Genomic DNA, 288,358 nt, shown 5'->3' on the forward strand with positions numbered 1-288,358 from the left:
AAGTGATTCCCTATGATAATCAGAACTGCTTTGGAGTAGAAACTGGGCTTCCCTGGTGGCTCAGACGGTAAAGAATCCGCCTGCAATGTGGGAGACCTGGTTTCGATCCCTGGGTGGGGAAGATCCCCTGGAGGAGGGCATGGCAACCCACTCCAGTATTCTTGCCTGGAGCATCTCATGGACAGAGGAACCTGGCGGGCTACAGTCCGTGAGGTTGCAGAGGCGGACACGACTGAGCACAGCATAGGAGTAGAGATTAGACTCAGATCTAGGATTTGAGCCTATAGCCCAGGACTCAGCCTTCTCAACTTTGCTTGAAGCAATTAAATTGTTAATTGTGCCCCCTCGCAATCCATTTGAAGTCAACTTTACCTCTTAAATGGGTTAACTCAAGGACCACGAGAGATGGTGCTGAGAATGTGGGTCTCGTGCTAAGACAGGCATGCGTGCGTGTGTGACTATTCAGTCACGTCTGAACACTGCGACGCCTTGCACCGTAGCCCGCCAGGCTCCTCTATCCCTGGGGTTCTCCAGGCAAGAATATTGGAGTTGCCATGCCCTCCTTCATGGGATCTTCCTGACCCAGGGATGGAACCATCACCTTTATCGCTGAGCCACCGGGGAAGTCTGTGAGAGGAGGAGAATATACATCCCCTCCACCCCTGATTCTCAGTATATTTTGTATGCGAGCTTGCGCGGAAGGAGCAGGGAAAGGCGAGAGGCTGGCGGGGATGTTGTTAAGCTCCTGGAAAACCACATAACACTTGCCTACACGCTTTAACCAGATCTTCCCTCAGCTCGAATTGAAAAGTTCATTATACTGCTCCTTCTTTTTAAAAAACTACAGGTTGACCTCCCTATCTCGCCGCCCAGCCCTCTTTCCGTCTCACCTGTGCCCTGAGTTTATCTTGCATTTGTTCAATTCGCATTTGACCTAATATTTGCAAGGTTCCTTTGATCTTCCATTGGGATTTACTCACCACATTAAGTGAAACATAGTTCTCTAGGGTCAAGAATGCTTTGCCTATTTAGTGTTCTATTTGGGGGTTTAGCGTGTTTAATCTTACATTAATTACAAAAGCTTGTGAAATACCTTGTAGAGAATGGGTTAAGGGTTTCTGGAACCGGGGCTACAAGTGGCCTGTGGGAAAAGTTGAAGGGTGGCAAGGGGGAGGGGTGGTGACTGGAAAAGTGTTTCTTAGCCTTTAGCTGCCCAGCCCACCTCCCTGTCAGAACCTGACTCCTGGGTTGCAGTGTAAGACACATCCCCAGAGTCTTGCTACTTCAAGTGTGGTCCATAGACCAGCAGCATCATTATGGTCCATGGACCAGCTTATTATAAATGCAGACTGTCAGGCCTCACTCCAGACTTACTGAATCCAAATCTGTATTTTAACAAGCCACCCAGGTGATCAAGCCTACGTTCCAGTTTGAGAAGTAGAGAACTATGTGTATTATACAATCCCAAGGTAATATAAAGGGCACAGATCTGCACCTGAGCAAACATCCTAATTTATTTGACCACTGCCTACTTTGTCCCTCTTCCCATCACGACTCCGTCTCCTAATCCGCAGCGAACTCTTTGACACCGCCGAGGGGAGGAGCATCCTCTTCCATCGCCTCCTCTTCGCCCCGCCCCTCACCTCTTCCCGGAGATCCTGCTCCTCCCCAAATTGAAAAAGCAGAGAGGTGGAGAGTTTCTGCCTGATGGACTCGCAATTTACATCCCAATACGGACAGAAGCACTTTGCAAAACTGCCCTGTAGAAACAATTATCACCTTGCCGCCAGAGGTTTGGAGCCACCGCCTCGCACCCCGCTTCCGTTTAAAATCTGGCTTAAAGTGATTTAGACAATGGTTCTCTGTGTGTGTGTGTGTGTGTGTGTGTGCGTGCGCGTGTGTGTGTTTGAGAGAGCGAGAGATCGCTCGCAATAACAAATCAGGTCTAAAAAGAAGTGATGAAAAGGAGGTTATTACGAGCGTGTCAGTTTAGGCATCGATCTGTGTACCTTTCTGCTTCCTAGAGAAATGGAACCGTAATTCTAAGGTGGTTCATGCAAAACTGGGTGAACGTCCGCAGTGGCAGGTCCGCTTTTGCCTGGAAGCACACATTCTCGTTATTCGAGGCCTCTCAGGGTCCTTTCCTAAAGATTCCCAAGCTACGCTCCTTCTTCCTTAGTCTTCTGAAAACTAAAACTCTCAAAGCGGTGGCGTTCTGTGGATTGGCTAGTACTAAAATATCCATTGGGTGGCAGTAACACTATCCTCTTTATGACTTGCAGCAAACCAGAGAATGCATTCAATCAAATGAACCGATCTTGTAGAAACACTGGAATCATTTATGCATTGCAGTTTCTCTTTCTTGTTTTCGCTCCTTCTTCCCTGGGATATTTTGAGCGGATTGTGGCTATTAATCAAGATCTCGTGCTAGTCGTGGTTTCCTTGTCGTTTTCGCTCAGGATTAGCATCATTCAAGGCAAACGCAAAGCTGCTTCCCCCCCCCCCCCCGACTCTTTTTTGAAAAATCATTTTTGGGGGCTGCTGAAGAGAGCTAGGACCCAGGAGACACCTTCCCAAACAGCAGGGGTTGTGTGCTTTCACATAGCAGTACTGTACAAGGAAAACCCCGTCGGATCGGTTATTGCGGGATACTTGTGAAATATACATAGGATTCTTTCATATGGCTGCATCCCGGATCTGGAAATTTTACTTGGGGACCAAGAGGATTTGAAAGGCTACATGTATACAGAAGATTTGCAAGCAAGACTCCGGTTCTTGTCGTAGAGCTCACAGACTTCCTTACTTACCGGCCTTTTTCCTTCCTTCTTTTAAAAAATTTCTTCCCTCTTTTTCTGCCCTCTCCTCTCTCAGTCTCTCCGTTTCTATCTGCCTCTTCTTTTTTTCTCCTAGTTTTCTTTTTTCCCCTGCTCTGCACCTGGATTGTATCTTCACCAAACAATCGGGCACTTTGAGAACTAACTGGAGGCAGCCTTGTAGGGAAGAGCTGTATGGAATTATCTGCTTTTATGGTGAACTTGGCATTTGTGAATGGGTATCTTGTTCACGATACTAATTGCTAGCAAAAACGAGAAAAAGAGCACAGGAGTAAAACGTGGATTTTTCTGAATTCGCATTGTGATGACCAGCAATTACATTACCGACTGATAACCAGAGGAGAATAATTTGGAAGACTCTTGTGGGTAAGGTCGTTTTATATATGCAAACCCATTCGTGGCGTGAGCAAACTTGGGCGTTTGTAATGGGAATGGGTGACTTGGATGATTGCTGCATCGCATAGGTGGCTCTGATGTGGCCGTTATTGGCACTGAATGGAATAACTGCAGTTGGGTGTGTTGGTGTGTGTGTGCGTGTGTGTGTATGTGGGTCTGTATTCTGAGTGTAATTGAAAATAAATCAAAACATGACTCCCCCCTCCAATTATTTTGATATGGAAGAGTGTCTTGAATTAATTCTGGGTAGACACTCTTTGTTTGGATGCAATATTTGTGGCTCCTATGTTCTGGAAGGGGTAGCAACCACGAAAGGAACACTTGCTAAAGAGCCCTATTTAAAAGGAAACGAGCTACTCTTTATTCATTAAAAGAAATATGTTTTCAACTCAGTGCAGCATTCTGCTGCATTTCACAGCCGCAATGGGACCAGGGACATCCCACTTGTCAAGTTCTTAAACTTTAAGGTGATAATCATTGTTAATTGTTCTCTAGGTTGTGATTATTGGAGATTATTAAGTACCCTGGGCTACTTTTTTATCTACAGGATTATCATTTGGAATTTAAAAAGAAAAGAAAAGGGAAAGCTGAAAATGATGACTAAAATAGAGAAGAATAGTGAAATATTATTTTCAGTATCACCATAATGCTTTCTTTCTTAAGTTCAATTTGTCCAATAATATAATTATTTACCCAATACCCTGTATAGCTGAAGCTGCGACCCACGTGCAGGGGAGTCGAAGGTCTGGAAGCAGAGACCATCCTTTTATTGCAATGCAGCCAGCTTTGGAAATGCAGGCAATTACACACTTCCCTTAACCTTAAGTTGAGGATGTGTTCTATCTGCTACATCTATTTTACCCTTTCGGTAAAAAGTTAGAGACTAGAGCATGAAGGATGCTTAAGCATATTCTGCCTGGGAAATGGGATAAAAAAAATCAATATTGATGACGTGGTTCAGTGCACTGTACTGCAATGCTAAAGTCCCAAATTCAGTACCTATGATGACAGAATGGAGCATTTACATGTGTTATAAATCTCACCTGGTAGACTGATCTGAAGGGGAGGAAAGAAGATATGTGGATATGAAGGAAGATGGATGGAAGTCATGCATAATCGGTGATTATGTAACTTCATTACATCAGCGAGCTTCAGTCAACGATAGTGAGATGAAATGATTGTATAGAGAGAGGCTTCATCACTCTGTTGACTTTTGAAGGCTTGTAACAGCTTAACGGAGGAGGAGGAGGGCAGACAGAGATTAGCTCCAAGGGTCCTGTAAACCCTGATCTCTGTGGCAAATTTAACATGAGTTTCCTCATAGTGACTTTCTGAGGGACAGCAGATCATGTAAGCTTTAGGGCCGGACAGGAGCAATTTTAACCACACCCGTGGAGAGTCCAAATGAGTCCGCAATGTTTCACAAGTGCCCCATTGAGTAATTGGAGCTGATGATCCTAGCCAAGGTCATAGTTCTGTACCCTGTGATTGAAATACATGACCCCAATTGAGTAGAAAGTTAAATCCATTGACATGAAGACTGTGAATGGAATGACTATTTGAGATCCTCTCTTGCATTTTTCCTGGTAGAGCTTGATGCAGATTTTGGTCTGGTGGTTCCCTCAATAAAAATGATTGCTTCCACAGTGTGTCAGAAATGAGTGTTTGGTACCTTTATCTCTGCCTTGACAGCCTGTTTCTGGGCCATGTTAACCCTCTAGGGAAAGAGAAGTAAAAACATTCAGAGGTAATGATATCCTGTTAAATAAAAGAATAAATGGCAACGAATTCATTATTAATACAAATCCCAGAAAGAAGAGTAATCCATTTTCAAGTTTTACTTACTGAATGGCTGGAAGGACATGTTGCAGCCGCCTGCGAGTTTTACCATGAGATGAGAAATGTGCTCCGCTCATGGTAGAGAGGAGGGAACCCTGCAGGATAAAATGTCATTTTCCCTGATGTTTTATTTGGAGCCGTGATTTTCTTTAAGAGACACGTCAGCTCCTTTTGGCCTTCTGCTGTTTCAGGATTTGTTCTTTCCTCAATGGATTATAGATTCCCTCAAAATGAAACTCTGCTGAAATCCTAACCCTGTTGAATTAAATCATCTTATCATCTAGTTGTGCTGTTTCCTATTTCCCTTTACATTTATTTTACCGAAAAAAAAAAAAAAAAGAAGAAGAAGAAGAAGGCTAAATGACTTTCTATCCTAGAGATGAGATGATTCTTTCTGTTTTTCCTCTGGAGTCAGGTGCAAGATCCACTAAGTAACTTTGAAAAGATCTGCTTACCCCAAATCAGAATGGTGGGTTGGTGGAATGAGATTTGAGCTCTGAGATTTGAGATGCCTTTCTTATTTCTGCAGGACATACCCAAATATTGATAAATTGTGCCAGTGGATTTGGAGGTTTGGTGTTCATATTGTGTAGGAAATTGGATGTGAAGTTAACTCCTGATTTCTTCCTTCAGGGGTCAGGGTAACTCTACGGCTGCCTCCAGGCTGCTCATCTCCAACTATGTGCAGAAATATAGTCTGCCTTGAGTTTTCCTGCACTCCTTATTTTAATATTTTATAAATGACTTCCTTAGCTGTGTTCTGACATAAACCACATGTATGTTACCAAAGAGGGCATATTCTAGAGGTCTTAGAAGCTCAGTAATGGATGGAAATAATGCTAGAAAGGAAAAAAAAATCTCTTAAAAACAAAGACACTGGCTGTGAAACATACATATGCATGAAATTGCTCTCCTTTTACTTGAAGACCGCATATATTCACATTAGAAAAGACAGTTTCAATCATTTTGATGGTACTTTATAACCTGTTACTTTCTTTTGGATGAGGATTATGTAACTGAGGCAGGTTATGTCATTTTTCTTAAGTAACTCACAAATCAATAATAAAAAGCTTTCCTTAAGAAAACATTTAAACATGAAGGCAGTGAATAGTTTAAAATATAATATCTATGTATTTTATTGCCATTTTGTCAGCTCAAAGTGAGTAGTTAGATTAAAAAATATTCAAAAATAGAAATGTCATTTACAAATATGAAAAGCACTAATTTTGTCTTCTGACCAGTTGCTTCAGCAAAGTCAGGAGATTTAGCTGGTAAGTGATCAGCTCAATTTTAAGAACAAAGTTAAAATAAATTTGCTTTACATTTGCAATGTGTGTGAACACATCCTGTTATTGTTAAAAGGACAGACAAAACATTTTTCAGAACAACTGAATTTGGAGGATTAATTTAGGATTTCTATTTCAGAATCTTTTAGTCTGCTTAATATAAACACTGAAGGTCTGGTGTGTACTTTGTCTTAAAGCAGATATGATCTTTGGTGTTTGGCAAATCTCATGTTTTGATAAAGCAGACTACTCTATAATTTAAGGCACCCAAAGAACCCAAACAAGTGTTGATTAATAAGATTTAAAAGTAGCCAGTGTTCTGCTAATGCTTGATTTATAAAGCATAATTATAATGGCACCATTTGGGCAGCTATAGATAAGGCCATGTCAGCATTTTTATTATTAAATTCCAATCCTTTTTCCATTAGTTGTCTCAGGAATCTCAAAGAGGAAGGAGCTCAGCTCTGTGAGACATCCAGGTATTAGAGGATTCGGGACTGAGTCAGAGGCCCTGAGTTGCACTTGTCTTTTACTAGCCTTGTGACTTCTGATCCCACATTTTCCCTCATTCAATCACTTAAAAACAATTGTTACATATTGCACTGAAAAACGAGATGTGTGTATAAGTGCTTACCATCATGCTGTGCCTTAGAGATACATGTAATTATTATTATTAGGGGTTTCCCAAAGTCGTATGAATTTAACAGTGCATTTTTTTCTCATGCCCTTATTCTGGATCTTTATAGACACCTTCTAGTATAAATTACAGTTATCTGGTAGATAATAGCATTCAGTAAGGAACACAGACAAATTAAAAGCTTTTGTCGGTAAGTTTCACTCAGTGCTCATTTTTTCCCGCAGTACTCATATGGGAATATAGTTGTCCTAATGAACTAAAAAGAAAAAAAGTTGCTTTTAAGTATCATTCAAAGAATGGTAACACAGGGTTTTGTGTGAGAGTGTTTTAAGCTGATGGCTTTTGTTGTTCACGCTCCTGAGTACTCAGATCTTTTTGTGTTTGGTACCAGGAATGTAAAACCAAGGTTCACCAATAAACTTGAAGCTCCCACTTAAATTGGGTCAACTGAGCAAAAAGCTACTCTCATGTATCACTTTAGTAACAAAAGCATAATGCATATGAATACTAAGCACAATAGAGAACAGAAGAATTAAAAGATAATAGTTCTGTTCTGGAATTTGCTAGTTGCAATAATTACTAATGTTCTTTAGGGGGAGGCAATCCCCCATGTGTCACTGTTAACACTGCATTTCTTCAGTATTTGGATATCTTAATAGAAATACATTTACATATATGAAAATAGGGCATAGTTAGTGATATGACCTTTCATATGTGTTGTTAAGTGGTGATAATCAGGTTAAAGAGTAAGTTTTTATGTTTTTGGTTCAAGTAGAATTGGAAAGTGCAAAATTAACCCTGTAAATAAAAGTAAATCTACATGTACTTAAAGAACTTTCTGCTAGAGAGCAACCTCCTTTTCCTAACTTCCCAGTGTCTTGCTTGTGTTTTATGTTAAGGATTCCCCAATATTTCTTTCAGATGAACTTGATCATGCCTGTTTCTCTGACTTCATTGATGCCTATAAATAGTAAACCTTTTCTTGGTTTCCTATGTTTTAAAAATGCATATTCCTGACCTCTTCCAGAAACACTTCAGATTTGCTCTAGCAGATTAACAAAGGAACTGTATAAGATTGTAGACAGGCTTGTTTATTTGACAGATTCTGCTAATCACCTTTCTAACACCTTTTTAATTTTCACCCAGAGAATGCTACCTGGGAGTATATTCCAGTGCAGACAGCATTCCATTGCAGGCCAACCACATGGCTCAAAGGAAGAATCTACCCTTGCTGCCTTCCCTGGCCATTGACTTACAATAAAAGATCCTTAATTGACATGATTTTCTGGTTCCCCTGTGTCAAAACAATATGCAGGTGCTGAATCTCAGACTCCTAAGGCTGTTAGCTTTACAGAAAGCATGGCTGACCAGACTGGTGTTGCTTTCCTATCACACCATCTGAAATTGCCAGGCAGCGAACTGTGAATGAAGCAGAGGGAAAAAGCAAAGCACTTTAATATTTTTCTCCTGAAAATCTGTGCTTTGCCTGTTTTCATGTTACCACATTAAAAGTAATCTTTTTCATGACAAGCTATTCCAAGAGTATGTTATCGTTACCATGTTCATATACTTATATATATATATATAATACAATAAATGGCACTAAATGAGCTATTTTGTTCATAAGAGAGATGTATCTAACAATGTATATTTATGAGTAAAATTAGATTGTATTTTGGAATACTTCCTAAATCAGGAAATTGTATGTGGAGTTTGGACTCAACAGAAAAATGAAATGGACTGTGAATTGTGATCATATAATTATAGACTTTCACTCTTTCAATATGTTTGTTAATTATGTAGCTTATACTTTATGTGAATTATAATTATAATAAATCACTGTATGAATGATCAAAAAATTATTCATACAGTGGTTTATTTTCTCATGGCCTAATCAAAGTGAGTTAATTGGTAGGTTCTCACCCTGTCAATGTTTACATGTAATACAACTGTGACTTAGTATAATGACCTTCATCATTTTTTGGTATAAAGTTCCCCTTTTAAATTGCAAAATTTGAAAGAATGCTTAATCTTAGTTGTACTTTCAGTATCAGTTGATTGAGAAAATGCAAAATAATAATAGCAATAAATTATTACAAATATAAAGTTTTTAGAAATGAATTAGTGAATACTCACAACAGGGTCTACTTTTATCTTTGAAATATATTTATCTACATAGGAAGACTGGTGTCTCTGACAATTCTAAACCCCTTGGAATAACTCCTGTGGCCCTACTAAATTAAAGCCTATATGTCTAGAGCCAAAATATTTGCACTGCATATGTGCATGAATTATGTTTATCTTACATACAAAATGAAAGGCAGATGAACATGGTGGTGGAATGTGTATCAAAGGAATTGAGTTTTTGGATGGATATACTTGGAGTACCTAATTTCCTAGAAACATACATTTAAAGTTCCAACACAGGGCTTTCCAGGTGGTGCAGTGGTAAAGAATCCGCCTGCTGATATGAGAGACGCAAGAGGCACGGGTCTAATCCCTGGGTCAGGAAGATCCCTTGGAGAAGGAAATGGCAACCCACTCCAGTATTCTTGCCTGGGAAATCCCATGGACAGAGGTGCCTAGCTGGCTACAGTCCATGGGGTCACAAAAGTTGGACATCACTGAGCGTGCACTCACACACACACACACACACACACACACACACGAAGTTCCAACATAAGTAAATTTCACATTTAGACTTTATTATTCAACTCGAAAAAATGTAAAGTTGTTTAATATTACAAAAATATTTATATTAAAAACATCTTTATTGCAGTCAAAATGAGAATGAGTTGTTATGAATACAGCCAGAGGTGATTACTATGGCCTCTTAGAAATCTAATGAAATTATATACAGTATAGGAATAAAAGGTGCACCATTATGTTGTTTCAGCCAACAAGGAAATTGTGAACCAGAGGAATGGAATTAGGTTTTCAAGATCTCACAATTCTTTGGCTCCCCCATGATGCATTATTCTGGTTTCTTGACATGACACAAGCTTTCAGTTGAGTATTTTAATTTCATAGCAGTAAGTCCTGGCATATGATTTTTCTTTTAGTAGTGTGCAGCATAAGAAAAATAGTTGTTCCTGTTGAGGCTGATTTTAGTGTGTCTAATCTTTTAACTGACTTTGACTTATGATCACTCACATGGTGCCCCTCACTCAGAATTTGTGGACTTTATTTTTCCTTTATGTGTGCTCTGCCATTCTTGACCTCGTTTGATCTCTGGAGACACAAAGCAGAAAGAGTTGAGAAAATAGGTAACTGGCGGGGCCTCCTTGTCTTTCCCATCCTGTTCTCTTTCAAATGAGCAGGGAATTGGTCCTTCTTTGGAGCCCCTCCTTTTTCCTGACTATCCTGCACATCCCTGGCATTTAGAATGGCCCCCATTCTTTGGGGTGTTGCCTGTTGCCTTCTGGCTTTCAAAGTCCTCCACCAAAGGATCTTAGCAAAGCGTCTTTTAGCCACCTTTGATCTTACTTTGAAGAGATAGAATTTCACACTTCATTTCTTCATCAACAGGGTCCCTCTGCTTACACAGACCATGATGAACCAACTTGAGAATCATGAAGACAGTATTAATTTTTGATCAAATTTGCCAAGTTACCACCATACATCTATGAAGGGAAGGAGATAGAGTCGTGTGTGTGTGTATTTGTGATTTTTGTTGAAATCTTAAGCATATGAATCCTGTGCTAAAGGGAAAAGTTTGGAATGACAGGCTTTTCCCCTTCATGTTATAATAGTGCCATTTGGAAAGAATAAACGATTCATGTTTTTTCAGCGTAGAAAAAAATGACTTCAATAGACTGCATTTTAGATGACAAGGTGGAGAGGGGGCTGTGGAAGACATACTTTTATTCTGGCTGGATCTTGTAGTGCCTTCCAGATGCCCATCATACTTCTGGCAATCAACACTGTGACATTCCCAGCCTCTCCATCAACTTTATTTCAGAAGGAACACAGCTAGGGTAGCTAAACACAGCAGTAAAAATGGAAAACTGAGAAACTTAGAATGATATCAAGTATTTTGTGTAAACAAAGCTTCACATGCCGAGGGAGAAAATTTGAATGTAACAAATGAATCTGGTGATTCTCAGTGCTCGGCTTTTGAATACCCCTGTTAAAGCCCCTAATTGTTCTCACCACGACAGAACTCCTGAATGGTACTCAAGAGGCTCCCAGCTTCAGAGTGCACAGAGTAAATGCATTCAAGGGGTCTCCGGGGGGGTTGGACTCTGCTGCTTTTCCTTGTCGGGGTTCTCCTCCAGGGCCCCTAATAGCACAGTCACAGAGCAACCCGCTCTGTGTGTTTCTCGCCATGAGGGAACAGCTGAGCTAAGCTCCAGGAGGCCGAGGCTTGTCTGTTGCATATTCTCAGGGCCCAGCACTGTGTATGGCATGGTCATGAGCACACCGGTGTCACATGGATGAATGGAACACTTAATGACGCTGAAGCACTTAATGACAGCAGATCCATTTTAGACCAGTGTTCTCCCAAGCTCATACTGCATTGTAAACTGAGACAAAAACTACTCATAGAGGAAAGTAAAAGATACTGAGTAATAAGGGAGTGCTCAGTCGCTTCTATTGTCTCCGACTCTTTGGGAACCCATGGACTGTAGCCCACCAGGCTCTAGGGTTAATATTAAGTATTGAGTTAGCCAAAAAGTTTGCTTGAGTTTTTCTGCAAGATCTAGATTCTATAAGATGGAGTTTCTAACTCTATAAATAGGAGGGGAAGAAATGGCTGCGCTTCCTTCCTAGTTTCTCCCTCCCCCTTCCTTTTTTCCTTCTTTCTACTTCCTTCTCCATCCTTCCCTTCCCCCTTCCTTCCTTCCCTTCCTGCCATAGATATTTGAGTGCCTTCAATATGCAGAGCACTATAAGAGAGGCTGTAATGATATAGGGATGAGTGATGTCATATGTCTGGGCCCAAAGTAGGTTAATCAGGTGTAGGGGTGATAAAATCCTAAATAACTATAAATCAAGGTTGTCTACTGTGTATACTTCTAGGAGAGGTGTGAAGTATGATACAGGCTCAAGAAAGAGTCAGAACACATGCACGTGCAGGGATTAAGAGACACTTGTTGAAGGAGGGGAGGCTGACATTAGATTTGAAGGATTCTCATTGGTATAGGAAAGATAGCACATTCCCCGTAGAGGGAAGATCAAGGACAAAGCTGTTGTCATTTAAAAAAATGAAATAATGCCATTTGTGGCAACATGGGTGGACCCAGAGATCGTCATACTGAGTGAAGTCAGTCAGATAGAGAAGGAGACATATTGTATCACATCCCTTATATGTGAAATCTAAAAAGAAATGAGACATGGACTTTCCCTGGTTGGTCCAGTGGCTGGGACTTAGCACTCCCAAGGCAGGGGGGCCCTGACTTCCATCCCTGGTCAGGGAAGGAACTAGATCCCATATGCTGCAACTAAAGATCCTACATGATGCAACTAAGACCTGGCACAGCCAAATAAGTAAATAATTTAAAAAAAAAAGAAATGATACAAATGAACTTACTTACAAAACAGAAACAGACCCACATACCTGGAGAAAGAATCTTGGTTTCCAGTGGGCAAGGGTGTGGGGACAGGATTGTTAGGTAGTGTGGGATGGACATGTACCCACTGCTATATTTAAAACAGATATTCAGCAAGGACCTGAGGTATAGCACAGGGAACTTTGCTCAATGTGATGTGGCAGCCTGGAGGGGAGGGGATTTTGCAAGGGAGAATGGATACATATTATATGTATAGTTGTATCCCTTTGCTGTCCTCCTGAAGCTATCAAAACATTGTTAATCTGCTATCAGTTCAGTTCAGTTCAGTTCAGTTCAGTCCCTCAGTCATGTCCCACTCTTTGCGACCCCATGAATCGCAGCACGCCAGGCCTCTCTGTCTATCACCAACTCCCGGAGTTCACTGACTCACGTCCATCGAGTCAGTGATGCCATCCAGCCATCACATCCTCTGTCGTCCCCTTCTCCTCCTGCCCCCAATCCCTCCCAACATCAAAGTCTTTTTCAGTGAGTCAACTCTTTGCACGAGGTGGCCAAAGTATTGGAGTTTCAGCTTCAGCATCATTCCCTCCAAAGAAATCCCAGGGCTGATCTCCTTTAGAATGGACTGGTTAGATCTCCTTGCAGTCCAAGGGACTCTCAAGAGTCTTCTCCAACACCACAGTTCAAAAGCATCAATTCTTTGGCACTCAGCTTTCTTTAGAGTCCAACTCTCACACCATACATGACCACAGGAAAAACCATAGCCTTGACTAGACGGACCTTTGTTGGCAAAGTAATGTCTCTGCTTTTGAATATGCTATCTAGGTTGGTTATAACTTTTCTTCCAAGGAGCAAGCATCTTTTAATTTCATGGCTGCAATCACCATCTGCAGTGATTTTGGAGCCCATACCCCAATAAAAAATAAAAAGTTTTATATATATATATATATATATATATATATATATATATATATATATATATATATAAAAGAACAAAGCTTTTGTAAGCAGGAGCAAGTAGAGTGTGCTTAATGAAGAGCTGCTGTTCTACTTTTCTCAGGGAATGGGGTATGCAATGCAAAATGTAAGAAGATAAGGCAGGAGCCCCAAGTCTCCAGGTCTAGCAGGCAGGAGCCAATGGAGTGAGGTATCATGAGTATAAGGAAAACAAAGCATTTTATGACCTGCTCGGATTTATGCTTTAGGAAGAAGAGGAACAATTTCAGAATCTGTATCTCCAGGGTACCTTTGATGCTAAGTTTTGTGAATTTCCCAAGGATTCCTCCCGAATTCCATCTTCATTCTAAATGACTTCATGTTGAACTTCTGCTCTCAAACAGTTGTACTGAGCTTTCTTCATTTCCTTTCTTTTCTCCTAAGACCAAATCACTGTTGGCAGTGCTAGACAAATACAGAGACTGAAGTTTAAAATTACCACCAAAGGCAATGTTCTTTAATGGGACTTACCTGTCCAAACTATCCTTTATTAGTAGTATTAGGAAGTTGCCACCCATCCTAGCAACTTTACTAGTTGCTTTAAATGTAACTACTTTAAATGTAACTCTTCAATGAGAATGTTCATAGTTTCCTTCTGTACAATGATGGCGACAGCAAAGTGACCCAAAAGGGCAATTCATTTGGGAGGGAGGGGAAGTTGGAGAAGGCCGCTGGGGAGAAAAGGAAAAAGGAAAGTGTTATGTATAATATAATGGCAAGGTGAAAAGATAAATTCTTAAATGGCTTTATATTAAGATCCCATGGGAAAAGAGCATTGCTTTAGAATACCATATGCATTCAGTAACAAGAAAGTAGGATTTATCCCAAGTATGTGTGAACTGTTTTGTTAACTACCAATAAAAAGAACAATTTGGAATTGTAGATGGAAATCAAAAGTGAGCCTCCTAAAATAAAGAACCCTCATTTTACTGAGTTTGCATTCTCTCCCTCACTAGATACTTTATCTACACTTCAAATAAGTAGAAGATACAAAACTGGTAGGGATTTTTTCCCCATATTTTTTCTGATCACTTCATATTAGAAATTCTAGTAAGTTGGGAAATGGCCACATGTTGAAGATGAAATGGAAAGGGATGCAATTTACTTAGGCACAAGTTAAATATTATGTGCTTGATCATTAGAATTCAGCTAAAAGACCAAGTAACATAAGCTAGCTGTTGTCAAAACTTATTCCCTTAGCCCTGAGGATTCTGATTCAGTGGTGGAATAGAGCACAGGAATTTATACTTTTAAAACATTTTGAAGCCAGGGGGAGCACCAGAGTGTGCCTGGGGTGGGCTTCAGCAGAAAGCTTTCATTTTCCATCAGTATTTCCTTCTCCTTCCTACCATATCTTCCATTGGATGCTGTCTCAATATTCCCCAAAGTGTCTTACCATCTCAACTTCCACTTTTGAGTTTAACCCTTTTCAACCACAGTGGCAATGGCTCAGCGGTAAAGAATCCTCCTGCCAGTGTGGGTTTGATCCCTGTGTTGTGAAGATCCACTGGAGAAGGAAATGGCAAGCCACTCCAATATTCTTGCCTGGGAAATCCCATGGCCGGAGGTGCCTAGCTGGCTACAGTCCATGGGATCGTAAAAGAGTCGGACATGACTTAGCAACTAAACAACAATGGCAAGAACCGTCTATGCTAAAATTCTGGTTTGGCCACAGACATGTTTCAGATGATTTTTATGCAGGGAGTATGGCTCATGCAGGGAGTGTGGCTCATGCTGCCCCTTGAACCACTGTCCTTCAACCTTATTAAATGAGCAGAATTGCTCCTTCCAATATGCATTTTAATTGATTAACTCCATGTGAGTGAATAAGAAATGCTACTTGAGGGCCCTGTCTATTGTAAGCATTGTGCTTAACACGAGATTAAGTGATTAAATAGAGTTCTTGCCTTCAAAAGTGTATGGGCTAGTGGAGAAGACCCATGTCTTCTCTTGCATTTCCTGAGAAGAGAATATTTAGTTGCTTCTGAAGTTAATGGCAGCGTGCTTGCAACCCTGTCCTTAGCAGATCCTATGGGTCATTCAAAATTGTCCAAAACTGAGTCAAGGGTAGGAATTTTCCGTTCCCATATGAGGCAGTCACTGGCTATGAGCTGCCCATTGGAAGGGGGTATAAACTTGAACAAGAAACTTTCCTGCAGCTGCTGAGGTCAGTGCCCAGTGAAGGAATCAGTCAGGAGCCATCAGCCACAGGATGAGTACCTAGGCCATGAAGAGAGGAATGGAAGGAATTTGGAAGCTTTCTCCAAGACATTTTATTCTTTTGTTCCTTGAAGCATGCTGCAGTGATTCCCTAGGAAATTATTTAGGAGATTATGGGAATTTTGTTTAAAGGGGTAGACACACTAAATATTACTGAGTCCAAGGCCTTGCTCTGCATAATTAAGTTTCAGAGAATGGGGTTTTCTGAGGAATGTATTAAATCTATATTATAATTGCTCAGTCGTGTCTAACTCTTTGCGACCCCATGGATTGTAGACTGCCAGGCTCCTCTGTCTATGGAATTTTCCAGGCAAGAATACTGGAGTGGGTTGACTCCTGTTATAAGTTACCAGACCATCAATATTTACTGAGCATCTCCTATGTGCCCTGGACTTCCATAGAGAGAAGGGAAAGAGTCAAAAATTGAGGCCCAGAGTGTTTACATAGGACCGAATTTCCCTCGATGGTTTATGTGTTTGATCCTCAAGTTAAGGGACGGAGTTGGAGGGGGCGGCGTCAGGGAAGGACAAGGAAATGCAACAGAGTGTGTCAGGCCACGTCCTCTGAACTGAAGATAATAAGACAGTTGGTTGGGTTGTACTGGACAAGGCTGAAGAGAGATAGTGAAAGTTAACAGAAGGCAAGACTTCTGAAGTGAACCTAGTGTTACTGGTACAGAACAAAGTAAAAGCAGTGGTTTGTTAGCACTGGTCAGTCTGCAGTTTGGACTAGTGGTGGGGTGGGGTGGCATTTGAATATGCTACATTTGAAGTCATAGAAATAATATATCTTAGAGTTCAGTTTTCACAGAAAGGAGGCATTTCATTATTCATTTTTATATTATTAAAAATATGAATTTCTTAATGTGAAGGAAGAAATTCCTTAACAATTCCTTTAGATTTGTAAATGCTTTCTTCAGCCCTAGTGAGGTGATAGAAGCACCTTCTGGTTTTTATTTCCTATAAAGGTATTCAATCAAATTAAATACACTGAGACCAAGTGTGTCAGTAACTTTTAAAATTGCTGTTTAAAGGAGCAACCATTCATCAAATCAGAGAAAATTTGAATTGGCATGAACTTAGTCCAACACCTTGCAAATGTATAAAATCTCCCTACTGTAATTCAAATAATTCTTCATTAACTGATATTCACTTTAATAAACAACCACTTTGTTTTCCCCCCTCCCTGACATTTGACTAGATGGTCAACTCAATTCAGTTCAGCAAGTACTCCCAGATTATCTCACTTCTTGATGCTAAATGCAAACACTAGGCTAGAAGGAGGAATTTACTCATCGCCAAATCAATTAAATACTAGGTATTTTAAAAGATTTGTGTTAAAAGAAAAAAAATGTCATTCTTAGCACCATCACTGGGTCTGCTCTAAAATTTACGAGCCACACTTTCTCTGGCCTTGGCATTACTTTTGTATTAAAGAAAAAAGCTTATGGTATTTTCAAAAGACCAAAAGCCCAATGAAGATTATATTCCTTTCCTATTACATGATTCTTCTTGTGTGTCTGGATGTATATATTTTATTTTTTCAAATAAAGATTATTAAGCTTACTAAGGAGATTTCAACATCTCTATGCATTCACTTTGCATTGTTTTTCAGTCAATATAACTTCATGGCTTCAGGCTCATGTGTGGTTCTGGTTTTACTGTTTGCATCATGCTATATGTGAATGGCACACTTTTCTTTTATTCTCATAGTGTTGAGTATATTGACTTCAGTTTTGGCACACAGAGTGTCACATGCCTTAAAGTAGGCAAGTCATGGTATTTTAAATTTCCTACTCAAGAGCTTATGTAGGTGGTATGGGAAATGAGTGATGCTGATTGGAACTGACTGTGCATCAGAAGTTATTTAAACCTCATCTATATTTGTGAATAAAAAAAGGAATTACTATTTCCTCTTCCTAAGGTAAAATTAGTTTTAATTTCTTAAGATCATAATCAGAGAAAGTGTGGGTTATTGCTCTAAGTATCTTCCTTGGACTCTTCCAATTTCCTGGAATCAGAGCTTCAAGTCCTGGTAGATCTAAACTCATCTTTTATTAGTGCTGAAACCCTTGCTAGCCCAATCTTATTAGTTTTATTGTTAGTTTCCATGTTACTATGACTATGAGTCCAAAAATATAAAAGGAATACCTATGGCAAAGCCCGATAGATAATGTGGCTTCAGCCCAGATTTTGGAATCTGAAGGATATTAAGAAAACTTGAGAATTTAGCATCACTGGAATCATTAGCTAAGTCACAGATGTCAAATAGACCTGGCTATTATAATTAAGTCTCTACCACCCCAAGAAAGAATTACAGCACCCCAATATGTATTTATCTGTTCACAAATGTCCTTTCTGAGAATCTCAAAGGTAATTGGAAATTATTTAATATTGAAGGACAGTCTCTTGGAAAACCTTATTTGTATGAGACTTAACTTTATATTGAGAATATGAAAGTGTGGGATAACTTAGGGTAATACACAAAATGTAGTGAATTCTTACCTTAGTGTCCAATCAGGAGGGAGCCACACAGACCAGGATATGTGTGTGCTAAGTTGCCTCAATCGTATTCAACTCATTTGGACCCCATGGATTGTAGCCCAGCAGGCTCCTCTGTTCATGAGATTCTCCAGGCAAGAATACTGGAGTGGATTGCCATTTCTTCCTCCAGGGGATCTTCCCAACCCAGGGATCGAACTCGTGTCTCTTAGGTCTCATGCATTGGCACGTGGATTCTTTACCAGTAGTGCCACCTGGGGAACTCTAATACAAGCTGACCACTGAATATAATAAGCTTAGACCAAGGACTCTGAGGTTCCTGGCAGTACTGTGAGGTATATGGATTTTGCCTATGATGTATAGCTGCCTCCAGTTTCAGCAACTCTCTACTTCACTTTCCATCCAAGTGCTAACTGAAATAACTTTGATTTCTGAGTGCTAAATATTCCCCACCACAGAGAAGGCTGTTTTTCCTGAGAACATTATGTGCTCCTAAGCCACTACTAGCCATGTTTTTTTTTCCTCATCAAATTTACCATTGAAAAGAAAATGTACTTCTGTGTGTCTCTCCCATTTGAATATAAGGCTGAGAGGACAGGACGTCATCTGGCTGGTTCACCACATCTCTTTGGTGCCTAGGAGACTGCCTGGCCATAATATGACTCAATAATTATCAAAGAAAGGGAGGAAAGGTGGAAGGGAGACAGGATCTCCCAAGGTGTCCTGGTTTCAGCAAGGTAATAGGAGAAGTAGGGGTGTGATGAAGTAACACAGTTAGCCCAGCTTGGTAGGTATAAGGTATTAGCATTGCAAAGGTTTTTGTCCATAATGCAATGTTATTTGTATAGTAAAGGTAATGTCTAGCCTATCCCTCAGGCTCGTCATACACCCTAAACTACCAGGTCAGCTGAGAAAATATCCAGAATGCCAAACTAGCACCAATTGCCAGAGATTACATCAATAATGCAGAAAACAATATTTTAGGACCATTAATCTGACCATTTTTAAGGTGAGTGAAGAAAGAACAGACTGGAGCCTATACTTAGACATCTACCATAGTTTTATAAATTACAAGGTGACAAAACGTATTTTATAGCTTTGTGAACTTTTTTTCTCTTCTCTCTCTCTCTCTCTTTTTTTTTTTTTTTTTTTTTTTGCCTACATGTAAGTATCCATTAAGAAGAAGCTTTTAAGAAATCCTTACATTTTGATTTTTACTCTCCTTCCTAGTCCTGGTTGCAAAAGATAGCATGGTATGGTAAAATTGACATTAGGACCGAGGCAAGCCTGAGTTCCAGTTTTGAGTGTAACATTTCTTAGCCGTGTAATCTTTGCCAGGTCAGTTAGTGGTTCAGAGTTTTAGTTTCCAGATATCTGAAGAGAAAAGAATGCCTACCTTTAGATTTGTTGGGGAAAGTAAAATAACATTTGTAAATCATGTAGTGCAGTGCTTGACAAATATTAGCTACGCAGTCACTTCATGGGAAATAGGAGGGGAAACAGTGGAAACACTGGCAGACTTTATTTTGGGGGGCTCCAAAATCACTGCAGATGGTGACTGCAGCCATGAAATTAAAAGATGCCTACTCCTTGAAGGAAAGTTATGACCAACCTAGATAGCATATTAAAAAGCAGAGACATTATTTTGCCAACAAAGGTCCGTCTAGTCAAGGCTATGGTTTTTCCAGTGGTCATGTATGGATGCAAGAGTTGGACTGTGAAGAAAGCTGAGCTCCGAAGAATTGTTGCTTTTGAACTGTGGTGTTGGAGAAGACTCTTGAGAGTCCCTTGGACTGCAAGGAGATCCAGCCAGTCCATCCTAAAGGAGATCAGTCCTGGGTGTTCATTGGAAGGACGGATGCTAAAGCTGATACTCCAATACTTTGGCCACCTCATGCGAAGAGTTGACTCATTGGAAAAGACTCTGATGCTGAGAGGGATTGGGGGCAGGAGGAGAAGGGGACGACAGAGGATGAGATGGCTGGATGGCATCACCGACTCAATGGATGTGGGTTTGGGTGGACTCTGAGAGTTGGTGATGGACAGGGAGGCCTGGCGTGCTGCGATTCATGGGGTCGCAAAGAGTCGGACATGACTGAGCGGCTGAACTGAACTGAACTGAATCAATGGTAATCATTATTATTACTCTAATGTGTTATATTGTTAAAATATAGCAGTTAGAACATTCTTTAGTTTTCTCACTATACCTAATGGTCAATTTTCCATCCTCCTCTCAGTTAATCTGCGAGCAGCATTTGTAAAATGGATCATTCCTTCCCCTTGCTCCATTTTGTTCACTTGGCTTTTAGAATAGCATCATCTCTTGGTTTAACTTCTCTTTCACTGTTTGTTCCTTTTTAGCCTCCTTTGCTGGTCTCTTCTCTCTTCATGCTAGAATGTCCAGTGGTTCAACTCTTGCTCATCTTCTCAGTCTACACTCACCCCTTAGTGATTCCATCCCCTTTCACGGCTATAGATATCATTTCTGTCACTTGCTCCTAAATTTATTTCTCCTTCTTGGTCTCTCTCTGAAACTCCAAACACATATGTCCAATTGGACCTTTGTCACTTACCTTGTCTAAAACTAAATTTCTCTTTTCCCATCCAAATATACTCTACTCATTTTCCCCATCTCGATGGAGGTTGGTTTCATCCCCCCATTTGTTCAGTCCAAAAATCTTAGAGTCGTGCATCATTCTTCTCATCAAACCCTGTTGGTTCTATCTTGACATGTATCCAGCATTTAACCACTGCTCACCACTTCTACTGCTATGGTCTTTGCTGGAGCCTCCTTCATACCTTTCCTCCTAACTGCCTTGCCACTGCCTTGCTGTCTACAGCCTGCTCTCCATATAAGTGGCTACAGTGGTCTTTTGATGCTGGATGTCATGTCATGTCACTCTGTTGCTCAAAGCCCTGCAAAGATTGCTGGTTTTATGCAGAGTAAAAGCAAAATAGTTGCAGTGGTCTAGAGATATTGTCTTACATTGCTTCTTTGACTTCACTTTCCCTACTTATCCTTTAAATTTCTTATTTCTCTCCACCTGCAACTTGCTAGTCTTTGAACACAATCAGTAAATTCTTCCCTTAGGACTTTTGCACTGACTCTTCTCTTGATCTGGAATATCATTTCCCAGAAGGCTCAAGGCTGACTTTCTCACCTCTATCATTTTTGCCTTTTGTGTGTCATTTTGGCACTTATGTGTCATCTTCTCCATGAGACCTACTCAGACCACACCCTCTAAAATTGCAGCACACCATCTCCACACTCTTGGTCTCCTTGTTCAGTTTCACTTTTTAATTGTTTTAGATGTCTCTTGCCTTGCAACACTTTTCCTGGTGTTTGCTAGAATTCCAGAAGAGCAAGGATCTTTGTTTAGTTTACTGAGGCATCTCACACACCAAGAAAGGTGTAAACTTGGGGCTTCTCTGGTGGTTTAGTGAAGAATCCACTTTACAATGTAGGAGACACAGGTTCAATCCCTGGTCAGGGAACTAAGATGCCACATGCTGGGTGGCAACTTAGACTGCGCGCCACAACGATAGGGTCCATGTGCTGCAACTAAAACTCACTGAAGCCAAATAAATAAATATGGAAATAATTTTTTAAAAAGAAAGGTGTAAATTTGGTGGGAAAATGTTAAATGAACAAATATTGTGCAAAATAGAGATAATAATCATCCATATCTAAAGATACTGTTGTGAAGATTTAAATAAAATAATGCAGTTAAAGTACTTTATCACAGAGTCTGACACATATTAGGGGTTTAATACGTGATGGCTATTATTAACTGTCTCGGGGCATGTAACTCACATGATGTATAACAGAAATTAAAAGTATTACAACACAAACCCTTTCTTCCAAATTAAAGTTTGACTAGCATCATGGGAAGAGAATATCTGTTGTAGGTATAGACAAACATACACTGTTTTATTAGGCTCATCTAGTAAAGGACAAAGATAGACAAATATTCAGCAATAGTTGATGCCCGATGTGTCAGTAAAATCAATTGACACTGTTTTTACCTTATACCAATTAAATTTAACATAATTTTAAAGTCAACTGGCAATTAAATATTCTCTATCATGGCAAATTTTTAAAATATCACAATAAGATGATTTCCAAGATTACTGAGATCTCCTCAAGAGTTAAAGAACTTAAAAAAAAAAAAGTTAAAGAACTGACAAACATGATAGTCTCATCCTGCATTTTAATGAATAACCAATTTTCTTTTTGTTTTTTGTAGTTCCAGTGACAGATTGGATTATTCAACATATTTTAAATTTTTTGATTCTTTTCCACATTTCATAGAAAGAAATTATAATAGTGAGGTATTCTTATGTATATTGCAAATGTACGTTTTAGTGAGAGGGATTCAGTAGAAAATAGACACTTTATTTTTCTATCTTTATTTGTGAAAACACTGAAAAATAGTTATAACTGGAAGCCTTTTGTAAGTCAAAACAAAAAGTATTATTTCTGACTATTGAATGGATGGTCTCATTTTGTCTCTTTCCCAATCATCAGTTGCTTATTCTAATAAACTACATTCATTCTTCTATATTTCATTCACATATTAATAGCTTTGTCTTTTCCAGAGAACTTACAAATGTTTTACTGCCTGCCAAGCCTGGTGTAATTAAACTGAACGACAGAGTGTCCCTATAGTTTATTCTGTAAACCTCGCTGTAGATGCAGAGGTTTACGTTACATTGGAGGTGAATGGTACACATATATTTTTCTTCTTCCACTAAACATATTTTAAAGATGTTGACTTTGGAATTCACTAAACAGGCAATTTGTGAAGAATTTTTCTTGGCATGTTTTCTCATTCTTTCATTCTCTTGGGTGTTTTCATAAAATATCATTTCCCTTCTCCAAGCTTGATATGTTTAGCTACTCACCTCTTTCTTCTAAAGTTCATTAGTTTTCTTACACACTGCTACATTTAAAATGGATAACCAACAAAGACCTACTGTACAGTGTATGGAACTCTGCTCAATGTGATGTGGCAGCCTGCATGGGAGGGGTGTTTGAGAGAGAATGGATACATGTATATGTATGGCTAAGTACCTTTGCTGTTCACCTGAAACTATCACAACATTGTTAATTGGCTAGACTCCAACACAAAATAAAATGTTTTTTTTTTTTAAAGTTTAAAAAAAAATAAAGTTCATTAATTTTCTTACCACCAGAAAAAGGGTGAGACATGTTACATTAATTATCTGGATTTCTTAGTTAAGGATGAAAATTTTAAAAGTTTTCCCATAATATGATAGAACTCTCTGAATCCTCAATGAATATATTTGTGCTCAGTCACTTAGTTGTGTCCTACTCTTTGGGAATCCATGGTCTGTAGATTAACAGTCTCCTCTGTCCGTGGGATTTTCCAGGCAAGCATACTGGAGTGGGTTGCCATTTCCTCCTTCAGGGGATCTTCTCAAAGCAGGGATCAAATATGCGTCTTCTGCGTCTCCTGCGTTGGCAGGTGAATTATTTACCGCTGAGCCACCTGGGAAACACCGCCCCCCTCCCCAGTGAATATATCAGTTCAGTTCAGTTCAGTTCAGTCGCTCAGTCGTGTCCGACTCCTTGCGACCCCATGAATCGCAGCACGCCAGGCCTCCCTGTCCATCACCAACTCCCAGAGTTCACCCAGATTCATGTCCATCGAGTCAGTGATGCCATCCAGCCATCTCATCCTCTGTCGTCCCCTTCTTCTCCTGCCCCCAATCCCTCCCAGCATCAGTCTTTTCCAATGAGTCAACTCTTCGCGTGAGGTGGCCAAAGTACTGGAGTTTCAGTATATGCAGGCCTAAATAATATGTCATTTAAATCTAATATGTTTGATAAACATAGTACTATTCATCTTTATTTTACTGTTTCATTGAAATTCAGAACATCTGTTCTTTCCTTCTGGTGAAGAATCCTATATATGCTAAATATGGCTCTGAAGATATGTATTGATATATAGACAGATTAGGTAGGTAGGTAACTAAGTAGATAGATATTATAAGCACATTTTGCTGTGTGAATAGTATATGGTACATTTGCGGCAGTCTAGATGAAAAGTTTACTTCTATTTTTCTTTAAATAATTTAGAGTTTTAGGTAATAACTAACTTGGCTTCCCTGGTGGCTCAGAGAGTAAAGAATCTTCCTGCAATGCAGGAGACACGGGTTTGATCCCTGGGTTAGGAAGGTCCCTAAGAGAAGGGAATAGCTGCCCACTCTAATATTCTTGCCTGGAGAATTCTGCAACAGAGGAATTCTCTCTGTAGGTGGGCTACTGTCCATGGGGTCGCAAAGAGCAAGACACGACTGAGTGACTAACAAATAATTAATTTTAGTTAATAACTTTTATTTTCCACCATTTTGCAACTTAGAAGATTACAAAATCAGATCTGTTTTGGCTGGTTGCTTTTGCATGTGATTTGTGATGAAAGTTTTTTTTTTTTTTAATGGTTTTTATTTTATTTTATTTATTTATTTTATTTTTATTTTTTTTACTTTACAATACTGTATTCGTTTTGCCATACATTGACATGAATCCACCACAGGTGTACCTGAGTTCCCAACCCTGAACTGCCCTCCCGCCACCCTCCCCATATCATCTCTCTGGGTCATCCCAGTGCACCAGCCCCAAGCATCCTGTATCCTGTATCGAACCTAGACTAGGGATTCGTTTCTTACATGATCGTATACATGTTTCAATGCCATTCTCTCAAATCATCCCACCCTCTCCCTCTCCCACAGAGTCCAAAAGTCTGTTCTTTATCTAATGAGGTGGATGAAACTGGAGCCGATTATACAGAGTGAAGTAAGCCAGAAAGAAAAACACAAATACAGTATACTAACACATATATATGGAATTTAGAAAGATGGTAATGATAACCCTGTATGCAAGACAGCAAAAGAGACACAGATGTGATGAAAGTTTTTTACTTAAAGTTTTTATATGAAAAGAGGAGGGGGTGAGAAATGAAAGAGGGAGGGGAAAAATGGAAAACTTCCTATTGTTGTCTGGGTACTCCCTTAGATCAAAACATTGTAAGTTTTCTTCTAACTATTTTGGAAAGAACTACTTCTTCTAACGTTTTTATTGCCACTCGTGCCTACTTCACTTTGTTACTCCTCTGCTGATTGTGGGTGGATGGAATTTGACTATTTCAGAATAGTTACTGGTGGGTGGGTTCAAGAATCTCTAGTGGGTTGAGAAAAAAGCCATGTTTATATAGATAGTGATCCTTCTATTAAAATCCTGAGAGTGAGTAATAGTTAATGGCTATGTTCACCACGCACATAGCAGAGTCCATCTGTACAGGAACTGACAGTATCTGAAGAGAGTTCCATGCAAGCTTCGGATTCCTATGAAGAGTTTTCACCTTAATCTTCAGAGAGTGAGTAATCATTGCTATTCACGACTCACTGTATTGAAACAATACTACCATTAACAAGGGATTTCTCACTTCCAAAATCTGATTTTGTTACTTGGTAGACAAAGGTTCTCTCTTGAGGGCATGGCCTGGGCGTGGATGTCTACTGGTCTATACATGTATAAGGTGCTATGAATCTTAAGACTTAGCTTTCCTACTACAGCACCTTAAAGCATACAGCTTTAGGGGCTTGTGTATATTGATCTGACTATAGATGTATTACGTTTATGTTGATTGGCTTTATACTGAGAGTAGATGTGGTAGTCACATGATCTACTTCGATGCCAAGTGAGTGCATTCTCTTCTTTGAAGTCCAGTACTTTTCCTTTTTGAAATATGGGACTGGTAGAGACCAGTGATGCTGTGTACACATTGAAAGCTCCATTCAATTTAGATAATGCTTCCTGGGTGGCCAGGCCATCAGAAATAACAACCCTTCAAAATAAGAAGATTTTGGCTGTTCTTGAAAGACCACTTTAGACTTCTCTGACGTCATTATACTCTCTCTTTTTTTTTTCTGTACTCAAGAAAGTGTCCTACCTCAATCTTTACCATTTACCTTAATCTTCAGAGAGTGAGTAATATTGCTATTCATGACCCATTGTATTAAAACAATGCCACTATCAGCATGGGATTTGGGTAACTAAAAAATGTAGACAGCTGAATCATAACTTTCATAAGCAAAGAGCCTAGTAGTCAACTCACATATACCGTTTTGGTATTATCGTTCAAAAACTCAACATATGACAACAATTAAAAGTCTAAATGATTTAAGATAGAGAGCCCATTTAAAAGAACATTTACTTTCATTTTATTAGCAGGTTTTAAGACCAACATTTAAAAGCCCCCAAACGGACACAGGTTAGGATGTGCATTTTAATGAAGAAAGTAGAGAAAATGCTAAGTGATTTGGAAAAAAAAAATATATGTCTTCTATAAATTCTATAAGTGATACAACTTCTATAAGTGCTGTTTTTCCCCCCTGTTCTTTAAAGAATGAAATAAAGTTACATGTAATGGACAGTACCAAATTCACACTGGCATTAAGATGTAAATGTTTTAAATAAGTGACATATTTTAATTTGAAATTTTGAGTCTAATATAAAATGCAAATTGCAATAGTCCTTAATGTAGGAAAGGGGAAAAATGTAGTGATTGAGTTTGGGGAAATTGTAAATTGGGCAGATCTAGCCAGCTGCAGTGATGAACAAGGCTTCCTTTATTATTGCTTCAAGAAAAGCTATTGAGTGACTAGCACAAAGTAGCTGCTTGAATGCGGGAATATCCAATATCCCTTTGAGAGGCGTATTTGATTATACATTTTCCCTTTACCCTCTTGTTTCTAACTATCCAAGTACCACAAAATGTCCCCATGATCACTGTTGTTGTTATCCTTGGTGTGTGTGTGTGTGTGTGTGTGTGTGTGTGTGTTTTATCCTTAGGTGATACTACTGACAACCACTGTTATCTATGTAAAATGATCTTTAGCAATGTTTTACTTTATACCTGATCCCGTTGTTCCTTTGTTTAAAATCCTCCTGTAAGTCCTAGGTGCTTTACAGGATTAACTGTGAAAGGGCTAGCCTGACAGGCATTTTTTTTTTTTTTTTAACATTCTGCCTCAAGAATTCTTTTTTAGCTTCATTTCACACTCTGGTCGAAATGACTTCTCAGCATGCATATTCTTTCACAGTGCTGAATACACACACACACACACACACACACACGCACACACACAGCGACTTCTTGACAATAGCCTTCCCACTAGGGTCTGCCTGGAAAACTCTTACTCATCCTTCAATACCCATCTCAGTCGTTTCCTTTGTTAAGCCTTCCTCCGCTTCTCCTATATATCTCCTCACCACCCAATGATCAGAATACAGATTACTGCTAAAGCACTTATTTTACCCTAACTAGTTTATCTGTCTCTCTCTCCTGTTCAAATGAAAGCTCCGGAAAGGCCTGAGACATCTCTGAAAAGACTAGCCCAGAATACAGCACTCTGCATGATGGATGCCAGTGAATAGTCGGTTGATTGAATGAATGGATCTTCACTTGTGGATTTTGCACCACCGACAGTTGTGGGTGCCAATTCCATGTGCAGAGTTGGAAGCTGTTTGCAGCTCTTCCAGTTAGTTTTTTTGGTCTGCCAACACATTCTTGGTTGTGCACTCCTCACTGATAGGATTTTTCCCAACAGTACTTGGCTTGATTACAGTGTTCAAAATTGTTTTTCACCATGTCTGGATTTTTTTTTTCTTTTTACCCTCTGCTCAACTTAATTCTCTCAGTTTCTGTACAGCTGATTGCTAGGACATCCTGTTATTACCCATAACCCTCCTTTGCCTTGCCCATCCAAGTAACTTTGTGACAAGAAAGGAGACTGGCCAGTTTCCAGCATCTTGTTGTGGTGATCCTGTATTACAGTAGGCATTTGAGTGGCGAACCTGGGCATGTTGCCACAGCCAGTAGTCAAGGTGAATGCATTCCAGTGCCAATAAGGATGAAGGCATGGAAGTAAATCTGTGCAGAATTGACTTTGTCAGTGCTTTCTAGTAAAAGAGAAGATTATACATGCAAAGTGCACTGGTAGCAGTGGGCATTACTTTGTTACTTGTAGTTCTAGATGAAGGAACACCAACATTCTTCACCTTAATTGCTCTTTTAGCGAAATGCTGATGTTAATGGAAACGACTACCCTGGTTGCCTGTGTAGTCTCAAATGCTCAGGGACAGAGCCTTGAATGGTATATGGTCCTGTAGGGCAGTGCTTCTTCAAATGGAATTGCATCAGGATCATCCAGGGGATTTTGAGTCCACAGATCTGGGATAGAGTCAAGATTCTGAATTTCCTACAAACTCCCAGGTAATACCTTGATGCCGATTGGTCTGAGGACCTCATCTTGAGCCTCGAAGATGTAGAGGGGGGGAAGTGTGCTCTTCTAAAAGCAGTGCAGGCTACTGGGTGTGCCCTATAAATGCTGGGTGGCTCAATGGTCCCGCAGGATGACAAACTCATGCGCTAACAGAGAATAAACTAGTTCCCCATCACCATGACGTGTTAGTGCAGATTGTTACTGATGGTGGAAATGTCCCTGAGTTAGGCTTCTCCGTCACACAGCACTCTTTAAGTTCTTTGTGGAGAAGAGAAGAGGTTGAGTACACCTCTGCATCTTTGTTCAAAGTGATTTAGTGCATGAAAAGGACAAATCGCCCATGGTTTGAGTGTCTTTGCTGCAGAAGTGAACATCACTGGCCAAGAGCTTAGGGGGACTGGTGAATTTCCACAAGGTCACCTTTTTGTGCCTAACTCTGTGAGCTCCTGCTGTATGGGGGGGTGCTGTTTCTCAGGTGCTGGATGTATGAAGAGGCCTCACACATAATGTCTTCCTTGAGGGAGTTCACAAATTATTCCATGAAAGGGACAGCTTTTTGAGGGTAGGGTTATGCCTTATTTGTCTTTATATTTCCAAAAGTACACGCTTAGTAACTGCTTATTAACCAAAGTGTTGCTAGGACACTCACATAAGGAGAGGATATTTTTAAAGGTAAAACGGAACACAAATTTGCCACATGGTTAGCAGAGTTACAAAATGACATTTACATGCCACATCCAGTCTATGTTTCGAAAACAAAATGTGACCTCGGGTTAAATGCTATATTAGTACCAGTAGTATTCTGCTTGTCAGACCACAGAGGACATCCTGGAATTTTAATTCTGTTTCTATGTGTAATATGATATACTCTTTGGATAGCCACAAAATTGGCCATGCAGCCAAACTTCTCATAATAGAAATGAGGGAAGCAGATCACTGTAGAACATGAGATAAAATGCTGTAAGGGCTAGAAAAATAAAGCAGAGATAATGTAGTGGTCAGCAAATAGCTCATGGCCCAAATCCAGCTCACCACCTGTTTTTGTAAATAAAGTTTTATTGGAACGCAGCCACGCCCATTCATGTTACTTGTGGGTGCTTTCATGCTACAACTACAGAGTTGAGGAGTTATATGACTCATAGAACCTGAAATCTATCTCTGTAAGAAGGTTGCTCTCACATCTGGATGTGAGAATTGGGCATATCCATGATGTGAGGTTGCAGACTATAAAGAAAAGCTGAGTGCCAAAGAATTGATGCTTTTGAACTGTGGTGTTAGAGAAGAATCTTGAGAGTCCCTTGGACAGCAAGGAGATCCAACCAGTCCATCCTAAAGGAAATCAGTCCCAAATATTCATTGGAGGAACTGATGCTGAAGCTGAAACTCCAATACTTTGGCCACCTGATGTGAAGAACCGACTCATTTGAAAAGACCCTGATGCTGGGAAAGATTGAAGGCAGGGGGAGAAGGGGATGACAGAGGATGAGATGGTTGGTATGACATCACTGACTTGATGGACATGAGTTTGAGTAAGCTGCGGGAGTTGGTGATGGACAGGGAAGCCTGGCTTGCTCTAGTCCATGGGGTCACAAAGAGTTGGACGCGACTGAGTGACTGAATTGAACTGAAGAAGGTTGCTGACCCCCTTAGAATCTAAGAAGTAGGTTCATTTCTTTCTGTTTTTTTTTTTTTTTTTTTTTTTCCCCTTAAGCTTTACTGAGATTCAGTTGACAAACACATTGTGTAAGTTAAAGGTGTGCTAACATTTGTGGAGTCAAGGTCACAGGTCAGAACAAAAAGAAGCCTTTGGGTTGTGCTTTTCCACTTTTAGTTCAGTGTGATGTTGTGACTTATAATAAGAAATATAAAAGCAGTCTTTGTCACCTTTTGCAGCACACAGTTCCTAAAGCCCTTGAATTTCCTAAGTGATGTGAGTGATGAATGTCTTTTGTTGTTTTAATGAGAAAGCACCTAAAGCTGTGTAGTAAGGGGAGCAATCACCTGATTAGAAGGTGGGAATTGTCAATCCCGCCCTCTTCCCCCCAACCTCAGAGGAGGGGAGAGCCCCTGGAAGTTGAATCAGTCACCAGAGGTCAATGCACACCTTGCCCTGTCCATCTCTTCCATCTCGCTGTTCCTGAGTTCTATCCTTTTAGAATAAACCTGCTAAGTAAAATGTTTCTCTGAGTTTTGTGAGCCTCTGGAGCAAATTAAATGAACCTAACGCAGGGCCATTGGAACCTCTGATCTAGAGCCAGTCCCTTAGAAACGCAACCGGAACTTGGTCATTGGTGTCGAAAGTGCCAAGAGTGGCAGTGTCTTGTAAGATTTAAGATGGCCCTTTCCCTGTGGAATCGGACACTATCTCCAAGTAGATAGTGTCAAAATTAAGTTGAAATTTAGGACTCCCAGTTGGTGTCCAAGAATTGCTTGGTGATGTGGGGGAAACCTGCCCTCCCCACACTGATTTTTGGATGTGCAGAACCCAAAGATTAGGCCGGCCTTGGGGATTGTGCGAATTTTGTTTTGCATACATGACAAAGATGGTAAGGAACAAAATTTTATAAGCAAAGTCATGAAGATGCACAAGCTTTAGGCACTAGTGGGAAATGGCTAGGAAAGATGAATGCATTTAACCTATGAAAATACATATTATCTCATTTTGTCTTCACAGCTGTTTCTTATGATCAGTATAGCATTGTTATCTTTAGGGAGTGAGAAGTTGAATTATATTTAAGTTAAAAAGCTGAACCTAAAAACCTGCATGCTTGTTTTAATGCCAATACTATCAACTATACTCTGGGAAAATCTCAATATTTCTACCTGTCAGCTTGGAAGATGAGGGGCCGTTCTAGTTTGTGCTGTGTTTAGTCATTCAGTCATGTCTGATATTTTGCAGCCCCATGGTCTGTAGCCTGCCATGCTCCTCTGTCCATGAGATTTTTCTGGCAAGAATACTGGGGTGGGTTGCCATTTCTTTCTCCAAGGGATCTTCCAGACCCAGGGATGGAGCCTGAGTCTCCACCAGCGTCTCTTGCATTGGCAGGCAGATTCCTTACCACCGAGCCACCTGGAAAGCCCGTTTTAATCTAATCTTGATCTATGATTCTTAAATGTGTGGAGGGTATCATTGTTTTTATTTTATTTGGCTGCACTGGGTCTTAGTTACAACACGCAGTATATTTAGTTGCTGTATGCAAATTCTTAGTTGCAGCCTATCTAGTTTCCTGACCAGGGATCGAACGTGGGCCCTCTGCATTGGGATTGTGGAGTCTTAGCCACTGGACAACAAGGGAAGTCCTAGTATCACTGTTAATAGTAGGAACTTATATCCTTTAGAGATCTTGGAGTAGGATTTGAGAGTGAAAGGAAAGGGGAACCCAGCTTAAGTGGGGAACCAGTGCTCAGTCTAGAAAATGGCTCAAGTTACTTTTATTTTAAGGTTAGACTTAAATAAAATGACATACTTAATTAGTGTCTGAGCTGGAATTAGAAAATGATCCGCATGACTTTGGGGCCTGTGTTACTTGTTCTCCATACTAGATTCGATAATCAGCAATGTGGCACTAGTTGCACTCTGAAAACTAAGTTTACCAGTGGGAAATAAGGAATGTATTAGACCAGTGGTTTTTCAAATCTTGGTGAAAATGATAATCCCCTGGTCAGCTTTACTAAAATGCTGATTTCTTGACCAAATGTGAGAGACGCTGATTCAGACGCTCTTCTTAGAGCTGGGGAACCTGCATTTAAAAAGTCCAAGTGGAAATATGATAAAGGTTGTCCTTAGGATTCATTTAGAGAAGTAGTGGTTTTGCTGTGCTCTCTTTCCTTTTGGACAGTAGCTCTCCACTGAAGTTCCTATAGTACGTTGGTTGAAGACCTCACCTATTTCTAGCTATTTCTCCAGAGATGACCGACTGGTGCTGACCCATTCACATTACTTTGCCCAGTTCCACAGAGGTCTGTGGAGTGTTCATAAATGAGATGAGAGTTGAGGAGTCAACTCTGGCCAAGGGACAAAAGGTAGTTCTCTGACCTTCTCTGATTTTCTCATTGCCGTAGTCTTAACTCGCTGAGCTAACCAGCCACAGTTCTATTGGAACTCACCATGGAGACAGATTAATTTTAACTCTGAGAGAACATGGGCTTTTTAACACAAGTTAAATTTAGGCTGGCACAGAACATTACAGAAGCGTTAGGTCCTCAGAAATTTATTTTAGCAGCTCCCAAACTTTGAGCTGCTACTAATGTATGCTCCTCAGACTTTCTCCTGGTCACTCTCACCTTTTCTTCTTCCTCTGATCACTGAAATACAGAAGGTAGGACTTCACCAGCAGGAAACAGGTCATCTGTGACCAAGTTTCTCCTGAAAGATCTCATTGAAAGTTAATGGAAAAATTAGGCCATATGTCTTGGGCTCTTATGTAGACCCTAAGTTTCTGTGCTTGTTGGTGTGTTTTTTTTGGATGAAGATTTTTACCTTAAAGGAATATCAGATATATTTTGAAACAAATTTGCACAAAACAAATGCTCTGAAATTTGACCACATGGAAAGATTTGGAGGTGAAAATACTGCATGGTTCCATCTGTAATAGTTTTTATTTTTCCTGGAACCAAAGAGAGTACACACACATACACACAACTCCTACCTTTAGCAGATATTTCATTAAAATCCTACACAATTTAAATGTTATGGGACTTTCTCAAACAGAGAAATTAAAACGATACCTTATTATCTTTCATTGAAAGACTGCTGGTTGGTGTTGATAATTTTTCATACTTATGATTAGAATATGGATTTTTAAAATAAAGTTAATGTTTTTCAGTGATGGAATCATGTCTAGCATAAATGGGTTTGTGATATGATATTGTAGGCTTGGTTGTTTGGATGACCAAAATTTACTTCTCTTATAGATTTGGTCTTCTTCCACAGTTCTGGCTCATAGGTCCTAAAACTCTTGGCATTGCCTAAGTGATGGGGTGATCAAAGTCTTTTTTATGTTAATGAAGTGACTATTGGAAAGTGCCTTAGGAAGGCGGCTGGTTGCCAGGGGAACCACCCAGGTGGTTGGTGAGTTGGAACTTTAAGTTCCACCCTTGACCTCTGTGAGGGAGTGGGAGGAAAGGCTCTTTGTATCTAACACCAAAGGCAATCGTGCCTTTGTAAGGAAGCCTCCTTAAAGACCCAAAAGAATGGGAGTTTGGAGATCTTGAAAGTAGGGGCGTGGGTTCAGAGAGCTTCGGGGTTGGTGCATGCAGGGAAACTGTATTCTTTCCCCATGCCTTGCCCTTTGCATTCCAACCATCTGGCTGTTCTTAAATATTGGGGTGGGGGGTGTTTCTGATTTTTAAAATATTTATTTTTGTTTATTTATTTGACTGCACCGGGTCTTAGTTGAGGCAGACAAGGTCTAGTTCCCCAACCAGGGATCGAACCTGGGTCCCCTGCATTAGGATCACAGTCTTAGCCACTGGACCACCAAGCTGTTGTCACCTGGCTGTTCTGAATTGTATCCTTTTATAATAAACTGCTGATCTAATGAGTAAAGGGATTTCCTGAGTTCTGCAAGCTGCTCTAGCAAATTAATCCAACCAAGGAGGTGAGTCCATGGAAACCTATTTATTGCCAGTTGGTCAGAAGTACAGGTATCAATTATAATTGTCATTTGAAGTGTGGGAGTCCAAGGTGGTCTTGTGGAGTGAACCCTTAACCTGTGGAATCTAAAGCAGTCTCTGGTAGATAGTGTCATAGTTGGGTTGAATTTTAGGACATCCAGCAAGCATCTGGAGCATTTCTTGGTGGTATAGGGAGAAACACAGCTCCGCACCTTTGAGTTGGTACCAGAATTCCTTTTTAGGGCTCTACAATAGTATTGAGAACCAGAAGGTGAAATGTAAAAGGCTGGTGATAATGGGCCAAGTATGATCCATATGGCAATATACATTAATGTTTCAAAAATACTAATACGTTAATTAGTAGTAAACTACAAATACTAAATAAATTACAAATATTGATAAATCTGAAGTAAGAGAAAATTTTTAATGTTTGAAAGATTGACCTCTTTAAGCTACATTACAATACTAATTGTAGTTTGTTAAGGTTGAAGGCATGAGAAGCCATTGCTTGAGATCCCAGCTCTGTGATCTTGAGCATCTTATATAAACTCTGTTGTCTGTCTTCTCATCTAAAAAATGAATGAAACTACTCATAGGGTTGATATGAGGATTAAAGCAGAGCATATATGTAAAGGGCTTAGTGCAGTGTAGTATATAGCAAGTGGTTACTAAATGTTAGAAATGAACAATATTTTAACCATGTTTTCATAATTTTCTTTCTAAAAGCAGTTGTCAAGGGTTATATTGCTTTCATTGAAATACTTTATTTCTATTGTGCATATAAACATATGCATTCATTTGTTAAAGTCAATTAATAAAAAATAAGTGTAACCACATTTTTGAAAGAGCCTTATAAATAATAAACACACTTCTAAGTTCTCAACAGAATGATAAAAGCTATCCACAGGCCCTTGGCCTGCTGAGTTTCCCTATGAAGCCAATAGCTCAGCCAACCTCTCAAAGGCTACGGAAGCTTGAAAGTCAGACACTGTATGTGTAGGGTTCACCTCTAGATTTAACTTGTAAATGCAAGCCACTTAGATCTGTAGCTATGTCCATTGCTGTGAGATATGACATGTCTACATTTGACACATTGACAATATGGGAAAGTTACTGATCATACCCAGATCTACCAAATTAAAGGCAGAAATGAAGGTGAAACAAATATCAACTCTTAGTGACAGAAATTGATTGTGATGCCCCAGCCAGGTCTTTTCCACTGGTCTTCAAGCAGAATTATACTTAAAATATCTAAAACACTTAAAATACTAATCATAGCAACAATAATAATAATTCTGTTTTAAGGTCATATTTATTTATCAGTGGTTCTTTATTGACATAAATCTTTATGAAGTAAAGCTCTCAAGTAGCATTTCTTCCTTTCATTTCCTTGATTTTACTATTTGAGAAAGGAGTACCCCCAGGAGATCTGCCAGATTCACATAATGGAGGTTGAGATGGTTGATTCCCATGTCAGGTGGAAATACATTAGAAGCACTATGAACTCTCAGACAGATTCCACTTGTGGTTTTCCCAATGTCTGTTGGGTTTATCATTTTGTCATAAAATTAAATTAGAAGGTTCTGGTAAAGTAGATCTCTCACAAGCTCTGTTGGTTACCACTTCCATATTTTGGTGGGTGTTTGCTTACAAATTGATTTATATTAACACCTAGATCTTTATACAGATCATAGCAGCTTGACAGTTATTTTCTAGAATTTACATTAAAAAGCCTCATGGTTTTCTATTCATAGTAAAGGCATTTTTCTCTTCATAGGTAAGCATTTTTCATAAGTCTTTACTCCTTTGTCCCTGTAGAAAAATATTTAACTTCAGTTGGAATGGATTTCAATGTAAAGTAAACAATTACTGTATATAAAAAAAGAGATATCTATAGCTAAATCCGCAATGGAAGGAAATTGATCAGAATGCATAGAGAGCTGAAAAATAGAGAACTGCATTGGTCATAGGGAAGTGCTCACAAATTGTGAAACTTTACGATTTTCTCTCTTTTCTTCCCTTGAACTTCGCATTGCTTTTCTCCCGGGGGATTCAAGATGTGTCACAGAAAACTTAAAAACTTTAAGTAATGTTTTAACTATCTGGAGAATAAAAAACAAAAACCAAGAGTAATAATGTTAGAGGAGGAGGCGGCAGAAAGGAACAGAGAATAGGAGCAAAAGGCAAAGCAAAGACGACTGGATGGAAAAAGGTTACATCTTCAGTTGCTACAGCAACTGAGTCATCTTAGTCTACTTTTATAAAATCTTATTTGAATTTGGCAGTGGTGGCCCATCCTACCACTTACCACCTCTAACACTAGTTATAAACTCATTTTGGACAGGGGACTATCAGTAACAAATCCCTACTGCTTGCCACATTGTTGGTATCTATGGTTGGGCTTCCCTGGTAGCTGAGATGGTAAAGAATCTGCCTGCAGTGCAGGAGACCTGAGTTCAATCCCTTGGCTGGGATGATCCCCCGGGGGAAGGAAATGGCTACCCTCTCCACTATTCTTGCCTGGAGAATTCCATGGACAGAGGAGCCTGGTGGGCTACAGCTTATGGGTCACAAAGAATTGGACATGAATGAGTAACTAAGTTTGCATATTCTATCTACGGTTACTTTCCAAATTCTATCGGATAAATGAATATATGATAATCTTGTTAATATTCTTGACATGTTTCATCTCTGCCACAGATTATCGATGTGTCTTTTTCTTTGCAATAAGGATAATAAGAGTACTGACATCAAAGATTTGCCTTAAGAATTAAGAGTTGGCTTCGATAGAGGACCTTCTGCACAGGTTAGCTCATAGAAGGACGTGCAAGTGTGTTCAGTCGTGTTTGACTCTTTGCGACCTCATGAGTTGTATTTTGCAAGACTCCTCTATCCATGGAATTTTCCAGGCAAAAATACTAGAGTGGGTTGCCACTGCCTACTCCGGGGGGTCTTCCCAAGCCAGGGATCCAACCCTAGTCTTCCGCGTCTCCTGCATTGGCAGGTGGATTCTTTGCCACTGCGCCACCTGTTGCTTGGTAGGTGGAACTTGCTGATTAGAAAGCACTTTCAAAGACATCACTTGTTTGTAAACCATAGTTTTAAGGGGATATGGACTTTGACTATCCAATTGAACTTGAGGAATACAAATGACTATAGGCAGTGCCTTTCCTCTGCTTTGTCTGGAGTAGTTATAGAAATGAACTAATATTTTGAAATTTCATATGTTAATAGATTCAAGTAATTTGCCAGGGAATGAGGCAGTGGATAAATCATCTTTCTGTTCAACTCTCGAAAATTTGCAAAGCATTTTAATAGAATTCTCAAAATGAGGAGGCAAGTTCGTCTCATGTTTATTAATTCTGTCTATATATCACTAGCAATCTCTATGCCATTCAACTATCCAGTCCACTTGGGAGGCTACTTAAAAGATGTTAGATTACAAAGTGGTTTAGGTTACCCTCCCAGGTTTTTGACATCTCCATTTTTATGGAATCTGCAGGCCAATACTCCAAGAACAGTGATCTTTTTTCCCCCCAACACATGTCTCTTCTGAGGTATGATTCTACTTATCTCTGAGATATTTCAGTGGTATAATTTTTACAAACATGATTTTGTCATGATTTTGTTTTAGACTTTAGACTTGAAAGTGAACTTCTTCAGGGATACTTATGTGTTACTTGTTCAAGATAGGAAACATATAACTATTTGATTTTCCTATGCTATGTCAACAAACAATGGTTCTAAACAGAAGTATTAATATTAGGTTGGTGCAAACATAATTACGGTTTTGGACCATGGATTTTAAATCATTATAGCTAGGGTCAAACACATCTTTATTAATCAAAATAGGAAACATTACAATCAAAACTTTTTGTCAACAAGAAATAAGTTGGTTTATTCCTATAGCATAAAAATCCATGCTTCAGGATTTGATGAACTCTTGAAAAGCATCTTCTGCCTCCTGCTCATTGTGGAAGCATTTTCCCTGTAAAAAGTTGAGATGCTTGAAAAAGTGGTAATCGGTTAGTTGGTGAGAGGTCAGGTGAATATAGCAGATGAAGCAAAACTTCATAGCCCGATTTGTTCAACTTTTGAAGCATTCATTATGTGACACGTGGTGGGGCGTTTTTGTGGAGAACTGGGCCCTGTCTGTTGACCAATACTGGCTGTAGGTGTTGCGGTTTTCTGTGCATCTCATTGATTTGCTGAACATGCTTCTCAGAGGTAATGGTTTCTCCTGGATTCAGAAAGCTGTAGTGGATCAGACAGGCAGCAGACCACCAAACAGTGACCTTGACATTTTTAGTGCAAGTTTGGCTTTGGGAAGTGCCTTGGAGCTTCTTCTCGGTCCAACCACTGAGCTGGTTATTACTGGTTGTCATATAAAATCCACTTTTCATCACAGGTCACAATCCGATTGAGAAATTGTTCATCGTTGTCTCATAGAATAAAAGAAAACGACACTACAAAATGACGATTTTTTTTGATTTGTAGTGTCTGCTCATGAGGCACCCATTTATCGAGCTTTTTTACCTTTCCAATTTGCTTCAAATGCCAAACAACCCTAGAATGGTTGACATTGAGTTCTTGGGCAACTTCTCATGTAGTTTTCAGAAGATCAGCTTTGATGATCCTCTCAATTGGTTGTTCTGCTCCTCATCTTCTAGGCTTTTGTCTCCTTTGCAAAACTTCTTGAACCACCACTGCACTGTATGTTCGTTAGCAGTTCCTAGGCCAAATATGTTGTTGATATTGCCAGTTGTCTCCACTGCTTTGTGACCTATTTTGAAATCAAGAAGATTGCTCTAATTTGCTTTTTGTCTAACATTATTTCCATCAGTTCAGTTCAATCGCTCAGTCATGTCCAACTCTTTGCGACCCCATGAATTGCAGCACACCAGGCCTCCCTGTCCATCACCATCTCCCAGAGGCCACCCAAACTCATGTCCATCGAGTTGGTGATGCCATCCAGCCATCTCATCCTCTGTTGTCCCCTTCTCCTCCTGCCCCAAATCCCTCCCAGCATCAGAGTCTTTTCCAACCCTTCGCATGAGGTAGCCAAAGTATTGGAGTTTCAGCTTTAAAATCAGTCCTTCCAAAGAACACCCGGGACTGATCTCCTTCAGAATAGACTGGTTGGATCTCCTTGCAGTCCAAGGGACTCTCAGCAGTCTTCTCCAACACCGCAGTTCAAAAGCATCAATTCTTCGGCGCTCAGCCTTCTTCACAGTCCAACTCTCACATCCATACATGACCACTGGAAAAACCATAGCCTTGACTAGATGGACCTTTGTTGGCAAAGTAATGTCTCTGCTTTTGAATATGCTATCTAGGTTGGTCATAACTTTTCTTCCAAGGAGTAAGCGTCTTTTATTTTCATGGCTGCAGTCACCATCTGCAGTGATTTTGGAGCCCCAAAAAATAAAGTCTGACACTGTTTCCACTATTTCCCCATCTATTTCCCATGAAGTGATGGGACCAGATGCCATGATCTTTGTTTTCTGAATGTTGAACTTTAAGCCAACTTTTTCACTCTCCTCTTTCACTTTCATCAAGAGGCTTTTAGTTCCTCTTCACTTTCTGCCATAAGGGTGGTATCATCTGCATATCTGAGGTTATTGATACTTCTCCCAGCAATCTTGATTCCAGCTTGTGCTTCTTCCAGCCCAGCATCTAAAGTAAATATAAAATAAACCCAGCAAGTATTGTCATTAGCAGCAAAAAAAAAAAAAACCAGTGAGTAATGTACATTGAGATGATATACAACATAACTACATTTATTTTGAATGTATCGCAGTATCAAACAACAAATTTCAACAATGCAAGAACCACACTTTTGTACCACCATAATAATAACAGTACCGTGCCCTCCAATCTTGATCTTAAATAGTGAAAGAATAAAGATTGAGTATTTGCAGTAGGATGACATATACAATATGTGTGTTACTAAAATTATTATGTTTTCAATGTATTATAATATGATTAGATATTTGAACAAAAACATCTCTTAGGAGACTCATGGTACAGGGAAGTTATCTTTACAACAGTGGGCATTATGTAGTACTCCACCATGACTTTGGTTTAATTGCACTTTCTGGTGATCTGAGTAACAAAATTTGCTTGACTTGGATTGGACCAAATGAATATCTGAGAAAGAGCAAATTTCATTTTCAGCAAAATTACCAGGGAAACTTAATAGTAAAAATATTTTTATCAACTCTTTATTTCATATTCTAAGATAATCAATGTTATGTTTCAATTTCTTTTTAATAGAATTTGAAAGCCAGATTCTGCATAAAGCCACTCAAAGGCTTTTTGGATTAGACTACAACAGGGAAGAAGGGACCCCATGTTTCTGAAGATAGTTTATATTATATAATATATATAATATAAGATATTATATTGTGGGTGGTGAAGGGGGGTGGGATATTTACGGAACATGGATCAGGGACTCAGCCAGAATATAATTCTGCTGGCTTCACCTTCTCCCTCTCTGCACCAGGAAATCTCAGCAAAGCAAGAGGAGGTAAAGTGGTTGAGAAGGGCCAGTATATATGTGACTCCTAGGATCTACTCAAAGAGGTTTGCAGGTCCATTTGTACATCTTGATGTACACATCAGAGACTCAGTAGATAATTTTACTCACTAAGATACAGGTTTTATTTATCTGATTTTAACAGATGCAATAAAAGTTATTTAAATTAACCTTTACCATATGGCTGTCTTATCCTTTATATTATTTTGTACATTTTCAGATCTATAAAAATGGTGGTGGTAAATAGAGAGCATGAGGTAAAATGTCAACCTTCCTCTCTTTTAAAGAAATTGGAATAGATGATGGCATTGTTTAATTGAATTGTGCCACATTAATACCAATAGAGTTAAATGTGGCCTATAATATTTTGGAATAATTCTGATCGTATAACCTCTTCATATGATTAATGCATAGTTTACAAAAAGGATTATCCAACTGAGCTAAACAATGTTTAACATTCTTTGCTATGAGTGCCTGACTTACAAGTTAACTTGCATTGTTTTTATTAACTTGTCTGCATTGTACACATCACACTTTTTTTTTTTTTTTTTTTGCTGATCCAGTCTAGTCCTGCAGTCAAATATCAGTACATTTTCTTGGAATGATTAATTCTAGGAAATATTCTGAGGTTAAAAAAAGGAAAAGCTTTGATCAATTAGGTTTGGAGAGTGCTAAATTCTGTCTCCTACTCGGATATTTGTAAGGGACAAAAGCATAACTAAAGGCTCTGAGAAGTCCTGCACTTAAAAACAATAACACTGAAGCAGTTTTAACCCAATGTTTCCTGGATGTGTTTGACTATGGGACATGCTTTCTTTTTCCATAATGCCTTGTTACATCCCACTGAATTTTGGGAAATGCCGATTTAGACATCCAACATGATTATACAAACCTGATTTTACCTAGGTATTTTTACTGAAATAAATCTTATTACATAAAAGAAGGTTTGTAAGAAATATGTTGCATTTCAATGGTCTCTTAGATAGCTTTCATTCCATCTTACCATATCACTTGGAAAGACATTGTTCATCTCAGTATAGTTACCAGTCTTCCTCTCTGCATTCCTAGCTTCTTTCCAAGGAATAGATCTACAGTGTGGTTTTTCAGACTTTTTGCCTTACCTCAAGTCTATCACCTCTGGGTTCATCTCTTTTCCTCTGGGGAGAAGGTGAGGAACAGTCAGGAAGCGATGAGCTCTGTGTGGTCTCAAACCCTTTGTAATTCTTGCTTTCTAAGCAGTTCTGCCCCTACCCTCAAACCTTCCTTCTATTTATTTTACAGTAGACTTTGATGGCTCATTTAACCCAAAGCTGAATTCATTCCCCTTTGTGTTCAGAGAGGGCTTAATCCTCCAAAGCTCTAAGCTGTTCAGAGAACAGATTTCCATTCCTTCTTTCCGATTTAGTACAGAGGGAAAGAAAACAACTTAAATTTCCATATTAAAAGAGTCTGAACATATTTAGACCATTATATAAATGAAAAGGCATCACCTTCATTTATCTTTTGCGCTTACATGACTTTGTCCTGGGCCCTGTCTCTAAAGTCATAGCACGCTCCCCCTTGCCTGCTAAACTCCAGCCAATCAGGTTTTCTTATTTTTCACACTGACTGTTCCTAGAAATATAAGGCCTCAGGTTAAATAGCAACTCCTTGGAGAAGTCTTCCCTAACTACCAGACTGAAGTGCTGCCTATACCTAGACCCTCACTACAATATCACCATATCTTAATTCTCTGCTTTGCACCTATTATTTTTTCATATTTTATTATCTTTTTGTCTCTCCCCACAAGGATCAAAGTTCCATGAGAGGTGTGACATTATATTGTTCTTCATTGCTTTCTCAGTGCCTAATACAGTGCCAGGAAATAATAGAGATGCCACAGATAATGTGTGGTGGAGGAGCCTGGTGGGCTGCAGTCTATGGGGTCATGAAGAGTCAGAAACGACTGAGTGACTTCACTTTCACTTTTCACTTCCATGCATTGGAGAAGGAAATGGCACTCCACTCCAGTGTTCTTGCCTGGAGAATCCCAGGAACAGGGGAGCCTGGTGGGCTGCTGTCTATGGGGTCGCACAGAGTCGGATACAACTGAAGCGACTTAGCAGCAGCAGCAGCAGCACAGATAATGAGTGAATTTATATTTGCTTTTTCATATCTATTATTTTCTTGTCTATTTCTTGGGCTTCTTCACTGGAAACTTCAGCTACTCATTGCATTCATACCTTGCACTGTTTCCGCCTCCTTCATCCTCTCTGAACACTCTCACACCATTCCAGCCATCCCACACCTTCCTTTCTTAGGTCTAATTCCGTGGTTCCTCTGAGGGTCTGAGTTAATCTTGCATGTCATTTTATATTACACTGCCTTGGAAACTGCCTTCTTTCCTAGACTTAAAATTTACTTCTATGGCAAAAACCTTTCTATATAATCTTCTTTGATACTGAAAGCTTAGCTCAGGTGGAATTCTAGCCTAGTTAAACTAAGATTGGGACTTGAATCCATGGGCTGGGACTTGAACCCATTGTCTTTTGATTAGAATTACTTGCCTGGTGTCAGCACTTACTGAAGCTCTGGTTTTTTATGTCTTAGCACAGAAGGAATTCAGTGAGAGTCAACTTGATAGGCAAGAAGTAGATTTATTAATATAGATGCTTGTGAGGGATACAGGCAGGCAGGCAGGGAGACTCTGCCCCAAGAACTAAGTGCAAAAGCAGGTTTATTTAGAGAGATACATATTCCATACAGAGAATGCAGCCTGTCTCAGAAAGTGAGAGTGGTTCCCAAATATGGGGTAGTAGGCTGGGTAATTTCATAGGCTAACAAGTGGGATGATTATTACAGCTGTTTGGGGAAGGGGTGGGGATTTCTGGGAGTCGGGGCACCACCCACTTGTTGGCCTTTTATCATTGGCCTCGGAATTGCCATGGCACTTGTGGTTGTTTCATGTAGATGCTAATGTCTTACAGTGAGTGTGTAATGAAGCTCAGGGTCCACTGGAAGCTGAATCTTCCACCAACCAGGGGTGTTTCTGACCAGTTCATATCATATCTTAAACAGCTCTATCATTCTTTTAAAGGTTTTGCCCTAACACCCCTTCCATCCTGTCTCACGATTGCTCACTTCTCTACTTTGTTGCTGCCATGCTAGCCAAAACTTCTAGTTGCTCCTTGTTTTCTTACTGTTCAATATATATTGTATCATTAAGGAGGTGAGGAACATCTTGAGGGGAGGAGCCATGCCATATCTTTCTTTAATTATTTTTAATAGCACCCAAGAGATTGCTTGAACTCATGAATTTATTGAATTCATGTCATCTGTTTGTTAAATATACGCATGCTCATAGATAGATAATATATACTGAAAAACACAACGTTAGTGTTAATTACTGATCTTAGATGAGCCACTTACATCACACACTCATATGACTAAAATTAGGAAGGAAGAAGAAAGCGACAGACCTCTCTATGACCCCTTCTTCTGGTCATGTCTTTCTTTGGACAGAGCTGTTTCCTATTGTGGTTTTCACCACAATTAAGACTTTTAAATATCTAGCTTTAAATAATAAAAGTGTGTAAGAATTTTAAACCACATTGAGAGAAGAGTCTGAAAAACATAATCCATGGGTAAATTCTCTTCTTAAATATGTTTCCATCTTTAGTCTTCTGAAATTAGGATGTATTACTTTGATCTAGGGGAAAAGACAATTTTCCTAACAATTTTGTATATAGTATTCTGTTCTGCCATTTTTTCAGATATAGTAATCATTTAAAGTTATTGCTACCCTAAGGAGTTCATGTTTGTGGTCATAAATTCAAACAATACCAAATTGCACCAAATAAAACAATGAAATGATCTTTTCCTGTGTAACACATTTATTCCTCTAAACTACAAAGATTTTATTCATGGATTATTTAAAAATAAACAGAAGACAAATGGAAGCCAACAGCAGCAATATATATTTCTCACTAAAATTTTATCTACATGATCATAAAACTCATTTATGCTTTTTATTAATCAGTCAGAAAAGTAATCTTGTCAGCAAAAGTGGATTATAGTTTTATCACAAAGTTTATAAAAGAAACCGTTAAGACCTATAAAATTTTAAAATTTTTTAGTGAATATTACTTGGGGGGTAAAAAAAGCAGTTGTGTAGTCAAGTGAATTGATTCTCATCACAGTTTTCTGTGAATTAAATCACAAAACTTAATCACTAGCCAAAGACTTTTGAAGGATAAAATTCTATTTGTGGTTGAAGATCATATCTGAGCACACTACTAACTATTGGTTTGTTTTTTTCATATTCAATTTTCAATTCTGATTCTCAGTTTCTTAAACAATAATTAAGTCATTTTGAAAAGCCTAAAACTTAGATCATAGTATCCAGTTTCATCAGTTCATGGCAAATAGAAGGGAAAAATGTGGAAGTGCATATATATATAATTGCTTTTTTGCTAATTGTATTCACTGGGTTTCCCTATAAGGGCAATGCCATAAAAACATCCATTTCAGGGCTAGTCAGGTCAGAATCCCTGAGAGTCATTATATCGCCTATGCATCCTTTATCCTTGTCAAATTATGATGTTTTCATTTCTCCTTATACAGATCAAGGAAAGAATTGTCAAGTATGGATAAAGTTACAAATTGTGTTTTACCAGCTATGGAACTTGAGGAATTTCTTGCAAGAGTATTCCGTACTGTCCTGGCACTAGGTCAGAAGTCATTTTCAGTAAATTAATTGAGGTTACTCAGTGTGCCTTAAAGCCAGATGGACAGCATCAGGCAGGAGACTTGCAGAAGTCTAAAACCTTCTCAACACTAATGATACAGACAGTGTGGCTTTATCACCTGAATACTCTGCATTGTGCTGATAGAAAGGAGAGTGGAAGAAAAAGAGAAGGGTGGATTATGGCTCAGACGGTAAAGTGTCTGCCCATAATGTGGGACACCCGGGTTCAATCCCTGGGTCGGGAAGATCCCCTGGAGAAGGAAATGGCAACCCACTGCAGTACTCTTGCCTGGAAAATTCTATGGACGGAGGGGCCTGGTAGGCTACAGTCCATGGGGTCGCAAAGAGTCGGCCACAACTGAGCAACTTCACTTTCATACCTTTCATCTCAAAACTTGAAAAGTCTGGCTTTAGGAGATTGTGCCCTTGTGTCTAAATGACACAGCAGAATAGCAAATGCAAAGTTCTCTGTTCAAACACATCCTAAATATACACACACACACACACACACACATATATATATATATATATATATATATATATTTCTTTGTCATGGATCATTTACCAGCTACTGGAATGATTTTACATATCCTTTAAGTTAACAGACAGTACAAAAAACAAAAACAACAACAAAAAAAAAAAACCACCTTTGAGGCTGCATTTAGAAATTCTTTAGTGTCAACTAACATGGAGGACATTCGGTACTTGTTTCATTTCTTGCTGTGATGCCCTGTTACCACAAAGATACAGAAGCTGTTTCCCTTCAAGTGTGTCAAGGAAAAAAAAAATTGAACATTTCATGTATTTTAGGAAGAGTTTAAATAATAGGGTCAAATATTTCAATTTTGTACATGTCACTTGCTCCTTATCCTTGCTTTTCTCTCTCCTCAATTTTGTTCTCTTTTAGTATTTTTCAGTTCATTGTGACTATTAACAATAGAATTCGTGATGAAATGGTCCTCTTACCTTTTTTCTTCCATGACTACGTCTTGGACAAGTAGGGAAACCATGCAAGATACTACATGTTTAATTTCTTCTCTTTCCATTTTATTTCTTAGGAGGTGAAGACCCTCCCCAAATTTACAACATTGTTTCAATGTTACAACATTGTTTCCTACGACATCCCTTTTGTAGAAAGTCCACTGTATTTTTAGCCAAAATTTCCTTAGACAAATTATGACTCAGTCCAGCCAACCCTCAGACATCCACTCGCCACTCCTCCCTTTTCCACTACCCACAATGACACAACACACACACACACACCAAACTCATTTCATTCAATGCCGGATGGTTATGTCCTTTTCTTACCACCACCCATTTATTTATCACCATCATACCATTTCCATTTTACTGAATTTTTCCTTGGTACACATGTCAAACTTCAAATCTTCTCATCAACTCGGTGAAGTTTGTATCCATTTGCCACCGAGGAACCTCTCCTTTGTCTGACCTCTGAATTTATAGGCTATAACACAGCACAGAGTACTAACCAATACACTTGATTTTATTACTTGTTTAGCTATTGTGTATATATTGATTTTTAGATTTCCTAGTGAGTCTAACCCAAGAGTTGGTAGAGAGTTCTTAAATATTAAGTCTTTACAGATCCATTGTTGCATACTTTCTAACCTTTCTTGAGAATAAGTGTCACCATGAATGAAGTAAGGTTCCTCATTTTGGCTGTGGGGCATGGCATATAGTATTTTAGTTGGGACATAAATAAATGCCCTGAGAGAGGATGGGATCACTGGAAAGTCCTCCTTGCAGATGAGCGAGAAGCAGAGTCTCTAGAATGTAACTTATTACCTGGATATTAATGATGAAAAGGAGTGGCCAGAGAACGACTTTCCCCTTCTCAATTGCATGCAGCACTGTAACTAAGTGACTTCTGGTAGATCAAAGAGACTATTTTGGGGATTCCTGCTCACCCATCTCCTCTGTATTTTCAGGGCTGCTGTAGAGCTGTTAGAACAGTGAACTGATGCTTTCTGACTTGCCAAACAGTGGGAGCTTTCTATTTAAATAGTTATCCCTTAGAAGAGCTATATTAGGGAGCTCAAAGGAAAGGATTTAAGGGCCCACACAGAGTAGAGAGGCAGCAGATCAGCCACCTACTGGGCCCTTGTTCCTTCGAATGCTTCAGACTACATATTTGTAAGGCAGCCGGCCTCTTGCTCACTGATCTGTGTGCCCCTCACCTGGCCTTTGGTGTTTGGCAAACACATGGGAGGGGCAGCTCCTCACTGCAGTCTCACTGTTCTAGGTGAGCAATACCAGACCGCCCAGTGGGCAGAGAGCCCGGCGTTCTGCTGGCACCCCGGGGACGTGAGCACAGAAGGAGCTGTCTTCAGGGCAAGGAAACCAAATATCCAGATTTAGCATGTGGTTATTTTCCAAGTGACAGATAAGTAAAAACGTCAGTAGACTAAGGAACCAAAAAAAGTTACCAGAATGTCTATTTTTCACCAAGCATCTAGATAGATGCTTTCATGTACCTTTATTAAGATGATTCATTCAAATTCCATTTAGTCATAATGCCAGTTGTGCATTTTGATAATAAGGGAATCAACTACTTCAGCTAGAGAAATGGGATTATTTCCCTAGCTTTTAAGCACATAAGAACTTTATTATATCCAGAGGATATTTATGCTCTAGTTTCGCTGTTGTAATTTATCGTTCTTATAACCATACCATGGAAGACAGACCCATGCCAAAGAAGACACAGAAAATATGAGTTACAGTTAAGAGATTCACCAACCTGCCAGATAAAGGTGTTTTTTTCTAAATCTCATTGAAACCTGGCATTCAGAAGTAGGCCATAAAATAGGCCTACCTATCCACTCAGACATCTCTTTTTGTGTTATCATTAAACATCTCCTAGGAGACAGCTAGTTCTATTGTGGGCCGACATAGATTATTCCACTTCATTTTGTTTCTTTTTTATTATATGTACACTATTATGAACTATTTTAAATAGAAATAAAAGATAGGAAAATAAGAAAACTCAACACTTAGGTTTAATAGATGTTACATGTTGTTGAATCTTCTCCAGATTTCCTTTTTTTTTTTTTTTTTTAAGTGAGTGGATGTTAAAGATCCACTCTTTAACATCACTGCTATTACTTCTCTTTTCAGCCCTCTCTTTTCTACTCTGTTTCTTGCATACTTATTACATACAGGGCTTATAATCTTTACAGAAGCTGATTTCTTCCTTAACTCCAGGACCATCTCCTGACTTTCTCAGGCAGTCTGCAACAGGCAGCTCAGGCAACTCCTACTGTGATGGGTGTCAAACTTAACCGACTCTCTTATGTGATGTTGTGTGTGCTAAGTTGCTTCAGTCATGTCTGACTCTTTGAGACCTTATGGGCTGTAGCCCGCGAGACTCCTCTGTCTATGGGATTCTCCAGGCAAGAATACTGGAGTGGGTTGCCATGCCCCCCTCCAGGGGACCTTCCTGACTGAGGGATTGAATCCTCTTCTCCTGCAACATGGGCATTGTAGGCAGATTCTTTATCACTGAGCCACCAGGGAGCCCTTATGTGATGTCACTGGTGTACAGACTTTCTCCCTTGAGGAGGATACCTAGAGTTGTCTGTTCTAAAGACCAGTAATTGCTAACTAACAGCTTCAAAGTGTGGAGGAGCCACTTATGTAACCAGTTGAACCCATATGCAACTGTCCTTAACCTTTTGTTCTGAGATGCTCTAATGATCATTCATTTTGCATTTTCTTTTTTTTTTTTTAAGCCCCATGCCATTAATAGCTCAGCTGACTTTTCTCATCTTTTGGCTTATGGAGCTACAGAATAATTTAATAAAATGAATTAAGGTAGATGAAAAACAGGCTTAAATTTAAAACACTTTAAAAATTTAAAACACTTTTTTGAGTTGAAGAAATTTATTAATTTTTAAATTTATTTTTTCATTGGAGAAAAATTTCTTTACAATGCTGTGTTGGTTTCTGTTGTACGACAACGTGAATCACTCATAATTTTATATATATATAGTCACTCATAATTTTATATATATATATATATATATATATATATATATATATATATATATATATCTCCTCCCTTTTGAGCCTCCCTCCCCTTCTCCCATTCCACCCCTCCAGGTCATCACAAAGCTCCAGGCTGGGCTTTCTGTGTTATATAGCAGCTTCTCACCAGCTATTTCAGAGGGACAAACTGAGAAAGTAGCAAAGACCACACTTTAGACTCCCCCTATTTTGTAATGTCTGCTATACTGTCCCTCTCCCTGGGATTCATCATGCTCCCTTAGCTTTGTGTCTTCCCCAATCAAAATACAGAACAAAGGTGAAGAAGTGGAAGTTGGCAGCTATGTGGTTTGGGTATTGAATTGTTCCCACATCAAAAGATTTATGAACTGTGCATTTTAAACAGTTCTTGATTCGTGACTCTCTTCAAGTGATTTGAAAAAAGCAGGTAGGGAGGGTGACGAAAATGTTCAAGAAAATGGCCTTGATTGTTCAAGCTAGTGTTTGAGAATGTAACTCAGGTAGCTTGCAGACTTATCATCTTCAGTGTTGAAAACCTTGATTTTAAAGGACAAAATGGGAGGTTAGGGAGTACATCCGAGATGGCAAATTTACCCAGATCTCCTTCTCTGCAGCTTGCTAATGCAGCTCTTCTGAGGGATGACAATTTAAATAGAAAGCTCTCTACTGCTTGGGAAGCTAAGACATTGCTTTAACAGCTTTACTGAATCTGCCATTTCCTCCTGCATATAGTGCTAAGAAGTGAGCAGTAATCTCAGGGGTGGGAGCTCGACCCACAGTCAACACCTATGCTCAGCCAGTGCTTTTTACACTTTCACTTTCCATTTTCCTTAATCAATATTTACCAGGTGACAATCACATCTTCAGTGGTTTCTGTTTGCTACCCGTCTTTCTGTTGCTGGTACTTTAGACTTTCAATCATTTCCCTGCCTCAGAATAACTGTATGCTAAATCTTTTTTTTTTTTTTTTAATTTATGAATAGCCACCTCGATTGTCGCTAATTTCTAGGATCAGTTGCATATGGAAAATTGGGATTTGTTACTGAATTTTGGCTTAAAAAAATCCTCCGGCACTCCTTTACTGGTCTGTGTCATTTTCTGTTGCCTATTTCAAGTGATAATCCTTCAGAAAATTGTCATGTATAGGTTATCTTCTCCTTTGTAACAAACTGTTGCAAAATATAGAGGATAAAATAAACTCACTAGTCTGGGCAGTTCTTCTGGTTTAGGCTAGGCTAAACTGGTCTCTCTGGGGCTTGACTCTGTGCCTATGGTCAGTTACAGGTTGGCCAGGGGGCTGGCTGACCGGGAATGGTTTTCACTTACATGTCTAGGAGATGACTGGCTGTTGTCTCATAATCCAGCAGGCTAGTCTGAGCTTGTTTTCCTGATGGGTACCAGGTTCTGAGAAAGAGCAGAAAGGAGCATGCAAGGGATCTTGAGACCTAGGCTCAGAATCGGCATGCTGTGAGTTCTGTTGCAATATATTGGCCAAAATAGGTCACAAGGCTAGTCCAGATTCAAGGGGAAGGGAAATGGACTCTGCCTCTTTGTGTTCCTGCGTCTTAGGTCGCTTCAGTCGTGTCAGACTCTTTGTGACCCTATGGACTGTAGCACGCCAGGCTCCTCTGTGCACGGAATTTCCCAGGCAAGAATACAGGAGTGGGTTGCCATTCCCTTCTTCAGGGGATCTTCCGGACCCAAGGATCGAAACCACGTCTCTTGTTTCCTGAATTGGCAGGCGAGTTCTTTACCACTAGCGCCACCTGGGAAGCCTCTTTAGTGAGAGCAATTGCAAAAATCACAGTGCAAAGGGTGTGGATACAGGGAAGGGTGAAAAATTACAGTCTTTTTGCCATCTACTGCGTGTGCTTAGCTTCTCCCATGATGTAGCTGTCTCAAGTAATTTTCTTTCTGAAAGCGGCTGTTTTGATATACAGGGAATATTGATCCATCATACTTAAGAAGGAAATTGCACCCCAGAAAGGATTATTTAAACATCATAGGTGTTCAAGAGAATAAGAAATGCTGAAGCTTTAAGTAGATGAGGCTTTAAGTTCTTAAGTGAATGAAGCATTTTCACTCTTCCAAGAATCAACTATAGTATTGTTTTCATCAGATTAAAGCAATTCCAAGTCAAATGCACTGAATTGCATTCAAAATGTGATGCATTTGCTTATTTTGCATCACATGTGGACGAAATAAATACCTTGGTATGAAGTACAGATCAGACGCGGCCCTCTGAATTCATAACTACGCAAACAGACCTCTCTGGTTGAGGTTTTATTTTTTATAAACTTTAATTAAGTTAACCTTTAGCCTTATATTATCTGGTCAGAAAAACCTTTAACCTTTCCTTTTCATTTTTACTTTCTAGCTCATTAAAGATTTTTGGAGGTAATTGCAAGCCAAAGCTGTTCCTGGTGCTATTTCATCATAGAAAGAAGGCCAGCTGAATAAATGTGGATATTAAATAATACTTACTCTCATTGTGCCAAATCAAAATACTTTACAGGAGATTACGAAATAGCAAGCACATTATATTTGAGAGAAAATGGTATCGCCTATGAGACATAATTCTTTCTTAATGCAAATTTAGTGAGTATATGCCATGAGCACATAAAAAGGAGAGTAGCAGATGCAATACTGTAGAAAAGGGGAATGTGTGCAAAGAGAATGTGTTCTTTTTTTTTTCAATTAATTAATTAATTTGGCTGCCTCAGGTCTTAGTTGCAGCCTACAGGATTTTTCGTTGTGGTGCAGACTCTCTAGTTGTGGCATGCGGACTCAGTAGTTGCAGGGCACAGGCTTAGTTGCTTCGTGGCATGTGGGATCTTAGTTGCCTGACCAGGGATGGAACCCACATCCCCTGCATTGAAAGGCAGATTCTTAACCACTGGACCAACAGCGAAGTCCCTGTGCTTTTGTCTTTTGACTTTGTTTGAAGGGTCTTTAGGGATTTCTGAGTTAAGCCCTGCCTGAAACCTCCAATGATGGGAAACCTACTATATGTAAAGAAGCCAAATCCATTTCTAAGTGGCTTATTGAGCCGTCATGCCATGATGTGTTTGAGCAAAAGCCGAATGACTGTTGGAGATATTACTGTGTGCCACTGTTCTGCTCTTCATGAAAGATATAGTTTATGAAAGAGATGGACATGTCAGTAATCACAACAAAATATGATATGTGCTGAACTCTAATGCACAAATACCTTGGAGACACAGTGTATATTTTTATCCAGTTTAATGGCTGTAACTTGGTGATTGTCTATACAACTGGAAGAGCGGAGGTGGAGAAGCTAAAGCAAGTAGTTGCTTTCAACTGAAATTGGGAGTATCTATCAACAGAGTGACTGGCTGCATGCCAGAACACTGTACATCCACTGTTTTCCGAGACTAAATCCACATTCCTTTTCTGAGATCAAATTCCATCCCCAACCCATTATGGAAATACCACCTGGACCTCAATGAGTGACTGCCAAAAAAACCCTTTAATGACAGGTGTGGATGGCAGAGAGCCTTTAAATTGGCCAGAGTGCTTTCTCTGTGGTCATCCTATCCAACTTGTGGCATATCTGAACAGCATGATGAAGTCTTATTTTAATATTACACCTCCTCCTCTGCAAATTGCCTCCTAATTTTTTTTTTCAGTTACCTGATGTGTTAAATAGAGAAAACTTACATTGTTACAGGTATAGAAATTACTATCACAGGAGGAGTCGTAACACGGAAGTTTAAAAAACAATGACAGCAATACTAGAAACTGGAGAAAAAAGTCAGAAAAAGTAGATTTCCACGCACACTTTTCTCTCTTCCCTTTCATTGCTGATTTGCAGTCAAAGCTGTGCTTTTTTTGTTTCACTCATCCTCTTCCTTTCTCTAATCTTGGTTTCATTTTTATTTCAATTTCCCCTAGCCTTCTCCCCAGATAGTATCTACTTCCTTTTCCTAAATCTCAATTCACCCTACTCTCTTTATCATTCTCTTGCTGCTTTGGTTTCCACAACAGTCCCATCGGTATGCTTCTGATCAGTTTCTTCCTGGGGCTTATTTGATCATCTTCAACCAGAAGATAATTGTTTATCCTTAGAGATATGGTAAACAAAAGGGAAAATCAGGCTATGCACACATGCGAGTTTTTATCTTTCCTCTTAGACTTCCAGATAATATCTGTCTGCCTCCAATCCCCTGCAGGCCACCCTGATTGCCCTTCCTCCAAGTCAACCTGGACTGGTTCACCTGTACAAGGAGAGACTGAAGGGGTAGGCAGCCACTCCAGATTTGTAGATGGAAGGTTTAAACAGCAATGAAGCTTCCCCATGAGGCTTGTTTTGGGGACTGCAAGACAAGTAGATCTCTGTACCTACCAGTCAGAATCTTAAACATCTATATAAAGGCCTTAATGGGGTTCAGTCTCATATACTGTTAAGTTGGTCTCAATAACACATTGCTCTCTCAAGGCTGCATCCTTGAAATGGATCCCACTGGGAAACTTTAAAAATAGTTATTTATTCATTTGAAAACACCAGTAACACCTCTCATTGCAACTTAACATAATTTTAGGAAAAATAACTGCATTTTCCAAAACAATATAATTTAGTGAAGAGCAGGATTATTTTCCATTTCTGTAAATTTCTTGAGTGTTTGGCTTTATAGAAGAATTTGGATTCTCATATCTGCATCTATAAACCATTTGGTGTGATATAACATGACATATGGGCTTCCCTGGTGGCTCAGTGGGGAAGAATCCACTTGCAATGCAGATGTGAGTTCGATCCTTGGGTCAGGAAGATCCCCTGGGGAAGGAAATGGCTACCCACTCCAGTAATCTTGCTGGGAAAATTCCATGGACAGTGGGGTTGCAAAGAGTTGGACATAACTGAAGTGACTACATAACAACATATGACATATAACCACTGGAAAACTTCACTGTACAGTATGGAGAGAATGAGAGTGAAAAACGCAAATAACACTGTAATATTATTATGAAAATGTTGCTGACTTTGCAGATCCTTCAAAGTCTCTTGAGGACCATTAGAGGTCCCCAGGCCACACTTTGAGAACCACTGCTTTAGAGTGTAAGAACACCCCCCAACTTAATGAGTTTTATCATTTTGGCATCCTACTTTTGAAAAATTCCCTAACTCTTTTGCTCTTCAACACCTTATCTTGATGTCTTTGTACTAATTATTGCAATAATGCGTAATGACTTTTTTTCATTTTCAGAGGAATACCAAACCATGGCAAATAGAGGGGTTTCAATGCAATGTGAATTTGATGACATTTTTCACTTTATATTTCTTTTGTTGTCTGGATTGAGGTTGAAATAGAACAGAACTACATGTGTGAAATCTGTTGGACTGTTGCTGCTAAAGATTCCATCTTTTAAGTGAACTACATTTTAATGTTCAAAAGTCTGGTTGCTATCTGCAGTTTAGGACTGATGTATTGAGAAGTCATCCTCCACTATCCTGTGAAACACACCATTCATTTACTCTTTTGCATATGATAATTTAATTTTAATGACTACAGTGAGCTGTTTTAATAGGTAATAAAAAGTCCCCAGCATTTCATTGTTTTACTAAAAATACTAAATATTTACACGTTTTATTATATGAGTTTTGATATAGTTTTTATGTGTATATGCTTATTATTTTATGTATATATAAATATATGTGTATATAAGTATATATATACACCAGAGATCAAATTACCAACATCTGCTGGATCATCGAAAAAGCAAGAGAGTTCCAGAAAAACAACTATTTTTGCTTTATTGAGTACACCAAAGCCTTTGTGTGGATCACAACAAACTGTGGAAAATTCTTCAAGAGATGGGAATACCAGACCACCTGACCTGCCTCCTGAGATATCTGTATGCAGGTCAAGAAACAACAGTTAGAACTGGGCTTGGAAAAGCAGACTGGTTCCAAATCGGGAAAGGAGTACATCAAGGCTGTATATTGTCACCCTGCTTATTTTAACTTCTATGCAGAGCATATCATGTGAAATGCCAGGCTGGATGAAGCACAAGCTGGAGTCAAGATTGCCAGGAGATCTGAGCTGAGGCATTCATTTCCTCCTGTCCTACTAGATCAGAACTCCTGGTTCTTGGGCTTTTGGACCCAGATTGTGAAATCAGTGCCCCAGTTCTCAGGGCTATGGATTACAACTTAACTACACCACCAGTTTTCCTGATTTTTCCAGCTTGCAGATGGGAGACCAGGGAACTTCTCAGCATCCATAACTACTTAATGGGACCCTTAATGTGATACTGAATAGCAGTGCCTAGAGTGAACATCTCTGCCTTGTTCCCCATCTTAAGAATTCAGAGGGGAGGAAATAATGTGTCCAAGGTCACATGGCTAATAGGAACAGAATCAAAATGTGAATTTGCTGTGAGTGTAATAGTGATGGAATAATACACAGGATGGAAACCACTGAATGAGAGCATCTGGAATAAACACACAGTTTTATTAACATTTACGAGATATGTATTCCAAAAAAACAGGTTGGAAATGCCAGTCTACTCCATTGGAGGAAGAAAGGAGCTTGTGCTTCATCCTGTCTGGCATTTCGCATGATGTACTCTGCATAGAAGTTGAATGGGCAGGATGACAATATGCAGCCTTGACATAGACCTTTCTTGGTTTGGAGCCAGTCCATTGTTCCATGTCTGTTTCTGGCTGTGGCTTGTTAACCTGCATACAGATTTCTTGGGAGGCAGGACATGGTACTGATGAGCCCTTTCCTTCTGGAAAGCAGAAAATGAGAAAATCAAGGTTTGCATTTCATGCAAAGATGGGCACAATAAAGGACAGAAATGGTATGGACCTGAGAGAAGCAGAAGATATTAAGAAGAGGTGGCAAGAATACACAGAAGAACTATACAAAAAAAAAAAAAAATCTAAATGACCCAGGTAACCACGATGGTGTGATCACTCACCTATAGCCAGACATCTTGGAATGCAAAATCAAGTGGGCCTTAAGAAGCATTACTATGAACAAAGCTAGTGGAGGTGAAGGAATTCCAGTTGAGCTATTTCAAATCCTAAAAGATGATGCTGTGAAAATGCTGCACTCAATATGCCAGCACATCTGGAAAACTCAGCAGTGGTCACAGGACTGGAAAAGCTCAGTTTTCATTCCAATCCCAAAGAAAGGCAATGCCAAAGAATACTCAAACTACTGCACAATTGCACTCATCTCACAGGCTAGCGAAGTAATGCTCAAAATTCTCCAAGCCAGGCTTCAACAGTATGTGAACCATGAACTTCCAGATGTTCAAGCTGAATTTAGAAAAGGCAGAGGAATCAGAAATTAAATTGCCAAAATCTACTGAATCATAGAAAAGGCAAGAGAATTCCAGAAAAATATCTACTTCTTCTTCACTGATTACACTAAAGCCTTTGACTATGTGGATCACAACGGAACTATTGAAAATTCTTCAAGAGATGGGAATACGAGACCACCTGACTTGCCTCTTGACAAATCTGTGTGGGGGTCAAGAAGGGACAATTGGAACCAGGCGTGGAGTGGCGGACTGGTTCCAGATTGGGAAGGGAGTATGTCAGGGCTGTATATTCTCACCTTGTTTGTTTATCTTGTGCAGAGTGCATCATGCGCAGTGCCGGGCTGGATGAAACACAAGCTGGAATCAAGATTGCCGGGAGAAATATCAATTACCTCAGATATGCAGGTGATACCGCCCTTATGGCAGAAAGCAAAGAGGAACTAAAGAGCCTCGTGATGAAAGTGAAAGAAAAGAGTGAAAAAGCTGGCTTAAAACTCAACATTAAAAAAACTAAGATCAAGGCATCTGGTCCTATCACTTCATGGCAAATAGATGGGGAAATAAGGGAAACAGTGACAGACTTTATTTTCTTGGGCTCCAAAATCACTGCAAATGGTGACTGTAGCCATGAAATTAAAAGATGCATGCTCCTAGAAAGAAAAGCTATGACCAACCTAGACAACATATTAAAAGGCAGAGACATTACTTTGCTATCAAAGGTCTGTCTAATCAAAGCTATGGTTTTTCCAGTAGTTATGTATGGATGTGAGAGTTGGACTATAAAGAAAGCTGAGTGCCAAAGAACTGATGCTTTTGAACTGTGGTGTTGGAGAAGACTCTTGAGAGTCCCTTGGACTGCAAGGAGATCCAACCAGTACATCCTAAAGGAAATTAGTCCTTAATATTCATTGGAAGGACTGATGCTAAAGCTGAAACTTCAATACTTTGGCCACCTGATATGAACAAGTGACTCATTTGAAAAGACCCTGATGCTGGGAAACATTGAAGGCGGGAGGAGAAGGGGATGACAGACAATGAGATGGTTGGATGACATCACTAATGCGATGGACATGAGTTTGAGTAACCTCTGGGAGTTGGTCATGGACAAGGAGGCCTGGTGCGTTGCAGTCCATGGGGTCGCAAAGGGTCAGACATGACTGAGCGACTGAACTGAACTATACACACATATATACATGCATTCTTAGAGGACAGGAATAAGTCATATTTATTTTGTGTTAATTTTCCCAACTCTTGCCAGGTTGAATTTCACAGAGTTAGCATTCCATAAATGATTTTGGAATTGAATTTAACAGACTATAATTTAATATAAATATTAATGTTAAATATAAAATATGTAAATATATAATATATAAATATTAATATTAAATATAATTTAATATAAATATTCTGCCATATTACCAATCTTTCTCATTCTTGAGTCCGTCCCTTTTCCTGCCTTTCTTTCACTTTTATCCTTTCCATTTCCCCCCCTCATCACTTTTGAACTGATCTGTTCTCAAGTAATTGACTTTTCATTACTATTTGTGTTCCCAATTGATCAATTCTTTTTGTTGTATTGTAACCTCACTACCTACTTTTTCTCCAGATATTTTCAAATGATTGCTAGGAAACAATTCTCCATATGCCTGACCTTCCTGAATTCCTTGTGAGAAGAGGCACTGACTGCCTTTTTTCTGAACTATCTTTTCTGGATTATCTCGGAAGACAGAGACATTTTCTCTATTTGGAGCCAAGATCAGACATGCGTATTGCCTGCTATCAAATATTTAAGTTCTCTAAGATCAAAGTCCCCTTTCTGTCTCACCATTGCTTGTGCAGGTATCACCTGGCCCTCTTCAGGTCGATGTGTAGCACCTAGGGTTCAGGGAACTCGCACAACGTGTGCTAATGCTTTTGCTGTGATTAAGAAATCATTCTATATTTCTGACCCAGGATCCTTGTGTCGTAGGTCAACATCCACGAAACTGGCAGGCTAAATTGTTAACTTGCAAATAGGGTCAAATCTCAGTTCCTTCAAAGTTCTTGACAATGATTTTGCATGCATGTTTGTTATACAAGGATTGGAATTTGCAGGTAAATCTCCCAGATTACTTTTATCCCATGGCCATTTTATCGTTTGTGTGTGTGTGTGTGTGTGTGTGTGTGTGTGTGTGTGTATGTCTTGGCAGGCATAGCCATCCACTAATATTTTGTCTTGAATTATAATTGTTCTTGCTTTTCATATCACGTATGCAAATTTCCCTCTCAGGTACAGTATTTTCTTGGTATTTTTCTCTGAGGACTTTCCATTCTACTCTCATTGTCAGATCTCGTTATAAGGTTTAGGAGATCCATTAAAAATTATTTTTTAATGTATTTATCTAATCTAATCAGTGCATCTACATTCTTCCCATTATCTCCAAAAGCTTCAGCACAGCCATTCTTATCCACAAAATGATGTTCACCAGTTGATGTTTAAAGGTGCCATTCTTTTCCTACTTGGAATGTTATATCTTTCTTCCATCCATATATTATCTTTATTTCTCTCAAGACTTACTTTTTCTACAAAGACCTTTGTGAGTAATCCCAAATTACTGTAGTCATAACACATTTATATAGTTTACTAATTCAGTTACTAAGATTTATCTAGTACCTACTATAAACTCCAAGTATGGTGAGCAGTCAGCAGAGATATTGAACACCATAATGAAAATTGATATTTTCTAAATTAATGTGTACTCAAGTTGATATATGTGTATTTGGATTTAAGGATATATCATATTTTAATTTTTCACATTACCTTCCTGATTGCACTGTAAATTCTTACAAGGCAGGTTGCTGTGTCTTTCTTTTCCCAATGAATAAGTTCAAGCCCATGAGATCTCTTCAAGCACAAAGACAAGGCAGACAGTCCAGTAGTGTAATAAATGATTCCATCAGGGACTTGGAACCATCTTTTTAAAAAACAATTTGGCCACACTGCACAGCATGTGGGACCTTAGTTCCCCGACCAGGGGTCAAACCCATGGCCCCTGCATTGGAAGGTGTCGTCTTCACCACTGGACCACTGGGGAAGTCCAAAAGCCATCTGATTTTCTGTCCCAGTATAGTTAGTGTGTGGCTTTCCTCCTCATGATTGTAACTGGCCTGATCCACCTCTGTGTATCATAACTATGTTCAAGGCAGGAAGAAGAGATAAGAGAGAGAAAAAAGGGGAATTGTCAAAGGTTAAAATCTTCCCACTTGAGCCTTATTCATTTCAAGTGCTGTTCCCAGTATCTCTATAATCTCTGTATAACTCATTGTCAGTCACCACTCCTAGCTGCAAGGAAATCTGAGAAGACAAGTAAATTTAACAGAGCATATGAACACTACACAAAATCTGAGGTTTGTGGATAAGAAGGGGACAAGAGATATTGGTTAGAAACTAGCCATGTTTGCCACACTGAGATATTCAGCATTGGGACAGAGTTTCCTGAAGCTACAGGATAAATATAAAGCATTTTCTTGGACCTGTCTTTTATTAGAAGATTTGGAAGAAAAATTTTATGAAAAACAAGCATGGGGTAGAATACAGAGAAAGAATGGATATTTAATAAGTGATATCAAAAACAGTCTCATCTTTTTAAAAAACTGAGCATAGATATAAAAATTCTTAATAAACCTAATAAACAACCTAGAGGGGTGGGATGGGGTAGGAAAGAGGTGGGAGGTTCAAGAGGGAGGGGACATATGTACACATACGGCTGATTCATGTTGATGTATGGCAGAAACCAACACAATATTGTAAAGTAATTTATCCTTCAATTAAAAAAATAGCACAAAGTAGCACTCAGTAGCACTCAGTCTCATCTTCTACGGCACCCACCCTCATTCTTCCCCAACCACACTGGTCTCTTTCTTTTCCTCTTCTAATGGTAGCTCTTTCTACTCTGATTCTTCTGCCAGGAATGCCCTTTCCCTAAATGTTAGCATAGATAGTCAGATCTCAACTTTAAACTTGAAAAAAGGCCCCCAGGGAGATTTTTCCTATCCAGCCACATGTAAAATAGTCTCCCAGTTACTCTCTGTACCATTAACCAGTAACATTTTCACTTTTTTTTTTGTAATCATTTACTAGTTTATCATGTGCTCTCCACCCCAACTCTAAGAGAGTGTAAGCTCCATGCAAGCCAGTGATGTTAGGTTCTGCAAATATATTTTTGAACTTTCCCCAAGAATGTCAGAGGATGAATGGTAGACAGTTGTGAAAACATCACATTTTGATCAATAATTCATTTTGTAAAACACAATCCTTTGCCCTGTCTTCTTATTACCATGCCATTTTTTCATTCTTCATCCCCTAAATCATATTTTTAAACGTATATTAAGGCCATGTAAATTATATGAAAATATTTAGCTCAGGAATCAGTAGACAAAGTTTTTATTGCACGGATCTTGGAATGTTTTTCAGAATGGAACTAGAAGACACTTTTTTTAAGCAGGACATACACTATCCCACTTTATGGGAAGAAGCAGTTTCTGGGTCAACAGTTTGATAATTCTTAAGCAAAATATCTACGGGGGAAGTAAATATTTTAGAAGAATTTTCCACAACCATTTACCCTTCATTAAAGACGTTTTGGTATATATTGTGAAATTTTGTACCTCATCCTGAAACAGCAGTCTGAAATGGGCTAAAGAAAGAAATATGGGTAATAGAGTTAGAAGGAATCCCCGTGAGTGAGGGAAAGGAGCAGGGAAAGAAGCGTGATCAAGTGAATTGAACGGAGCTCTCCATCAACATAATTCAAAATTGCCCTGGCTTCCCAAGAGTACTTTCATGTTTCATTGCTCAAGTAAAATACCTACTCTGTCTTATTTCAGTCTTCCCACGTTACTTATTTCCTTCTTGGTGTTCCCCTGTAAATCTATTGCCTGAATTTTCACTGCTGTAGCAATATGTCTACTAATGAACATAATCCAAACAATTTGAGCAATAAGACAAATGTATGTGTAACAGTGTGTTTGCTTTCTTAATTTCATTTCAGACCTATTGGATAATTAATACAGGATGGGGAAAAGACATTCTAGTAAAGTAGAGCTGAAAACATGAATATATTTTTATTATTCTTTTAAGCATAAGACTAATTTTGTTGTAGGCATATTACACAGAATCTTATCATTTCATTGGTTGATTCATTAACATGAATCCTTATCGTCAAATACATGGAGAGGATTTGGAAACTTTGAAACTTTTGGAAACTTTGTGTTTAGTATAGACACAAAGAAGTGTCCTTTGGGTATCAGATTCACTCAAAATTGTGGCCATTTATAAGAGTTGTGCAGTAACTGCATGATCATATAAACATTTTTCTTATTGATGTCAGATCAGAGCCTGGTTATGGTGTTTATAGAGATATAGAATTTAATTTCATCTTAGTGCTGACGTTGTAACCATGAACAAGTTAGTTAAACACTCTGATCCTCCGATTCTTCCTTTGTCTTTTAGGTGAGACTCCTTTCCTTAAGTGTTTGAGTATGAAGATTGAAAGATACAAGAAGCATGTTAACATATTGCCTGGCATGGAATCAGTGCTCATTATGTGTTAATTTCCTTCCCATTCTTCCCATGAGAGCAATGAGTGATTCAGTTTGTAATTTAGTTGAGAAGAAATTTCAGAATTGTCTAAAATGCAGTATTGCTTACATACTCATTCATTAGTCCCTTTATCATCACTGAGTTTGTTATTTGCACTACATAGTTTAGCCATGGTGTGCATAATTTGAATTTAAGTAGAAAGAATATTCCTTTCACCAACGTTGCTTCCAACTCAATTACCTGACTATCAGCTAGGTTGGAAGCAGTGACATTTCTAGTCATTTTAAACTAGTGAAAAAGTAACCCCCTCAACTCTATGCTAATTTTCAAACAATCACATCAGCAGTTGAATTGACTCCAGGTTGATCAGTCACAATTATTCCTAAAGACAGAAAATAAAATTGTTTGCGAGGAGACAGGCCCACCTTCAGCTCTCTGTCTTGGCTTAGACACCCTCAGAAGCACAACCTGAGCCAAGAATTCCAGTGCAAGTGATTTAAGAAGGACTCCTGGGAACTACCCTGCGAGAGATTGGGAAAGGAGAAGAGGAAAAGGGACAAAGCCAAGCAAGAGTTTTTTTTTTCAGGTGAAGTCCCAGACTCAGCTTGATCCTATGATGAGCCTTGGGGCATACATTTTACCTCCAAATTTGTCTGTCTCAAGGCTTAAGAACTATCCTTTTATAATCTAGGACCAGTCCAGTCTTGGACTATAGGCTGCTGCAAGAAAGGTAAACACCCAGGAACTTCTGGTTGTAAGTTAGGGTGAGACAGCTCCAGCTTTCAAGCTCACTTCTTATGGGAAGTTGTAGTTGTTAGGCTTCATCACCACACAGCACAGAGAAAGTGGGTGATGGAACACAGCACTGGTAAAGAGATGAATGGGGATCATGGCAGATCCCTAATTGTGTTCAATGAACACTTCATGGCTTCTTGCAGTTCATGAATTTCATGCAGTTCATCTTACAATGGCCGTCAGAATATTATTAGTTCTCAGTTAGTTAGTTGAGTCACTCAGTCGGTGTCTGACTCTTTGCGACCCTGTGGATTGTAGCCCACCAGGCTTCTCCATCCATGGGATTCTCCAGGCAAGAATACTGGAGTGGGTTGCCATTTTCTTCTCCAGGGGGTCTTCCTGACCCAGGGATCGAACCCAGGTCTCCCACATTGCAGGCAGACGCTTTAACCTCTGAGCCACCAGTAAGGTTGGTTATTTTAATAGTAAGTCGACAGTGCCCAAATAGTGTATGATTTACCTGAACTGAATGTTGCATTGTATGAATAGGCCATTTTGTTATTAAGTTTTCAATAGAAATGCAAATATATCAACAATGAGCATTGTTTTACTAGCCAGATGAATGGGGATCAGGGCAGATCCCTAATTGTGTTCAATGCACACTTCATGGCTTCTTTACATTTACTAAACATATGTAGGATATGCCAAGCTATGCACAAGGTGGTTTATATACCTTATTATCTTATCAAACGTCACAAGCCTCATTTTAGTTCTGAGGAAACTGAACCTCAGAAAATGTAAAAATCCTGTAGCTAGTAAGTGGCTAAACTAGAACTGGACTCAAGGTGTAAATCCAAAACTTTGCCTCCTTCCAGTGAGCTACATTTTGCTCTTTGGCTGCCAGAGTGGAACCTGAGAGATGGTAGGAAGCCACCTGTATTGGTTATCTATTGTGGCATGACCAATTATTCTCAAATGGAAAACAAGCATTTATCATCCTTACAGTTTCTGTGGATCAGGGATTCAGAAACAGTTTATCTGAGTAGTTCTGGCTTTGCTGTCTCTAATGAGGTTGCCATCAAGGTGTTGGTTATGGCTGTAGTCACCTGAAGGCTTGACTGGAAACAAAGAAGGGTTTATTACCAAGTGGGCTCACTCACATCACTGGCAAGTCAGTGCTGGCTATTGGCAGGAAGCCTTATTTCTTGCCACATGAACCTGCTCATAGGACTGCTTGAGTGTCCACACATAATGGCAGCTGGTTTCTCCCAGACGGAGTGCTCCAAGACAAGGCAAGTGGCAAGTTGTGATCTCTTTTTTGACTTAGCCTTGGAAGTCACCACATCCTATTGATTACAAGATCAATTACAGCCTGTTCACCACATCCTATTGATTACAAGATCATCCCGATGTGGTGTGTGAGAAAACAATACAAGGGCATGAATACCAGGAGATGAGGATCGTTGGGAGCCCTCTTGGAGACTTGACCACACTGCCATTCCTTTCTCCCTTATCCTTAGTGGGGCACTCCTGCTGTCTCTCTTGCAGATTTGCTTAGCACTGTGTTGCACCCATCCAAGAAAAAAATTAAAGGTAGCTAGGTTAAAAAGATTCTCCAGCACATTATTAAGAAAGGCAGATATTACCGCATATTTAGAAAAGAGATCAGGAAGAGAATTTATAGCCCATTCCAGTCAATAGAAACAGAATTAAATTTTCCTTTAGATCTGCCTTTTTTCCTTTCCCTTCGTCCCTCTTTTCAGTTTCCAGCTATCTTATTTCTGTTTATCTATTTCCCATATAGCCTCCGAAATCTCTTCTGATGTGCCAAATAATTCAGGTCTGGTCTTGAGCTTACCAACATTCTCTGCAAAATAAAATCCTGTCAGCCTTTCTCACTTTCTTTAGGATGTAGGGCTCTCTGCCTTATCGTGGAAAATAGAGGTCAAAGTAGCTTATTGCTATTTACTTAATAAAAAGGCCTGTTTCCTGGGATGCTGAAGGAAAGAGGAAGATATGTTCTCTTCTCCAGAAAATAAGGGTCTTTTCCCCCTAAATATTTTATATATGTTATGCTCTTACAGCTTCCAGATCCAGGGAGGATAGTGGTCCTTGAGCCTCCCGCTGATGAGTAGCTATACCCTATTCAAAGAGACAGTTCTCAAACGTTGACTATCGAATTTGTTGTATCGTTTCTTGTCACTGAGTGTCAACCACCTAGCCAACCTTCTGTCTTATTCAGAAATATTCTCATGACCTCTGTTTTTCAGTTCACATGATTCGGGAAGGGAAATGACCTCTTTGCCCCTGAAGAACATAGGCAGTTATGAGTGGATGCCACTCGAGGCTCTAGCCTTGTTGTGCTCATTGATGTACACCCTGGTCAGAGCCCTGTGCTGGGCAGAGATGGTTCCCGTGTGGGTTAATTGACTCGAATTGACTGAGGTTGCCTGGATGAGAGAAGCAATGAGAACAAATCTCTACTAGTCTCATCTCAATTTTCTTGAGCTAGAAAAAAAAAACAAAAACACTTTTGGCAAATCTTCATTGAAATTTTGCTCACTTCAAGCTCTAATATAAGTTTGTGGGTATTAAAAAATAAAGCAATCATGTCTTTGACTCATAACTGTCTACATTTTTATTTAATGGAGACCAACAAATGATGACTATAGAAGGTTGATACTGCTGGTTTTAAAGGGATAGGTTTAATTAAGTATACTTTATGCTTTATTTTCATACAAATCTGTAAATTATGAGATACATGGTTTATGTAGTAATTAAAGGCTGGAACAAAGGTTCAAACGAAGGCTACTATGAGCTGAGAAGAATGGCAAGGAATTTGGGTTTAAGTGCAGTGTAATCTCTTTGGGGAAAAATTATGAGTAATTTTTAAAGATAGCAATAGGTAGACATGGGAAGATCTATTCAGAGAGAATTCTGGAGATAAATCTGAATGTAACAGAGGGAGAAGTAGTGAGAGGGAAGGCTGGAAAGGGAGATCCTTTGGATTGTAGAGGGCCTTAAGTTTCAGGTCAAACTTTGGATTTGATGCTATAAGCTGTGAGATGCCATTGGTGACTCAAAGAGACATATAATGAAAATAGTGCTTTTGGGAAAGTGAAATCTATCACCTATCACCATGTCTATGATAGATTATTGCAAGGAGAACTGGAAGCAAGAAGAGTGAGTTAGAGAAATCTCAGAAATTTGGAAATGAGAGAGAAGAGTTGAGCCCATGAATATTCCAATGCAAATTAATGTTCTATTTTTCCTTTGCAGTTTTAAAAGCTAGGCTTGGTGCAATATGTTTTGAAAATATGATAATGCTATTGATTTGCAGAATCACTGATTCCTTTCTTCCCTCACTGGTGTTTGTGATGCACATTTGGAACATTTCATTAACTATACCTTTTTTTTAAAGCCGTCAAGCATCAAAGTTCTTAACAGCCTGGGGGAATGCACTTAACTATGAGTGTACTGTGCTTGAAATTATCATAAAAATGATTTTTAAAACATTCATTTAGACCAATCAGTTAGACAAACTAATACAAAGAAGGATCCTGACTAATATGATGTGATTATTTAATTAATTTCAAATGATAGCACAATAGCAGCATGATAGTAATCCTTTCTAAAATAGTTTCAGTTGTAGAGTTGTTCAACACAAGGTTGTATCTTTTATCTCTCTAAAAAGCAGTGTAATGTGGTGATGCTGAATATACATGTGCTTGCTGAAAGTGATAAACTGGTGATTTTCTCCTCTGTGGGACTGAAACAAGTCAGATGGATATAAAGAGAAATTCCTACAAGTAATGCTTTTAGAGCATTTCTTTAGTAGCAATTTCAATTTGTCTCTTGCACTATCTATATTCCCAATTGTTACTCCTTTCATTCCATAAGTTTTATTCTCAGATCTCTCCATTTCATATCCCAAAGATAACATTTCCTCAAACATAAAAATAACATTTAGCTGCCTTTGCGTGGCCCCTGCAAATTTTTATGTATTACTTCTTGTTTCACTTTGTTCCCTGGTAGTCTTGAAAAACACCTAAGTTAGCTGGATTTTGAAACTGAATGACTGTGACATCTCTGCAGGAGCATAATTCCAAATGCCTATTTGATAGCACCAATTGATGGCTAATAGGCTTTTCAATTTTAACATACCTAAAGAGGAATTCTTGTTTATCCCTCTACTCTCAGACTTGAACTCCCTCCAGTTTTTCCATGTAGTTCATGATATCAGGGTTATCATTATATGTGTACTCAGGTGAAATTTAATAATGGTCATTAAAGAAAATCTAAAGAAAAATCTAGATATCCACTTTCATTCTTCTCATTCCCTAAACCTCTAGATCCTCTAAGTCTTCAGAACGTTCTAACTACAAAATGTATCCAAATCTAATCACTTCTCTCCTTTTATGCTTCCCCACTCAGTTTATTCCTGTCTCTCTCCATTACTCCTTCAAGTCTTGTCGCTGATCTCTGTTCTCTTCTCCGCTGTATAGTGGGTCAACTGCTGATTCTCCAAAAGAACCCAAGAAAACTCTGTCAATCATACAATTAAAAATAATGGCTTTGTTTCAGGAAATTATTTTTGTGTGTGTGTATATATGTATATGTGTGTGTGTGTGTGTGTGTGTGTGTGTGTGTATGAATGAAAGCGTTAGCTGCTCAGTCATGTCTGACTCTTTGTGACCCCATGGACTGTTGCCTGCCAGGATCCTCTGTCCATGGAATTCCCCAGGCAAGAATACTGGAGTGGGTTGCCATTCCTTTCTCTAGGAGATCTTCCCAACCCAGAGATTGAACCCGGGTTGCCTGCAAGGCAGGCAGATTCTTACTGTCTGAGCCCCAGGAAAGGAGAACATAACTTGGCAGAGCCTTAGTAGGAGTTCAACATCATATAATTAGGATAGGGTACTTATTGTATTTCAGGGCTTGACCTAGGTGATTTTTAAGGGGGAGGGGGTCTTGCTGGGCTGAGGCTGGTTGAGACTGGACAGTTTATGACACAGTGGTCTGGGGCTGGCAGGTACCATGAAAAAGAGACTTGAAGTGAGTCCTGAGAAGTATGTTGCTGTGTTGGTTCCCAGTCATCTTTTAGGAACAGGTGTTTCTTAGATCAACCATTGGGATTATTTTTTGCTTTTGATAAGTACTGTTTAATATAGAGGCAGAAAAGTATGCCTGGTTCTAATTTCATGGGAAGAAAGAATTATGTTTCATAACTATTTAAACTTAAAACGGTTCCTCATATTCGTGCTGATAATCCTTGGAAAGGCTCCTGCTGCAATCAAAGTAAAATCGAGACTCAGATTACAAGATCCCAGATAAGCAATTCCTTGCCATTCTGCTGACTTCAGTTCACACCACTCTCCCCACTACTCTCTGGTCCAGCCACCCTGACCTTTGCCCTCCTTGGGTAAAGCCCAGCTCATTCCTTCACTTCTTGGTTGCCTCTGCCTGGAATTAATCTGTCTTCCCTCTTTCTCAACATTCACATCTCCCTCAAGTATCATCTCCAAGACTTTTAGGAGCTGTGAGCCAGTAAGACCAAATGTATGTTTGTCATCTGAATGACCGGTGTATATTTTTTACAAATCACAATATCAAAAGTTATCAGCATATAAAACACATGGAACAGTGCCTGTTGTTCACTTGCTCAGTCGTGTCTGACTCTTTGCGATCTCATGGACTGCAGCACACCAGGCTTCCTGCCCTTCACTATCTCCCGGAGCTTGCTCAAACTCGCGTCCATTGAGTCAGTGATGCTAATCCAACCATCTCATCCTCTGTCACCCCCTTCTCCTCTTGCTCTCAATCCCTCCCAGCATTAGCGTCTTTTCCAGTGAATCGGCTCTTTGCATCAGATGGCCAAAGTATTAGAGCTACAGAATGGTGCCTAGCATGTAATAAGAGCTTAAGAAAGGTGAGTTTATCATTCATTTATTATCTTGATGTAAACTATGGAATATTTGTCTGAATCTGTGGGTCCTAGAATAGTGTCTGACACGAAGTAGGTACCCAACAAATCATGGTGGAGTGGATGATTTTATTTATTTGCCTGTTAACTGTGCTTCCCTAACTATGATACAAACTCCATGAGAGCAGAAAACATGTCTAGTTCACCACAGTATTGTAAGGGCCTGCCTGGCACAGTACCCGCCACATATTAAGCACTCAACGTACATACATTGACTAAATTAAGAAACTTTGGAGTATGACAAAACTACCTTGAGCATAAAACGAGCTCCCAATTTCTTTTGCCTCCACTGAATGAGGAAGGTCCAGAGAAAGATCACAAAACTGAACAAAGGAAGAATAAAATCAGTTCCATTTTAATATACATTGGGGAAATGCTGGTTAAATGATATTAAATAGGATTATTTCCTGTGAGGCTTCTCAGATCCTTTAATCTGCTAATGTGCATTGTGAACACTAATAGGGGGATAGTATACACTAGCTTGGGCCTTGATCAGGGAAACTTTTTTTTTTTCTTTTTGCTCTGGGAACACTTATTTTGTGTGTCTGGAAACACGACATTACTGTTATTTGGCACATGTTGTTCTAAGCAGTTTTACCTCCAAAGTCAGGGATGCCATCGCTGGAGGAAGAATGGGACTCGCTGGCAGTGATCTGCACTGAGTCACTTCAGGATAATGGGAGAAGCATAGATGGAGGCAGTACCATCCTGATAGGAATAGGGCTCCTCCAGACCCTGGACTTAGCCTCGTTTGTTCCCAGAAAGCACATAGATTAGAGGGAGAATCTGGTTCCTGATTTGGTGAACACCCTCCAACCTCAATCAGGAATGTATCTTGTGTCTTGAACAGGCGGCACCATTGAGAGAAGAGTTTTCTACTAGATAAGCGTTTTTTATTCAGCCACTGCACATAGCTTCAACTTGGATATTACCCCTAAAAAGTTGTGCTGTAGGGTTGTTGGGAAGCTAAAACTAGGACACGAGAAAGAGGTCATGTTCTGGCACCTGTTCAGTTAAAATTACTTGCCGCCTTTAGAAGAGTTATTTCATCTTTGCATCCTCAGATATCTAAGGAGGAATTTGAGTGGCTTGAATGAAAGTCGTGGATTCTGCATTATGTTCTGGGAAATTTTAGTCTTACCTCTGAGGCAAGGAAGGGAGGTATAGGTAGGCCTCTGGGAGCAGCAAATAGGTTGGGTTAGTGCCCTGAAGTTGATGGAATCTGGTTCTTTTTTGCTCTCTCTGTGTATTTTCATTTGAAGAGAGAAATCTCCTACTAAAGTGTAGTTTGAAAACCAATGGACTAAAAAAGTCAAGTCCACTGCCTGTTTAGTGTGGCTTGCAAGCTAAGAATGGTTTTAACATATTTAATGGTTAATTTTTTTAAAAAAGAGTATTTCATATTATTCATATTATTATTTTGTATAAGAACTAGATTCCAGTTTAAGTGTCCATAGATAAATTGTTATTGGAACACAACCACTCCACTTGTTTACATATTGTTTATGACTGTTTTTGCACTTAACTTGACCCAGAGGAAAGTACAAGTAAATCTCTGATAGTGAATGAATCTTAGTTTTTAGGGGTGAATTATGTTTTACTGTGAATCTGATTGGATGGGTCTTGGGCTGAGCATTTGTCTCAGTGACTGTATGGCCTACAAAGCCTAAAACGTTTGCAGATAGGCCTTTACCTCCAAACTTTACTGACTTCTTACCTGGATGATCACTAAGATCTCTTTCTACCACAGCCATGTGATTTCTGTTCATCTTTGGGGAACCAAATTGGCTGTTTGCATTAAGATCCCACTCAAAGCAAACTGAACCAAGCCAGGACTCTTTGTGTTATACAATTCATTTCCTTTTGGTTACAAAGATACTTCTCACTTGAGAACATTAACTACCTGACTAACCTGTATCTTATCATCTGCTTTCACCTTCATTCCAAATGGTGTTTGGTATTTCCTACTTTCAATCGTGTTGAACACTTCTTTTTTCCCAATCATATTTAAACCAAGTAACACAAAACAGCATGGCTCCACTGTACTGTAAGTGTTTTAGCATGACAGAGTTAGAGGGTTGAAAGGAAGCTTGAGCTGCCATCTAATCTCTCCTACTGGACAGAACTGCGCTTGAAAGCATCCTGGAGAGGTTTTGGCTTACCGTAGTGTTTAAAATCCCCAAGAGAAGAGCATTTTCAAACCTTCACTTCATAGTGCATCAGCTGTCAAAGGATTTGTACCTTGCATTCCTATGTCTGATCAAAGGGGCTATTTAGAGTTGTTCCATTTAGTTTATTAATGAGGCAGTACTGCCAGCTACTCAAATCTTGGTTTTCATTCTTAAAATCTGGGGTCTTAAATTCAGGAAACCACAGCCTCTCAGGTGTAGTGCCTTCTCAGGGCAGTGATTAGGGAGTGGGACCTGGCATTCCAGTCTTGTCCCACGTCCTGTTCTCCTTTCTATGTGGTGAAATCCTTGTGGAGAGGAGCCAGATTTCCTTTTGTTCCCTGACTCTCACAGCACACACTGAATTTACTGGAGAATGTTCTACCCAAGCCCTTTGCAAGCATCTTTATTTCAAAAGACGAATAGAAGGTGAATCTAATCGAATACTTTATATTGGGAAGCAAGCAAGTCTCTCCGTGCATGCATGTTTCCATGTGATCGATAATAAATTAGCATTTCATTTATACTGTATAATTCAGTTCTTTGCAGAAGTCTGATCTCGAAGCTAACTAGTGTTTGTGTTCTCCAGAGTGGATTTTGATGGACTGCTAATTATGTTCCACCTCAAATGCAGTGCTAGGGGGGGCCACGATCACCTTATCGCAGAAGTAAAGTCTGGCTAATGAATCTCTGAGGATAGTGTCATGCTTTATTCTGGTGGTGGTGGGGGAGGCAAGTAAATGTAAAAATACATTTTTGACCAAGAAAATGATACCATTTATAAAGCAGTGACAAGGTTCAGGCTTTGTGAAACAGCTATATAACTGTGCCATGCATTTTTTTTTTAAGTAGAGCCAAAAGAAAATAAAAAGAAAGAAAATATATGTTAATTCGTCACAGTGGCTGAATTTGGGGTCTGGTGGTTCATAGTGGGAGACTGTGTTTTCAAGTAAAGCAACCTGGAAGGGATTTTCGTTTCATAGAAGACCAACTTAATAAATTAGTCCTGAGTAAAGAAGTGTATCACCTTTAGTAAAAGAGGATGATAAACACAAGCAGAGCCAGTCTTTTCACTTATGCCAACCTGATTGTGTCACATGAGTCTCTGAACTTGTATTTTAGCTCAGCTCTAGGAAGCTGATCCAGGAAATTTTTTTTTTCAAAATAGCATATTTGTTCAATATATTTGCATAGTAACAACTGGAGCATACTTCAACTCCGCATTTCTCTCTGTAAAGACATCTATGGGTCAGGCAGCTCCATGTTCAGCACCAAGATCCTTGCAGCTGGTACACCAGGCTCAATGTGTGTTTCTCTATTAATATTTAAATGACAGAGCTCTGGCATTGCTACAGAAGCATGGGGCTCTCTGCATGATGTGGGATTTAGTAAGCATATAGAAGTGAAGAAAGTTGACAATAATGGCCCATCAATTACCCTAGATCCACCAGAAGGCACTTCTATGCCTGGTCCTGCACTAGGCACTAAGGAAAGACCTGCCTCTTTTTTTTTTTTTCTTTTTTGGCCATGCCCTACAGCATGTGGGATCTTACTGAACCTGTGCCCCATCCAGTGGAAATGCAGAGTCTTAACGACTGGACTGCCAGGGAAGTCCCAGGAAAGACCTGCTTTTTAGTCTCATGAGGCTTCTCAGGTACAACATCTTGATAATCAGAGCATTATGAACTCCTTTGTCAGGCAGCTAAAGTACGAACCCATTTTATTAACAGGTCTCTCACCAAAATGCAGGAACCTACATTTGTTTGGATGGTGTTTTAGCATGTACAGGTCATGTTTATATCTGTTGTCATATTTAAGATCGCCGTGTTTGGCCTGCGGTATGTGCTAAGTAAACATTTCGTGAATGCTGAAATGAATCATCATAGGGATTAACAGGAAGAACTGAGGCTCAGGTTGCCCAGGATCATTTAGTAGGGTGGGGAGAAGGCAAGAGTTAATAGTTCCTGTTTCAGGTAGTTGGTTAAAATGGACTTTCTTCTCTCTCACCCTTTCATCTTGCCATCTCACTCTCTCTGTTTCCGTCCCTGTTTCTCTTTATCTCATGCTTACCATCTGTTGTTTTTTCAAATCATTCCACAACTCCTTGACTGGTTTGATCTCCTTGCTGTCCAAGGGACTCTCAAGAGTCTTCTCCAACACTACATCAATCCTTTGACACTCAACTTTCTTTATCGTCCAGCTCTCATATCCATACATGACCACTGGAAAAACCATAGCTTTGACTAGACACACCTTTGTTGGCAAAGTAATGTCTCTGCTTTTTAATATGCTGTCTAGGTTTGTCATAACTTTTCTTCCCAGGAGCAAGCGTCTTAATTTCATGGCTGCGGTCACCATCTGCAGTGATTTTGGATCCCAAGAAAATAAAGTCTGTCACTGTTTCCATTATTTCCCCATCTATTTGCCATGAAGTGATGGGACCAGATGCCATGATCTTTGTTTTCTGAATGCCAAGTTTTAAGCCAGCTATTTCACTCTCCTCTTTCACTTTCATCAAGGGGTTCTTTAGTTCCTCTTTGCTTTCTTATAAGGGTGGTGTCATCTGCATATCCGAGGTTATTGCTATTTTTCCCTGCAATCTTGATTCTGTTATCAAGGGCTTAATTTTGTGCACTACACTGTACCCAAAGCTTTACACTTGTTAACCTGTTTATTTTTAGCAATAAATTTATGAGGTAGGTATTATTATCTTCCTACATTTATAAAATTGGTTAAGTGGAAAAAAGAAACCTTCCACTATCTTTTGTTATAGTCATATAAAGCTTATGGGGCAGATTAATTTAGCCTTTAACTACACAGAAATCATTTGAAATGCATAACTATTTTAAAAATTTTGACTCATAGTTAATAATATGCTTGGGATACAAAAGCTATTTGGGATATTTGGGGGAGGAGGACAATTTTGAATGGAACTTGATTGATTCTTACCAAGATTATGCCAGCAGTCTATGAGTTAGTCATCTATCTGTTCCATACATAGAAAAGATGATCAAGCAAGCACAGGGAAGCAAAGTGTTAACATTTGTTCAGCAGTTACTAAGTACCAGAAATGACACTTAGTATTTGACATACTCAGCAGTCACAAGGACCCTATGAGAACCTTTTTTCAACAAAAATCTTTAAATATGAGACAACTGATGGTCAGAAATTAAGAAATCTGTCCAAATGCTTTAATTTACCCAGAAGAAAGTACAAGTAAGCCCCTGATATTGGATAAACCTTAGTTTTTAGGGGAGAATTATGTTTTAGTATAAATCTGATTGGATTAGTCTTGGGTGCAGAGAGAACAGGGCACTCTTTTTCCTTTCACCTGGGAAAAGGTGGAGTGGGATGGAGGTGGGGGTGGAGGAGTTGAGATGGAAAATCAGGTCTGTTTGGGACCAAATTTAGTTCCCTTTTAAAACACTGAGCTGCCTCCAAAGAAATTAAACTCATGACCTTGGTCTACATGAAATGAAGCCAGAAAAATTAACCTGACACACACTGTTATATAAGAAATCCTTGAAAAGGAATAGCAGATTAAACTAGAGAATCATATTTCCTGTAAGAAAAGTTCAGGTGGTAAAAATACCTACCAGTGGTGCACTGTATTATCATACCATCAACATCATAAAGGAAAACAAAAAAATGGCTAAAAATTGATGCTAAAATAATGTCACCGACAAAGCACACAAGTATTTCTTGATATTATACCTCCTATTCTAAGCTCTGAAAAAATAAAGACTTGTGATGCTCCCATCAGCAAAAAAGAACAAACAAATACTTCTTAATGATTTGTGATGCTGAGTAGGTCATTAAAACATATATTTCTCTTAATTACAATATATAAGCAGAGGGTTGAAAATAAAATTTATGGAAACTGACAAATCAACAAAGGGCTAACACCTCTATTTGCTTCATTTGTAACAAGAGCTGGTTGAAGGGTCCTAGTGCTCTATTAGCCCCAAAATGAAGGAGGTTACTAAAGAAAATACCTTAATCATTCTTCCTGAGCAGAAAAATCACATGTATGTTTTAAATCTGAAAGGACGTGAAATAATACATGAAACTTTAAAAATAAATTGAATTTCATTGGGATACATATTTCTAGAGGCCCAATGACTGCTGACCACTTCTAGGGGGAAAAAAAAGGTAGATAATTGAAAAGTAAATTGGAAACAAGAGCTTTTGAAGATCAAATTCAGTTCAGTCTCTCATCGTGTCCAACTCTTTGTGACCCATGGACGGCAGCACACCAAGCTTCCCTGTCCATCACCACTCCCAGATCTTGCTCAAACTCATATCCACTGAGTCAGCGATGCCATCCAACCATCTCATCCTCTGTCGTCCCCTTCTCATCCTGCCCTCAATCTTTTCCAGAATCAGGGGCTTTTCCAAGGAGTCAGTTCTTGGCATCAGGTGGCCAAAGTATTGGAGTTTCAGCTTCGCCATCAGTCCTTCCAATGAATGTTCAGGGCTGAACCCTCTTGCTTTTTTGATGATCCAGCAGATATTGGCAATTTGATCTCTGGTTCCTCTGCCTTTTCTAAATCCAGCTTGAACATCTGGAAGGTCATGATTTATGTACTGTTGAAGCCTGGCTCGGAAAATTTTGAGCATCACTTTGCTAGTGTGTGAGATGAATGAAATTGTGTAGTAGTTTGAACATTCTTTGGCAGTGCCTTTCTTTGGGATTACAATTTAAACTGACCTTTCCAGTCCTGTGGCCACTGCTGAGTTTTCCAAATTTGCTGGCATATTGAGTGCAGCACTTTAAGAGCATCATTTTAAGGATTTGAAATAGCTCAACTTGAATTCCATCACCTCTACTAGCTTTGTTTGTAGTGATGCTTCCTAATGCCCACTTGGCTTCACATTCCAGGATGTTTAGCTTTTCGTGAGTGATTGAAGATCAAGGACAGATGTAAACTTAGGCTAGATTAATATTGGATCATGTAAAAAGTTTTATATTTCTTTGAAACAAACACAAGGCCATGATGTGGAATTAGGGTTTTATTAAAACCCTACAGGAAGACATATATACTCTATTGATACTATGTAGAATAGATAATTAATGAGAACCTACTGTATAGCTCAGAGAACCCTACTCAGTGCCCTGTGGTGACCTAAATGGGAAGGAAATCCAAGAAAATGGGGGATATATGTATAGTTGATTCACTTTGTATAGCAGAAACGAACACAACTTTGTAAAGCAACTATACTTCAATACAAATTAAATTTAAAAACTCTCCTTGGACTGCAAGGACATCAAACCAGTCAATCCTAAAGGAAATCAGTCCTGAATATTCACTGGAAGGAATGATGCCAAAGCTGAAGCTCCACCTGATGCAAAGAGTTGACTCATTAGAAAAGCGCCTGATGCTGGGAAAGATTGAAGGCAGGAGGAGAAGGGGAAGACAGAAGATGAGATGGTTGGATGGCACCACTGACTTGATGGACATGAGTTTGAGCAAGCTCTGGGAGATGGTGAAGGACAGGGAAGCCTGGCGTGCTTCAGTCCATGGGGTCGCAAAGAGCTGAATGCGACTGAATACCAACAACAGGGAAAAACTTAGGCATTTAAGAAAAGCTATTCATAGGATAAAATGTCAAGCTAGTTAGTAATCCAGTTGCTTCTAATGTCAAGAATTTTCTGCCTTCTGCTTCAGACTCTTGCTGTTGCTTTTCTTTCTTCCCTTGTCATTCCTATCCTCTAGTGTCCAACACAGACACTCCTCACCCAGGAGAGGTCTTCTCTGAACCTGCCAGAGGTTAAATAAATAGATAATATAGGATGTGTAATATTTGTAACTCAACATTAAAAGAACAAAGATTATGGCATCTGGTCCTCTCATATCATGGCAAATAAAAGGGGAAAAAGTGGAAACAGTGACAGATTTTAGTTTCTTGGGCTCCAGAATCACTTTGGATGGTGTTTGCAGCCATGAAATAAACATGCTTGCTCCTTGGAAGGAAAACTATGACAAACCTAAGCAGCATATTAAAAAGCAGAGACATTACTTTGCCAACAAAGGTTCATATAATCAAAGCCATGGTTTTTCCAGTAATCATGTATGGATGTGAGAGTTGGACCATAAAGAAGGCTGAGAGTGGAAGAGTTGATGCTTTTGAACTGTGTTGTTGGAGAAGACTCTTGAGAGTCCCTTGGACAGCAAGGAGATCAAACTAGGCAATCCTAAAGAAATCAACCCTGAATATTCAATGGAAGGACTGATGCTGAAGGGTTAAGGTTAGGGTAAGTATTGAAGGTGAACCTCCAATACTTTGGCCACCTGATGTGAAGAGCCAACTCTTTGGGAAAGACCCTGATGCTGGGAAGGATTGAGGGTAGGAGGAGATGGGCTGATAGGATGAGATAGTTGGATGACATCATCGGCTCAATGGAGATGAATCTGAGCAAACTTTGGGAGACAGTGAAGGACAGAGGAGCCTGGTATGCTGCAGTCCACAGGGTTGTAAAGAGCCAGACATGACGTAGCAACTGAACAACAACAGTATTTGTACATTTGAATCTGTGTGACTTCTAAAGGTAGAAGTGAACTATTAGTGGAGTGGTTCACACTTCAGGATGTTTGCAGTTCATTTTTCTTCACTGTAGCAAAGATAGATATTGATATTTTACTTTTGCCATTTCTTCTCCATTTTGTCTGACTCGTGAAATTAATATTCTTGAAGTGAAGTATTAAACAGATGGACGTTTCTATAGTATTGAATGAAATATATATATAGTGAAGATATACAGAAACATTTATAGTGGTGATGAAAATACTGATTTTTACTTTTGTATGTCCAGCACTGAGCAAAGTGCCTGACACTTAAAAGATGCTCTAGAAACATTGTTGAATGAATGAATTCCTGTGTCTCCCCAAAGTGTCTTACCTTTCTCAATTAGTTTTAAGCATATTTTCTTAAAATGTGCTTACCTGCTTATAGCATGGCTCTATAAAGATATTTTAAGGCACCAGCAAGGGATTTAACTATTTAGTAACCAGTGAAGGAAAAAAATGTGGTAGGAAAAAATGAAGAGATGAATCATTCTATGTTAGGTCAGAATCATCTGGGACACTTGGTTAAAATTACAGGTTTTGTCTAGAAAAAAAACATTTAATTTTGAGGATTAGTACTCTGAATTTCAGATGATGAGAAGATGGGGAGGAGGGGAACTATTTCTACCTGCATTGTTTCAGCTTGGCTTTTTCATATGGATGGAAGGGAAAACCACTCTGTAACACCTTACTTGTGCAACCTCTCCTATTTCAAAGCAGAGTGAGGATGATGTATTTATCTGTGTGTGTGTTTGTGTGTGTGTGTGTGTGTGTGTGTGTGGTGGGGATTATGGGATTGCAACTAAATTTAACTGATCTAGTTTTCTCATGGCATGCCCAGGATATACAATGCATCTCTACTGCATCCAGATACTTTTGAGTTCTTTAAAAAATCTAGTGGTGTGATGGTTTTATAATCGATTTAAGGGCTCTTTGCTATTTGTTTTACTCCTCTACTCTGCTAAAAAATTTAGTCATTAAATAATAGGTATTTTAGATCAAAAGTAAGAATATTTATTCTTGAAGATTCTGTGATTTTCCCCTAAAATAGAAAAGCCAAGTGTTATATTAAGGGAAATATATAAAGGGTGAAGTAAGATGTGAGCTACCAGATATGAAATACTCAAATTCCAATTGGTTTATTATAAAGTTGTTATTTTAGAAATGACAGACAGGTCACTGAGTAACAGAAAGCATGATATTCAAGGACATAGTTATACAGAAAATATAGTAAATTTCAGAACTATGTACTTTGAGAATGAAGAAATCAAGAAGGGATTATTTCATATCTGCACAGTTCTCAGAGAATGGATATGACTGGTGATCCTAACTATTTGAGCAAATGTCAACTGCCAGCAGACACCACCAGGTTATATCAAAGAAAAGTCACAAAGAAATAGAGATTCATCATGCTAGGAGTGGGTAACATAGGACAAGTCAGCTAGGCCAGCAAAGGAAGAAAGTATTACAAGTAAAATTTAAAAATAGTTTTGGCAAGAAGAGGTTGAGGAGAAAGCAGAGTAGGCTATAATAATATTTATAACTCAGAGATGGGCCAGACCTAAATGTACACCTTGGCCTCTTTCCATCCTAAAATGTTCTATATTACCAAAAAAGGTGCTATGATTTATACTCAGCTCCAAGTCTAGACTGGCTTAAGATTCCTGTGTTTAAGTCTGCTTCTATCTTACAGGAAAACCAGTCATCTAGATCTTAAGTCAAGAACTGATATATTACAATAAGTTCAATTGAGGAAGGCAAGTTTGTCTTGAAAACTAAATCAAAAATACTAGCATGACAAACTCTGCCTAATCATATAGAGTAGCATACATATGTTGAAGATTAATATGCAACTGATGCATGAAAATAAAATTTAGTTGAGGGTAACTACTGTGATTTGAAATAATACAGAAAATTAGCATTTCTATAACAAAGTCTAGCTAATTACATGAAAGTTCATATACATGTGCATTAAAAAGTAAATGCTGATGGATTTATTAATTGATTGAGGTCAAGTTCAATTCTAAATATTTTTACATAGTGAGGATTTGTTATATTAAGTAATCTTGAAATTAAATGGATCACTGAGAAGGCTTAATAAAATATTTTATACTACCTATAAATTAGTCACAGTGAAAAAATCTTTTAAACAGACTAGATTTTTATAATTATAATATTCTGTGCTTATATGTAAAAACACCAATCCCTACTGTATCAGGGGATGAAATATAAAATGAATGATTATTTCCATTGTGAAACTATAAGAATAATTGAATGTTAATAGGCAAAATAGAGTATAAGTTGATAAAGGAAAGGAAACCAATTCAAACATAATACTCATTTAATATATTAGAATAAAACATTCTGATGATCAAAGAACATTCTATATTTGATAATATTATCTATTGTATCTGTGCACTTTGGAGTTTGGTGAATGAAAAACCTGACTTTATCTTCAAATATTGGCTTTACAGTGTAGTTAAATTGTGCTATGTACTTGTTAGTGTGGCATGTGCCAAAACAATAGCAGGGAAAAGAACCCAAAACCACTTTTCCTGCTTGGAAAAGGGAACAGTACCCCAAGGCTAGCTAGTGAAGGACTTATAAATAGGAGAGATATTAAAAATAATTTCCAACTGTTAAGGCTGTGTTATCATCTATCAGGACAGTTCTGTTGGAGGCCTCTTCTCTGAAGGATGAAAGCAGAGTCTTGGGGAGGTGTTTTGGGCGTGGCCTGTGTGACCTGGACTTATGGAAGCTGTTATTTACCAACTAATTTTCAAAGAGTTTAACTGTTTAAGAACTGTGACATGTATATCAGTCCAAATGTTAGACTTCTGAACTTTCCCCCATAGTTCACAATGGGTGAGCCTCTGGGGAATGTTTCAAGCAGGAGATTGACTTGAGGAGGTTTTTAATTTAGAAAGAGCCTTCTGAAAGCAATGTTGAAGATGATCGATTGCATGGGTCTGGGAAAAGATACAGGGGGATCAGTTTCAAAACTTCAGGAAAGAACTGGAAATGGTGGCTGGGGGGCAAAAGTGAAGAAATGGATGTGACAGCCATTTGGGGGGAATAATTTATGGCATTGGTGACTTTTGGAATTGGGTTACGTGTGAGTTTGACTCCCAAAACTCTGGCTTGGGCCACTATGGAAGATGAGACTGTTACCTGGGAGAGGGGAAAAAGATGTTGTAATGTCAGTTGTTTGCTTATCTGGTTTGTTGGTTGATTGACTGGCTTTATTTAATTAATTTCCTAAGAAGAGTCATGTTGATAAGCTGTAAGCAAAGCTACTAATACATTAACTTTCACATATAACAATGCAGCTTTGTCTCTTAGACACCCAGAAATAACCAGAAAAGGAAGGAATGAGGAGGTGAGCAGCATTTGATGAGGATCTACTATGCCCTTTTATCTAATTTTAGAATCTTATTCATATTGTATGAAGGATAATACTGTTGCCATTTTATAGATAAGAAATCCCAACTTAGCAGGATTGAGTTGTTGGCCTGCCTTTTCTTCCTCAGAATGTAGCAGCGTCACAAGTGAAACCCAGTTTCGCCCATTTCCAAGGTCATGGTTTTTTAACTACCTGAAAATGCCTCCAAAATGAGATGAAGAAAAAATAATGAAAGGAAAGGAAAAAGGGAAGAATGGAGAAAATGTATTTAGAGTTACTGAATGAGAGAAAAAGCAAATTCCAGTGAAGGGGACTGCACAGAGATGCCTATCCATGTGCATTTCTTACCACTGCAGAGACTAGTTCATGGACCTTCATAAAAGTGGCAGGAGGCTTAGTATTAGCTCTCTTCTCATGTCCCTAGCCTGCAAATGACCTGAGCATTCAACCCTTATGTGAATTGGAGTCATTGTGTGACCAAACCACTGCTTCCAAGGCTGACTCCTCACATTATTTCTGGGTCTTTGGAGTTACTGAGGTTAGGCTGTTAGAAACTTTTATAGAAATGTGACTTAGTAATGTTATGTCTGTTGAATATGGTCATTTAAAAACAGGTTGTCTTCTGGTTTCATTTTTCAAGTAATTGGTATTGTATTTTACAAAAGAATTGATCTGTGATGAATTGAGAACAAAGGAACAAAAACTGGCCCTTCATCACAGATAATTTGAGAAGTAGTGCTTTCAAACATCAAAAGGCAAAAAGGTGGGAACCTGATAGGTGTTTTTGTGCTCTGGGTAACACAGACTTCCTCTTATAAATGTGATGGTTTACCGAACTGCCTTCCCATAGCCATCTATTGACCTCATACACAAATATAATCAAATGATTTGTGTCATTGGAAGCTGCACAATAGATGAACCTGGTTTTTGCAATTTAACAAAAAATCCAATTTATGTAGCATATTAAAAGAAGCATTATCAACTTGTTTTCCCCTCAAAAGACTGTAGCTATTAAACTCTTTAATTACTTCATTTTCACTCTCAGTGTAACATTAGCAGTTTAGCACTTCAAGTATAAAAATGATTAATGAGCCTGAGAATTCATTCGCATACATATCACTTTGCAGCTTGACATAACCCTGGAGCCTGTTCTCTGTTCTAAGCATAGACATACTTCCCTAGCAAATATCTTATTGCATATTAAATGCCTAATCATTGCAAAATATGCATATTTATAGTCATCTTTCCTATTTTTCTATAGCAAAAGACAACAAATCAAATGCATTTAAATGTAACTACATCTTTAAAACAAAAGTATAAATACCTAGGGAACACCTTGATTTTTGCATGGTACCTGTCCCCCTAAACTCAATTGTACTTTGAGTTGAACTGTCATCCATCTAAAAGTGTATCTTTTATCATTTTTGAAGGAAAATACTTTCAATTTCCATATTTATATCTATGCAAGAACTGTGATTTGGGAAAATATGACAAGAGCAAAGACTGTATTGTGGATTCAGAGAATAAGATTTTACTTGGAGAGTCTGTCAAAAATATCTGCAGGGGGCTATTTCTGTCTAACCATCCTTGGCTTGCATTGGTGACAAGTGGTTACATGTCTCTTTTAGCTCTTCTGAAGTCCCTTTTTGATCTCTCCCAAGGTAATTCCATATTGCTGACTTTGTCCAGTAATTCCCTAGGCTTAATCTTTTACGTCTGAACAATGGGATTGTTTGTCTTTGCCTTCCCTTGATTTTTCTACCCTTTTCTGTGAAGTTCATCCTAGACTGTGCGTGCTTCAAAACCCTCTTCGCCCCACATGCTCATCACCTGTAAGCTATGTTCCGCCCTGATTCAGTGCTGAATCAGGCAGATTAAATGCACGTTTGCTCAGAACTCAGGGAACTGCACTTGTCAGGCTTGTTGCTATGACACAAGGTTGTAGCTCTTGGAAGGTGAACCAGGCAACTCCCCAGGGCACTTCCACCACCTCCCCTCCCACCTCTGTGTACAAGGGAAGAGCAGAGCTGCAGGCCACCTGCTAGACTCTCAATCATGTCTTCAGGTGGTTTCATCAGGTGTCAGCAAAACTATGTATCATGAATATGGACCTATTTCCATTTGCCTTTTAAAGAAAGACATTTGATCTGGGGACAAAGTATCCATTTGACCCACTGAATGAGATGCTATTAAGCATTTTTTGGAATGAATTAAAAAAAAAATGCATGTACTAAGGTTGGACTTCCCAGGTGGCTTAGTGGTAAAGAACCTGCCTACCAATGCAGGAAACACAGGAGACCTGGGTTCAATCCCTGGGTGGGGAAGATTCCTTGGAGGAGGATACGGCAGCCCACTCCAATATTCTTGCCTGGAAAATTCCATGTACAGAAGAGCCTGGTGGGCTACAGTCCACGGGGTCACAAAGAGTCTGGCACAACTGAGCAGGCAACACCACAACACACACACTCTGGTTAAGGACAGGTAACATTACCTCACTGCAGAAGCCTGTAAATGCAGGCTTGTGGCTGGGCATCCACTGACAATCAGATCACTGAGCCTGCAAGGCAGTGCAGTCAACCAAGCCTCTGAGACAATGCTCCCAAGCAAGATAGTTTGGTTATGGCAGTTATACTTTTCAACAAGTGAAAGTGAAATCGCCCAGTTGTGTCCAACTCTTTGTGACCCCATGGACTACAGCCTACGAGGCTCCTCCATCCATGGGATTTTCCAGGCAAGAGTACTGGAGTGGGTTGTCATTGCCTTCTCCAGGGGATCTTCCCAACCCAGGGATCGAACCCAGGTCTCCCGCATTGTACGCAGACGGTTTACTCTCTGAGCTACCAGGAAGTCCCCTTACCTAATAAATAAAGCTGCTAGATAATATACAGGACATCTAGATGAAAAACAAGGTATAATTTTTTCTAGAATAAGTTTACCTCCGATATTAGAGTAGGGTTATAGGAAACAAGGGCTTCCCAGGTGGCACTAGTGGTAAAGAGCCTGCCTGCCAGTGCAGCAGATGTTAGAGACGCAGGTTCAATCCCTGGGTCAGGAAGATCCCCTGGAGGAGGGCATAGCAACCCACTCCAGTATTCTTGTCTGGAGAATCCCATGGTCAGTGGAGCGTGGCGAGCTACAGTCCATAGGGTCCCAAACAGTCTGACATGACTGAAGCGATGCAGCATAGCACAGCATAAGAAACGAATTAAGTCTTTTATTACTTGAAATGCTAATTACACTGGGTGGGGGTGTGTGTGTGAGTGTCCTGTATTGTTATTTCCCATTCTGAAGGAGATCAATCCTGGGATTTCTTTGGAAGGAATGATGCTAAAGCTGAAACTCCAGTCCTTTGGCCACCTCATGTGAAGATGACTCATTGGAAAAGACTCTGATGCTGGGAGGGATTGGGGGCAGGAGGAGAAGGGGACGACCGAGGATGAGATGGCTGGATGGCATCACGGACTCGATGGTCGTGAGTCTGAGTGAACTCCAGGAGTTGGTGATGGACAGGGAGGCCTGGCGTGCTGCGATTCATGGGGACGCAAAGAGTCGGACACGACTGAACGACTGAACTGAACTGAAACTTATTTTAAGTGATGCTTTATAAGCAACAAAGATGCTTTAGAAAAGTACATTTCCTGATTAGTGCCTAAGATTATCCCCACACGTACAAATATCAGGAACACGAAAAAACACTCAAGAGTGGTGGCAGCTGTGGAGCACGCATGCGCTCTCCCGGTGCTTGCCTATGCTCGCCCAGGCTTGCCCACGCGGGTGCACTCTCTCCCCAGCTCTCACACGCTCTTCTAAGCTTTCGAGCACTTTCCCAGCCGATGGCTCCGCGATGGGGGAAAGGCGTCTCGATGTGAACCTGGCTTCCTGTTCCCCAGTAGGTGCTCGAACCTCAAAAATTGGAAGGCTGCAATACCTGCTAAGAAATCCTTCCTTTATGGTGTGCCAGGGTATTCAGTGAAAAGTTCTGTGAAATTGCATCCACGTAGGTAGCCCAGTACTCGCCTGTGGGTGTTTAGAGCTTGCTGAAGAGACAGTGGACCCCACGTACTTGTGAACTGGGTAATAGAAATAGTTTAATACTCTTCTAAATATAATGGATGTGGGGAAGATCTTTCTCTGGATATGCTAAGACTGTCGAAGAAAGCCAAGAAGAAAAAGTGGCAAAGAAGAGAGCTGAATTTCTGAGAAGGTAATTAGTCTGTTGCAAAGCACAAAAGAAAGTTTATTAGTGGGTAGATTTACATAAAATGTTTCCTGGTTTTGCAAGCTGAATTAATTGTTCTGTACTTAGCACTCTATTGAAGTCAAAAAGTGTGAATGAATATACAAAAATACACACATGAAACCTTTCTAATTAAAAAATTTTTTTTCTTTTGGTCCCACTGCTTTTAGTTTGTTTAGAAAAGGGACTTAGCTGAGAAATTAACTGTTTTGAGTGAAAACTTTCTATCAAAGACATGAAACTGATTTATTTTTGCTGTCATCTGGGTTCATTGACAATATAACATTAAGAAATTGCTAATTGGTGCTGGTAAATAATTTTATGATTTTCTCCAGCCAATATGCCTTTCCAAGAGAAAGTAGACTTAATCCCACCATATACTGGGGGCTAAATTTTACCAGCACTTCTTAAGTATGTAGCAGAGTTTTCTAAGTGTGTTATCTGTTGACAATTTGCAACTTGAATTCATTTTATTCTAATATAAAGGTATTTATTATGTCTGATGGCATATCGGTCTAATTTATCTTTAGGCATAATTGTAAATTCAGTACAAGTATTAAAGAAATGCATGCCTATTTTCAAGATGGTGATTTTTAAAAAATTCTAAGCAAGTGAATGGAATTATTCTTGGCCTATGATACCTACTGAATTACCTTTATAAAAAATACGTTTGGGAAATATACAGTGCCTACTACCCAAGATAGGGTGACTAATTAGCTTCTTACCTAGATTTACAATACTGTTACCTTGTAAAATAATCTTTGTAAAATAGGTCACAAACTGGGTCTGCCTGAATCTTAAGTATAAATCTCATGTTTCGTGGGTTTGTACTGCAGCTCTAAATTAAAACAAAACTTCTTGTCAAAGGGAAATAATGCCACATGGACAACTCTGTAGGGCTAAATTGCCTGACCTGGGTTTTTTGCTTAGTTATTCATCCACAGCTACCTACTTGACTTGGACCTTTTGCCCTAATATGAGTAACTGCATTTCCCTCTTGTTACTGAGAAGTATTTGTTCCCTCCATGTCTGTAACACCACTGTTTCCTGGTTCTCCTGTATACCTGGTTCTGAACATTTCTCTGGTGAGGGCAGGTCTGACCCTTCCTCTGCTGGTGATTGATATCGTGACCCCAACCTTAAGCAGTGGCAGCCTTAGAATTCCTTTGTAAGTAAGTGGTGCTTGGAAAGTTGTTTGAACCTAGGGGGAAAGCAACTTGCTTTAAAGAACTGCAGTCACTCTGTTTTTCCTTAAATTGCATATTTATTTGGGATGGCTTGAGAGTAGCTATAGAAATTTCTTAAAGAGGTTTCTTTCTAGCCATTCCTGGTCAGTGCTACTGGATTCCAGGCTGGGTATCCAAAAGCACTGTTTTGTTAATTCAGTTTTGTGTCCCAACTTTGTACTGTATATGAATTGCAGTAGCTGTAGGCAATACATGGACCTTGGCTGTTTGACTTAGTGTTATAAATCCCTAGTCCTCATTGGAAAAGACCCTGATGCTGGGAAAAAATCAAGGGCAAGAGAAGGGGCTGGCAGAGGATGAGATGGTTGGATGGCATCACTGATTCAATGGACATGAGTTTGAGCAAAATCAGGGAGATAGTGATTGACAGAGAAGCCTGGCATGCTGCAGTCAATGGGGTCTTAAAGAGTTAGACACAACTTAGCAACTGAACAACAACAAGATTCTAAATAGTCATGTCCATCCAACTCTTGCTGTACCCTACTCGAGTTTGACGATTTCTTTTGGCAAATGCTTGCTTTGGAAACTGCTCATTACCTATCATGATATCATCTGGATATCAAGTCTTGAATGTACTGAGGACTAGAGACAGAGTGGTAGAGTCACAGATCTGGAACTGAAGATCTTTGAAGTTATACCAGTGAACTGGTGACTTGACTCCTCTGTGCCTATTTTGCAGTTTATAAAATGAAGGTAATTATAATATTCATTCTCAGTGGTTAAGAGGATTAAGTGAAGAAACTTAGGTGCTTGACAGATACTTGACAATTGGGAAATGCTCATAAAAATTTTCTTCCTTTGTTATGTTGAACAAAAATGCACTTCGTCCAACATATTTTATCTATGTTGTAGATACATATATGTGTTCATAGTGCCATTCATTCCAAAAGCTATCTTCTAAGTGCCACTTTATTCCAGGTCTCTGCTAAAGTGAGCTGGCCCAGAAATTTATTAGAAACGGTAATAAGGAATATGACATGTTAGAGTTGAGGATGGCTGGAAGAGGAAAGGAGTGGTTGCAGGTAGAGCAACATTACTAAAAATGTAACCCCAGAAGTGAAAGAGCATGTGGGAATGACAGTCAGTTAATTTCAGTGCAGGAAATTAAAAGGGTGAGCTTGGAGACACTGTTGGAGCCAGAAAGGGCATGATTTTAAGAGGCTTGTACTAATATGGACCTGTTGATTGTGGAACAACAGTCAGTATTGAGTCTGCAAGGAATAAATAGCTTTATTTGGGATGTTAAGAATTGCTCAGATAATCAGGTAAAACCGAAAGAGTGTTCTGAGGAACAGAAAAAGTCAGGGGCTTAAAAGACAAAAGCCACAAGGTTCTTTAACTTGCCTGGTGAGAATTGTGATTGACTGACATTAGTCAGGAAATATTTGTCCTTAAGGAATCACTAGTTGTTTTAGGCTCAGTGTCTGATAAGTATCTTGAGCAGGACAGTGGGTGGGCAAAAGGTGAGATTCCACCCAGGCTCACATGACGTATATATGTCACACTTCCTCAGTGGCCTCTTAGCAATACTGACTCCATTTTGATTTTCCTTTTACATTTCTCCCTTTTGATTGAGATCTCTGATTTTAAAGCATCTGTGATCAACCATTTGATTATTTGGCATCAACATCAGACTTACTTGGTTGGTACTGGAAGTCTCATTCCCAGAGAGTCATGTTCCATAGAAGAGGGGAAAAGGTCATTGTAGGAGACATATGCTTTTAGAAAGTTTATGACCATGTTTGAGCAACAAGGAACCATTGAGGAAGTGAGCGTTAGGTGACATTCAAGATGGAAATTCCTGGATCTTCGTTAGGAGGAATCATGTTAGGAGTGGTCAATCATTTCCAGACATCAAGCTGTCATTATTCCTGTGAAGGCTGTCTTAGTATACCAGTGAGAAATACAAAGCATAAACAGTTTAAAAACAATGAGAGCAAAAACAAATTAGAACAGTGATTAGTATAATTAGTTGCAGTTGAGATCACAATAAGTCACCAAGTCCAGAGGGGAGCCAGCTGAAGATTTCTAGATGTCAGGGTCAAAGCATCTTTGGCAGTTTGAAATGTTCCTGATGATTGGAGCTTTTAGTCTGTTTACATTTAAAGTAATTGTTGATAGATATGTAGTCATTGCTATTTTGTTAATTGCTTTAGGGTTGTTTTGATAGTTCTTTTGTTCTCTTCCCTTGTGATTTAATGACTATCTTTAGGATTCTCTCTCTCTCTTTTTTTTTCTTTTTTTTTTTTGGTGTGTGTATGTATTCTAGATTTTAGGTCTGTGGTTAACATGAGTTTTATACATGTGTATGTATATATGTTGGGTATGTATACATAGACACACACATGCATACATGTGATCATTTTAAGCTGCTGATCTGTTAGTTTCAAATACATTTTTCCCCCACTCCCCAGACCATCTGACATCATATTTTACCTCCCTTTATTTTGGTGTGTGTATCCCTTAACTACTTATTGCAGATATATGTGATTTTATTACTTTTGTCTTTTAACCTTCCTACTAGCATTATATGTGGTTGATTTACTACCTTTACTATGTCAGCCTTTATCAGTGAGATTTTTCTTTTCATAATCAACATGTTTCTAGTTGTGGCCTTTTCTTTTTCACTTAAGGAAGTTGCTTTAACATTTCTTGTAAAGCTAGTTTGGTGGTTTTACTTGTCCATAAAGCTTTTGATCTCTCCATCAAATCTGAATAAAAGCCTCGCCATATAGAGTATTCTTGGTTGTAAATTTTTTTTCCCTTTTATTGCTCTGAGTATATTGTGCCACTGCCTTCTGGCCTGCCAAGTTTCTGCTGAAAAGTTAGCTGATTGACTTAGGGGAGTTCCTATATATGTAACTTGTCGCTTTTCCCTTACTTCTTTTAATATTCATTCTTTACATTTAATTTTTATCATTTTAATTACAGTGTGCTTTGGTGTGGTCCTCTTTGGGTTGATCCTATTTCAAACTCTCTGTGCTTTCTGGAGCTGGTTGTCTCTTCCCTTTCCCAGGCTATGGAAGTTTTCAGCTATTGTGTTTTCAAATATGTTCTCTGCCCCTTTATGTCTCTGTTCTACTCCTATAATGCAAATGGCAGTATACTTGATATTGTTCCAGAGGTCTCTTAAACTGTCATAGTTTCTTTTCATTCTTTTTTTTTTTTCTGCTCAGCTTCAGTGATTTCCACTCTTTCAGCTCACTGATCCATTCCTCTTTATCACTTAATGTATTGTTGATTCCTTCTAGTGTTTTTTAAATTTCAGTTATTGTATTATTCACCTGTTTGGTTCTTTATTATTTTTTTTTCTTTTCTTTTTCTTTTTTTTTTTTAGCTTTTCTTTTTTTTCTTTTTTCTTTTTTATTTTTATTTATTTGTTTATTTTTTTAATTTTTTTTAATTTTAAAATCTTTAATTCTTACATGTGTTCCCAAACATGAACCCCCCTCCCACCTCCCTTCTAACATGTATACTATCATGTAAGAATTGAATCACCAGTCTACGTCTGACGCAGGATACAGCTTTTCTTTTTTTTAACTTTTTATTTTTACTTTATTTTACTTTATAATACTGTATTGGTTTTGCCAGTATACCCGTGGTGGTTCTTTATATTTTTAAATTCTTAAACTCATTCTGATCCTGTGGTCTTCTCTTTTGTTTGTTAATCACCTTTACAATCATTAACTTCAACTGTCTATTGGGTAGATGCCTATTTCTACTTTGACTAGTTCTTCAGGAGCTTTATCTTGTTCTTTTTTGAAACATGTTCCTCTGCTGTTTCATTTTGCCTAATTTAATGTTTTTATTTCTATGTATCTGATAGACTGCTTACATTTACTGGCCTTGGAGAAGTGGTGTTCTGTAGGAGATGTGCCATGCCTTCCAGCAGTGCACGCCCCTCTCATCACCCAAGCTATATGCTCTGGGGTGGCCCCTATGTGACTTGTATGGTTTCTTCTTTTCTGGTAGGCAGACTGTTGTGGGTGGTGTGGTAGGTGTGCCTGGTCTGATTGGTTGCCGGGTCCTCCCTTGTGTTGAGGCTGTCAGCTGCTGTTTGCTGGGGCCGGGTTATAAGGAGACCAGCTGTAGAACCCTGGGGGGGTCTAGGGGCTACTGCTTGCCCACTGGTGTGCAGAGCTGGGTCCTGAAATCTCTGGCAGCAAACCATGGGAGTCCTGAAGTTTGAGCTGGGCCTCTGATGAGTGTGGTTGGATTTCATGGTGGCTGACTGAGGGGCCCAGAGTGTCCCATAGGTGATGTTTGCCAACTGGTAGATGGGGCTGGACACTGGGGTGTCCTGGGGCTGGCCGGCTGGTTGGTTGGTGGGCTGGGTCTTGTCATCACCTGCTGCAAAGCTGCATTAGTCCCCTGGCTGGTGTCAGCCTACCAGTGGATATAGTTGGGGCCCAGGGGACCCTGGAGCTGGTGTCTGCTCATTGGTGGGTGGAGTTGGGTCCTGGAATTTCTGCGAAGCCCCTCTCCTGTGCAGGGCCATGGCCTAGAGTAGCTTTGAGCTCAGGGGATCTTCAGGCAGCTTGCCTGCTGGTTGGTGAGGCTGTGTTCCTGCCCATCTAATTTCTTGATCTGAGGCATCCCTGTATTGGTGCCCACAGGCTGGTGGGCAGGGCTGGGGCTGGGTGCTAAAAAGCTAGAGAGAGGATTCCAAAATGGTGCTTGCCAGCACCATGTCATTGTGGTAGAACAAGCTCCCCAAAATGACTATGTCCCCTGGGGGAGCTCCAGTTGCCTGCTTCTCAGAAAAGCTCTCCAAGATCAGCAGGTTATGTCTGACCCAGACTTCTTTCAAATGACTGCGTCTGCCCTCTGAGTCCTGGAGTATGTGAGATTTGTGTGCACCCTTTAAGGGTGGAGTCTATTTAGCACCGTGCTCTGACTCTCCTGAAAGTGGGCCCCACTGGCTTTCAAAGCCAAATGTTCTGGGGGTTCATCTTCCTGTTGCAGGACCCCCGTGAGCCTGATGGGGGATCAGACACCTCACTCCTTGAAGAGAACCTCTGCTGTTGTAATTACCCTCCCATTTGTGGGACTCCCACCCAGGGCGTGGGTCTTGATTATACAGTGTCTCTGCCCCTCCTTCCTGTCTCATTGTGATTCCTTCTTTATATCTTTTGTTGTGGAAGATCTTTTTTTCCTAAATCGTGGTCTTTCTCATCGATAGTTGCTCTGTAAATAGTTGTATTTTTGGTGGGCCTGTGGGAGGAGGTGAGCTTAGTGTCTTTCTACTCTGCCATCTTGTTCCCAGTCAAGCCTTACCTCTTTTAATATTGAAAAGACTCAGGTTTTTTTCCCCTGAGGGTTGAAAGAGCCGATAAAGACAAAATATAGAACCTTTGTTTTTCTTGATAGGTTACATTAAAGGTAGCAAAAAATCTTTGTTTACAATTTCTCATTAAGACAAAACAAATAATTGAAGAAAACTTTGTCCTTTTAGAAGAGGGAAAAATAAATTTTAATTTTGCACCTGCTTACTACTGTTGTTAAATCTCCTGTACTTAAATGTATTCCTATCATATCTAGCTTGACCACATATAACAGTCTTAAGATTACTTTTTAATAAATCTTCTTTTTCATAGAATATTTTCCTTGCATACAGAGATGTTTCTCTTATTTATCCACCCCTTCTTTGTCACTTATTTGTAATCTATCCTTTATTTTATAGTTTATTCCTTATTTATATATCTACTTATTTATTATGGATTTAATCACATATATTTGTTGGAATTTGTAATCCTTTGAAATCTTAATTTTTTAGTGCAAATAAAGAAGTAAACAGTTGAAAATTGTACTAACATTTTGTGGCTTGACAAACTTATAAATACATTTTATAATTTTTGGAAACATACTGCTTCATAGTACAGCCTTTTAATAATGTACAATATACATGTATTTACTAAAAGATGCAAACATATTTAGTCTCTCATAATAAGAGGTTAAAAGTAGGGAAACAGAAGTTTTTACATTTAGTGTTTCAGTATTTTATCTTATTTGGCAATGATTTAGGTATTCAGTAAGTTCCCCTCATTTAATTTAACTTAGCAAAACTCTAAGGGTGTAAATTACCAAAGAGATTTGAGAAACAATTTTCAGTAGATGTATTATAAAATAATTATTGTTTAAAAGTTCACCTAAAAACTGTTATATACATTTATTTAATTGACGTAGTCTTATTTTTAAAATTTGTTCCTTAAAATTTATTTTTCATTGGAGGATAATTGCTTTACAATGTGTTGGTTTCTGCTGTATATCAGTGTGAATTGACTCTGTGTGTGTGTGTGTGTGTGTGTGTATACAGTCGTGCCCAATTCTTTGAGACCCCATGAACTGTAGGCTACCAGACTCCGTTGTCCATGGAATTTTCCATAAATGTACATATATCCCCTCCCACTGAGGGGATATATGAACCTCCCTGCCACTCCACCTCCGAGTCCCACCTCTCTATGTCATCACAGAGCTGAGCTCCCTGTATTATGTAGCAGCTTCCCGCTCAGCTATCTGTTTTACACATGATAGTGTATATATGTCAATGCTACTCTCTCTATGTGTCCAATTCATTTTATTCTTAACAACCATGTTTAGGTTACCTAACTAAAATGTCATACTGCCCTAGTGTTGCAGAAACCAGTAATTGAGAAACCAAACACCACACTTGGAGAGTTGGAGAACTCAGGTTTATTATGCCAGTGGGCCCAGAGGAGTTAACACTCCAAGCTCTGAGCCCTGAACAAAGAGGTTACAGAGTTTTATAGACCTACTATAGTGGGAAACACTAGCTGCTGATAGGCTGGTTTAAACTAAAGGGTTTCGTGTGGGGGCAGTGGTCAAGATGGGGAGGGGGATGCCTGACCTTTACACAGACAGGCATTATTAAGCAGGTTTGCAGGGGCTGGGCGATTGCAAAGAGCAGGACAAGGAAAAATGAGATAAGCTCCAATTCCTAGTATTGTTAAGTCCCCACTTTCTGAGACTATGTGACCCAGACTTTGCAACGAGCAAGCTGATTTACAGAGGCAGAAGGAGCAGAAGGTTATGTAAAATTTTAACTTTTCCTCTTCATTCCCCCCTCTTGATGCTTCTATCACTTGTAGAAAGCATCATCTCATGTTTTGGTAGGACATTCAGAGCTCCCTATTGTTTAGGGGGCTATATTGAGCTATTACCCTTTGTAACTTTATGGATTCAATCCGAGAGGTTATGAACTGGGTAATTGCATTGAGAATACAAGGACCAAACAAGAGCGCTGCAAAGAGCATGAAGAGAGGACTGGTTAAAGGGAGAAGCCCTGATGCCCAGCTCCAGATATTGTTCCAATTATCCCAGGAATTTGCTAATTTCTCTCTCCTTTTTATGATTCGTTTCCTTAGCTGTTGGCCCATGTCCCTGACTATTTCTGATCCGTTTACATAAAAGCAGCCTTCTTTGTTCAAGAAGAGGCAGAGTCCTCCCTTTTCAGCTGTCAGTAGGTCTAGCCCTCTCCTATTCTGTAAAACCACCTCAGCCAGGGAGTCTAGTTGGTCCTGTAAGGCCACTAAAGATTTGGCCACTCTCTCAATGTCGTCTGTGAAGTCTTTGGATAGTGTATGGTAAAAGGTGGTTGATGAAGTAATTTCTCCTGTTCCCATACCTACCCCAGCCGTGTAGAGGTGTAAACTGGATGGCTCTTTTTGACTACGTATGTGCCACCAGATGTATGGTGAGAGTCTGGTTGTTAGGGACAATATTCTTTGGGGAGTGAGGAAAACTAATGTGCAGATACCCATCTAACTGACAGGTAGACATAAGTAAGCATCTGTCCCACAAAGAAAGAAAAGGCCTTGATGGGGGCAGCACCATATTGTGTTTGTGGGAGGATGAGTGGGCCACTCTCTTTTTAAAGTTTGATTACATTTGTCCGTGGCTAAATTGCCTACAGGTTCAGTTCCTCCATCATTTATAAAGCATTCTGGAGCCTTTTGAGTTAACTCAATTGTCGTTTAAGACTGGCACTAGTAAGGATGGATCTATCGGAGTTCCCATGGCTGTTGCGTTATTCAGTGGTACTGGAGTAGCTAAGTATACCGTGGAGCTCCTAAGGATAAGCAAAGCCAGCAATCCTTGCCCAGCTGGAGGCTGGTGTCATTAAGAAGGCAATGAGTTGCGTTGAGAACCTGATACAGATGAGGGTCTAAGGGGGCGTTAACTCTGTAACCTGGGTCTTACTGCCAACAGGCAGAGACTGATTTTTTAGGGCAAAGTTGGTCCATGATTTCATTTGTCTGCATTATTGTCCCCGTCCAGTAGGTTTTTCCATGTATTTGGCAGACAGACACCTATTCTGGGTTGTAACATCTGTGTGGCATTTGGGGGTAGACAGAGGCCCAGGGGCATGATGGCAATGCCATGGTGTTGAGATACTGCCCGGGGTTTGGATCCTCTGGTGGGTGAAAGGTAGCAGCAGTGGAGGGCATAGCTGGAAAACATTTTTGACACCCAGGCCCCTGGATATACATTGCATGGTTATGGAGGCAGTAGGTGTCGGCCTATAGGATTGGCTATCTATACATTGTTCCAGCTGATGGTTAAGTAAGCGATTTTCCAAGGGTTGACTGTACTGTTGACAGGTGCATGATGGATAAGGAACGGCACCATCTGTTACAGCAAGGGACACCGAAAGGCTGCAAAGCAGCCTGTACATAACAGATAACTGAGCACTAGCAAAAGGTTTTCTCCCCATCTTTAGGTTGTCACTGCTATAGCAACTGAGCCTATCTTGAAGAGGGGTCAGCTATATTGTGAGCGATTTAGTTAGTAGGGAGAATCGATCATAAGAGACATCTAATAAGAATGAGGCTTCCCACTACAGTGAGATAACAGACAGCTAACCACAGCTTCTGACCCAAATCCCAGTCCTGGGGTGTGACTGAAGCTAGTCCTGTAGTGAAGAGCACAGCAATAATACCAATCAGAGATAGAGACCAGGGTTGACAATGAAAATCCATTGATATTTTGATAGCCAGGTCCTCAAGCTTCCACCGTGTGTTGACCAGCCAGCTGGCGGAGTGCGGCTGAACAAGGCTGAAGAATCCTCAAGCTTCTGCCGTGTGTTGACTAGTCAGCTTCTGGAGTGACTAGAGCAGGGCTCAGTGTCCTTCATGGGCGAGGGCCATTGTTTTTGGAACCAGACCTTGAGGGTGTTTTCAGGGTCCTGAACTGTTTTCCAGGTGTCCTCATCACAGGAAGCTGCTGCCTTCTTGACTTTGATGTGGTGGATCCAAGGGATGACACCTGTAACTTTAACAGCAGTAGGGGTTGCCAGGATGACCATGTGAGGGCCTGTCCACACTGGCTGAAGTGGTTCCTGTTTTTAGTCTTTAACCCATATCTCATCTCCTGGCTGATAGGGAAGAACCCTATTGCCCAAAGGAATGGGTGTCCTTTCTAAGGTTTCTCGGGCGATATGGCGGAAGGCTTTTCCCAGGGCCTGGAGGTGTTGGGACATCTCCAGGTCAGCTAGTTGTTGGTGGTCTCCCTTGAGCTTTTCTATCACTATGGGTGGTCTCTCGTATAAGATCTCAAAGGGAGAATAGCCTGAGGACCTCAGGGTGCATCGGGCTCGGAGTAAGGCTAGAGGTAATGTGTTGACCCAAGATAAATTGGTCTCCTGACAGAGTTTAACTAATGTAGTCTTTAGGGTCCAATTCACATGTTCAACTCTCCCAGAGCTCTGTGGCGTGTAAGTGGTGTGAAGCTTCCATTTCATTCCCAGTGTCCTGGATAAAGTTTGGTTATCTCAGACACAAAAGCTGGCCCATTGTCAGACCCTATGGAGAGAGGCAGCCCATATCTTGGGATTATGTCTCTTAGTAGGGCCTTGGCCACTTCTCGTGCCCGTTCAGTGTGCGTGGGGTTGGCTTTAGCCCATCCCAAGTAGGTGCAGACTACCACAAGTAAATACTTATAGCCTCTTATAGGGCTTGACTTCTAGATCGTCAAAGGGCAGTGTCCCAACTGTCTGCACCCCTGGGTTGGGTCTTGGTCCTTGGCTGGCGTTGTTTTGCACACAAGTCACACATCTAGCACTTATCTGGGCATACAGGGTTGGGAGCTTAGGAATGAAATAGTAGCAGCTCAGTAAACTCTCCAGTGCAGCTTTTCCTAAATGAGTTGTCTCATGATGTTGTTTTACCAGCTGGACTGCTATATTGCTGGGGACAAAAAGTCCGTGGTCTGGGAGCTTCCACCAGCCCTCCTTTTCTTTTATTCCTCCCTCATTTAGAGCCCATTGTCCCATGCACTCAATTAAGGAGAAACATCTCAGGGTAATGGAATCAGAACAGGGGTTGGAATCAGAATAACTGGATCCCAGCCACCACTCTACCACCCTCTAATAATATAAACTTCAGTAAGTCTCTTAAACTCTCACAGCTTTATTGCCTTAAACCCAAAGCATATGTATAATAACAGTAATTTCCTTATAGTAAATAGCTCCATATGATAACTGTTATAAATAGATTAAAAAACATTAAAGGATGAATTAAATTCTAATCTAATTACCAGTCATGCAATAATGATACTTACATGCTGATTGAGATGATTCAAATCATTTGTACCAAGGTATGATACTGAGAAGAACTAAACTGTGAACATTTTTTTCCACGTGTACAAGTAAAGGATAGAATTATAAATATAGATAGCATACCTCTGTGGTCAGAATTCCCAGCAAATGTCATTAAATAGAATTCAGTTCTCCTGAAGTTTTAAGTCTGTAGCCTCCTAAAATGCCCACACCAGCTCAACTGCTCTGGAATTACAGTTCTGCTTATTTCTCAAGTCCTTCAAAAGGGCTCTTTTAAAAACCAGAAAAGACATTAACACGTAGATCAAAAGGATAAAGGGACATGCTCATTTTAAGTTATGCCTTGACATTTTAATGAAAATTTAATCTCAGGGGCTCCACATATTTGGTAGCTGCCAAATGGAGTATCCTAGTTATACTTTAAACAGAACAAAAATTGAAAAATTCCTTGCAACACATTTGCTAGCCAGAAGGGTATAAGCATATTTAATAGTGAAAGCAGTATCTACTGATGGCGTCAATCATAACATTTTGTATTTTGCAGTCCTTCTGTTGTGAACGGAGACTTGAGCTGGTAGTCCAGTGCTCATGTGTTAAACCTAACAAGTACTTTAAAATTGTTAGAGATTTCACTAGATATCTATGATGGCTATGAAGAAACTATGATGATGAAGAAGTCTGGATTTCTAATCCAGCTGGGTAATAAGAATCTCTAGAATCAATCTCTGAGTTAAATGTATTGAACAAGAGGGAAATCTGCATGAACAAACTGCCGAGGCTTAACTCATCTGATAAGCAAAGACCTTTATTTTGTCTTTTAAAATTAAAAGGTAAAGGAGAAATTAAAAACCTTTTTTTTCCTAATAACTTATTCTGCCAGAGATACTAGATTGGAATCTGAGACCATTCTACAGATCCTCAACATGTGGGCTTTTTTCAGTAGAAGGAGCATTGGAGTAGCTGAGCTGTGTTCTTTGCCCAGCCAATTTGTACAAAATATGATTGAAACCTCTAGGTCTGCACTGGTATTTATTTACTTGCCAGTGCTTTCCTAAATGAGTTTTATAGTATTCAGAGCATAGTGTTAAATTGATTCACCTTTCTCAGGATGAGAATTGTAAGCAATTTGATTAGCTTTTCTCTGTTTTCGTCTTCTGACATGTTCTGTTATAACTAAGAAAAATTATAGCCCCCTTCTCTTACTGAAAATAATTTACATTCAGTAGTGTTTTTGCACCTGCATTGAACATAATCTCTACAGGCTTAAATATCAACATTTGTAGCTGTATGGGTATGATGGGATTATGAACCGTTCCAAAGACAAATTACACTTTTAAATGTTCATGATACTGAGTTTATCCTTCAGACCTTATCATTGAACTTTATAAACCAAACACATTCCCATGTGTTTTATCTAATGAAGCAAGGAAAGAATGTTAAAAAAATAAAATTAGGATGGTTTTTATATGACTACTAAACGTGATAAATGAAGGGAGTCTTGTTACCATGAGAGACATAACTTTATTGATTGCTCAGTTAAAAGCTGCTAAATGAGTGAGTGGAAAGATAAAAGCTGAAGGGGGCTGATATCTTTCCTCTCAAATGTTTTGCTCTAACAAAGATTTAATGACCACCTACTAGGAGCAGTGATGCATGGGATCTTGGCTCCTCTTGCTCTTCCTTCCAACGCCTTTCACAGCTGAGTTCCCTGTTCATGCTCACTCCTAGTTTCACCTGCCTTACTTCTGGCCAGTTTTCATCCTGGAATGGGGCTCTGGCACCCTATCTAACTTCTCTTTCCTGGCTCTGGATCATATTCTTTGTGTTTACCGCCCCCCCCCCCCCTTTCTAGTGGGAGCGCAACAGTTCCAGCTGCCTGCCAGTCTCAGCATCCCACTTGATAAGAATCCCATATTTCCAGTGTCCTGCTTGGACTACATCTTTTCAGTCCTTTAAAAAATTATTCCTGCTTGTGAGCCTTCTGCTTATTTTCCAAGGTCCTCTCTTAAAAGGCCAGTACTTTCTATGTGGATAATACATTTAGCAGCAAATATCTTAATGTAAAAAGGCTTTTTCCTGATCCCTGTCTTCTGAGGCTAGAGACAGCTGAGCATCACATGAGCACAGGGGCCTGATGGGGGAGAGGCGAGGTGGGATGTGCTAAACTGATGTGAAGGGCATGATCCATGACTCTTGGTGACCACTGTCAGGAAGGCAGATGTTTTCCTCTACCCTTCCTGGTTCTTTTGGGTGGTCTAAGAATTAAATTGAAATAGAATAACAGAAGAACATAAAAGTTTTAATAACCTGTATACATGAAACTGACCCAGCAGAAATGAGTAACTCACTAAAATGGCCAAAATCCCACCTTGAATAGCTGCTGCTAAGTCGCTTCAGTCGTGTCCAACTCTGTACGACCCCAGAGACGGCAGCCCACCAGGCTCCCTGGTCCCTGGGATTCTCCAGGCAAGAACACTGGAGTGGGTTGCCATTTCCTTCTCCAATGTGTGAAAGTGAAAAGTGTAAGTGAAGTCGCTCAGTCGTGTCTGACTCTTTGCGACCCCATGGACCGCAGCCCACCAGGCTCCTCCATCCATGGGATTTTCCAGGCAAGAGTACTAGAGTGGGGTGCCATTGCCTTCTCCGTCTTTGAATAGCATCTTCAGCTAAAGACAGAAGATGTTAGGGGTAGTAGGTTGGGACTTCAAAGGAGGGGAAGGCAATTCACATGGAGATGGGAAGAGAAACCTTTGCTTGACCATGGAGAGATAATGAAGCATATGACAGAACTTCAACAAACACACTTAACGAGATTCCTGTCTACCACACCTACGTCATATACTATAGTTATCTATGATGATAGCTCCCTTCCTGTCACAAGTCTGCTATCTATATTCCTTTTTTTAAAATTTAAAATTGAAGTGTAGTTGATTCACAAAATTGTGTACAGCAAACTGATTCTTTTATAGGCTATTACAATGTATTTTCTGTGCTATACAGTAGGTCCTTCTTGGCTGTCTATTTTATATATAATAGTGTATATATGTTAATTCCCAATTTCTAATTTATCCCTTCCCTCCCCCCCCTTTCCCCTTTGATAACCATAAGTTTGTTTTTTTATGTCTGTGGGTCTATTTCTCTTTCATATATACATTCATTTCTATAATTTTTTTAGATTCCATACAATAAGTGATATCATATGATACTTATTTTTCTCTCTGGTTTGCTTCACTTAATATGGTAATATCTAGGTCCATCCATGTTGTTGCAAATGTCATTATTTCGTTCTTTTTTATGACTAACGTTCCATTGTATAAGCATACCACATCTTCTTTTATCTCTTTGTTGATATACATCTAGTTTGTGTCCATGTCTTGGACATTGTGAATAGTGCTGCAGTGACCATTGGGGTGCATGTGTCTTTATGAGTTACAATTTTGTCCAGATATGTCCCCAAGACTGGGATTGCTGGATCATATGGTTGCACTACTATTCATTTTTTAAGGGAACCTCCACACTATTCTCCATAGTGGCTTCACGAATTTACATTCCCACCAACAGTTTAGAAGGTTCCTTTTTCTCTATACCCTCTCCAGCATTTATTATTTGTAGCCTTTTTGGTGATGGCCGTCATGATCAGTGTGAGGTGATACCTCATTGTAGTTTTGATTCTTTTAGGCAGTTTAGGGAGAAGGTCAGAATTTCTTCGTGAGTCTTTTGAGCCTTGACTGTTTTCAGTTGGAAGTAATCCACATGCTTAAGAGGTATTTTGGAGTTGCAAGCTTTGTTCTCTTACTCCACTGTCTGCTTCACACTTCATGTTTTCTACATTGTAGATCTGTGATGTTGAATATGTAAATGAGTAAATGAATATGTCTGTTTCACAAATTGTCTTAAGAGTGATGTTGACTGTAAGGATGGGTGTAACCTGTTTCACTGGCCTAATAACTTTAGTTTTAAACCGTGAAAGCCATATGTATGGTTACAGTTTTTGAAATTTATGACAAATCTGCATCTTTAGCTGGGCTTATGTAATCAAATAAGAATCTTCATTTTCTGAAACACAGTAGAGAAGGACGAGGTTTATTCCATTGTGTTGCAAGTGTGTTGTATTAGATTAACACTGAACCAAATCATTGTCTTTTGAATTTTGTTTTGAAATCACAGAATACGGTTGTTTATTAAATTAAATACTTAAAAATAATATTACTCTTCAATCTCAGTAGAAGCTTATTCAGCTTTACAATGGACAGTATAGTGTTTTTCTAATCATATAGTTTCTTCTTTAACAATGACTATATTTGCTTTATGATTCTGGGACTCAGTGAGATAAAATAAATGTCTCTTGTTGGCCAAGGTGCTTCTTTTGTGTTGTGGGAGAATCTCTCTCCATTTCTCTGTCTTTCCCCTTTGCCTCCCTCTCTCTCTTTCACACACACAGTCTCCCCTTCCCTCACATTTATTCAAAGAAACAATATAAATTAAATATCTACTGTCTGTCAGTTATGGAGACAGATTCTGCAGATATAATGATGAAAACAGTAATCTTGGTTCCTTTTTAAATTATTGACTTTGTGCCAACAAAATATTTTGAGAGAGGAATGTTTTATTTGTGAATGGTTTTCATTACCTAAGTTAAAATAAGTGCACTGGTCATTTATCCTAGATTTGTTTTAACTGTCCTGATTTTCAAAAAGTCTGAATTATCTGCCTGCATTTCAAGCTATGTGTCCTAATTTTGGCTTGGGAAAATATGGTCCTCTTGGAGATATAATTATTTTGGGAAAAATAGCCATTTCAGAATTCTACTTTTTTTCTTGTGTCAAAGTAAATTTATGTTTTAATAGCTTGGAAAAAAGAAAAATTCAAAACTTGGTTCTTTTTAAAGTTGGAGAAATACATAAGTTTTGTGACATGCATGATTCATTAAGAATTTGATTTCTACACTAACTCACTGAATTTGAAAAATATCCAGCTCTATTTTTATATTAAGTTTGCACATTTTATATGCTTAAATCCTCAAGTCAGTGTGCCTGGCAATATGGGTTTAAAACAAGTAAGAAATAAGTACTTCTTCATTTTAATTTTAGTGCATAATACATATATTGAGAAATAGCCTGAATTTCCCATATAGGGAAATTCATAAGTAATGATTGAAAGTGATGGGAAGATGGACATACTTTTTTTGTGGTGGGTAATGGCAATCTACTGCAGAATTCTTGTCAAAACAGTCCCATGGACAGAGGAACCTTTTGCAGTCCATGGAGTTGCACAGCTGGACACGACTTAATGACTAAACAACAGCAAAGTACGTGGGCTATGACCGAAATTACTAGACACCTAACCATCACCTATGTTGCCATTTGGTAAAGATTGTTCTTGACTTACAATGTAGCAGCAATGAACAGTTGTTTTCTTGGTGTTTCTTCCTTTTCTACTTCTGGGCTTTAAATGCTGACAACATGTCATCCCATTTCTCCGTTCTGTAACCTACACCAACTATTGCAGCTTATTTTTCCAAGTTCCATAATGATGTCCAAAGGTACATTTGAGGGCATCCTCAAACCATTTTATTTTACCCTTCACTGCTCCTCTAACGTGTCATGTAATGGTTGCTTGAGCATGTCAGCCATTCTCTGCGTGTTTGCCAAGCCCCAGTGGGATGGTGTAAATAGGCACTGATGTTAGATTGAGAGACAAGCTGTATGACAAGACCTATTTGCTGCTTATATTGTCTCATTGTTTTAACTGAAGCCAATACATATATGTGTGCATCTGTGAAATGTCCAGCACTTTGCTAAGTACTGTGGGGAATACAGGGGTGGAATGGGGAAGGTACCATCAGATATGAGGACAGTAAGTAGAATTATAAAGGAGACCTGTTGCTGGCACAGCCATATTAAAAAATAATTAGAAACCATATAAGGACAGATATATAGACACGATGCTTAGATTGTGCTGAGTAAACTCTTCATGATGCAGGATGTATGTCTGCAAAGCTGCAAGTCCCAGAGCCTTCATAGAAATTTAACTGGTTGACGTGCACTGTGGCGGCTACATTCTATTCATCAGTTTCATGAGTGCTGCTGACTTCGTTTAGGGTCCTACTACTTTTTGAATCATTAATCATCATTGTTAAACAAAGTACTTTGGTAGAAGGGATCAATTACAACTCACCTCCCTGATTATTAATGGAAATTCTTGACTGTTGAAATACCTTAAATGGTAACAAGCCCACTACACTTTTTTCCCCACCATGGTTCATTTTTAATCCACCACATTTTCATTTCATTGCTCTATCCTCTAAATTTGCCTGCTAAATGATTTTAAAGCATCCTTCAGTTCTTAAAACAATCTAAAGATTAGGGTTTGATATAGGGAAAATTCTCAATTGCATTTATCTCTATACAGTTTCCTGATTTTTTTTAGACGATATCAGCTTCATCACAAATTAAACACCCAGAAAAGGAGAGGGTTTACAAGTGCACATGGGTGTGCTGCAGTGTGCAAGATCCTTTTATCTTCTGTGTGGATATCAAGAACACTAACTCTTGTATTTTGACTTTTCTTGAGGGCTAGTTTGGAGAAGGAAATGGCACCCCACTCCAGTGTTCTTGCCTGGAGAATCCCAGGGACAGGGGCGCCCGGTGGGCTCCCATCTATGGGGTCGCACAGAGTTGGACACGACTGCAGCGACTTAGCAGCAGCAGCAGTAATGTATTTAGAGGATTTTGGTAGCATTCTATAGGTCTGATGACTCGAATCCTGACCCTGGTTACTTTTCTCTTATGTGACAGACTGGTACTCTTGTACCAAGTATATAATTCAGCTTTTTCCCATTTTGATGTATAGAGGTTAACTAGTTTCTCAGAAGTCACACAGCCGATAAATGGTGTATTTATTTCTTACAAAGGAAAACTCTGCTCTATAAGTCCTACAAATGAAATATAAAATCTTTTACATCAGAAATAGAGGGGGGAATGTATTTACAAGTCAACTAATTTTATACTGTTTGTTAATGAGAAAAGTATGTTATTAAATTTTCTTATTTACATCTTTTTTCAAAATATATATGTTTTTACTGACTTTCTTACTATGAATGTATTAAGATTTCATCCTTAATACCAGGATTTCAAGATGTTTACATTTTATGTGTATATTCTTATACATAGTCTTTTCTTCTTTTCTGCATGTTTGTATGTGGTATAAAAAGGATTGTGGGATATAAGAATTTTGCAATTGTTTTCTACTCCCCCCTTCGCCAACTTAGGGCATGGATCTTTCAGTGTCACTAAGCACAAATCACATCATGATTAGAATGGCTGACTGCATAGTCTATTGAATTGATGTCTCTTAATTTACTTAACCAATCTCTTATTGATGAACCTTTGATTTTTCATGTTTTCTCTCTAGTACCAACAACACTTAGATATGTATAATCTCTATGGCAGTGTGTGTGATGCATACTTTCAGAGTGTCAAAGATACTACTTTCATCTGATTACTTCCTCTGGATAAGGTTCTAAAAGTTGCATGGCAGTGTCTTGTTTGCAAGTCTTTGACTTTCTTTAACTTACTTCTTATTTATGTTTATATATTGGCATCACAAAAATCTCAATATGTAGAGGACGGAAAAGAGATCCAGAGAAGGGAATTTTCATTTTTCTAATACTCTGCTATGCATCAGATCCTGTAATTAGCATATTTCATTTAATCTTCACATTAACCCTGAAAGCTGAGTGGATAATTTAAGTAACTTGCCAAAGGCTGCGTTTTAGGTGGTAGCAGGACCAAAAGGGAATTCAGTTCTGGCTAACCCTAGAGCTTTGTTTTATTTATTTATTTATTTATTTATTTATTTAAAATTTTTAGTTTTTTATTTTTTAAATTTTAAAATCTTTAATTCTTACATGCATTCCCAAACATGAACCCCCCTCCCACCTCCCTCCCCAGAACATCTTTCTGGGTCATCCCCATGCACCAGCCCCAAGCATGCTGCATCCTGCGTCAGACATAGACTGGCGATTCAATTCACATGATAGTATACATGTTAGAATGTCATTCTCCCAAATCATCCCACCCTCTCCCTCTCCCTCTGAGTCCAAAAGTCCGTTATACACATCTGTGTCTCTTTCCCTGTCTTGCATACAGGGTCGTCATTGCCATCTTCCTAAATTCCATATATATGTGTTAGTATACTGTATTGGTGTTTTTCTTTCTGGCTTACTTCACTCTGTATAATCGGCTCCAGTTTCATCCATCTCATCAGAACTGATTCAAATGAATTCTTTTTAACTGCTGAGTAATACTCCATTGTGTATATGTACCACAGCTTTCTTATCCATTCATCTGCTGATGGACATCTAGGTTGTTTCCATGTCCTGGCTATTATAAACAGTGCTGCGATGAACATTGGGGTACATGTGTCTCTTTCAATTCTGGTTTCCTCGGTGTGTATGCCCAGAAGTGGGATTGCTGGGTCATAAGGTAGTTCTATTTGCAATTTTTTAAGGAATCTCCACACTGTTCTCCATAGTGGCTGTACTAGTTTGCATTCCCACCAACAGTGTAGAAGGGTTCCCTTTTCTCCACACCCTCTCCAGCATTTATTGCTTGCAGATTTTTGGATCGCAGCCATTCTGACTGGTGTGAAGTGGTACCTCATTGTGGTTTTGATTTGCATTTCTCTAATAATGAGTGATGTTGAGCATCTTTTCATGTGTTTGTTAGCCATCCGTATGTCTTCTTTGGAGAAATGTCTATTTAGTTCTTTGGCCCATTTTTTGATAGGGTGTTTATTTTTCTGGAGTTGAGCTGTAGAAGTTGCTTGTATATTTTTGAGATTAGTTGTTTGTCAGTTGCTTCATTTGCTATTATTTTCTCCCATTCAGAAGGCTGTCTTTTCACCTTGCTTATATTTTCCTTTGTTGTGCAGAAGCTTTTAATTTTAATTAGATCCCATTTGTTTATTTTTGCTTTTATTTCCAGCATTCTGGGAGGTGGATCATAGAGGATCCTGCTGTGATTTATGTCTGAGAGTGTTTTGCCTATGTTCTCCTCTAGGAGTTTTATAGTTTCTGATCTTACATTTAGATCTTTAATCCATTTTTTAAAATTGAAGTGAAATTTTTCATTCCAATCCCAAAGAAAGGCAATGCCAAAGAATGCTCAAACTACCGCACAATTGCACTCGTCTCACACGCTAGTAAAGTAATGCTCAAAATTCTCCAAGCCAGGCTTCAACAATATGTGAACCGTGAACTTCCAGATGTTCAAGCTGGTTTTAGAAAAGGCAGAGGAACCAGAGATCAAATTGCCAACATATGCTGGATCATAGAAAAAGCAAGAGAGTTCCAGAAAAAACATCAATTTCTGCTTTATTGACTATGCCAAAGCCTTTGACTGTGTGGATCACAATAAACTGTGGAAAATGCTGAGAGAGATGGGAATACCAGGCCACCTGACTTGCCTCTTGAGAAATCTGTATGCAGGTCAGGAAGCAACAGTGAGAACTGGACATGGAACAACAGACTGGTTCCAAATAGGAAAAGGAGTGTGTCAAGGCTGTATATTGTCACCCTGCTTATTTAGCTTCTATGCAGAGTACATCATGAGAAATGCTGGACTGGAAGAAACACAAGCTGGAATCAAGATTGCCAGGAGAAATCTCAATAACCTCAGATATGCAGATGACACCACCCTTATGGCAGAAAGTGAAGAGGAACTAAAGAGCCTCTTGATGAAAGTGAAAGAGGAGAGTGAAAAAGTTGGCTTAAAGCTCAATATTCAGAAAATGAAGATCATGGCATCCGGTCCCATGACTTCATAGGAAATAGTGGAAACAGTGTCAATACTTTATTTTTGGGGGCTCCAAAATCACTGCAGATGGTGACTGCAGCCATGAAATTAAAAGACGCTTACTCCTTGGAAGAGAAGTTATGACCAACCTAGATAGGATATTCAAAAGCAGAGACATTACTTTGCTAACTAAGGTCCGTCTAGTCAAGGCTATGGTTTTTCCTGTGGTCATGTATGGATGTGAGAGTTGGACTGTGAAGAAGGCTGAACACTGAAGAATTGATGCTTTTGAGCTGTGGTGTTGGAGAAGACTCTTGAGAGTCCCTTGGACTGCAAGGAGATCCACCCAGTCCATTCTGAAGGAGATCAGTCATGGGATTTCTTTGGAAGGACTGATGCTAAAGCTGAAACTCCAGTACTTTGGCCACCTCATGTGAAGAGTTGACTCCTTGGAAAAGACTCTGATGCTGGGAGGGATTGGGGGCAGGAGGAGAAGGGGACGACAGAGGATGAGATGGCTGGATGGCATCACGGACTCGATGGACATGAGTCTGAGTGAACTCCGGGAGTTGGTGATGGACAGGAAGGCCTGGCGTGCTGCCATTCATGGGGTTGCAAAGAGTCAGACACGACTGCACAACTGAACTGACCTGAACTGAAGACATAATATGCAATTAACCATTTAAAAATGCACAATTTAGTGTTATTTAGAACATTTAGAATGTTACACAACCATCAGTTTTATCTAGTTCCAAATGTTTCCATCACCCCAAAAAGAAATCTTGTATATACTAAGTCATTCCAATTTCCCTGCCCTCTCAGGCCCTGGCAACCACTAGTCTGCTTTCTGTCTCTATAGATTTACCTACTCTAGATATTTTATGGAGTCAAACATACATGGCATTTGTGTCTGGATTCTTTTACTTTGCATGCTTTTGAGGTTCATCCATGTTGTTGCATGTATCAGTACTTTATAATTTTTATGGCTGAATAGTATTCCATTGTATGGGCATACCACATTTGTTATTCATTCATCTGTTGATGGACATTTAAGTTGTTTCCACTTTTTGGCTCCTTTGTTGTTTCTGCTGTTCACTCCTTTTGAATACTGATGGTCTGAACATTCATGTATAAGTATTCAAATACTTCTTTTCAGTGTTTGACAGTAAGTACCTCAAAGTGGAATTACTGGGTCATCTTACCCAGAGAACTTTTGCAGCCTTCTTTCCCAAGGGTATGAATACTTGTAGTATATTGTTTCCTTATTAGTTAAAAATAAAAACACCAAATTGTTACTTTAAAATGCTGAATACTTGGGTTTATTATTGTGACAAAGTTTGGTGTTAAAAGAATTAGTCTTAGCACTCCAGGGTTATTATTAAGTATTATTCCTGGATTCAAGACTTCTCTTAAAGCTGTTCTAATTTAGAGTTGAAGAAAGCATAAATGTACTTTTTAGCTTCTGACTATTGTTATATGTAGTTTAGTTGACCCTTTTGTTTCAAGGTTGAATGTGTTGTTAGTAGCCTTATCCAGAGAAACCACAGAGTTTTAAAATAAATTCCCTAGCTTATAATTGGGGATGACAAATCATGAATTTTTAAAATTTTAGAGCTGAAGACAGCCTTTAAAGAAATCATCTTGATGAGGACATTTTTACATGTAATTGCCCAGGAAACTAATTACTCTCTAGGGACTTTGAGTTCATACTGGATTCCTATGTAACTTTTGTCTGTGTATTTTGAGACCTGGAAAATAGACTGAGGGAAAATTGGAGTGGGCAACAGAAGTTTCCTACTTATTGTCAGTGAAGGAAAGCAGCTGACATGACTTGTCAGGGTAAGTGGGCCTCATTATTCTTTGGCAGTTTCTACCAGGCCAGCTTGCACAAGGAATTACCTTCTTCCTAAAGCATAAAATACAGCAGAAAGGAAGTAGCTCCTTTAATCCAAAGAAAGGAGGAAGCAATGAAGAGGGGAAAAGAGAAAGAAAGCAGAAGGTATGCTTAATTATAATAGTTTTGAGGTGGAGAACATCTGAGAGAGCACCCCAATTCAACTTCTCTACTTGAAATAGGGAACGGTTGGCTTCAAGTCATGCAACCCTGTGGGTAGATTCTAGCTATGCACTTTCCCATGGTGTATGTATTTCTCAGGGTTGCTGTATCACATGCTTAGCAGATTTTACTTTCTTGGGCTCCAAAATCACTGTGGGCAGTGACTGCAGCCATGAAATTGAAAGACACTTTCTCCTTGGAAGGAAAGCTATGACAAACTTAGACAGTGTATTCAAAAGCAGAGACATCACTTTGTTGACAATGGTCCGTCTAGTCAAAGCTATGGTTTTTCCAGTAGTTACATCTGGATGTGAGAGTTGGACCATAGAGAAGGTGGTGTGCTGAAGAAATGATGCCTTTGGATTGTGCTGTTGGAGAAGACTCTTGAGAGTCCCTTGGACTGCAAGGAGATCAAAGCAGTCAATCCTAAAGGAAATCACCCCTGAATAGTCATTGGAAGAACTGGTGCTAAAGCTGAAGCCCCAGTACTTTGGCCACCTGATGTGAAGAGCTGACACATTGGAAAAGACCCTGTTGATGGGAAAGATGGAAGGCGGAGGGAGTGGCAGATGGTTAAATAGCATCACCAACTCAATGGACATGAGTATGAGCAAACTCTAGGAGATAGTGGAGGACAGAGGAGCCTAGTGTGATACAGTCTATAAGGTTACAAAGAGTCAGACACGACTGAGCAACTGAACAACAAAAACAACACATAGGTTAAAATAATACAAATTATTATTTTATAGTTCTGGTGGTCAGAAGGCTGACACAGATCTCACTGGGCTAAAATCAATGTATTGGTAACTTCTAGAGGTTGTGACATTCCTTTGTGTGTGGCTTGTCTTCCAACCAGTCCATCCTAAAGGAGATCAGTCCTGGGTGTTCATTGGAAGGACTGATGCTGAAGTTGAAACTCCAATACTTTGGCCACCTCATGCGAAGAGTTGACTCATTGGAAAAGACTCTGATCCTGGGAGGGATTGGGGCAGGAGGAGAAGGGAACGACCGAGGATGAGATGGCTGGATGGCATCACCGACTCGAAGGACATGAGTTTGGGTAAACTCTGGGAGTTGGTGATGGACAGGGAGGCCTGGCGTGCTGCAGTTCATGGGGTCGCAAAGAGTCTGACACAACTGAGCGGCTGAACTGAACTGAACTGAACTGTTCTGTTTTCCATTTTTAAAGCCCCAGTCTTATCACTTTGACGTCTGCTTACATGCTCACATCTACTTCTCTGACTCTCCTACTGCCCTCTTTTACTTAGAAGGATCCTTTTGGGCTCACCCAGATAATCCAAGATAATCTCAAAATTCCTAATCATATCTGCAAAATCTTTCTGGCCATGTAAGGGAACATGTTCATAGGTTCTGGAAATTTGAACATGAACAGCTTTGGTGACTCATTGTTCTGTTTACTATAACTTGACACCTCCTTTAAGGGAAAAGAAGCAGACCCATCTCCTCACGACTTCATAGACTTCTTTACCGAAAAATACTTTCATTCATGGAAAAATGATACTTTTATTTTGTACTACTAACTACTTTTGCACGTTGCATATTTCATAGGGGCAATTAAGACTCGAAAGCATTGAGTTTTCAGAATAAATGGTAGGTAGTTCTAGGATATGAATCTCACATGTTTAAGTCTAAATTCAGTGTTTATAACATTCTGCTCACTATTGCATGAAAGTGATATTCAGCACTTTCTCAATTCTTTCACTTTGAAGAAATGGAAGGATATGATATCATATATGGGTTAATTTATGAACATTTTTCATCATGGTAAACATAGCTAGTGCCTTTGAAAAGGCACAAAAATTTCTGGATTTATGTTGTTGGCTACTGTAAAAAGCCTGATGTCTTTTACTGTGTTGCAACTGTATCTGTACTGTTCTGTTATAAACTCAATTGAATTTTAACGTTTTCTAATCTATCAGAAAACAGCAAGGAAACTTTGATTTTTAAATTTTATTATTTATTTTTGTTGAGGTATAGTTGATTTACAGTGTGTTAATTTCTGCTGCACAGCAAAATGATTCAGTTATATTTAAATACTTTTTTATATTCTTTTCCATTATGGTTTATTGCAGGATATTGAATACAGTTCCCCGTGCTATACAGTAGGACCTTGTTGTTTATCCATTCTGTATATAATAGTATTTATCTGCTAACTCTACACTCCCAATTCATCCCTTTCCTACTGCCCATCCACCTTGGCAACCATGAGTCTATTCTCTGTGAGTCTGTTTCTGTTTCATATGTTGGATCATTTGTGTCATATTTTAGATTTCATATATGAGATTTCATATGGTATTTTTCTTTCTCTTTCTGACTTCACGTAGTGTGAAAATCTCTAGATCTATCCATGTTGCTGCGAATGGCACTATTTCATTCTTTATGGCTGAGTAGTAGTCTATTGTATATATGTATCACATCTTTCTTATCCATTCATCTCTCCATGGACATTTAGGTTGTTTCCATATCTTGGCTATTGTAAACAGTGCTGTTATGAACTTAGGGGTACATATATCTTTCTGAATTATAGTTTTGTCTGGGTATGTGCTCAGAAGTGGGCTTGCTGGATCATGTGGTAGTTCTATTTTTGGTTCCCTGAGGAACCTCTATACTGTTTTATATAGTGGCTGCACCAACTTGCATTTCCACCAGCAGTGTATGAGGGTTCCCTTTTCTCTACACCCCCTATATCATTTGTAATTTTTGGACTTAAAAATTTTTAATTAACAAATTTTTATTGAAGTATAGTTGATTTACAATATCTTGTTAGTTTCAGGTGTACAGCACAGTGATTCAGTTACACACACAGAGATGCACACATATATATTTCTTTTCAGATTTTTTTTCCCTTAAAGGTTATTGCAAAATATTGCATATAGTTCCGTGTGCTAGAGTATCTGCATTGTTGCTGTAAACTCAACTGAACTCTAACACTTTCTAGTCTATCAGAAAACAGCAGGGAAATTGATTCCTTTTTCTGCATATTGTGAGTTGTTAGAAGTCAAATTATTGGTATAAATAGTATGTAATGCCATGTATGTGTTTGTTGACCAGTCCATAAATTTGGGATTATTCTCGAGGAAAGGAATCATATTTTATTTACTTTATGGTCCTCAGCTATAAGTTAAGTACCTAACACTTTGTGCGATTTTACTAGTTTTTAGATGATTTTAATTGTTGAATACTGACTAAATTTGTAAGCTTTGAAAAGAATGGAGAGTTTTAAATTTGTGGCTTTCGTTTCCTTTCTAAATTAATCTCACATTGATAAGCATAACTATTAACTATGTTATCATTTTAAAATGAGACATTTCATGAGTCACCAAAGGTTCTTCCCTTGTTTCTATAATGGGGAACAAAACTAAACAAAATCACAGATAATGGCAGAGCCTTTTACTTTGGGAGCCTGGGAAATTGGTTGCAATAAAGAAAGTTACGATTTTAAATATCAGCCTGGTTAACTTTCACCAACTAAACAGTGCACTATTAGAGTATTTGAAGTGAAGTGAAGTGAAAGTCGCTCAGTCGTGTCTGACTGTTTGCAGTCCTTTGGACTATACAGTCCATGGCATTCTCCAGGCCAGAATACTGGAGTGGATAGCCTTTCCCTTCTCCAGGGGGTCTTCCCAATCCATGGATCAAACCCAGGTCTCCCACATTGCAGGCAGATTCTTTACCAACTGAGCCACAAGGGAAGCCCAAGAATACTGAAGTGGGTAGACTATCCTTTCTCCACTGGATTGTCCTGACCCAGGAATCGAACCAGGGTCTCCTGCATTGCAGGTGGATTCTTTACCAGCTAAGCTATGAGGGAAGCCTAGAGTATTTTAAAATATTCTAACTATTGACAAAAATCAGCTTCTATGACTGGATCAATAATCTTCTTTAATTATAACATTAACTGCCTCAGCTCCTTGGTGAAAACCCATCCTGCTCTTTGCCCCAGAATCCTGTCTGGTGAGGCCTGTCTTCTCAAACCATCTTTGTTTTTTAATATTGTAGCTAACCAGTCAATGGCATCAATGTGTACCTAGAATTTATATATCATAACACAATTGTGGTTGTACTTACCAATAATTTGTTCTCTGGTATTTTATAAGTGACATAAGAATTACCTAATAATTTTCTAGTTTGTGGAACTAGGCTGAGTTTATATTACTGAATGAACTTGCTTATGAACTTCTATTGGGTTAATTTTTAATGTTTTATGTAAATAGAGCAAGTAAACAAAAAACTACCATGTTTCATTGATTCTAAGCACATATTTCACATCTCTGAAATCAGGATTTAATCTGAAAATCTATAATGTGTCATCTTTTAATTAGCAGCGTTTGATTTTTTTTTCTGTCTTACTAGTACACAGGAGATGGTGGTTTGTGTTACATTTATTGGCAACTTATTTTTTTTTAATGAGGTCATTTAGGTTACTCTAAGTAGGAACATTTCCCATTGTAAGTTGTATAATTCTCCTTTAGGAATGTTTACAAATTAGGATTTTAAATTTCTTCCTACTTAAGGTTTACTTCATGGATGTCCTTTTATTTTTAAAGTAGGACTGGTTATTTTAAAATGAAACCAAGATGCAAATGCTTGGGTGACATAGTTCAAGAAATGCATTTGATGGAGTTGAATTGAATCAATGGGATCTTGCCACTAGTACTAGAGATTTCTCTTTTATAGTTTGCATTTTCCTTAGTGAACTTCAGTTATCCTACACGAGTTGAATTTTTGAACTGAACTGATGAAATTAACAGATTTTTCATAGCTTGAAAGATCTGTGGGATCAGGGAATGGGCATGTCTTGCTCACTTCTGTTTCTATCAATGTATCAACTCTGCCTCAGTCACACATCCTCAGTAAATCTATAACATATTCAATTGAAGTTATAAAACACATCCTTATGAATTTAAATTTTTATCTCTGAAGAGTGTTGAAGACATCTAAAACATAAATATATTTTTTTTATTTTATTAAGAAGAAATACTTAAGGAAAACCATTAGAATTGATTTCCCCCCCAATTGTTAGCATTCTTCTAGACCTGCAATGAGACAGCTCTTTTATCCTAACCCTTTCCAGTTTTCTCTAGTAAGATTTCTAAGCATGGCTGAACTGAAAATACTGGTCTTCATTTTGTGATTGCGGTACTAAAATACAGTGTGAATGCTTGGAAAAGAAAATGCGTCTGGATGTTTGGTTAGCTGCAGAACATTTCCCCTAGTCCTAGACAACATCCACATACTCACTGAACAACATCAAAATTAATGCTGTTTACTATAGTAGAAAATGATCAGAATTATTTTAAGCCTTTAATAAATACCCCTATAGTCTTAGGGAAATTGGACACATTACTTCATTTGTTGTTTGAAAATTATATCACCTTAATGATCTAATGAAAATGAAATTATTCATTTTAAATATTAGAGGTGCTTTTGACTCTGAAGATTTTTTCTGCATGTTTGCCCCTCTCCCCTTTGCATTGGGTATCATCTGAATGGCCTTGTAAGAAACAGTAAAAAGTACTATCAACAAAGCTGGAGTAATTAGTGAATAATGTAATTCTTATTTTTATTTACATGGGGATTTATATGTTTGTAGAATTTGAGAAAGTATGATGAATGCAAAACAGCTACTCATAGGCTGGAATAGGCTCAAATAATAAAATCATTTTCTTTGAAAGAATTTTTATAGAGTTTATAAGGAAGCAATTTTACTGGTAGGCTTGTTCAGTTCAGTTTAGTCGCTCAGTCGTGTCCGGCTCTTTGTGACCCCATGAATTGCAACACGCCAGGCCTCCCTGTCCGTCACCAACTCCCGGAGATTACCCAAACTCATGTCCATCGAGTTGGTGATTGCCATCCAGCCATCTCATCCTCTGTTGTCCCCTTCTCCTGCCCCCAATCCCTCCCAGCATCAGAGTCTTTTCCAATGAGTCAACTCTTCCCATGAGGTGGCCAAAGTACTGGAGTTTCAGCTTTAGCATCATTCCTTCCAAAGAACACCCAGGGCTGATCTCCATTAGGATGGACTGGTTGGATCTCCTTGCAGACCAAGGGACTCTCAAGAGTCTTCTCCAACACTACAGTTCAAAAGCATCAATTCTTCAGTGCTCAGCTTTCTTCACAGTCCAACTCTCAGATCCATACATGACCACTGGAAAAACCATAGCCTTGACTAGAGGACCTTTGTTGGCAAAGTAATGTCTCTGCTTTTCAATATGCTATCTAGGTTGCTCATAACTTTCCTTCCAAGGAGTAAGGGTCTTTTAATTTCATGGCTGCAATCTCCATTTGCAGTGATTTTGGAGCCCCCCAAAATAGTCTGACAGTGTTTCCACTGTTTCCCCATCTATTTCCCATGAGGTGATGGGACCGGATGCCATGATCTTAGTTTTCTGAATATTGAGCTTTAAGCCATTTTTTTCACTCCCCTCTTTCACTTTCATCAAAAGGCTTTTTAGCTCCTCTTCACTTTCTGCCATAAGTGTGGTGTCATCTGCATATCTGAGGTTATTGATATTTCTCCCGGTAATCTTGATTCCAGCTTGTGCTTCTTCCAGCCCAGCGTTTTTCATGATGTACTCTGCATATAAGTTAAATAAGCAGGGTGACAATGTACAGCCTTGATGTACCCCTTTTCCTATTTGGAACCAGTCTGTTGTTCCATGTCCAGTTCTAACTGTTGCTTCCTGACCTGCATACAGATTTCTCAAGAGGCAGGTCAGGTGGTCTGATATTCCCATCTCTCTCAGAATTTTCCACAGTTTATTGTGATCCACACAGTCAAAGGCTTTGGCATAGTCAATAAAGCAGAAATAGATGTCTTTCTGGAACTCTCTTGCTTTTTCCATGATCCAGCAGATGTTGGCAATTTGATCCCTGGTTCCTCTGCCTTTTTTAAAACCAGCTTGAACATCTGCAAGTTCACAGTTCACATATTGCTTCCTTTTTAGGTTTTATAGTCACGTGTTTCAAAATGTCTTTATCTTGAGATGCTGAGGTGATGTGAATCTTCGTTGAAATCAACCTCCAATGCCTCTACATTCCAGCATAATTATTCCTTTGGTACTGAGAAAAACCGTTCAGCTTTTTCTTCCCAGGATCATTCTCCAAATCTTCCAGGACCATCCTCAATTAATGTATATTTACAGAAATGATAAGAATAACAGTAGTAAAGTTTTATTAGATAAGATTGGCTGAATTACAAATTTAGGATGTGTCAAAAGTAAACCTGAACTATTTCTGGATTTGTGATTTGAGTTCTTTTTATTTATTCAAAAAGTTGAGATTTTATTATACTTTTTATTCATCTTTTGTAGAACAATATCCTTTTTAGCATGGACAAAAACTGTTCTCTTTGGCCAGCAAACAACTACTTAAAATATTTTAGCGGTTATCCATTGAATGAACTGCTCTTTGTATAATATCTATCATGTTATAATAACTCATATATTTATGGAAGTTGATATTATAAGTTTCAAGGTGCTCTTTCATTTTATTCTCATCATGACTTTTTGAATTATGTATCATTATTTAATTTGTAACAGTAGAGAAACAGGGCTTATACGGGTCTCCATGGCTTGTCAAAAACAATAATATTTGTACATTATCAGTATTTTAAGACTCATTTTCTGATTTTAAAGGTGCTTCCATTTCCCCATATCAAGCTGCTTGTTTGGTGCTTGGAATTGTGACAACCAGCTAAATATAAAGTCAACAGAATGAATGATGAAGTTACCCATGAAACAATAACATTGTATGTCCATTCTGAAGGCACTTCATGGTTTGGAACTTCAGGGGAAGTTTCTCTGTTAGCTAGTTTTAGAAAAAATAACCTTGTAAATTTGTGATAGTCCTACCCATGGTGGGAGTTAATGACAAAGCCAGGATGTGAACCACATTCTAGGCATGATGTATTTTAAAATTAAATTATGATTTTATATTAGTGGGATGGTATAGAAAACAGCCTTTAATTATGAATGTGCCCTATATGCAAACATGAGACCAGTTGTCTTACATGTAAGTTCACTCAGCAAGTGGTAAATTTTAAAGCATTTAATAGAAAAATAGGAATAAATATTAATAGGAAAATGAGAGGATTTTCCATCTCCATTTATTGTCTCACTGTAAAAATTGTTTTGAATAATTTTTACTGTTGTTATTTTGCCCAGTGTGACAACTCAGAAGGTCCTTTGAGATAAATAGGTGAAATGTTTTGAAAAATAAGACTTTTTCATTATAGAGTTTCTTTTGCCAATGCTACATAATCAAGTTCTACTTGAGGGTCTAAATAACAATCTTTATCAGACTCTAAAACGAATTTCTACCTTTTAGCTCTAGGTAGAATACTTCTTTCTAAAATATGCCACACTTTTCACAAAGCTGAATAAATCTCTATGCCTATTACCTTGTCAATCTGGAGGTTGACTATTTGTGTTTGTAATGAAAAATATCCACACTTGGTGACCTAGGGGCTTGGTTAGATTAGCATCCTGGCTGGTTTGCCTTCTATCTGTATGTACTTTAACTAGTACACTTTATTTGTGTATAAAACAGGAATTATAACACCTAACATTTAAGTTTATTGAAAGGATTTGAATTAAGATATATAATTCACCTAACACATATTTGGCTCATTCTAGGCATTTGATGAAAGGTTGTTGACATTGTTGTTATTACTATTATTAAATTTCATAGTATTTCCCTTGCTGCCTTTACATGCAAATATGTACATACAAAATGGCAAACCAGAAATTAAAAGCTGTACATTCTTTATGAATCTTTCCTTTGAATAGTGCATTCTATTTTGTAGGGCTGCAAAAAAATAGAAAATCATTTAAAATGTTAGGGACTAACCATTTCATCAACAGTGGGCTGCTAATTAGTTTGTTAGCCATTACATTTTTTGACTGAAGGATGCCATCAGAAAATAGTGAAAGGGTGTGCAGTGGATGTTCTAAGCACAGAGCTAGACGCTGAGAATATAAGTGAAACGAGTTAAAAAAAAAAAGTGCTTTTTTGCAGTAACTTTTTTTTTTTTTGTAACATGGAATTGGTGCAATCTTTTCTATATATAAACTACATGCTGTGTGGGGACAACACATCTCTGCCTGATAGAACCAAATTTGATCACGAGGCAAACATATGGAAGTCTAAATAATAATGTTACAATCTGCAGGTATCCCTTGTGGTTAAGTTTAGCTGTAAACTTGCAGGTGCATACATTTCTCTTTAAAAAAACAAAACAAAACAAAACAAAAGCAAGTTTCTGTTGTTCTTGTCATTGTTGTGTTTTTCCTCCTATGATAAGCAGTTTTCCATAATAGTTTTTGTATACATTCTTGGCATTCTTCTATAAGTGTATGTACAGCATAGATTCCAGGCTGTGGAATTGTTAGGTCAGAGTGTACGTGTATTTTAAATTTTAATATGTATTGCCAAATGACTCTCCAAATTTAAGAAGTCAGTTTTCCACATCCATTTTTACTAGTCTAGTGGGTGAAAAATGGTATCTTATTTCATTTCAAATTTGTGTTTAAAATTATATTTATATAATTATATTTTAAATTGACTATCCTTCTATATTCATAAAATTTTTCAACTTCATTTTTTGTAAGGAATTATTTTATATTTTATTTAAATACTTGTTGAACTAGACTCTTTCATTTATTTTAACATTTTTCTGACTCTTAACATATTTTTTTTCAGATAAAGTTGACAATCACAGTTACATTAAAACAATTTCTCCTTTTATTAACATTTTTCACTATGTGGAATATTTGTTAAAATTGATGACTAATTAGAATATAAGCATCATATTTACAAAGTAATTTAGAAAACAGTGATTCTTTTTTAAAAAATCTGTCTTATATGCTTAATTCTACCATTTGATATGTGAACTTATGGAGAACTAATAAAGTACATCTCTGAAAAAACAAAAACACAAAACAAAAGTACAGAGCAGATTTTTAAAAGTACACCTGTGGCGGATTCATGTTGATGTATGGCAAAACCAATACAGTATTTAAAGTAAAAAAAAAAAAAAATCACAAAGTGCTTTCAATTTTACATTAAAGGTGATTGTTATCCCACCTCAGCAACTAGAATTCTAAATAATTATGTTGTAGATGATACTTTATACCATGAGAATGATTTGTGTTGGGCACAAGTCTTAATTGTTTCAAGATTCGTATTTTAAGGCTGTCTCTCAGTGCATTCAACCTCTCCTCCGTGGAATCTTTCCAAAGGTGTTGTTTACACTCTTTCTTCATTTCCTCAAACTCCCACTTAGTCCTTAAACCTTGCTATTTTGGCCTTTGTCTCCTTCATTCAGTGAAAGACTTCTTGCTGAGATCATGACCAACTTGTTGCTAAATCCGGTAGAAATTTTCACTCTTTGAAACTTGATCTCTTAACAGTAATGGACACTTGACCATTCTTTTCTTCTTGAAGCACCCTCTTCAGATTGCTTCTGAGGCAGAAACTTCTTCTAGGTTTTGTCCTCCTTTTTCTTTTTATTCTCTGACTCTGTTGGCAGTATATTCTCCTGAGCACAGTCTATTCTCTTTCTAGGCAATCTCATTCATTTTGCATGCCTGGCTTTAATTACCACTTGTATAAAACAGGATGATCTGGGTTATCATCATAACAAACAACCTCACCTCTCAGTGAATTAAAACCATAAAGATTATTTCTTACTCATGGCTCATGTCCTAGTAGGTCAACTGGGAGCTCTACATCATGTTGTCTTTTGACACCTAGGCTAATGGATTAACTTGTACCTAAAATGTTGCTAGCCTCTGTGTCACAGGGAAAGAAAATTCTAGAGTTTTCACACCAGCTGTTCCATGATCCCATGTGGAAGTAACACACGTCACTTCTACTTAGAACTCTTTGGACAAAAGTCATATGACCCCACCAAAATGCAATCCTATCATGGAGCCACAATCTAGAGTTTAAAAATATTTGATGACCACTGTAGTTAGCTTTTCTAGCTTTCAGCTGTTAGGCCTGATAGCAGAAATAAACTTGCTTGCTTCTCAAGGGAGACATTTCATAAATCCCGTCCAGGAGTCCAAAATCTCTTATGCTAGAGAGGCATTGGAGAAGGAAATGGCAACCCACTCCAGTGTTCTTGCCTGGAGAATCCCAGGGATGGGGGAGCCTGCTGGGCTGCCGTCTATGGGGTCGCACAGAGTCGGACACGACTGAAGCGACTTAGCAGCAGCAGCAGCAGCAGCAGAGGGGCATAGAAGTTGGGGAATTAAGGACATATGGCAAATCTAAGAATTATATCAGGAGAACAGTTATATATTTCAAAGGTATTTTATCTGCATTATAAACAGTTGTTGACATCTGCTTTACCTAATATGTTTCCAGTACATTATTTCGATCATAATCCTTCTAGCTTTGAATACTAGTTTCATCAGTTGAGTGCCAGCCAACCCTCTAAAGTTCAGGGAGGCATCACCCCACTTACCAGTTCTAATTTTTGTGTCGTTCAGGATAGGCTAGGTTTTGCTGCAAGTAGCAAACAATTCCCAAATCTCAATTTCAGTGGCTTAAAAGAAAGATTTCTTTCTCATTCAGGTTATAGGTTTCACATCCTTTGTGGGTCAGCTGGGGCCTGTGCTTCCTATGTCCTCATTCTTGGACCTGGGTTGAGTCCATTTTCTACCTTCATCAAAGCCTTGCTCTGGTTTTCAAGGGACAGCATTTCCCAAATGTTTTTGCTCTTTGGCTTCCAGGGGGTTTTGGCTGTTGAAAGGCAGCGATGCAAGAATGCAGAGAGAGTGGAGAAACATGATGGTTCATTCTGTCCCTCTTTCCATTTTGGAGGGTGTCTCCAGCAGCAGCAGCTTCTCTGTGATTTCAGCTCCAAGCAGACAGGCATGATGCTTTTTCAGCTTCCACAAATGGCTTCTGTAGTCTGCTAATACTGCTTCCTGTTAGACTATTTTGTTACATCCTCAGGAGAGAAGAGTCATTCTCTGTTGCCCTCCATCCTCTGTTTGGCCTCTCAGCTCTTTAAACACTTGTGTAAACAGTTCCCTGTATTAAATTCCCTGTGTTTAAATGTTAAAGTGGTTTCTGTTTTTGATGAGCCCCTGACTGATAAATTCAGGTTAGGATATTCAACCGAACCACGTACCCAGAGGACACACAGTCGGAAATATTTGGTGGGCAGTTCTCATAACTGCCATACCACTATTTATATTTGACTTGCAGCCTTCCTCTTGCTGGCCAGACCTCTCCTCTAATCTCCAGGACCACGCAGCCAGAGCACTATCTAACTGATACTTCCTTTCAAATGTTTCAAAGGGGCACTGTAGACTCAACACGTCAAGGTTACAACACATGATCAAGTCCCACCAGACTTCATCCTCTTTGGTCCCCTCCTTCAGTGAATGACAGCCCCATGTGTTTTATTAGTCAAGCAAGAAACCTGAGTCACTCTTTAAACCTTTCTCCCCTTCAGCCTGCATGACCATATGATAACCACAACTGTAACCACAGTGGTAACTGTAGCCACAGCCCATAAGCATAATCATACTTAACAGTGTCCTACATCTCTTAATTCTCTTTGTTTCTCTAAGTTTCCACTGCTATCACCCTCATCCAAGCTCTTGGCCTCAACTGGATGATTGCAATAGCATCCTCATCTTGCTGTCACAGGTCAGGAAGCAACAGTTAGAACTGAACATGGACTGGTTCCTAATCGGGAAAGCAGTACGTGAGGGCTGTATATTGTCACCCTGCTTATTTAACTTCTATGCAGAGTACATCATGAAAAACGCTGGGCTGGAGGAAGCACAAGCTAGAATCAAGATTGCTGGGAGAAATATCAATAACCTCTGATATGCAGATGACACCACCGTTATGGCAGAAAGCGAGAACAACTAAAGAGCCTCTTGATGAAAGTGAAAGAAGAGAGTGAAAAAGCTGGTTTAAAGCTCAACATTCAGAAAACGAAGATCATGGCATCTGGTCCCATCACTTCATGGCAAATAGATGGGGAAACATGGAAACAGTGTCAGACTTTGTTTTTCTGGGCTCCAAAATCACTGCAGATGGTGATTACAGCCATGAAATTAAAAGGCACTTATTCCTAGGAAGGAAAGTTATGACCAACCTAGACAGCATATTGAAAAGCAGAGACATTACTTTGCCAACAAAGGTCCATCTAGTGAAGGCTATGGTTTTTCCTGTGGTCATGTATGGATATGAGAGTTGGACTATAAAGAAAGCTGAGTGCCAAAGAACTGATGCTTTTTAACTGTGGTGTTGGAGGAGACTCTTGAGAGTCCCTTGGACTGCAAGGAGATCCAACCAGTCCATCCTAAAGGAGATTAGTCCTGGGTATTCATTGGAGGGACTGATGTTGAGCTGAAACTCCAATACTTTGTTCATTTGATGCAGAGAGCTGACTCATTTGAAATGACCCTGATGCTGGGAAAGATTGAGGGCAGGAGGAGAAGGGGACAACAGAGGATGAGATGGTTGGATGGCATCACCGACACAATGGACATGGGTTTGGGTAGACTCAGGGAGTTGGTGATGGACAGGGAGGCCTGGCGTGCTGCAGTTCATGGGGTCACAAGGAGTCGGACACAACTGAGCAACTGAACTGAACTGAACTTGCTGTCACTGTCATAGTCTGACAAAGTCCTTTGGTAGGACTAGCCTTGTGGTCCAGTTGTTAAGAATCTGCCTTACAATGCAGGGGATACTAGTTTGATCCCTGGTTGGGGAACTAAGATCCCACATGCCTTGGGGCAGCATCTGCAACAAGACAATGATGTGGACCATAGTGAAGACCTAGTACAGCCAAAAAAATAAATAATAAAACAAAGTCAATCATTTTTGTTGCTATTGTTCTGTTGCTAAGTCATGTCCGACTATTTGTGACCATATGGACTGCATCATGCCCGGCTTCCCTGTCCGCCAGTCATTTTCAACATCTTCAAATGTTCAGTGACTTTCAGTGGCTTCTATGTACTCCTAGGAAAATCCAGAACTCCTTAACTCCAACCACCTTTCCAGCTTTGTCTCCCTCCATACTCCATCACACCCTCTACATTCCAGCCTCACCAGCTGCTTTAAGTCCTTTTTACTTATGAGTGTTCAACCCTCAGCACAGCCTCAGGTTTTTGAACACGCAGTTACCATTGTCTGAACATGTTCCCTCTCCTCCATCTTAATGATTATTAAGCTTTTTCCTTTGTTATTATGTCCTCAGGCAGGCCTTCCTTGACTGTGTCATATCCCCTTGTAACACGCTTTGAACAGTGCCATGTACCGCTGCCAGGCAGGATTAACAGAGTTGTGATTTTATATTTTGTTGAGTGATTATTTGGTTAGTGAAAATCTCCCACAGTTGCCTAGAAACTCTGTGAGGTGAGAAATAATGAATTATTTTCCTAAACTTTGTATCCAGCTCCTATCAGCGTCTGGGACATAATTAGCACTCAGTAAATATTTGATGAATTAGTGAATAAAAGCACTAAATCTCCTTTTTCTTCCCTTCCTCTCCCTCCCTGCTCTTTTCCTTCCTTTCCCTCCTATCCTTCCAGCCTCTTGTATCAGGTATCTATTATTGGGGAATTGCAGGTCACATACTCATTTAGCAGTTAATTTCTAGACTATAATTATTAATGTCTCCTCAGTAATTTTTTGTCATTAGTGTAGAAATTATTCCAATAGGATGTAAGTGGTGATGGGCAGCTTTTATAACAGGCAGTGCATGTTTTGAAATCAGAAGATGTTTGTGAGTACCAGCTTGTCCACCTTCTTGCTTTGTGATCCTGGTCTACTCTGTTGATCTCTCTGAACTCAGTTTTCTCCTTGGTAACATAAGAGGATAATCATAACTAACTTGTAGGCATTACATTGCAGTAATTATGTATCTAATGGAAGAACCTGGCATACAGAAGCTACTCAAAAAATTATAGTCATTTTGGCCTTTGTTCAAAGATAATTAAGTAATTCTAGACTTTATTAATGACTATTAGGCAACATAGAGGATTAGAAAACCTTTACTGAGTGTCCATGGTTCACATGTGACATTTAAATCACATAGAAAACTGTGAAAAAGGGATAATGAACTCAGTGTACAGTTTTAGAGGATTAAAATACAGTTCATTTGGTAAATATGTTGTGAGAACAGTATATATGCATGGGTATACACACACGTGTATCTGCCTGTATTTCTATTTCTGTCTATATATTCTTCTGTGAAAAGTTTGTAGTTGTATCCATTACTGTCTTTTTTATCTTAGTTTTTCACCAGCCTTTGTATTGTTTAAAACCTTTGTGGGTCAAAATTTTTAAAAGTGTTTTTTCGTCGCTGGAAAGATAATTCCACTGGAACGCCTTGATCTCTTACTCCATAGAGAAAAAGTAGAGGAAAGAAAAAGTGTGTGCCTTGTTAATGGTACCCCTAACAATGTCTGCCTTTGTGGGGGTGAGAATTGATGTCATTTTTGGCAGCTATACAGCTGACACTGTTCTGTGACATTGCAACATATTCAGTACATGCCTAATAGGAAACCCTTTTCCAAGTGGTAAACAACCCTTCACAAGGCAGTCTTGCCACAGCTAGGTTTTGTCATCCAACAGGAAATCAACAGGATGGTCCTTTTCTCTTTACTTAAAAAAAAAAAAAAAATATATATATATATATATATATATATATGCCTTTAATGATGTATTTTCTTTAAGCCATCAACAGATGTGCTGTCCATCCAAACTGCCAGGGTTAAATTGTTGATTTTTAGAAATAGTCTTGATTATCTCATTATGCTTTTGTCATGAAATGACTCTATTTCACGTAGCAATTAACTCCAGTGAATGTCTTCTCAAGACCCAAAGTGAACCTAGCCTTTTGAAGAAGTTCTGCTTTCAAATGGCAATAAAACACATTTCGCCCATTTGCAGGTATTTCAAGTATCAAATTGGATGAATCTTTTTAATTTTCTTTTACTAAATTGAGTTCAAGTGAATTTGATAGGATTATTAGGACGGTCAGTGTCTGGAATAACAATGACGACTTATAAAAGGAACAAGCTGGGCTGGTGTTAACCACGAGATGCTCAGACCCTTCATTTGTTAGCACGAAGCCTTGCTCTGTGATCTGACTATTTAGTCCTTGCCCACTTACGGCACCCACCTACTTTACTTAGAAGGCGCTAACTGCATCTTTTCAATCAATATTCAATTATGCAAGACAAGGATTGCTGGCTAAGTAACTGTGTCTACCTGCCAAGGAAATGTATTTCCAAAAAGAATTTGTTAGGACTTCTAGGTTAGTTCATCTAACCTAGGAAATACCCACCTTTGGTTGAATACCTGCCCAGCTACATCTGTGGAATGTACACCCTTGCCTTCCTGCAGAGACTCTTGTGTGTGGCATACTTCTGGCTTTTCTTCTGGAAGCATCTTTCTCAGTTCCATTCTTTGCCATCTTTGACTCCTGTTAACCTCAGTGAGTATGAACAAACTGCAGGAGATAGTGAAGGACAGGGAAGCCTGGCATGCTGCAGTCCATGGGGTCACAAAGAGTTGGACATGATTGACTGAACAACAACCCAGAAAACCAGAGAACATGCTCCCTAGCTGTACCTCACTTTCCTGCCTTCTCATGTAGGCTGTTGCCAAACAGCTGCTTTGTTTCGGTCCTTCTGTATATGCTTGCATTGGTCTTTGTCTTTTCTCCCTAAGCCTCAGGAGTTTTGATCATGTTCCTTTTTCAGTGAGGAAGGTGTTGTAAATTCATAAATTAAGCATCACTCTTGTTTCAGTGAAAATTGACTTAACACATTAGTCACTCTGGCCCAACCTACCAGGCAGGCATGAAGTTATTGCTTCTTAAACCACCTTCTAATTTTAACAATAAGAAGATTTCACAGGTCCACACATAGGCAGTATGAACTGGGGAGCTTTTAACATATTAATTGGGCTCTGAAGAAGTCACTACAGTTAATGAAAATTGGGCTTGTTATCTAAGATAAATGGAGGGTGCAGCTATACTTAGGACAATTAAAAAGCCAAAACATTAAAATAGATAAGCAATGAATAAATGGCTTGATACTCACATTATGAGAGTTTTTAATTCATTTAATTTCACTCCTATATGTCCAACCAATTCAGGGATACCCACATCCTGGTTTAATTGGCAGAATGACTGTCTTGCTGGCTCTAAGGAGAAAGATGAGGGACTGTCTGTGTGATCTCAGATTTCCATCAATAGCAAGTTCCCTTAGGTTTTGGAGCTCACATCTACTGCCCTGATTTTTTTTCTATTCAGCTCTTCTGGGTTCTCTGGGTATTCTGCTTTGTGGATTCTACTTTTGACCCACCTGCTTTTTAACCACTATTTCATCCTGATCATCAGTATCTCCGTGTTTCTTCATACCCATTACAGTTTAGAAACTTGATAAGTAGTTCTGTGTCTCTTGACTTTTTTCCCAGTTCCCACTTGGGCTCATTCCTGACCCCAGTCCTTAGACTTGGCCTTTGCAAGGTAGCTGTATCGAGTAGCAAATATTTCATGTAGAACCTGATTCAGTGTTCCTGTTCAGAGCACAAAAGCTATTGGCATTTGACAAACAGATGAAAAGGAATCTATGATTAGTTTTACTTTTCACTTCATTATTAACAGTATTAGAAAATACTTTATTAAGCTTTTGCAATGTGTTAGACCTTATGCTAGGAATTCTTTATTTCATGCATCATTTAAGACTCACAACATTTTAGAGAAGAGGCACAGAGAGGCTGTTACTTCCCCAAAGTCACACAGTTGTTGAGTGATGGGACAAGAGTTTGAATCTTGGCAGTCTCGCTGCCCCACTTGTATTTTAGTCTTTGATGTGGTAACACTAAATTCTACCACGTGTGGTGGTGGTTTAGTCACTCAGTCCTGTCTGACTCTTGCGACCCCATGGACTGTAGCCTGCTAGGCTCCTCTATCCATGGGATTCTCCAGGCAAGAATACTGGAGTGGGTTGCCATTTCCCTCTCCAGGGGATCTTCCTGGCCCAGGAATCGAGCCCAGGTCTCCTGCACTGCAGGCAGATTCTTTACCAACTGAGCTACAGGGAAGCCCTAGCACGTGGATTGGTTATTAAATCAGACTTTAAGCATGTTACCTTTTTCCTTTAAGGTAGAAACTTGAAGCTTTTAGAATTTTCTAGATTTTTGTGTTCGTTTTTAGGGTCATTTTTGATTTGAGGATATAAAAATAGGATGATAAAAGTTTGAACTAAATTTCATGTAACTTAATCATCTTCAGAAGTCTGATTTCTAATGATACATAAGAATAATCATGAATAGTCATTCATTCTACCAATTCAGCAGCTTTTGCTGTCTGCTATATGCCAGCAATGATGGAAGGCTCTGGGGATTCAACAGTGAACGAAAAGGATTCTCTATTCATAAAGTTTACATATGTAAATTGGATATTGGCCCAGCCATGATGTGAAGTGTAACTTGTGTGAATTTATTGATCCTCAAATTAAACTGTTAAAAACAACCTAGCAAGATAGATGTAGAATAATTAATGTATTATCTGGCCCTCGATAAGTGGTAGCTTTACAAATAAACTATAAGTAATTTGATTAAGTAAAGAGTTTAACAATCAACAAAATGCTTTAAACAGGCTGTGTCAAAAAATGATAATTTACCCCAGAAAGTATTTTGAAATTTAATGTAAATATTTTAATGTCTTTATAGATAGCTAAATTTACATAAATGCATAAGTTAATTGTAACACTTCCTTTTCCTCCTCCTCCTTTCCTGCTGGACTTCTCTGTCTCTGTTCCTTGATTCAAGTCAGATACCCCTTGCAGCCACCCCCCAACAAAATCAAAACATACTAAGAAGTAAGTGTGTATCCCTCCCTTGTTCCTTTTGTGTTCTTATATTTCTATTTAGAAACCACAGCACACAAATAGAGAGTTTTTAACGCATTTTAGCAAAATTGGGTTATACAACATTGGCTTCTCTGCTTTTTGCTTTTCTCACTCATTAATAAGTAATGGGAACCTAAGTCAACAGACATAACACGAATGTTTTTATCTTCCTAAAAGGTACATATATAGTATTTCATGGTGAAGTGGCCCCATTTATTTCATCCTTATCCTATTTGCCATAGGCACATTGCTTCTAGGCTTTGGCACTGCAAATGTGCTGCTGTAAACATTCTTGAATATTTGTTCTTAAATACTGTATCAGTGGAATCGATTCCAAAGTGTAGGAATGATTGGTTAAAGGATATCTCTTTACATATTTTAAATAGATGTTGACAGTTGCTATGAAACAAGAAGGTATATTTATTTTCTGTTTCTACCAGTACGTATGTGTGAACATTTCCTTACATTTCCATAAGCAAGAGGTGTGAGAGACTGGTTTAAATTTATGCCAGTAAGATGGTTGTAGAGTGCTGAGTCACGGTTGCTTGGAATTTGCCTGATGACTTGTGCTTTTTAACTTTATATGTTTGTTGGCCTTTTAGATTTTTCTCTTCTGTAAATTAGCCAATTCATAGCTCTTTCCATGTTTTTTTCCTGTTAGGTTGGTTGTTCTCTTGTCACTTTGTAAGTATGCTGTATATATTGTAGATATTAACCTTTATATGTCTTTTGCATTTGAAATGATTTTTCAGATCTCTCATTTGCTTTGAATTTGTTTCTTATGTCTTTTCTCATAATATTTAAAAGGTGTTGTATAGTAGATGTCTCTCTTTTCTAGCTTTCTAGTCTATTTTAAGAAAGTCTTTCTTGTCCTTTAGATTTTATATCTTGTCTTATAGACATCTTAGAAGATCTGTAATCTTTTAATATTTAAAGTCACTGATAGACTGTGATCTTCAAAAAACATTTTTTAAAATGGAGGTACTTTGGGGGGACTTCCCTGGTGAACCAGCAGTTAAGAACCTGCCTTCCAGTGCAAGGGATGCTGGTTTAATCCCTGGTTGTGGAACTGAGATCCCACATGCCTTGGGGTAGCTAAACTATATGCCACAACTACCAAGCCTGCATGATGCAAAGTACGGAGCCCGTGCACTCTGGAGCTTGCACACCACAACTAGAGAGGAGCCCACACACCACAGCGAAGAGTCCATGTACTGCAAAGAAAGATCCTGTGAGCTGCAATGAAGACTGGGGGCAGTCCTAAATAAACACATCTTTAAAAAATAACACAAAATGGAGGTACTTTTTAAATTTTTATTTATTTATTTATTTTTTGCAGGTGGAAGGGTAGTTGTGATGAAGTGAAAGTTACTCAGTCGTGTCTGACTCTTTGCAACCCTGTGGACTTGATACAGTCCATGGAATTCTCCAGGCCAGAATACTGGAGTGGGTAGGCTTTCCCTTCTCCAGGGGATCTTCCCAACCCAGGGACTGAATTCAGGTCTCCCACATTGCAGGCAGATTCTTTACCAGCTGAGCCACAAGGAAAGCACAAGAATACTGGAGTCGGTAGCCTATCCCTTCTTCAGCAGATCTTCCTGACCCAGGAATCAAACTGGGGTCTCCTGCATTGCAGGCAGATTCTTTACCAGCTGAGCTATCAGGGAAGCCCATAGTTGTGATAAATGGATTTAAAAGTAATTAGCCTCCAATTAAAATAAATTAATTTTTTTTAAAGTTCATCATTTCCCCACAGAATTAAACTGAGGGTATTTCCTAAAAGTGATCTCTCTTTTCTAGATAACAGAATATTTCCACATAAGTATTTGATCAAGTTGGCATACATTCAACAGATATTAAGTACCTTTTATTTTCCTGGCATTCTGAAAGGAGTGTGTGTGCTTTGGGGGAGCGACATTTTGGCTTGGTCACTGCTTTTTAGAGATGAAGCATTCAACTATGATGATGGAAATGGGACCAAAACCCACAAAAGCCTGAAGTCTGCTGATGGTCCTGTCACTAGTAGTATGAAGTAGTTCTGTCACTCAATGGTGTTAAAGTTTGGTTTCCTCTTACCAGAATTGAAAGAAACACATGTACCCCAATGTTCATCACAGCACTGTTTGTAATAGCTAGGACATGGAGGCAACCTAGATGTCCATCAGCAGATGAATGGATAAGAAAGCTGTGGTATGTATACACAATGGAATATTACTCAGTCATTAAAAAGAATACATTTGAATCAGTTCTAATGAGGTGGATGAAACTGGAGCCTATTGTACAGAGTGAAGTAAGCCAGAAAGAAATACACCAATACAGTATACTAACACATATATGGAATTTAGAAAGATGGTAGTGATAATCCTATATGTGAGACAGCAAAAGAGACACATATGTATAGAACAGTGTTTTGGATGCTGTGGGAGAAGGCAAGGGTGGGATGATCTGAGAGAATAGCATTGAAACATGTATATTATCATATGTGAAACAGATCACCAGTCCAGGTTCGATGCATGAGACAGGTGCTCGGGGCTGGTGCACTGGGATGACCCAGAGGGATGGGGTGGGGAGGGAGGGGGGAAGGGGGTTCAGGATGGGGAACACATGTAAACCCATGGCTGATTCATGTCAGTGTATGGCAAAACCACTACAATATTGTAAAGTAATTAACCTCCAACTAAAATTTAAAAAAAAGTTTGGTTTCTTCTGATATAAAATAAGGAAGTTAAACCCAATGATCCCCAAAGCCTTGCTCATCCCCAAAGCCTTGCTCATCCTCAGACTAGAAAGCAGAAAGTCCTCAGAAAGTAGCAAGTTGTCCAATTTCCAGTACTATCCTGCTATTTCAAGGTATTTTCTGTCAGAATAAACAAAGCCCATACTTATAGAGGTGGGAGGGGAGAAAGAGAATGAATGTGAATATGAATGAATGAAAAGGAATAATTAGTTTGACTGAATTTAGCCAACCTGGAATAAATGTGAAGGAGAGCTGGTGCCCACCCTCTATGTTGTCATAATACCCTTATCTCACTAATTGAAGGCTCTGACTTATGATTTTCTTGCTGTAATTGGCATCCCTGCTCTCATTTTCTTACCAACATCTTTCTTCCCTGAATTTTGGAGATGGAACAGGAATTAAAAAACTAATTTCAATGGAAAAGGTAAATCACTTAGCTGAAAACATATCAGACTGTTTAAGTGGACACCATGATGTTTTACAGTGTGCAAGTAAACAATTAAGAATTCACCTCCCCTTAGCTCTCACTTGACCCCATAAAAGCTATTCAGGATTTATTCACAGTATATACAAAATGTGTAGGTTAAGTATTATAGTTGTCATTCTTGATTTAATAGTAATTTGCTTGAAAAGCAGTCATGATGGGGAAAAAAAATTGGAGCTGGAGGAATCAGGCTCCCTGATTTCAGACTATACTACAAAGCTACAGTAATCAAGACAGTATGGCACCAGCACAAAAAACAGAAATATAGATCAATGGAATAGGACTGAAAGCCCAAAAATAAACTCATACACTTATGGTCACCTAATCTATGACAAAGGAAGCCAGAATATACAATGGAGCAAAGTCAGCATCTTCAGTAAGTGGTGCTGGGAAAATTGGAGTGCTATGTGTAAAAGAATGAGATTAGAAAACTCTCTAACACCATGCACAAAAATAAACCCAAAGTGGATTAAAGACCTAAATGTAAGGCCAGATGCCATAAAACTTTCAGAGGAAAACATAGGCAGAACAGTCTTTGACATAAATCATAGCAGGATCTTTTTTTGACCTACCTCCTAGAGTAATGAGAATAAACACAAAAATAAACAAATGAGACTTCATTAAACTTAAAATCTTTTGCATAGCAGAGAAAGTTGTAAGTAAGATGAAAAGACAACCTTCAGAATGGGAGAAAATATTTGCCAGTGAAGCAACTGACAAAGGATTAATCTCCAAAATATGCAAACAGTTCATTCATCTCAATATCAAAAAAGCAAGCAACCCAATCAAAAAATGGGTGGAAGACCTAAATAGACATTTCTCCAAAGAAGACATATTGATAGGCAAGAGACACATGAACAGATGCTCAGCATCACTAAGTATTAGAGAAATGCAAATCAAAACTACAGTGAGATGTCACCTCACATCAGTCAGAATGGCCATCATCACAAAATCTACAGACAATAAATGCTGGATAGGATGTCAAAAAAATGGAGCCCTCTTGCACTGTTGGTGGGAATATAAATTGATACAGCCATTATGAAGAGCAATGTGAAGATTCATCTAAAAAAAAATAGAACTAACTTATGACCCAGCTATCCTACCACTGGATATATAGCCAGAGAAAACCATAATTCAAAAGGAAACATGCAACCCCAATGTTCATTGCAGCATTATTTACAATAGCCAAAACATAGAAACAACTTAAATATCCATCAACAGGAATGGCTAAAGAAAATGTGGTACATATATGTAGTGGAATATTACTCAGCTAGAGGAAGGAATGAAACTGGGTCATTTGTAGAGACATGGATGGACCTAGAGATTGTCATGCAGAATGAATTAAGTTAGAAAGAGAAAAACAAATATTATGTATTAATGTATATGTGTTGAACCTGAAAAAAATTGGTATAGATGATCATATTTACAAAGCTGAATTAGACACAGATCTAGAAAACAAATGTATGGATACCATGCAGCGAAGGGGTGGAAGGATGAATTGAGAGTTTGGGATTGACATATATATATGCTATCAGAGAAGCCCGTATATATATATTACTCTGTATCAAATAGATAATTAATGAGAGCAGACCGTGTAGCATAGGGAACTCTCCTCAATGCTCTGTGGTGACCTATATGGGAAGGAAATAAAAAAGACTTAAAAAGTGGAAATTTGCTAGATTATTTGAGATCAAATCATTTAAATCATTTTAATTGAAAAATAAACTTTAATAAAAATAGTATGATCAGAATGATTCACTTTAATACTTTTTTGCATTATTAAAAGTATGATGTTGAAGCTGAAACTCCAATCCCTTGGCCACCTGATGCGGAGAGCTAACTTATTTGAAATAAGACCCTGATGCTAGGAAAGATTGAGGGCAGGAGGAGAAGGGGACAACAGAGGATGAGATGGTTGGATGGCAGCATCTGGTCCCATCACTTCATGGGAAATAGATGGGGAAACAGTGGAAATAGTGGCAGACTTTATATTGTGGGGCTCCAAAATCATTGCAGATGGTGATTACAGCCATGAAATTAAAAGACGCTTACTCCTTGGAAGGAAAGTTATGACCAACATAGATAGCATATTGAAAAGCAGAGACATTACTTTGCCAACAAAAGTCCGTCTAGTCAAGGCTATGGTTTTTCCAGTGGTCATGTATGGATGCGAGACTTGGACTGTGAAGAAAGCTGAGTGCCGAAGAATTGATGCTTTTGAGCTGTGGTGTTGGAGAAGACTCTTGAGAATCCCTTGGACTGCAAGGAGATCCAACCAGTCCATTCTAAAGGAGATCAGCCCTGGGTTTTCATTGGAAGGACTGATGCTAAAGCTGAAACTCCAGTACTTTGGCCACCTCATGCGAAGAGTTGACTCATTGGAAAAGACTCTGATGCTGGGAGGGATTGGGGGCAGGAGGAAAAGGGGACGACAGAGGATGAGATGGCTGGATGGCATCACCGACTCGATGGACGTGAGTTTGAGTGAGAACCCTGGGAGTTGGTGATGGACAGGGAGGCCTGCTGTGCTGCTGTTCATGGAGTCACAGTTGGACACGACTGAGCGACTGAACTGAACTGAAAAGTATGAGAAATTATTTACCAATTGGAAAACAATTTAAAACATAGTTTGTCAGAAGTTAAGTGTATAGTCCTTTGTAGTCATATGTGTCTGGCATAGACATATATTTGAAACAGAGATTGTCATTGATATAAAGAAAGAACTTTGTCAGGAAAGACTGTTAAAATACCACACAAAGATAAATTCATGTTTGTATACATGACAGTTTGTGAAAATCTCGTATGTTTGAATAAGAAAACAAACTGAATGAGCTAAGTAGATAAAGGAAGGGCTTTTCTGTCATGCAGAGCCATAGGCTGCCACACAGAAATAAGTTCAAGGACATAAAGTGTAGTTTATGGGAATCTCAGAATAGATATTCTGTCCTCAACATTTTTTATTCAGTGACTTTCCCAGTTTTAAAGCCTTGCTCAAATTCTTTGTTTTATTTCTGTTTTTGTTGTCTGATGTCACTTTAGTATATCATACTGAGTCATTTTCCCATCTTCCATTAATATTCACAAGTGAACAGGCAACCGATAGTAAGATCAAGTGATCAAGTAATTCCTTGAGCCAGAGAATGGGTTCCTACTTGGGTTGTATTAGAAAGTACATCACAGCCAACTAAAACCTAACTTGGTAGCTTCCCCTGTATTCTATTTAATCTTTCAAAAGACTGTGCCTTTTGTTTCTCTGGCTGTATAAAATATACCTTCAACACCCAGCAGATTGCTACATACAAAGTAGGTGTTCAGTAGGTGTCTCTGCTACAATTTTAAATTTGACTTTTAGGTTTTCTAACTGTCTCCAAAATAAGAGTGTTTTTTCCCCCTAAATTGTTAACACAATAAGAGCATATCTACACAGTGGCAAAAAAATATTGTGAAATGGATAAACTGACACATATGGATGTGGGTGATATTTCTTAAAAGCATAACTGGATTGACTCAGGCAGGCATTTCAGCCAAACATTTTCTTTGAACTGTATCTTCTCTCCTGTAGCAAAGGAGGACTCCAGCCAGCGAAGTTAATTAGTGCCAGATTAAGATGGCCTCAGCAGGTGGCTAGTTCAGACTCTCTCTCTTCCTGTTTGTCAAACCCTCCTGGTTGGAGAAGGGCTTGAGTAGTCCTGTCTTACTGACAGCTGTCAACTGTTAATGGGCCATATGCAATGATGGGTAAAGTTGCCATCAGTTGTCGATGAGCCATATGTAAATAGTGAACAGAGTGACAGATGAACACTTAGAAGGCAACAAAAGACCTTCATTGCTGGGCTGGAAGTCAGAAACTTAAATTGCTTTTAAGAAAAAATAGTTAAAAATAGATTGTTAAAACTATGTCACAGTCATTAAACCTTTCCTTCAGTCACCCTTTGTCACTCAGTTGAGGAGTATAAAACAGATGTGCCAGTGGACACTCTGCTTTCTGAGATCATAAGAAAACTGACATGGAAGGCTGAATACCCCCACAGAGACCTGGTTTTTCAGTTGTATGAATGAAAAGGCAATTAATAATAGCAAATTTATTACAAAACCCAACTATTATAAAAGTTATTTGAGAACATCTTCCTCAATTATATTGCATAGGTAGAAGAAATTAATTATAAAATAAATATGGGAAGACTTTAAGAAGTACTATTTGACTCTATGGGGATACCATTTACTACCTAATAAGAGTATAAAGTTCTATAAATTGAGATAGGGAAAAAGTAACTACATAATTTACATAGAGGGAATTAAACCTTATATCCAACCTGTGCTGCATGCATACTGTCACTTCAGTCGTGTCTGACTCTTTGTGATCCTATAGACCATAGCGCACCAGGCTCCTGTCCTTGGGATTCTCCAGGCAAAAATACTAGAGTTGCTATGCCCTCCTCCAGGGGATCGTCCTGACCCAGGGATTGAACCCACGTCCCCTGCGGCTCCTGCACTGGCAGGTGGATTCTTTACCACTGAGCCACCTGGGAAGCCTATCTACTTACTCTTAAAGTAATATAATAATGATAATTATCATTATAGTTGCCACTTTGTCTATGTTATTTCTTTCATCCTTACACCATTCTTGTGAATTAGGACTTACCATTATACTTATTTTACAGACAAGGAAACTGAATCCCAAAGGTATTAAGCAACATACCCAGGGTTACAAAGTTGGGCATTTGAACTCCAGTCTGGCTCCTAAACTAAGCATTAAACTGAGTATGATTAGTTTAAACGTGAATTGCTTTTGCTCAATTTAGAACTTCTTTCCAATGATTAGACTAGCTATTCAGATGACTGTTTGCTAAATTGTTATTTAGAATTGTTATTAGAATGATTGAAATATGAATGTGAAATCTATGTGTAAGGAAGGCATCACTGTTGCTTTGATATGTCACAAGAGGCAGTTCTTTACTGCCATGGTACTGGTGAGGGATTAATTTTAATATTTGAGCAATATGATCAATTACAAGTATGCTCCATGGCTGCTTTGGTAGATCCATGAAGCAACATATGTTAAATGTCTGGACCTCAGAATAAAACTACTATATAAATTAATTGTATTTTGTTTGATTTTCTCATTCTCACTTTGAAAATAAAACATGTATATACCTAAATAGATAAATCCTTGAATTCATGTAGGAGTTGGAAATTATGATACTTGATCATCCTGTCTACAGACCATATGGGAAGAGACTCAGTACCCAACTACTTCCTCTCCTTCCATCCTATGGCTTTTGTTGTGTCTTTCAGCATCAGAGTCATGTGTAAAAGTCTTGTGGTCTAATTGGATTACTTTCCTACAGAACAGTTGTAGAGCAGAAAATGCGGTTGGGAATTTAAACAGGGTTGAAAGGGAAGATAATTAAAGAACACAGTCTAATATTTCAATGAAAAAAATGAAGGGACAATTCACAACATGTATTAAACATAAACACTTCATACAATAGGGCTTTTGAGGGGAGCTTAATGAGACCCTGATATCTGACAATAAAATGATGCTATGTAATTAAGCCTTGGATTGAGAGCTTGGAGATTTTGCTGCTAGATTTGCATTTAATATAGCAAGTTTATTTGTGATACTTGCTGAGATATATAAAATGTTGGGCTTTAGACTCCTTCTTTGTAACAGTGGTGTGGACTCCACCATCTCTCCATTTTTTTGTTGTTAGGTTTCATTTTTAATGCTCTAAAATGCTGCGACTCAGAGACAGTTGGAACTTCAAATATTTAGCTAATAACTCTTTTAAAATAAATAGTGTATTTATAAATTATACATAAAAGAAAGAAAATAATTGTGAAAAATTAAACAATTGAAAATATTTCAAATGTTTATTCCAAAGGTAATTTTCAAGAAAATCATGGCACCATAGCACAGACTGGAATAACTTTAATTGGTACTTTAAGCTTCAGGAAAGCTTTCAATACAACTGACAGGTTTTCAGAAGGAAGAAAGTCTAACATCAAGAAACCACCGGCCTTTTCAAGTAATCATTTCCATGGTCGCGATAACAAAAGAAACTTATTTCAAATGATGTTATCTCATCCTGTAGTTTTTAGAGCAGTGTTGCCTTACTAAGTAACTGTTAATGAAAAGTAAAAAGTCAAAATGCTTTTAACTTGATGTTGAAAATGTGTTTGTTGTTCATTCACTAAGACTTGTCCAACTCTTTGCAACCCCATGGACTACAGCATGCCAGGCTTCCCTGTCTCCCAGAGTTTGCTCAAATTCAAGTCCATTGAGTCGGTGATGCCAGCCAACAACCTCATCCTCTGCCACCCCTTTCTCCTATTGCCTTCAGTCTTTCCCAAGATCAAGGTCTTTTCCAATGAGTCAACTCTTCACATCAGGTGGCCAAAGTATTGGACCTTCGGCTTCAGCATCAATCCTTCCAATTAATATTCAGAGTTGATTTCCTTTAGGATTGACTGGTTTGGTCTCCTTGCAGTCCAAATGATTCTCCAAAATCATCTTCAGCATCACAGTTCGAAAGCATCAATTCTTTAGTGCTCAGCTTTCTTTATGGTCCAGTTTTCACATCTGTACATGGAACCATAGCTTTGACTATATAGACCTTTGCTGGCAAAGTTATGTCTCTGCTTCAAACACCCTGTCTAAGTTTGCCATAGCTTTCCTTCCAGGGAGCAAGTGTCTTTTAATTTCATGGCTGCACTCACCATCTGCAGTAGTTTTGGAGCCCAAGAAAATAAAATTGGTCACCACTTCCACTTTTCTCCATTCTGTTTGCCATGAAGTGATGGGATTGGATGCCATGATCTTAATATTTAATGTCGAGTTTTGAGCCAGCTTTTTCACTCAGCTTCTTCACCCTCATCAAGAGGTGCTTTAGTTCCTCTTCACTTTCTGCTATTAGAGGGGTATCATCTGCATATGTGAGGTTACTGATATTTCTCCCAGCAATCTTGATTCCAGTTTGTGATTCATTCAGCTTGGCTTTTCACATGTTGTACTCTGCATATAAGTTAAATAAGCAGAGTGACAATATACAACCTCGTCTACTCCTTTCCCAATTTTGAAACAGTCCATTGTCCCATATCTGGTTCTAACTGTTGCTTCTTGACCCACATACAGGTTTCTGAGGTAAGGTGGAGACCCGTAAGGTGGTCTGGTAAACCCATCTCTTTAAGAATTTTCCAGTTTGTTGTGATCCACACAGTCAAAGGCTTTTATGAAGTCAATGAAGCAAAGTAGACGTTTTTCTGAATTGCCCTGCTTTCTGTATGATCCAACAAATGCTGGCAATTTGATCTCTGGTTCCTCTGCCTTTTCTAAATCCATCTTGTATGTCTGGAAGTTCCTGGTTCATGTACTGCTCAAGCCTAGCTTGGAGAATTTTGAACATAACCTTTGTAGCATGTAAAATGAGTTCAGTTGTAAAGTAGTTGAAACATTCTTTGGCACTGGGCTTCTTTGGGATTGAAATAGAAACTGACCTTTTCCAGATCTGTGCCCCCTGCTGAGTTTTTAAAATTTGCTGACATACTGAGTGCAGCGCTATAACAGCATCATGTTTTACGATTTGAAATAGCTCAGCTGGAATTCCATCACCTCCACTACCTTTGTTCATAATAGCGCTTCCTAAGGTTTACTTGACTTCACACTCCAGGATGTCTGGCTCTTAGGCGAGTAACCATACCATCATGGTTATCTTGAGTCATTAAGAGCTTTTTTTGTATAGTTCTTCTGTATATTCTTGCCACTGCTTCTTAATCTCGTCTTCTTCTGTTAGGTCCATTACCTTTTCTGTACTTTATCATGCTCATCCTTACGTGAAGTGTTCCCTTGACATCTCAAATTTTTTGAAGCGATCTCTAGTCTTTCCCATTCTATTGTTTTCCTGTTTTTGTTTGTTTGTTTGTTTTTGCTTTTCAGTGTCCATTTAAGAAGACCTTCTCATCTCACCTTGTTATTCTCTGGACCTCTATATCTTTCCCTTTCTTCCTTGTCTTTTGCTTCCCTTCTTTCCTCAACTATTTCTAAAGCCTCCTCAGACAACTATTTTGCCTTTTTGCATTTCTTTTTCTTTGGGATGGTTTTGGTCACTGCCTCCTGTACAGTGTTAGAAACCTCCACCTGTAGTTTTTCAGGCACTTTGTCTACCAGATCGAATCCCTTGAATCTATTTGTCACTTCTACTGTTTAATCATAAGGCATTTGACTTAGGTCATACCTTAATGGCCTGGTGGTTTTGCCTACTTTCTTCAATTTAAGCCTGAATTTTATTATAAGGAGTTTATGATTGGAGCTACAGTCAGCTCCAGGTCTTGTTTTTGCTGTCTGTACAGAGCTTTATCTTTGGCTGCAAAGAATATAATCAATCAATCAGATTTCAGTATTGACCATTTGATGATGTCCATGTGTAGTGTTGTCTCTTATGTTGTTGGACAAGGGTGTTTGCTATGACCAGTATATTCTCTTGACAAAATTCTCTTAGATTTTGCCCTGCTTCATTTTGTACTCCAAGGCCAAACTTGCCTGTTATCCTGGTATCGCTTGACTTCCTACTTTTGCTTTCTAGTCCTCTCTGATGAAAAGAACATATATATATATATATTTGGTGTTGGTTCTAGAAGTTCTTGTATATCTTCATAGACATTTCAGCTTCAGCTTTTTTGGCATTAGTGGTTTTGACATAAACTTGGATTGCTATGATGTTGGATGGTTTGCTGTGGAAACAAACCGAGATCATTCTATCGTTTTTGAGATTGTACCCAAGTACTGCATTTTGGACTCTTTTGTTGACTATGGAGTACCATTTCCTCTATGGGATTCTTGCCCATAGTAGTAGATACAGTGGTCATCTGAATTAAATTCTCCCATTCACTGATTCCTAAAATGTTGATGTCCATTCTTGCCATCTCCTGCTTGACCATGTCCAATTTACCTTGATTTATGGATAGGACATTCTAGGTTCCTATGCAGTATTTTTCTTTGTATATTGGACTTTACTTTCACCACCAGACATATCCACAACTGAGTGTTGTTTCTGCTCTGGCCCATCTTCTTCATTCTTTCTGTAGCTATTAGTAATTGCCCTCTGCTGTTCCCCAGTAGCATATTGGACACCTCCTGACCTGGGAGCTCATCTTCCGGCATCATATCTTTTTGCCTTTTCCTACTCTCCATGGAGTTCTCACAGCAAGAATACTGGAGTGGCTTTCTATTCCCACCTTTAGTGGACCATGTTTTGTTAGAACTCTGCAGTAGTGATCTAGCACCTGTAACTAATAGAATTTTGATAGAGAAATGAATGAAATCCTGAAAGAGTTCACATGTGACTTTTTCTATAGCCAAAAGATGATCATGAAAAACCCAAATTCCACAGTGAACACTTTCCATGTGTTTAAACCTGTAAAGTACCATACTGTTTTCTATAGTGGCTGCACAATTTTACGTTTTCACCAGCAATGTGCAAGAGTTTCAGTTCTACATCCTTGCCCACATTTGTTGTTTTCTGTCAGTTTGATAATATCAGTAGACATGAATTTGAGCAAATTCCAGGAGACAGTAGGGGACAGAGGAGCCTGGCATGCTATAGTCCATGGGGTCACAAAGAGTCAGATACAACTTAGCTACTGATCAACAACAACATCATCGTATATGTGAATTGTCAAGTGTTTTAAACCATGCACCAGGTTTACAAATGTGTCATATAATTTTGAGGATCAAGTACCCAACTCTGAACCAGGATTGATAATACAAGTGAAAGACTTCCTTTCATAAAATATTTTTCTCGTCTCCAGATATTTTTGAAACGTTATCTTTAAGGCATTGTGCTAGCTTCTGTGTATGTGTTGGTTACCAAAACAGACATATCTTGTCAAGTCCTATTGGAAAGATGGACATTCATAGATAAGTACATAAATATTTAGTATAGCAGATGCTCTTGGTGCCCATGCACTTGCTCTTAGCACTTTGTGAAGGAAATACTTCAGTAAGAATGCCTGTATATCTCTGTCTGAAGATTTTTTTTTCTAGAAATGAGCATAGTTGGCCTGTGTACAGTGGAAGCCCTGAGTGCCGAGGCATTCCTACTACTGGGAGCAGCCCTCAGGCAATGGTGGATGGTGATGGTGGATCAATACCCCAGCTACCTTACCCTCATTTGGAATAGTCTTGAGATGTAATCTTTTTCACTCAGACCTTGCCAGAGGGATTTGGCTCTAGTTGCCCATGGTGGCAACTTATTTGATAGGATGGGCTTTCCTTCCCTGGCTCATTTGCCATCTGAACAGTGTATCCTGGGACCACGTCCCGGATGAACAACTTGTACTCAGATTGTCTCAGTGTACATCCTAGAGAAACTCAAACTAAGCGATATTCTGATAAATTTTATGGAGCAAAAAGTAAAGATTGCTATAAAAACTTGTGACAGGATGGCTACTGAGGATGTGTCACTTCAAAGTTTTGTAGGAGGAGTATATTAGGGGAAGGGATATAAGGCTGAAGGAAATAGCAGGGTAAAGGCCCTGTGGGTATGATAGAGCATGGCGTTTCTAAAAAAGGGGGTGCCCCTAAAGGGAGTAAGGAAATTAGTGGCGACAAATGAAGCTGTACATAAAGGCAGGGTCCAGTTCATACACAGACTTTTAGATCATGTCAGAAACTTGAGTCTTTATCCAAAGAGCAGTGGCCAACCAAAAAGACTTTTAAGCAGAGGAGAAACATGGTTAGATTTACCTTTTAAAAGATCACTCAGGGCAAGTGGGAGTGGGACAGTACAGATTGGAGTGGGACAAGGAGGGCAACCCGCAAGTCATCAATTGCAGCAGTGTGAGCTAGAGACCATGGTAGTTTGGACTGGTGAAGGATTTCTCAGCCTTGGCACTATTGACGTGTTGGGCCAGATCATTCTTTTTGTGTGGGGTTATTCTTTGCATTGTAGGACATTGAATAGCATTCCTGGTCTCTATACCCTAGATGCTGGTAACATTGCTTCATCCAGTTGTGACCACCTTAAATGTCACCAGGCATTGCTAAACGTCCCTTTGGGATACAAAATTGCCTCAGGACAGGAGGAAAGAAGAAATTGGCATTTGTCAGTACAAAATGTATCCTTAGTTGCAAATAGATTGAAAAAATGGAGCATCCTCTTACAGTTGAGTATGTTTCACAACAAACCTTTCTGATCCTCCAAAGTACCTCCCAACCCCATTCCCACCCCTTCCTTATCTGAGTCAACTGGGCAATCAGTTTTCTATGTAGCCACTTCTGAAATCTTGACCGTCTTCATATCTAATCAAAAATCAAATGCCATTCACCCTCTCTTTTCTGTAGACCCACTGCTTCTACCTGGTTGTGGCCTTTGTCTTATTAATTCCTCCCCTCTGCCCCACCAGTCCTCAAAGTCTAGAAAAATGAACTTTTCCTTCTTTTCTCATGCTTTGTCCAAAGAACTTAGTTCAGTCAGACTCTTCTTCTTCTGGGCTCTCACGGCATGTGTTGGTATTTTGATTTCTTCAGCACTTAATTAACTGAGATGGTTTTCTATAGGATTCTCTTTTCTAACATGTGTATCCTTTTTTCCCACTTACAAGCAACAGGACTTGTGTATCTCAGATAGTACCTTTGCAAATAGAGCATGATATACAGTTTGTTTAATAAGCCTCCATGTCCCCCATGATTGCTAGAGAAGTTAATACTCCAGAAACATCTTTACCGTATTAAAGGGAGCTGTTCACATTTATATAGGGTTGCCCAGAGTGTATAGAAGAGATCACGCCACTGACTAGTCTTTTTTCAACTGTTATAATTTCAGAGGGCAAGCACCTGAAAATCTACTTTGGTGGCAGTGCTGCCAAGGAGAGGTGGTGACATTACTGTGAGTGAGCTCAACCCAAATGATGTTAACTACAGTATATTGCTTCACATTCCGTCCAAAGTCACAGAGAAGGCTTTTTATAAAACTTCTAATCGGAGCTGATGAGTAAAAGAGAAATGTTTAAAGGTCTCTCCCCGACTCCATTGACTCAGTATAAATTGGAATGACAGGCACATAGTGAGGGGAGAACATGGTACCGTGAATAGAGATTTTTGTAGCACATTTCTCATTGACTTTAATGAGGTGTGTGTGGCTGAATGAGTTAGTGCGGTTGTCAGAATGGCTTTTTTCAAAGCATTAAGATTTAGCCCAAAGTCTCAGTGAATATTTGAAATGGAGCTGGAATTTTAAAAAGTAGTTTGTTCAGAAAGCCCGTTGACCCAGGGAACACACAAGGTCCCTACCAGTTGCAGTAGGAGTGGGATCATCCTGAAACAGTGAGGGACTAGGGAAGGGGCTGTGGAGTGTGGGCATGGACACACAGTTGGAAGGCTAATTACAGTGCAGAGAACATGGGACAGGTGTCCCAGCAATGAAGCACTTTCAATTCTGTTGCTTTTCTGTTGTGTAAAAACCTCAGAATCCCCAGATTTCCGTAAGAAAAAGCCTTGCTGATTATTCAGGGACTTGATCATGTAGAAAAAGGCATCAGTTCTTCTCACTTAAAAATGTCCTTAAGGCAGTTTCCTTAATATGTCCTTATGGCCAGACTCAGAAATGAAGACAGTATAAATCAGTTGATCAACAGATAGGCATTAATTGCCTCCTCTGTACAATGAACAGTGTTAGGTGTTGTCAGGCATTTAATTATAAGGCATAATCCCTTTCCTTGAGGAATTTACAAATATCTGAGCTCTTAAAAAAAAAAGTCTGTGAGTGAAATTGATAATGTGTCAAGTGTGTTGTAATAAAAATGAGGGTGTTTAGGATGTACATACAGAAAGTAGATAAACCCAAATGCTTCATGTGTGGTAATTCAGTTAATAATGATTTCAAATTCAGCAGCAAGTACTGTTGATTGCTATTTTTAATGAGGAAAATGGGACATAGAGGAATTACCAAATACAAGGTCACTGTGTTTCACCATAGTGTGGGAATTTGAACCCAGGTAATCTGACTCTGGAATCTGTGTGCCAAAAATAGTAATGTGTATTGATGAAGAAGAGAATTACTATTTTTCTCAGAACAGGAAGGAATTTTCCCAACCCTGAATGAAGGATGTGATATATTATTAGATGAATGAAAAGGGAACAACGTGGGGTCTTGGGAATGTGTGGATCTGGAGGTGGGTTTGTGGGGAGGTGGTGAAAAGTGATCATGCTTCAAGCAGCAGCTTGAAGGTGGAAATTAAAATGGTATATTAGGTATCTGTGGGTGGAAGAATGAGTAGCTATTCTAATTTAAGTGATTTTGAGTGGAAGATTAGTCGATGGTATGTAGGAACATGGATTGGTACAGGTTTCTAGGCAAGCAATATTACAGCACCTTACAATTTAAAATATGTGGCTTTTGACCCAGCCTTGGGCTTCCCTGGTGGCTCAGATGGTATAGAATCTGCCTGCAGTGTGGGAGACTTGAGTTCGATCCCTGGGTCAGGAAGATCCGCTGGGGAAGGAAACGGCAATCCGCTCCAGTATTCTTGCCTTGAGAAGTCCATGGACAGAGGAGCCTGGTGGGCTACGGTCCATTGGGTCACAAAGAGTGGGACACGACTGAGCAACTCACACTTTCACTTTTCACTTTGCTCATATAGAAGGCACTCCACAGAATTACTTACACTGTATTGCTTATACAAGTGAATAAATGACATTCAAAGAGAATTGTTAAATTGCTACACTGTGGGGTATTTTAAAGAATTGGGGCTCATCTATTTTTATTGACACTGAGAGATGGTTGTGATTTATTGTGCATTGAAAACAGTTATTTGGTGATTATGTGTGTGTATATATATAAAATAGGATTTTATTTAAAAATTAGGTTTAATCAAGTCCAGAAACACTTATGGAACCATAACTTTAGGCTGGGCACTGGTCTAGGTACATGGAATACAGAAGTGAACCAAACAAAGATCCCTGCCCTCCTGAAGCTTATATTTTGGATTGAGACAGACAATACAAAATAAACATCATAAATAAGTAAATACTATGTTAGGTGGTAAGCTCAAGGGAAAAAAAAAGGAAAATAAGAACTGATAAATGAGATGGGATGTGCAAATTGGGGAGGTAGAGACCGTCTTAAATGGGATAGTCAGGGTAAGACTCATCCTGAAGGTGATAAACTGAAAGTTACAAAAGGAAAATGGTCTCTGGGTAGAGGGTACACAGTCGCTGGAACACAGACCTTAAGGTAGGAACATGCTTGGTGTTCAAAAATATATACACAGCTGGACTTGTCCAAAACAAAGTGCAAATCACATATGTAACTGTAAATTTTCAGTAGCCACTTTGAAAAAAAATAAACAGAAAAAGAAATGTGAAATTAATATCAATAGTATATTTTATATAAGATAATATATCCAGAATAGTATTGTTTTAACATGTAACTGATATAAAAATATTAGTGGGATATTTTCAAATTCACGTACTAAGACTCTGCAATATGATGCATGTTTCACCCCTGCAGCACATCTTAATTTGGACTAGCCACATTTTACATCTTAATTGCCACAGGTGGCTGGTGGCCACCATGTTGGATAGCAAGCATAGAGATAGGTCCTTGCAAGTCACAATTAGGATTTGGCTTATGCACGGAATGAAATAGTCATTGCAGAAGTTTGAGCAGAAGAGTAACTTCAACTATCTTATATTTTAAATGGATCAGTCTGATTGGTGTGTTGAGAAACACCCAAGTTGGGGAAGGAATCGAGAGACCTATGAAGATGCTCTTGTATCAAACCAGGCGAGAGATGATGGTAACTCAGACTTATATGTTAGCAGCGAAAATAAGTGGCCAGATTCTAGAAGTGTTTTGGAGGTGGAGCCAGCAGGATTCTCTGACAGATGAATGGTAGAGTGTAAAGGAAAGGGAACTATCAAGGCATTTTGCCTCAGTAACTGAAAGATGGAATTTCGTGTCAAATTGTCATTCTGTAAGTAGGAAAGGTTTATATCAGTTCATTTCAGTCTCTCAGTGGTGTTCACCTCTTTGCAACCCCATGGACCACAGCACACCAGGCCTCCCTGTCCATCACCACCTCCCAGAGCCTACTCAAACTCATGTCCATTGAGTCAGTGATGCCATCCCACCATCACATCCTCTGTCATCCCCTTCTCCTCCCACCTTCAGTTTTTCCCAACATCAGGGTCTTTTCCAATGAGTCAGTTCTTGGCATCAAGTGGCCAAAGTAATGGAGTTTCAGCTTCAGCATCAGTCCCTCCAACAAATATTCAGGACTGATTTCCTTTAGGATGGACTGGTTGGATCTCCTTGCTATCCAAGGGATTCTCAAGAGTCTTCTCCAACACCACAGTTCAAAAGCATTAACTCTTTGGCGCTCAGCTTTCTTTATAGTCCAACTCTCAAATCTGTCCATAACTGAGTCTGAATTTGGGAGCGAAATCTAGACTGAAGATATAAATTTGAGAGCTGTTAGCATAAATAAAATCCCCTGGAGAAGGGCATGACAACCCACTGCAGTATTCTTGCCTGGAGAATCCCCGTGGACAGAGGAGCCTGGTGGACTACGGTCCATGAGGTCACAAAGGGTCATACACCACTGAGCGACTAAGCACAGCACAGCATAAATAAAAATATTTAAAACTGTGGGACTAGATAAAGGTCATCGGGTGAATGAAAGGGTAAATTGAGAAGAGAGGAAGTCTGAACACAGCCTGAACTCTCCAATAGTACACAGTCCAAAGCCTGTCTGGATGGAGTTACACTGTATTGATAATCATCTTTACCCCTTCATAAGGAGACTTCAAAGGTCTGGCAGAGAAGGTAGACTTTCAGTATCAAACTATTGTTTTTATAATAGACGTATAATAGTTTTTTGATTTATACATAAGCCAGCAGTATAAGAGGACTTCTGGTTTCAGCATGGAAATATTAAAAAGCTGAGGAGCCACCAGTCCTGTCCTTAAAACAAGAGAAAGCTTGACAAACTGACTCCTCAGTGACTTTCTTGAGCCCATCAAAGAACTGAATTCTCAAGGCAGCCTTCTATCCCCAAACCTGAAGAGGCAGGTGTCTGCAGGGAGGCACAGACTGAGTCATTTGTTTACCTGGAGCAGATGCCTCCAGAGACCATATATGCCTGTAAGGAGCATTAAATGAGAAATTCTGATAAATTGCTGGTGGCTGAGTGTGGGCTAGGATAAATGAGCACTGCTCTTTGGGGCCTAGGTCATGCCTTGGGGGAGCCTCACATGTTTCCAGGCCTTTACTCCAGGAACCTTTACTCCAGGAACCACTGGGTTCTCCCTGGGAAGATAGATAATTTGGAGAAAGCTACCCACCCCATTTCTCTCTGCCCTGGTGATTGATTGTAGCAGTCAAGAAAGGATAGTTTCTCTGTATATGGCATTCTGGATTGGCTCCCCGCCCCCCCCCCCCCCCCCGCTTTCATTTCACTGGAGTCCCTGAGTGATTATGAAGAGCTGAGAGCCATGTCAACTTGTGATGGACATGCCATGTGAGCCAGAAATAAACTTTGTTTTTTATTTGCAAAAACAAACAGAAAGTTAACAGTGCAATCATGGAGATACTTGAAAGTCAGCATAGTAAAATTTGGTATTTTATGTTTATTTTATGTTACATAGTAAAATTTGGTATTTTAGAGGTTGGGAATTGTTGGATGTGTTTGAGAGGAGGAGGAGTAATTTGATTTACCCAGTGAAACCATGCTCCTTGTCTGTTACCTGAAGAGCAGTGTGCAGCAAATATTCTCTGCTGCCTGAACTAATTCTCACCCTTGGCTCCAATAAGTGTCTAAAGTTACTTAATAGAAATAATAATAAGAACCCAATCTGAATGATAATTACAAGAATCCTGTTCATAGTATTATAGTAAAATTTGCAGTGTGTATTGTTTGAAGCTATTTTTTTAAAAAAGTATATTTGTAAGTTTTAGACTTTTGATAGTATTTTAAAGCATTACATAAATTCTAACAAAAAACATATGAAAACTTACATTGAATAATCCTATCATTTTTATAATTGCATGCGTATCATTAAAAAGAATATTTATCTGAGAGTGGAGTTCTCTATTATTGGTGTTATCCAAGGAGATTAAAAACTGCTTATTCTATAATGCATTTAAAATAGTTTTCTATTGAATATGCATCTAGTTACTTGCCTTTTAATTAAATAAGGATCTAGAGATTTTACCTTATAAAAAGTAAAGACCTCAGCTTGAGAAATAATTTTGATGCATGCTCCATATGTATTTGAAAAGGCAGTTTAATGTTGTGTCTAATATTTTTTTTCTGTGAGAAAAAAGAATCTAAAACCCTAAATGTAATATATGTTGGGTTGTAAATCATGGCAACCTAGAGCAAGCAAGAATTTCCTTATCTTGCCTCAGATTTTTCATTTTCTACCAAATGTTCTTTTTCATGAGCTATGACTGAGGATAGTTATGAGTCAAAGGCACTCTGTTCCCAAATTCATACATAATATTTTGGTTAAGAAACACATCAGAGTCAGAGGACAATCCATACAGAGCAGTAGAAGGAAGGCAACCATTTGCGTCAGATACTAGATTATAAAGTGCCCCCCCCCACCGCCACCCCAAAGCAAACCCCATGATGTCTATGAGACTTTCAAGTTCTGACTGATGCCTAGAAATTTCTACTGATTTGAAGATGAACCTTGATTGAGATGTAAAGTTTCAGTTTCCAAGAAGCTGAGTAACATACACAGCAGGAAATGCCAATATCATTTAATAGACATATCTTGTAAAGGTGAATTTCAATGAGCTTTCACAGCTTTCTGAACAGTGTTATCACACATTTTAAGTAAGTAGGTCAATGTTATCATTTATACATAATTTTATTTCTTTAGTGTTATATTTTTATGATTATCTTACAAATGCTTCACTAAAGATATACTGAATCTCCCAGTGATTTTATATCCTTTCTTATTCTTTTGCTTGAGAAGTCTTAACTTTCTGTCCCTGCTTACTACTTTGAAACCTGTCTCTTTTTTTCCAGCTTACACTCTGAATCATTATGTCCTTTTCTTTAGAGTCCAGGTGCTTCCTAGGCCATTTGATTCTTCCAACCTGTTAGTGTTTGTTCCTTTTATCTTTCTTCCATATTTGATTGGTTTATTGTGAAACTCACGAACAGAATTGCTCTCATCTATCTTTGTTGGACTGCAAGGAGATCTAACCAGTCCATCCTAAAGGAAATCAGTTCTGAATATTCATTGGAAGGACTGATGCTGAAGCTGAAGCTCCAATACTTTGACAACCTGATGTGAAGAACTGATTCATTTGAAAAGACCCTGAGGCTGGGAAAGTTTGAAGGTGGGAGGAGAAGGGTCGACAGAGGATGAGATGGTTGGATGGCATCACCCACGAAATGGACATGAGTTTGAGTAGGCTCCAGGAGTTGGTGATGGACAGGGAAGCCTGGCATGCTGCAGTCCATGGGGTCACAAAGAGTCAGACACAACTGAGGAATTGAACTGAATTGAACTGATCTTTGTATCCCTAGCACATGCAGATGCCGAGTGCTAGACAGAGTATGTTGTTGTTCAGTTGCTAAGTCATGTCTGACTCTGTGACCCTATGCTTCAGAGTATAGACGGCTAAAATTTGTAAAAGAGAGAAGGAAAAGAAGAAAGAAAATTAGGCCTCTCAATCTGAATGAAACTTCCATATCTGTTTATAATTATATGTAATAATTTCCTTTAAAAAATCGTATTCTCAGACCAGGCACACTCTAAATCGTGCAAACATCTATATAGTGACTTTGGATGGGAGTTTTTGTTCACTCAGAAAAGTAACTTTACAAAAGAAAGACCTCCTCTCATCCCATGAGCAGTTTTGCAAGTAGAATGATTAGAATTAATGTATTGATTGTCAAACCTACTAGAAATTGGCAGTAGTTTTTGCACAGTGATGCAAAGTTTTGAGAAATGTAAGTTTTGAGAAATGATTAGTGGTATGGATGCCTGAGATTTTTCATATTTTCAGGAAAGAGTGGAATATTTTGCAAATATGCCTTATATTATTCACGGTCCTGCCTGTGAGTATTCCCATATACCTGCCAGCTGCAAGCTGCGAAGAAGCATTCCATCTTAATAAAACAATTCATGCATCTTTATAAAGTCTTAGTACCCAAGAGCCTCAGGTTTGAGAATGGAAGGAGGGGTGTGGTGAGTGGAGGGCCTTTTTGCAGAGTTGGCAAAGAAGCAGCTGGAACTATATGTATTTCCTGCCTCCCCCTCTTTGGAGCTATTTGGGGACTCAGTGATCTTCAAAATACTTTCTCTCAAGAATTTTCAGGTTGTGTTTCATTATGTCGAGAGACAAAATAATCTAATGCAGCATTTTCCAAAATGAACTCCCTGAAATGCTGGTGTTCACTGACAGTGTTAATTAACTTGTAGGATAGGCCAAAGTTAAGGACATTATTTCGTTCAAAATATATTAAAAAAATGTAAGAAAATCGCTAAGTAAATGTAAATAGTCCTTCCTATTATGCAATACTCTTTATTTAGAAATAGAATGCCAAATCAAGAGTGCCAGGGAGGAGAAAAAGAAATCATTCATTGCTTTCGTTTGTTCAAGAAATGCTTTTTATTTAACACTGTTATTGGTACTTAAGATACCTCAGTGAAAAGTGTCAAAGCATGCCTTTAAATCTACAGCAATTATAAATGACCTTCTATTTGATGGTTGCTGCTGCTGCTGCTGCTGCTAAGTCGCTTCAGTCGTGTCCAACTCTGTTCAACCCCATAGATGGCAGCCCACCAGGCTCCGCTGTTCCTGGGATTCTCCAGGCAAGAACACTGGAGTGGGTTGCCATTTCCTTTTCCAAAGCACGGAAGTGAAAAGTCAAAGTGAAGTTGCTCAGTCGTGTCTGACTCTTAGCGACCCCATGGACTGCAGCCTACCAGGCTCCTCTGTCCATGGGATTTTCCAGGCAAGAGTACTGGAGTGGGGTGCCACTGAGTTTCTGTTATACCTTGTAATGTTTTATGTATTCATTTTTCATATAAAATGATAAAGTAGTTAAATATGTCTAATTCACTCTAGTATAAAGCTGAAAATAAATTAGGTCTTGATCATTTCTTATAGAACTTATTTCATTGTCTTTTAAAAATTATTTTGCTGTGAAATATGAATGGATTTATGTGAACATTGGAGATTTTTCAGTGCATTTGAGTTAAAAGAGTATCACAAAGAGGAGATGGCCGATCCACACGTAAAATTTCTTTATAGACAAAAGCTTTTTCATATAATTCTTTGGGAAAACCTCTTGCCATGGCAAGTTACAGTAAGTTCTGAAATAAATTCAAGAGACAACATTTTCCTGCAACTTAGGCAAATTGTATGTTAGCAAATCATGGTTTATTGGAATTTTATAAGTATTATGAACATAATCTCTCCCATTTTATCAGGCTAAACATGAAATAGAGTCTTGTCTGGCTGGTTGGTTATCTTGGGGCAATTTGTGGCTTAAAGGAAAGAAAAGGCAGCTCTTTGCAAACAAAGAGAAAAAGTATATACACATATAGATAAAGATACATGAAATTACCTTATCTGAGTCTTACTTAGTCCAGCCAGTTCAGCTTTTAGAGATGTTTTAGGTACTAAATTTCAGGAATATTCTTGGACCAAGGATAAGAATCCTTTCCCACTATTTTTTGAAAAAAAAAAAAAAAAGACAATCTTCACATAGCTCTATGCATTTCATAAAAATCAACCAAAACTTCCTTTGTTTTTTAATTTTTTTTTGTATGTGGAGGGGAGATCAGACACAATTTCACATTTTTTTTTTTTTTACCCCAAGGACTTATATGCTCATAGGAATTTAGGAAATGTTGATATCTTTGAACAGAGACGCTGAATCAGATTTATCAAAGGTAATCCACTTAGCTTGGACCCTCAGTCCTGATTATTCTCTTTGGCTCAGTTTTCTCATCTGTCACATAAAAATACTAATATTTAATATGAAGCATTCTTAGAAATTAATAAGATAATGAAAATGGAAAGAGCTCAGCACTGGACCTGCCTCAAGGAAAAGCTTCAGTGGAAAATAATCATTTATATGATCATCATTATGATTAGGTATCTACTCTGTAAAACTTGCAAATAAGATGCAGAATATTAGATTGGGTTTGGTTTCAAATAGATCCTCTAGTTGGGGATCTAAGAGCTATATACTTGAAGTTATAGCTGAAAATAAAATTAGTGGTATGGATAAAGTAGATTTTTAAAAAATAGATTTTTAATTTAATGTAAACTTTAGATTTTCTTTTATATAAATATTATAAATGGTCCCTCAATTCTAAGTTTCTTCATAAATACTGCCCAGTTATATTGTTCACTAAGTAGAAACAGACTCACTGATCATCTTCAATAAAGTTTGTATTGATTATTAGCTTCTTGAGGGGACAGCAAAACAAGAGGCAATTCAGTTTTGCCAGCTTATTTCTCTTTGAGCACTAGAAAGGTGTTACATTTTGTTGCTGCCAAGTGGAGCAGATTAAAGGTCAGGACAGCTTGTGATATCTGCTTCCCTGATAGGAACATTCCAGCAGACGTGTGAGAGGGAAGGAATAATTTTTAGTCTACTTTGTTCATGAAAATCAAGAGAATGTAACATCAGAAGTAATTTTTTTTGTTTCAATTTTGTTATGTGATTTTGATCATGGGATTTTTTTTTTCCTGTTGAGGAAACACATACTATTTGAAAATATGGTGAAAAAGAAATTCTGGAAGAAAAATGTAAATAATAACTCCCAAATAATTCTCAAGGAATTTGTGATTTTCTTTGCCCCTAAACTCTTTAAGTATATTCATTTGTAATAATAATAAAAAAAAAGCAACATTCTACCTGGAATCATTATCTTTTATTTTCCTTTCTTTTTTTTTAAACCACTCTGCCATGAATTTTCTTGTCCAAACCTACCCAGCTGCTGATGGCTGTCTTCAAGATATAACTATTCTGCTTACATATGCTCCTGATGATTTCTGTTAGGTAGTCGACAGGGAGTGTCAGTCAGTCAGCCTTAAGTGCCATTTGTGAAATAAAAAACATGGGGAAACAATGCTGCTGTGATAATAGTTACAGCTATACATATTTATATAGATTTTGGAGCAACAGCAGAATTTAATAATATCTTTTCAGTCACATGTTTTTTCCCCTTCCAGTCTTTCTCTAGTTTATGGCAGTTTAAGCACACCAAATGAACTACTGCCCACTACTTGTTAGTGCAAATAATACCTTTTATTTTCTGTTTCGAGATATTCCTCGACCCATATAGAAATATAGACTGACAAATTTTGAGAGACTTTTCCAAGCTTCTATTAAAAAAAAAAATAAAGTTAACTATGTATGGGAGGGCTTCACTGGTGGTTCAAATGATAAAGAACACGCCTGCCAATCTTGCAGGAGATGCAAGAGAGGCAGGTTCCATCCCTGGGTCAGGATGATCCCCTGGAGAAGGAAATGGCAACTCACTCCAGTATTTTTGCCTGGAGAATTCCATGGACAGAAGAGCCTGGTGGCCTACAGACCATAGGGTCGCAAAGAGTCAGACGTGCTTGACTGAGTATTTGCATGGGCACGTGCGCTTGCACACATACATATATGTCTGAGAAAGTAAAGTGGAGATTACTTTATACAAACCCATCCAACACATATTTCTAGCTTGTTGTAAATGGAACATAATTTGGCATCTAGCTCCATCTCTTTGTGTTTTAGAAAAGAAAAATTTGCTTAGACCTAAAGTAAGAATTGACTTTAATGACACAGATATATTAACATTCACAAAGAACTACTGCAGAAAAATAAGTCATAGGACCTTTAGAAGAATTGGAAGCTTCCATGCCAAGATGGGACTAGTCTCACACATCTTTCTTGTTGAGAATAATTTTCATATACATATAAAAAATTGGAAACTCTTACACGACTCAGATTTTTATTACCATCTCAGTCATGGGATCAGAAAATTCCCAGTTCTGTAGTGAAAATGCTAACATGAACATAATTAGCAAGACAGACTAGTGGGGTGGATTATTCTAAGAATAAATAATGAGCAAAAATAAGCTATGATGGTGTTATGAAATAGGCTGTATGGTGGTATAGGCCTTGAGGGAATACTATGGCAGTCTCCTTTATAACAGTTTTAAAAGCACATTGAAAAAATTGAGACCATTTATGCATTTTTTTTGTTAAATTCAGTAAAGCATTGTCTCGTTAAGTGGGAAAAAAGAGATTCTTCCTGTGTCAGATGCTAATTTTCTTTAAGGTCCATGCTTACTTCTTAAAGTTATTTTTATCAATGAAATAATAGTTAATGGTCATGGCCATTACAATTACCTCATTTTTTATACATTGTGAAGGAAACATGGTTAATAATAGTTTCAAATAAATATTTTGCTTTATTATTAGAAACACTGGGAAGAATTATGAATTGTATAGAGTTCATTTGAGTCAAACAATTTTAGTGACATTCTATTAAGGATGGGACCATTGGTATATGTGATCATGGGTTTTACTTTTATCATGTGTAAAGTGGGGTCTGAGATGACTCCAGATTTTTCACAGTATGGACATAATGATATTATGCTCAAGAAATCGGTAGGGAAAAGGGAGAATTGAGGATAATAATTTGGTGCGATTTAATAACACACATTACATTACATGATTATTAGTATCACCACACAGAAGTGTTAATGCATCTCATTTACTTTAGGCAGAAACTGATGCTTGAAATTCAAACATATACCTTCCTTTAGGGGTGGCATTCATTCATTCAGCCAGTATTTTTATAGTGAGGGCACTGTGATGGGTTAAATATTTATGAAACTCATTGAAATTAAAGTAGTATTTTAAATTGAAATTTAAATCCTACTAGTAGATAAGTGATACTTACCTAGTGCTACCATGTCCAAAGCTCCATGTGTTCTGCAGATTGAAATGAACTCATGTCATCCTCATAGCGTTCCTGTGACATAGAGGCTGTTATTTCCCCCAGTTTACAGATGAGGAGACTGAGAGAGGAAATAATTGGCTCTTAAAATCGGTAAATGACAGCGTGTGATTTGAACCCAGGACTCTATAGCCCACATGCCTCCACACTGTTCTGTAGTGCTTCACCTAGATATATTGCAGAAACAGGGGAATCTGATTGCAAATACACCTAGCTCATCTCCTAGTGAAAATAGTAGTATCGTGACCAGAAGACTTATGTTCTCAATTTTATTTTTTTATGGAATAGCTATAGGCCAATGATAAGTTTTCTTCTGTATTTCCCCTAATTCCTTAAGAAAGAAAATAATCTTCATTACAATGTATATAGGATTATTATGATAAATGTCCTATTTCTTCAGAAGTATATAGTGTTTAGGTAAATTCAGATAACACTGTACAGTTATTGTAAATATTATTCTGTGATGTATAGAGATGTCCACAAACTATTTGAAAGACCTTTCAAGGTAAGCACAGAGATTTTGCTTATTAAATTATTAAACCATTCTGAAATCAGAGAGAATATAAAATAGAATTGATGTACAAAGTCCTGTATAACATTTGTCCTGGCAATACCTCTGTTCAGAGAGAGAGGGAGGAAAGTTTATTCTTTGCAGATACCCATTGTCCACCAACTCACAACTCATCATGTCATCTACAGATGTAGGCTGTTCATCTAGGAAATTCGGACTATGTTTACAATGAAGGCATCTCTAAAATAATTTGTTTATTCAGAAGAAAGATCATTCCACACTTCACAAAAGGGAAATGGTATGACTTTGTTTTATTCTAAAAAATTAAGAAGGAGCCTCAAACCTCAAAGCACATGGGATAGCCTTAGCAAGTAATATTCTATAATATTTGCAGAAAAATACTTTATGTCCATATAAATATTTTCTAAGAATATTGTTATAGTATATATTTATTGGAACCTTCTTGTATTGTGCTTCCTTATTTTAAAACCCTTTTTAATTCATATGATGAATAAACCCATTTTATGGATGAATAAACTAGATACTCAGATATTTGGATATTTATTTGGATATTTGTTGCTCTAAAAATCTTGGAGTAGGCATTGATGAAGCTTTCATGTTCTCTTCTTTTTAATGTTTTGAATTTTTTAAAGCTTAGCACTTTATAGCCCAATCTAGTCACCTTATTAGATATTCTAATTTGCTCATCTCAGATGTTTTGCATGCTACTATAATGACTATAATTATATCATTTCTGAACTTTAATTTGTGCAAATATAAAATAACTGACTTTCATTTTGCAGTTAGCAAATGATTTCTCAGGTTCACCAAAATGCTTTGGGGAGTGTGTATTTATTAAATACAAAACATGTTATTCTTGTAAATTTAGATTATATAAATATAAATATAAACATTTATGTGTATAAATTCACACACACACACACATATGCACATACATATAAAATTCCCAGTGGGGAACGTTTAGTTCCATTATGATTATGTAATAGCCAAGGTAATAGCCAAGGGCGTGCCAACTGAGTACAAAGTTAATAGCTTTTTAAGGTAGGATTCCAGAATTAGTGCATGAAGGGGACAGAATAGATCTGTTTGAAGAGTTCATTAAATTAGGTTATATATGCTATTATAAAATATAGAGGAGCATAAAAGCACCCAGAGGAAAACATAGAAACAACACAAATTATTTAAGAACCAATGGAATTGATTTATGATGAATTATTGAAGATAAAAGGATCTTAATAATAATAAAGACTATATAAGCAAGGAATATGTCTAATGCCAAGATGCTGAGGAAATGGCTAAGTTCAAAGAAACTTTACCCAGTGATTAATGAGAATTGGAAACACTTTCATATTCTTGAAACAGTTGCCCAATTAAAGATGTTAGAGAAAACTTGAAAATGGGAAACTAGCTAAGCTCGTCTGATGTTTTGAAGATAACTTATTTTTTAGTTTAAAATGCAGGGATGAAAATAATCCATGCAAAGAAATAGTAAGTCCTTGAAATATTCACTAACAGTGAAATGCTGATGACGTTTTATCAAACATTCTTAAAATAATAGATATAATGAATGTGGTAGGTTTTGTGGTTTATTTTTTTACTTTGCTTAAATATGATATGATGTTGCCCCCGTTAGTGGGGGTAGCATATAACCAGGGATGAATTACAGACAGAATATCTACCAGGTTTTATGGCTTCAGGTCAAAGTAAGCAACTAGATGGCATACCAAATGACGAGATAGACCAGAGCAATGAGGGACCCGCTTGCTCTCTGCATGTGAAGGTCTTGAACTCTTGACTCAGAGGGGATGCCCTCACGCTTAAGTTCCTGTGTGTAAAAGTGCTGAGGAGAGAGTTGATAATCCGTGAGTACATAGTGGCAGGGCTCTATTGTTGCACTGGTGTCTATTTTAATTAGTCGGTGCTCACTTAATAGCAGTTGGAACAATTTGAAATCTTGCCTCTGAAGAATCATTAACCTGGGCCTTTTTGAAGATAAAAGATGACTTTATGAATAATAGAACCCATACTCTGTGATCAGAAATTTATATGTATTTATTTATATAAAGGATATGTGATGTAGGTTGTATTCCCCAGAGGGCAGACTTTAAAGGAGCAGTTTACTGTGCAGGATGTTGATTAAAAAGTATCTTTGGGATCAAAACTGGGTGGGAAGGTGGGGAATGAAGCAACTGTAGTGCAAAGGAGAAAGTGAAGTGAAGTGAAGTGAAAGTCACTCAGTCGTGTCCGACTCTTTGCAACCCCATGGACAGTCCATGGAATTCTCCAGGCCAGAATACTGGAGTGGGTAGCTTTTCCCTTCTCCAGGGGATCTTCCCAACCCAGGGATTGAACCCAGGTCTCCCACATTGGTAAAGAAACCCAGGCAGATTCTTTACCAGCTGAGCCACAAGTCTTTGGGCTAAAAGGCTCGAAGACTCCCTTAGTCAGCCCTACAGGATGCACGAGAGCTGGATTGACCCTTCAGGGTTGTCCTGGATAGCGCCACGATGAATAGACCTTTGTACTGTGGGTTAATCACTTATTGGATATGGACTGCCCTGTAGAGGCAGCTGTCCAGAGCTGAGGTAAACCCTGAAGGGTCTGACGGCTGATGCCAGTACTGCTAGCACTCCCAGCTGCTGGGACACCAAGTCGTTCAGAGAAGGACATCTGGGCTGCTCACCATTGTGTCTACCAGAGAATAGGATAACTTCTTTGTCTAAATCTTCCTCAGTTATGGAAATGTGATAAACTTTAATCAGCCCTCACTTATCTGACACTTTCATATCCACAGCTTTCTTTAGAATCACATATTTTGGTCGATTTATGTCTTACTTGGGTGGTGTATTGGGAGGGGATTGGAGCCTGGACAGAAGGATTAAACTTTCTTTGGTATGTGAATCCTTTAACAAAATCTCTTGGGAAAGAGTTGAGGTTTTTGGAAGATACCTTAACTCCATTTTGTGAATTTTATGTGGCTTGTCACTTCCCTTTCCAAGACTTGAATTGTTTTGAACTGTACGTTTACTTGTACATCCTGCAAGTATTTATTGAGAACTGATAATGTGATGCTCAATGTGGCATGCAGATGTGAATCAAGTATACAGATCCTCCTCAACTTATGATGGAGTTATATCCCAATAAACCCACTGTATGTTGAAAGTATCATGTTGAAAATGCCTCTAGTTGGGCAAAATCATCTAACACAAAGTCTGTCTCATAGTAAAGTCTTAAATATCTCATGTAATTTTTTTGAATGCTATACTGGGTAAGTGGGGCTTCTTGCATGAAATGTTCCCTTCGTATCTCTAATTTTCTTGAAGAGATTTCTAGTCTTTCCCGTTCGATTGTTTTCCTCTATTTCTTTGCACTGATCACCGAGGAAGGTTTTCTTATCTCTCGTTGCTATTCTTTGGAACTCTGTATTCAAATCGATATGTTTCTCTATGGTGGGAAAATTCTGAAAGAAATGGGAATACCACACCACCTGACCTGCCTCTTAAGAAATCTGTATGCAGGTCAGGAATCAACAGTTAGGACTGGACATGGAACAACAAACTGGTTCCAAATAGGAAAAGGAGTACGTCAAGGCTATACATTGTCACCCTGCTTATTTAACTTATATGCAGAGTACTTCATGAGAAACGCTGGACTGGATGAAGCACAAGCTGGAATCAAGATTGCTGGGAGAAATATCAATAACCTCAGAAATGCAGATGAAACCACCCTTATGGCAGAAAGTGAAGAACTAAAGAGCCTCTTGATGAAAGTGAAAGAGAGTGAAAAAGCTGGTTTAAAGCTCAGCATTCAGAAAACTAAGATCATGGCATTTAGTCCCATCACTTCCTGGCAAATAGATGGGGAAACAGTGGAAACAGTGAGAGACTTTATTCTGGGGGCTCCAAAATCACTGCAGATGGTGACTGCAATCATGAAATTAAAAGACACTTACTCCTTGGCAGGAAAGTTATGACCAGCCTAGACAGCATATTAAAAAGCAGAGACATTACTTTGCTGACAAAGGCCCATCTAGTCAAGGCTATGGTTTTTCAGTAGTCATGTATGGATGTGAGAGTTGGACTCTAAAGAAAGCTGAGCACCGAAGAATTGATGCTTTTGAGCTGTGGTGTTGGAGAAGACTCTTAAGAGTCCCTTGGACAGCAAAGAGATCCAACCAGTCCATCCTAAAGGAAGTCAGTAGTCCTGGGTGCTCATTGGAAGGACTGATGCTGAAGCTGAAACTCTAGTATTTTGACCACCTGATGTGAAGTATTGACTCATTTGAAAAGACCCTGATGCTTGGAAAGATTGAAAGCAGGAAGAGAAGGGGACAACAGAGGATGAGATGGTTGGATGGCATCACCGACTCAATGGACATGAGTTTGAGTAAACTCCGGGAGTTGGTGATGGACAGGGAGGCCTGGCGTGCTGCAGTCCATGAGGTTGCAAAGAGTTGGACACGACTGAGCAACTGAACTGAAGTGGGGCTTGTAAGCCATGGTTTGAAATATTTATTCTTTAGCTGATGTATAGAGGTCTAAATTTGGCACACAAATGGATTTAGTTTGAGAGGATGTGTAAGATAATGGGTTGTGTGAAAGTTGAATGTCTGAAATTCACATACTGACCGGAGTAGTACCCCATCTTAGGACTTTTCATTTCCAATGATTGACTTGAGTAAATTTAGTCTAAAAGTTTATGGAATATTATTTTTAAAAATTAGATTCTGAAAAGAAAGGGGAAAGTTGTATTTAAAGTAAGGGCCTATATCTTTGTGAGACTAAAATGTTAGTAATTTTAAAATAGATTAATTTTAAATATTTGTGAAATAGTGTTCTATTTTAATACAAGTAAAATCCTATGACAAGCTTTTATGCTTAGGTATCATTCTATTTTAGTTAATATTTCTCTTAAAAGCTACACTACCATGGCTTGAAATTATTTTATGATAGTTTCTTACAGGGGATTTTCCTTATTTGTTTCAATTATGATTTTTTTAAAAATTCATTTTATGTTTATTGTGGCATTTGTTAAGGTAGTAAAACACAATTACTTTGGAAAGCTCATTGGTTTGCTGAGATTCCTGTTGCTGTCTCAGCTGTTCCTTTGAGAACTCTAAATTGTAGCATAATAATGAAAACTTTTATCATCGGAAATTCCCCTCTTAAATTAATCAGCATATACTGGTCTCAGTAATTTGAATGGCCAGAGGTATCAGTTCTTAAACCTAGGTGTTTCTTACACATACAGCATTGTGAGTAGTGAGAGAGTGCTATGCAACTTTTTTGTTTCATTTTTACATTATGGTTTCTTTCTCTTTTATTACTGGATATGTAACTGTTGTATGTTCAGAGGAGAAGTGCTTCAGAACAATGTCTATTTAAATAGAATGTGGGGCTGTATTTTCTGTGCTATTATCTGACATAGATTAAATATACTTATTCAAAACTGTCTTTTTGACAAAACTACTGAGTAAGAAAATTGTTACCAGATTAAGTCATATGCACCCTGCTGGGGCTCTAACCCAGCGGAGGCAAGGCTCTCTGCCATGGTAGGGAAGGGTTCCTCTTCTGTTTGGGTTGGAACAGCAGAATAACAGAAGCTGAGATCACAAGCTCACCACCATGTGGGTGTGAGCTTGAGCGTGGTGAGAGGGATTTCATTAAAAAAAGTAAAGACAAAGGGAGGAGGAATGAGGCTAATGAAGGGGAGGCATATGCGTTAGTCTATGGGAGAAGGGGCGGGACTTTTCAGGGGTTTGGAGTGCCACTCTCTTTTTTGATCCTTTATGTTGGATCTTGGCCACTGGTAGATGTGTGTCATTTGACATGCTGATGTGGTTTCAGCAAATAAAGAGACTCAGGGTCTCTTGGCGGTCAGATTTGTTGCCATTTAGGTCCCAGCTTGTTCCACCTGTTTTTGTTGTTGTTGATGATGTTGTCTCTCCTTATAGGTTCCTTTATTAATACTGGACCCTGTAACTTAAAGATCTGTGTTAAACTCCTGCTAATGTTGGGGCTTGGCAGGTCTTGAGCAAGGACCTGGTGCAGCTCTGGCAACAAAATGAACAAAGAAAACACTAATGACATTTTCCAGTTTCTTGGATAGTGAATTAAACGTGTTGAACTTGTGGTGTGATTCTTATGTCAAGCAAATGTTAAGTTATGTCATAGTTTTCATTCTTTTACATCCATGCAATAACCTGCGTAATATCCTAAGGTTTATTTCTAGGTGTCAGTTAAGAAAGATTTCCTTCTTGTGAAGTCCCAGGGCTGAGGTTTTAATGAATACATAGATTTTCAAACCATATTCGTTAACTTCCTATGACCGATAGCTTTAATGAACGCCCAACAACTTACTTAAACCAAACAAATAATTACTCTCAATTACAGAAGTGTAAATTTGACTCTAATTAATGAACGTGCCAGGCTTTACACATTGGTTTAAGTGTAATTGATCTTAGGGCCACAGAGATCAATTTAAGGTTTGGCGAAATGACAGCAAGGAGGAAGTGACTCAGTTGTAAGAATGCTCAGCACTAGAAAGATTAATTAGTGTATTAGTGATAAACTAGTAGGTAGCTGATGTGATAATGATATCCCCATATTAAAAGGTCTCAAAATAGGATCACCCACCTCAAAGCTTTTAATTGTATACAATTACTATGTCACACATACTCTTTTAAAAGAATATTTGTCGCATTCCTTTGTTCTCCCTTTAATTCTAGTTTTTTTTTTCTTTTTCATAATTAAGAAAAGAAAAACATCTAGAGGATGCATGCAACTATTTTACATTCTGCTTCGACATACTCTTCCTTTACTGTGTTAGTAGGTCTGGGTGTGGAAAATCCAGTTGACTGCGTTTAAAAGATAATGACTGATGGCCTTGCTAGTATTTTTCCATGTCCTTTGCTGTCAGGGAAGTCTTCTTCCCACTTGGACGGGAAAATGTGGAGGGAAAAAAAAAAAAAAGGAGCAAGGCAGTTCTATTATGCCATTACATTTCCTCTCCTTTGAGGAGCTTCTGATCCTCGCGATGATGTGATGAAGCCGAATGGTGAGGAAAGCCACACGGATGGCACCTTCAGTTCATGTCCGTGTGTGAAGGGTCGCCGGCTGCGGGAGAGGCAGGCCAAGTCCTAGATCAAGAGAGAGGTGGCTGCCAAGTGAGGAGTTGCGCAGATGAGACTACTACGGAGTCTTTGTCCTTTGTGCAAATATTCTGTGCCTGTGTTCTTTTCTTCCTTCCTCCCCCCTGCCTCCTAACCCCAGACAATTCTCCTAATAAAAGGATTTTGCAAGAAAGATGTCAAAGAAAATAGAACTTTTCAAGAAGGATGTCAAAAGAAATGGTTGAATGAGGCCGAGGGGCAGCTTGAGAGTGGAGTGGAGAAAGGTGATAAAGGCGCTATTTAGAAGTTAAACCTGGAAAACTGGGGCAAGAATCAAAGCAATGCTATGGGCACGGTTGAGGTAACCAGGGCCCTGAAGATAATCATAAGGAGCCAGAGTCTGAGGCAGGAAAAACGGCAAGGCCTGTTAAGAGGTTTAAGGCAGAGGATGGCCTACTTAGAAAAAGATCTTTTTAATAGCCAGTCTTGGGACTGGAAGGGAAGTAGCTCAGGAGGCCCCAGAGTAGGTTACATTTGAGTGGAAATAGTTCTGAGTAAACACAAAATTGTGATTATACTGAATTCTGAGGAGAGCATTAAATTACATAGTCACGGGCAGGAACATTTCCTCTTTAAATTTTTCTTATCAAAGTTTTCAGGATAGTTCTTCATGTATCAGATTTTTAATTTGCATTGTGTTGTGAGTACAACCTCACTTAGACTACCTTATTGGAAGAACATTCTAAATCCACGAACATTCTGAAAGAGGCAGAATTTTGCTTCTTGTAAATATATAGAGGCTCAGGTTAACCTTTTCTACTGTGTGAACTCCTTTGCAGTATTTCTTAGAGGACTTTTTAAATAGATAGTGTATCAGAGGAGTTTTATAAACACTTGTTTTATTAAATCAGGCAATTAGAGTAATTTAGTATCCTAAGTAGTTTAAGTATCTTTTTTGATACCTCGTTTGTATTAATTATTTGGGGGGAGTATAGTTTTAAACACACAGATTCTGAAGCCAAATTAGTTGGATTGAATCCTGACTCTTTCTTTTTCTACCTGTGTGAGGACACTGGGCCTCTGCATGTCTGTCTCACTTCCCTCACCTGTAAAATGGGCTAATAGTAGTGCTTATCTTAGAGCAGTGTAACAATTTATTGTACACACACACACATATATATACACACACAATATACAATGCATATATATGCTTAGTACAATAACAGAAAGTGTTTATTAAATATTTACTATTATTAACATTCCAACAGTATTTTGTATACTAACAATCCCCTTAATAATAGTAATAATAATATGATAACTCAATTCTAATCTTAATAATAATCTCCATTTTTCTGCATGCCATCCCTCAGCTCTTCCTGCTGTTTCTATTCTTTCCTTTCAAGTAAAACAGGAGTTGCCTAATATTTGCTCTCCTCCCAGTTCCGGTAGATCCTATCCAATCTGGTTTGTGAAACTACTGCTTCAACTAAACTATTCTTGCCAAGGATTCCTGAGACTTCCACATGGCTGAATCCAGTCCAGTCCTGAGTCTGTATTTTACTTTGACCTTCCTGCAACAGAGGATCTGACTTAGTGTCTTCCCTTGTCTGCCAGGAACCACCATCTCCTGGTTTCCTTCCAGGTTCATTGGTTGCTCCTTTTCAGTTCCCTTTGTTGATTTTGTCTCTTCATGTAGAAGTCTTAATGATGGGCGATGCCAAACTTATTCCTTGCTCATTTCATGCAGTGCTATGATTATAAATATTATATTGACAAGGATCTACTTTACAGCCCAGGGAACTCTGCTCAATGCTATGCAGCAGCCTGAATGGGAGGGGATTTGGGGGAAAATGGATACATGTATATGTATGGCTGAGTCCCTTTGCGGTTTACCTGGAGCTGTCACAACATTGTTTGTTAACTGGCTATATCTTAATCCAAAACACAAAGTTTTAAACAATAAATAAATAAGTTGTATATGATGATGGAAGGTACACTAAACTCTAAAGCAGAGCAGGGGAAATGAGATACACCAGAGGTGGGAGTGCAGTGTTGGAAAGTTGTAATTTAAAACTAGAGGGTAAGACACATGAGGATGACACCTGGGCAGAGACCTGAAGAAGGTAAAGGAATTATAGGATTATATGTGGGAAAATTGTTTTTAGCAGAGACAAGAGTATGTGTGAAGCCTTAAGGTGGGTGTGTGTCTAGCATGTTTTAGGGACAGTGAGGAGGCATTGCATGTAGAACAGCATGAATGATGAGACAGTGGTAGGAGATGACATGAGAAACACACCAGGGCCCAGTTCATATTATGCCATGTAAGCCATTATAAAGACCGTGGCTTTTACTCAGTGATCTGGGGACTCACTGCAGGATTTCAAGGAGAAGACTGATGATTTTATTGACATCTGGCTTCTGTGTTGAGAATAGATCAGAAGAAGGGAAGAAGCAGACAAAGTAGACCAAGTATCACTATAGCAATCCAGCAGAGAAATTATGGTTTAGACTAGTGTGGTATCAGTGGAGGTAGAAACAAGTGGTCCTCATTTGGATCTATTGTGAAGGTCAAGCCAGCAGAATGTGAGAATTGTTTCATGTGGAGCAACGCAGAATGAGAAATGAAGAATGACTCTAAAGTTCTTTTCTGAATAACTGGAAGGGTGTGAGCAGAACCAGCTTTGAGGAGAATATCAGGTGTATAGTTTATGGGTATTCTAAATTTCAAGTGTCTATTACTTCTCTAAATGAGAATATTAATTAAGGAATTAGATGAACAAGTCTGGAATTTGGAGGGGAAATTGGGAAAAGAAATATCGATTAGCCAGTGTCAGCTATACAAAACTTTGTATTTTTTATTAAATACAAAACTTTGTGTTTTGTATTAAGATATAGCCAGTTAACAAACAACATCGTGAGAGTTCCAGGTAAACCGCAAAGGGACTCAGCCATACATATACTTGTATCCATTTTCCCCCAAACCCCCTGCCATTCAGGCTGCCACATAGCATTGAGCAGAGTTCCCTGGGCTGTAAAGTAGATCCTTGTTGGTTATCCATTTTAAAAAGAGCACTTTGACTTATTTATTATGTTTCTTACTTTTTATGTCTTCACCCACTACAAGGTAAGCTCCATTAGGGAATGGGACATTTGTCACTTACTGATTAGATCAGTGTCTGTCATGTAGTAGTTGTTGTTCAGTCGCTCATTCGTGTCCAGCTCTTTGACCCTATGGACTGCAGCATGCCAGGCTTCCCTGTCCTTCACCACCTCCCTGAGTTTACCCAAACTCATGTCCATTGAGTCGGTGATGCCATCCAACCATCTTGTCCTCTGTTGTCCCCTTCTCCTTTTGCCTTCAATCTTTCCCAGCATCAGGGTCTTTTACAATGAGTTGGTTCTTCGCATCAGGTGGCCAAAAGATTGGCGCTTCAGCTTCAGCATCTGGTCCTTCCAATGAATATTCAGGGTAGATTTCCTTTAGGATTTACTGGTTGGATCTCCTTGCAGTCCAAGGGACTCTCAGGAGTCTTCTCCAACACCACAGTTCAAAAGCATCAATTCTTCAGCACTCAGCCTTCTCTATGGTCCAAATATCACATCTGTATATGACTACTGGAAAAACCATAGCTTTGACTATATGGACCTTTGTTGGCAAAGTAATGTCTCTGCTTTTTAATATGCTGTCTATATTTGTCATAACTTTTCTTCTGAGGAGCAAGTGTTTTTTAATTTTACGGCTGCAGTCACCGTCCACAGTGAATTTGGAGCCCAAGAAAATAAAGTCTGTCACTGTTTCCACTGTTTCCCCATCTATTTGCCATGAAGTGATGGGACCAGATGCCATAATCTTCGTTTTTTGAATGTTGACTTTCAAGCCAGCTTTTTCACTCTCTTCTTTCGCTTTCATCTAGAGGCTCTTTAGTTCTTCTTCACTTTCTGCCATGAGGGTGGTGTCATCTGCATACCTGAGGTTACTGATATTTCTCCTGGCAATCTTGATTGCAGCTTGAGCCTCATCCAGCCTGGCATTTCGCATGATGTACTCTTTATATAAGTTAAATAAGCAGGGTGACAATACACAGCCTTGACATACTCCTTTCCCAATTTGGAACCAGTCCCTTGTTCCATGCCTGGTTCAAACTGTTGCTTCTTGACCAGCATACAGGTTTCTTAGGAGGCAGATAAGGTGGTCTGTTATTCCCATCTCTTTAAGAATTTTCCACATTATGTTGTGATCCACACAGTCAAAACCTTCAGTGTAGTCAATGAAGCAGAAGTAGATGTTTTTCCGGAAATCTCTTGCTTTTTTTGATGATCCAATGGATGCTGGCAATTTGATCTCTGGTTCCTCTGCCTCTTCTAAACCCACATTGTACATCTATCTGGAAGTTCTTAGTTCATGTACTGTTGAAGCGTAGCTTGACGGATTTTGAGCATTCCCTTACTAGCGTGTGAAATGAGTGCAATTGTATGGTAGTTTGAATATTCTTTGGCATTGCCCTTCTTTGGGACTGAAATGAAAACTGACCATTTCCAGTCCTGTGGCTACTGCTGATTTTTCCAAATTTGCTGGCATATCGAGTGCAGCACTTTTATAGCATCATCATTTAGGATTTGAAATAGCTCAGATGTAATTCCGTCACCGCCACTAGCTTTGTTCGTAGTGATGTAGTCATGTAGTTGGCGCACAATAAATATGCACTGGATGGATGAGTGAATGAAAGAATATTCTGTTGGGTTTTCTTCTCCCATGCAGATATTATGTTGAAGAGAGTTTTCGATTACTGTAGATACTATATAAGATACGTATGTGCCATAGACAAGGAACATCATTGTTACTTTTATTTGATAATTTAATAGGCATAGCTCAACATGAAAATTACTGCCCATAGCATCTGGTGTTGATCTCCTCATCTGCTGTGTCTTTTCTTAATTTTGTTAAACATTGCTTCACCATCAAGCTCTGCATTACCTGTGAAGTTTTCCTTCTCAATCATTCTTGCTCACAGTGATTTCCAGTACCTCAGAGTTGATGTAACCCTTGTTTTTTTCTACTATACAATTTAGTCATCACTTTTTATATGTTATATTAAGTCTCATTGTTTCATATGAATAACTTCCATCTCCTGAACTAGCTTGCTAAGTCTTGAAGGACAGAAGTCATATTTCATTTCTTCTGGCGATGTGATGTATAAGTGCTCACATTCCAATCTATTTGTTAGAGTACTTTTGTTTATACATAATTTTTTCAGGAATATTCCTCAAAATCTTTGGGAGGAAATTGCTTTAAGAGACAAAACAAACTGAGCTAAACTAAACTAAACTAAATAGGAAACCATTTCAAAAAGAAATGAATGATTTAAAGGATCTTCTCTTTCATATATTCTTCTTTATGGGTAAGCTCTTTTATTGAATGAATATTCAGTTCAGTTCAGTCGCTCAGTCATGTCCAACTCTTTGCGACACCATGAATCACAGCACCCCAGGCCTCCCTGTCCATCACCAACTCCTGGAGTTCACCCAGACTCACATCCATCGAGTCAGTGATGCCATCCAGCCATCTCATCCTCTGTCGTCCCCTCTCCTCCTCCCAGCATCAGAATCTTTTCCAATGAGTCAAATCTGCATGAGGTGGCCAAAGTACTGGAGTTTCAGCTTTAGCATCATTCCTTCCAAAGAAATCCCAGGGTTGATCTCCTTCAGAATGGACTGGTTGGATCTCCTTGCAGTCCAAGGGACTCTCAAGAGTCTTCTCCAAAACCACAGTTCAAAAGCATCAATTCTTTGGTGCTCAGCCTTCTTCATAGTCCATTGATTATTCATCAAATAATATGCCTTTTATGATTTTTAAAAATATTAGTAAAAATTTTATTATGTGAGAGAAAACATTCATGTATTTGTTGAATGAAATGATCAAATTAGGAAGATGTGATGACCAATTAGAATGTCTATGAACATTGTTCATTAAAATCCTGGCTTATATATAGTGAAGACTCATGAAAATGTTTGCTTGCCTTCTAATACTCTTCTTCCTGTCTGTTAATTTACACAGTCCATTTCCCACAACTGCATAGGAGAAATACACAGTAAACATTAAAATGGCTTAGTTTATGTCCCAAACTTAAAAGGTCAAAAAAGTCTTTACTAATGGTGGACCTTTAACTTTCTCCATTGTGCTTAATGACCAGTAGTATTAAGCCAGCCTGTGTAATTACTGAGTACCCTAGGAGCACAAGTCACCCTCTGGAGAAGAAATAGGCAAAATGAGCTTGATGTATTAGCACGGGCTGAGATCAGGTTATGTTTTGTTACATAAATTACAGAGAAAAATTTAAAAATTTTTCAATTTTTTTTTTCCTTTGAAAGTGAGCTTTATGTGGGTACTACTGTGTGATATATATTCACCAGAGGGTTTTCTTAATTCTTCACTTATGGAATATCATGAATTCATCCATCTCATTAATTTCTTTGAATACTGTTAAAAATGAGTTATGAAACACATAACAAAAGAGTTCTCGCTGTTTAGAGAATCTGAGAAGATATGGAAGAGTTGCTTGGGCCCTCAGTATTACTGATGACATTTAATTTCTCTAAATATTAAGAGAGGGAAAAAAAAAAGACCAAATAATGCACAAATTCAATTGCTTATATACAGGAGGGGTTATCCTAATATTTTTTTAAAATAATTTTATTTATTTATTAAGTTATCTTTGGCCACACTCAGGCTTTTTCTAGTTTCTGGGAGCAGCTAGGTTTACTAGTTTACTCTAGGGTTGCTAGGGTTTACTCTCTAGTTGCATGGTATGTAGGCTTTTCATTGTGGTGGTTTCTCTAGTTGTGGCTTGTAGTAGAAAAAAAAAAGGGCTCTGAGGAACTAGAAATCACTGTGGGCAGGAATGATTGAAGAGGGAAAATTGAATTGCTTATATACAGGAAGAGTTATTCCAGCATTTTTTAACTTCAGCTTTCTATTTTAGTATAGAGATTCTCAGATAAAATATGTTATTTCTTTTTTAGTGTTTCTTTTTTGATTCTTAGAAAAACAACATGAATGCACTATTGAAACTTGGATATACGATTCCTTCATTATAACAGCTGAAACTAACACAGCATTATAAATCAACTATACTTTAGTAAAAGAAAAATCTTCAACCCAATTCCTTCATTATAAAAAATTAATTAAAAATGTACCAAATGCCTCTTGTGTGTCAGTTATGCTGCTAGTCACTGGTATTGCAAACTGAATGATGTAGACTATCTCCCAGTCTTCATATAGTTCACATTCAAGTGGGACTGTAATACAGTGAGGACAAAAAAAAAAAAAAAAGCCCAAATAGGAAAGAAGGAAGCAGAGGAAGAGAAGGAAAGAAGGGAAAAGAAAAAGCTATTCAGATAGTTGCAAAAGCAGAAGCAAAGTGTTCTGAACAGCATTTACAGGCAGAAAATTTTTTTTTACATGATTTGTTTTTGAATATGTTTCAGTGTCCAGACTTTTTAAAAATTTTAGAACAACATCAAAAATTAGTTTATTGGATCCAGAATATCCAAAACATTAAAATTTGGCCCAAAAGACTCAGTTTTAGAAATCTAGTTCATGTTAACATTATTTTGTTTATTTGACAAAATTTTTTATTAAACCTATTATGGTCCAGGCAGTCTTTTGGGGATATAGCAGAGAACAAAAAATTCCCTGACCTCATGGATCTTACCTGAATAAGAAGTAATGGATTAACTGGTTAAAAGTGATTGGCCAGAAAAATAAAATTGACTCATAAGGAGTATCTGGGTAAGACTGTTGAAGTTTTCTGGAGTGGCTAAAAGAGATCTCTTGGAAGGAGTCATATCCTGTGGCTTCAAGTAATTATGTAAACACGCTTCACAAACCTTTTATTTTAGATGAGTAAACAGACTCTGGGCTTCCCTGATGGCTCAGTGGGTAAAGAAACAGCCTGCAATGCAGGAGACACAGGAGACACAGTTTCAGTCTCTTGGTCAGGAAGATCCCCTGGAGGAGGCCATGGCAAACCATTCCAGTATTCTTGCATGGAGAATCCCCATGGACAGAGGAGCCTGGTGGACCACAGTCCAAAGGGTCTCAAAGAGTCACACACAACTCTGTAACTAAGCCTGAAACAGGCTCTAATCAAACCATTTGCCAAGAGATTCCTTATCTCATTTTGTTGAATATCAGAAAGTAAAATGAAGATGTGTAATTTCTGTTATAAAACAGAACACAGTCAGATCCAGTCTTAGTTGATGATCTTTGCCTCAGCTTAGTCAGCAAATGGGTTCTTTCTTTATTTTGCCTTGCATTATAAGTGTTCAAAAATGATCTTCACGACCTGGATAATCACGATGGTGTGATCACTCCCTAGAGCCAGACATCCTGGAATAGGAAGTCAAGTGGGCCTTAGAAAGCATCACTACAAACAAAGTTAGTGGAGGTGATGGAATTCCAGTTGAGCTATTTCAAATCCTGAAAGATGATGCTGTGAAAGTGCTACACTCAATATGCCAGCAAATTTGGAAAACTCAGCAGTGGCCACAGAACTAGAAAAGGTCAGTTTTCATTCCAATCTCAAAGAAAGGCAATGCCAAAGAATGCTCAAACTACCGCACAATTGCACTCATGTCACACGCTAGTAAAGTAATACTAAAAATTCTCCAAGCCAGGCTTCAGCAATATGTGAACCGTGACCTTCCTGATGTTCAAGCTGGTTTTAGAAAAGGCAGAGGAACCAGAGATCAAATTGCTAACATCCGCTGGATCATGGAAAAAGCAAGAGAGTTCCAGAAAAACATCCATTTCTGCTTTATTGACTATGCCAAAGCCTTTGACTATGTGGATCACAATAAACTGTGGAAAATGCTGAGAGAGATGGGAATACCAGACCACCTGACCTGCCTCTTGAGAAATCTGTATGCAGGTCAGGAAGCAACAGTGAGAACTGGACATGGAACAACAGACTGGTTCCAAATAGGAAAAGGAGTACGTCAAGGCTGTATATTGTCACCCTGCTTATTTAACTTTTATGCAGGGTACATCATGAGAAACGCTGGGCTGGAAGAAATACAAGCTGGAATCAAGATTGCCAGGAGAAATATCAAAAACCTCAGATTTGCAGATGACACCACCCTTATGGCAGAAAGTGAAGAGGAGCTCAAAAGCCTCTTGATGAAAGTGAAAGCGGAGAATGAAAAAGTTGGCTTAAAGCTCAACATTCAGAAAACTAAGATCATGGCATCCGGTCCCATCACTTCTTGGGAAATAGATGGGGAAACAGTGGAAACACTGGCAGACTTTATTTTTTGGGGCTCCAAAATCACTGCAGATGGTGACTGCAGCCATGAAATTAAAAGATGCTTACTCCTTGGAAGAAAAATTATGACCAACCTAGATAGCATATTAAAAAGCAGAGACATTACTTTGCCGACTAAGGTCCATCTAGTCAAGGCTATGGTTTTTCAAGTAGTCATGTATGGATGTGAGAGTTGGACTATGAAGAAGGCTGAGCGCTGAAGAATGGATGCTTTTGAGCTGTGGTGTTGGAGAAGACTCTTGAGAGTCCCTTGGACTGCAAGGAGATCCAACCAGTCCATTCTGAAGGAGATCAACCCTGGGTTTTCATTGGAAGGAATGATGCTAAAGCTGAAGCTCCAGTACTTTGGCCACTTCATGTGAAGAGTTGACTCCTTGGAAAAGACTCTGATGCTGGGAGGGATTGGGGGCAGGAGTAGAAGGGGATGACAGAGGATGAGATGGCTGGATGGCATCACGGACTCGAAGGACGTGAGTCTGAGTGAACTCCGGGAGATGGTGATGGACAGAGAGGCCTGGCGTGCTGCAATTCATGGGGTCACAAAGAGTCGGACACGACTGAGCGACTGAACTGAACTGAACTGAACTGATAAGTGTTCTGAATCCTTTAGCTTTCTTATCAGCACAAAGAAAGAAATTTTGCAATGCGTTTCTAGAGTAAACAAAGAATTTTGGTGCAGGTGGCTGTTTCATATATATATATATATTTAGTTAAAACTGATTCTGTTCCTCATGAGATACTCATAGTTCTAAATTTGTAGTTTTTACTTCTTAAATAGGGGGTTTGTATTCTTTGTTTCCAAAATGGAGGTATTCTTGATTCTGATCAGAATACTAAGACTGAAATTATATTGGTATATGTGAACAACTATGCTGGATAGTAGGAATGGAAAATTTCAGTTGTCTACACAGAGACTTGTGGGACATCTTACTGGGACATGATCTGAAAGTAAGATTTTGTAAAATGGAACTGTATGCTTATGAAAACAAGATAGCCAACAACTAGCTGAAGATGATTAAATTAATATTTATCGCAACAAACAAAATACTGATAAAGGGCACTGACATCCATAAATGACTTTTCAAAGCTAATCCTGGACAAGATGGCAGCCAAAGATGGGCCCAAGAATAATGATGCTTATTGCAAGCTCTGGGCACATAGGGCTTCCCTTGTGGCTCAGCTGGTAGAGAATCCGCCTGCAATGTGAGAGACCTGGGTTTAATCCCTGGGTTCGGAAGATCCCCTGGGGAAGAGAAAGGCTACCCGCTCCAGTATTCTGGCCTGGAGAATTCCATGGACTGTATAGTCTATGGGGTCACAAAGAGTCAGACACGACTGAGCAACTTCCACTCACTGGGCACATAAGGTGACAGTATATCCCTAGTTCAACAAATTCAGTGGATTTTAAGGACTTAGGTTGGCAATGCATTTGATACAAGGAATGGGAAGATAAAATATATTTTCCTAATTTAATTTTCTATAGTCTTCATTGGGAGACATTTAGATTTCCATTCTCAAATTATATTTTGAAGAGGTCCAGTCAGATGGACTCCATTATGTCCTGGAAAACAATAGATGTTCTAGATTTAATTGGTAGAGTCAGTCTGAGTCTTCTTTGGACAAGAAGAGTAAGACAAATATTGTAATTCTTTGCCAAGAACTATAGCGTACATATTACAAATAACTGTTACCACAAGGAGGAGTAGGTTAATAAGTGTTCAATAGACACTTAAAGGAGATTGGATGTGTCTGGATAAATTCACTTTTCCAGATGTTAAGTCATTGGATTCTATAACACCACAAGATAAGCAGCAGCACAATTTGTTAAGTAGTAGAGGCAACTTGACGTGAAGCAGGGCATGGCAACCCACTCCAGTATTCCTTCCTGGGGAATCCCTGTGGACGGAGGAGCCTGGCGGGCTACAGTCCATAGGGTCCCAAGGAGTCGGACACAACTGAGACTCTAAGCACACACAGCACAGAGGCAACCTGAAAAGTGGGAAGACCATACTTGTGTCAGGAGACTTGGATTCTGTCATGTCTTCGGTCATTACTTAATCTTTAGAAACCTCCATTTATTTTCCTATAAAATGGATAGAGTAATATCTTTACCTTAGGGTTTTGGTATCAATCAAATGCAATGATATACATTATAGAACATGGTAATCTGTGAAATACTCTTCCTGAGAAGAAATTAATTATTAATGGAGAATTGTAACTGCTTATGTGTGGTTTCTTCCCTATCGCTGATGGAATTTTGAAAATAGTGCTGAATTTGTTCTTCCTTTTTCAGCTTAAAAAAATCAAACCATTATTTGCAAATAAACCCTAAAGGCCATCTACGCTCCCAACTAGCATTTACGATTCTGTATGCCCCATTTAGTTCTCTTCCCAATATATACTGTGGTACCCATCAATATTACTCTAGTTTAAGCACTTACCACTTCATACTTTAAAATCTTAAAATGTTATCTCTATCTCCTCCATTTTTGTTGGTTCTCCATTTTCAAATTATTCAGCTCATAGTCTTTAAAATAATTTTTAAAAGTCTAATTTTGCAATATTGTAGAAAACATTTGTATGTGATGTGCAAGAAGACACCTGCATAAAGCTAACCCTTCTTTCTTAAGACCTAGAACAAATGATTTAGTTATTTGAGCTTTTTAAAATTTATCTGTGCATAATGGAACCTGTCTCATAGGACTGAGGTGAGAACAACAAGACTATGATTTGCTCAGTGCCTAGATTAAAGAAATGTTCCAGTTGTACATCTACCACCTACTCCTGCCTTATTTTACAATTTTCAATGACACATCATTAATGGGATAATATACAAACTCCTTTGTGATTCCACTGCCACCAACAATTTTAAAATCTTTTCTATCACCAATTTTTTTCATGCTCAAATATTTTATTTCATCTTATTTACTTCTTGGAAATTTCTATACCTGTTGACTCACTCGCATGGTCTCCCACAATATTTTGCTCTATAATGATTTAGTTTAGTTGCTAAATTGTGTCTGTCTCTTGTGACCCCATTGACTATAGCCTGCCAGGCTCCTCTGTCCATGGAATTTCCCAGGCAAGAATACTGGAGTGGGTTGCCATTTTCTTCTCTATGGGATCTTTCTGGCCCAGAGATTGAACCTGTGTTTCCTGTGTCTCCTACACTGTAAGGGGATTCTTTGCCATTGAGCTACCAGGGAGGCCCCTATAATGATATGAATCCTATAAATTCTTCCCATTCCTTACATTTCCTAATACTTTTAATAAAATTGACTACTTTCAATGAAACTACTATTAAGTATAAACCATTTATTATATCCTTATTATTTTCCTCCCTTCTCTCTTTTTTCAAGCTTTCTTCTCTTCCAATTGCATCTTACCTCTATATCTTTATTGTACATTTCTGAAGGATGTAATGCATTTATATCTTCCCATATACCTATGACAGAGAGAAGTGAATCAATAGTAGTTAATTTTCTCTGTGCTGTTGTTTTTTTTTTTTTTAGATAACATATATTCAACATTTCAGACCCTAATTGAGAACTTTATTTGAACTCTTTTAATCTGCATGACAATACTGTAAGATGTATAAACTGAGGCTCAGAGACATTGGGTAACTTACCCAAAGTCACACAGGTAATAAATTGTGTAAGTTGGATATGAATCCAAGGATGTTCAGATCATATTATAAGCACTTAACCTCTAAGCTACCCTGATTCCCATGCAGCTTAGGAAAAGAATCCTTATGATACTTGGTATTGTTTTTAAAAGATGATTCCATATGGTTCTGTGCTCTCAGTTCAGTTCAGTTCAGTTGCTCAGTCGTGTCTGACTCTTTGCAACCCCATGAATTGCAGTATACCAGGCCTCCCTGTCTATCACCAACTCCCAGAGTTCACTCAAACTCACGTCCATCGAGTCGGTGATGCCATCCAGCCATCTCATCCTCTGTCATCCACTTTTCCTCCTGCCCCCAATCCCTCCCAGCATCAGAGTCTTTTCCAATGAGTCAACTCTTCACATGAGGTGGCCAAAGTACTGGAGCTTCAGCTTTAGCATCATTCCTTCCAAAGAAATCCCAGGGCTGATCTCCTTCAGAATGGACTGGTTGGATCTCCTTGCAGTCCAAGGGACTCTCAAGAGTCTTCTCCAACACCACAGCTCAAAAGCATCAATTCTTCGGTGCTCAGCCTTCTTCATAGTCCAACTCTCACATCCATACATGACCACTGGAAAAACCATAGCCTTGACTAGACAGACCTTTGTTGGCAAAGTAATATCTCTGCTTTTTAATATGCTATCTAGTTTGGTAATAACTTTCCTTCCAAGGAGTAAGCATCTTTTAATTTCATGGCTGCAGTCACCATCTGCAGTGATTTTGGAGCCCCAAAAAATAAAGTCTGCCAGTGTTTCCACTGTTTCCCCATCTATTTCCCATGAAGTGATGGGACCGGATGCCATGATCTTAGTTTTCTGAATGTTGAGCTTTAAGCCAACTTTTTCATTCTCCGCTTTCACTTTCATCAAGAGGCTTTTTAGTTCCTCTTCACTTTCTGCCATAAGGGTGGTGTCATCTGCATATCTGAAGTTATTGATATTTCTCCCAGCAATCTTGATTCCAGCTTGTGTTTCTTCCAGCCTAGCGTTTCTCATGATGTACTCTGCATAGAAGTTAAATAAGCAGAGTGACAATATACAGCCTTGAAGTACTCCTTTTCCGGTTTGGAACCAGTCTGTTGTTCCATGTCCAATTCTAACTGTTGTTTCCTGATATGCATATAGGTTTCTCAAGAGGCAGGTCAGGTGGTTTAGTATTCCCATCTCTTTCAGAATTTTCCACAGTTTATTGTGATCTACATAGTCAAAGGCTTTGGCAAAATCAATAAAGCAGAAATGAATGTTTTTCTGGAATTATCTTGCTTTTTTGATGATCCAGCAGATGTTGGCAATTTGATCTCTGGTTCCTCTGCCTTTTCCAAAACCAGCTTGAACATCAGGAAGTTCTCGGTTCACGTATTGCTGAAGCCTGGCTTGGAGAATTTTGAGCATTACTTTACTAGCGTGTGAGATGAATGCAATTGTGCGGTATTTGGAGCATTGTTTGGCATTGCCTTTCTTTGGGATTGGAATGAAAACTGACCTTTTCCAGTCCTGTGGCCATTGCTGAGTTTTCCAAATTTGCTGGCATATTGATTGCAGCACATTCACAGCATTATCTTTCAGGATTTGAAATAGTTCAACTGGAATTCCATCACTTCCACTAGGTTTGTTTTTAGTGATGCTTTCTAAGGCCCACTTGACTTCCTCTTCCAGGATGTCTGGCTCTAGGGGTGTGATCACACCATCGTGATTATCTTGGTCATGAAGATTTTTTTTGAACAGTTCTTCTGTGTATTCTTGCCACCTCTTCTTAATATCTTCTGCTTCTATTAGATCCATATCATTTCTGCCCTTTATTCAGCCCATCTTTGCGTGAAATGTTCTCTTGGTATCTCTAATTTTCTTGAAGAGATCACTAGTCTTTCCCATTCTGTTGTTTTCCTCTATTTCTTTGCATTGATCACTGAGGAAGGCTTTCTTATCTCTTCTTGCTATTCTTCAGAACTCTGCATTCAGATGCATATATCTTTCCTTTTCTCCTTTGCTTTTCACTTCTCTTCTTTTCATAGCTATTTGTAAGGCCTCCCCAGACAGCCATTTTGCTTTTTTGCATTTCTTTTCCATGGGGATGGTCTTGATCCCTGTCTCCTGTACAGTGTCAGGAACCTCACTCCATAATTCATCAGGCACTCTATGTATCAGATCTAGTCCCTTAAATCTATTTCTCACTTCCACTGGATAATCATAGGGGATTTGATTTAGGTCATACCTGTATGGTCTAGTGGTTTTCCCTACTTTTATAGGCAGCCCAAACTCAGAGCCTCAGAGATGCTGCTCAGCAGAGGTGGCACTCAAAGCCTTGGCGCCCCAGTCACAGACACTGCCTACGCGCCCTTCCTCCTGCAGGCCGAGCTGCAGTGGGCAAGTGCAGGAGCGTAGGTGCACCCTCAGAAAAAGTGGGGCTTCCTCCTGCATGGTGGACCATTCCCTGAGCTGCCTACAACCCAGAGAAAGAAGCGAGAAATGGCCCTAGGAACCACTCCAGGGTGAGGCCTGGTTGCCTTGCTATGACCCTTGCTGACCCGGGGAAGTGCTGCTGTTGCTCCCATTCTCAGCTGCGGCACCCTGGATGCTGCCTGCCCTCACAGCTGGGCACCCAGGTAGTCGCTGACCCTTGAAGGAGGGACAGGGATGGGTGGCAGGCAGGACAAGTTCTGTGGGCACCTGTTTCTGCCAGCTTGGGTGTGGGGGCGGGATGTGGAGGCTGCTGTAAGTGGTGATAATTATTAGTATAAATTCACTTTACAAGGATTCATAGGCACTGTTCTAGACACTGGGGAAGAAATGATGAACACAACAGAAAAGTCTTAATTTTGTGGAACTAGTTGGGGAGAGCCAGACAATGAACAAATAAATGAGTAAATAGTAGGCATTGTTAAATTCTACCAAAAAAAAAAAATCATGGTACTGAATTGGATTGACTTGAGTTTATACTTTGTTTTGAGTGGTCAGGAAAGGCCTCTTTGGGTAAGTGGCTGGTCAGGAAAGGCCTCTGTGGGTAAGTGGCTGCTCAGCTGAACTGAGGCCATTGTGTTGATTAGTTGATTTAAGCAAAAAGAGATTAAGTCAGTTAGTTGGCTTACAACTTTGCAAGAAGTGCCAGAAAATTAAGCCTGGGAGCTTCACGGTAAGGATCAGAGCTCCATGAACCACATACCCAGGAAAAAACACCCAAGCACATCAAGAAATCACTGAGTGCTGATGCTTGGGGTTCCTGGCTAGCCTCAGCTTTCTGAGATACTCAAACTACAGGCATTAATATAATGATTACAATGAAGATTGGGGAAAGGGGATTAAGTTCAGGTTGTGTTTTGTATGTCAGGTCTAAAACAGAGTTTCTCAGCTGATGGCAGCAAACAGGTTAATGGAGCACCATGATACTGATCATCTCAATCTTAAGGGTGGCTGGGGATCCTGGGGCAGCCCAAACTCCCAGGCTGGTTATCTCCAGCCTTGAGCAGCCTTCTCAGTTTCCTTCAGTGTGTCATGGCATGATAAAGGTTGGGAACCACTGATCTACAGCATTGCCTGAAATAGATAGGGTACAGAAGAACTGAGGAGTCCTAGGTTTTTAGCTTGAGTTACTTGGCTTATGGTGCTACTTACTAATGTGTAAAGAGGAAGGCGGCGAGCAAATTGCAGAGGACGGAAATACAAGATTTTTTTAAGACATGAAATTAAAAAATTTGCTAGTCTCTCTCTTTTTTATAAAATAATGCTTCTTTTCTTGAATGGTTTCTTTCAAATTGAATTTTAGTCTCTCTCTCTCTCTCTCCTTGTTTGGCCACACTGCACAGCTTGTGGGATCTCAGTTGTCCAACCAAGAATTGAACCAAGGCCATGGCTTTGAAAGCTCAAAATCCTAACCATTAGGCCACCAGGGAACTCTCTGTAGTTTATTATATACTAATGTAGATACTAATAATGTTGTTGGCTATATGAGATTGGCATTCAGGAGGGCTGTTTATTTTGGAATATAAATTTGGTAGTCATCAGCATAAAGATGCTGTTTAGAGCCTTGGGACTAATTAAATTATCCTGGGAGAAAAAGTAGACAACAAAGATTTTAAGCATGAGCCTCTAGACACTCAAACATTTTGAAATAGAGCAAACTAATAATGTGACTATCTGAGCAATAAACCAGAAAACATACTGCTTCTACAAACCCAGTATATCTCTACAGTTCAGTTAGTTCAGTTCAGTTGCTCAGTTGTGTCTGACTTTTTGCAACCCCATGGACTGCAGCACGCCAGGCCTCCCTGTCCATCACCAACTCCCAGAGCTTGTTCAAGCTCATGTCCATTGAGTCAGTGATGCCATCTAACCATCTCATTCTCTGTCATCCCCTTCTCCTCCCGCCTTCAATCTTTCCCAGCATCAGGGTCTTCTCAAACGAATCAGTTCTTCACATCAAGTGGCCAAAGTATTGGAGTTTCAGCTTCAGCATCAGTCCCTCCAACAAATATTCAGGATTGATTTCCTTTAGGATGGACAGGTTGGATCTCCTCACTGTCCAAGGGACTATCAAGAGCCTTCTCCAACACCACAGTTCAAAAGCATCAATTCTTTGGCACTCAGCTTTCTTTATAGTCCAACTCTCCCATTCATACATGACTATTGGAAAAACCATTGCTTTGACTAGGCAGACCTTTGTTGACAAAGGAATATCTCTGCTTTTTAATATACTGTCTAGGTTCGTCATAACTCTTATTCCAAGGAGCAAGTGTCTTTTAATTTCATGGCTGCATTCACCATCTGCAGTGATTTTGGAGCCCCCCAAAATAAAGTCTCTCGCTGTTTCTGTTGTTTCCCCATCTATTTGCCATGAAGTGATGGGACCAGATGCCATGATCTTAGTTTTCTGAATGTTGAGTTTTTTAAGCCAACTTTTTCACTCTCCTCTTTCACTTTCATCAAGAGGCTCTTTAGTTTTTCACTCTACAGTGTATCTCTACATCTGTAACTAAAAGAGAAACTAGAGTTTGAAATAATCTACACCGTTATAACAGAGAAGGCATTGGCACCCCACTCCAGTACTGTTGCCTGGAAAATCCCATGGACAGAGGAGCCTGGAAGGCTGCAGTCCATGGGGTGGCTTAGGGTTGGACACGACTGAGCGACTTCACTTTCACTTTTCACTTTCCTGCATTGGAGAAGGAAATGGCAACCCACTCCAGTGTTCTTGCTTGGAGAATCCCAGGGACAGAGGAGCCTGGTGGGCTGCCATCTATGGGGTCTCACAGAGTCGAACACGACTGAAGTGACTTAGCAGCAGCAGCACTCTATTATAAAGTGGATTGAACATGTTGGGGTTGAAAACTTCAATACTTGGACAAATTTTTTAAAATGCTCTTTTTAAAAAAATGGAGGCATAAGAGAAAATATGACCAAAGCTTATAAATTGTTTTAAAAACTACATGAGGATTCATGTCAATGTATGGCAAAACCAATACAGTATTGTAAAGTAAAATAAAGTTAAAATAAAAATAAAAAAAAACTACATGAATAGGATCAACATATTCTTATTTACTAAAGTCGGAATGCTAGAACCAAGAGGCAGTCCCTGAGTCTTGAATGGATTACACCAAGGACAAAAATGTAAGGGAGTTGTATTTTAACCAGTGGGTAGTAAACTTATAGTGTTAATTACTCAGTCATGTGTGACTCCTTGTGACCCCATGGACTGTAGCCCTCCAGGTTTCTCTGTCCATGGAATTCTCCAGGCAAGAATATGGGTTGCCATTCCCTTCTCCAGATCTTCCTGACCCAGGAATGAAACCTGGGTCCCCTTCATTTTAGGCACATTCTTTACCATCTGAAGCACCAGTAAACTTATAAAACTCTTTAAAAGGGTTAAGTTTATACAGGTTGTTGAAGAGCCTGAGAAGGTACAGTTTGTGGACAGTAGATATACAACAAATTGTTTAAAGAAATGGTATATTTTGATGAGTGGTACATCTCTAATCATTTAATTTTGATATCTTATTTGATATCCAACTTATATAAAAAATCATTTCAAGCCAGGATTAGAATAGAAGTGATGTAGTCTAAAAACAGTATGACCTTTTTTGTTATGCAGAAATATTACAAGTGAATATTATCAATAGATTAATTTCCTTAAAACAATTATTATACCTGATGAAGACCTCTGGTATGAATATATGAAGGGCAATTCCTTTTACATGTTTTAGAGAGTGATTCAGTAGAATATATTTATTCACCTTTAAGGATGATCTTAATATGATAAGGTCAAAGTACTTTGTAACATTAAATCTTGGTATTGTCTTGCAAAGTTCAGTTCAGTTCAGTCCAGTCACTCAGTCGTGTCCGACTCTTTGCGACCCCATGAACCTCAGCACGCCAGGCCTCCCTGTCCATCATCAACTCCTGGATTCCACCCGAACCCACGTCCATTGAGAGGGTGATGCCATCCAACCATCTCATCCTCTGTCATCCCCCTCTCCTCCTGCCCTCAGTCTTTCCCAGCATTAGGGTCTTTTCAAATGAGTCAGCTCTTCGCATCAGGTGGCCAAAGGATTGGAGTTTCAGCTTCAACATCAGTCCTACCGATGAACACCCAGGACTGATCTCGGTAGGATGGACTGGTTGGATCTCCTTGCAGTCCAAGGGACTCTCAAGAGTCTTCTCCAACACCACAGTTCAAAAGCATCAATTCTTCGGTGCTCAGCTTTCTTTAAAGTCCAACTCTCACATCCATACATGACCACTGGAAAAACCATAGCCTTGACTAGACAGACCTTTGTTGGCAAAGTAATGTCTCTGCTTTTTAATATGCTGTCTAGGTTGGTCATAACTTTTCTTCCAAGGAGTAAGCATCTTTTAATTTCATGGCTGCAGTCACCATCTGCAGTGATTTTGGAGCCCAGAAAAACAAAGTCTGACACTGTTTCCACTGTTTCCCCATCTATTTGCCATGAAGTGATGGGACCAGATGCCATGATCCTCGTTTTCTGAATGTTGAGCTTTAAGCCAACTTTTTAAATCTCCTCTTTCACTTTCATCAAGAGGCCAAAGTTATTATATTTGGAATTTGTTTGGTTCACATGTCTGTCTAATTTTGTTATTCTAATTTCCCCTAATTACTGATGATTTTTTTTCATGCTGCTGTTTATTTTATTTATAATGCCATTCTTTTCCCCTAATGCCTTCTTCTGCATTTACAATTGTGTTTTCTTTGTTTTGTTTCTTATGTATTTCCTTGCTGGATAGTTATATGTTCATTTTATAAATGATGTCTTTTTCTTACATTTTTATCTTCATAATTAATAAGTTCATTATTATTTTCTAAACAGTACAAGAACACTAGATTGTTTAAATTATGGTTTCCCTTCTTCTGGATTCTATATTATTGTTGCCTGATATTTTGATCCTATACATTGTTACTATTCCCATTAGTCATCATTACTTTTTTATAGTAATAAAATATTTATTTTACCATTTTCTTCTTACTGTTTCTAATCCTTCCTTTTGGATAAAATTTCCTTCTTTTTGAAGCACATGTTAAAAATCACCTTTGTAATTTGTCTATTTCATTCTTATTCTTGAATAACAGTTTATTTGGGCATTATATTCTGTGTATAGTGTTCTTTATGTAATTGTCTTTTGCAGATAATCCATCTTTTCTTATTCCTCCTCTTAAAATTTTGTGCTTTATTTTCTGTATTTCCATAACAATGTGGTCTGAGTATTTAAATACTAGAGTTTGGTGTGAAACTTCAGCTCAGTGGTCCTGTCTTTCTACAACTCTGAAACATTGTCTACCATTATTACTTAAATATGCTTTCCCTTGTTCTCTCTAGTCTCTGCTTCTCTAACTCCATTGTATGTATGTTGGATATCCTCTTTTTACATCACCGTGTCTTTTAACTTGTGTTTATATGTTACTTCATATTAATTTTCTTTGCAAATTTCTGAATAATTTACTTATTAATATCTTCTAATTAATTCTTTTCAGCTTTATCTAGTCTATGATATATCACATCTTTTGAGGACTGTAAAGTTCTTTTTAATTATTTATAGAATTTTTCTTTGGTTCTTTTCAAACCTGTGTGATTTTATATTTTCCAATTTCTGTTTTTTTTTTTTTACTTCATTGGACATCTTAATCATATACATGTTATTAGTAATGTAAAAAACATATTGTTTTATTAGTTCTCATTCTACTTATATCTCCATAAAGTTAACATATGATTAAAAGACATATGATATTCATTAAGATGGAAAAAGTATAAGAAATAATAGAACAAAAAAATAGAATAAGTGAATGGATTTGAAATAATACCTTGGTATTTTCCTTTCTTGCTTTTGAGTTTGCTCATTTAAAATACAATCCCAACACATCATTGTTAAGTAACTATACTTCAGTAAAAATATATATAATCCCCACCTGTGTTTCCAGATTTATTGAGAAATGACTGACAAATAAAATGTATATATTCAAGTTGTTCAAGAAGATTTTTATTCTTTAAAGGTGTACAGTTTGATGATTTAATATATGCATGTATTATGCAGTGATTACCATAATCAAGTTAACACACCTACCACGTCACATAGTTACTTATTTGGGGGATGAGAAAGCTTAAGACCTACTCCCTTAACAGATTTTGAGTATATAATGCATTGTTACAAGTGTAGTCACCAGGCTCTGCAGCAGTACCTGCGATGTTATTCGTCTTACAAGTGAAAGTTTGTGTCCTTTGACTGACATCTCCCATCTCCCCCTTGCCTCACTTGCTGGCAACCACCGTTTTACTCTCTGATTTTATGAGTTCAACATTGTGTTTGGAAAAGGAGATTGTGGGTATGGCAGAGAAGTCCTTCTGAAATTGTTCAGGACTCTATATTTAGCAAAATATGTTTATAAATTAGATGGAACAGACGTTTTCACAGAAGATAATTATATAAATATAAAATGACTGACCTATGAATTACCAAGAAAAATATTTAACTTATGAAGTAAACCTTCAAATGTGATTTTAAAAGCAATTTAATTCTCAATATAGTTCTAATTCATAAAGAAAAATACAGTTTACCATTTCAAAGGATTAAAACAAATTTGCTCTTATTGAGATACAGTTGACATAGAATGTTGTGTAAGCTTAAGGTGTACAGTATGCTGATGAAGGATTTCTTTGAATGCAGTCTATTCTATTGATATGTTTTCAGCTAAAGTAATGATGGGTAGATTTTTATCAAAATTGTTTAAGATTATTACCTAATTTGATATCTAGACAGTTGACTGAACAGCTGAAACTGTTTAAATATATTCAAAAAAAAATTTTTTTTCAGAAAAAAGCAAACATTTAGTTATTTTGGGATGGAGATTGTTTTTTAGTTTATTTTTAAATTTAGCTGTATCAACAGGTTATCGCTCGAAAGTTTTAAAGTGAAATTATTTATGTCACGTTCAAACCATATATAACCACATATTTTTAAAAATAAATTTATTTATTTTAATTGGAGGCTAATTACTTTACAATATTGTAGTGGTTTTGCATTTTATCTTACAGTTCAGTTCAGTCCCTCAGTCATGTCTGACTCATTGCAACCCCATGGCCTGTATAGCACATCACGCTTTTATCTTACAGGTACATGTATATATGCTGCTGCTGAGTTGCATCAGTTGTGCCTGACTCTGTGTGACCCCATAGACGGCAGCCCACCAGGCTCCCCCGTCCCTGGGATTCTCCAGGCAAGAACACTGGAATGGGTTGCCATTTCCTTCCCCAATGCATGACAGTGAAAAGTGAAAGTGAAGTCGCTCAGTTGTGTCCAACCCTCAGCGACCCCATGGACTGCAGCCTTCCAGGCTCCTCTGTCCATTGGATTTTCCAGGCAACAGTACTGGAGTGGGGTGCCATTGCCTTCTCCGACATGTATATATACCTATACATATATATAGATATAGATATATTCTTTCTAAAATCTGGATTTTGCCTCAGAATAGCTGGAGAAAGATGAAATCATCTAATTAACTTGAAGTTAAAGACTTTTTGTTGATGAATAGATTATATTGACTTATGTGGGAAAATCCTATGTAGTTTGATCCTGCATGTATGATTTTTGCCTGGAGAATACCATGGACAGGGGAGCCTGACGGGCTACACTCCCTGGGATTGCAGAGTCAGACACGACTGAAGTGACTTAGCATGCATGTGTGATAAATAAGGGTTCATTTCGCTATGATTTGTACATAGTAATTGTTTAATACAAGTTCAGGTAAATGAATGTTTAACCTCTGGAAACTAATCACTTTCTAAATTATATCTTAATGATGCTAGTATAATTATTTTTTAAATTTAGAATTTTTAGAGATTTCAGGTATCATACAGTGACCTCACGGAAAATCAAGATACAAAGATTTCGTGCCTTGCCCAAGGGCCCACAGTTTATACACTGCAGAGCTAGTACTAAAACAAAAATTGCTTAATTCAGCAACAAAATATTAGATGAGTAGAACTATTCCTAAAAAGCTTCTGCATATCAGAAGTGACAATTAGCAATATTGAAAAGTCCATCTGTGAAATGGGAGAAAATATTTGTAAACCATGTACTTAATAAGGGATTAAAATTCATACAAGGAACTCTTCTCACTCATTATCAAAAAAAGCAAATAGTACAATTAATAAATGAACAGAGGACTTGAATAAATGTTTTTCTAAAGAAGACATAGAAATGGCCAACACGTATTTGAAAAAATACTCAACATGACTAATTCTCAAGGTCATACAAATCAAAGTCACAGTGAGGAGTCACCTTGCACCTGTGAGGTGGCCGTCTGTGTGTATGCTAAGTCTCTGCAGTTGTGTCCAACTCTTTGAGACCCTATGGACTGTAGCCAGCCAGACTCCTCTGTCCATGGGATTCTCCAGGCAAGAATATTGGAGTGGGTAGTCATGCCCTCCTCCAGGGGATCTTCCCAACCCAGGAATCGAATCCATGGTTTTCATGTCTTCTGCATTGGCAGGCGGGTTCTTTACCACTAGTGCCACCTGGGAAGCCCATGAGGTGGCTGTTATTACAGAAAAAAAAAAAAAAAGATATTAAGCTTTGGTGAGGATATAGAGAAACTGAAGCCCTGTCCTCTGTTGGTTGGAATGTAAAGTGGTGTAGCTGCTAGGGAAAAGAGTATGAGGATTCTTCAAAAAATTAAAAGTAGTGCTACAATATGATTCAGAAATCTCCCTTCTGGATATTTATCTAAAAGTATTGAAATCAAGATATTGAGATGATAAGTGCACCCCCATATTCACTGAAGCATTATTCATAATAGGTGAGCTATGAAGACAACCTGAATGTCTATGGACACAGAAATGGATAAGAAAAATGTCATATACACACACACAGACACACACACACAATGGAATATTATTGAGCCATAGAAAAGAAGGCAGTTCTTCCATATGTGACAACATCAGTGAATCTGGACAATGTTAGACTAAGTGGAATAAGCCTGTCACAGGACAAATGCTGCGTGGTTCCACTTAAATGACGTATTCAGAATAGTCAGATTTGTAGCAAGAGCAAGTAGAGAAGTGGTTGCCAGGGCCTGTTGGGAAGGGTAAGTGGGGAGTTGCTGTGTAAGAGGGGTAGAGTTTCACTTATGCAGGATGAAGAAGTTGTGTAGGTCTGCTGTGTGCACCATTGCAGTTAACAGTATTGCACACTAAAAACATTTTTTAGAGGGTAGATCTCATATCAAGTGTTCTTACCATAATAATAGTTTTTTAAAAAAGCACATACAGACACACAGGCCTAGGTAACTCTCCAGACCTCTTTCCCCAAGACCTTTCTAGGCACAAAGTAGTAGAACAAGAAATGTAATAGAAACACAAACACACCTCGAGATATAGCAGCTTGTGAAAACATCAAGATTAACCATGAAGGAAAGTATCATCTACCAGTTGGTTCTTTTTCCTAACATTCAAAAAGCACAGAAACAATAATAAACACATTCTTGTAGTTAAAAAATCTTTATTTAAAATTAGAAATAATGCCCTAAATCTTCACTCCCTGTTTTTTTTCCATTTATCTTTCAAAGTATGTATTGCTTTTCCATTTATAGTACATAATAGCTCAGCTGTATTATTAAATATGAGAAGGCTTTTATACAACTCTTTATATAGAATATTAATTTTAATAGATATCCTATATTAATTCAAATTTATATCACATCTGAAGTGTTAACTTTCATCATGGTCCTTTATGGTACTCAAATGTTTTCCTCTGGATGAGGGAATGAATTATTTCTACACACTTATTATTATCCTTTTAGTAGATAAAAACAGAGACTTTTTTTTTTAAGAACTCAATTGTGTCTTATAAAGATAAAACCAAGTATATTCTCTTTAGTTCAAATAACCAAATGGCAAACAACTAAATATAAACTAAACTTTGCATCATGATATGTATATTTATATATTTAAGTATATTGACTTAGGACAAATAAGTTTAGAAGTACCTATGATATACGTAGGAGAATACTTATCTGAAAATCAGTCAAAAAAAAGTTTAGTGACAGTACTTTTAAAATATTGAGATGATATTTTTTGCTTTGCCAGTCTATAAGTCAGAGGATGGCTTCTTAAACACTGGGGATGATTTAGAGATGAGATAACTCTGCCTCTAGATATACTAGGGGATTTCTCAACTCTGGCTGTAGACTTCAATTCAATTGTGATTCTGTGTTACATTATATAGTAAGACACTATTTCCACAGGCCTATCAATTTCTTATAAATTTGACATCTTCAATATTTCATTGTTTTCCTTTTACCTGCTTCACTTAATCTTTTCTGTAGTGTGCTTTATTTTCCCAGAGGTCCTTTTGATCCTTAAATATTTATAGACTTTATCTACTACCTTGGAATGTCATTACCAATCAGATACCTGTTACTTCCTCCTATTTTTCTTTTTACCTTCTTTTTAATAAGCTTCTGTAAATGTTTCCTTTCCAAGTATGTTAGTCTGTTAATTAGTTTGTAGAATCTCCTATTTAAATTTCTGCTCATTTCCTGCCCCAAATCATATGGTAACTATAACCAGCAGCTCCTTAGTAGAAGGACTTTTTCCTGCCCTCAGTTTTCAAATATTATGGGTTTGGTTCATATGTTTATACGTTTATGCCTTATGATTTAGTGTTTTCTTTAAAGTTTCTATGTAAAAGAGTGTTTGATCTTTCCTTCTTTGGTTCCTGATATTCAGTTTCCACTCTCCTATAAATTATGCATGCATTTATTTCTTTGCGCATTTATTTTCATATCAGGAGATACTCCATTATCATCAGTGTTGCTGCAGCCATAGATAGAATATAAGTTCCATAAGGGCAGGGATTTGGTCAGCCTTATTTACCTGGTACAAAATCAGTTTTAATAACTATATTTTATAAATGAATAAAAGAATAAGTTTAATTCCAAAATACATATCTTCAAAATAATATTTAACTGAATTTCTTATGTGGTCTTTAGGCCTAACCCTGTTTGAGTCCAGCTTCAAAAGTGCAAGCGGATTTTTGGGCATGAGCAGAAAGGATTCTAGCTGTGGGCCAATGAGTTCTTATTGACCTTGCATTGAATAGCTGTGAAGCTCTAATACTTTGGCCACCTGATGTGAATAGCCAAGTCACTGGAAAAGACCCTGATGCTGGCAAGGATTGAGGGCAGGAGGAGAAGGGGGCAACAGAGGATAAGATGGTTGAATTAGCATCACTGACTCAATGGATGTGAGTTTGAGCAAACTCTGGGAGATAGTGAAGGACAGGGAAGCCTGGTGTGCTGCAGTTAATGGGCTTGCAGACAGTTGGACATGACTTGGCGACTGAACAACAACAATTGCCTTAGGCAAGTCTTTTAACTTCCTTGAGCCAAAGTTTAACAGGGAAGAAGAGGATAACTATAACTTCCCTTCAGGATGGTTTTAACAGATGTGAAAAAAGTTGTAGTCCCCAGAAAAGATGCACAATGTGTAATATTAGCTTTTATGTTTTACACTGTGAGATAATGTGATCCATGTAAATCAGCACACAGATTTGAAGAATAACTAATTTGTGAAAATCTTGGCTTCAGAAATTGTTCACTATTGTTTCATATTCCAGTGATGTATTTTCTATGTTTTGTCTACATTTTCTTTGCTTTCTTCTCTTTTTATTTCTGTATCTCACTTCATTTGCACAACTTCATCACCTCTGAAACTTAAGAAAATGTTCTTCCTTAGCTCATCCTCTTATTTCTTCAGTTCTATAATAATACTGGTATTAGTCAGGTATTGGTTGCAAAACTATGTGTTGCTCTAAGGTATTCAGTGAAGAGATTTGATACAAAGAATTAAGTGCTTTACTGAACCACTCTGTGAGGCTGAGGGAATGAAAATCAGGGGAAGAGGCCACTAGCTCTTGGATTAACTACGATCTTTTGACAGTCAGAAAATTGCATAGGCCACAGGAAACCACCAATAATTTTCAGTATTGTTTGTATCATCAAAGGTGATGATTTGTAGGGAAATGCCCAGTAGCTGCTGTAAAAAAACCCATGTCTGCAGAAGCCCACTCCTCTGTCCAGCACCGCTAGGGGAGCTGTAATAAGTCTTCAGCCTTTCCTTGGCTCACTCATCTGATACAAGACTCTGAAAAATGTGATCGATACCCAGTCTTTTGGCCCCTGTGATACAGTGAGGGAGCATGGCGGAGGGAATGGTATTGAGTTGCCAACAGACCAACCAGCGCAATTTCCCTGTATATGATTCTTCCTTCTTATTCTAATTTCTCAGGCATGCTCTTTCTAGTTTGAATTCTGATCTCTAGTTCTTCCTGTTATTGCAGTAATGATGTCTGATGTTTCAAGAAAGAGGTTTATTCATGTTTAGCATGCATGCTGCTATCTCTCTATCTCATTCCTCTCAAAAACTTACCCTTTTGAAAAATGTCTGTTGACCAGAGATAGGCAAACTAGGGCACACAGACCAGGCCTGCTGGTTAACTGTTTTTGAAAAAAAAAATAATAATATATTGCCAGTCACACCCATTTGTTTCCCTGTTGTCAGTGGGTGCTTTTACACCCCAGTGTTAAATATTTGCAACTGAGGCTAGGAAGCCTAAAGTATCTAGCCCTTTATTGAAAAAGAGATATGAAAAGAAAGGAACCACCTCGCGTGGCTTGTCTCCTTTATTTGCCGATTGAATTTCTTTCATAATCAGTTCAATGAGTGAAGACTTTCTGATCTCATGGTTATACAGTGTCATCAAACTGCAGGTACTGGTGTGGAACTCTGTCCACATTCTTAAAAATAAAAATGTCATGTATCCAACACAAAAGAGTTCATTGAATCAAAACGATGCATTATCCAAATCTTCCTCTTATGCCAGGGATCGTTACTTTAGTTACATTCTCCAAGTATCTGTTTTCTAATAGTACACAATGCCAGCTTGAATCTCTTTTTCATATTCTTACAGGTTATTACAAGATATTGAGTATAGTTCCCTGTGCTATACAGTAGGGCCTTGTAATCTATTTTATATAGAGTGGTGTGTATATGTTAATCACAGTCTCCTAATTTATTTCCCCTCCCCTTTCCCCTTAGTAACCATCGCGGTACATTTTAAAATCTATAATATGTTTGTAAGTCTATTTTTCTGCAAGCAATTAGGGCTCAAATCTTACTAGCAACTTGATCTCGCTGGTGACTTTGGGGCCATGAAGATGTATAATAGCAAAGCCTTTTTTTTTTTTTTTTTGCCTGAGGATTCACCCACATCTTTCCTCCTGTGTCTTCTGTATCTTTTTCTGTCTTTGAAGTCATTGTTTAAATAAAAGAGAATTGAGGAGAAGAGAGGGAGAGGGCAAGCCCTAAAGACATTTTTTATCAGCCATTATCAATTGCTGTTTCTTATCAGCTATTATCAGCTATTTCTCATTCATCATCTTCAGTTGTCCTTTTTAATCTTATAAAACAGAATGCTTTCTTCTGGAGCATTGTAAGTTGTCTCTGGGTAGTGCTTTATTCTTGTATGACCTCTTCCTTTGCTCATCACCTTCGCTCTTATTCTACATACTTTGCTCACTTGATCTTTGATTTCTACTATTTTTGCTCCAATTCTTGTAATTTCTTAACCTCTATTTTTAAAACTCTTCTCTCCTCATCATTAAATGATTCTGTGGCTAGAAGTATTCATTTTGTTATGGTGTTTCAATATGCTTCATCCCTGGAGTATATTTCTTAGACCATTTTAACTTGCTTCTTCACAATCTGGAATCTTTAAAGGGATATAATAGTTCATTCTACCTCTTGAATATGAATGTATATATATTAAATTATCTCCTTGCCCAACAGTAATTTATTCCCCGTCCACAGTTTTGACAAATGTACGAGTTTTTGAGAAATTAATGTAACCATTACTAAGACATAGACTTATACTTTGCATTCTAGTCTATCTACTTTTACCTACACATTTCTGTAAGTATCCTGAAGACGTCCCCATCTATATCTGTTTTGTCATAAATCTGATAGCAAATATCTCCATATAAAACTTCAAATCCTATATTCTTATGAAGTGATTCTAAGTATATTTTGTTGGATAACTTCCCATTACTTCCAGCCTCATCATCTTTTTGTGGAACAACATTGGAAGCCCTTTTGAAGACATAGTCTCAGTGAATCACAGATATTAAATGCTTCCTTCTTTTATATTTCTTTAGATGTAGGACAGTTGCATGTATAAATGTGACATTCCCTAATCCCTAATTCATTTTCATGATTGTATATCTTTCATTGCAGATCTTGAATTATTAACTGTCTTCACAGATGGAAGCCCATGGTAGCATTATTCATGTCTCATTAACCCCTATGAAATTAGCTTTATATTTATATTATCAAATGTGGTAGCTGCTAACCACCTGTGACCATTTAAGTTTAATGAAAATTCAGTAAAATTAAAAATTTGGTTTTTAGTTGAACCAATCACATTTAAAGTGCTCAGTATCTACTTGTGGCTAGCAGCTACCACATTGGACAGTGTAGACAGAATATTTCCAGTATCATGGCAAGTTCTCTTGGATACTTTAAATAGTTGAGAATTTAATTCCTTCGTTTGTTGTATGTTGCTCCCAATCATGTTAAGCCCTTCCTTTTTGTACTAAGATTGTATAAATTTGGTTCTTCTTTTTATCAGTATCCATGGACTGCAACTTTAGTGGTCATTTGCTCTTTGTATTACATGCTCTTATTTCTGGCCCCCTCCACCCAATGTTTGTCATTTAATTCAGTAAAATTCCCTGTTCTTGCTTTCACCTTTCTGTCTGTTCCTTTGACCAGTAATGTGCATCAGAATCACTTGGAGGGTTTGTTAGAACCCAGATTGAAATCTCCTACCCTGCCTCCAAATTTCTGATTCAGTAAATCTGGGATGGGGCCCGAGAACTTGGATTTCTCTGAAGTTTCCAGGTACTGTTAATGCTACTAGTCTGGAGGCCATCTCCTTGACAACTCTTGCCTAAGGAAGGCTTCTCCTTCCCTCCATCTGCTTTCTTGTACACAGAGCTGTTCTTCATACACTCCTGACACACTTCAGTATTTTTTCTATGTCATTTATTAAAAACTTCTTCTTTTTTTTTTTTTAATCACCCTGTATTTCCCCCATAACTTGAAATCTGTCTTCCTTAACTGTACCTAAGTCTCCCGGCCTTGTCCCCCACCCCCATGTTCTTGCTTTTCTCTTCTCCAAAGAGACTTTCAACGTTGTATATGTACAAATGTTTCCAACATTTACTAAATGAACTCATACTTAGTCACCTTTTAAAAACAATGTCATTATATCTAAATTTTGTTCCTGTGTTTGACCCTTTCCCACACTAGTTTCTAGAAGAGTTTTTGTTTTCATGCTGTATTGGAACTGACATCAAGCTTTTTATTTTCTAGCATTTGAATGATTACATATGTGTGCCCTGGATTCATTCCAGTTGAATTAATAAGCAGATCTCAATTTTATTTCTTGCTAGACTGTAATGCTCATTCCCTGTGAAGCAACTCTTTAGGATTCAGCCTAGTATTATTAAAGAGGAACCTCTAGAGTTAGAAAATCTCTTTCATATTCTGCCTTTGCTTCTTGTTTTTTTCATCTGCATAATAGCTGATATTAGCATCTGTCTTATAATATCATTGAGAACAGCAAATGAAAGAAGGTACTTACCATGATGCCTGGTTCATGGTAAATATTAAATCTTGGTTATTACTAATGTTGTTATACAATCATACCTTCCTGTAAGAAACATTATTTTTTTCCCTTTCTTTATCTTACAGAAGATGCAACAGATGTATTAGCAGATAAACTTGCAAGAAAGATTTTCCTAATCTTTATTTTACTTTTCCGTTATTTTTTGTCTTTTCTTCATCTGTCTCAGTTGTTATAGCCTTTACCCTTTTTTTTTAAACTCATAATCAGTTTACCACCGGCACAAAACAACAACAAAATAAAAAGACAAACATACAATGGAATTCCTAATTCCCATAGTTCCAAATGATCTTAAAGCTTTACTTTCTATCACAGCTTGCTTGCTTTCAAGTCTGCACTCCACAGCGGTACAGATCATTGACTACCGTTATCTTTGTAATTAACCAAGTGAAGCAGATAGAGCCAGAATTAGTATGCTTTTTTTTTTCTTTCCGATCAGGAAATTGAGGCCCAAATGACAGACATGACTTCGCAGTGATAGCATAGTTTTAGAATGTAAAAATGGCTAATGTTCATGGCTATGCAGGTGGTACACTTCAACTTGAAGTAGTGCCTCAACATTGGAGGTACCACTGATTTTTGATATATTAAGATGGTTTCTGGTGGTGTCTAGAGGAAAGTCTCCTATTTGCAGTTTGTCCAAAGGTGCCATAGGGACTGTCACTGGTCCTGAAAACTCAGCACACATGGATGGGCAGCTTGCAGTTTAGTCTTTATTCACTGTGTCACACAATGTAGATTAATATTTTCCCTCTTCTAATTTATTATATCTTCTTATGTTTTATCCATCTGTTTCTCACTCAGCAATCCATTTTTTGGTCATATAGAAAAATCTTCACTTTACAGTTCAGTTAGGAAGACAAAATGAAAACATATAAAGCTTTGAAAAGCCAGGCAACTATTATTGCATGTGATACATTCTAGACTAAGTGGGATAACTGATATAAATGTGGAGTATAATTAGGGAGCTTACTTGTTCACGTGACATAGCTAGAGTGAAGATGAAAGTGACTCAGCACATTGCAGATGTCACTGCAGGAGACCCTGAGAACCTGGATTGGTGTTCCACAAGTTAATAATGGGGATGAATGGGTTTGTATAAGGGGTTCATGGCAAGAGTTCATTGTAAAAGTTTGTATTTGGTTAACTGTAAGAGAACAAGAGGAGTAAGAGATGACACTTTTTGAATCTACATAACTGGGATGGTGATGGTACCATCAGGAGAAATAGATAATAGAACAGATTTTAGAAGAAAAGTAAATATTTGAGTGAGTTGGGCATTTAGTAGAAATTTCATCTAGGTGATAGAAAGATGTGACAGGAAATTGGAAGTAAAGTTAGAGATGGAACAAAATAATACAGATAATTCAATATAAATGTGCTTTTGAAAGATATCAGAGGGGTACAGTTGTTAAAGAACAAAAGAGAAAGGCTAGTATTGTGAAAGCACCACAGAGAGGGGAACTCCTGCAGGTAAGTAGGAACTTGATCATGATCAAGCAAATGATTTGAGACTGGGATTCTCAAGTAAAAAGGAATGCTCAGGATTGCTGACTATTCCTCATAAATTAAAATAAGGACTGTTACATTATTTCCTGATTTTCCCCCTGGTGATTGTCATAATTTATTTTTTATTATAGCTTGCTATTTACTATCAATTAAAACCCTCTGGAGAGCTTGTCATTTTAAGAGATTTCACCAAAACTTTCTTTTTTATCTCTCCTTCAGTCTTAGAGTCTTAAATGCTCTCCTTTTCTAACCCAGATTTCTTTCTATAAAATAAAGGTTTAATTTAAAAGTTATGCCTTTCACTCTACATAAACATGAAAATATACTTTCTCCTTATCCAGGAAGGCAGGTATTTTTGTTTGTTTTTTTTAAGCATCACAAGGATTCATCAGCACCTCATTATCTCATGCAGGAAGGAGCTCTGAATGCAGCGCTCTGTGTCTTCAGTTAAAAATGAAGGCAGAGCATAAATTGAGACAATTTGATCACCAGTAAGAGTAACAACTACAATGAATTGGGACACATCAAGTGTTTTAAAACTCATGAGTTCATAAACGTACTAAAAAAAAGATACCTCATTAGTCACCATTAGAGGTTTCTAGGACCCCAACTCATTATTTGAAAAGAGACAAAGAGAAAGAAACACACATTTGACCTGCCTTTTCTGTACCAACTGTATTTCAGATGACCGCATTGGAAATAACAAAAATATTTTTTAAGAATAGTTTCAGCCAGTAAATGCAGAGAATATCATCATTTTTCAGCCCATAATGTAATGATCAACTTGGTGCTAGGAAGTATTTTTACCTATTTTTTAAAGTATTACTGTCCTCTAGATCTTTTATGCCTAGCTTCATTAGCTACCTTACCTAATTTTTCATGAGGTATTAAAAATCATCTTTTATGATTTTAGGACTCTAATTGATTAAAAAATTAATATTTTTTGAAGATAAAAATTTAAACATTTTAATCTTCACTCCCTTCATGGGCTTGTAGAATGGGAAATATGAAGTCATAATGAAGAAAAGAAAAGTCAGTATCACATGACCTTATGATAGTATGATCTTCATTATTATTTAGTGAAAAACTACAAATGCTGTGTTCATATATTACATATTACTATAACCAAATACAAATCAGAAATGTTCATAATTGGAAACTAAGAGAATAACTAGTGTGTAAAGTCCTAGATCTAGTATCTAACTCCACTGACCTTGGTTGTTACTGTATCATACAACAAACCTTAAATAACCACAGAAAAATGAATAAGAAAGGATTGTTGAAAGTTGGCAGATCATACAACAAAAAGAGTCAGCTATAGAGCATTATATGATCCAATAAAGAACAAACTTCATTTTAGGTTGTTGACTGTCAAAGTGCCTGCACTTTCTTCAGAGCTAGGTGAACCATCTCTTTTTCCAGCTCAAATGGTTGGATCTTAAAAGCAGTAATAAGAAGTTTAAGTTTCACTTTATAAGACTAATTCTCATAAATAAAATACTATAACATGTATAAAAGTAAAAATTCTCTCTTTTGTTCACATAGACTTCAATATATTAAGAAAACTATAGATCCAAATTCTTAATTTAAAATAGTATTTTTGTGAAATGAAAAAGGACATACTTAGGTTATATCCTCGATAGTGTAGTTGTAGGAATCAGTAATACCTGAGTTTGAATCATGGCTCTGCCATGTAGTAACAAGTTCCCTTACATTTCTAAACCTGTTTCCTCATCCTTAAAATGAGTCTAAAGATGGTAGCAACTCTTAAGTAAATGTCAAAATAAATATAATATACATAAGTTTCTTAGCATAGTGCCTAAAATTGTAACACTTAAAACATGAATATTATGTTTATCATCTACGATGATAATGATTAAAAATTTTAATGTGAAGAAGTAAAATATAACAAAATCCAGTGGAAAATAACATGGTTATCAATTGCTGATCTATGAATGAAGAGCATAATTAAAAGATATAAAAGAGAAAAAGATATAAAATATGAAATTATAAATATAAAATATGGGAAGAAGGAAGAAAAACATAGTTTTTAAAATGTGTTCAAACTTGTTCAAACTTTAAGTTGATACTAACTTAAAGTAGAATGATACAGGCCATTGTATGTGAACCTAATGGAAAGCACAAAGCAGAAACCTAGACGAGAGAATACAAAAAATAATAAGGAATCTAAATATGACACTAAAGAAAATCATTAAATCACAGGGGAAGAGAGCAAGAGATGAAGGAGGAAAAAGAGAGGAACAACAAAAACAACCAGAAAATACTTAGCAAATGGCAATATGTATTGACACATGCCTGCTAAGTTGCTTCAGTTGAGTCTTTTTGCGACTCTGTGGACTTTAACCTGCCAGGCTCCTCTGTCCATGGGATTCTCCAGGCAAGAATACTGGAGTAGGTTACCATGCCCTTCTCCAGAGAATCTTCCCAACCCAGGGATCGAACTTGTGTCTCTTTTGTCTCCTGCATTGGCAGGCAGGTTCTTAACCACTATCACCACCTAGGAAGTATTGATACACTTGTTGTTCAGTCACTGAGTCATGTCCAACTCTTTGCGACCCCATGGACTGCAACACACCAGGCTTCCTGTCCTTCACCAACTCCCAGAGCTTGCTGAAACTCATGTCCATGGAGTTGGTGATGCTATCCAATCATCTCATCCTCTGTCGTCCCCTTCTCCTCCTGCCGTCAACCTTTCCCAGCATCAGGGTCTTTTCCAGTGAGTTGGCTCTTTGCATCAGGTGGCCAAAGTACTGGAGCTTCAGCTTTAACATCAGTCCTTCCAATGAATGTGCAGGGTTGATTTCCTGTAAAATTGACTGATTTGATCTTGCAGTCCAAGGGACTCTCAAGAGTCTTCTCCAACACCAGAGTTTGAAAGCATCACTTCTTCCATGCTTAGCCTTTTTTATGGTCCAACTTTCACATCCGTACATGATTACTGGAAAAACCATAGCTTTGAGTATATGGACCTTTGTTGGGTATAGTAATCTCTCTGCTTTTTAATATGCTATCTACATTTGTCATACCTTTTCTTCCAAGGAGTAAGTATCTTTTTAATTTCATGGCTGCAGTCACATCTGCAGTGATTTTGGAGCCCAAGAAAATAAAGTCTGTCACTGTTTCCATTGTTTCCCCATCTATTTGCCATGAAGTGATGGGATCAGTAATTACTTTAAAGACAAATGGGTTAAATTCTCCAATCATTGGTGATTGGATTACAAAACAAGTCTCATGTTACCAGCAAGAGACCCACTTCCGATATAAGGACACAAAAGGACTGAAAGGGAAATGATGGAAAAAATACAGTATGCAAAGGAAAACTAAAAGAAAAAAATAGACTTTAAAACAAAGATGGTAGTAAAAGACAAAGAAGGTCTTTATTTAATGATAAAGGCATAAATCCAATTAGATAATATTTATAAATATTTATATACTCAACATAGGAACATCAAAGTATATAAAGCAATTATTAAAAGACCTGAACATCAATATAGTAGTACTAGGGAACATAATATCCCACTTACATCATCCACACAGAAAATCAGTAAAGAAGCATGGGCCTTAAATGACATATTGGATTAGATGGATTTTATAATACAACACACACACATATATATAACATTCCATCCAAGAGCAGCAGAATACACTTTCATCTCAATGTGGAGATTAAACAACATGCTACTGAAAAACCAATGGGCCAATGAAGAAAGGGTAAATTTAAAAATACCTTGAGACAAGAAAAATGGAAATGCAAGATTACAAAACCTGTGAGATGCAGTGAAAGCAGTTTTGAGATATTCAGAATGATACATGCTTACTTCAAGTAAGAGGAAAAAATCTCATATAAATAATCTAACTTTAAACCTAAAAGAACTAGAAAAAGAACAAATGAAGCCCAAAGCTAGTCGAAGGAAGGAAATAAAGATCAGAGGGGAAATAAATGAAACAGAAAAAACAAAAGTGAAAGGAAGAGCTGGTTGTTTGAAATGATACAAAACTGTCAAGCCTTTAACTAGACTCAATAGCAACAACAAAAGAGGGCTCAACATAAAAGGGAGAAAATATACTGCAGCAGGGATTTCCCTAGCAGCCCAGTGGTTAAAACTCTGCACTTCTTGTGCAGGGGACTCAAGTTTGATACCTGGTTGGGGAACTAAGATCCCACATGCCACACTGTGCAGTACAGATGACAAAAAAAAAAAAAAAAAAAGACTGGCAGCATACTTCTTGGCAGAAATAATATAAATCAGAAAATTATAGACCAGCATCTTTAAAGTGCAAGGGAGAATGACTATTTTGAATTTTGTAACCAAGAAAAATATTTTTCTCAGTTGAAGGTGAAATATAGTCTTTTCAGAAACAGAAAACCTAAAAGAATTTATTACTGGTAGACCTGTCCTACAAGAAATGTTAAAGGAAATCCCTCAGATAGGAATTGCTACCAGATGAAATCTTGCAACTACTAGGAATAAAGAACATCAGGAAAGGTGGTTACATAGATAAATGTATGAGTATTTTTCTTACTATTTAGATAACCTAAAATTATAATTGGGAATTTAAAGTCAAGATACAAAAAAATTGCAGCTTTTTATCCTAAACAAGGAGTGTGCTTAGTCACTCTGTTGTGTTTGACTCTTTGCGACCCCATGGACTGTAGCCTGCCAGGCTCCTTTGTCCATGGGGATTCTCCAGGCAAGAATACTGGAGTGGGTTGCCATGCCCTCCTCTATGGGATCTCCCGACCCAGGGACCGAACCCAGGTCTCCTGCATTGCAGGCAGCTTTTTAAAAATCTGAACCACCAGGGAATCCCCAATAAAAGGAGAGGGATTGAATAAAATCAGAATTGAAAGGTACAACTAATACCACAGATTTTAAGAGACTGCTATGAACAATTATATGCCAACAAATTAGACAATCTGGAAAAAGAAAAGTGTAAATTCCTAGAAACATACACGTTCCCAAGATTGAAATCATCAAGAAATAAATCTGAATAGAGTAATTACTAGTAAGGAGATTGAATCAGTACAGGCATCTCTCTCTTTTTTTGTTTGTGTGTTTGCTTCACTTTAATGTGCTTCACAGATGCAGCATTATTTTACAGATTTAACGTTTGTCCTGCATTGAGCAAGTATATTAGATCCATTTTTCAAACACTGTTTACTCACATATGTATGTGTGTGTGTGTGTATGTATATATATATATATATATATATATGTATGTATGTATCTCTTTGTCATGCTTTGGTGGCTTCCCCAGTGGCCCAGTGGTAAAGAACCTATCTGCAATGCAGGAGACACAGGAGATTCTTGAGTCGGTCCCTGGGTCGGGAAGATGTCCTAGAGGTGGGCATGGCAACCCACTTCAGCATTCTTGCCTGCAGAATCCCATGGACTGAGGAGCCTGGCGGGCTACAATCGATAGAGTCTCAAAGAGTCAGACATGACTAAAGGAACTGAACACAAATGTACACACACATTTCGCATTTTGGTAGTTCTTGAAAACTTTTTCATTTCATACTTTCATTTTATATTCATTATGATGATCTTTGATGTTACTATTGCAGAAAGATTTTGACTTGATGAAGGCTCAGATGATAGCTAGCATTTCTTAGCAATAATGCATTTTTACTTAGGTATGAACGATGTTTTTCAGACATCATGGTATTGCATCCTTAATAGACTACAGTATGGTGTAAACATTACTTTTATATGCACTGGGAAACTTAAACGTTGGTGTCTCTTTGTTTCAATATTTGCTTTATTGTGGTAGTCTGGAACTGGACCTGTAGATATGCTTATAATTAAAAATACCTCCCATCAAACAAAAGCCCAGTCTTCACTGGTGAATCCTACAGAATATTCAAAGAAGATTTTATACTTATTCTCATACTTTTCCAAAATATCGAAGAGGAAGGAATGCTTGTAAACTTATTCTGCGAAGCCAGTATTACCTTGAAACCAAAACCAGACAATGATACTACCAAAAAAGAGAAAATTACAGGCCATTATCCCTGATAAGCATAGACACCAAAATCTTCAAGAAAATAATAACAAACTAAATTCAGCATTACATTAAGAGAATCACATATCATGATCAAATAGGCTCTGTTTCAGGGGTGTAACGATGGTTCAACATCCACAAATCAATCAATGTGGTACACCACATTAATAAATTAAGGATAAAAATCATAAAGTCATCTCAATAGATGAAGAAAAAGCATTTGACAAAAATCAATATCCATCTGTGATTGAAAAAAAAAATACTCAACAGCTTGATTCATGTAACCAAACAGAAGAAAGACACTATGAAAGAGGCCTTACGTATTACAAAAATGAAGGACTTCAACAAAATCAATAGTCACTCTTCTTGGACTTAACTCTTCATGTCACTTTTGAATTCTTAGTCAAGTTTTCCCTGTTTTATCAGGGAACATGAACATGAATAACTCCATTCTAGAATCCTCATGTCTTCCTATTCAGAGAAGAAAAGACTTTCTCTTCTAAATCTAATTAGCAGAATTCCAGAGAAGAGCTCCGTTGGACATTTGAGTCATTTGCTTATTCCTGGACCAGAATGTAGTCAGGGCTATAAGTAGCCCAGATTGCATCAGTCCAGGGATGAACCATGAGAGTCTGTTAGAAGAAGAAGTGAGTGAAAAAGTATTGGCCAGAGAAAAGCAATGATTGTCATGGTACAAATATCCCATAAGGCATTTAGCCTTTTCTACATTGATGAACATTTAAAGGTTTCCTAATATTTGATCTTACATTTAGTGCTCTGAAGATGGTCCTTGTGCATGAAGCTTTGTTGAAATTTGTATTGGTTTCATGTTTCAGGACATTTTAGAATTGAAGTTATTTTGTGCGATCATATGTCCATCTTTAAGGCTTTTAATACATAGATTGGAACCATAGCTTTCATGCGCTCAACATATACTGATTCAGCTATGTCTCATCAGAAATCATCAGAGACAAGAGAGATCAAGAAAGCAATAGTGGAGAAAGAGTGAGCAAGAGATAAAAAGAGTGAGAAAAGTGAAGTCTAGTTCAGTAGGTGGACTGCACTTCCCTCTGAGTCAGTGACCTTAGTCTTGGCAGGGAACAGCATGAGTGAGGATTTTCTAATCCTGTGTCATCTCAGTTCTCCTTGTTGGCATGCCCCCTCTTAGTGCAAGATTATGCTTAGCTGAGTTTCATTCTACTGATTAAAGTTAGATTTTCTTTTTCTGTGCAACATGGATCCTAAACACATGCCAGCCACTTTATCTAGTACTCCACCAAAAGAAACAGCAATCTGTTCAACACTAGAGGAAAACCTGGCTGATTTCTACTTATCAAGTCTGCATACTCTATTTTTAAAACTAATTGAAATGGTTTCTCAAGGATAACTTTGAGCAGTTCTGATTTTCACCATCCACACCAACTTTGAAGCCTAACCCCCAAGTAAGATGCAGCTCTGTTATATTGCTAAATTATTGTTATCAGGTAATTTATGCCAATTTTTATTCTCACTAGACGGTATGCAAAAGCACATTCCACCCTCTTCTTTCCTATTCTTGGTAAGAGTGCCCTACACTTAGTTTGAAAAAGGTCTAATTAATAGAAAAAATACAAGTTAATAAAATACAAGAGTTGCCCGTCATGTTTTGTTTTTATGAAACACCGCAGTGAGACTGCCGCTAAATCACAACTTCTCTAAATCAATGTAAAATAAAATTGTTGATCTCTTTTCACCTGGTATAGGCTAGAACCAAGATGCCAATAAGACTGATTTATTTTTTACTGGGGTCAGATCATCAGACATACTCAAGCATCTTATTGTATTATGTTAAAATGATTTTAGAAAGCCTGGGAAAGATGTATTCTTTAATATGTTGCATTAATGTACCTAAAGTTACCTCATGTCCATCAGGCTACTTTTAATGTGCTGAAAATTTCAGCATAATATAATTTCCAAAGTCAAATTTAATTCTAGTTTTTTCCCTAAAAATTTAAGACTTCAGAAAGAAATTTGACAGTGCAAACCACTGATGCTTCAGTCATATATTAATTATATTATGAAAATCTGTTTATAAATTGGTCCACTCTAAGGTAGCATTTGATAGCTTCTCTCTCTAGTTGGTAAGGTTGGTTTGCCCTTCTGTAAAATTCTCTGCTGTTACTAGGATCTTAACATTTAGAGCAGAATACTGGGGTATCCTTTTCATTTGTGAAAGTGAAGTCACTTAGTCGTGTCTGACTCTTTGCAACCCCATGGACTGTAGCCTACCAGGCTCCTCCCTCCATGGGATTCTCCAGGCAAGAGTACCGGAGTAGGTTGCCATTTCCTTCTCCAGGGGATCTTCCTGACCCAGGGATCGAACCCCTGTCTCCTGCATTCCAGGCAGACGCTTTAACCTCTGAGCCAGGGGTTTCATTTGTAGGTGACTCTAAAAGGGTAATTATTTTTGAAGATAGGGTGGGTTTGCTTCAGTAGAATATTTATTGAACTAAATGAACTAAAGTAACATAATGAATAATTCATTTTATGATACTTTAAATACTAAAGTGGTAAAGGCAAGGAATGGTTTACTTTTAAAGTAAGGCGTACTAATTTTCAGTTATTCTTTACCTATCAGAAGTTTTAACATAGCACATACTGGCATACCTCAGAGGTGCTGTACATTTGGTTGCAGACCACTGCAACGAAGCAAGTAGTGCAGTAGAGAGAGTCACTCAAGTTCCTCATTGCATGCAACAGTTACGTTTACAGGCTTCCCCGGTGGTGCTAGTGGCAAAGAACCCGCCTGCCAGTGAAGGAGATGTAAGAGACGTAAGTTTGATCCCTTGGTCGGGAAGATTGCCTGGAGTAGGAAATAGCATCCCATTCCAGTACTCTTGCCTGGAGAATCCCATGAACAGAGGAGCCAGATGGGCTATGGTCCATAGGGTTGCAAAGTGTTGAACATGACAGAAGAGACTTAGCACACACATAATGTATTAAGTGTTCAACTTGGGCAGCGAGGAGATCAAACCAGTCAATCCTAAAGGAAATCAACCCTGAATATTCATTGGAAGGACTGATGCTGAAGCTGAAGCTCCAATACTCTGGCCACCTGATGCGAAGAGCTGAGTTATTGGAAAAGACTCTGATGCTGGGAAAGATTGAAGGCAAGAGGAGAACTGGGCAACAGAGGATGAGATGGTTAGATAGCATCCCCAACTCAATGGACATGAGTTTGAGCAGACTCTGGGAGATGGTGAAGGACAGGGAAGCCTGGCATGTTGCAGTCCATGGGGTTGCAAAGAGTTGGACTTAGTGACTGAATGACAATAGCAAGCATTATATCTAAGTAATGGATGTACCTTAATTTAAAAATACTTCATTGTTATAAATACTGTTATTTGAACCTTCAGCAAGTTATATTTTTTTAGTGGAGAGCTTTAAAAACCGTGAGAGTTACCAGAATGTGACACACAGTTATGAAGCAAGCAAATGCTTCTGGAAAATGGGATGGGTAGGTAGACTTGTTCCACACAAGGTTGCCACGAAGCTTCAATTTGTAAGAAACAGTATTTGTGAAGCACATTAGAATGATGTATGCCTGTAGTTCAATAAAGCTGAAATAAATAAAATGACATAGATGACAAAGTCCACCTCATCTCCCATCTTGAGCTCCAAATATACCAACTGTCTCTACCATCATCTGAAGTACGTTTTCTCTTTGTGGTAAGGAAAGTATGATGTTGGGTTAGGACATTGCTAAACAGAGCTTTGCAGTTGTTAGATTGATCATGTTTTAAGCGAATGAAAGAAAGCCTCATTGAAGGAAAATGGATCCCACGGACAGAGGAGCCTGGTGGCCTACAGTCCATGGGGTTACCAAGCGTCAGATATGACTAAGAGGCTGAGCACAGTAGTAGCCAACACACGCTGAATATAAACCAAGTACCAGAAACTCTTCTGTACACTTCTGTTAACTCACTCAATCCTTGCAACAGCCCTCTGAGGTAGATTCTATTGTTAACTCCATTTACAGATGAGGACATTGAGACTTCATTCAGTTCATTTCAGTTCCCTTTACTCGCTCAGTCGTGTCCAACTCTTTGAGACCCCATGGACTGCAGCATGCCAGGCCTCCCTGTCTATCACCAACTCCCGGAGTTTACTCAAACTCATGTCCATTGAGTCGGTGATGACATCCAACCATCTCATCCTCTGTCGTCCCCTTCTCCTCCTACCTTCAATCTCTCCCAGCATCAGAGTCTTTTCAAATGAGTCAGATCTTCGCATCAGGTGGCCAAAGTATTGGAGTTTCAGCTTCAATGTCAGTCCTTCCAATGAACGCTCAGAATTGATTTCCTTTAGGATGAACTGGTTGGATCCTCTTGTAGTCCAAGGGACTCTCAAGAGTCTTCTCCAACACCACAGTTCAAACGCATCAATTCTTTGGTGCTCAGCTTTCCTTATGGTCCAACTCTCACATCCATACATGACTACTGGAAAAACCATAGCTTGGACTAGACAGAATTTTGTTGGCAAAGTAATGTCTCTGCTTTTTAATATGTTATCTAGGTTGGTCATAGCTTTCCTTCCAAGGAACAAACGTCTTTTAATTTAATGGCTGCACTCACCATCTGCAGTGATTTTGGAGCCCAAGAAAATAAAGTCTGCCACTGTTTCCCCATCTATTTGCCATGAAGTGATGGAATTGGATGCATGATCTTCGTTTTCTGAATGTTGAGTTTTAAGCCAGCTTTTTCACTCTCCTCTTTCACTTTCATCAAGAGGCTCTTTAGTTCTTCACTTTCTGCCATAAGGGTGGTGTCATCTGCATATCTGAGGTTATTGATATTTCTCCTGGCCATCTTGTTTCCAGCTTGTGCTTCTTCCAGCCCAGTATTTCTCATGATGTGTACTCTGCATATAAGTTAAATAAGCAGAGTGACAGTATACAGCCTTGACATACTCCTTTTCTTGTTTGGAACCAGTCTGTTGGTCCATGTCTTGTTCTAACTGTTGCTTCCTGACCTGCATACAGATTTCTCAAGAGGCCTCATCGACTGAAGCCGATCACACCAATTGCTGGTGGATTCAAATCCAGATAGGTTTAACCCATAGTTCAGTAACCATTGGACACTATATTACCTCAAGAATGAGAAAGCCAACTGCTGTTTTAGAATTTGAACTTTTGCTTTGATGATTAAGAAAGGGGCCAGTTTCTTTGACAAAGGAATATGTTTTCTCAGAGCTAATGAGACTGTTGTTGAAATCTGAAGTTACTGAGGGAAATAAAATATCTCACTGTGGGGGAAAGGGGAGTACAGGGTAAGGGCCAAGAAAGTGGTTTTGTGTTGTTTTGATCTGCTACTATGTCCTTTGAGCTCTTCTATAGATTGAAGATTGTGTTGTAATCAATAACAATTTTGTTTTCTGAGTTGCAGCTTGACATTTATAAAGAAATGTATTTTGTGAAGATCTAACCTCTTGAGGCACAAAATTGTGCACGTCTCAATTGTATTAATAGTATCTACTCAAAAATGAGTTTTTAGTACATATCCTAAGTAATTTTATGAGAAGTCAAACTGAAAAATCAGGCATATTACCTTCTTACTCCTTAAATTACTATCATAGAGGCAGATGAGTTAAAAAAGAATTCGTGTATTAGTTCTTAAGATGGTCACATGCTTTTCAGTTGTCAAGTACAGCCACTTCAGGAGCACCTAAATATGATTGGTAATTTACTTACTTAATATTGCATAAATAAAGATTTTTCCTTAAATATTTGCCATTTCTAAAAGTCACTGATACATTCAGATATCTGAATATGTGGGGAAAATCCCCCTCACTGTTTGCCGCGGTCATGTAGCTGTTGAACATGCTATTTTCATGATTTACATTTTCTCTGAAAATTGTTCATCTAAAATACAAACACAGTGTCAAAGGACTAAACGGGTGTTTTAATTCATAAATAGTGATCCTTAGCATGGCTGTGTTGCAGTACAACTTTATTTATGGACACTGAAATTTGAATTTCATACAATTTCCACTTGTCACAAAATAGTCTTCCTTTTCCCCCAAGTATTTAAAAATGTGAAATCCATTTTTAGCTTGTGGGCCTTACAAAAAAGGCAGTCGGCCAGATTTGGCATGTGGGCTGTCATAGCTTTCCAAAGTTTTTTTTTTTTTTTTTTTTTTTTTACAGTTGTAAATATATAAATTATGTAAGATTGATCAAATAGGATTTTGTGATCTTCATGAAAACAGTTTAACTTGTTGCAATAATTCAAGTTATATAAGTAAAAAAAGAAAATGGAAAAAACAGCTAATGGTTGTAGTACTTAATTCGTACCACTTTCTGGTATTTTTCTTTGTTCTTTGGAGAATACGTATATTCAAAAAATTAAGATGAGAATGGAATTTGAATGTTTGAAAATTAACCTTCTTTGACTTAAAATGGTAAAGTATTGGTAACATCACATAAGCTCTGTCTTCATATTCAAAAATACTATGGAAGAATAGCTAAGAGTATTTTTGAGATTCAGAATTCCATACAATATAATTGAAATACATAAGGGTAAGTTCATTAATTTCTCTTTTTTTCCAATCTTCCTCCTTGGCCTGCTTGAGGAAAATTGAAATAAATATGTTTAAAACTGTTAAGAAAAATCACAAGTTGCTCTGTAGGTAAAACTCCCACTTGAGAAGGTTTCTGTGGAAAGGAAGCTATCACCATCAAAATGTACTGTGTTTGTAGCCAGTAGAAAAATACGTGTCTGGAGATCCATCTTCTTAATGAGAAATCTTAATGATCTATTACCCTTTGTGATTCTTTCCCAAACTCATCCTATGATGGGGCAGGGGAAAAATGCATTCTACTTTTTCACAAATAGAAGCTCCAGAAAGCTACGGTTTCTAAAGAAACTCAATCCTTTGAACAAAAACTTAGAAAAGGCATTTGGAGAGAGACCAAGTCTAAGAATCTGGACTTGCATGGCTATGCAACCCAAATACTGGTGATTTCTAGAAAACTAGAAATTGAATCAATTAAAAATTAGTTTTACAATCACTGAAACTTCCTTTCCAATCAGTTTATCGCAGGGTCAGTCAGTCAGTCAGTTCAGTCACTCAGTCGTGTCCGACTCTTTGCGACCCCATGAATAGCTGCGCGCCAGGCCTCCCTGTCCATCACCAACTCCGGGAGTTCACTCAGACTCACATCCATCGAGTCGGTGGTGCCATCCAGCCATCTCATCCTCTGTCGTCCCCTTCTCCTCCTGCCCCCAATCCCTCCCAGCAGCAGAGTCTTTTCCAATGAGTCAACTCTTCGCATGAGGTGGCCAAAGTACTGGAGCTTCAGCTTTAGCATCATTCCTTCCAAAGAAATCCCAGGGCTGATCTCCTTCAGAACGGACTGGTTGGATCTCCTTGCCATGATCTTCGTTTTCTGAATTGAGCTTTAAGCCAACTTTTTCACTCTCCTCTTTCACTTTCATCAAGAGGCTTTTTAGTTCCTCTTCACTTTCTGCCATAAGGGTGGTGTCATCTGCATATCTGAGGTTATTGATATTTCTCCCCACAATCTTGATTCCAGCTTGTGCTTCATCCAGCCCAGCATTTCCCATGATGTACTCTGCATAGAAGTTAAATAAGTAGGGTGACAATATACAGCCTTGACGTATTCCTTTTCCTATTTGGAACCAGGGTAAATAGGTTTAAATGGTTCATTCTTGACTTAAGTATGGAATGTCATTGACATTGGCTGTCTGATCAGTGGCAGGGCCTTTTTCTACCATTATAATCCGCCATCGTCCATGGTCTAACTTGCCACTGTTTTGAAGTGACACCTGAGTTGGCTGATAGGAAATATTACATGGATAATTGAATAATTGTGTGAACTTTTCAGTGTCTTCTCAATTGAATTACCTGAGGAGAAGGTATAATGAAAGCACTCAGAGCTTTGATATGTGTGTGTGTGTATAAATTTATGTTTATTTGGATTTTGCCCAAACTGTGTAATAGTGCATACACATATTCAGGAGCTAAACATGGATTTTATGCAGTGACCTATGAAATTCTTTTCAACTCAGAAGTTATCTAAAATAGAATGCCAAAATATTAAAAAAAATAATCGTGAATAATAGGCAGACTCTTGCTCTTCTGGAAGTCTGAGAATTTAGATTCCATATAACTAACCTTGATTTAATGGAAGATAATTGCTCAATTGTTATTATTATGCAAATATACATACCTTGGATATATCTATTACATAGAGGATCAAATGTTATTGAATAAATCTCTTGCTGCACTTTTTTTTTTGTATTTTAAAAGATGTAACAGGCTCTAATTTCTCAAGTGTCCTAAGTAGTTTATGAATATTAAACATGTGGGTTTTGTTTATCATCTCTGATTTTATGTTCATGAAAATATGACTCCGTTTAGTTGGAGTTCTAACTGTAGGTCTTGTTCTATAAAATTCTAATTTCCATCATCTTGACTACATTGATTTTGTGCACTTTGATCTTTATTTTGTGTTATACAAAAGTCAATATGTTGATCTACAAACACATCTGCTACTTGAATAGTAGTTATTTTAGAACTGGCTCTCTTTCCAAGCACAGTTATGACACTAAGAATTGGTATTATGTGCTGCTGTTGGCACTTACCAGTCATAAAACCTGTGAAAAATTCCAAGAGCTATGTGAAGGAAGCTTTCTTTGTTCTAATTTAACATTAGTGCATAGAGTAAAATTGTGTTTGTTAGAAATTGTATGGAAAACCTGTGGTCTTTATCATTTTTTGGTCATGATTAGGGGCTTCCCAGGTGGCGCTAATGGTAAAGAGCCCACCTGCCAGGAGACCTAAGAGACGTGGGTTTGATCCCTGGGTTGGGAAGATCCTCTGGAGGGAGGCATGGAAACCCACCAGTTTTCTTTCCTGGGATATCCCATGGAGAGAGGAGCCTGATGGGCTACAGTCCATAGGGTCGCAAAGAGTCAGACACAACTGAAGCGACTTAGTACTCATGCATGCAGGCATAGCATGACTGTAGCTATATGTCAAATTATTAGTTCATTGAAATTCCCAACCAGTATAACATTGCTTGTAAGATAAAATTTTTTATAACCTATTGAATTACTTCTCTGTTTTATATGGCAATCTAACTATAACAGCTATTTCTTTGAGCACAGAGGTTACTTATTCATTTGTTGATTGGATACCTGAAACTGAGAGGTTAGCCCTAAGAAATATTGAAAAACGAAGAAATAAAGAATCAAAAGAATGCCATTAAATGGGACATAGAATGTCATTTCTGATATATTCTGCTTATTGTTTGAGCCTAAAAGGCAGCCCAGATTTGAGAGGAGTGGACATATAGACTCCAACTCTTAGTGGAGGAGATGACATGTACATGTAGAAGGGTTGAAATGGATGAGCCATATTAGAAATAGCTATCCAAGAAATAAGTATTATTTAATGATACTTGGATAATTGAATATCACTATTAGGAGAAGGCAATGGCAACCCACTCCAGTACTCTTGCCTGGAAAATCCCATGGACGGAGGAGCCTGGTAGGCTGCAGTCCATGGGGTCGCACAGAGTTGGACACAGCTGAAGCGACTTAGCATGATGTGGACAAATAAGGAAACACTGACAGTAATTTTCATGTGAAATTTTCTTCTCTAGCCCCATACTTAAAGTAGTACATCTAGATTGTGTTTGACCATTTGATGAAGCATAGTCTTCTTGTGTTTTAAGTTGATGAAGCAAGCTGACCAAAGTTGTCACTCTAGGGGACACTTTTCAGTGTCCTGAGTATGGGTAAACCTTTGGAAGAGCAAGTGTACTATAGCTATTGCATCTGTTTGTGGCAATGTGAGATGGAGTCCAAAATGATATGACTTTGAAGAATATTGCTAGAATGTATAATTTTAAATTTTCCAAGAAAAAATTGTAGTGTTGATCTCATCTAAATCTTTTTATCACAAAGGTAAGAATACTAAAGCCTAGAGGGGCTAAGTGACTTTGCAAAGCTCTTAATGTTAGCAGGTGGAATGGCACACTGTGGACTTGAATCTAAGTTTCTTAACTGCCACGTTACTGCTCTTCCTATTATTCCATACGTCATTACTTTCCAAAAGTTGGTGCTATAAATTTCCATCTGGTAATCCATGTAAAAATACTGTCTTCACCAAATGGTGAATAAGAGCTTGATATTTCATTTTTATTTTCAATGTCTTGGGGTCTTTAGAGAAGTGAAATGTTTAGTCAGCTTGACAAGAAACATGACAGTGAGTAGTTTAAGTACATATGGTGAATCAGGGGGAGTCTAGTTTTGTTGGGCTCTGAAATTTATACAAATTTGGCCCCAGTCTATAAGAAGAAATGATGCAAAATTACAACTGCAGAATTAAGTACAGGGTTTGGAAAGAAGCCTGTGTAATTTAAAGGGTCCTGAAGCTCAACCTTCATCAACCTCTGGTGGTGAATCAATTAGTTTAATTGAAATAATAGAGTTTTGATTAGACTTTTGGAAGAACATGTTGTTTCTTCAGACAAAGCATTGTTACTGAGCACAAATGAAGGTTGATCTTTTCCTTTCAGCATTTACAATGGGTTTTAAATGCACTTTTGCTTATATGTATGAATATACACAAGGAAATTCAGACAGTGCTTTCTAGCTCTAAGAAATATGATGTTTCCTTGAATAGTGATATAGACATGCAGCCTTACTTTTTAAAAACCTCCAACTACCAATGTGTATGTAGGAAGCAGTGCTATTGATCTTTGAAGGCTAAAGACTTCTGAATGATGCATTAAATTGGTATGTTAAAGCAGTCCTGTGTATCTGCTTATTTTTGGAAATCATCTAACTATAAATTATTTGACCTCATCGAGTAGGAGGATAAATGGGGATACCAACTCATGTCTGAGTTGATTTAAGTGAAACCAGTTGCAGTATTCAGATAAATGCTGCTTATGCAAAGTATTTTTAGTCCATTTCCAGTGTTCGTATGCTACACATAGAATGCATGACAGAGACAGAGAAGTAAGGGTAATATTTTACCTTACTGAGTGTTTTGAGACACGTAAGGTTGTTGTTATGTTTCCTATTCTTATAGAGAAAATCAGTTGCAGGATATGAACTAATTTTCCCTGAAGTAACATAGCTGGGATTCAAGCCCAGGATTAGGACACAAAGGGCAACAGGCTTTTCATTATGCCACTCTGTCTCCTCTTAGAGTCCGGTGGAAGTTTATACCATCCCCACTGTCCTTCCCCACCTGGAAACAATTCCATTCCCAAGGCCTTGTAATTTAGCTTTTTGTTATGACTGCTTTTCTCTGAGTTATTTAATTAGAATCTGCAGTTTTTGGCAGGAAAATAGTCAACCCAGCATATTTCTAACAAGTAATGTCTTTAGGGGGGAAAGTCGAAGTGAGCAAATAGAAGAGAAGGAATGCATGATAGTAGCTGCTAGAATATATTAGTTGCAGACAAATTTCAGTGGGAGTATCAGTCACCATGTATTAAATTTTAGTGAAGTGGCCTGAAAAACAAGAATGGAATGTAACAAAGCACGTATATCATAGTACAGAAGGTTTGGAATTCTCCCAAAACTGTCATCATTTAATGGAGAAACTTTAAGAGCAGAGACAGGGCCTATGTTGATAGAATGATCTTGAGAAATGCCTTCCAAAGGCGCCTTTAAACATTCCTTTTCAGACTTGATGTTTTTAAAGGCTTTTCTATTAGATAAATAAAATAGCTATATATATATATATAGTTCAAAATAATCAAATTAATGTAGCTCAATAGATAATATCATTAAGCATTCTAAAGGTTGAATATTGCTAATGAAACATCCTTGAGCTTTTAAGTAGAACTGTTAGACAAGATAAATGATAAATACTAGGTGAAAAAACAGTGGTTTTAGTGGTACTGACAAATATGGATTAAGAGGGCTTTCTACACCTCTGGCTCAAAGCATTTCATTACTGGTAGATGAAAAATGGATGGTGTAGTCTATTGAGAAATTCCCTCAATAGGGAAGGTGTGATCTTGCTATTTGGGATGATAATGTCACTGTGGTTTTTCATCATGTTGCCCCATACAACATTTTAGGTACTTTTTTGGTTTAGCAAATAATTGATGACATGAGTCTCTGCATGCTGTTGATGAGAAACTATTTTTTTCATCTATTTTCCTTGAAGCCCATAGGTTTCTCAAAATTAGGTTTTCTAGTGGCATGATTGCAATAATATCTACTGGAGTTGAACATTGTGTCTATTTTTTCCAAGAACAAGTTGTAAATCCTGTTAAACTGCTAAGTCAAGTCCATAGTTTGCATCAAAGTTAACAGGGAGAGAAGAGTGGACTAGCTTCCAGGCAGGCAATGTGAGAGAATTTAGACTCCATCATGCCTGAAAGCATTTTTTCTTAAGTGCAAACACTGGATATATTACCCAGGGATTTAAAACAGAGTCAGCTAAAGGGAACTGGATCTTTTCAGTCTGTCAAATTATGTGTGTCTGCTTCTTAATCATTATCATGAAACAGTTCTATGGGACTACTTGAACCAAGTTAGCTTTCAATTAGCATGACATTATGTTGGCAAGTCAGAAGTATTAGAAAAAATATGGTCAAACCCAGTGAAATCCAACTATCTCCCTGCTTCCATTCAGAAAACTAAGATCATGGCATCTGGTCCCATCACTTCATGGCAAATAGATGGGGAAACAGTGGAAACAGTGGCTGACTTTATTTTGGGGAGGCTCCAAAATCACTGCAGATGGTGATTGCAGCCATGAAATTAAAAGACACTTACTCCTTGGAGGGAAAGTTATGACCAACCTAGACAGCATATTAAAAAGCAGAGACATTACTTTGTCAACAAAGGTCCATCTAGTCAAGGCTATGGTTTTTCCAGTGGTCATGTATGGATGTGACTATAAAGAAAGCTGAGTGCGGAATAATTGATGCTTTTGAACTGTGGTATTGGAGAAGACTCTTGAGAGTCCCTTGGACTACAAGGAGATCCAACCAGTCCATCCTAAGGGAAATCGGTCCTGAGTATTCATTGGAAGGACTGATGTTAAAGCTGAAACTCCAGTATTTTGGCCACCTGATGTGAAGAGCTGACTCATTTGAAAAGACCCTGATTTGGGAAAGATTGAAGGAAGGAGGAGAAGGGGACAACAGAGGATGAGATGGTTGGATGGCATTACTGACTCAATGGACATGAGTTCGAGTGAACTCCGGGAGTTGGTGATGGACAGGGAGGCCTGGCGTGCTGCGGTTCATGGGGTCGCGAACAGTTGGACACGACTGAGCGACTGAACTGAACTGAACCTGCTTCCTGACTTCACCCACATTGTTGAGCATTCTCGAAGTAAGCATACTGCCTTGGCTGACTGGTTTTTCCCAATTTTCCTCCTACCTCGTTAATTCCTATTTTGCTTTGCTTATTCCTGTTTTTGTGTTTGGCCTCACTAAGTTGTAGTTCAAGGCCTCATTCATGAGTCTTCTTCCCTATCTTCCTTACACAACTGACCATGAAAGTGAAAAATATTAGCCACTCAGTCGTGTCCGACTCTTTGCCACCCGATGAACTGTAGCCCGCCAGGCTCCTCCATCCATGGGGTTTTCCAGGCAAGAATACTGGAGTGGGTTGCCATTTCCTCCTCCAGGGGATCTTCCTGACCCAGGGATCGAACCCAGGTCTCCCACATTGCAGGCCGATTCTTTACCGTCTGAGCAACCAGGGAAGCTCATAAATGACCATATCTTGTTTTTAAAAATAAAATCCATATATTGATGACTCCTGAATCTATGTCTGCAGGTCAGACTTCTTCCAAGGTCTTCCCATCTGTATTAGTTATCTATTACTACATATAAATTTACCAGAAACAGTGTCTTAAAACAAAACACAGTCTCATGGGTTCTGTGGGTTAGGAATCTGGGTGTGGCTTAGCTGGGTCTTCTGGCTCAGGGTCTCTCACAAGGCTGCAGTCAAGATGTTGGCGAGGTTTGAAAGATGTTGGCAAGGTTTGATTGGTGCATGATTTTTTTCCAAGTTCACTCCATGGTTGTTGGAAGGTTTCAGTTCCTTAAAAGTTGTTGGACCCAGGTTTTCTCTGGTTGTTGGGCAGAGGTCACCCTTACTTTCTTGCCACGCGGGATTCTCTGTGGGGCAGCTCCTAGTTGGAGCTGGCAGTTGGCTTTATAAAACTGAGTAGTAAAAGAGTGCCAGCAAGATGGAAGTCAGGCTTTTATCACCTAATCTCAGAAGTGACATCCTATCATGTTGGCCTTATTAGCAGGTCACTAGGTTCACCCCATAGTCAAAGGGACATGATTATACAAAGTCATGAATAATAAAAGTCAGGGATTGTTATACGCCTACCATGCTAATATATCAAATTAACTTGGATGATTTATAAGCATCCCAAACTTAAAAAGTATGCAAAAAGGATCACATCTTCCTAACGACTTCCCAAAGTTGCTATTCCCCTAGCCTTCCTCATCTCAATGGTAGCACAGTATACCTCTGACTAAACCCAGGAGTGATCTTTGACCATTTTCAGTCACTGACCACACCTAATACATTTGGAACTCCAATTCTACTACCTTCAAATTTTACCCTGTCTGAAGATTTTCTCTCTTTTTTATTTTTTATTTTTTTCTCTCTTTTTTAAATTAAAGAATAGTTGATGTATAGTGTTGTATTAGTTTCATGTGTATAACATTGAAATTTAGCTTTTTCTCTCCCTATATATATATATTTTTTCAAATTCTGTCCCATTATAGTTTATCATAAGATATCAAGTGTAGTTCTCCATGATATTTGTTAGGTCCTTGCTGTTTATCTGTTTTATATATAGTTGTATGTGTCTGTTAATTCCAAATTCCTGGTTTGTCCTTTTTTTCTTTGGTAGCCATAGGTTTGTCTGTGGGTCTGTTTCTATTTTTTTTTTGTGTGTGTGTATATATGTATATATATATATATAGTTCATTTGTATCTTTTTAAAATACTCCATGTATAAGTGATATCACTTGATATTTGTCATTCTCTGGCATACTTCACTTAGTATGATAATGTCTAGGTCCATCCATGTTGCTGCAAATGTTATTGTTTCATTCTTTTTTTATGGCTCAGTAATCACTGTGTATGTGTGTGAGTGTGTGTGTGTTTGTGTGTGTGTGTGTGTGTGTGTGTGTGTGTATCACATCTTCTTTATCCATTCAACTGTTGAGGGACACTTGGGTTGTTTCCATGTCTTGGCTGTTGTGAATAGTGGTGCTATAAACACTGGGGTGCATGTATCTTTTCAAATTACAGTTCTTGTCTTTTGCAGATATATGCCTGGGAGTGGGATTGCTGGGTCATATGGTAGCTCTATTTTTCATCTTTTAAGGAATCTCCATACTGTTTTCATAGTGACTATACCAATTTACATTCCCACCAATAATGTAGGGAGGTTCCCTTTTCTGTACACCCTCTCCAGCAGTTATTATTTGTTGTCTAATTATTTTCTATCATTACCTTTGTTAAAACGATAATCCAGCATCATTTCTTATATGAACCACTTCATTAGCCTCTAGCCTAATTGTTATCTTTTTCCCCTATTCTTGGTTCACTATAGTTCTTTCCTTACATGATCTCAAGGCAGGCTTTTAAATAATTCATATTCTCTTACTAATACCTGTATTAGATCCCTAGTGCTGCAGCAATAAATTTCCACAGGCCAGGTGGCTTAAAACAATAAAAATTTGTTTTCTCACAGTTCTGGAGGCTAGAGGTTCAAAGCCAAGGTGTTGGCAGGGCTATGCTCTCTCTGAAGTCTCTAGCACATGATCCTTCCTTGCCTCTTCTTTGCTTCTTGGCAGTTTGGGGAGTTCTTGGCTTTTCTTGGCCTAGAGATACATCACTCCAATCTCTGCCTCTATTGTCACCTGGTTTCCTCCCTGCGAGTGTGTGTCCGTCCTTTTAAGGGTTTCAGTTCAGTTCAATCACTCATTCGTTGTCCGACTCTTTGCGACCCCATGAATCGCAGCATGCCAGGCCTCCCTGTCCATCACCATCTCCCGGAGTTCACTCTGACTCACATCCATCGAGTCCGTGATGCCATCCAGCCATCTCATCCTCAGTCATCCCCTTCTCCTGCCCCCAATCCCTCCCAGCATTAGAGTCTTTTCCAATGAGTCAACTCTTCGCATGAGGTGGCCAAAGTACTGGAGCTTTAGCTTTAGCATCAATCCTTCCAAAGAAATCCCAGGGTTGATCTCCTTCAGAATGGACTGGTTGGATCTCCTTGCAGTCCAAGGGACTCTCAAGAGTCCATATTCCAGTATGGCCTCATCTTAACTTGGTTACATCTGCAAAGAACCAATTCCCAAATAAGGTCTCATATGCAGGTACCTAGGTTTAGTACTTCGGAGAAGGCAATAGCATCCTTCCCCAGTACTCTTGCCTGGAAACTCCCATGGATGGAGGAGCCTGGTGGGCTACGTCCATGGGGTTACAAAGAGTTGGACACAACTAAGCAACTTCTCTTTCATGTTTCACTTTCATGCATTGGAGGAGGAAATGGCAACCCGCTCCAGTGTTCTTGCCTGGAGTATCCCAGGGATGGGGGAGCCTGGTGGGCTGCTGTCTATGGGGTCGCCCAGAGTCGGGCATGACTGACGTGACTTAGCAGCAGCAAGCAAGGAAACTCTGGGAGTTGGTGATGGACAGGGAGGCCTGGCGTGCTGCAATTCATGGGGTCACAAAGAGTCAGACACGACTGAGCAACAAAACTGAACTGAACTGAACTGAAGCAAGGAAAACTATATGTTAAGTTCAGGGACATTAAGAAGCCACCAGATTAGATGGGCATAACACAATTTATATTCTCTTTGAGGAGACAATGCAGCTTCTGCTGTAAAGGAACAGGACTCTCGGTGAAAACTTTTGAGGTTAGTGACTGTAGCAAATACCTCGTGGAAAACCACAAAAAAAAAGCACATGGAAAATAGCTCAGTCTATGCATGGCCTCTGTGAACACTGGCCACAAAAACGGTAGCACTGCCTGCAGGTGCATTATTGGATATGGATTGAATGTGTTTTTGTTTGTGGATATATTTGCATCAGAGGTCTCAGAACTTTGTTGACTATTTAAAGTATCGTCAGTGGAAGACTTGTAACATCGTGTAGCTGTCTGACCTTGTGAACGGTAACTTCTAGACAACAGCAGCATCTACCTAAGTGAAAATTTGTAAGGATTAACAAAATGATTTATGTGAAATACCTAGATACGTGCCTGGCAAGTAAGTTGCTATTAATAAATACTGAAAACAGAATATGCAAGATCAGATATAATATATAAATAATTATCACAAATATCTGCAAGTGCTGGTGATAAACTAGAATATTTCTTTTAAGTTTCTGGCTTAAAAAAAAAAGTTTCTGGCTTTTTCATTGTACTTGCTTCCTGTTGCTGCCGTAGCAACGTCTCATAAACTTTGTTGCTCAAAACAACACAAATTTGTTCTCTTTCAGTTCTGAAGGTTAGGAGCATGAAATGAGTTTTAGGGGGCTGTAATCAGAGTGTAAGCAAGGCAGGTTTTCCGGGGACTCTGGGGTAGAATCCGTTCCCTTAGCGTTCCAGCTCCTGGTTCTTGCTGACATAACTTGGCTCGTGGTCTCATCACTCCAGTGTCTGCTTCCATTATCATGTGGCCTTCTCCCTACCTTTAATTCTCTTGTCACTCTCTTACAAGAGCATTTGTGGTGACATTGGGCCCACCTTGGAATCCAGGATAATCTCCCCGTGTCCTTAGATGCATAGGTGAATCACATTTGTAAAGTCCCTTTTCCCATGAAAGGTGATATATTCAACCATTGCAGGGATTAATCCGTGGACATCTTTCAGGGCTGTCAATTATTTGGTCTTACACAAATGAATTCATTGTCTTTTAATTTTAACAGTTCCTTGAAAATAAGTATAGAGCTTTATCATTGTGTTGTGTTTCCTTTTTAGAAAGATTATATTGACCTACTGCTATATAGGACAAATTTCTTTTCCTGGCAGATTTGGTGGTCAGGTTCTCACTGAGTCCCCAGGGATGACTACTAATTACCTTTATAAAAGATAACCAGTTTTGCTGTGTTTTGTGGTCTCAGAACTGATTTTTTTTTTCTGCCTTGTAGATCTTATTATTCTGACTAGTGAGTAAACGTATGATATGACCAGCCATACCACAGATCATTTGGCGATGTCTAGAGACATTTTTGCTTCCAACAACTTGGGGAAGGTATCCTGGCATCTAGTGAATAGAAGCCATGGATGTCACAAAACATCGTATAGTGAACAGGACAGCCTCCCCCTGACACAAAGAAGGACTATCTGGCCCCAAATATTAATAGCAGTGGGGTTGAGAAAGCCTGCCATAGGGAACTCTAAAAAATACTATTGCTTAGACCTTTGCTTTTCAGAGCGGGGATCATGGGCCAGTGGTTTTGACAATACTCTTCTGGTCATTTGTCTCTTTGAAAGTTCCCAAAGTCTTGTCTCTTTGAAAGATCACAAAATATGGCTAAGGTTGAGGAGCGCTGCCTTCCTTAGCATTTTTCCTTCTATCCTATTCTCTTCACAAGTAATGGCTGTGGCTATACTGAGTTTCACTGGAAAGAGAAAGCTTAAAAAAAATTTTTTTGCCACATATAACAAACATCAAATACTGCAATGCTAATGAACATATAGCTGCTTTTTCTTGAGGGTTACAGTAAGTTTCTTCAACATGTTGAATTTTAAACATAGATAAATGTGATAAGTGTCAAGTTTACCCAAGTATCCATCTACTGTATTGCCAGGAGGAGCTCACAGAGGAGAACAAATCCACTCACCTAGGATCATATTTGCAGCCCAGAAGAGTGATGATGGAATATATTTGCTTTTCCTCTCTGGCTTTGTCACTGGCCTCATCCAATCTGCTAACTTTGGAACCCCCCAGATTTCTTCAATATGAGCTTTTGCAGCTGAATTACAGTGGAGGGCATGGTGAATAGGAAAGGTGGAAGAAAGGTGAATTAGAAAAGTGGCGGATGGGAACTGTGTAGTGTTTTTATTTATGCTCTCTATTCCTGTTCACAGTGCACTTTCCATTTTAGCTAGTCAGGTTCATCCATTTACTGGATTTTCTCCTGTCACCAAGTAAATATGAATTGTATTGGATTTTACAGAATTTTCTGGCAGTGTATGGAATATTTCCATTTCTTCAATAGTTCCCAAAATAGTTCAGTTTGGACTTATTACTTATAGGTAATTCAGTTAAGATTGTAGTTATCAGCACAGCCCTGTAAATGTTCAGTGGCTCATAACAATAAAGGGTAATATACACCTAATGAAGCACTAGTGTTTAATGTTAATCATATATTAGCATTATTGATTTTCCTCTGATGTGGAGACTATTCCCTTGCCCACTTGACAGATGAGAGGATAGAGGCATAGAGATATTAGGTATTATTAATTTGCCCAACTCTGCCCAGCTGATAAGAAATTGGGTTGAGCTTGAAACACAGGCAGCTTTACTCCTGAGTGTATGCACTTGGCCTCCTTCATTGTATATTTCTTTGGGTTTCTCTTTACAGACAAGCATCACTAGTGCTGGAGATTTTCTAAGCTATAGCTGGTTATACTAAGAAACTCTAGACTTTCCAAGGGATGATTGCATACATTTTCTGATGACCTTGATATTGAGGCCTTTTTCTAGGAAGCTTGCATCCTTTCTACATTTGCTTTAAGATGGGCAGTTACCCCTGCCTGTCCAAAGCTGAGAGAAAGGCCTGGTATCTCAAAGTACATTTATTTTTTATTGATGATAATGTTATTGAAGTAGACTTTTCTATGCATTTTTATAATTCCACTGATCTCTTATTTAACTATCTTGAAGGTGTCTTTATATTGTTGTTCATGTGGTTTCTGATTAAAACACCATGATACTAAGCACTGACTGGAATACAAAATCTTAACTGACAGTAGCTTATTGTAATTTTTTCTTGAAACTTGAAAAATTAATTTTCTTATCTCAAAGCATTCATTTATTATAGTAAATGAATGTAGTTATAGAGCATACTTTTCAGAAATCATGACTCATAAAACTATAAAATGAATGCATGTCAAAGATTTATTTCACTAATTAATGAAAGAAGTGGAAGAAATGTTATAAATGATTCAGAGGTGGTGTCAAAGAACCATACATTTATATGCAATAAAGGAATTTTGGAGTGGGTTTACCACAACTGGTCTATACATAGGACAGTAATCAGCTGCATCCCACTAGACCCAGTTCAGTTCAGTTCAGTTTAGTCGCTCATTTGTGTCCGAGTCTTTGCAACCCCATGGAATGCAGCACGCCGGGCTTCCCTATTCAGCACCAACTCCTGGAGCTTGCTCAAACTCATGTCCATCAAGTCGGTAATGCCATCCAACCATCTCCTCCTCTGTTGTCACCTTCTCCTCCTGCCTTCAGTCTTTCCCAGCATCAAAGTCTTTTCCAATGAGTCAGTTCTGTGCATCAGCAGCCAAAGATATGACACTAGACACAAATGAGTTCTATTTCTAGGGACAAGAATGACTTGCATTGCTGTTAGCTTTCTAGAAGTTTACTTTATCTTTATAGAGTTTGTTATAAAATAGCACATTCAAACACAAAGGTGCACATATAGAATCAGATAATCCCCAGAGGCTCAACTTTCTATTAGAAGGATATCCAATTATCTCTGCTGCTCATTCCAGAGTTTAAAATCTTTCCTTAAAGTACTATCTTGTGGATGCTTCTAATGGAAATCACTTGTCTCTAGTATATATTTCATTATTTGAGTTATCCAGTCAACACTTAGTGCCTATCATCTGCCCTGAGAAATTTAATGGGTATTATAAACAGACCAGGAAATCTGTGGGTATGGGGGGGTGTGTATGTGTCTGTCCAGAATCTATTTTTTTTTCTTTTTTTTTTTAATTTTAAAATCTTTAATTCTTACATGCGTTCCCAAACATGACCCCCCCTCCCACCTCCCTCCCCACAACATCTCTCTGGGTCATCCCCATGCACCAGCCCCAAGCATGCTGCACCCTACGTCAGACATTTAATTAGACTGTGATTGCTACCCTACTGTTTTTATTAGTAACTCATTAAAGTTGACCTTATGACTGATAATATTGGAAATTGTTGTAGTGGCACAATATTTAGCACAATGGGATTTATCTCAATGGTTCTTGGATTGAGAAATGTTATGTTTCTGATTTTTAGAATTATAATAGTAGTAAATCATCCAGATTCTTGTAAAACGAGCTAATTTGATTCTGTGAAAACTTTTTTTCTTTAAGATTATTTTTCCTGCTTAATTGAGATATAATTGACAAGCAAAACATATATATTTAAGCTGTACAACTTGAGGTTTTGATAGATGTATACATTATGAAGTGATTACCACGTTTAAGCTAATCAACATATGTATCACCTCATATAGCTATCTTTATTTTTTGTGGTCAGAACATTAAGGATTTACTCTCAGAGACTTTGAAGTATACAATACAATATTGTTAACTGTAGTCACCATATTGTACATTAAATCTCCAGAACTTATTCATGCTATGTAAGTGAAACTTTATACACTAAGTTTATCTACCCATCCCTGCTCCCAGCCTCTAGAAACTACAATTCTACTCTCTGCTTCCGTGAGTGTGACCTTTTCAGATTCCAAATATACATGAGATCAGATCATATTTGTCTTTCTGTGCCTGGCTTCTCTCCCTTAGCATAATGCCCTTAAGAGTTCATTCATGTTGTAAAAAACTAAAAGATTTCCTTCTTTTTAAAGGCTGAATAATATTCTCTCTGTATGAATGTGTGTATCTCACATTTTCTTTATCCATTTATTTATTGATGTACACTTAAAACCATGCTTTTTCTAAGAAAGTTTTAAAATGATACAAACATGTATTTTTATGAAAAGCAGTACATGTTTATATATATATATTTTTTAAAAACTGGGCAAACATTTAGCAATATGGAAGAAAGCCAAAATCAGTATAACTACTTATGATTGATACAATCAGTACTGTATGCTGTGATGTAGTTTTTTCCAGTCATCTTTCTTTTATCTATATTCATATTATTCATAATAAGAATCATGCTATCTATGCAACAATGTGTTCTTTTTCCTCTCAATATTTTATTGTGACTGTTTTTCCAAGTGATTCACTTCAAGAATTATTTGTGAGAGCTGCATAATATTTCATCTTATAGGTACTCCCTATAATTTAATAGTTCTTATTAGTAATCAGAAACGTAATACTTTATTAAGTTTTTCTTTACATAAATCTTTATCTGGGTTTAAGACTAAGTTGATGTGTTAGTTACCTGTTATACCATAATAGATTACCACAAATATAGCAGTTTAAAACAACCCAAGTGTATTATCACATAACGTCTGTGTGTCAAAAGTCTAGGCACAGAATAGCTGGGTTCTCTGCTGAGGGTCTCATATGACTGAAATCAAGGTATCAGCTGGGTTGAATGCATCTGAGATTTGAGATCCTCTTCCAAGTTCATGTGGCTGTTGGTGGAGTTCAGCTCTTTGTGGTTGTAGGACTGAGGGTCTCAGCTCCTAGAGGCTGTAGCCTCTATGTACATATGGTTCTCTCGACTGCATGGCAGTTTCTTCTTCAAGACCAGTAAGAAAACATCTCTGCTGCTTCATATTTCTAACATATTTCATCTGTGACCTCTAGACTCTTTTGAAAAGAGTCACCTGATTGGGGCAGGCCCACCAAGGGTAATCTCTCTTTGATTAACTTAAAATTGACTGATTATTTTTTTTTTACAATTGCAAAATATTTTCACTTTTGCCATATAACATAGCCTATTCATATGAGTGTTATCCCGTCACTTTTATAGGCCTTACCCCGAAGTGGGGGGATTCTATAGGCTATGAGCAACAGGAGGTAGGAGTCTTGGAGGGCCCTCACAGAATTTTTACTACTGCTGCAGACAGATTTCATTTCTCTAATTCTATGATATATGCTTTCTTTATCATGCTTTGTTCCTATGTATTCTGATATCTGGTGCAGTGTTGTATATATTTTTCATTGATAAGTTTTATCAATCTTTGTGGGTACACTGTATGATTCAACGAGTCTAGAATTAAAATGCGAGGCAAGGTCTACTTAATTCATCTTATTTTTTCTAAATTTCTCTCTTGTTTATTCTTCCATTCAAATTTTAGACTTAATTTTTCAAAAAACAAAATAAAAACTCCATGTGGAAAAATTTGACCTTTTTTGGTCAATATTGATAAACTGGTCAATATTTTCATCTTGGAGAACATTAGTTTTCTCCATTTGTAATGGAAGCCTTTTTAAAATGTTTTTGTAATCATAACCTATAAATATGAAAATTCTGCATTTCTTTTTCTAACATTTATAGCTATTGTTCTTACTTTCTGCTTCATTTCACTGCCTCAGACTTCTAGATAAAAGCTAAGTGGTAACATTGACTACCCTTGCCAGTGTTATTCTAGTCTTATAAAGTTTGTTAAATTTCTTATATTCTAGTCTTTTATTTTGTCAAATATGTAAGCTTTTCTATATTTTTACAACCATAATCATGATCTTCTGTTAGTTGTAACACTGTGTTCCTTGAAAGTTTAAAAATACTCATCTGTGTTATTTTCAATAGACAGAAAATTTGGGAGTATATACTTTAATCATGTCTAGGAGAAGGCAATGGCAACCCACTCCAGTACTCTTGCTTGGAAAATCCCATGGGCAGAGGAGCCTGGTGGGCTGCAGTCCATGGGGTCACTAAGAGTCAGACATGACTGAGCGTCTTCACTTTCACTTTTCACTTTCATGCATTGGAGAAGGAAATGGCAACCCACTCCAGTGTTCTTGCCTGGAGAATCCCAGGGACAGAGGAGCCTGGTGGGCTGCCATTTATGGGGTCGCACAGAGTCGGACACGACTGAAGCGACTTAGCAGCAGCAGCGGCAGAATTTTTAAATGATTTTTATTTGATTCATATTTTTCTTTTGTTTAGTAAAGTATGGAAATTTACATTCCCAGAAAGCCACCCGTTCTGTAATATTTTCAAATTTACGAAAATTCAAGGTTTCCTAAATGTTTTCTGTCAGTCTATATTTTATACTCTCTTTTTCACTATTATTGGACCCATTTTCTTAGTAGATTATATAAAAATTTAGTCAACTCTTTGTAACGCAAATCTGCTGATGAACCTTAGTTCCTTAAGCGCCATTGGTTTCCCACCCTTTGGAAGATATGGTCCAGACATTGCGAGAATTGAAAAAGCCCTTTCCTTTCAAGAACCTTATATTAAGTTTTCAGTCAAGTGGAACCACCCAGTTGGTGTGGCAGTTAGTTCACAGTAACTGCAGCCACTACTCCAGTCTGTTAGTTTGCCGGATGTTCCATAGTGTTTAAGCTGAGTTACTCTATGGCAGCATACGCTGGTGTGGAATTCTCAGGATAATTTTTAAATAAGGAACACGTGTGTTTTGGACAGTTATTTGACAACTGACCATTCTTTATGATTTGCAGGAGAATCTGTCAAGGATTATATAGCTGAAGACTTTGTTCTCACCTTGGCCACTTAGATTATGAGTTAATTTTTGATGATCAGTATTGAAGAATGGTTGGAGAAGGAAATGGCAACCCACAGCAGTATTCTTGTCTAGAGAATTCCAAGGACAGAGGAACCTGGTGGGCTACAGTCCATGGGATCACAAAGAGATGGACACGACTGTGCGACAAACTTACACTTTCACTTTCATTCTGTTTAAGAGATCTGGGTTAGCTTTCTGGGTTGGAACGATCCCATGGAGAAGGAAATGGCAACCCACTCCAGTATTCTTGCCTGTAGAATCCCATGGACAGAACAGCCTGGTGGGCTACAGTCCATGGGGTCGCAAGAGTTGGACATGACTTAGTGACTACACCACCACCACCACCACCACCACCACCACCACCACCACCATCACCATTACCATTGAAGAGTGGTTATAAGATCTGGAACTGTAATATTCCCTTGTTAGCCAGACTCTATAGGAATGAATGATCTTCTGGTTAGGATTGTTTTAGACAAACAAACAACAGCAATAACAACAGCAAAACCCCAGAAATGTATCTGGGCCAATTTATTAAAAAAAAAAAAAAAAACTACTCAAGTAACTTAAAACTCATTTTTGATTATCTGAACATGTACCCCTCTCCACTCCCCAACCTGTATTGAGTAGATTGTCAGATATATAGTTTAGTTTTCCCCATTGGAAATTTGACAAATGCATCATGTATTCTTTTTGTTCTCCTGTCCCTGTAATCTACTGCCTATTACTTTTAAAGCCTTTCTCCCCTGGCCCCAAGTCAGCCCAAATGTGAACATCATCTGAGAATATTTTTATTGACTTCTTCAGGCAGCTTTGAGCACTTTCTGTAGACTTGAGAATTCTTCTCTTAAAATGCTTATTCCTTTGCTATAACTGTTGATTCTCATATTTTTCTTCTATGTGATCCTTGGCCACAGTGACCATTTCCTAATGATTTTGTATCCTTACTACTTATAACAGCATTTGAAACACAGTTTAGTTTAGTCGCTCAGTCATGTCCAACTCTTTGTGACCCCATGAACTGCAGCATGCCAAGCTTCCCTTCCAACACCAACTCTTGGAGCTTGCTCAAACTCATGTCCATTGAGTCGATTATGCCATCCAACCATCTCATCATCTGTCGTCACCTTCTCCTCCTGCCTTCAATCTTTCCCAGCATGAGAGTCTTTTCCAGTGAGTCAATGCTTCACATCAGGTGGCTGAAGTATTGGAGTTTCAGCTTCAGCATCAGTCCTTCCAATGAATATTCAAGACTGATTTCTTTTAGGATTGACTGGTTTGATCTCCTTGCATTCCAAGGGACTCTGAAGAGTCTTATCCAACACCAGAATTCAAAAGCATCAGTTCTTCGGTACTCAGCCTTTTTTATAGTCCAACTCTACATCCATACATGACTACTGGAAAAACCATAGCCTTGACTAGACAGAACTTTGTCAGCAAAGTAATGTCTCTGCTGTTTAGAATGATGTCTAGGTTGGTCTTAACTTTTCTTCCAAGCAGCAAGCTTCTTTTAATTTCATGGCTGCAGTCACCATCTGCAGTGATTTTGGAGCCCAAGAAAATTAAGTCTCTCATTGTTTCCATTATTTCTCCATCTATTTGCCATGTAGTGATGGGACTGGATGCCATGATCTTCATTTTTGGAATGCTGAGTTTTAAGAGAGATTTTTCAGTCTTCTCTTTCCCTTTCATCAAGAGGCGTTTTAGTTCTTCTTCATTTTCTGCCATAAGGGTGGTGTCATCTGCATATCTGAGGTTATTGATATATCTCCTGGCAATCTTGATTCCAGCTTGTGCTTCATTCAGCCCAGCATTTCACATCATGTACACTGCATGTAAGTTAAATAAGCAAGGTGACAATATACAGCCTTGAGATACTCCTTTCCCAGTTTGGAACTTGTCTGTTGTTCCATGTCCAGTTCTAACTGTTGCTTCTTGACCTGCATACAGATTTCTCAGGAGGCAGGTCAGGTGATCTGGTATTTCCATCTGTTTAAGTATTTTCCACAGTTTGTTGTGATCTACACAGTCAAAGGCATTGGTGTAATTAGTAAAGCAGAAGTAGATGTTTTTCTGGAATTTTCTTGCTTTTTCTATGATCCAACAGATGTTGGCAATTTGATCTCTGGTTCCTCTGCCTTTTCTAAATCCAGCTTGAACATCTGGAAGTTCATGGTTCACGTATTATTGAAGCCTGGCTTGGAGGATTTTGAGCATTATTTTGCTAGTGTGTGAGATGAGTGCAATTGTGCAGTAGTTTGAACATTCTTTGGTATTGCACTTCTTTGTGACTGGAATGAAAACTGAACTTTTCCAGTCCTGTGGCCACTGCTGAGTTTTTCAAATTTGCTGGCATATTGAGTGCAGCACTTTCACAGCATCATCTTTCAGGATTTGAAATAACTCAACTGGAATTCTTTCACCTCCACTAGCTTTGTTCATAGTGATGCTTCTTAAGGCCCACTTGACTTCACATTCCAGGATGTCTTGCTCTAGGTGAGTAATCATACCATTGTGGTTATCTGGGTCATGAAGATCTTTTTTGTATAATTCTTCTGTGTATTCTTGCCACCTCTTCTTAATATCTTCTGCTTCTCTTAGGTCCATACCATTTCTGTCCTTTATTGAGCCCATCTTTGCATGAAATGTTCCCTTGGTATCTCTAATTTTCTTGAAGAGATATCCAGTCTTTCCCATTCTCGTTTTCCTCTATTTCTTTGCATTGATCGTGGAGGAAGGCTTTCTTATCTCTCTTTGCTATTCTTTGGAACTCTGCATTCAAATGGGTATATCTTTCCTTTTCTCCTTTGCTTTTAACTTCTCTTCTTTTCTCAGCTATTATTAAGGCTTCCTCAGACAACCATTCTGCCTTTTGCATTTCTTTTTCTTGGGGATGATCTTGATCACTGCCTCCTGTACAATGTCATGAACCTCTGTCCATAGTTCTTCAGGCTGTCTGTCTATCAGATCTAATTCATGGAATCTATTTGTCACTTTCACTGTATAATCATTAGGGATTTGATTTAGGTCATACCCGAATGTTCTATTGGTTTTCTCTACTTTCTTCAATTTAAGTGAATTTGGCAATAAGGAGTTCATGATCTGAGCCACAGTCAGCTCCTGGTCTCATTTTTGCTGACTGTATAGAGCTTCTAACTTTTATTATAACTAGAACTAACTTTTAGGTAGACTGTAAGAGTGTCTGTTGATCCTCTGCACAGGGACTCTTTCCAGAAGTTTAAAATCTATTCCCATATTTAAATTGTACATTTGATAGAATACTTTATCTGTGCCATGCAGATATAGATACTTAAATTTTGACTTGAGTGGGAAAAAAGGGTATAGTCTTGAGTTTAATAAGACAAGAACTTCATGAGCTAAGTAAAATATAATGGATCATCTTTGGAATGTAAATAATTACTATATAGCAGCCAGGAATGGAGAGAAAAGAGAGAAAAAGTGCTAGTGTTTAAAATTTTCTACAATTAAATGTCAATGTTAAACACCATAAAAACAATTGTTTTATTTACAGGTTGTAAAACTTTGAAGGTAGGTATTTACTACCTCAGTATGTTGGGGGATAAATAGATCTAACATGAAATAAAATGAAAGGAAATAGATATGACCTATATTTATATGTATGTTTTTGAGATGAGAAAAAGGATACTTGTAGAGTACAAGTAACTTGCTTAACCCAACACAGTAAAACTCTTAATCCAGTTCATCCCCATACTAAAACCAACTCATTTGCTTTATGATGTCTTGAGTAAGACAAATGAGTATAACTTCCCTCACTTTCTCTTCTGAACTGTATTTTATTTCTCTTCTGCCTATAAGAGGAGTTGTCCCGACTTCTCCAGACTAATGTATCCTCCCTTCTAGATTTACTCCCTTTCTCTGGCTCTGATTCTCTTTGCTTTGGTTTACGTATAGGTCCTAGTCTTCCCTATTCTCAACTATAGTTATCTTTCTACTTCTTTATTCTCAACTAGGGATGAATTCCACATCCTACCATTAAGAAACAAGCAAATGAAGCTGATTTTGCTCCTTAAATTTTTGTTTTTTTCTCCTTAAAATTTCTGATTATACCCCTATTTGTCTAATTACGAGACTGGCTAATATCACCAGCAGTATCTTAATTTTCAAAGACTTGCCTGTTTTTGATCCTTACAATACATAAGCTCTGCAGATTGTGTCCTTAAATGCTCTTCTTTGCTTCATTGACCTATAGACTTCTGATTCACATTCTCTTTACTACTTTTTCTCACTTCTTTTCGCTTTTGATTTCCTATGCCTGTATCATCAATATTTGTAGTTTCACTGTTGAAAGTAGAAGCTTTCTTCCTCATTTGTATTTGGTCTGTATTTTCTTCCTGTTTTTCCTAATCCTTGTCTTTCACATCAGCTATAGTTGCAACATTGTTATCTTTCATCACTCTACTGGGCTTCTGGCTAACATATTTAATTGCACACAAGACATTTCTAATAGGAGATTCCACAGGGAATTTGAAATCTACATGCCCCAAATATAATTTCATGTATTTCTTCAGCCTGATTACCCAAAATGTCTTCTCTGTTTCTTTATATTGATAAATCATATCATAATAGACCTTGTTCCTCAAACTATACTGCCTCAGGTCCACTTTTGAAGCTTCTTTTTAACATCACTTCCTTTAATAATCACTAAACCATGGAATTAAAAGACGCTTATTCTTGGACCAAAGTTGTGACCAACTTAGATAGCATATTCAAAAGGAGAGATATTACTTTGCCAACAAAGGTCGATCTAGTCAAGGCTATGGTTTTTCCAGTGGTCATGTATGGATGTGAGAGTTGAACTGTGAAGAAAGCTGAGCGCCGAAGAATTGATGCTTTTGAACTGTGGTGTTGGAGAAGACTCTTGAGAGTCCCTTGGACTGCAAGGAGATCCAACCAGTCCATTCTAAAGGAGATCAGTCCTGGGTGTTCATTGGAAGGACTGATGCTAAAGCTGAAGCTCCAGTACTTTGGCCACCTCATGCGAAGAGTTGACTCATTGGAAAAGATCTTGATGCTGGGAGGGATTGGGGGCAGGAGGAGAAGGGGATGACAGAGGATGAGATGGCTGGATGGTATCACTGACTCAATGGACATGAGTTTGAGTAAGTTCCGGGAGTTGGTGATGGACAGGGAGGCCTGGCGAGCTGCGATTTATGGAGCCACAAAGAGTCGGACACGACTGAGTGACTGAGCTGAACTGAACTGAAGCTCTAGTGAAAGTGAAAGTGAATCCTCTCAGTCGTGTCTGGCTCTTTGTGACCCCATGGACTGTAGCCTACCAGGCTCCTCCCTCCATGGGATTTTCCAGGCAAGAGTACTAGAGTGGGTTGCCATTTCCTTCTCCAGGGGATCTTCCCAACCCAGGGATCGAACCCAGGTCTCCCACATTTCAGGCGGATGCCTTAACCTCTGAGCCACCAGGGAAGCCCGAACTGAAGCTCTATTTATTCTCAAATCTATTCTGTTCTCCCACTATTCATTCCTACTGCATTAAGGTTAATCTTGTTTATCTTTCTGAAACACTGCCTGTTTAACAGTTTCCTCTGCCTATAAACTATGGTTTCTAAAACCATTCAGATTATTTACCTATAAGCATCCAATGACTCTTCATTGTATATACTGCAAAGAATCTTTTGTTGTTTAGTCGCTAAGTCATATCCTACTCTTTTGCAACCCATGGACTATATAGCCCACCAGGCTCCTCTGTTCATGAGATTCTCCAGGCAAGAATACTGGAGAATTCCATTTCTCCGGTGTTGGTTGCCATTTCCTTCTCCAGGGCATCTTCCTGAGCCAGAGATCAAACCTGCATCTCTTGGTCTTCGACATTGGCATGCAGGTTCTTTACCACTGAGCCACTGGGGAAGCCCCGCAAAGAATCTTAGGAGTGTGTGAAAGGAGGCAGGTCAGAATATTGGGTGAGTCATCTTGTGTATTCTGAGGTATGTGTGTGTATATGACCCATATTTATGAGTGTGCTTTTGAGATGAGAAAAAGGAGACTTGTTTTCATGATTTGCTATATACTGTTTTCATGATTTAAAAAAAAAAGCTAAAGTAAAGCTGCATAAAATGTTACTGGATGATGAAGTTAGAATAAGTGGAAAACATTGTAGGGGGTGTTGTGGAAAAGTCCCAAGTTTTTGTCTAGCATAGTTTGCTATTAAGAACCCTACATTCACATTTTTAACCTCTGTCCCTTATAGCCCTCAGCTTGTAGTCTATTTACACTTTATTCCTAAAACTTGCCATATCACATCCTCGCTTGTAATAGTTTCCTATTGCTGATGTCACCAGTTACTACACATTTAGCAACTTTAAACAACTCCAGATTTTAACGTTGCAGTTCTGATGGTCAGAGTCCAAAATGCATTGGACTCACTTGACTAAAATCAAGGTGATGGCATGCCTGAATATCTCTTGGAGGATCCAGGAGAGAATCTGTTTCCTGACCTTTTCTACCTTCTAGAGGCCACGAAAATTCCTGGGTACATGTGCTGTTCCTCCATCTTCAAAGTGCATCACTCCAGTCTCTGACCTTTGCTTTCATCCTCATGTCTCCTCTCTCTGAATCTAATTCTTCTCCTGCCCTTTTATAAAGATGCTGTGATTACACTGGGCTTACCCAGATGATAGTCTTCCATCTCAAAATCTTTCAGTTCATCATAGCTGCAGTGTCTGTGCACTGCACAAGGTAACATATTGACAGGATCCGGGAATTCAGATGTGAGCATATTCGTGTGTGTGCATGCTTAGTCGCTCAGTTGTGTCCTATTCTTTGCGACCCTGTGGACTGTAGCCCGCCAGGCTCCTCTGTCCATGGAATTCTCCAGGCAAGAATACTGGAAAAGGTTGCCATTTCTTCCTCCAGGGGATCTTCCCCACCCAGGGATTGAACCCCGTTCTCCTGCATTGCAGGCCGATTCTTTACTGTCTGAGCCATCGGGGAAGCCTCTGAGCATGTTTACGGATAGGCTCTTCTGCCTACCAGCCTGACAATTGCACTCATCCTTTGTCCTAGACCCAGAATTCCCTTTCCCATAGAAAAATCTCTCCTTTATGACCTAGCTTGGCTGTTCCCTATGACTTCACCACATCCAACCTGGAGCAGAATTAATAGATTTCCTCCCTCTACTCCCTTAGCACATTATACTCAACATATGGCAGTAGGGCCAGTCTAATTAAGTCGGTAAGTATATTTGTCTCCTTTATTGGCCTGTGAGCTTTCACTAGAGTGTGTTGCATTGTCTGTGTCCCCACTGCACCATTGCATAGAATCTTGGAACTAGGATATGTTTAATAAGTGTTTATGAAATGATGAGTTTGAATGCTGAAATTCAACTGCATATAATAGCAACCACATTTAGTCTTTTTTACTTACTCATTTTATTTTAGTTAAAATTTATTTATCATTGGATTAAAAAGATGAATAAAACACTCCCTCACCCTGGAGGCACTCTGGTAGAATAAAAGACGTATAGTTAAAGATATAAGCTAATAGTGTGGGGTAGCATGTAAAGAAAGCTGATAAATGTAGATAGCTTCACAGGTGAGAGGGATGTGAGTTAAGTCTGCAATAGTGGTAATAATATAATAGTAATGATAATAATAGTGGTGACAACAGTTAGCTGCAATAAAAACAGTAATAAAAATAGCTTTCATTTATTCAGATTATTCTATATGCCAGTGCTGTTCCAGGTACTATGTTATCTGTTCTATAATAATCCTGTTTTGTAAATGAAAAAACTGTTTGAAAAACTAGTTCAGTTCAGCTGCTCAGTCATGTCCGACTCTTTGTGACCCCATGGACTGCGGCACGCCAGGCCTCCCTGTCTATTACCAGCTCCTGGAGTTTACTCAAACTCATGTCCATTGAGTCAGTGCTACCATCCAACCATCTCATCCTCTGTCATCCCCTTCTCCTTCCACCTTCAGTCTTTCCCAGTATCAGGGTCTTTTCAAATGAGTCAGTTCTTTGCATCAGGCGGCCAAAGTATTGGAGCTTCAGCTTCAGCATCCGTCCTTCCAATGAATATTCAGGACTTATTTCCTTTAGGATGGACTGGTTGGATCTCCTCGCTGTCCATGAGAGACTCAAGAGTCTTCTCCAACACAACAGTTGAAAAACATAAATTCTTCAGAGCTCAGGTTTCTTTATAGTCCAACCCTCAAATCCATACATGACTACTGGAACAACCATAGCTTTAGCTAGATGGACCTTTCCTGAAGAAGTTATTTGCCCCAAATTACAAAGCTGATAGGTAGCAAAACTGGGTTAAGAACCCAGACAGACTGATTGCTTATAATCACTGTGATGTGCTCATTTTGCATAAGATTTGGTATTGATTTATGAGTAGCCCAGTAGTGAATGATATTCTTTTTGTTTTGTTTTCAGAATAAGTTTTATTATGATAAAATTCACATAGCATAAACTTCAGCATTTTAAAGTGTATAATCAGTAGTTTTTAGAAAATATTCATCCCAGTATATAACCATCACCAGTGTCTATTTCAGAACATTTTCATCATCTCTCCTAAAGAACCCCCATACCCATTTGCAGACCTTTCCAAAATTTCCCCTTTTAAACCCAGCCTCTAGCAACCACTGTCCTGCCTTCTGTGTCTACACTTTTGCTTAGTTGAATGGTAGTCTTAACAGGAAAACAGGCAAACAATCTCAGGTCTGTTCATCTAGAAACTGAAGCTTCTTGAAATTAGGTCACTGATAGTATGAGCTACAATGTGACAATAAGAAAATACATGAGAACCTCAGTGAATGTTTATATATAATTTGCATTGGGATTTCTGGGTTGAAATTTTAATTCTGCAATGAGTATAGCAAAGCTTTAATGTCTATGACTAGACACATTTCATCTGTCTTTCAATAGAAATACAATAAATTGCCTTAAAGAAGTTTGTAATGATGATTGTAGATTGACCAAGATGTTGAATATGTGAGATGCTCCATAGTTCTTTTTTGTTTTCCCCAATTCAAAACTGTTTTGAAAGATTCAATTGAGGATCTTGATGTTACCAAATTGACGCTTTCCAAACCAATTTAATTTTAAGAAATAGAATCATAAACTAGCTGGTTTGCCTTTTAGAAATGAAATGAGTGAAGAAATAGTATTTTGCACAAGAGTGAAGGAATAATGTAGTTAAGGTAGAAGATCTTATGGTGTCTATTTGGCTCCTGGAGTTTCTTGGGCAGTGCTGATTAAACTCACACTGAGAGAGGAACTGATTCTCACTGCTAACCTGAAGGCTGAAGATATCAACTTGAAAATTTCCTGCTGCTCCTGTTAGCGCAGTGGCTAGGAAATGGGATTCCGATTTTAGGAATGCATGCCTGAGTCAGGTTTGCACTTTAATGTGGCAGTTCCTCAGATGTGTCTTATGATTTGGCTTTTTGGACTACGTTTCATTTATGTCTTTATATGAACTCCAGGTCCTTGGTTAGAAAACTGAAATGGGCTATCATCATTTATAGGAGCTGGAGTTAAAATAGCTTATTCTCAGTGCTTATTTGAAAAATTCCCCGACTTTCTGACTAAAATGATAATGGTGACATTTTACAGCAAGTGAATGGGTTTTGATTTTGTTTTGTGAATTAAAATGTGTCTTAACAGACTTTTATTAATGTGAATGAATTAATCATTTAAAAATGCTCAGAGGTTTCTGAGGTTTTAGGAGAGCAAAAAAAAAAGTGACTGTCAAATCACCATTTCGGCTTTCTCATCTTAATAAAGTCACAGTGATTGAAAGCTGATGATCAGTTCTCAACTGTCTTGCAAAGAAACTTAGGCTGTCATGGATTGACAGTGTAGTTGAACTGTGTTCTAACTTGCTCCTTTTTAAAATTCAGTCTTGCAGCTCTACTACCTCAGTCTCATACAAAAATAAAAGGGAGATGATTTTCTGAAGAAGACAATGTTCATTTCAGTTAATTTCACATGAAGTATTCCCCCCTCTTGAAATCTAACACTAAGCTAGTGTTCCTTCTGGTATCCCTCTGAGAGCCTTGTGATAGGAAGAAACGATGTATTTTCTGGTAGTTTTCATATACAGTATACTTTTTTTGAATAGAGATGAAGTCTTAGAGTTCTCTTGAAGTATCTTATAAAGTTTGTTTTAAGAGAATTGTAAAATTATAATGAAATCTTTAGAGGCATAGAATTTATGATTTCTTCTCAAATGGAAAGAATGATACTGAATAAAACCATGTTCTATTGCAGCATGAAACATTTAAAATGTCAATGTTTGGTAATTTATTTGAAAATAAATTGTTAATGAAATAGTATTTTTGAAGGGATTGTTTCCACTTATTTAAATACAATTCAGTTCTCTAAATAAAGAGAAATTCTAAAACTTAGTTGAGTTTAAGATTTTAAAATATTGTAATGGGCCTATGGAAACATAATTTTGGTATTATTGGTTTTGATTTAACTTAGGAACCCCACAACATATGGGAAAATAGAATACAAATCCTGCTCACATTCTTTCCATTTGTGAAATTCATTACTCTGTTTGTGCATGATTAAAGCCTAACACAAATCATATAATATTGCTATATATTTTAAAAATGTGTGTTTTTCTTCTTTATCTTTGCTTTAGAGAACAGCCTTTAAGAGCTGGAAGATGAAAGCTCCGATCCCTCACTTGATTCTCTTATATGCTACTTTTACTCAGAGTTTGAAGGTAGTGACCAAAAGAGGTTCTGGTATGTAGTGTTCCTTCCTTTTCTCTCATTGTGGCTTAAAGTGATGGTGCTACATTTATACATATACCGTTTGTGAAGAGGTTGAAAATTATCCAGGATCCATATTGTGGAAATTCTGTAGATTTATCTTTAAATGAGTGGAGCATAACTTACAGGGAATTAGAAAAGTGGGAGTAGGTTGAAAAAGACATGGTTTATTTTGGTAACTACTATGAATTGAAATGAATTGAGTTTTGGTTGATTTCATTTTATAGTATGGCTTTCAATTTTCTTTGTAAAGAGTGTCATTTAAATTTTTGCATGGAATCATAGTGAACTTTTTTCATGTTAAATTTTACTGTCACCATTTCGATGTCAGCTATGGTTAGGGCAGACTCTTTGCTGATTTATTTTGCAGTTTTTGTTTTTTTAAAAAAAACCCAAAGTTATTAAAGAAAATGTCATGAGGAAGCATTCTAACATGTAAGTAGGAAATATAGAGATAAAGTAGAATGGTAATATGAAAGCTGCTGCTAAATAGAAAAATCTTGATACTTAAGGAAAACTTTGATGTTAACATACATCTTAGGTTTCAGTTGACTGTGATTCTTGGAGTTAGAAAAATGTATGAGATAATTGAATAAATAGCTATTACCTGTGTGAAGTTATATTACATCACTGATGATAATCACTGATGATAATCTTGCCACATTCACATCTTACATGGGGTGATAGAATTTTTGAAGCTCTAACTTTTCAGTACAATGAAGGATGGAATGTATTGTATTTAGTTGCTAGCACTAGAATGTGTTATCTGTTAGTTCTAGAGAGACAATGGGAGAAAGAGGAGATAGTGTGTAAGAGGCTACAGAGTGTTGTGATATCAAGGACTGTACAAACAAGCGTATCTTTGGAATTCAGAAAGGAGAAGAAATGAATGAGATGGGGCCATGGCAACCGTTCTTGGTACTTTAAGTTAAGAGGCTTCAAACTCATATTTGATTCAACAGTGAAAAGGGCCACATCCCAGGGAAGTAGGGAGCAGTCTGCTGTTATGAGCCCCACCTTGGGGGGAAGTCTGGGGAGTACTTCCTGCATATGCAGGCGGATGACACCACAGGCTTGAGAATTAAAGGAATTTGGCTGAGCCCATTAGCTCTAGAACTTTTGGTTGTTGTACAGCTGTTGTAGGCAGTATAAAAAAAATAGTGTTTCTTTGTTTACACAGTATTTTGTCTGTTCTTCTTGGTGGATATTTTTGAATGAGAGAAAGCCCTAGGGCAGGATTATGATATAGTAGCTTTTGAAATTTGAATGGATTACTGGCAAATAGTAGATATGTTGATTTCTTTGTCTGCCAAGTGCGAGGAAGGTTGAGCGTACCCGTGGAAGTTAGGGTTGGTAGAAGGGGGTAGTAAACTGTGATGAAAGCTGACAATTTCTAAAACAGTGATATTTTGTAGAATAGCAATTTACATTAAAAACACAACACGGATCTTTGAGGTATTGGCCACATAGAAAAACACTCATCTGTATAATAAGTATTGTAACAAAACGAAACTCCTTAAAATGGAAATAGTGTTTGAGTCTTAAAAACTTCATTATTCTGGTTATCATATTTTATTATATAAAATGTTTTTGTGTATGTCCTATCTCTGTTTTCTTTGTCAAAATGCAAGTGTGATTTTTTTTTCCATCATCGAATAGTGGTGACAGGTCCATTCTATATTTTAATTTCGGGAAAAGTTTTATTAAATTGGAGCTTAACTGTGTATGTTTGAGAAACAAGGGAGCAGAGCTAGAAATGTGGGACAGTTGGAAAATTCATATCTCTTGCTGCTCCAGAGACCTGAGAAAATTCAGTGACCTGTCTCAAGTTCAATTTTTATGTTAATGATCTAATTACTTTAAGAGGGTGGTAATAATAATGCTGTCCTAAGTTTGGCAAACGTTCTCAGACTTTGTTCTCTTCTGTTTACGAATATCGCTGTCACATAGCTTTTTAATACCTCTGAGACTGAATCTGTTTTTTTTTTTTTCTGAATGTGTTTTTATAATAATGTCAAAATGATAGGACACGTACTGAGATTTAGTGGCATGTTTGATTTCTTTACTTTTCTGTATAATATGAATTAAGATGGCTCCCCCTAGTATCTGTGTTAAGAACTCACTGTTTGGAAGTTTGTTTGATTTTTGTATATTAAATATAATTTAGATAATATTGCTTTACTCATAGACTTTCATAGCTTGCACACATTTCAACTGATGCCTGTTTCCATGGCACCTTTATTGAAGGAAGCAGATATGTAGCTTACTGAAGAGCAGCATTACTGATCTCCATAGATCAAGTAGAAGAGGAGTACACTTGGCATCTTCTCCTTCAAAGATTAATGGCTCTATCTTCACACCCAGCCCAACCTGTAAAGCCAGAAGTACCAAGGCCAGGAAAAAAAATCAGTTTTTGATGTTTGATCTCACATATTAACCAACCAAGAAAGGCTCCTTATCCTTGTTCTTTTTTCTTATCATTTAATTCTCTTTTCTATTTTCAGTTTTGTAAACCTTTGAAAGTTCCATAATCATGACTCCAAAGCCAGTGCTTTTCATGTATCTTTTGCTAGAATATTATTTTTAATTCATTGTGACCATTAGAAAAGCAGAACTAGATATTTTAATAACCAAGAATATATTAAGTATGATTATGATACCCACAGTGATGTTGAGTTTTTATGGGATGTTAATTGTGTATGGTGTTTACTTTAGGTAAACACATATGGTCATTCCATAAAAATTTAGAAGTAGGTATTTGCTTCTCATTAACAGAACTAATTTGAAAGCAATAGGAGCTCTTCATACCCAAGCTGGGGATGTATTATTTTTATCACATTTGCTTACACCCCCATTGCTAGTAATTTAAGGAACAAATTAAATATAAAAAGGCACTTATATTATCCTAACATTCTTGATTGGAACACTAACATTTTTACTTTGTAATGTTTTGTTTTGTTTTAAATATCACTTCATGTGCATATATGATACAGTCAAGGATTGGGTCTGGTCTCTCAGATAATGTTCTAAAGTTTTGCATATATTTAGAATCAAGGCCTTTGACATCTATGAAAGCAAATAGCCTTTTTTTACACATTAGATTTTTCTCTTGGAACACTTTTTTGCCTTGTATTTATTTTTTATAAGCAGCACTTGAAGAAAGAGGCAAAAACTATCAGTATTACCCATTCTTTTCAAGTGTGTGAAGTGTTGTTAGCAATTCAGCAAGTAAACATTTGAGTAGCTGTCATTTGTAGAATTGTGTACAGAAACCACATGGAAATCAGGTGTTTGCTTAGAGGGTCTTTGTATTTCCACCAGTTTAGAAAGATTAACTTAATATTCTCATTGGTTTATTTGTTTCTCTCTCGCTCTCTCCTCTCTCCTTCCTCCCTGCATTTTCTTTATTAGTGTATTTGCAAATCTATTTTTTCATTGTGTCTTGGTAGAACTTCTTTTTAACTATAAAAATATTACTATTTTGCTTGAGAGGTCGAAGTGTGTGAAATCCTATGTTTTTACAAGGTCATTCCAAGAAGATAGTATGACCTCTTGTTAATAAAGGCTGTTCTTAAATATTTATTTTTATTTTGTGTAACTGAGAGAGTTTGGAATACAATTCAGGGGCAGAGAATTAATGTATGCATAGAAACTATTAATATATCAAGTTTTGGGAACTGAAGTGTGAATTGTGATTTGGCCTGAGTTGGAACACTAGAGAGAAATGAACCTAGAGGAACCTGGATGTAGAGCTTAGAAAAGAGAAAGAGGTCTAGACTTTTTGTCTGTTTCTCCCTGCTCTCATATCTATCCCTAGATTATAAGCCGACAAATGCAAGAACCATGATTTATATATGCTTATAACCTCTACAGTGCCAAATATGATGAATGTTTCAGAGTCAGGGTTCTAGGAAATGTCTTAATGAAGTAATGATTATATGAATGAATGAGTGAGTGGCTTTAATTTTGAGGCTAGGTTATATCAGTATTAGACAAATAAAGGTAAAATAAAGACATTTAATAAAAAAACATGTTCTTTTTTTAAATAGAAAGTAGTACAATGTATAACAGACCACTGAAGCAAAAAGATAAAACTCAGAATAAGCAATATCTAAGATAGAGGGTTTATATGAAGACAATAAACCTCTGCAAATAATGAGTCTTTTCATGATTGATATGTAGTTCAAAATCTGTGAGAAGGACAGGAAAATGGTTCTTTAAATATTATCATACTGAAATTTTACTATACTTACTGCTGCTTTAAAGAAATATTGCCATCATGCAGATGTTTTTATTTTAATGGTATTGTTCGATATAGACCACCATGAAAAAGGATGTAGTTCATGGTTACTGATTAATAAAATGTAAGCCAGTGACTTTAGTATACAAAAAATGGTATTCACAATTATTAGAGCAGATGGAGAAATGGAAGTGAATATATAAACCAATGATTACATCTTATTCTAGAATATATTTAAAATACGTTAAAGCTACCTAAAGCTGCCAGCTATTATCACAGGGGGTTGATCTCTTCATTCTAAAAATTGACAGTGGACACTTGTTTATGGAAGATGATTTAGATTCAGTTCTTTCTGGCAGCAAGAGGAAAACAAATCTCTTGAGCATTTCTCAGACTCGTAACTCAAAGCCCAAATAGTTTATAAAAGATAAGGGTAGTTAAATAACCAGTGACACAGTCTAGGTTTTAACTTTTGTGTTTGTTATTTTTGGATCATCATTTCTTCAGGTTAAAGAAATTATGCTACTGTGTAAAGAAAGTGAGATTTAACTGAAGAAGAGTAAGAAAGTCTAGTGGGGTGTTTCCATCTCATACCAATGTGATTTATGTGCATTAGCTCTCTTGGGCATTCCTGGATGCCAGTGGGCTTAATTTCACATGATTAAGAGACAGCCTAGTCCCCCAGCATCTGCCTTTTATTATGTTACCAAGTGTTTATTCCCAGTTTGTCAAACATGTCAAAAAGGATGAAACATTTCTCATTTTTCCTTTGGTATAATTTGTAAGACCAAACTTCTGAGGCTTTGTTTCATTCCTTTTTGAGTGAAAAAAAAGTGCACTTTACTTTTTATTGGGAAAAAATCCTGCTCTTCTATTTATCTTGTTTTTAAAAATAAAATTTGAAGTTAGATCTAGAATAATTTTGATATTCATTTGAGATGTCTTTAATTGGAATAAATCTAACAAACAAATGGACCCTACATATGCCACATAAATAAAATGTATCCAGTATCTGTATTTAATAATCATGTGATATACCTAAGAATTTCACCATAAACGTATTTGTTCAGTTTTAATTGTCAATACAGTTTCACATAGTGTTGGCATAGATTAACATTAATTGTGGAGACTTATGCCTGGTTTTGGAGAAGGAAATGGCACCCCACTCCAGTACGCTTGCCTGGAAAATCCCATGGACTGAGGAGCCTACCTACAGTCCATGGGGTTGCCAAGAGTCGGACACAACTAAGTGACTTCACTTTCACTTTTCACTTTCATGCACTGGAGAAGGAAATGGCAACCCACTCCAGTGTTCTTGCCTGGAGAATCCTGGGGACAGAGGAGCCTGGTGGGCTGCTGTCTAAGGGATCACACAGAGTTGGACACAACTGAAGCGACTTAGCAGCAGCAGCAGCAGCCTGCCTGGTTTGTGGTGAATTTACATGGGGAAGACACAAGTCAACAGGGATGAATCTTGTAAGTTGAATAGGATTTCAGTTGGGAAGGGAATATTGCAAGTTAATAAATATAGCAGTAATGGCAGTGTATCATGGGGATAATAAAAGGTATATTCTTCTATTTAGGGAGCAACAGTAAGGAGTCTGTCAATGCTAGGCATTTTGAATCATGTTATAAAACTGATTTTAATTTTAGAGACAGCACAGGGGTAACTACTGCTGGACCAGAGGATCAACCCCTGATCAATGAACGGTCTACTGTAGGCTTGAGGATGATCCCATGAGGTGACCTGGAAATTAGGGACACTGTTGTGTTAGTATCCAGTTGCTGCTTTAACAAATTACTAAAAACTTAGTGGCTTATGGCCACACAAGTCTATCATCTTACAGTTCTGGAGATCAGATGTCTGAAACAGATTGGTAAAGCTGAGTTCTTTGCGCAGATTCTAGGGAAAATCTGTTTCAGTGTTGTTTCCAGCTTCTAATGACTTCTTGCGTTTCTTGGCTTGTGGTCACCTATCACTCCAACCTCTACTTCAGTCATGATATCTCCTTCTCTGACTCTGACTCTCTTGCCTCCCTCTTTCCCTTAGAAGGGCCCTTGTGATTACATTGAACTGGCCTAGATAAACTCAAGATGCTTAATCAAATCTGCAAAGCCCCATTTATCATGTGATATAACACAGTTACATGTTCCAGGGATTAGGATATGGACATCTTTAGGAAGGTGAGTGCATTATTGTCTCTACCACAATTGATAATTTTCTGAGTCAATCAAAAACATTTATTGGACTTGGACTGGAGATTAGAGAGAGAATGGTCTTTCAGGATTCAGATGGGATTGGGGGGGATAAAAAAAAAAGAAGTTGAAACTTTCTGTTGAAGGGACAATGTGATCTGTGGTCTGTGATAAAGAGGAGTTGGGGAGAAAGGGAGGAGAAGGAAAAAGAAAACAGGAGAAAGAAAGAGAAAGGAAGGCTGGGAAGGAGAAAGAAGAAACGGACTCTAGTGAAGCTTTCGATCTTGATAACTTTTAAGATTCACATGCATCCCACAAATACACTTTCAGAAATAATCCCTTTTCCTTGTGGAATCCGAAGTCTGCTTTTGTTTTTGTTTTTGTTTTTTTTCCCAAAAATGTTTGACACAAAAATGCTTTCCTGACTCAACATAGCAGCAGGGAGAACAGGGAAGACAGAAGAGAAAGTAACATTAAAGTTAGAACCCATTGAGCTTGATGACTAGAGGTGGAACATTTGAAAAAAGAGGTGGAGAAAATAATTCTGCAATAGGAGGATTGCAGGGCCATCAATCATATTAAAGGTTTCCAAAGAACAGAACCTTGAAAGGACCACTTAAGTAAAGTGAACTGTTGATAGGTCCTTGTGACAAAGATGAAGCCCAGAAAGTAGATGGGGCATAGAGTGTGAAGGGTTTCATGTGTTCTGTAAGGGATTTTGGATTTATTGTCTAGAAAGAAAAGTTTTGGCTGAGCTATTTAATTACTTTGCAGATCCCTTTAGTAGAAAATTTGATATTTGAGGTTGGGTCTCTGATTTGCTGGTCCCACTTATTGTGGTGTCTTCTATACACCATAGAGATGAAACCCCTTGATATACATGTAATAGTGCTATACAGTCCATCAGTAAAGCTGCTGTTACAGTGGAGGAAACACAGAGAATCAAGCTGTAAAGAACCACACATGAGAGTGACATGGTCAGATCTGTTTGGGGACAGACAGTAGTCCCTGTAGGAAAGGCTGTAGTGGTACTCCAGAGTGAACAGTTAGGGCCTTAATAAAAACGATATTCCACTCTACTGAGGGCCTGAGAAACAGACATAGGAACTGAAAACATGTTTCTGAAGAAGAATAAATAGGATCAAGTGAGTGTTTGGAGTTGAAATGTGAAATCACTTGAAGAGAGGTTATGTTGACGGTGTCATCAATTACAGAGAGAGGGGCAAGGACTGTTTTTTCAGGGATAAGAGATGAAGTGAGTTCAGTCTGGAGCGTATGAGCTGCGGCAGTCACTGGAACCGATAAGCTGATGGGTTGATTGATCTGGAGTTGTATTAGTTTCCCGTAGCAGCTGTAACAAATTACCATAAACTGGGGGACTTAAAACAACAGAAATCTATGTTCCCAGCTCTGGAAGCCAGAAGTCCAAAATCAAGGTCTTAACAAACCCTTCCGTGCCTCTTCCACCTTCTGGTGGCTCCTGCTTTTTTATCTGCATCATTCCAGTCTCTGCCTTCATCTTTACATGGCTGCCTCTTATGCCGCTAGTATTGCTCTGTCTTTTTTTTGTAAGGACACTTGTCATTAGATTTAGGTCCTTTTTTGGATAATGCAGGATGATCTTGTGATCTGAAAGGTGTCAGATTAAAAAAATATGTGAATATTATACAAAATAGTATAAGGGCTGTTTATTTTTAAGTTTGTTTAACCCTTAGAAATTATTACTCATTATTTTTTCTGTTTAGGTATAACAAGTATAAAGCTTTTGGTCATGATAATAAGACCAAGATCTTTATGATAATAAGAATTATTGTACTATAGAAAGGATCAAATTTTTTCCAATCAAAAAGTTTTTGACCTAGATATCAACTATGTTTGCATAGACTAATTTCCTGAATGTAGGGTAATACTGCTTCAATTTTCATTCCCTTATTTCATACAGACAGGTGGGAAAATAGCTTACAAGTGTATTAAAATTTTCCATGGTTAATCCTCATGTTGATTAACTCTTATAGAACATTTCTACAAACAACTAATCTTGACATTCCAGCTTTGTCTACAGCAGTGATCACTAAGAAAACACATACTTTGAGTTATTTCTATAGAAGTGGTGTAGGTTGGTCTGGTAAATATTATGAAGCCTATAGAGCTGCAACTTAAACTTGGATTTCAGTCCAACTGCTAGTAAGCCTTGATTGATGGAGAACAAGTCCTTGAACCTTTTAGGACCTCAGTTTCCTTTTTCATGAAGTAAAAGTTCTGGACTGTAACATCATCAGTGGAAGTTTGTTCTTTTGTTCCTTTCACAAGCACTTATTGAACAGCTTGAAGGAATACTCAGTACATAAAATGGTACCTTTCTTCTGTAACATATTTTACATTTTTGCACATTGATCAGACAAATTTAGATGGGCAGAGTTTGTAGTCAGTGTTTTGAGGCCGATGGGAGGAGGCTACATTTAACTTGATCCTACACAGTTTCCCCAAGGCTGCAGAGCAGAGGGTATTATCAGTTTAAAACAGACATTCAGTTAGGGAAAAATTATGATTTTTGTTTGTCTTATTTAAAAGCACATTCTATATAGTCAGAAAGCTCAAGTGAAAAATAAGGTACTTTTCCTTGCAGGTGGTGATGTGTCTAAGTGAAATTAGCTTTGGCAGTTCAAAATACTAAGCTGTGTTTTAGCTTATTTTTGCTTATTTACGGCAAATTTCCTTTTGTAGAATTATAGTCTCTTAAGACATCTAGAGTGCTGCCTTGCATGGAAAATGTTGCCTTAAGGCAATGATAGTGAATAACTTTGGTAAGACTTAAAATCTCTGAGGGTTGTATATAAAGATTTCTTTAAAAAGTGTATGTAGGCTCTTGCAGGTATCCTAAACACTATTCAATAATCAGTTATATTTTACTAACTGTCCTTAAAATAGTTTCCAGTTTGTGTTGCTACCTTGATTTCAGTTAAGTTCTATCATTGGCATTTTACTTATATTTCTAAAAGCATGTTCCAGTTACTTTGTATACCGGATATGAGAAAAATATGTTGTAGATGATAAAATTTTATCAATGATAAGAAAAGGTTTAATATTCTAATAAATTAATCTTTTTCCTCAATATATTTTCATATTAGAAAAAAAGGACAACTTCAGCTTGAAGATTCTTCCAGTTTTTCCTATAAAGGTGTCCTACAAAGTAATTGGACTCTCCAATGCCATCTGGTGGCTTTTCAGAGTTGGTGAAAATTCAGTAATAAATCACAGGAAAAAAAAAAATGGGAAGAAAACTTCTAATGAATATTGTTCAGAAATTATTTTACTTGACCATAATATTTTCCAAACATTTATTGTTTCCAATTTATTGCCTTACATTCTGAAATATGTATAGATTTCTGTTCTTTTGGGGAGATTTTTTACATAGAAATTTTCACTGAGATTTTTTAAGGAGACCAACAATTTTACCTTTAATAATGCAATCATCATGTCAGTTTATAGCTGTGCATTAGCACTGTTCAAATTATGTAGACAAATACATTCATATTATAAAGTATTGTTTAAATTATTAAGAAAATATGTTGCTGTCTTAAGGTTTTATTATTATAATGATTCAAGTATCAAAAAGAAGAAAAGTCAGTAAAGATTTTTTTCATTTATTCACTAAATAATAGCTGCTGGTAGAAGTATGAAAGTGAAGAACATGGAAGGATGTGTGTACAATAAGCCACTTAGATTTTCCTGCTGGTCTAGGGGACTGGACCTGGAATAGGAGGTAGAGGGGTCCAAGAATGATAAAGCTAAAATAAAGCACTAGTCATGAGGCAAAGTTAACATGAAAAAGCAATGGCTCTTACATGCATATCCCAAAGAATGGGGTTCAGTTTGAAAGGACTTTCTTGATGGGCAATGTTTTGTATTTTTAAAAACTTCCAAAGAACTTTGGCTTTTATAAATACATTTCCAAACACATACACAAGTACTAACATACTAAAAATCTTTGAAGAGAATCTCTGTTTTCAGTTATGAGTATTTGTATATAACATGCACAGCTATATTTGCTTGTTAGTTTCTTTATTTTTATTTTTTAAAATATAAATTTATTTATTTTAATTGGAGGCTAATTACTTTACAATATTGTATTGGTTTTGCCATACATCAACATGAATCTGCCACAGGTGTACATGTGTTCCCCATCCTGAACCCCTCTCCCTCCTCCCTCCCCATACCATCCCTCTGGGTCATCCCAGTGCACCAGCCCCAAACATCCAGTATCATGCATCGAACCTGGACTGGCAATTCGTTTCACATATGATATTTTACATGTTTCAATGCCATTCTCCCAAATCATCCCACCCTCTCCCTCTCCCACAGAGTCCAAAAGACTGTTCTGTACCTCTGTGTCTCTTTTGCTGTCTCGCATACAGGGTTATAGTTACCATCTTTCTAAATTCCATATATATGCGTTAGTATACTGTATTGGTGTTTTTCTTTCTGGCTTACTTCACTCTGTATAATCGGCTCCAGTTTCATCCACCTCATTAGAACTAATTCAAATTTATTCATTTTATTAGTTTCTTTTAGGGTTTTATGCATTTCTGACTTAATGCTGAAGCCCCTTCATCTTCCCAAAAGACAGAGAAATAGGTTCTTCATACAGTTGTTAACAAAAGTTTATTGAGTTCCTGCTGCGTGCTAAATAACGTTGAGTGGCATCAGGTGTGCCTGGGTATGAAAAAGGTTGAAATTTTTAGCTAACTGTAGAATTTGACTTTTGGATTCCTTATTTAAAAAAACAAAATTATAGGGAGTTATAGTAAAAGAATGTGAAATGTTTTGTCTTTGTTAGGCTTGGTCACTTTGTTTTCCACATTCATGAATTGTATTCTGAGAATTGTAGATACAGTTTCCCCATAACTTTAATGATTATGGGTTTGGAAGTATATGGAGTGCTTATTTTTGTAGCTGCATGCATTTTCACATTATAAAATCCATGTATCATAACTTTGGTAGTGCTATAGGCATTGCCCTTTCATATTCACTATTCAGTTATAGTTACTCTTTTATACTTAGCAAATAGTTTTCAAACAAAACATACTATAAACAAGCAATTTGAATTCTTCAGGGGATTAAAAAAACATGAACAGTTTACCATCTCTATTGTTAAAGATCTTATTAAAAAAATAAGTGATATGAGACATACCAGTATAGTGTATTAGTTCCTTTTGTTGTAAAAATTACCATAAACTTAGTGGCTTGAAACAAAACAAATCTATTATCTTACAGTCCTGGAGGGCAGAAATCCTAAAAACAATCAGGGTGATCAGCAAGTCTGCATTCCTGCTGGAAGCTCCAGGGTACACGCTCTTTCCTTGCCTTCTCAAGCTTCTGGATGCTATCAGCATTCCTTGGCTTGTGGCTCCTTCTGGATCTCAAGTCCCACAACATAGCATCTTCCAAGCTCTCTCTCTGACCTCTACTTCTGTGATCACGTCTCCTCTGGTTCTGACTCTCTTCTTTGTCTCTTGTAAGTATTCTTGTGATTACATTAAGGGTCTATATGGTTAGTAAAAAAAAAAATCTTCATATCAAGTTCCTTAATCACATCTGCAAAGTCCCTTTGCCATATAAACTAACACATTCACAGGTTCCAAGAATTAGGATGCAGCAACCTTTGGGGAACATTATTTCGTCTGTCACAGAAGTATGCTAGAGTAGTTTTTACATGAAAGAGTTTAATATGGTTGGAATACATGTACATTTGGGCACAGAATGGGTGAAGGAAGGAAGGTGTATGTCAGGAGAGGTGGAGAAAGAGAAAGCCATATCAGAAAGGACTTTGAATGACATGACAAGAAATGTGAATATTATCTTACAGGAAATTGGGAACTACTGAAGAAATTCAAGTAGGTGTGTAACAGGATTAGCCCGACCAGAAAGAGCTCTGAGACCAGAAAGTGGAAAAATGGGGCCAATAGTTCAGGTGAGAAAGTCATGAATTGAAGTGAACACGTTAGGAATAGGAAGGAAAAGATGGATTTGACTGCTGATACAGAATTAATAAAAACCAGTGGCTGATTTTACAGTGGAGAGAAGGAGAGGTGGAAGGTGATTCCAGTTGTTTTTATTAAGTTTAAAATTCTGTTGAGAATTAATAGCTTATTTTGTATTTCTAATCTGTATTCTTACTGGACAAATACACAAGTTTTCAATAGGGATGTACCTTTTGTGTTTGGGGTTCAGACTGGCTCACTCCACATTTGACACAAAAACCCCATTTTGGAGCTAAACCCCTCTCTTGTAGTAGATCTCTCATATAGAGAGCATCTTTCTAGAGTCACTATTCCCTCTTTACAGTTCTTTCAACTTTATTCTATTGTGTGTGTTTCAAGTGGAGAGTTGTATCAGTGAGTCTTCCTTTGCCCATTTCATTGAAATACCTCAAATGAACACAAAGGAGGGGCGTTTTTAAAGGTGTCAGGCTTCTTTTAAAATACAGTATAATATATGACACAGGCATACTTACATGCATATACACATACACTGACATACACACATGTATATGTGCAAATATACACACAGTTACCTATTCATTCACGAAACACATAATTTATCAAAGAACCACTATGTGCCAGGTGCTGAGGATTCAAAAATGATTAGGATATGTGATTGCCATGCTTTTTAACATCTGTGTTTTATTTACCCAACTGAATAGTATAAGCTCATTGAGTGCAAAAATATCTTATACATGTTTATGTATATGTCTTTTAGAATCACTGTGCTTAAAGAGTCATTGCATAATTAGTGCTCAATACATATTTGTATCTGATTGCGGGATTTAAGCACATAGATGGAATCTCATCACAGCAGTCTATTTTCCCATGCTGGTGTATGTGCATGCTGTAACTTTTCTCCAACATGGGAAGTTCCTTGAAGGATGGTATCTGTATCATTCAACTTCATAACCTTTACAAGCCCTTACCCAGGGCCTTGCTCATAGCATTCTGTGACCAACTGTTACATGAGCCTATGAATGAATTTAACCTACATGAAATCAATAGTTGTATCAGAGTTCACACTTCTCCAGAAAGGAAGAATTATATTTTTTCTTTCGCTGTTAGGATGACCTGGCTATTCATGGTTATCTCATATGCTTCCCTCCTGTAATTGTAATAGCTGAAGCCAGAAGCACTGAGGCTACCTAGGGAAGTGGATCTCGAGGTGGTATTTCTTTTGCTTGAAAGAGCAGCTTTTCAGTTACTTCCTTGTAATGAAGTGTGCAGCTTTTTCCTCCTTCTTATCCTTGGAGTTTTGGCCACATGTGCGGATATGTAGGTCATTCCATCAAGGAGGACTAGATGCAAGAAAGGAATCCTGTGTGGAAAGGTGCCTGCCAGGAGCAGAGCGTGGGCCAAAGCAGCTGTTCAATGCCTCCATGTGTCCCACGACAGATCAAAGCGAACCCTAGAACTGCTGGGCCGCAGAAGTGGCCTAAGACATTGAGGGTGTTTTATTTTAATTCAGAACATGAATTAGTTGAATTTGGCAACTTGCACATTCATTCTGCGACTCTGTAACTGACATGCTGCTCTGCAATGAACAGTGGTGACTTACTGTTTGTTTCAAAGGCATGTTTTTACTTCTTTGGGAGACGTGCTTGGTTTGTTTTGTTCAATTTTTAATGATACATGTTTTTATTTTAAATTTCTTTGGAAACTGCTTTGTATCCTAGGGTTTCCAGCTTTCTCTGAATTGAGAGGAGGTTATTACCTTCTAAGTTTTCAATTAGGAAAACAAAACAAGTTTGGAAGCTCCATTGGGATCTTGTAAACCCTCTCAAAGCATGTTCTGAATGAGACAATTTTTGTGCAACTAGCTCTAATTGTCTGAGATGAGACAGTCTCCAGAAGCTAACTGAAGAGGGTCTCATTCTATAGCATGCATGGGGTTGATACAACAATCATTTTGCTTCTTTGGCTTTTTTGTTTGCTTGTTTTTTTTAAATTTTTTGAGAGTTGGTTGGTTGTGTAGTCCATCGTTTCCTTCAGTATTTAGTATTTGTAAGGAGATTTTTCAAGTTTACCTTACCTATTCTTTAGTGGTAAGGTTCAGGCTTTGGGTTCATATATAAACCCTTCTCAAATTCCGCAGATTGTTCCTAAATCTACACCCATTCTGTTGATTTAATATGGGATTAGTAAGTATTAATGACCTTGTAGCCCCTTGTACTTTACCTGAATGTGATACTGCATTGTTTCAGTTTAATGTTTGTGTTCTGATTTAGAGCTGGCAGGTACAGAATAGTACTTATCACATTTTCTTTCCTGTGATCACCACCTGAGTGATTACCTTGTTGACATATTCTGAATTAGACAAGAACATATGCTTGGCTGAATTGATGCCTCATGTAGAAACTTGCATATAATGAATTTTATCTGTGTAGTTATTTTAATTTTTGATTACATTATTGGTTTTAGTTTTATGTTGTTTATGCATCTCCAAATCTGTTCCTCCATGACTTAAAAATAGAGTTCTCTGAAACTGGGAAAATTATGCAGACGTCATAACATCCTAACTGGAAGAAGTCAGGCTTTGTATAATTGAGAAAGAATAATTAAACTTTATAGATGCATGCCATTCATTCTCTTATCATTGTGAATTTGATTTATGGTTTATAATATTGAGTTTAATAAATGATAAAAAATAGCATCACATCAACACTTCCTTAGGCGTAATTGGATGGTTTTCTAGAAAGTACCCTCAGATTGTCTCTTCTGCAAATCTAGTGATGCTTGCCAATTCCAGAGGAAAACTCACCATTAGGTGAAGGGGAAGAGAGCAGTCCCAAGGAAGAGGCAGCTCAGAGAACAGGGTAGGGAAAGTTTCTGGGGCAGAGTATAGAGTAACTGATGACGATAGAGTAGACTCATGGCTTCCAACCACTCCTTTCTCTTGTGCCTAGTACTAGACTTTCCATTACACAATTTGATCATAAAATCAAATCATTTTTTCTCACAGTAGAATGAGGTAGAGATCATGAAGAAGAGGATGGAAAACGTTAGTGGATAGCATGGCTTAAACATGTTTCTGTTGTGAAGAAATCTTGAGACAAAATTCAAGTCTAGGAAGAATGATGTTACTACCAGTTGTTCTGATTTAAGGAAAATATCTAGATGCTATTTGAGATTATTTAAAAAAGAGAATGTTTAGTTCATGTTGCCACATGATGATGCCATACCATCTCTAAATTACTGTTCCATGACAAATTATTAAAACATATTCAAATTCATGATTGTATTTAATTCAGATGCCTATATCTCTGGGAATTACAAACATAAAAAACAAAAGTGAGCTTGCATTAATATATATAGTGTTAATAAGAATCTGTTTTCCTCTGTATATGAATATAAATGCGTGTTCTATTATTTCATAAAGAGAATTTAAATATTATTTATGTGATTATATAGTTACACATTTATATAATATACTGAAATTGGAATGGCTATTAAGTAAGCTATGCACGTTTATTAAGAAAAAGCAAGACAGCTTCTCAAAAAGTTTGATATTCATTGGAAACATATAAATATGAAGTGTTTTAAATTTCTGTCCCACTTTGTAACCACAAAAGAGGTTATATTAATAGTGAAAGTGAAGCGAAAGTACTAGTTGTTCAATCATGTCTGACTCTTTGCAGCCCCATGGACTATAGCCCTCCAGGCTCCTCTGTCCATGGGGTTCTCCAGGCAAGAATACTGGAGTGGGTAGCTATTCCGTTTGCTGTGAGATCTTCCTGACCCAGGGATTGAACCCAGGTCTCTTGCATTGCAGGCAGATTGTTTACCATCTGAGCCACCAAGGAAGCCCCCTTGTGCAGTGACTGTTTGTGGATGGAGAAGGATGGTTTTTCCTTCATTATTGTTGCTTTTTCTCAGCATTAAGGAATCAATGGGTAGAATCATTTTACTTGGTATGTTTTGCTCTTGAAAAGCCTGCTAAGTCATCATAGAGGTCACAATTCTAAAGAAGTATATTTTTGAAGAAAATATTTTGAGGCATGCAAATGAAAAGAGTCAATCTATTTTCTATCAGGTTGTACAAACTTTTCTTAGGAAAAGTCTTCTAGTTATTTGCTTTTATAGTGATTGTTTCGGTTGTGTGTCTTACAGAACATGCCAGAGGTTATTGAAATATATGACAAAGTTGTTTTTCTTCAAAGAGTAGAATATCTGGTAATTTTTTTCATCTCATGCCAAAGTAACATACAATACCTGAGTTATCTGGTATGTGTTGGCTACTGTTGTAGGCACTGAGGATAAAATGTCAGTTGCTTTTCTTATGGAGAGTCCAATTTAGTGGGCTTAAATAAATAAGGTTTTTATAATACTTCATGCTGTGAGTAAAATAGAGGTGGTAGTGTGATAGTGGTTGGCAAAACTAGCTACTTCAGATAGAGTAGTCAGAAGAGGTCTCTTTAAGGAGATATCATTTGAGTTGAGACTTAATAACAAATAAAGAGCCTGTTACATAAGAATCTTGGACAAGCTTATTCCAGGCAGAAGGAATAGTGAGTATCAGAGACACGCAGCAGGAGTGAATAGGACATGTATATTAAAAATAGACAAAGGTCATTGTGGCTGACAGGTGGCAACCAAGGTTCATACAATGAGTCAAACAGTTTTCAAAGGCTAAAGAGCAAAAATTAGGGGGTGAAGTGAAAGGAAGTGTTGGAGAATTAGCATAGGTCATGATTTGGAATTTGCATTTTATTTTCAGTGTGATATGAAGCCACTGGAGTCTAGTAAATGGGAGAATGATAAGATCTGATTCATATTTTTTTTAAAGAATACTTTGGCCGTGGCATAAGAGGCTATTGAAGTCTTTCTAGCAAGAGAGGACAGTTGCTAGGTCTAGGTTGGTAAATGGAAGAGAGTTAAGTTGGTTTGGGTGACAGTTTGGAAATGAAATCAAACAGGACTTGATGATGGACTAGATGTGGGGCATACGGAATGTATAAGGTGTGTATATAAATACACACACACACACACACACACACACACCATTTCATCCCCTGCTGCCAAAGGAGGAGATGGTTAGATAGCCATCACCAACTCAATAGACATGAATTTGATCAAACTTTGGGAGATAGTAAAGGACAGGGGAACTTGGCATACTACAGTCCATGAGGTTGCAAAGAGTCAGACATGACTTAGTGATTAAACAACAGCAACAACAATGGAACCATGGCTGGATACCCTAACTGGGTTCATTGTGAGGCTTTACAGAAATGGGGCCAATTAGGGGATAGAGCGATTACAGTTTTAGACATGGTAAATTTAAGATGCTCATTTAAAATTTAGATGGATTTTTCAAGGAGTCTGCTGGCTGATCAGTGGATAGGTCAAGTGGAAGGAGTCATTGGCATGTGAATGGTATTTAAAATAATTTGCCTAGATGAGATCACTCAAGCTGAGTATAAGTAGATATAAAAAAATAGGGGTCATAAAAATAGAGGTCATGGGATGGGGACCTGAGGTGTTTCAACATTTTAGGAGCTGGCAATGGGACTGAGATGCAAAAATGTTAGATAGGGGACAAGTTGAGTGATTGCATGGAAGCCCAGAGTGATTAAAGAAGAAGAAATCAAGTGTATTTAGTAGAGCTGAGATGTGAAGTAAGATGACAATAGAGATGAGTTGATGACCATTTGACTGGGACATATATACAACTATTATCAATAGTAATGAAAGCAATGAGTGAACGTGAGAGAAAAGTAGAGAATGGTGACAAGGCAGAGGCGGGGGGAACCAGCCTCAAGGTCTTATTTGCAGTATTGATGCTACACTGCAACAAACTTCAAGTCCTCTACTCTAAGTAACATGCCGGTGGAGGTCAATATGCACTATTAGATATCTCAAGGTGAGTATGTAGGCCAAAAGGAAAAACGAAAGCATAGAGCTCAAACTATTTTAGGAAAAAGAAACTAGTTAACATCAGAATGATTGAAATTTATTTCACAAACCCATATTCCTCATGCCCACTGTCCTATTAGATCTATTATGTAATGAAGAGCTGTGTTAATTATTTCTGCCACCTGCATCTAATGAAATTAGATATGAAATTACTGATAGGTACAGATGGCCATTTGGAAAAAAAAAAGACTACCCTTTTTTTCTATCAGTTGGTTAAATCTCATAAGTTGGAAATGTTCAGACTATGAAATTAATCACCAGCCTTCTTTATCAGTATAGATAATAACGCACAAATAAAAATTTCCTCAAGCCCAAATAAACTTGTTTTATTTAGATTTGGAGTTTAAATAATAGCCAACCATGTGTTCCACACTGACACATTGTAATTTTAAACTATAGGAGAGGTTTGACCTGGTTGAATTATTTCAACTTAAAAGGCTGATAACCCTCTCTCAATTTAATTCAGTAAGTCTTATGCAAATACATTTTAATCTCAAGGTGCATATAAAACAAGAACAGAATATGGAATGTACTGATGAATAATAAAGCTGGCAATATTATAATGGAACTCATAGAAAAGTTGTGGCCTATTGTAATTAATAATATGCACCTTTGACAAGTTGTAAAGCATTAATTACCCTGGGAAGGAAATACAAAGTATGTGATAATGATGGTCAAAATCCTGTTCGTTTCGTGCAGATCGCTGCCAATCTTCTCAATCTAATGACTGTTAAAATCAGGATGTAGGGGGCTTTGGGAAGATGCAGGCTAGAAATTAGAAGTCCAGACAGACCTATGTGGTCATATAAAGGGTGCATGTCGGACTAGAGAAGCAAAGACAAGGCGTGGTTCCTTGAGGAGGTGAATGAAAAAATAAGTTGAGCTGGATTCAGTAATTAGAAACAAATAGATTAAGCTTGAGATAAATACACTGATTAAGAATATATTCAGACCCAGCTGTGAATCAAATGCAGTGGATATCTGACATCTCACTGGGAAAGCAGGGTCTGAGATACACAAGGTTTGAGATGACCACAGCTGAAAGAGGATCAGAAACATACTAAGTATTCTCTAAGTAACAGTGTTGAACAAAATAACTTTGAATCCCAGAATGTCAGAGGTCATCTGCTGTAACTCCCTCATGTGAGGCAAAATAATTTACTTAAAGTTGTTCAGCTGATTGTGTGACCTGCTAGGTTTGGCCATCAGAGAGAGTGTGTTTCTCTTTACAGGAAAACTGTTTAGGAGAATTCTGTGTGGTATAAAGGGAAGTGACAACCCTGGGTTACAGAACAGTCTTTGTGCATTACTCCTTCTATAGCATGCCTGGGAAAACAGTAGTTGTTGTCTAGGTGGCATATTTGAATTGCAGAGTTCAGCAATGATATAGCTTTTGTAGAAAAATTCATAAATAAAATCCTTGTGCGCCCAGCTATTCAGTTTTTACTAGTTTTGTCCACACGAAATGAAACAACCTGTGATGTACAGATTGTTTAAACAAGCACCCAAATTGAATTTCAGAAATCATAAAACACCCAGATTAACCTTGCTTTTTAATCCAATTATATTTATTTGCCATGGCATCATTCTCTGATAAATAATTTTGACATGTCAACCCTCTGGGTTTTGCAAAAGATGTAGTTTTGGGAAAACTTAACCACATATTTTTGGACCCTTACCATTTCGTTCTCTTGAGTAGAAAAGATCTGTAATATGTCTTGACTGTTTAATGTTTATTGTAATAAAAATGTCAATGTTCAAGTTGTTAAACTATAACTCTCTGATACTAACATTTTCTCTTTTTTGTAGAGCTCTTATCCACTCTTTAATTGCATACATATCTTGGTTTGCTTAGACAATTACAGAACTGCTTGCTTTTAGAATTTGCCTATAATCAAACATAGTTAAATATATATAAACCTCAGTGAGTATATTATATATATTCATAACATGGAATGTGAAAAAAAGTGAAATACAAACATATTCCCAAATGTTGAAAAACAACTCAGCAGTTTAAAAGAAAAGTTTAAGGCTAATACTGTATATATATATAGAGAGAGTGTGTCATAACACTGTCTTGAGAGTCTCTGTTGAATGTCATATCCTATACAGATATCCTAGTCACACAGTGAAGTGTTTCCTTTCCCCTCATCATTTGTCATATTACCCTGTTAGGTTTTCTTCACATTGCTCTGAATGTGTTTTCTTTACTTATGTACTTGTTTAGCTTTCCACTGTCCCCATTAGAATGTCAGCTAGATTATAGCAGGGGTTTTCCATTCTTGTTCATTCCTTATTCCCCAGCACCTGGCATATAAAAGATGTTCGATAAATATCAATGAACTTAACAATGACATTTTTCTTCATTGTAAATTTCATTTAAAAAGCCATGTCCATTTTAACCGATTTTAGATCTTTATTTTCATGCATCTCAATGATCTTAATTTCTCTCTAAGCACTGCTTTCATTGCATCATCCCACAAATTTTGAAGTTATAATTTCATTTTCATTTAGTTCAAAATATTGAAGAGTTTTTCTTTAAACTTTTTCTTTGATCATGGGTTGTTTATAAGTGTGATATCTAATCTCAAACTATTTGGAGGTGTTTTCCAGTTATCTTTCTGTTGTTGAATTCTAGTTTAATTCCATTACGGCCTGAGATAATACATTGCAGGTTTCTATTCTTTTAAATTTGTTAGGGTGTGTTTTGTTACTCAGAATGTGGTCTACCTTGGTAATGCTCCATGTGAGCTTGAGACAAATGTGTATTCTGCTGTTTGTGGATAGAGCATTCTGTAATGTCAATGAGACCAAATGATTTTGTGATGCAAGTCATATATATATATATTTATTGGATTTTTGCTTCCTTGGTCTAGTAATTACTGACATAAGCGGCATAGAAGTCTCCAAATATAATAGTGGATTTTTTTATTTCTTCTTTTAGTTTTGTCAGTTTTTAAAAATTAATTAATTTATTTTGTTGCTGTTGCTGCTAAGTCGCTTCAGTCGTATCCCACCCTGGGCGACCCCATACATGGCAGCCCACCAGGCTCCCCCCTCCCTGGGATTCTTCAGGCGAGAACACAAGTGGGTTGCCATTTCCTTCTCTAATGCATGGAAGTGAAAAGTGAAAGTGAAGTCACTCAGTCGTGTCCAACTCTTAGCGACCCCATGGACTGCGGCCTACCAGGCTTCTCCGTCCAGGCAAGAGTACTGGAGTGGGGTGCCATTGCCCTCTCCATTATTTAAATTGGAGGCTAATTACTTTACAATATTGTGGCAGTTTTTGCCATATATTGATATGAATCAGCCACAGGTGTACATGTGTCCCTCCATCCTACACCCCTCCTTGTCAGTTTTTCACTTATGTATTTTGACGCTTCGTTATTAAGGTGCAGATGTGTTTGGGGTTGTAATGCCTTCTTGAGAGACTGACCCTTTTATCATTAAACAGTGCAACTGTATATTACTCATATTTTTCTACAATTAGAACTCTCTATTACCTGAAATTAATACAATAAAATTTTACAAAATAAAGTAAAAATCCAACTTTCTTTCCAAGTGCAAGGCAGAGAAGTAATTTCTGATCCTCTTGTTTTGCCTCTCCCAGTGTGGGGAATGAGCTGGGGCAAGTCTGATCAGGTCAACAGTATTCTTTATCTCTTGCACTTGGCATAGAACTTTTGTCCAGCAAGGGTAGGCAGATGAGTGAAGGAAGGTTTCCCATAACTTCTCAGTTGCACTAACAAGCAGTTTGAACTCTTTATCTTGGAAGGAATGAGAAATGGTGTCAGCCAACAAAGGTGACTTGTGGGAAGGAGGGAATAGGTCATGGTTCAAATGCCATTTACTCTGGTTGTTTTTACTGAGTCATAGTGTACTTTCGTGAATAACGTTTTTTTGTTTTCTGTATATAAATATGTATATTTATGTATGTGTATATAAATATGCATATATGTATACAAATATGTATACAAATATGTATATATGTATAAAATGCATATATGTACATATATATATAAATTAAATAGAATAACTAAATAATAAAATAAATAAAATAAATAAGTATAAAATGTATATAAATACATATATATACACATATATATTTATATACATATATGTATATATACATATTTATATACATTAATATTCCTTAGGACTGTTTTCAGATACTTTAAATAATTTTTTAAAACCATTTTAAAAAATAACTTTTGCTTCTATCGCTAGAGAATATTCTACAGAGCTTCTCACACTGTCATCACAAAAGTGGAACTTCCTTTCTTTTGATTAGTGTCAGCATGGTATAGGGCTTCCCAGGTGGCAGAGTGATAAAGAATCCACCTGCCAATGCAGGAGACACAGGTTCAAATCCAGGGTTTGATTCCTGGGTCGGGAAGATGCCCTGGAGAAGAAGACGACAACCCACTCCAGTATTCTTGCCTGTGAAATTCCATGGTCAGAGGAGCCTGGCAGGCTACACAGCTTATGGGCTCATTAGAGTTGGATACTACTGAGTGACTGAGTATGCCTGCAGTATGGTATATCTTTCTTTATTCCCGTCCTTGTAACCTATATAAGTCTTTATGTTTAAGTTGGGTTGTTTGTAGACAACATATATAAAATTTGTGTTTTTTTTTTTAAATTCACTTTAACAATTTCTACTTTTAATTGTGTCTGGGCTATTCACATTTAATGTGATTATTGAAATAATTTGGATTAATATTCACATCTTTGCAACTGGTTTCTATTTGTTACATTTGTTCTTTTCTTTTCTCATCTTTTTCTGCTCTTTTGGTTTTAATTGAACATTTATATAGTGATTTTGTTTCCTCAACATATCAATCATACTTCTTTTAAAAAGATTGTTGCCCTAGGTTTTGAAATATGTATTTTTATCTAACTTAAGTCTACCATCAAATAACACCAATACTACCTTGCATATAATAGTATTGGTACTTTACAACTTTCATTTCTCCCCTTCTATCCCTTATAACATTGATGTCTTTCATTTCACTTATCTTCATGTTACAAACACTCTGTATATTGTTACTATTATTAATTTAAATAACTGACAGTTTAGATCAAATTGTAATAAAAATGCAACATTTTACCTTCATCTAGTCCTATTCCTCTTCCTTCCTTCATGTAGAACCAAGTTTCTGACCTTCATGATTTATTTCTGCCTGAAATACTTCTTTTATTATTTCTTACAGGAACTTCTGTTGCAGGTTTTTTTGTCAGAGAAATACTTTATTTCTCATTCCATTTTGAATTATAGTTTCTCCAGATATGAATTCTAGAATGGTATTTTTTTCCCTTTCATTCCCTTAAATATTTTACTACACTCTGTTGTCTGTGTGGCTTTAGATGAGAAGTCTCCTGTAATTCTTATCCTTTTTCTTATAAGGAATCCCCCACCTCTCCCCTCTATGACTTCTTTCGAGATTTCTCTTTGGTTTTCTGCAGTTTGAATGTGATATACCTAGTTGTAGCTTTATATATATATATATATATATATATATATATATATATATATATATATATATGTGTGTGTGTGTGTATATATATATAATATATAATATTATATATATATAATATATAATATAATATATATATATATTTGGTGTTTACTGAGCTTCTTGGACTTGTTTTGGTGTCTTTCATTAAGTTAGGAGAATTCTTGGCCATTACTACCTCAGATATTTATTTTGCTTCATCTTCTATTTTCCTTCAGTTAATTTGGTTATATGTTACCCATGTTGACATTGTCCTATGTTTCTTGGATGTTATGTTTGTTTCATATTTTTTCTCTTTGCATTTTAGTTTGGGAAGTTCCTATGGGCCTATCTTCAAGTTTAATGATTCTTTTTGACTATGTCAAGCCTACTATTAGCTTGTTAAAGACACTATTCATTTCTGTTACAGTCTTTTTCATTTCTATGTAGTATTTCCATTTGATTATTTCTTAAAATTTCCATCTCAACACTTATTTACAGTATCCATTACTCCTATGTTTTGCCTTTGTCTACTCTTTTATTTAGAGACCATATGTATTAGTCATAGTTATTTTAATTTCCCCTCTGATAATTCCAACCTATGTGTCATATCTGAATCCCATACCAATCTTTGCTTTGTGTCTTCCATCTGTGTTTCTTTCTTGCCTCTTGGATGCCTTGTAAATTTCTGATGAAAGCTAGACATGCTGTATCAGGTACTAGGAACTAAGATAAATAGGCATTTTAGTATGACGGTTTATGTTAATCTGGGTAGTAGCTGCTGATATTAGCTGTAGACCAACCTAGATAGCATATTGAAAAGCAGAGACATTAATTTGCCAACAAAGGTCTGTCAAGTTAAGGCTATGGTTTTTCCAGTGGTCATGTATGGATGTGAGAGTTGGACTGTGAAGAAAGCTGAGCACCTCAGAATTGATGCTTTTGAACTGTGGTGTTGGAGAAGACTCTTGAGAGTCCCTTGGACTGCAAGGAGATCAAACCAGTCCATTCTGAAGGAGATCAGCCCTGGATTTCTTTGGAAGGACTGATGCTAAAGCTTTGGCCACCTCATGCGAAGAGTTGACTCATTGGAAAAGACTCTGATGCTGGGAGGGACTGGGGGCAGGAGGAGAAGGGGATGACAGAGGAAGAGATGGCTGGATGGCGTCACAGACTCGATGGATGTGAGTCTGAGTGAACTCCGGGAGATGGTGATGGACAGGGAGGCCTGACGTGCTGCGATTCGTGGGGTCACAAAGAGTCGGACATGACTGAGCGACTGAACTGAACTGAGCTGGTAGATGCCAATGGCTCCAAATTCATCTAGTGTCCTTCCCGCCTCCCCCCTGCCCCATCTCTTGCTGTTAGGTTTCCCTAAATATTACTCTTCAGGAAGAGTCTATGTCTTGCAACTCTTTCATTTGTTATCTATTGTTAGATTCAACCGTGATGACTTGTTGGTGTGGAATGAGAGGGAGAACACTGTATAAACTCATCCTGTCTGACTCTCTGTATAATCGTATCATGTCCGACTCAGTTGTGTCCAACTCTTTGCCACCCCATGGACTGTAACACGCCAGGCTCTTCTTTCCATGGAATTCTCCAGGCGAGAATATTAGAGTGGTAGCCATTCCCTTCTCCAGGGGATATTCCTGACCCAGGGATTGAACCTGGGTCTCCTGAATTGCAGGCAGATTCTTTACCATCTGAGCCACCAGGGAAGCTCTGTATAATCTTATCATTAAATCTTATTCCTTAAATGGGCCTGTTCAGGACATGATTTTTACAAGTGTTTCTCTAGTGTCCTAACTTCCCACCACGGCCCCAGCTCCCACCCTTGACTGTGGTGTTTCCAATCTATTTGAAACCCTGTCTCCTGTTTGCTGTGTTTTATTTTTCCCCTTAGTTGAGACATTTCATTGCATAGCTTAGGTACTGGTTGTCAGCTGAAATAGCTAGTTACTATAATGCCTGTATCCTTTGTGGGCATGGGTAAGTGAAAGTGAAAGTTGCTCAGTCATGTCCAACTCTTTGCCACCCCATGGACTATACAGTCCATGGAATTCTCCAGGCCAGAATACTGATGTGGGTAGCCTTTCCCTTCTCCAGGGGATCTTCCCAACCCAGGGATGGAACTCAGGTCTCCCACATTGCAGGCAGATTCTTTACCAGCTGAGCCACAGGGGAAGTGGGGATGGGTAAACTGCTGCTGCTGCTGCTGCTGCTGCTAAGTCGCCTCAGTTGTGTCCGACTCTTCGCAACCCCATGGACTATAGCCTACCAGGCTTCTCCGTCCATGGGATTTTCCAGGCAAAAGTATTGAAGTGGGATGCCATTGGGGGATGGGTAAAGCTGTCACCAAATACTGTTTCACTCAGATCACAAAAGTGACCCAAAGCCAATAAAAGAAGTTATACAGTCCCATCCTTGAAATGATAGATATCCTCCACCAGGCAATGGTTGTTGAAACCAGCTACTTCTCAGATCTGTGGGCTCAGTTTACAGACCCTAGTCTAGAACTGCTTCATTTCTATTGTCTTATTTGTGTGCTGGGTCATTTATCTTGGCAGCAGACTTGCATATGTCCTCCTGTCTACCCCTCAGCCCTCTGAAAGATGATTCATGCACCATTATCTTTAGCCATGATTCTATCTGTGTCCTCTTGGACAACATCTGTAACTGAATGCATCTCTCAGCCCGTGCAGTAGTCTGCATCTCAGCAAATAGCCCATATCTGAAGGTTTGGTCTAACCTCCAGCATCCTTTGGCAGGATTTTCTCTTAGGACTTCACTTCCATTCTTTTATCTATAAACCATAGATGTGCTTGCCAACCACCATCCTGCCCTGCCCAATCTCATGTCTTTTAAGGTCAAGCTTTAACTAAGTGCCTGAAATTAGCAGAATAATATTTTTCCAACTAACAGTCAAAGGTATCATCTCTGTGAGTTCAAATTTCATTTTGTGGAGTTAATTTCCAGTGAAGTAGATGGGAATCCAAGGTCAGACAGCTATAGTTTCCTCTCCTTGGACCCCCATCTTTTGCTATCTCCTCCTCTATTGTTTTCCTGATACTGGAAATGACTTTCTCAAGAACTTTGTCAAATAATTAGTATTGTGGTACATGACATTAGGTTTGGCTTCTGTTCAAGTCACAGGATGCTTGATATTATCTGATGAACTCCAGGGAAGTCTTTCTCACCTTTAAGCATTAACAATGACTGGAATTCTAACATTACATCTTTACTCTTCAGGCCAAACAGTTGCCCACACCTCCACCTCTAACATGCAGATACTTGTTGGAAGAGTGATGTTTTCTGTTTGGAGAACTTTTGGTAGGAAGGAAAGGAGAGAGTGTTGAGTGCTAAATGGAGAAAAATTATTATGCAAGTAGAGAGATTGAGAATTGGGCTGGAGGATGATGAAAAAGAAGAAAAAAACTAGTGAACTTAAGGACAAATGTCATCTTTTCTAAAATTAGCCTAGCCTAAATTCAAAAGGAGACCTAAATTTGAAGCTCTACTCCTCTAGTAGTTGTGAGGCTTTGGAAAAATTATTTAGACACTGTGGAGTTCATAGTTCTGTTATATGTCAAGTAGTTCAGTTCAGTCGCTCAGTCATGTCCGACTCTTTGCGACCCCATGGACTGCAGCACCCCAGGCCTCCCTGGCCATCACCAACTCCCGGAGTTTACTCAAACTCATGTCAGTTGAGTCAGTGATGCCATCCAACCATCTCATCCTCTGTCATCCCCCTCTCCTCCTGCCTTTAATTTTTCCCAGTATCAGGGTCTTTTCCAAGGAGTCAGTTCTTCGCATCAGGTGGTCAAAGTATTGGAATTTCAGCTTCAGCATCGGTCCTTCCAGTCAAGTAAGAACAATAATAATACATCTCTCATAGTTTTGCTGATAATGCTAGTGAAGTGTTTAGCACTGTATCTGATGCATACCCAGTACTCAGTAAATCTCAGTCGTTATATTATTAACAATAACACTAATTATAAAGCCAAGTGTGAAGTATTAATTATCTAAACCTAAGATAATACAGATAATAAATTGTAATTTATTCAATTACACATATATGGAATTTGATCAGATAGCTCATGAAACTTAAAAACTCTTATCATTTAAAATGGATAACCAGCAAGGACCTACTGTACAGCACAGGAAATTCTGCTCAGTGTTAGATAGCAGCCTGGAGGGGAGGGGAGTTTGGGGAAGAATATACACATGTATATGTATGTCTGAGTCTCTTCGCTGTTCACCTGAAAACCACAACATTGTTCATCAGCTATATCTCAATAGAAAATAAAATGTTAAGAAAAATTCTTATCTGGAATTATGATGATAAAGAAATCACCATTCTTTTTATATACTCAGTGATATTTCTATGACTGTATTATAAATAACGGTTATGTAAGAAAGAAAAAAATTGAGTTTTTCTTATGACCTTATATTCTCCCAGTCTGTCACTTCCAAGACCTTAGATACTGGATTTCATACACTGTAACCTATGAGTCAGTAGCCATGAACTCCCAATATCAGTTTATTTGCTGTGGGTCACCCATATATCAGGCAGACCTTTCAAAATGATGGATAGGAGGAGAGTGTTTAGAAGTCACCAAGCTAAGAGAACAACTCGTTGTCATAATCTCCTAGAAAAACACAAATAGGAGACTATTAGCAGAATCCGCAGATGTAATATGCTTAGAGACCTCTCTAAACCAATTGTACCAGTCACACCAAGCGCAGGATAAAGAAAGATATATAAACATTTAGTTTACTGTGAAACAGGAGATACATGGTCTTAAACCAGAATACACAAAATGGAAAAGGTTTGGGGTCCTTTTTTGGCACTGTTTTAAATATCCTTGTCAGTGTTGTGACTTTTTTCCCAAGTGCACATTACTAGTCACTTTATCTTAGGATTTAGGCAGGTAGCTAAATAATTAATCTTCACCAGAGAGGTTTCTGCTAAGCCTCCTCTAGAAGATGACCTTTTTGTAATGTTGAACTGACATATAACTGAATGATGGACGTGTCATTTACTGGCAAGCAATTTTCTCTTTCAGTGGGGAGAGTTTTAAAATCATTGGACTTGTAAATGGTGACAGGATTGTTGGTCTAGATATGATTGAGCAGTTTAGTAATGTACATAATTATCATGACTGCCTGAAAGCTCTAGGCACCTTTTCAGTTTTGATCATGATTTCAACTGCTGACGCCTAAATTACAAATCAAATGGTAGGAAGATAAATCATGATGCCAGAGGCATAGCTTAGTCATGCCAGCAAGCTTAAAATCGGGTTTTGTGAGGGGAGGTTGACTTATCAAAAATGGGAAAGGTTTGTGAACGAAAAGTTTCTATCTGTTTTGAAGGCATAATTTGGGGTTTATAAAACTTTCAGGACAAGGGGGATTGCTATTTTCAGAAGACTTGTTTTTGGACAGGAACCTTAAAAATCTCCATTTTAAAGAAGTTTGATTACTATTATTTGGGCAAACAAAGGTGACAAATTTGAAAGGGTGTTAAGTTTGTAATTTGTAGCATAACCAACTTATAGGCATAAAAAGACATTGGCTAATGATAAATAAGTTTTCTATGTCATAAAACTAGCAGTAAGATTTGGCTATTTCTCTAAAATAATTTAACCAAATTAGTAGTCAAGAACATCATCATTTCACCAATGAGTAGTCAAGAACAAGAATTTTATTTTGATTATTACAGTAGTTGTATTTTCTATGAGAATGTATGGTCACAGATACATCAAATGCACTTTCATCTTGGACTCTGAAATGTGGTTAAGGCCTGAGAATTTTTGAGCCCGAGTTGAGGTTCACTGTCATATGATGTAGGGGTAATAATTTATAACTTGATTCTTACAAGTTTTGCATGTCAAATAAGTTAACATTCAAAAGTCTCATGGAATTTTTAAGTAATTACAAGATTTACATTTAAGTTCCTGAGTGAAAAAAGATGAAATTTCTTCTTATTTCTTCTTACCATTTGACTGATGCCATGAGCATAACCTCTAGCTTCTAAGCAATTGTGGTTGTATTCACCTGGCTCCAAGATATTTACCCCAAAGCTCCAGGAGCTCTGCAAAAGCCATGAGATCAAGCTGCACACCATTCCTGTGTCTGTCTGTGAGCTGCATGTCAGTGCTCCAAAGGAAATAGATTTGGATGTATTCATCTTAAAACTGCTCTGATACTATTCTATAAAAATAATAAATTACTCCTTAAAAAATATGAATTTGGCTGAAAAAGCAAACATGTGCATCTTAGGATACTTTAATCCAAAGATCTTTGGGATAGGAGAATCTTGATATATCAAGTAATTAAAAATGTTTCCTGTGTATGTGTCTGTGTGTTACACATAACATATGATTTTGAGAAAATGAATTTGTTTCTTCTTGCTGATTAATATTTTCTGCCTTTACAGAAAAAAGTTTTCATAAGTATTTATGACAACTAAAAATATCCTATAGAAAATGCTGTACACTTATTGAAATTTTCCTAAGACTGTGTAAGCAAACTGATTAAAACAAATACAGCAGTTTTAGGATAATATGTACATATGTGTGTGCTCAGCCTTGTCTGACTCTTTGCAACCCCATGGACTGTAGCCTGCCAGATTCCTCTGTCCGTGGAATTCTCCAGGCAAGAATACTGGAGTGGGTGGCCACTTCCTTCTCCAGGGGACCTTCCCAACCCAGGGATTGAACCCGTGTCTCCTGTGTCTCCTGCATTGGAGGTAGATTCTTTATACCACTTGAGCCATCGGGGAAGCCCCAGTCTGAGGATAAACTAAAGTGAAATTCAAGCCATGTACATATTGTTATGAAGTCCAGATACAGCCAGCCTTCTGAATCCTCGGGTTTGGCATCCGTGGTTTCAGCCGGCTGTGTGTGGATTGTCATCCAAGGGATACCAAACCAATGAATACAGGGGGCCTTGCTGTATTTGAACTTCAAATGATCCTAAGATAATCCATGCCTGCCCCTTCTCTACAGTTGAGGAAACTGATGCCTGTGGTCATGAAGTGATGTCCCTAATGATATGTTGCTAATTGGTTGCAGAGCCTGGATTAAAATTGACTGCTGCTTCCTCTGATTTCCCCTTTCCTAAGTATTAATGCAGTGCTGGGTTACACCACTCACTGCTTGATCCAGCTACTTTGTTATTCAAATAGCAACGAAACGTGATCTCACAGGGTTAATAGAAGCAGTAAATGTGTATATTAGTCAGGGTTTCATCAGGAAAGCAGGAACCACTCCAGGTTTTGCAGGTTGGAAGAAATTCAAGTCAGGGAATTAGAGGATTGTACAACCATAGGAAGAATTGAAGACAGAGAGGTCAGGAAAACTACTATTGAAGTTCATGAAATCAGAACGTTGGATGGGAGGGAAGGCATCGCTGATTATCTGTGAACCTAAGCAGGTGATTCACAGGGTGAATTCACTCAGGGGCCACTGCAGCTGCATACCTGCCATGTGATTTTGTGGCAACTGCTGTGGAGACTAATGGCCTGTCGCTCTCTTCAGCCCCCAAATCAAGTGGAAGTGCCTCTAATTGGCTGAAACAACATAGAGGGAAAGGGGTTCTAGAAAATTTGCCTGTAGGTTTCCCCTTGTCAAACAGTGGAGACTACAAAGGCGCCATGATGATGCTGAGCTGAGGATAGGCAACATATAATCCAGCACAAACGATGACACTTAAAGCTGCCAAGCACAGAAAATTGTTTAGTGAAGGATTAAAAAAGAAATATGGCTAAGGCGCCTGTCTTCTTTTAAATGTAAAAACCAACTTGGGACTAACCAGAGATATTTTAACCCAATTAAAAACTATCTAAGTTAGAAAGGTTAGCTATACTGTAACTTAGATGTGATTAATGCATATGCATGTATACTTATGAAAGGTAGAGAAATTCTATTGTATTTCATGTTGTTTGTGGATTTTTTTTCCCCTAACATTTTGGAGTTTTTAAAAACAGAATAGCAATTCATTGTAACATTCATAGATTCTGGGAATTAGGATGTGGTCACATTTGAAGGGCCATTATTCAGCTACTGCTTAACTTGTAGTTCCAATACCATTCTCTAAAATTGCAAAGATTTTTAGGTCTCTCAAAGATAGAAATTTCTCAGAGGACTAATATCTTCTAAACAGAATTATCAACGTACACAGAAATCCAGACATGTGTGATAAAGCAGTATATTGTAATATGGATCTTTTAGGCTGGAGGCATTTTGCCTAGGCAAAAAGAAACTTTTTTTCCCCATTGCAAGCAGTATTGCCAAGATATTCCCTAGCTTTGCTTTATCTCTAAGCCTCACCATACCCCTGGCTTTCTGAGGCCTCAGGATAAGGTAATTGATGGGTTGTACATCTGAAGATGACATGTGCCCCGGGGTGAGGGGTAGAAATTGGGTGAGGTTTAGTGATGCAAGGAAGCATCTCTTTCAGATTGTATCACTTAACATGCTTTTGATCAAAAGAAACAGAAAATCCAAATCAATCTGGCTTGAATTATGACAGAAACGAATAGGCTTATTATTTAACCAATAGGCACAGGGTAAGCTGGAAGCACGGTTCATATTTTGAGCCAGAGGTTTTGATAGCATTAGGTCTCCAGATTTATTCTTCTTTGATTGTATTGGCCCTTTTCCCTGTTTTCCCCTTCTCTCCTTGCATTTGGTTCATTTTGGGATGATACAGGATTCACTTGGAAGATACCAAAATGTGCACCAGAAGAGTTCCTTTCAACAGCTCCCCATCATGCACACCAAAGCACTCCCCAAGAAAGATTCATCTGCAATGTCACAGGACCATGGCTACATTTTCCTTAACTGCCTTTATTTTGTGTTCATTCTCTGTGTACACATTGATAATGACCTCTTAGACCAGGGGCTAGCAAACTGTAGCCTTTGGGCCACATAGCCTGTTTTTGTGAAGCCCATGGACTGACAATGCTTTTTACATTTTCTAAAGGGTTGTAGAAAAAAAGAAAAGAATATGCGACACAGACTTTATGTAGCCCACAAATCCTAAAATATTTGCTGTCAGGCACTTCATAGCAAAAAGTTGCCAACCGCTGTCTTATACCATTATGTGATGCCAAAAAAAAAACAAAAAAACAAAAAAAAAACCCCAACCCAACCCAACCCTCTTTGTTCCTAACACATTCCTGTTGTAGCTAATGTAATTCCTTTTATATAGCATTCTCATCTCTAAATACTTCTTCCCACCTCTCCTCTTAGGTCAAGTTTTCCTCTTTTATTAGAAGAAAAGGTGTTGCCAGGAAAATTTTTATTAATTTAGGAAGGGGAAGACCTGCAGGGGATGGTTAGGGGGAAGAGATGGGATGAAACTTCTCACTAATGTTAAAGGAAGTGAGCACTGAAAGGACTTTTGAGAATGTCTTATTCAGTTACATCTTGTTCTAGGAGGGGAAATACCACCAGGGGATGGAAGGGTTTTGACCAAAGTCATAGTCAGCTGGTAAGAAAAATCATCAGGGCCCAGCACTGTGATCCGGGACCACTTCCACCAACTCCTGCTACTTTTTTTTGACTCTGCATCTTTGACTTACAGCCAATTTAGGCATACACTCAGCTGTCCCAAACTGCCCCTTTAACTTGGGAGTTTCCCAGCAGTTCATAGCTCATGCAGGTAGGAGTGATCCAGAACTTCCTCAAAGAGATTCTCTCTTTTCCTGTGCTTTATTTTCTTCAGTTCACCTCATAAAACCTCTTGAAATTTACACTGTCTTCCACTACTGTGTCCCTATTCTTCCCCAGTAGTTATATTTCAGGAGCCCTAGATTCATTTGGACATCAGTGGCTGCTTTCTAGGATGACTCTATGATATTCTCTCATTTACTTAATTTATTAAAAAGTAGTGACAAAAAATTTACCAGATGATGAATGTACCTTCTTTAATTGTTTGCTCAAAGATTGCCAGTGACCTTTTAAAGTCCTTGGATTTATCAGTGTCCTCAGATTTCATTCTCCTTGAACTCGCTCTCATTCCAACTCAACCAGCTTCCCAGTTGTGATACCTACTAGGATACCTCGACCTCTACCTTGCCTTCTGATTTTTTTAGATAGATTCTTTTTTTCTAGCTATGGCTCTAATTCCTCCTTCCACCCTCTAAGTATGGGTCTTCATATATTATTTCCCCATTGGTGATGTAACAAATTATCACGAACTTTGTGGCTTCAAAAACCACAAATCTAGTATCTTTTTCTTTGGAGGTTAGAAGTCTAACTTAGGTCTTATAGGCTAAAATCAAGGTGTAAATAGAGCTGTGTCCATTCTGGAAGCTTTAAATGAAGAATCTATTTCCTTGCATTCTCCAGCATCTAAGACTTCCTGTGTACCTTCCCTTGTGGAGCCTTCCTCCATCTTCAAACTGCACCATTTCAACCTTTGCTCCTGTCATCACGTCTCCTTTTTCTGATTTTGACCCTCATGGTTCCTTCTTATAAAGGCCCTTAGGACCACACTGAACCCACCAGAATAATTGAGAATAACCTTGCTATTTCATGATCCTTAACCACACATGCAAAGCCCTTTTTGTCATAGAAGGTAAATTTTCACAGACTCCTAGAATTAGGATGTAGGCAACTCTAGGAGCCATCATTCTGACTCTACCACTTAGGTTTCTACAATGGGTTCTCAGCTGCATTTGATTTTTCAGTGTTAGGGGCACCCTTTGCCTCTTTATTTTTTCTTTAATGTACATTATCCTCCAGAAGCATGCCTGAATTCATAAAGGTTATTCTCTTGCATTTCAAACTCATTATCTGCAAAAGTATTCAAATCTATGCTTGCTTCATTTCACTTGCGCCTCAATTTAAGTTCATATTGCTTCTTAAATAAATTCCATTAAAAATATCCTGTGACCCTCGGTTTCATCATCTGGACTATCAGCGCACTGTGAAAGTAGTCTAAATTACCTTCCATCGCTTCGTGTTTTATACTTGTGTAGTATCCTATCCTCTCTAGGAGACAGAAAACATATCATGCCCAAATTTATATCTAAGTCCCACCTCCTTGTTTTGTGCAAAGAAAATACTCAGCAATAGCATTACCATGATCTTTTTTAAAAGTTACAGAGTCCAGGGCTGCACTGAATTTAGAGCATGTGGTGAAGGATTTAGTTGCCAGAAAACTGTGCCTAAATGAATGACTCCTGAATTTTTCACTGGGAAACTTTTTTTCTGGTCTTAGCAAACATCTTCTGACACAGACTCTGAATTATTTTTGAAATACTAAGCAATACATCTTTGAGTATTCATTAATCACACCCAAATTGACTAAGAAGCCCTCTGCCAAATATTAGGAAGGGTATGAAGATGTCTATGCTTCTATAAGAAGTGAGTAGCTTCTATAAGCTTCTGAAAGTAACATTAGAATGTGACTTTTCCAACTACCCAACTGTAGAACTCTAGCCTTTAAAACTAGCTTGTGAAACTCTTTTTTAAAATTTTTATTTTATTTATTTATTTTTAATATAAATGTATTTATTTTAATTGGAGGCTAATTACTTTATAATATTATATTGGTTTTGCCATACATCAACATGAATCCACCGCAGGTGTACATGTGCTCCCTATCCTGAACCCCCCTTCCACCTCGCTCCCCATACCATCCCTCTGGGTCATCCCAGTGCACCAGCCCTGAGCATCCAGTATCATGCATCAAACCTGGACTGGCAATTCATTTCACATATGGTATTTTACATGTTTCAATGCCATTCTCCCAAATCATCCCACCCTCTCCCTCTCCCACAGAGTCCAAAAGACTGTTCTATACATCTGTGTCTCTTCTGCTGTCTCACATACAGGGTTATCGTTACCACCTTTCTAAATTCCATATATATGCGTTAGTATACTGTATTGGTGTTTTCCTTTCTGGCTTACTTCACTCTGTATAATCGGCTCTGGTTTCATCCACCTCATTAGAACTGATTCAAATGTATTCTTTTTAATGGCTGAGTAATACTCCATTGTGTATATGTACCAGAGCTTTCTTATCCATTCTTCTGCTGATGATGGACATCTAGGTTGCTTCCATGTCCTGGCTATTATAAACAGTGCTGTGATGAACATTGGGGTACACGTGTCTCTTTCAATTCTGGTTTCCTTGGTGTGTATGCCTCGTGAAAGCAAATAACATAGTATCTGCCTGAACCCAGCTCCTTAATATTTCTAAAAATGCTTTTGTGAGGCCAATGGGAATTTGATGTTTGTCAGGATAGTTCTTTTAAAATGCTTTTTGTATTATGCTTATTAGAAATGAATTTGCCATCAGGCAGTATGAGTGTTTCTATGCTGCTGGAGAAGGGGTAGGCTACCCATATTCTTGGGCTTCCTTTGTGGCTCAGCTGGTAAAGAATCCGCTTGCAATATGGGAGACCTGGTTTCGATCCCTGGGTTGGGAAGATCCCCTGGAGAAGGGAAATACTAACCACTCCAGTATCCTGGCCTTTCATGAAGAATGGCACAAGAGTGTGGGAGCTGGCAGAGTTCTCTCTGAAGATCTTTGACACAGTGTTATCATAATGATGCTTGCAGTATTAATAGAAAGTTGAGAAAATTAACTGCCCCTTACTCATGAATATCTCTATAAATTTCTGAATATGCTATATTTCTGGTGATGATGACAGGTATGTTTCCCCAAACTTCAAAATTACCTACATCAATTGCTTTTCCTTTACTGTTGAAGAGCAACATTTTATTTGTTACGCTCAAGAGGCTAGGTTGTTATTGTGGTGCCATTTCATTTGAAAGCATATACCAGCATATTCTTGCTTGGAGAATCCCATGGACAGAGGTGCCTGGGTTGCAAAGAGTCAGATACCAGCATATGTAAAAATTTTTAATATTTGAATATATGATATATATTGAAATAAATAAGATCTCAGATATTGAAATTGTACTTTTCAATAGCTATATTGGCTTTCTGATATAAGCAGTGAATAATAATTGACTGTATTAGTATCTTGAATACACTAGCAAACTATGGGATGTTCAAGAATTTCTTATTTTCAAATAATTTGAATTTGTAAGACTCTGAATTGGGTGGCATATATTAATATCGAATGGCATTTGAATTTCAACTTCCCTGAATAGTGATACTATGTTCCATCATGAAAATATAAAAGTAGAGAAGTGCTGAGGGAGAAAGAATTTGCTTATTTATAGGCACAAATCACCAATATTAAACTATCATGAAAATCACCACTTAAACTTATTTTTTTTAAAGTTCTCTGTATGCTTAAGAATTTACAGTGTTCATAAAGTAGAATCTTATTTGATTTGCCAGATGCAAGAAAATACACTAGTTGTGTCCATTCCATTATTAAAGAAAATTCATATCATTTTGTCTGTTTCAGTAGGGTGGATATATTTCACTTGAAAATTTGAGGCTAGTGAACTTAGAGGAAACTCTAAGACTAGTCATTTCGTAGACTACGATGTGAATGTTTATCTCTATTTTCTCATGTAGTTTAAAGGAATTTAATTTGTGAAAGATTTATTTGTTGAACTGGTGTTACAGACCAGTGTCTCCAGTATTAATGGGGCAGAAATATCCATGTGTATAATAGCAACCCATTTTCTTAAATTCCTAAATATGTTATCTAGAAACCTGAAAGCATCACAGTTGTATGTATTAATATATGGAAAAATGTGTTGGCTTGTTATCCAGTAGTAGCCTAATCAAGACTAGATCAGACTAAGTTGAGTGTTCACTCATTATGAAATATCACAGATGGGATCAAAAATAGAATGTTTCCAAATAGCACATTTAATATGAAGTTAGGAAGAGATTTTGATATAGGCTACAAAAAAGGTTTTCTTCTGACTTGATTAGCTTATTTTCTCATGCATACAAAAACCCCCAAGTGTCTTGATCTTATTTCCTGAAATTTGAACAATTAAATTTTACCTTCACCTACAATAGCTTTGAAGAAGATTTTTATTATGTGGTAGCTATTTGTACATTTAATTAATTTTTCCTGTCATCAGTATTGAAAGTGTTTATTCATTTATTAGCACTTGCAGCAAAGATGAAGTTAAAGAAGTAATTAAGATGTGGGTTGTTTTGCTCTCCTACAAATATTGAATGTCATTAACATTTTAGTATCTTTTCTGTTAGCTTAATTAAGAGTTGAATTATATTAAGCAACACTTGTATATTTTACAAATTCTAAAAGTTTAATCTACCTATAAAATACATTTTTATTTTCCTGTACTGTCTCACGTTGTTTTCTACAATAACGCCTTTGTTTATAGCTTCTATTTGACACTAAATAGAAGGCAAAGGGCTCAAACGTTTCCAGTGTTTATGTATCTCATCAGTTCACGCTTCTGTTTTGGCTTGTGACTAGATCTTAGATTGGTCTGTACATTTACTGATACTAATCATTTTGCCACTTTTAATTGCATCCTGAGCTTCCCTGGTGACTCAGCAGTAAAGAATCCATCTGCCAAGCAGGAGACACAGGTTTGATCCCTGGGTCAGGAAGATTCCCTGGAAGAGGAAATGGCAACCCACTCTAGTATTCCTGCCTGGGAAACCCCATGGACAGAAGAGCTTGAGGGGCTATAGCCCATGGGGTTGCAAAAGAGTTGCACACAGCTTAGTGACTCAAAAACAACAAATTGCATCCTGGTTTCACTTTTCTAAATTGAGAGGTAGACTGAATTAGTCCCTGCAGACCACCAGCCAAAGAGTTTACACAAAACGGAGATCAAAGTTAGTGTTTAATGTAAGGAAATTAAAATGTGAACTAACACCTTTAAATAAGATACTAGTAAATGAACATCTGTCCTTATAAACATGAATTCCCATCACAGTGAAATATCTATCAAAATATTGCTGTTAATGGATGTTCTTTTTGTTTTTTTAATATAACCCTTTTTCAGCATAATAGAATGATTTAACATATGAAAAGCCTATTTCCATGTGCTTATTTATCATTTGTGTATCTTCTTTCTGAAAAAAATGTCTTTTAGAATTCTTTGCCCATTTTTAATTTGGGTTGGCTTGAAAGAATTGTTATAATACATTCTGATTAGAAGTCCTTTACCAGAAATGTGTTTTGCAAATATTTTCTCTCAATCTGTGTTTGAATTTTGCTTTGTTAATGGTGTTCATTGAAAAATACAAGGTTTCATTTTTGATGATACCCAGTTTATTTTTTTCTTTTGTTGTTCGTGCTTTTTGTGTCGTATGTAAGAAACCACTTTCTTGTCCAATATATTGATGATTTGCATCTGTACTTTCTAATTTTCTATAAGTTTTGTAGTTTCAGCTTTGACATTTACATTTGTTCCTGGGTATCCCTGGGAAATTGGTTATAGGGGATCCACCCCCCTGTAGTGGATATCAAAACCCTCTGATACTATAGTCCCTTATATAAAATGGCATGGTGTTTGCATATAACTGGCATACCTCCCTTATACTTTGTCATTTCTAGATTAGTCAAAACACCTAATACAATGTTAAGTGTTATGTGAATAGCTGTAAATACAAGGTATGGGCTTCCCTGGTGGCTCAGACGGTAAAAGCGTCTGCCTACACTGCGGGAGACCTGGGTTTGAGCCCTGGGTCGGGAAGATCCTCTGGAGAAGGAAATGGCAACCCACTCCAGTACTCTTGCCTGGAAAATCCCACGGGCAGAGGAGCCCAGTAGGCTACAGTCCATGGGGTCACAAAGAGTCGGACACGACTGAGCGACTTCACTACTACTACTAAATACAAGGTAAACACTATGTGAATTGTTGCCAGTGTGTGGCTATTTTAAGTTTTTGCTTTTTTGAACTTTCTGTAATTTTTTTGGAAATATTTTTGATCTTCAGTTGGTTGAATCCATGGATGCAGAAACTACGGATGCAGACAGTATGTCTCTGATACATTTACAGTTAACTTTGGTATGTGATATGAGGTAGGGATGCAACTTCATTCTTTTGGTATAAATATTTAGTTGTCCTTGTGTCACTTGTTGAAAAGACTATTTTTTCCCCCTCAATGACTTGTCTCTGTGCCCTTGTCAAAAATTGTAAATCTGGGGATCTGTGTTAGGACTCTCCATTTCATCCCATTGACCTGAATGTTCTTATGCTAGTACCACACTCTTTCATTTTGTAGCTTTTCAGTAAGTTTTGAAATTGCAAAATATGAGTGCTCCAACTTTGTTCTTCCCAGCATTATTTTCACTGTTTTTGCCTTGCAATTTCACATCAGTTTTAGGCACATCAGTTTTAGAATTGTTAATTTCTATAAAGTGGAAACCTAAGATTTTAATAGGGATGGCTTTGAATTTGTAGAATAAATCAGAAAGCATTTTCATCTTGACAGTGTTAAGTCTTCTGATCCATTAACATGGGATATTTTTGCATTTATTTAGGTCTTTTAAAAATTTTTTCAACAAATATTTTATAGTTTTCACTATACAAGTCTTATACTTTCTTTATGAAGTTTATTCCTAAGTGTTCTACTGTTTATGATGCTAATGTAAATGGGATTGCTTTTTAAAATTTCATTTTCAGATTGCTCATTGCAAGTGTATAGAATCAAGTTGGTTGTTGTATATTGATCTTAAATCCTGTACCCTTGCTGAACTTGTTTAATATTTCCAAATAGGTTTTTTTTTCTGTGTGTGAGGATATCTTAGGATTTTCTTTATATAGAAATCATGTCATCTTAAATGGTAGTACTTTTTAAAAAATTAATTAATTTTTTGACCATGCAGCTTGTGGGATCTTAGTTCCCCAACCAGGGATTGAACCCAGGCCCTCAACACTGTTAGTGTGGAGTCCTAACCACTGGACCACCAGAGAATTTCCAAATAGTGATAATTTTACTTATTCCTTTCAATTTTGGATGCTTTTATTTCATCATCTTGCCTGATTTTATTGACTAGAATCTATGTTACAGTGTTGAGCAGAAACAGCAAAAGTGGAAATTCTTGTCCTGTTTCTGATCAAATGGCAAGTTTCTAGTTTTAGTTTACTGTGTTAACTCTGGGTTTCTTGTAGATGTCCTTTATTCGGTTGAACTGGGTCCTTCTATTCCTTAGTTGTTGAATGTTTTTTATCATGAAGAGTATTGGAGTTTTTTGAAAATGCTTTTTCTTTATCAGTTAAGATGGTCATGTGATTTTGGTCCTTAATTTATTAACATGTCTTATTACAGTGATTCATTTTTGGATGTGAAGCTAGTCTTAATTTCCAGGGAAATATCCTACTTGGTAGTAGTATATAATTTTTATATGCAGCTGGATTTGATTTCCTGTTATTTTCTTGAAGGTGTTTACATCTATATTTATAAAGAGATATTAACCAGTAAGGCCTTCCTTGGTGGCTCAGTGGTAAAGAATCTGCCTGTAATGCAGGAGACCCAAGTTCAATCCCTAGGTCAGGAAGATCCCCTGGAGAAGGGCATGGCAACCCACTCACATATTCTTGCCTGGAGAATCCCATGGGCAGAGAAGCCTTGCAGGCTATAGTCCACAGGGTTACACAGAGTTTGACACGACTGAAATGACTAGGCAGCAGCAGCAGCAGCAGCAGTGGCATTAAACAGTAAATTATATTTACCGGGATTTCTTTGCCTGGCTTTGGTGTCAGGGTAATCAAGTGTCATAATGAGATGGGAACTATCATACTCTTTTTTGGACTATTCCATTTTCTGGAATAGTCTTTGAAGTTATTAGTGTTAGTTGTTCATTAAATATATGGTAGAACTTACTGTAAAAGCAGGTGAGCCTGAGATTTTCTTTGCTGAAAGCTTTTAATTACTCATGTTTTTTTAATAGGTCAGTGAGATATTCAATTTCTTCTTGAGTCTGTTGCAATAATTTTTGTCATACTGGAAATTTGAGCATTTCAATATTTTCCATTATTGTGAAGTATCTTTTGTTGTTTTTCAGTCATGTCTGACTCTTTGCGACTCCATGGACTGTAGCACGCCACACTTCTCTGTCTTCCAGTATCTCCAGGAGTTTGCTCAAACTCATGTCCATTGAGTCAGTGATGCTAACCATCTCATCTGCTGCCCACTTCTGCTTTTGCCTTCAATCTTTCCGAGCATCAGGGTCGTTTCCAGTTAGTCAGTTCTTCCCATTAGGTGGCCAGAGTTTCAGCTTCAGAGTTGGAGTTTCAGCTTCAGCAGCAGGCCTTCCAATGATTATTCAGGATTGATTTCCTTTAGGACTGACTGGTTGGATCTCCTTGCCGTCCACGGGACTCTCAAGAGTCTTCTCCAATACAATAATTCAAAAGCATCAATTCTTTGGCACTCAGCCTTCTTTATAGTCCAACTCTCACATCTGAGACTACTGCAAAAACCATAACTTTGACTATTCTGACCTTTGTCAGTAAAGTGATGTATCTGCTTTTTATTTATTTTTGTTTTTTTTTCTTATTTATTTATTATTATTATTTTTACTTTATAATATTGTATTGGTTTTCATCAACATGAATCTGCCACGGGTGTACACGTGTTCCCAATCCCAAACCCCCCTCCCACCCCCCCCCCCCACACCATCCCTCCGGGTCATCCCAGTGCACCAGCTCCAAGCATCCTGCAACCTACATCGAACCTAGACTGGCAATTCATTTCTTATATGATATTATACATGTTTCAATGCCAGTCTCCCAAATCATCCCACCCTCTCCCTCTGCCACAGAGTCCAAAAGACTGTTCTATACATCTGTGTCTCTTTTGCTGTCTTGCATACAGGGTTATTGTTACCATCTTTCTAAATTCCATATATATGTGTTAGTATACTGTATTGGTGTTTTTCTTTCTGGCTTACTTCACTCTGTATAATCAGCTCCAGTTTCATCCACCTCATTAGAACTGATTCATATGTATTATTTTTAATGGCTGAGTAATACTCCATTGTGTATATGTACTACACTGTCTAGGTTTGTCATAGCTTTTCTTCCCAGGAGCAAGCATCTTTTTTAATTTCATGGCTGTAGCCCTCATCCGTCCACAGTGATTTTGGAGCCTAAGAAAATGGTCTGTCACTGCTTCCACTTTTTCCCCTTCTATTTGCCATGAGGTGATGGGACAGGATGCCATGAACTTAGTTTTTAAATGTTGAGTATTAAGCTAGCTTTTTCACTCTCCTTTCACCCTCATCAAGAGGCTCTTTACTTGTTCTTCACTTTCTGCCATTAGATCGATATCATTTGCGTATCTGAGGTTGTTGATATCTCTCCCAGCAATCTTGATTCCAGCTTGTGATTCTTCCACCCTCTCATAATGTACCCTGCATAGAACTTAAATAAGCAAGGTGCCAGTATATAGCCTTGACGTACTCCTTTCCCAATTTTGAATCAGTCTGTTGTTTTATGTAAGGTTCTAACTATTATTTCTTGACTTGCATACAGGTTTCTCAAGAGGCAGGTTAGGTGGCCTTGTATTCCCATCTCTTTAAGAATTTTCCACAGTTTGTTGTGATCCACACAGTCAAAAGTTTTTGTGTAGTCAATGAAGCAGAAGTAGATATTTTTCTGAAATTCCCTTGGTTTCTCTGTGATCCAACAGATGTTGGCAATCTGGTCTCTGGTTCCTCTGCCTTTTCTAAACAACTTGTACATCTGGTAGTTCTCAGTTCACATACTACAGAAGCCTAGCTTGGAGAATTTTCAGTAGTATCTTCATCATAGTTGCTATTAGCATTGCAATTAGTATATTAAAACAATCTATCTTGGATTAATCTTAATTTTACTGTATATAGAACTGCTTTGATACAGCTGCTTTCTTCACCACTGTTTGTGCTATATATATATAAATTAGTTGCTCAGTTGTGTCCAACTCTTTGCAACCCCATTTACTTTAGCCTGCCATGGGATTTTCCAGATAAGAATGCTGGAGTGGGATGCCATTCCCTTTTACAAGAATCTTCCCAACCCAGGGATTGAACCCAGGTCTCTTGCACTATAGGCAGACTCTACCATCTGAGCCACCAGATATTTACCTCTTTTATACCATATGACTCCATCAAGACAGTTTTATAATTACTACTTTATATAGTTTTCTTTTAAATGAGACGGGAGAAGGAAGTATTCCAAGCAAAACAGATTTAAACTATTCATTATATTTTCTTGTGTAGTTAATTGTAATGGGACTCTTTTATTCTTCCTGTTCATTTGAGTGATTGCATGGTCCTGTATTTTAGCTGAAAGGATTTATTTTATTATTTCTTCTTGGGCAAGTCTGCTCATGACAATTTCTTTCAGTTTTTGTTCATCTGCAACTATCTTAATATTTCCTTTATTTTTGAAGCAGTGTGTTGCTGGATATAGAAATCTTGATTGGGTGCTCTGTACTTTTAGTACCTTAATATTTTATCTTACCACCTTCTGGCCTCTGTGATTTCTAATGAATAGTCAGCTGATAATCTTGTTGAAACTCCTTTGTGTTTTTCACTTGCTATTTTCAAAATCCTCTCATTGTCCTTGAATTTTGGCAGTTTTACTAATGTGTCTAGGCATGGTTTTCTTTGACCTTATTATCCTTGGAATTTGTTGAAAATAATGGGTATATAGATTAATGGTTTTCATCTACTTTGGAAGTGTTCAGCCATTATTTCTTCAAATATTCTACTGAGGCATGTCCTTGGTCAGCTTATTTGCTATCTAGTGATCGGAAAGACTAAAAAAATTGCCTTGAACCAGTAAGCTTCCCAGCATTTTCCTAGAAGTTCTGTGTGTATGTTGAAGTATACCTTAACACTTTGGCATTTGACATCTTTGCATGGGCCTTTACTCCTGGCTTGTGTAGAGACTTAAGATCAGTCAGAGATGAGAAGTTTTGGTTCTTCTGGGTCTCTTCTGGACATGGACACATTCCTGTACATGCCTGTGGCCCCAGAAATAGCTTTTCAAAGCTGCTGATGGTCATCTTATTCACTCCATTTTCCTTTTTGATGTTTTGGCTATATTCCTATTTGTCCCATCTGGTTTTACCACCTCAGGAAGATGAAATATGAAACACTTGCTGGTGATTAATTTTGCAAAAAGGTACAACATTGTGAAGATAACACTTTCCTCACTGAGCAAGTTCTAAGTCAGGTCAAATAAAGAGAAGTCCTTAAATGGGGCTTTTTAAAGGGGCAGCAAGACAGATCAAAAGTAATTGTCCTCTTGAGATGGAGCTTTGTGAAGTGTTCCCAATCCAGCCTTCCCCCTTCATAGGCTGTGAGGCTATTGGCTTGTTTCTTCAGGGTAACACAGAACTGTGAAGAGGGGTTAGTAGTAGAGAGTCAAAATGCTACAACGCCCACTGTTCTTACTAAGACTCAGTCTTCAGATTGTTGCCTGGTTTTGGTTAATTTCCAGAGGTCTGAAAAAGTTGATTTTGACAATTTTCTCCAGTGTTCTTCTAGCTGTCACAAAGAAGTAGATTTTCAGTGGTCAATATTGCACCATTCTGCAGATGCTTCTCGTTTGAGCATCTTTATTTTATGATTCAGTGTTTTGAAATTCTTTTCATCACTTTATACTTAATTTAAAATATATTAATTAGTGCTTTCAGTTAAAAATAAAATTAGTACATAAGGTTGTATTTGACATACTGTTAAAAGTCTAGGATTTAATTATTTGAAGTATTATACTTCCTAATTATTTCCTTTACTTAGTACATTTTAACATAAAGATTTAACAGTTCATCTAAATGTTCTTTTCAAAATCCTGTTCAGATAGTTTGCCATGAAAACTATTTCTAAAATTAAACATCTGTTGTCATTCAGTAAGAATGAACTAGAAATGGGAGTTCTGAAAAAAAAAATCGTCTAGTTTCTTCTGAACTTGAGTAGAGCCTAGTGTAGGTCAGAAATATTTTGAAAAACATAGTTTTATGACAATAAACTGTAGTGAGTTACATTTACTTAGAAGTGAAATAACCTAATTTATTTTTCCTATACTCTATTTTAGGGAACTAAAATAATTTTAAAGCCTTATAATTTTATTTTTAAATTCACAATAGCTTTCAGAATATGCCTTTAGGTCAATACTAATTCAGTGTAATTTCAAACACTTTTATTCACTGTATATTAAGATATATTTGAGTTCTTCACAATATTCATAGTAGTTTCAAAATTTTAAAGATTTACCTGCATTCTGTAGAGTTCATCTAATACATTTAACTTAATAAGTGATAACAGATTGACATAAAAAGTCATTGGTATTGTCCCCTGATTCTTCTAGTACGCAACCAATGAAGGAAACATGCCCTATTTAAAAACCGCTTGATGACATTTATATAATAAAAATGAGATTAAGAAATTTTTTGTATTTATGGGTTCAAATATTATTTTATAACTTAAAAATTCATTTCTGTTACTATTGACGTCTTCAGGAACGTGCTGCAACTGTTTAATGTATCACTTTTTATATTCTTGTATTGAGTTGAAATATTCTTCTTATGAATTGTGTGTCTTTAAGTATCAATAGGTGATTTTTTTTAGTTTTACTGACTGTGTAACTCATACCTTAATCAATAAATACATTTCTATCAGTCCATATCTTTCCCTCATGCCCCTTACAGCCAATTCCTACATATCAAATGTAACCTGTTTCTGATTTCTGTTACTATCAATTAATTTTGACTGTTATTGAGCTTCATATAAATACAGTCATTCAGTAGATAATCTCTTGTGTCTGGCTCCTTTTGGTCAATATGTTTTTGAAATTGATCCTTGCTGTTATGTATGTCAGTATGCATGTATATATGTATATATGACATTTTCCTACATAACTACATAGCTATTTTGTATCCATTCTCTTGGAAGGGAAGATTTGGATTTGTTTCATGTTTCAGAGTATTATAAAGAAAGTCCTGGCTATGATTTCTCAGAAGGGGTATGAAATAGCAATAGAAAGCATACTTATAATTCTGTAAAAATTTGTTAAATGTGTGTTTATATAATAAGACATACATATTTGCTATACTTCTATAAGAATAACACTAATAATGGCAGTTAACACTTGTTTGAGTGTTAACTTGTGCTAGACCTTTTCCTAATTATTGCACACATTGTATGTCATTTACTTCAATGCTACAAAGTAGACAGATTATGATTATTTTCACTGCAGATTTTATAGTATAAGTAAAATACTAAGGTCACACACTTTGTGAGTGGCCAAGTAGGGATTTGATTTCTAGTTCTTGCATTGTCAAGCATTACCTATGCCTGCTGCTTCCTTGTAGCTAATATTTTTGAATTCTGTTATGTACAAAACACCAGTGGGATGTATTCACACACACCCCCGAACCACAGTGTGGACAGAGTCTATATATGATTAGCTGAATACACTGTGTAGAGGTCACTTCCTCCTCAGGATTATTTGAGGCAGAAGCCACAATCTGTTGAGAGGCACAAGCCAGTCAACAGATGTGAACAGTTTGACTTCCAAAGGGTTTAAAATTTATATTTGTTGCCAACATTTAAAAAACAGAATATCACACATTAAATTATTGATTTCTGAAATATTTCAGGATATTATGATATCTGAAAACTTTGCCCACTACCGAGGTCTGGAGCTGACCCTCAGCTACCTCTCATAGGCCTAACAGCAAGCCCGATCACTTATTGATGGCTCCTGTAGAGAGTCATGTGAGTTTGTGAATCTTGACATAGCTTTTTGAGGAAATGGTTTTAAACATTCCTTTGAAGGATTCCACCAACAGGCCATACCAGGCTGAGTGAAGAAATAGCACAACTCAAGGGGGGGCGGGGAAGAAAGACACTTGCTAGGTGAGCTAATTGAATGGGAATGAGATAGGAATAATATGGATTGGCCAAAGACCAAGATGGAGAGGATTATGCTAGACTATGAGATCTGGCCTCAGTATCTTGGGAAATAGAATGTTTTGATTGCTTTTTAGAAGAATGACAGCATCAGAACTTTAATTTTCTTTTTTTTTCTTTTTTTATGGCAAAACCAATACAATATTGTAAAGTAAAATATATATATATATATATATATATATATATATATATATATATATATATAAAGAACTTTAATTTTCTAACAGGCAGAATATAGCCTAAATTGCTACTTACAGAGAATGCCTTTTAATGGTGATTATTTAAGCTGAACGTATGTCTGAAATGCATCAAATTGCTATTTGTTGGTCAAAAGGAACAAAATATCAACAAATGTGTGTAGTTTGACCTTAAAAGTATTCCTCATAGCACTTTACTTTCAATGAATCACTTATTTAATATATCATTTATATCTTAAAGTTCATTTATATTTTCTGAACCAGGACAAGGTGACCAGCACAAATACATAGTATAATAATTCCTCAGTGGTTTACTTTAAGATTTATTTAAACCTTTAAAACATGTTATTTTTTGAAATGCAGATTCCCATAATACCTATTAGGATATTTATTAAATATATTGAGATGATATTTTAGTATATTAGGGTGAAACCATTTGAGTTATATAAACAAATAATATAGTTAACTAAAAATAGCACATCTTCTTTGAATTGTTGATGCTTAAAAGACAAAATTATGTGGATGAACATACGTAAGCTTCACAGAGCTTTTCTTGTACTAGGCATTTAGCTGTCTTGCAACTGTTAATCAGCACAGGCTTTAAAACAGCTGCTATCAGATTAATTAGAGGGAATCCAGGAAATAATTCAACTGAATGTAGCATTCATGTAAGTGTGTTGAAGGCAATTAAGAGTAACTATAGTCATTACTGAGACTTCCAGGAAGTATGCCAAAGGGCTCAAAAGTCATAAAATGCCTTCCCAGTTTGTATATATATGTGTGTGTGTGTGTGTGTGTGTGTGTGTGTATTTGTGTGTGAGTGTATCTCACATATATAAAAACACGCTAACACACTAATACAAATTAAAAATAAATAAAATTGAAATGATTTGCTTGAATTGTGAGATACTAACTTATATCTATCTGTGAAGCAGCTAAGAGGAAAATAGGCTGTTGGAACTGGTTTAGAAAGAAGAGGGTTTGATGATGCTGTACAGAATATTATGATATGGTAAATTAACTGTTTCATTTTTATATTTCTAATTTTCATAGCTGATGCAAGTCTTCAAATAAAGGAAGTTGATGTTTCCTCAATGGCACATATCTCTGAAAAGGAAACTCAAGATTTTCTAATGAAGGATGTTAATACTTAAGAAATTTTACCCTTACCTTATAGCATGCCTTCAATACTTGGTTGTTATCCTCACCACAACCACCATCATATTTAGCTGTTATTGTTATCATGACCCAAAGGCTGCTTGTCTGACATCCTATCTGTTTTCACTTTGCTTATGTCTGTTGACTGATTTTCTCATTGACAGTAGTTAACCCATGTATTCAGCATTAGTTTTGCCTGTGGTTTTCCTTGAGAAAAAAAAAAAAAAAAGGAGACCAAGGAATAAGGAAATAGAGATAAGGGTGGGAAATGTTTTAAAGAATAGTTAATGATTCTTTCTTATTTAATAAGATGGAAGGTGAACTCAGAAAGGTTAATTTATCATGAGAATAGAAATTTGGTGTGCGATTTCATCTTACTGTGTAAGCCAGTGTTTTAGGCCTGCCTTCATGTCCTCTTAAGCATGAGCTGGAAGGAGAGGATAGGTGACACTCTCCATTTTCAAAGTCCCAGCCATGTTTTCTTTAAAAGTGTCATGAAGTGGAAACACAGGCCTACTTATAATTCTGTAAATAATTTTTTAATGTTTTTCTGAAACACTTGTCTCTGTGTTTTAAAGAAAGGAAATTTTAGTTTGAGGACAGCTGAAATGATTGACTAGAGTTCCGGGTGGGGCACAGACAGATGAGAAATATCTTGAGTCTTTATACTCTCCCACTCATATGTAACAAGGTTGTATGCTAAGTCACTCCAGTTGTGTCCAACTCTTTGCAACCCCTTGGACTGTAGCCCGCCAGGCTCCCCTGTCCATGCGATTCTCCAGGCAAGGATACTGGAGTGGGTTGCCATGCCCTCTTCCAGGGGATCTTTCTGACCCAGGGATCGAACTCTTGTCTCTTGCATCTCCTGCGTTGGCAGGTGGGTTCTTTACCACTAGTTCCCTGGGGAGTCAGGGTATGCCTATTGCATCATGAGGCAGTGTTCTCTCGCAGAGTGCTACTGTAGCAAAGGTATTACTCACCCCACTTTTTGAGACTCATTTTGATTACTAGGCCTTTGGTTTACCAAGCATCAGTTTCACCACAGTTCGATTCTTTTTTCCTACGTCTCCTACATCCCTGCCTGCCTCCCTTCCCTTCCCTCTGACATGCTGATAGCACACTCCACCTCCTTTTCTGAGGTCCCATCTCTTGCTGCTTGCAAACTCCACTGTGCTCTTTCATTCACTTTGAATCTCCTCTCATAAGTGAAGCATCTTCTTAGGTGTTATTGTCTCTGTCAGAGCACTAACTGCAGATTATATATCCTCAATATTCACAGATTCCTAGTGTTAATTCTACTTACCACCAGAAACCCAAATTCCATGAAATTATTTAGGAAGAATTAGATATTCATTTCTATACAATGAGTTGCTGTGTGGACATAGAGGAAAAAATATCTTAAGGATAAATATCGTATCACAGAACCATAGTTTAGAGGTCTTAGGATCCATCTAGTGTAAACCCTCAGTTCTAGACATTGAGGCCCAGAGAGCTGGCACATCTGGTAAACAATGGAGTGTATTTTTTGACCATAGGTACCAGAAATGAGGTCTTATCATTCCCTATTCAGTGTATTCTCCACAGCATTACGCAGAATTGAATCCTTGGGTTATATCATATTTGAACAACTTGAACAAAGATGAGAGATCAGATTTTGACAGCTGGAAATAATGAGAGGTGAAAGGGATGAGTATTCCCCAAAGAAGAAACAGAAAAAGCAAAGGTGCAGAAAAGAAATATGAGTGTGATCCTTTTAGGAAAGAGTATACTGTTCAGTATACAGTAGAGTTCCAATCTGGGTGAAGGACCTTGGTAAAGGAAATGAAGGGGGCCACTTTTCTGGAAAACAATAGAAAAGAATAATACCACGACCTGACAGTTAAAAACAATGCTAGTGATAAACTACTCCTTGAAAAATATTTTTGTTTTGAACTCTAAATAATTGCTGTATTTGTGATCGATGTGCAATAATATATGTAAGCTTCGAATGAACACATATGTATTCTTTATATGCTCAAATAAAGATTGAATTCTACTCAGAAGTTTACTAGAACTCCCAGTTAGACAGGTAGCACCCTCAGCTATAACTGTTCATTTTGAGAGTCAGTTGATAGAGGTTTCAAATCATTAGCACTTGTTTCAGATGGAATGCATGCTTCCAATTCCTGTAGTACCGCACAGTCCTGCATCTAAACAGTAGATTTGAAATAAACCAAATTA

At 38.0% G+C, this 288,358-nt stretch overlaps 1 long non-coding RNA gene and 1 other non-coding gene across 2 annotated transcripts; one reads left to right on the forward strand and one right to left on the reverse strand.

Moving 5' to 3' along the window:
• Nucleotides 1-2,297: 2,297 nt before the first annotated feature.
• On the forward strand, nucleotides 2,298-237,932 carry LOC138930954 (uncharacterized). The gene is made up of 2 exons (XR_011446306.1): nucleotides 2,298-3,200; nucleotides 236,924-237,932. It is a non-coding gene; the product is annotated as an uncharacterized lncRNA (long non-coding RNA).
• Nucleotides 237,933-277,724: 39,792 nt separating this feature from the next.
• Nucleotides 277,725-277,797, reverse strand: TRNAV-AAC (transfer RNA valine (anticodon AAC)). The gene has a single exon. It is a non-coding gene; the product is annotated as a tRNA-Val (tRNA).
• Between the last annotated feature and the right edge of the window lie 10,561 nt (nucleotides 277,798-288,358).

The sequence above is a fragment of the Ovis canadensis genome, chromosome X (assembly GCF_042477335.2).
Source record: "Ovis canadensis isolate MfBH-ARS-UI-01 breed Bighorn chromosome X, ARS-UI_OviCan_v2, whole genome shotgun sequence".
Classification (NCBI taxonomy): domain Eukaryota; kingdom Metazoa; phylum Chordata; class Mammalia; order Artiodactyla; family Bovidae; genus Ovis; species Ovis canadensis.